Raw genomic sequence first — 283,726 nt, 5'->3', positions numbered from 1 at the left:
TCCTTTGAGACAGCAGCAGTCATGTTAACCTCCACTGTTGACCTGGTCCAAGAGAGGAGCACAAATGGGGGCCCACTCCTCTGCTGCTAAGAGAAGCTGTTTCTCCATGGTAAAGTCCTCATGGGCCTAAACACTGCTGCTGCCTCTAGGTTTTGCCCTGAAGCCTTTGTGTGTGTGTCAGGACTTCAGCTCTTGGGGCAAAAAAGCCAACGGGAGGGTAAAACAGCTAGTGCCTTTCATCAGGGCTGATTGCATTATTAAAAATTGCTCTTGGGTTTAAAAAAACAAAACCACCACCAATCTTTGGTTGTGCATGCTGCCCCCTGCTGTAGGTTCATACCTGAAGCACAGGAGCTGTTTTGCCCTTGGGTAACATTTCAGTGCCTGTGCTCTTAGAGACAGTTAACATTTGTAAAATATATACCCCACACGCACACTGTGCGTGCGTGAGTGCCCACTTTCCCTAGGGGTTTATATCCACCTGCCTGTAGAATTGTTATACAGCCCTACAATATACCAACTTCTGTACGTTACTCATATAATCACTTAACAAATCATAATCTCCCTCGTGTGTGTATAGGGACATGAGACATAAATAAGGGGATGGCATCTGAGGCAAGCTTAAAAAAGCTGAATAGGTCAAATGGGGTAAAGGGGGGACATATACCCAGCTGCATCTAGGGAAAGGGTGTAAACTCCCAGGAAGCCAAGTATTTGCTGTCCATGCCATCCTTGCCAAGAAAAGGTTAATCCACAGAGCGATGGCCTTCAGCCCTCTTCCCCCACCCCTCCATGGAATCCTTTAATCACGTTGGCGCGGTGAAATTTCAGTCATGAACGGTGTCTTTGTGCAATCGTTTTGGCGTCCGCAATGGAGCGCAGGGGTCGTTTTCTCGGCCCTTTTTTTTTAAATGGCTTCTTTGTTTCATACCCGCCTTCTTCCCCCACCCCACCCCCCAGCATTGCATCTGTATCAGATACGATTAAAGGGATAGCAAAGGACTCTGGGCCAGCTCCTGCTTGGCTGCAAGGGGCGTGTTTAACCCCTTCGTTCCCATTCCAGAGGCTAAGGGTAGGGTTGTTCTGGATCCTGTATCAGCTGGGGGTAGAGGCCTGGGAGATACTGGGCCCCCTCCCACTAGATGCTGATCAAATGAGAACCCCACCTCCTTCTTTAAACTGGAGAGATATGGGAGGACATTTGTATCATGTGAGTAGGAATTTTCTTTTCTCACTCCTCACCTACCCTTCACCCCTTGTGCTCAGCCCCCTTCCTCCCCACACAGTCAGTCCCTTCCCTTTGAGCTGTCAAACAACGTCATCAATTGATTGTCCTGCAGACCCTTCCCCCAGTCAGTGGTTTATAGTGAGATCTCCCTGCTCTCCTCCCTTTCAAAGGCTTTGCCCACCACTCTGGTTCCCTTTCATTTCCCTGCACCGAACGAACTAGTCTATGTGTTTAGGTCTGAGTCATTCCACTGATGGTGCTTGTGTGCATCCTGTGGTTCTATCCGGCTAATACTGCCCTGGGGAGACTTTGTTCTGAAGTGGGGCTGGCTCTATCATGTGTTATGCTCATGGAGGGAAGTTGGTTGGTGTTCATGTGTGCAGGATCCACGTAGGCGGGCAGTAGGCCCTGCTTAGTAGGTGCCAGATGTAATATGGAGGTCAGAAGATATTGATAGCATTCAGGAATGTGTGTGGGGAAATAGGGCTTCTGGTATGGAAGTATCATGATCTAGTGCTTGGAGTTGAGACTCGAGGTGAGGAGAAGAGAAACAAGAGGCCCCTAGTCCAGGCAACACTATTAACTCACTGTCAATATCCTTTCAGTGATGGGCATAGAAGAAATGTGTACATGCACACAGGGTCTGTGCCATATAAAGGCCCCCCTTCCCTCTTACTGGGGAGGAAGGATAAAATGTGTCTGAAAGGGGAACAAATATTAAAAAAAAAAAAAAATGGACACACACAAATGAAACCTTTAAGTTTATTATTCCATACATTTAATGCAGAGTTAATGGTGCTAGGACAGCATATTCTGGAGACAGGGAGAGGGGCTTGGTGGGAGGGGAAGGTGTAATGGAATAAATAAGGGGGGGGGACAGCGATGGGTTACATGCATACAGGGGAGCAAACGTACTACATGCTCTTTTCAAACACGACAGAGGAGGAGTCAGCCAAAGCTAAGGGTGGAGAGAAAGGTGTATAAAGATCATCCTCAGCGGTCTCAGTCGAAGGAGAAAAATGGTAGTGAGGATCACAAGTTCTGCTTGGTCAATCTGTCTCATCTTCCCAGATCTGCATATCAGCTGGGGGTTCCATCGTGTGTTTTGGTGGTCAATGGGAGGGCATCATCTTCTCCCACCTTGAGTTATGACATCCTTCATGTCAGCATTCTCTCTGGCACTGTGAAGCCCTGCTAGTCCTGAAGATGTGGGACGGGCAAGCAGACCACCCACGAGAGCAAGGGGGGGAAGATGAAGACAAGAAGGAGGGGAACCAGTCTGACCACTGAAGATGGTTGCTTCCAGTTTGAAACCCAAAAGGGAAGGCGAGTTCATTTTCTTTTTACGTGGACTAATTGTCTTTATGCTTATCCACCAACACTGAGAGCTTTCCCCCCAATTGGTGCCACAACAATATCTTCCCCTTCTTTATGAGGGTAGGCCTAAGGTGTTGGCAAATGGAACAAGCAATGAACAGGCAGGGAGGGGATGTGTTCTTTAGTTCAGCTCTGCTTGGGGTCCCAACCTTGCAGCTTTAAGGTGATTATTTTCGCAAACTGTGTTTGGGCAAGTGGGATTCATGCTGATGCTTCTGGTTGCCGCAATATCTTCAGCTACTCTTCCCTCACATCCCATGCATGCACACCCACACACGTGCCAGAAGGACAAACACTGCCTTGGCAGTGTATCTTTTGGAATATTAGAGGGTGAATGGAAGGATTTAGAAGGGACCAGGAAATGTTTGAAGCAAACAAAATACAAAATAATCGTAAGAAAGGAAGATTCCGTCCCTGTTGCCTTAACAGTCTAAGAGGCCTCACACACACACCCTGGCCCTCACATGTATGTTGTGACACAAACAAGGCTAGAACCAGCGATACGGTTCCTGAGTCCAGTACAATGCGGTACAGTACAGTAAAGAGAGGGTGGGTTGAGGGGAGGATAGATGCGGATGTGGAAGTCAATAGGAAAGCAAGCTTAGGTTGGTCTTCCAACAGGGATCAAGAGTCATGCATGTGTGAATTTTAGATGGGAACGTTGCAGAGCACTGATCACAAGGAAGTTGACTTTACAGCCCTACCTCTCCTCCCACAACATGTCCACCAGGGTGCCCAGCCAGCTGCTTTTCACCCACAACAGGTGACAAAGAGTTGGCCATTGTGGCCTATCCGAAACACTTGCTAAATCACTGAAGCAGTTGGGGGGTGGTTAAGGATGGGGGTATCTCTTATCTTACAGTCCAGGGTGTGCACAACGAAACCCACCATGACCAGTCACTCCATGTCTAGAATCATCCTCATCTAGAAGGCCAAAAGGGTTTTGCAAGCCAATCGGGTTGGCATACATTGAATTGGGGGTGGGGGGAAAGGGGTAAAACCTTCCTCTAGGCGGTGAGCCAGCGATAACCGGGGTCAAGATAGGCATGTCTGGATACTCAGGTTCTGATGGCTGGATTACACTGAATGACCTCGGAGTTCGGAGGCCCTCCTGCCTGTTCTGATGCTTCAGAGCCTTTCTGTTGCTGCTTTGGTCACTGTTCCCCTTTTCCTACGGTCTGGAGAGAGTTGTATACACGGGCTGTTCCCAATGTGTGGGGCTGTGGGACTGTGGCACAGAGGGTGCAGGGTCAGAGATGGCAGTGTATAGGGGACGTTGCGAGGGTCCCATATACGAGAAGGCAGAGTAGAGGCCAGAGGCTTGGCTGGAGTGGCTATAGTAGGGTCCTGAGGGCTGGTGGTCGGGGTAGTCAAACTGGGGCCTGGAGATGGAGGGGAAAGCCGAGCCATAGTGGGGCAGGCTCAGGGACGTATATGCTATCTGGGAAGTGGAGGGCTGGTCAGTGTAATGGCCTCCAGGGGCAGAACCCTCCGTTTTCACCTGTGTCTTGGAGTCCACCACCGATGACATGCCAGCAGACAAGGAGACTCCATGCTGCTTGGAGATCCAGGCAGAGTGTCCACTGGCTGCAGCCAGGGCACTCCCGAGGCCGTAGCCAGCGGCCGCTGCTGCCGCATAGCCCCCAACATGGCCTGGATGGCCAGCGTGTCCATTGGGTGGCAGGTACTGGTCGAATTCATTGACATCGAAGGTCTCCATGTTGGACATCACTTCATGGCTGATCTCCCCAATATCCACGTTGCCAAAGTCAATGTGAGGCTTGCCCCCTTCCCCAAGAGAGCGCCCTTCCCGCTTGGAGTCAGCTTTGCCTGCCTGGAGTTCTGTCTTTGGAGTTGTTGGAGGAGTGGGGGGTCCATGGCTTTGACCTGTGAAGTGAAAACCGTTTGGGGGGAAAGAGAGAGAAAATGTGATACCAGTTCACAATATAGCCCTGGTACAACCTGACAGGCAATAAAATAGCTCAGCCAGCTACATGCAACAGCTCTGCTCCTCCTACTGCGCAGACCCGATACTGCCAGGCCTCCCTGGGAACCTCACTGTAGAGGGACAAGAAGGGAGGAGGTGGCCAGCCTTAACCAAAATGGCAACTGTGCATATGAACCCTTTGGGAGATGATTTCCCACCTGTCCAAAGGGATGGACACACCTGTGGAACGCAGGTGTCCCCAATGCTGGTGACAGCACCAAGCACGTAGGAGTCATGCCCAACTACTGGGTCCCACCATGGGGAGAGGATCCAGCTCACAAGGTGGTGCCCCAAGAGAGCCATCGATTCTCCAGATGGCTTGGGGGACTCTCCTTGGGAGGAGGATGAGCTGGTAGTAACCTGCTGGTGTAGCTGCAGACATGGGACTGACCTGAGGAGTGCTCGGGGTGCCCGTCAGACATGGGGGATCCTTCCCCAGGATGTCTGTGATCCAAGTGGGCATTCTTATAGTGGGCCTGGATAGCTGCAGCCCCGCCAGCTTCTCCCTCGGCTTGGCCCTCACCCTCGCCCTGGGAGGCCTTGCCATTTTTCCGCCGGCGCGGCTGGTACTTGTAATCGGGGTGGTCCTTCTTGTGCTGCATCCTAAGTCGCTCTGCCTCTTCGATGAAGGGCCGCTTGTCGCTTTCATTCAATAACCTACAGAGACCGGAGAAAGAGGAAGAGATGGGAACAGGGATGTCAAAATCCTACTGTAAAGCATCATGGGCACTTGAGATCCGCCCCATTTCAGATACTGCCAGGCACCCTAGAGAAGGTAGAGAAGTATTTAAATAGAGTCCTCAAAGCTTCAGCCCCTTTTTTATTGTTGTTAATGATTACGCCCTGACACTGTGCTCAGTGCTGTTCAGACCCAGAGGAAGACATGGTCACTCCCACAAGTGGATTACAATCTATAACCCATATAAGTTCACCTCCTCCCGTTCCATGTTTGTACTTGCCTTAGGGGACAAAAGTAATCATACTGTGATGACTGAAATCAATGCAGGGCTTTATAGTTACCAGACAAGCTGGACTAAAAGAACTTGCTACAGACGTGAAAATTGTGACTATTGCTTGAATTATGGAAGGGTGGCAAATCTTTATTACCGATAATGCTCTTTGTCATGTATCTCTGTCTCTCTCAAATCAACTTGTCTCGGTCACCTTAGCTTCAGAGTTTCTGTGTCCTATCCTAACCTTCCATCCTTGCCATTTTATAGGTTTTGTTCTATCAGCTTGAGCGTGAGTGATCACTGAGCACAGAATGGCTATTGCATTTGCCAGCACAGTGGCTGTGCTGCTGGGATCTGCCCCTTAAAGAACTCTGGTATCTCCTAAGAGTGAGTTACAGAAGATGCTGGAGGAAAAACACATTTGCTTTGCTTCTACTTTGAGGATTCTTGATCACACAGCTGCCATTTTCCATCCCAGAGGTGGTAGACGTGGTTCCTGTGCTAAGGATCGGAGAGTTGCAGGTCCTGAGCCACAGCCAGGATCAGGCTTGTAAATCAGGTTCAGTTTGTAAATCATCTAAATACTATGGTGCTGGACACTGTAACAATAGATTAACTTTGATCTTTGGGTGAAAAACTCTATGGAAATGTAAAATCATTCCCCATATACCTGTCAGATCTAGGGCTGCTTCAGTCAAGACAGGATCACCTAGGAAATTATGTAACAGAACCCCTTTGGATGATGAAAAAAGAGATGAAACCCATTTGATCAGTCATTTTCTTTTAATTCTGAAAATGTTTGATTTAGAATCCAGGACACTGAAAAGGGTCAAGGCTGTTTTTATGGGTATTGCAACCCAGCCAAAACTCTGAGGCCGCAGAAATCTCAAAAGCAAAAACTTGTTCCTTTATGAGATTTCCAGCCCTGATTTTTCCAGCCCAAAGAGAGTTGGACACAGCTTTGGGGATATTCAGCCAAATATTGAAGAGGATTCTCTGAACCCCCCCTCCCCCGCCCGAAGCCTTAGAGGCTCTGCTTTTGCTAATTCCACTTATTAGATTTAACCCTTTGCAGAGCAGAGGATTAAAAACCATGAATTTGTCTTAGAGAATTTAGGAGGAGCAGCAGATGGGGTTTGAGGGGCCTGTTGGTAAAAAAGATGAGGAAAATCAATAGGATCCAAGCAGGTACTGACCAGCATCGAAGCACCTCCATTTTTCAACTTCTGTCCCACCAGCCAATAGCCAGAGGGTGTGATCTGCTTTGGAACCTCTTAAGGTGCTGACCTGGGTTCACACCAGGCAGCCCTGAGAAGGTCATGGCCGCACATTGCATTCCACCACTGCCTTAATCCAGGAGATTAAACAACTGAGCCACCATGAGTCCAACACCAGCTTTCCTGTCTCCCTCCCGCCGCCATACACCACGCTCACACGTCCCGAAGAGCTCTAATCCTCCACCCTGAATTGCTCCACACACAGCCTTCCATCACATCTAACGGGACATGCATAACCTCAATCTCCTGCAGCGCCCTAGCGAGAGACCTGCATTAGGAATTAAACATGTCCCTGCAAAGCGCTAGCCCAGGGGTCGGCAACGTTTGGCACGCGGCTCGCCAGGGTAAGCACCCTGGAGGGCTGGGCCAGTTTTATGTACCTGCTGACGTGGCAGGTTCGGCCGATCGCGGCCCCCACTGGCCGCGCTTCACTGTCCCGGGCCAATGGGGGTGGTGGGAAGCGGCGCGGGCGAGCGATGTGCAAACAGCCTTGCCCCTTTTCAGTGCTTACCCTGGTGAGCCGCGTGCCAAACGTTGCCGACCCCTGCGCTAGCCCCTGCGTCTCCCAGACTCCATTGGCTGTTGAGGGGAAGCAAAATACCAGCTGTGGGAATGGAACCAAGCTTTCCATCCTGACAGTACAGGGCACTAACCACGAAGGAACCAGGCTTCGGCTCCTCAGCACTCCTAGCCCCTCCTATTGCACAGCAAACAAGACTCCGAGACTGGGAATGGAACCCACATCTTCCACATGAGCTCAACCTCTCAGCCCCTACTGGTCCCAAGGAGTTCCAATATCCTTCACCTTTATTTGTGGGCGGTACCAAGCATATAGGGTGACTGAAGCAGAACTGCCAAAGGAAACCTGCAATGGAGAGAGAAGCTGAGACCTCTATATTCGTCTCACTGATGACCTAATTACAATGACCTTAGGATCTCTAGGAGATGAACGTGGGTCCACTGAGCTGTGCACGTCCTCCCCATCTTCCTGCCAGCATCCTGTAACTCTGCAGACAGCAGGATCGCACAAAGTCCATTCCCCCCATCCTTGTCTTCTCTCTCCTGGTCTCTCTGCTCCCTCCTCCCTCCCTGGGATCAGAGCTCAAATCGGCTTTAACAAAGTGAAACCAGTGTGAGCAGGCAGAGGCCAGGAGATTTGGGGGATTTAGATTTCACTTGTTTCCTGCCCCTGCACCCCCTGGTCTACAATGCAGTGGAATCTTGCAGGGACACAGAAGGGAATGGATCACATAGCAAAGCCCATGGGCTTAAGTGGGTCTGAACTGAACCTTGTCCCCCCAGTGGGGAATGCTCAGCACAGAACCCATTGGACACCCCTGTTTTGGTGGGAACGAAGAGATGAAAACTCTGTCTCCCTCTTTGTTCTCTCCTTCACCACCATATCTCCGCTCGCACAGGGCGTTGTGCTGAATGGCGGAGGGAACCCAAGCCCTGCTTCTGCATGTCAGGTGACTGGAGCAGCCTGATGCATGGCCCCTCCCCGTCAGCCACGAGCGGCAGCTGCAGATGAGTCAGTGTGGCATGAGGGTCTCAGTAGCGCCAAGTTGATGCAGCGCACGCATGGGTGAGGGAAGGATTGAACAGGAGGTTAAAACATTGGGGGGGCGGGGAGATCTCACAAATACACACAGAGGCCCTGATCTTCCAGGCATGGCTCGGCTCCTGGGGCCCACTGCCTAGCTAAAGTGGGGTGTAGGTAGAGAAAGGTTCTGCTGCTGTCCAGATACAAAGATCCCTTCACCCCATAGTCAGCTCTTTGCTGCCCCTTTCTACCCATGTCTCATCTGTTTCTGGCCCTAGAGATGTTTCTGGCATTTGGGCTAGTGTTCGTGTTGACCTTTTCAACAGTCATTACGTCCCACTCCATTTGAGAACTGTTCCCTGCCCTGTAAGGAGCAGAAAGTGCCCCACCCAGGTGAAGAAAGGGGAGCCTTTGGGCAGGACACATGATGAAGTCCCCCTTCCCCCTGCATCCTCAAGTAATCATGCATCCTTGGGATGGGGGGGTCAGCCCAGCCTGCAGTGCGGACCTGGCTGCTGCTGGAGAGAGGAATAGCTTCTCTCAGCGCACCCACCAATGGGAGGCTCAGAACAATCAGTGAGTGTCTAAAGCCAGCTGTACCCATAAAAGAGCCATCAACCCACCGTCAGTATCACTCAGACACACGCACATGCCAGTTATACTGGGGAGGTTGACAGAAGCTCATGGCCTTGCTGAGGCATGAACACCCACTGCCCCAGGCTGGGCAATCACCTTGCCAATTGTCCCAAAGTGTTTGCAAATGAAATTGGGCACTAGGGTCAGATTTGAGAACGGAAATCTTCATTTGGGGGACTCTGCACTGAGGGTAACACCCCTTCCACCACTGTATAGCTTAGTCCTGATGTCTATCCCTTTCCCAGTGCGTTCCTAGGACTCGCACACAAGCTGTGCTGATGCACCTCTCTCCTGGCCTGCACCACGCCCTGCTGTTCTAGTCCTGCCCCTGTCCAGCTCAGCCAATGCACCTGAGTCCTGACCTGGAGCAGTGTCCATTCCATCATTCTGTTCATCAGTGATTTCCTCCCTGCCACTCAGGAGCCTGGCTGGAATCTGGTCCCACTGGTGGTGCTCCACTGTCATTAGCATCCTGTTTGCCTTTGCCCGACCAGCAGCTGCAAAGTTTACATTCTCCCACACTACAGCACAGTCCTGGCAGTTTGTTATTCCCCAAAGGGTGAGGCTCCTGGTTCTAACCCTCTCATAAGCGGAATGAGTTGGTGTAGGTGTGAGGGGTCAGCCTTGACACCCCGCACAACCTCCCAAAGGAACATTTGTCTACATAACACGGATGCAATTTGACACAGCTATCTGCCTCTGTGGCTCCCTCTGTCTCCCTGTTTGCCTCCCTCCATCTCCTGCAGAATGGCATGTTTCTTATCCCGCAGATCCCAAGTGCTTTACACAGCACTTGGTTTGAGCTCAGCAGCACAGTGGTTGCATGAGCAAACGTGGCAGCCATCCTCCGTTCAGCCATCACTCACACAGAGCTAGCCGAGGGGCTAGATTCCATTTTGTAGAGAGGATCATGTTGGATGGGACCCTGAGGTTGTTTCTCAATCTACTGGACTCTTTCCAAGAAGACACACAGGATTTTTAACTATCCCGTAAGGCAGCATCTCCTTCCCCACCCACCAGAGATGGGCAGAAACAAGCTCAGTTTAATGTTGCTTTCAACTGATCTCTCTCTTTCCCTACTCACTTATAGTGGATTTCTCTCTGCCTTAGGTATTTCTAATGCACCCATTACCACAGCATCTAAGCACTGACATAAAATTAGACCCACTTACATGGAAGTATATCTAGATGGCCCAAATTTTCAAAAGTGACTGGTGATTTTGGGTGCCCAACTTGGCACCTTACAGGATTCTGATTTTCAGACATTCAGGCCCCTCTTCAGGCATCTCAAGTTAGGCACTCAAAATTGCTAGCCAATTTTGAAAGTCTGGATCATGCTGCGTAGTGTGGAGTTTGGAGCGGGAGGAAACTGGCATCAGAAAATTGTCTGGAGGACTGTGGGAGATCATAGGGGCTATGATAGCATAGCAAATTTCCTATGGGACAATCACACTTTAGGTGACTTCCCCTGGCTTTTGGGGTTTTATTTTATTTTCCCACACCTAACAATGCCAACAGAGGCAGTGCAGACACCGATCCTGCCCATACTTGCACGCCCCCAACTTGCTCTGCCGCATTGCCCAACACAGACTGGTAAGAATATCTCCGAAGGCAGCAGGCTCCCTGCCAGTCCATTAGCAAAGACAGCACAAATAGCAGACATGTGGGGGAGGGGGGAGACTTTTCCCTTTTAAAAAATGCAAAAGTATTTGACAGTTACAGTCCGAGGCCCTGATCTTGCAAGCTGCTCTGTACGACAGACCCCCTATGCCCACACAGAGCCCTATTCACTTCAGCGGGCTGCCTGTGGGCTCCACAGTCTGCCTGCAGGATCAGGAACACTACAGCTCTCAATAGTGTTAGGACAGTGTCTAAGGTCTATCACTGCAGCACTGTGCGGGGGAACGGTCATGTACAATGCTGTTGCATATCTGGATAGTGGAGCACTCTGGTCTCTTAGGGCTGGTACTGGAGTATTTAACGGCTCATATACTGCAGTCTTGTATCTTCAGGCCAGAATGGTAATGTAGCGCTTAAGGAGGTCATTGCTACAAAATCCTGCAGGATCCTTGGAACGGTACAGTAGCATTTTTTTAAATAATACTTTTGAAAATTAGAATGGGGGTCTTGCCTCTCCAATAGAATAAAATGTTGGGGTGGAGGTGGGAAGAGAAATCAGGAAGAAATCAGAAGGAATGGTTTGAAGCAAAGCATACAGGAGGTAATTGTTAGTAAAGGAAAGACAAGTGAAAGTATAAGGAGAGAGGCAAATAGCATAACGCGACTGCGTTACAAAGTGGGAGAGAGTAAATAAGAGCAACGATAAATGCTCAGTACAGTCACTTTGCTACCAGAAAGGAGACAACGGGGTGGGTTAGTGCATCGTGAACTAACTGGGATCATCATTCTGCATGGTATCCAGAGGTGAGCACAAGGTTGGAGTAATCATAGGAAAGGCAGAGGGCGAGGGGAATGGGAAGGGTTAAAAAACACCCAGGCATGGGAATATTTGAGGCCTACCACAATTCCCTGCGTTAACTCTCCAAGGAAATCATTTTGTTTGAGTTCCATGAAAGACAGAGGGGTTTGGATAAACTTATTGATGTGATCAAGACAGAAGCTAACACCCAGGGACTCAATTCTCCCATACAGGTGAAGCTGACTGAAGTCAGCGGGAGAATCGAGCCACAGGTGGCAATGGGATGGTCACAAGGGTGGGGTTTGCTTCTGTTTTGAAAAAGTGTCTGGTCTTCCTGCAGTTCTCAGAAGACATCCCGCCCCACCCAGCTGGTGGGGGGGTCTCCTTTCAAGGGTAGCGCCAGGGAAGGGAATGGTATAAAAGGGGGCCTGTTTCTATCTCTGTGGAACTCCAAGGCCACTCACGTGAAGGTGAGGTTTTGATTTGTGGCAGGAGGCCCAAGGCAGGGAAGTGATGGTGGCGGGAAGGGGTGTATCTCGGACAATCCCAGGGAGGGGGGAGATGTTTATAATCATTTGCTGGAGTTATTCATGGAAATCAGGCGGAAAAGTGGAACCACTAGCCTTGTGTCACATGGGTGTTACGTGGTCCCTCCACCCTCGTCTCTTGGCATAACCCATTAGTCCCAATGGGGGTGACTTCATGTAGGGGCCCTGGGGGCAGGGAGGATGGGGAAAGAACCCCAAATTAAAATGGCTTTTACAAACTGAGGGGGGTAGTGTGGGTCCGAGGCATGAGCTTGTGTCTGTGTTGGGAAGAAGGAAGTGTGTACCTGTGTATGCATAATGGGAGTGGGAAGGCTATGTCAGCCTGTACCAACTCGCTATAGGAATGGCTGCTGACTTGCTGTTATTACTTATTTATTGCATGCCACAGGCCTGCAAACAGAGGCAGAGTTGCAGCCCCTGCAGTCTGAGGGGACACAAACAATGCTCTTCAGCCATAAAAAGCTGTGAATGGCAAGGCAGGATGGCATACTGGGTGCATCGGTTGGAGTCCTTTTCTAACAGCCCCCTCTCTCCACCATCCCTCCCTGTCCTCTTGTTTTCACCGCTTTATGCTGGGATAACCCATTCCCACCCCCACTTATGCAGTATCTGTGCTGCTAATGTTAAATTGACACCTCCTTGAGCGGGATTTAGAACCAGCAGCTAGCCGGGCCTGTGGCTGGCCATTAGAGAACACGTTCTTTGGGTGAGATGTGTCATTGGGTTTCACTGCTTGGCTACCTGCTCTCTCTCCTTTGTCCCAGACAGGAGTCCAACCCACTAGGTGGAGCTCTGGGAGTTAGGGTCATCTAGCCTGTGATCTCCCAGACCGGGTTCAAACAGGCCTGAGGAGATCATGAGTGTAATGAGTTTGGTGGGGGTCAGCCTAGTTAACCTTTCTGGGCCTTGGTTTGCCAAACAAACACACACAAACAGAGAGATTGGGCAGCTGAGCCTCAGCAGAGGACAAGGACTGGAGTGGCATGGGGTGTTACGGGCCGGGAATGAGGTACGCTGGCACAGCTGCTGGGGAAGAGCGGGTTAGAGTGGAATAGCCAGGTGGGGGCTGCAGGTCAAGACTGGCAGAGCTTTGCAGAGGAAGCTCCCCATATAGCTGATGCTAATAACCATTGTTGGTTCCTCACTTTCCTGTGCTTTTCCCTCACCCCTGTGATCTTTCCCCTTGATGAGGAACTCCCTTTAATAGATGCCCCTTTAATCTCATTCTGTGCCCAGCCTCCAGCTTGAGATGCAGCCTCTCCATGATTCCATTTGCCCTCACCCTTATGCCCTCCTTACCTCCAGAGCTTCCCGAGGGTCTTACTGAGCTCTGCATTGTGGAGGTGAGGGTACTGGTCAGCCAGTTTCCTGCGGGCAGCCTGTGCCCACACCATGAAGGCGTTCATGGGCCGTTTGACATGGGGTTTGCTTTTGTTGCTCCCATTGACCCGCACAGGCATGGGCACCAGGGTCCAGTCGTAGCCACTCAGCACCTGGCTCACTGCCTCCCGGATGCACACGGGGAACTTATCATCATCCGTCTCTGAGTCTTGCTGTTCCTTCTTGACCTTCCCCATCTCTCCGCTCCCGGAGCTGGTGAGATGAGAGGGGGTATCTGATGCCATGGAAGGTCCCGGTGAGAGGCAGTGATGGTCTTCGGAACCCACCGGGCTCATTTCCACCTCTGAAAGGTCTTGGTCATCTGTCATTATGTCTCTTCTTCTTGCTCTTTCTTCCTTCTCAATATCCGTCTTCCCACTGGGGGAAAAAAGAAAGAAAGAAAGAAAAAGCAAACACCAAAACTAAAAGACTTGAACCTCTCCCAGTAACTGACCACGAGACAGGAGCCACTTGATAAAAGTGAAGCAAAGGAGCTGCCATGCGTGCAGCTTACGGGACCCACAAAACCCATGATCAAGTGGGGGAGGGGATCCTGATTAATTGGAAGCTCCCGATCTGTGCTCTATTCTGGAGTTTAACATGGGCATGTAGAAGGGTCTGCTGCTGGCTAAGCACATTGGTGACATGAGTGGAAAAGGAGAGATCAAGGGGAAATGGACCCCATTTTTTAAGAATAACCTTATTCAGGGCCCTCCCCAAAATTTGGCCCTTGGGAATGACACTTTCTCTTTAAAACCTGCCTTGAAAGTCTGACCAAGAACATAGATGGGAGGAAATGAGTGGCTTCAGTATTAATAAATCAAAATGAAAAGGTCTCCAGGTTGCAGGAGAAAGTTTAGCAAGAGTTGCTGAGTAGAGGCAAATCCCGAGCGCATCTCTGAATTGCCAGGCAAGGAATCTGATGCAGACTGGGAAAATGTGTTTGTGAGCGGAAATGCTAACACTTTGTATATATGCATATATTTCTTTTTAAGCCTCTTTGGCAAAGCCAAGTCTTTAACTTGCCCGTTTCACGCATCCCCCCGTCTCTCTCTTTCTGCGGTCACCTCCAAGAGTCTCTGCCACCACCCACCAGTTCCCCCACCTTATTAAAGAAATGCTCAAAAAATAAAGCCCCCCACCCCCCGCCGCCGCACACAAAATGGTTAGAAAAATGTGTCTCCCTTGGTTTAGTTGCAAAAGGGGCCAATATGGAGCAGGGGTTGTTATTCCCCCAGTGAGGGAGGCAAGGACTTTTCCTGAAGAAGAGATTGAAAAAGTAATAGAAGGTAGAAAAAGAGCGAGCGAGCGTGTGAGTTCAGGTAGGAAAACTTACGTTGGCTGGTCTGCCTGGTAAATCCTGAGAGGTCTGTAATTTGTATCCCAATAGCCCCTCTGTTCTCCTCTCAGAGCCCTGGCAGCATAGGGAGCCCTGCGTGGAGGAAACTCTCAGACGAGTGCCATTCCTAGAGGGAGGCTTGGTTTTTACTAATCCCCTGGCTGGATGTCTCTCTGACTGGCTTGCTGCTAAGCACCGGGGGAGGGAAGGGCAGAAGGTGGAGCTAAGCACTCCTTATGGCTGGAATACATTGATTTGATGCAGGCAGGGAGGGGACCCTGACAGCCCCCCAAACTCCACCTCAGCCACATGCACGCTCCTCGCTTTCTCGAGTCCAGCCTTCTCTGGGAAAGCTCCAGTCAACTTTTTTTTTATTCTTTTTTTCATCCTCTCGGGGATTTAAAATAGGGCATTGTTCAGGCCATTGGGCATAGGTGGTGAGAGGTCTGCATTGTTATCCAAGTGGACTGGATTTAAGTCCCTGGCCTGGTCTCTCTTGCCCTCGGCCAGCAGGGTTTGTTCTAGGGGCCAGGCCTGGTGATCTAAGAGTTAGCATGGAGAAGTGGGTTCTAATCACAGCTGCTTGCTGTCCATGGACCAGCAGGACCTGAGTGCACTGCAGAGGGCGGGCCTGGTGTTATGGGGGTAGTGCTGTCCTATGAAGGAGACCCAGATTCAGTGGCCACTCCTGGACTTTCACTCTCTAGAGCTAATGGGGACTGGGAATAGTCCAGGGGTTTCCTGGGGATGGTGTGTACTGGATACATTACAGGGGTTGGGGGATTCATACTTTGTGGCCATGCAGAAGACATGGGCTTGATTTCCTCTCCCGGGCTCTCATGCCCCCAAGGTGGGACTGACACACCACACGCATGCCAGTGAGGTGTCAGGAGTGTTTTGTGTCTCACCCATGCTGCTGAAAACCCCGTAATGTATCCATTCAGGATTCCCTCTGCAAAGTTGTCAAAACCAGGAACCAGCTTTCCCATATCCTCCAGTGGTACCGACCAGACCAGTACAGAACTCTTGGCATGGAGTTCGAAGTGGAGTGTCAGCTTGGACATGTTTCCATGCCGGGCCAGGAATCCCAGAGCGAAGAAAGGATTAGTTGTGGTGAGACTCAGGGAAATAATTGCATCAAAGGAGTTCTAAGGACATTATGAACCCCTGGAGCAGAGCTTGACTCACTAGAAGGCCCAGTGATGGAATGACAAAGTAAATAATGGCGGGGCCCATCCAGAGAGACAGGGAAATAATGTCACGGACAGATGGTGAGCATTTGAACTACAGTTCCCAGAATGAACCTGGAACTGATAACTAGGATTGTGTTATCTGATTGACAGAGTATGACCATTTTCCCTCCACAATTCTCAATGGTTTCTTTCACCTCATGCATCTCAGTGTAGTGAGGGCTGGAGCCACAACGTGGCACCAAGGACAGCTGCATTAGAACCCAAAGGAGAAGTCTATGTTGGAAGCTTAATGAAGCCAGGTTAGGGGATGACAGGGGTGGGGCTCCCTGGTGCTGATGCACAAGATCACTGGCACCAAATACTTGGCACGCGTGTAGTATTCAATGCGCCAAAGGGCAGCTTTCTGGGGAGGGCTTGGCACCAAATAACCCCCTACCAGGGGACTGACTTTAGCCCTCCTTCCTTCCTCCAGCACCGTCTGTCTGTCCATGTGACAAAAAGCCAAGGCAAGGGTCTGGTGGTTCTCTCCTACCCAAGAAACACAAGGACTCATGGCACCTATCCTAGTACTGTCCCATCTTCCCTGGGAAGGTGAGGTGTGTAAGCTCCACCCTCTCTCTCTCTTTCTCACACACACTTCCCAATGGAGATCTCAGGGGAGAAATCTCAGACCCTGATTCCTAGATTAAAATGGTGTAGGTGCTGGTGAGGTGAGGCCCAGGTGTTATCACACAGATGTGTTCCCCTATTGGGAAGAAATCCTATGTGTGTGTTCCCAACAGAGATTCTGGTGGGTTGTAAGGAGAGCTCCGACTGGTCTTGTGAGGGTTGTTTGGCATTTTTAGCCTCTCTCCATTGGGATTTTTGTGACCTGCTAAAACTGTCCCCGTAAAGGGAAAAGAACTGGGGCAGGTAACCTCTTCCCAAGAGCCATAATAATAGGCACATGCTAGATGCAGTGTCGCTGTATCACACAGACTTTGCTGAACTGAGCATGTCTTTTTTAGCCCGTGAGGTTCATCACTAGGATGCCAAGAGCCTGTGTGAGGGATACAGGAATCTCCATGGAGAAGAGGAACAGCCTGAGGGAGGGGGAAGGGGTCGTCTCCTGGTCCCACTGGGAGGTAGCCACGGCTGAGAAACACTGGCCTGATTGTTCCCCTGTCTGCAGCTAATACCAACCTGGGATGGGGGAAGGGCAAAGCAGGATACAATAAGATGGGGCATTCGTTTCCCATCCCTCCAGGTGCAGGTTCCTGCTGACCTCAGGAGACAGAGAGAATGGGGAAGGGATGTTTTTTCCCAGGAGTGGGATTACAAGGTCCTGGTGGCCAAGTGGTAGGGAATAAGGCATCTGAGGATTGAAGCGCCTGCTCTAAGAGAACCCCACTTAAATCTGGGGGGGAAGGTGGGACTGGAGATCCCACCTCTTCAATGCATATGTGTCCCCAGGGATTTGAGGGTGGAGAGCGTACTCTGACCTTTCCTAGTGTTGGGACAAAGAGACAAAATCAGAATGAAGCAGTTCTTTTAAAGCATGAAGTTGTGGACCATCGCTTGTTTGTTTGTTTGTTTGTTTATGTTGCAGTAGCACATAGGGGCCCCTGTCACAGACCTGGACTCCAATATGCCAGGTGCTGTACAAACACATGACTAAAGGACAGTTTCTGTCCCCTTATGTTGCAGTAGCACCGTGACCTAGGGGCCTCAGTCAAGGATCAGGGCACAATTATGCTAGTCACTGTACAAACACATCCCCAAAACCTGGTCCCTGCCCAGGAGAGTTTACCAACTAGGTAGTTTCTGCTGAAATGACGTGTCAATGGCACCTCCTATTAAACTGGGAAAGGAATTTTTCTTCTTTCTTCCTCTCTCCATTCCCCTCCTTTTTCTCTTTCTTTGCCCCATCTCTCTTGGTCCCTCCTTCTTTTTCTTTACTTCTGTGTCTTGATTTCCCCTCTCTTCTTTTTCCTTCTGCTCTTGGGATTGGTTTCCAGTTCCCACCGTGTTCCTCAAAGACTGGAGGGCAGCACAGGTTTTGCAGCCTAATTTCCTGTCCTGGTAACTTTTCCTATTGCACCAAGGCAGCATGGTGGGAAGTAGCCAAGGGAATTTTCTCTCGGTCATTGTGGCTGACAATGTGGCACCATTTCTCCAGTTGAGACGAGAGGATGCAGAGTGAGAGAAGAACAGCGACCGTCTCTCTGCGAGGAGTTGTGCGTGACACTTTTCTATCTACAGATGAAAGTCGTTGCCTCCGTGAGGATCTCTGTAAGGGTATGTCTAGACTGCAGCTGCAAGGTGTAATTTCCAGCGGGAGCAGAGATACTCACTCTAACTCTGATCGAACCAAAGTGTAGCCGCTACAGTGTGATCAGCAGGATGGGCGTCAGCCCTGACCATGATCCCATCCAAGCCTATACGTAGCGGCTAACCCCTCTGACCATTTACATTGCCACGGTGACACTTCTATTTTTAGCACTCTAGCTTGATCAGGTTTCTATTCAAGCTGGAAATGACACCTTTGAGCTCCCGTGTAAGCCTACTGTATGGCTGAGAAGCCTCCCACCACATTCAATGTATTTCAGTACTGATCTTCTTTCTAAGGATAAGGGTCCCTTGGGTTCTGCACTGGCTACTATGGTACTCCGGCAACAATCTCTTCAAGGCTTCCATCCTTTTTCCCCAGTTAAATTATATTTTTTTTATTATCTCTGTAAAGCTACGATCTCCGGGTCCCAACCTCTGGTTTTAGACTAGGAAGGATAGTCCAATGGTTAGGAAACTAGCCTGGGACTCAGGGGACCCTGCTGTGCCACACGCTTCCTGTGTAACCTTGGGTAAGTCACTTAGTCTCTCCATGCCTCAGTTTCCCATCTGCAAAATGAGGATAATAGCACTTTCCTGCCTCACAGAGGTATTGTGAGGATGAATACATTAAGACTGTGAGGCACTCGAGTACTACAGTAATAGGGGCCATATAAGTACCTTAGATAGATCCCAAATGGGAGGGTTTTCAAATCCTCCCATATAAAGACATATAAAGCCAGTGGTTCCTCTGCCATAATCTTTTAAGTATGAGGTCCCCCAGAGCCAGTACTGGGCACCCATCCAGTTATACCACTTTAATAATATCTCAACATACACACACATCCCATTGTGACGCTTAGGTTGAATAAATGGATGCTGTTTGTTTGGGATTCCTCTTGATAAACTCCAGTAGGGTGCAGCTCTGACAGCACGGCAACTCCAGGACCTAAACCTGTGACAGTCAATGACACCCTCACTCTGTGACCTGGGCTGGTTGTGTGTTTCATGCTCCTTACTATTACATACAATTCTCTAAATAATATAGGACTAGTCTGTCTAGGGGACCTTCAACCACTATATGTCCCATTGCTGCACTTAGGATTGTCAGGGTAGGAATTACTGGCTGACCTGCAGTACAATCTCAAAGAGGGAGACAGGCAGGCAGGCAAATGTCTATCAAGGGCCCTTGGCTTTGGATTGCTCTCCCATGGGCTATGATTCTGTCTATTATTTTAAAGTGCTCTTCTGCTCCTCTTTTTTTCATCCTGCCAAGCTCTCTGTGCAGGAGGAGGCTCCATGGGTGAATTGCATAGCACTCCAAGCTCCTATTACCTTCCATTCCCACTGCAAGGGGATAAGGTTAGGCACCAACATGGGATCCTGCTTTTAGCCAAGCATTAAGGGTCGAGACAGGAAGAATGGGTGAGCCACCAGCAAGCCGGCAGGAAGGGTGAACCTTCCTAGGAGCAGTCTGCAGGTAGGATCCAGGCTCCGTGTAACTCTGAAGAGTTACAGTGCAGTAGTACTTCAATGAGATACCAAGAGGCCAATTCATCTCTGGGACAACTCCATGGAAGTCACTAGGGATGAATTTGGCCCAAAGAGTCTATCTGGGGAGTGACTGGGAAAGGAAGGTCAAGAGTTCCACTTGGGTGTGACTCAGGAAGGAGGAAGAGTCTGTCTGAAGGAGGGGATGGGAAGGAAGAGTCTCCTTGCAGAAAGGAGGTGAGGGGAAGAAGATCAAGAAGTCTGAGGATGCCTCTGTTTTGAAGAAAGCTTTGGGTGCCCCAGGGCTGCACTTATTCTTACCCAACCTCTCATTTGAGCTCCAGAGCGAGCTTGTGCATGTGATCACATACGCACCACAAATACCTGAACTGCTTCACCCCAGCAGCAATCTGGGTAAGACAGACAGCGGCTGCTTTTGTGCCATGTGCCTTCTCGGGGGCACAGGACTGGTATTGTCCTGGGACCGCCTGGGAAAATGGGAGGGGCTCACAATGAAATCTTTCCATACAGTAAAACAGCGTCAGAGTGGGGGGAACAGACACTGGAAAACACAGACACACAACAGCCAAACAATAACGCCAGTGTGCCGAGGGAAAGGGAGACCCATGAATTGGAAGTTTGATAAGGGTTCTCTCTCTCTCTCTCTCTCTCTCTCTCAACAACCCCTTCAGTTTCCCTCTACACCCTCCTCCCTCCCTTGCCTGCTTTCTTGTTTGGGCCTTTAACAGTGCACTGTCTTTGTTTGAGATACAGGTGAATGACAATCATGTGATTAACACACACACACACACATAAAAAGCTTTTTAAAAGCGTTCAGCTTGCCTCAGACCCGAACAGGAGAGAGGAGACAGGGCTAGCCGGAGCAGAGAGAGCAACAGCTGGACTGCAGGGCAGGGCAGGGCTCTCTTGCTGGGAACTGACTCCTCTTTGAAATGGCCAGACCCGGTCCTGCAGCCGTCGTTGGTGCGTTCCCTCTGGGATTGAGGATTCATGCTGCTTTGATACGAAAGAGGTGGGGAAGCAGGAAGAAGAGTTGGAGAATGTAGGGTGGGCTGGGTTTTTATTTTGGAGGGGGTATCTTGCTGGGTCCCTCTCCTGTTATTTTTGTTCTCCTTCCCCCACGCTACCCTCCCTCACGTCCCATTGGCAGGGGCAGTGGATTGGCGTGGATTTCGGCTGGCTGCCTCTCTCTCCAGTGATATCAGGAAGCCGTGATGGAACTAAAATGAGGGACCTTCCCAGTGCCGTATTGGGGGGGATAGCAGAGACTGCTGAAGGTTTGTCCTTTCCTTATGTTGCTAATCTGGTTGAGGGGGACCTGGGGAAACGGAGATGGTAAGGGCTCCCCACCTTGCCTCTCAGGGGGCAGCAGTGCCTCCCTCCTGTTTCCCCCTTTGCCTATCCAAGCTCCAGTAATGCTCATGACCTGCCCCAAGTGCCACCGCACACATCGACTCTGCCTTCACAGGTGTGCGATGTGCCGCCTTCTGACATGATAGAAGTGGGTGTAGAGAATTCCACCTCTTCCAAGGTGCCAGGTATATGAGGAGGAGGGGGGGAATCATTCTCACTGGAAAGAGGAGAGGGCGGAGGGGATGTGAGCCCAGTGATCATGGGTGGGAGGAGGACTGAGAGGTGGATTCCTTCTGTCTTGTGTCCCACTGGGGAGAGAGCAAGGGCTGGATGGCTGGAAGGAAGATCCTAGACAGAGGGGACGTCGGACATACCCTGGATATCCCATTGCCTCAGGCAGAAACGGTATCCAATATACCCAGTAAGAAGTGAGAACTGTGTCTCCCTTCCGGTGTGAAGATGTCACAGGGCAGTGCCGTGACATCACCCCACATCATTATGGAAATGGCTGTGAAGTCAACTACACTGCTCTGTGACATCACTGGAGGAAAAGGAGGCCAGGGAGAGGAGTGTAGAAAGAGAGCCAGAAAGGTTTCAGTGACACACAAATAGCTGCATAATCATGAAGGCAGTCAAAGGGGAATGCCAGGAAGGAACCCAACAGATTAGCAGGGTCTCAACAAAATATGCTCTTTGTTTAAAGCTGGTCTGAGTGTGACACTCAGAAAGAGGGAGGGAGAGGGGAGGAAAAGAGTCTCTTCTTTATTATTCTTGTAAAATGACACTGTAAAATCTATGGATCTGATTCTGCTCTCACACCAGTTTGACACCAGTGTAACTCTATTGACTTCAGTGAAGTTACTCTCAATTTATGTCCGTGTGAGATCAGAATCAGGCCCTATCCATTTATAGAGCCCATCACCACAGTATCTAAAAACAGCCTCTTGCCACTGCCCCACCACCATCTTCTTCCCAGATCCCTCCTTGAGCAAAGGCCACAACCCCTCATAACATTCACATACTGGTTCTGATTTTCAAAAGTCTTTCCCAATCACAGCAGAATTTATAGCGTCCCCATGTTTATGTTGGGCTCCAGGATGATGCAAACATTGCTGTGTTGTGAGGTGATTCTTCTGTTCCAATGGACAGTTCCAGAGTGGTAGCCAGCCTGGAGTCTGATCAACCACAGTTTCTGACAGAATCAAAGATATTTTTTACCTGACACTGGGGTCCCTGCAGATGCAAGGCAGCTGTAAAAGTGACAGACAAATTCTGGTTTGTTTCATTCCACATAATTTTTGGCAGAACCCTCTGGTGCCAGTCCCAGAGCTTCTCAAAGGCACCATTCAGTTCTCCCTCAGCCACTGGCCAAGCATCAGTAGTCTCAGAGGATTCACCACAGGAGAGTCACCCAAGAAGGCAACAGTGGAGGGGAAAAAACAAAATCCTTGACCTGGCCACAGCCACTCACTCTATAACAGTTTCTGGTTGTTGGCTCCATGTGGCTGACCTGCAGCTGTCTGTGGCGTTCCCTCAAGGGAATTGCAGTAACTGCTGTCATGGGGAATCAGGGGCAAATGAAAGGCATCTTAGGCATGGAGGTTGTTTACCATGTAATGGGTTAGTTATTTCCTTCTATTAGAAAGAGTCCCCTTCGTGCGGCAGGCTCAGTGGCTGAGGGAGAACCAGATTGCATTCCCCATTTGAGTCTCTCACTTTCTGAATCACCACAGGGTCTGGGAGGTCACTGGTTCCTGGGCCCAGTTAGCAGTTTGCACTCCCCCACTGATCAATCAGGTTCAGGCCCCAGTCCCATTCTTTCACTAACCTGGGGCAGGCTGGCACTGGGAATGCTATGGAGTCTTTTCCCCAAGGACTCATGAGGATTGAGGGTGGGCTACGGAGCCTTTTACCTTTAGGTTACTGATTCCAATCTAGCCCCGGGTTATTAGAAACTGAAAAATGTTTATCATTTCGGATTGTTCACTCAACGGTGTGGAATGAATAGGGGAGGAAAGGGGCAGGGGTTTTCAGCTCAGTTACTCCCAGGACAGGTGTCCCCATCACAAAAGCATCATGTCCAGTGACACTAGTTGTTCTCTTTGTTACAAGTCCCATCAGACCAGCCAAAGATGGAATTGGCCACAAAGACAAACTGCCCTCCTAGGCAGGGCTGAGGGACATTGGTGGGGCAGGATGTGCAGGAAGCTGGCATGGCTGCTGCCAGTGCTGTGCCTGCTGTTTTGGGATAAACAGAGGACTTGATTCTCCAGTGCTTGCAAACTGAAGGGGTGGGTTGCTGAGCAAAATACTTCAGAGAGGAACTGTAGGGGATCCCGCTAGAATGGGAAACAAAAATCAGTCTGGGGATCACCATAAAGACCCCAAGCTCTATATCCATCACCTTGGTTATTCTAGCATTGTTTTGTGGGTTGGTGGAGGTTTTACAATTGCTAAATAGGACAATTTTCCTGCATTACTAGGGTCTGGGAAGATCAAAGAGGGAGCCGGGCAGAGCATGTCTGTCTGCTACCTGCTTTGACAGGTGGCTCTCCGCCTTTCATTCCCTTGCTATTAACCCCGTCATGTCCTAAAACAGAGATGTGGTTTCCAAGTATTGGTCAAAATGAAGCACTACAAGGGTGGGGATTGGGGGGAGAATCCCCGGTTTTGCTGTTGCACTAGTTGTGGTTGGGTTTTCTGTATCCAATCTGATGTACCAGAGAGAACTTTGGGGTTCTTGGAGGTGATATTTCTGTTCTACACAGGGAATTCTTGGAAGGGGAAAGAAAGGGGTTATCTGGTAATGGATATAACATATAGGCAGTGGGACCCTCCTGTCTGAGCCTCTTGTTGCAGTGTCTTTTGGTGAGCACAGGGGGTTCTATTGAAGGAGGATGATGGGGTGCTGGGGTGATCTCTCTCCCACTTTCTGATTTCTCTGCTGGCCCTCTGGCTGTAGGAAGACTCCTGGGAAGTCAGTGGAAGGGTTAAGTCGGGAACTCTTCAATCTGCTGCCTTGGCCCCTGTAATTCCTCAAGGAGAGTAGGAATGGAAGAACAAGGAGCCTATTCTGTACGCAGGAATTAATAGCGAAGAGTCATCTGGGGTGTCATTCAAGCCCTGATCAGCTCCCGGAGGAATGTGAGGGAGAGAGCGAGAAAGAGAGCAAGGCCTGAGGCTGAGACGTCAAAGCAAGAGCAGAAACGGTTCTATTGGTAACCAGAGCTACCAACTGGCATTCAGACAGTGCGACATTCCTCCCTTTAACCCCCAACCTTCAGAGTCCCCTCTGCCCCACAGGGAAGGGGGCTATTTCCAGCCCTTTTGCCCAAAGCATCACCACACCAGAAGGGGGCTGTTTACATACTGTAAGTCCCCAGTTTTCTGTCTGTTTCATGCAAGGAGGGGGATGTCTCCATACCATGAATCCGGACTCTCCTTTGCCTTAGGCTGGGAGGGGCTGTGTCTCTCTCTCTTGAACCACCAGTGTGATACCAAAGGAGCTCTTAATACACACCAGAATCCCTTTTGTCCCTTCTCTTTACTTGAACCACAGTACGATGTCAAAGGGGATCTCGTATACAAGTGATCTCCTATAACCCCAAACTCAAGCACCCAGTTGGAAGGTTGGGCTTGTTTCCTTCACCCCAGACTCACATGGGAGACTAAAGAGGGATTTAAACTCAAGTTTGTTAATGGAGAAGGTCCTCTCGAATTCAACCCTCAATGATATTCATCAGAAATATATCCAGCCTGGGAAATGGGATAGCTGTGGGAACTGAGAATGCAATGCAGAGTCTTTCACCTCTTGGGCATTGGTTCCAAACGGTTGTCAGACAAAGGCCAGGCTTGCTACCCAGCTGATTTTTTCAGGATAATCTCAGTTTTGAGGCAACTATTCCACATCTTACAGGAGCCTCTTAAAAGATGATTGAAAGGTCAAGAGCAAAAATTTAGGCCAGCAAATCAACGTATCAGGTCTTCACAATATTGCACCAGAACCTCACGAGATGGCCTTGTGATGTTGCACTGGGACACAACAAGCTTTGGCTGAAGTGGTAACCATAACTGATGACAGAGCGAAAGAGATACTGAATCAGAGAATTGACTATGAGTCAACAACATGATGCAGTTGCAGAAAAGGCTAAAATCATTCTGGTGTGTATTAATAGGAATGTTGTATGTAAGACACCTGAGGTAATTGTCCCACTCTACTTAGCACTGCTGAGGCCTCAGCTGGAGTATCATGTGCAGTTCTGGGCACCACACTTTAGGAAAGATGTGGACAAACTGGAGCGAGTCCAGAGGAGAGCAACAAAATCGTTAAAAGGTTTAGAAAACCTGAAAAGATGACTGAGGGGAGACCTGATAATGATCTGTAAGGCTGGAAGGGACTTTGAGAGGTCATTGAGACCAGCCCTTTGTGCTGTGGCAGGACCAAATAAACCTGACAGGTGTTTGTCCAACGTGTTCTTTAAAACGTCCAGTGACGGAGAGTCCGCAATGTCCCTTGGAAGCCTGTTCCAGAGCTCAACTATCCTTATAGTTATAAAGTTTTTCTAATATCTAACCTAAATCTCCCTTGCTGCAGATGAAGCTGATTACTCCTTGTCCTACCTTCAGTGGACATGGAATACATTGATCACCATCCTTCTTATTACAGCCCTTAACATATTTGTAGATCGTTATCAGGTCTCCCCTCAGTCATCTTTTCTCAAGACTAAACGTGCCCAGTGTTTTTTAACCCTTCCTCATAAGGTCAGGTTTTCTAAACCTTTTAACGATTTTGTTGCTCTCCTCTGGACTCGCTCCAGTTTGTCCACATCTTTCCTAAAGTGTGGTGCCCAGAACTGCACATGATACTCCAGCTGAGGCCTCAGCAGTGCTAAGTAGAGTGGGACAATTACCTCAGGTGTCTTACATACAACATTCCTATTAGTACACACCAGAATGATTTTAGCCTTTTCTGCAACTGCATCATGTTGTTGACTCATATTCAATTTTGATCCACTATAACCCCTAGATCCTTTTCAGCATATTACCGCCTAGCCAGTTATTACCCATTTTGGAGTTGTGCATTTGATTTTTCCTTTATAAATGTAGTACTTTGTATTTGTCTTTATTGAATTTCATGTTGTTGATTTCAGACCAATTTTCCAATTTGTCAAGGTTGGTTTGGATTTGAATCCTGTCCTCCAAAGTGCTTGCAACCCCTCCCAGCTTGGTGTCATCTGCAGATTTTATAAGTGTACTCTCCACTCCATTATCCAAATCATTAATGAAAATATTGAATAGTACTGAACCCAGGACAGACCCATGCAGGACCTCATTAGATATGTCCTCCCAGTTTGACAGCAAACTGTTGATTACTACTATTTGAGTATGGCCTTTCAACTAGTTTTCCCCCCACCTTATAGTAATTTCATTTAGACCACATTTTCTTTGTTTGCTTATGAAAATGTTGTATTGGACTGTGTCAAAAGCCTTATTGAAATCAACATATATCACGTCCACATCTTCCCCCTTCTCCACTAGGCTAGTAACCCTGTCAAAGAAGGAAATTAGGTTGGTTTGGCATGATTTGTTCTTGACAAATCCTGGTTGGCTATTACTAATAACCCTATTATCTCCTAGGTGCTTACAAATTGATTGTTTAATAATTTGTTCCAATTTCTTTCCAGGTATCAAAGTTAAGATGACTGGTCTATAATTCCCTGGGTTCCCTTTTTAAAGATAGGTACTATATTCTCCTTTCACCTCTAGCTCACTGGTTCCTCTCTATCCCATGCTGGTAGTGAACAAAAGTTCCATCTAATAGTTGGTGGATCTAATCTTCAGTGGCCTGTGTGAAGTGAGATTATTTAATCTACCTACTATCTAGGTATTCTTGATTCATAGATTTCAAGGCCAGAAGGGACATTATGATAATCTAATCTGATTTGCTGCATAACACAGGCCAAAGAATTTTACCCAGTAATTCCTGCATCAAGTCCAGACCTTGTGGCGAGGCTCAGCATTGCAGTATATAATGCAAACATCATAACTTAGTATCTGGGCACCAATAACCAGTCTGATACCCAACCCAGTTCCTAGCAGATGCCATCACAAAAATACCATCAAAAATGGCTACTAATTGGCCTCCTTATTGGCAGTCTCAGCAGAAAGGGCAAGAATTGATTGAGGAATGAAGACCAAATTTCACTTTCACCATTAGAGGAGCTCCATTAAAGTACCCCTGAAAGCACATTGGCAAGATAGTGTTAGAGAAAGCTCACTCGTTGCCTTTGCTAGTGCTGCACTGGTTCTATGACCAAACTGTAGTCTCCAGGGCTATTTATCTGGCACCTTCACCAGCACCAAATTCACTTAAAACTACAGCTTATCATCAGTTAATACTGACTACCAACACATGTTCGAGTGAAGAGAGACGTCTACAATGTAATGTATATATTCCCTCTCCTCAAAGCAAATACTGTGTAAACCCAACACTGCCACCGCGATAAGGGTCCATTGTCAAGGAAGGGTTAATAAATGATGCAAGGAAGGAGCCCTTTAAGAGATGATGAACTTTGACCTTTCATAAATCACACAGGCTGGGTTGTGAGTGTGTGGGGGGCTATATGCAGCTGCGCGCGACGTTGACATTGTTCCCACCATCTCTAAGTGCAACAAATCCCTCTATTGTGTTCCTGGTTTATCTGGTTCCTCTTGTTTATTAGCAGAGGTTGTTTGGCACTGGTTCCAGCCCTGGGCGGGTGGAAAGAGTGCTGGCACGCACCAAAGGAGGGCGGGGGGACGGGGGACGAGAGGAGTGCATCAATGGCTTTATTGTCCCCTTTTTTGTTTCTCCTGTAATGATATGTTCAAAAAAGGGTATTAAAAAAGAGAGTGAGAGAGAAAGAAAACTGCGCAGCGGACTTGGTAAGAATTGTTGTCTGGGCCTGAAGCGGATGCTGCTGCAGCTGGGGAGGATGGGCCAGGACAGAGCCGCGACGGGGCTGCAATGCGCCTTTATGCTGCTCATTCAGGTTCTGATCTGTTAGCCCAGTTACAGAGGCTGGAATCCACAGGTGCCAGAGCTATTCATGGGTGGGTGGGTATGTTTGTGCACATGCGAGGGGGGAAGGGGGCAGTGGTTCTCTATCCTGACCTTCATCTAGTCTGAACCTGAGATTGTGAGAGGAACGGCTCCTCCTCAAAGCACTAGGGGCTCTTTAATTCATTGCGAACCCCGTCATGAGCAGTATCGGGGGTTCCCTCTCAAATTAACGAGGCCTTTTACACCTAAGCCATGTCTACGCTAGGATTTTTGCCCCTAAATTTCCCACCATTTCTTTCACTAGTGCAGCTCCACTGGTGTTACCAATGGTGGGAGTGGTAATGTAGGCAAAGTGCTGGTAGCCATTGGCATTTTTACCACCATCTTGGCTAGCCCTGTTGTGTGCCGTGTTAGACAACAATGTGGTAGAAACTCCAGTGGCCACAGGAGCCTTGTCTACATTAGTGCTCCTACCATTACTACCACTGGAGCAGCTGAACCAGTGGGAGCAATGGTAAGAAATATTCAGCCAAAAACCTAGTATAGACACAGCCATAGCAAAGTACTGAGGAGTTCCTTCTCAAACTACTAGGGCACTTCTACCTAATTGGAAACCCTCCTCAATTACCCCTGTGAATCATGAGAAGTACCAGTGTAATATAAAGAGTGGAACTGGAGAAAGAGGGTCAGGTTCCAGGAGGCACCTCATTCAGCCTGACACCTGGGGACTCAGGAATGCAAGATGAGTCCAAACTTCTAACTCTCAAACTCTAGAGTCCCTGCATGTAACACTGGCCACTCAGTCTCATCTTACTTAATAAAGATCTCTTTCCTGCAACTCTGCCTGAGGCCTCTCTGCCACATCACTTATTGCTAGTGAAGATTTCCAGGTATTCTTGCACCCAGGCTAAACCCATCTCTCATTGCTTGCTCTCCTGCACGTTAGTAGGATATACGCAAAATATTGGAGTCTCATATCTGGAGTCTGATTCCCTCTTAATCCCACCTCGCCATGAGTAGTATCAGGAGTTCGTTCTCAAACTACTGGGGGCTCTTTCATCAGTGTATCCCACCCAGACCCCAAAACTATTGGGAGTGGAGCTTAGCTCTGACATCATACCAGCCCTGGTACAGAAAGAATTTCGAGTAAAGATAATGTAACTCTGCCTCATGCATTCATGGGGCTGTTTCTTGAGGAGCATGTGAAGAGTTTTGGTACTGGGGCTGTACCACTGTGATGCTATAGGGGATTCAGGGTTGGTGTTATAGGGGACCCCTTCACACACGCACATTATTATAAAGCTCTGGAATATGAAATAAGTAATATCTAATAGATGTTGCTTATTTGATTAAAATTAAACAGATTCTCCTCCCCAGTGTAACCTTAACATGGAACAATGAATTGTCCAGGTGGGCACAACGAGATGATCCAAATGGTGACAATGGAAGAGTCCAGTAGTGATTAGCTCTGTAACCCGAGGCACTCTCCCCCGATTCTAGGATTGGAACATTCAGGTCAGCCCCATGACCCACCTCTCCCACCCCATACTGGTTGCTTTTGTCACAATACTCATCTGTTCTGCTTCTCCCCATTAGGAGACGCCACCTGAATATGACACTGGCTTCCTCCTGCAGTGAGTTCTGTGTGTTCAGCTGGCCCTCTCTTATCAGCTTGACCTCACAGACATGAGGGAGGTTAGGATGGGCAGAGAGTGAACAACTCATGTCTTCTACCCCTATGCTACCTTCTTATATAGACATCCAAGGGAAATTGCCCTTGGCTTACCGCCCTCCAACTCAGTGACAGAAGGTTAATGGGGGATTTCAGAGTTCTGATTCTGGAGAGTTACGGTGTTTTCCAAGGAAGTATCTGGTTTTGTGGGGAATTTAACAGCAACCTTGAGATGGAGTGGGATTTGGATGGGTGGAGCAGCAAAGGGAGGTGTTGGTTGGATAAGCTGGAACCAATGAAAATCCCTTATTACAAATCAATCAATAACCAAAGAGGAAAATTAACGCTCAATATGCACATGAAGGCGGAACACATTTCTCTGCCCAGATAAAATGTGAAAGACCCTCTCTCAATCCCCTGGCTCTCAAGATTATTTGGGATGGGTTCAACTCTAGCCTTTCCTACTATAGTCTTTTGACGCAGAAGCAGGGTTGAAGAAGACTCCAGGAACTTCCTGATGGAGAGATATTTAAACTCACTGTTCGGACGAGTTTTCTCTATCTCTGTGGTGATGTTTCCTCTGCTTTTCAAAGTGTTTGTCCCGCCACAAGTTCCTGTTACTCACAAAAGAGAAAATCAACAGAAGGTTCCTTCTAGTGCTCAGGAATTCACCAATGAACCACCAGGGGAGCACCAAACTCAACAGGTTCTAGCAGCTATGGTGAGTAATCATTGGTAGGTGCTCCCTGGGGAATGCTTTGCCGAGCCATGCTGGGTCTGAATTTTTCCACAGCCTATGGCACTGACATAACTTTGACAGCTTTCAAGTGTCCCACTCCTATCACTAGGTTTTGCTCTCTGAATCTAAGGGAAGTTCACTTGGTTGCCAGCATTGATCTGGCAGTCCTTAAATCACTATTGGCACCAGGCTGTAAATTCTTAACCAGAGACTGCCTGAGAATTCCTAGTCACTGATCACACCATCCTGGACATTTTAAATCAAAGAAAACACTGGCCTTGAAGCTGTTTCCTCAAGACGGTGCAGACCTCAGAGATCTTAACCAGAGACCGCATTGGCATCAAGAGAACGCATGATTAAACCCTAAAGCTGTTTAACTAGAGGAAGTTTTCAGGGGAGTCAGCCATCATCACTCAAAAAGACACTCGGTCCCCATGCTTGGTACATACAGTGACTAGAAGACCAAACAGAATTAGCTCAAGGATTTCACTGCTGGTGGGTAGCACTCACTTGAGAAACTCAGCTTGAGTGGTACAACTGGACTGACCCATTGCAGGTGCAGGACTCCAAGCAGAGGAGGCAACAGGCTGCTATTGAACTACATTCCTTCTAGATCTATAGGAAGAATATCTCAGTATTAAATTTGGTTTGTGCTCCCCATCATCTCTCCCCACAGGGGCCACCCTGCATTCATGATTGTATGGTCACCCCACAGACCCAAAGACAAGGGTCCTATCACCCACTCCCCCTTTTCATCATCTGTTCACTTTCAGTTTGAATGAGCACATGAACATTTCCTTCTTTCACACAATCCACTCTCTCCCCCCACCCCCAGCAAAATCTCCCTCCCTCCCCCTCTTCTCTCTCTGGAACTTCCCTGCAGCTGCAGAGCTGGCCAGACAATCGGGTGTTTTAGAGAAATACATTTTTGGGCTAATTTGCCATGCATAAGTGTTTCTCTTACCCTTTAAAGGCAGGGAACAAAGAGCACATTCTCCAAGCGCTCTGCCCTGTTGTGAGCAGCCCTGCAGCTGTACAGCGCTGTGCTACCCTCCGCTCTCCTGCTCCATTCTCTGCTAGCTTTGTAAGGAGACGGGGCACTGCTTTTACCAGTCCCACCAAAGACCATGCCATCTCCTACCCACTGTTATGTATTTATTTTTGTTTGGAAAGCCAAACAGAGCAGGTGGGGAAGGAAGGAGTGTGATAGCATCATCTCCCCGCATAGGGTGACCACATAAGCCTTTATTTTAAAGCGAAATCCCTTATTTTAAGAGACATTCTTTATTTGAAGTCATATCCCTTTACTGGTGTCTAATGTCCCACATCCTGTACCAGGTTAATATTAGATGCATTTTGCCTCATATATGTCAACGACAATCATGCAAAGGATCATATACAGTCATACAACTGGACGATATTATGCTGCGTATGATTTTGTATCATCAGTGCGTCATAGTGAGGTACTGACCATTAAAAATAAGCTTTGTCCTATATTTATCAGTGTTGCCCTTTATTTCCTTCAAATGCAGGTAGGCGGTCACCCTACCCCCACCTTGTTAGTCTGCAGGGGAGGGGAATTTTTCTTCATGTTAGGATGCTGAGTGGTGATAGGAATTGATCCAGCAGATTGGCACATGCAGAGAAAGAACAAGTTCTGGTTTGAGTGCCTCACAATTGGCTCAGCCCACAGGCTGGGAAAGGGAGAAAGTTTGGATTAGTTGGGATCTGAAGGACCAAATTCTAGATCCAAACCTATTGTCAATATTGTGGGGGTTCATTTCAGAACTTCATATCCCTAGAGAGAAGCTTCTGACAAATGCACTCTGACCCAACCGGGCTGGTTTGATATGAGCCAAAGAGCCCCACTTTACCCCACATACAGCCAATCCAGCGCAATCCAGTTCAACCTCACTGTCCCCAATCCAACTGTGATCCATTCCAGCCCATTCCAGTCCAACCTACATGGACTCAATCCAACCCAAGCCAGTGCCAATTTCAATTCAATCCAAGCTGACCCAGTCCAACCCAGTTTAACCCACACTGACCAAACTATGCCCAATGCAAGCTGCTCTGATTCCTTCTAAGGCCTTCATCCAAAGCCCATTGAAGTTAAACTATACCCAAGTCAACCAGATCAATCCCAGTCTAATCCGGTCCAAAGCAACTGTGCCTAAAGTATTCCAGCGCAGCTCATTGATCCTACCTAGTGCAATGCATTCCAACCCCATCCTACCCAACCAAGTCCAACTCAAAAGTCTAATCCAATAAAAGTATGAACTGTGGTGATTGCCCTGGTTGAAGGACTAAAGCCAAGACAGGTTCAAACTTGGAGATGCTTTAATGTATGTTTATTTATTAAAGTAAACACTTCCATCAGAACCAGAATCTGTCCTGCAGGACTGGATCAGCACGACCGTTACAACACAAGAGATCTAGAGGCTTTTCTCTCTCCTTGATATGTTCAAACACAGCAATATGGATCCTCCAACCCCTGCTGGTTACTGCGCTTATACAGCACCCACCACACCATCTGCAATCCTCTCTGATACATTGGCACTATTTTTTTTTATGGTTTGCAGAAGAGCTCATAGACTCAAATCAGGAGCAGGGCCACATTGTGCTGGGCATCGTACAAACATATAGGAAAATGTGTCCCTTGCTCCAGAAAGTTTACAAACTAATTTAAGAGGAGAGGCAAGCAGTGAGTGAAAGAAACAAACGGAATGAATGGGGAAGGGATGACAAAGGTAACAGCAATAAAACCAGGGATCTACATAGGCTGGCAATCTGCACAACTTGGTGTTTTGTAATTATTTAAAAGGATTGGGGAGTTGGAGGAGGAAGGGGAGTTGAGTGGTTTTATTTTGCCCCAGTCAAGCCATGGTTAATTGAGAGGTTTCAGGTTGGCATTACAGCAGAAGTGGGTCTTGAGGAGGTATCTGGCATTGGAAAGGGTAGTGGGTCTATGGACTAGATCAGAGAAAGTGTGCCATGCGTAAGGGGCAGCATGGAAAACAGCACAGAGACAGCTGGACAAATGGACAGTCAAGACTGGCATCAGTAGCAGAGCAGTAAGTGTGCAGGACAATACAATAAGAGACGCGAGCGCAATGGGTTGTCAATTCCTCTGTGACAGTCATGGGCAAAGTACCTTGGAGCCTGCCAAGCTCTTCCCAACCGGCTGTGTCACAGTACCACAGATAGGGTGACCAAATGTCTCAATTTTCGAGGCTTTATCCCAATATTCGAGGCTTTATCTTATATAGGCTCCTATTAACCCCCACCCGCTGTCCCAATTTTTCACACTTGCTATCTAGTCACCCTAGCCCCAGAGCTCACTGATCCTTCTCATATCATGTCTCACATAGTCCCGCAGAGCCCTTCTGGCCACTGCCATCAACAATAGCCAAGGGCCCACCAATCACTCTGTGATTAGCTCTGGATCTGAACCATGGCACTGGCCAATTTCTCTGTGGTTATCTCTGGTATAATGCTACGGACCTTGCTAATCCTTCTGATCAGCTCCAGCATGGCAACAGGGAGCCTGAGGCACTTTCCCTGACTGGTATAATGGAGCTTACCAATCCCTCCCCCATCACTTCTGGCACAGCAACCTGAGGCCTGACCATCCTCCCTGATTATTTCTTCTTTAATACCATGATTTCCACCATGTTCTCCTTGATTGGTTCTGGCGCAGCATCACAGAGCTTTCCCGTTTCCCTCCTATTAGTCTTGGTACAGCACAAAGGATCTGTCAATCCCGCTCTGATAGCTTTAGCACAGAGCCCATCTACCGCTCCCTGATCAGTTGTGGTACACAGCCACAAAGCCCACCAATCCTCCCCAGTTGGTACTGTCACAGCGTAAGGCATCTCATCAATTCCTTCCCTAATGACTCTAGCCTAGCCTCATGTCTCGTGCTGTAGACATTAACCCTTTACATTATATACGTATTTGGAAGAGAGATTTTTTTGAACATAGTTAATAAATGGGAGGTAATCACTTAGCTCCCTGCGGTTTTATAGAGCATATGGCCTCACTGAGAGTCTGAGGGGGAGTGTCTGAATCAGGGGGATCTTTTAGGGGAACTGTCGCTGGATTGCAACTCAGAAGGTTCATCTGGGTTCAGTTCCTACTCTTCCTCCTCACTCACTGGATGGCTGTATATGGGCAGCCAGCACTGAATTAAGTCTATGTGAGACTTTGATCCACCAGAATCTCAGAGTCGTGACTTATCCCAATTCCTGCCCCATCAGACTCCTTCTAGCCCCCCTGCTCCAGAGGGATCCCTCCACACTGTTCTGTCTGTTAGAAGGTGGTGGTTGAATACTGCTCTCCTCTTTCTGGCTGCAGGAGAGGTGAATGGGATAATAACCTGGTCCCCTGTCAGGTAACCTGTGTAACCGTGACTCAAGTCATGTGACTGGGACCAGGAAATAAAATTCAGCAGCTCCCGTGTGTGTGTCAGACCTTTCCCTCATCTCCAGAGTTCCTTCTGTTCTTCATCTTCTCTTACCCACCTGGTCTCAGTGGCTCCTTCTTCTCCCCTTTCCCATCTGACTGTGCTTAATTTCTAGCAGAGGAAGCCAAGTATTGACGTACTCTGTCACTGACACAGACAGACACATGCATGAGTTGTTGATGTGGGTAGTGGATCCCGAGAGTTCAATGCTGTGTGTGTAGTTCCCAGTTCCAACACCTCTGAACTCAGCGGGGTTGCCTGGCTGGAGGCATCTAAAAACTTTGTGACCTCCGGGGCCCCATTTCCTAGTGGTCCCTCAGTGGAGACAGGGCTTAAAGTCAGATGGAATTTTCTCAGTCTTCTGGGTGACCCCTGTACATGAAGGGAGCACCATTGTGGGCTTGTCCTGGAACACGGGATCTGAATTTTAGTGATCTGAGGCTCCTACCTTAATCTGCCACTATGAATGGGTTTGATGAGGGGTCTTTGGGCTGCTGAAGATGCACCGGGCCACAACATTTCTTCGTTTCCTAGCCTGGATCGCAGAAGACTGGTGGCACAAAGAGTGGAATTTAGTGGCCTTGTAAGTGACTCAACTAAATGCTAGTCAGGTGTAAACAGGCAGTGCAAAGAGAAGGCTGATCTCTGCAAGGGTCATAGAGGCAATCCCCATCAAACAAAAATTTATCAAATTCAGCATCCAAGATGGGGTACAGTGGACAGGAGCACCTAACATCACTCTCTGACTCACCAGAGCATCATGGATTCCAGAGAGTCATTGAACAGTGTCCTCTTTGTGGCTGCAGGTGTTGACAAGTTCTGAAAGGGAAATTCTGCCTCATCCTCCTAGGGACAGCAGCCAGAAGGCGTAACATAAAATTGTAGGATGGGAAATCTTCAGGGCTTCAACGAGGTTTCCAAGGTGGGAGTGGGGAGGGAAACGATGCAGCCCAGGTGATCAAAGTGGCACAGGTAGGGCTTATGCCAGCTGAGATGTGCCAACAAAAACACCCCAAGGCCCAGTACTAAGTTAGTAAGAGCAGAATGCCACTTCAGCCTTTGTGGTTAGAATCACAGAAAAAAAGAGAGAGACAAAGCAGATCAAGGGTAGGGCAGAGGCTAGGGCAGGGAAAGGGAGCCTGCATATTTATGTTTCCACATGATTTCCTTGGCTGTTTTCAAAGTGTTACTATAACACACGCGTACACACACACAAGTCCCATGTGATCTCTCATTTACGAAAGCAAAGTCGTAATGTAGTGCTCAGCCTGCATCCTCTCATCATCCCACCTGACCTACATGTTTCAGGGACACAGACCTCAATGCTACAATTGACTCTGCTGAGGTACTGGTGCCCAGGCAGGGAACAATCTGTACTGTCACATGGTGGAACCCATATTCAGTTCCCTGCCTGGCCTGTTGCTATCCTAGGACTGACAGGGCCTAGAGGTTCTGGTAGACAGGAAGCTATAGCTCTGCACTGTCATGTGGGAAATGAGGTTTTATTTCTTGTCTGGTTGTCTCACTTCCTGTAAGGGGCAGACAGCCGGAAGTCAGGCTTACCCTGCTTTCTTAGGGCTTAGTGCTCAGCAGTGTCACATGACCCAGGTTCCTTTCTCTCTCACTCTCCAGGGTTGGGAGTGCTCTTTCTGGTCCTGTGCTCGTGGTCCTAACCACGTCTCCCAGTGTCCACATGTGGGCTATCAATACGACTTCAGCTTACTCTGATTTGTTCTTTGGCTTGTAGGTCTCCCCCCTAGAACAGCATGCGATCAATAACACCTAATGAAAGAGGAAGCTTTGTTGGAAAGGGTTATTGTGGGTTAATCCACTAGCCTCTTACTTCTGAAGATCTGGTCCTACCAGGGAGTCACTGGTGAAATGAGTGGTTTTGGCTTTCAGTCTTGTTCCAATTTATGAGTATTACAAACCCCCAACACTTGTGAAATTGGTTATCTTAGCTAACTAGAGGCCCAGGACATGCATAGAGGTGCTGTGTGTCAGAACTGAGGTGTGTTAGCAGAATTGTCTGGGAGCCCAGAACTGGAATAATGGAGATTGGAATGGGACAGATTATCATAGAAATGTAGGATTAGAAGGGACCTCGATAGGTCATCTAGAACTAGCTCAGTCCCCTGCACTGAGGCAGGACTAAATATTATATAGACCATCTGTGACAGATGTTTGTCTAACCTGTTCTTAAAAACCTCCAGTGATAGAGATTCCACAACCTCCCTAGGTAAATTGTTCCAGTGTTTAACTACTGTTACCGTTAGGAAGTTTTTTCTAATGTCTAACCTAAACCTCCCTTGCTGCAGTTTAAGCCCATTGCTTCTTGTCCTGTCCTCAGTGGTTAAGGAGCACAATTTATCACCCTACTCTTTATAACAACCTTTTACGTACTTGAAGACTGTTATCATGTCCCCTCTCACTCTTCTCCAGACTAAACAAATCCAATTTTTTCCATGTTTCTTCACAGGTCATGTTTTCTAGACCTTTAATCATTTTTGTTGCTCTCCTTCGGACTTCCTCCAATTTGTCCACATCTTTTGTCTCATTGGCAGAGCTGTTTTTCTCTGAGAAGGCCAGGACTCCATCGCCCCCAGAAAAAATATCCCAAGGAGGGAAAACTGAGACACTCCCCACACTGCCAAGATGTCTCCAGACACCTTGCCAAGACTTCAGATGGAAACCTTCCTAAAGAGAATGGCTAGCTCACATTTTTAATCTTGTTGTGGTCAAACCACCCAACCTCCTCCCCACCTCCCTTTCTGAAATAACGAATCCTGTCTTTAAAGTGCTGAAAAAATAGCGCTGCTGCCATCCTTAAAATTCTCCTCCCTCTTCAATGCCTGTCCTGCACCCTCAGTGAGTCACCTCCATGAAGGGTTAATTCAGACAGGGCCTTTCACTCCAAGTTGTTTTCCAAGAGGCTGAGATAATAGTTCTCTTGTTACAAACATGGTTTCTGGGCATTTGGTGATGCTTTCCCTTTTTTCTCTCAAAACCACAAAGGAATCTTTTGTTCCTTTCTGAGTCTCTCTTACTCCCCCAACCCTGCTCCCGCCTTTTCCCCCATTGGCTGCCAAGTGACTAAGGAATGGCAAAAAATGACCATAGCGCGGTCATGGAGAATATTTCTCCAGCTCTTATTTCATTGGGACATTAAGGAGCTCCGTGAAGGGCCCTACACCTTCCATTAGGCTTCTCCTAGTGATGGGGGGCGGCAGGGAGTCAGACACGCCAAGGTAGGCGATAGGTTGAGTCAGTCCAACATGCTTACAGGAATTTCAGATATATAGTCATGAAGCCTGTCTCAGAAGAATCAAACGACAGGGACTAAGAACTGGCAGGAGTCCAGTAGTGGCCACATAGAGTCTAGATTTCTACAGGAACTTTGCATTTATTAAAACACACTGAATGCACAGAAAAGTCACTTTCTTTGCTCCATACTTATTGTTCAGCTGCTTGGAAACAGGAGCTTCCACTCTTTGTTAAATGGATTTAAATGTCATCTAGTTCTCTCAGAACTCCCACAGGCATCTTTGAATCCCCAGTTGCAAAGCTATTGTGTACAAGAAGTCCTACTGTGAAACCCTCAGTGACTCCCCACAGATATATCTTCCTCCTGCCTCAGGGTTAGCCCTTCCATGGCTTCTTATAGATACAGCACCACCTCCAAGTTGATAATTCCTCAGTGACTTCCCAAAGTTATCCTTCCACCTCCCACATCAATAATACCTCAGTAACTCATCATGGAGATCCCTCCACCTCCCACAGTGATAATGCCTCAGTGACTCCCAAGATATATCCCTCCACATCCGATGGCAATCTCAGTGACTCCACACAGATATTCCTTCATCTTCCACAGTGATAACACCTCAGTCATTCCTTAGTTATATCCTTCCCCTTCCCTTGGAGATAGTGCCATAGTGACTCTCCATATATATTGCTCCACCTCATATGGTGATCATGTCTTTGTCACTCCCCACAGACATCCATTTGCCTCCCACAAAGATAACACCGAAGGGTATGTCCACACTACGGAGTCTATGCTGGCAAAGCTATGCCGGCAAAACTGCCTAGTGTAAACACAGCTACATTGAAAGAAGCTGTGTTTTTCTGTCGGTGTAGAAACCCCACCTCTCTGAATGACATTAACTATGCAGACAGAAGCACTCTTCTGTTGACATAGGACTTGGTTACACTTAAAAGGCTGCAGGGATGAAGCTGTGTCACTGTAGCGCTTCATTGAAGATTCTACAGGTAGGTAATCCATCACCCCAAGAGACGGTAGCAATGTTGATGAGAGAAGCACTGTCAAAATAGCGCTGTCTACACTGGGAGTTAGGTTGGTGTCACTGCATCGCTCAGAGGTGTGGATTTTCCACACCCCTGAGCGACGTACTTATAGCAACATAAGTTGCTAGTGTAGACCAAGCCATAGCTGTTGCGTTTTGTTGGCATAGTTATGTTGGTCAGGGAATGTGTTTTTTTCTTTCACTGTTATTGTCTCCCATATGAAACTCAAATTCCTCATTCGTACCCTAAACTACTTTGCTCCTTTATACCACACTGCTCTTGTTGCCTTTCCCTCCCCCAGTCACCCTCTTCACTCATCTGACTCCCACTTCTCTCATGCCCTCCTCTGTGCCCTTTTGTCAGGTAGTTAAATCAGTACAAAAACTGCATGTCACATCCCTTATTGTAAAGCACCATGCCCCTCTATATAAGTAATCAATAATGAATAAATAATAATTCTCTTCCTTGATCTGCCTTGATACTGTCTGAGTGAATGGCTTCCCAGATAGAGCTAGAATTCTCTGTATTACAGGGATGCCTCAAGGACCCAACCCAGCATGCTGGACGCTGTACAAACACAAACCAAGAGGCAATCCTTGCCAAGAAGAGCATATCAGCTAAATAGATAAAGGAGTATTCTCTCCGTTTTATGGATGGGGAAGCGAGGCACACAAAGATGAAGTCATTTGCTGAGGTCACACAGGAAGCCTGTGGCAAACCCAGCTCTCCTGAGTCCCAGTCTAGTACCTTAACCGTAAGACCATCCGTCCTCTCTAAACTATGCCCTTCATCTCCATTGCTTGTTCCTCATTGAATCTTCTGAGCTATCCCTTTGTCTAGGGATGGTGAAGCAAGGAGAGTAGTTTCTCCCTGGTCTAATTCTCCTCTCACTTACACTGGTGTAAACCAGGGGTGACTCAGGGAGAGGCTAATTAGGCCCTCTGTTCAGTGGCAGAAGCACGCTGGAGTGCCAGCGCTGTGCTCTGTAAGGCTGCTCTCTGCTCCTCATGGAGACCGATAGGTAGGACTGTTCAAGTCACTTTCAGAAGATAATCTGCCATCATTTCATTTCCAGAGGAGGTGGATTATTGATTCCTATTTAGCTAATTTTAGATGAATCGAGAAAGATGGGGGCTGCGGGAGCTAAGTAAAGCCAATGAGATCACATGTTCCGTCTTTTTATTTGCTGTTCTTATTCCGCTTTCAGATAACAAGGCCTCCTTTCATACAGAACGGGAAGGGGGTAGGGCGGGCGGGGAGGGGGGTGTCACAGTCACCCCAATGGCCCCCGGTCACTTCTCCATGCTCCTTAATGTGATGTTCCCACTGTTGGAGAGAGAGAGAGAGAGAAAACAGTGATCTCATGATTCCAAAACTGACTCATGCAAACAACACCGGGGGGGATGGAATGAGGGAGACAGGAAAGGAGCATCATGGGGGTTGAGGGGATGAGTGTGCAGGGAAAGGGGCAAAGGGGATAGACGTATAGAGGTGAGAGGGATGGGGGAGAGAAAGGGCAGTGGTGATGGAGGACAGAGGCAGAGAGACTGGAAGGAGATGGGATGGGGCAGGAGAGACAGGAAGAAGGGTCTGGGAGGACTGGAGTGGATGTGGTTTGAGACAGGGGATCAGAAGAGGAGGGAGGAGATATGGAAGGACTGTGGGGACAGGGTAAACGAGTAGAAACTGGGAGATGGAGGCAGGGCAGATGAGGCAGAAACACTGGTGGGACAGGGTTAGAAATGTCATGTAGAGGAGTTGAGGGCAGGGACAAAGATAAGGAATTGAGTGGTTAGGGATGGAGGGAAGATGGCATGGGGACATGGGAGGCACAGAAACAAAGAGTAGGAGGAGATAGGGTATAGGGATGAGGCATGGGTGAGGTGAGGTGAAGTAGATGTGGAACAGTAGGGACAGGAGCAGAGGGATAGATGAATGCAGGCTGTTATTTCTTTCTCTCCATTAGCACTACAGCATATAATTAAAATCTGCAAGAGGACAAATTTGCCTCATTCCCTCAGGGCTGGTGAAGCCTGGGAACATTATGAAAACCGGGACTTATTATTACCTCAGGGGACTTCACATTGTCCTGTGGGGGGCAGGAGTTCTGGATTCCATTCCCACTTACATAATCTCACTCTGGCTGGAGGGAATGGTTTGAGCCTTCATTAGGCACAGACAAGAACTGTGGTGTGTAGGGCCCCCCAACCCTCCCACGACTGTCTTCTTCCTTGCTTTTGCAGAGAGAAAATGGGGAAATGGAGCTGGGTAGAGTCAGCAAGAGATGCCCTGGCTACAGTACTTACTGTCACCTTTGCCAGTTCCCATCTGGGAATCTGCCACCCAGCAGAGCTCATCCTGTGCACTGAGCGATCACAGCACAGCCTGTGCGTTTCATCCCACATTGCGGGGTCAGTGCCTAATGACGCCACATCACAAGGCCCATTTGGGGACTGTTTCTTTGTCCCCAGAGCTGAGACTGGCTGCACACTGGAATCCACCCATGAAAACCTGAGAACATCCTACAGATCGTGGGACAGAGGTGAGCCCAGCTCAGCAGGGAACAATGGCTGAAAGAAAACAAGGTCCTCCTGAACAACTACCTTTGGATCCTGGCATATCCAGAAAGAGCATTCCCATCTGAGTCCGAACTGGCGGGGACATACACAGGCACCCCACCCCTCGAAGTCCAGCTGGCCAGATCTTGGACATTTCTGTCAAGGACAGGGGTGTAGGGGTGAGGAATTACTCCTCAAAAATGGAACTCCCATCAGGGAGGAAATCCCTGAGCCTTCCCAGTCGTGCCTTATTAAGGAAATTCATTACACTGCAGCCCCCCACCCCCGCAAGGCAGCTAATAGGTGACCCACTGACAGTCTCTGTCCATCACTCAACTCTGTGCACAATGCGGTAATTAAACCCTGACCCTTTGCTCTTTTTATCCGCTTCCTCTGTATGGAGGAGGAGAGGGGCAGGGGGCTCTGCTAAACCCTCCATCTGTAATGAGGATGTAAAGCTCAGGAAGGAATTGCTTTAAAACAAGAGAGAAGGAGAGCAATGAGGAGAGACTCAGAGCATTGACTGGAATGAGGCAGAGAACAGACTTCCCAAGCACACAGCTCTGCCGGGGCACCTCAAGTCCAGCCCAACACTCCCTGCTATCCCAGCCCTGGGCTGCCCACCCGCACCTCTGCCAATGTGTCTCAATCCTGGGCCATTGGCACCACTGGTTAGTCTAGTCTTAGTTCCTCCCAGCCCCATGCAGTTCTGCCAATGTAGATCATTCTTAGCTAGGCACATTGCACAGCTCTGGCAATGCACCTGGATTCTGACCTCAAGGACCCCTTGTTCTGCCTCATGAAACCTGGAAAGAGGCAGAGAAGGAGGGAGGGATGAGAGTTCTCTGCCGGGATGCTGGGATGTGTGCAGCCATTTTGACTTGTCTCCACTGGGAAGCCTTGGGTGGTTGGGGTGGCGGAAGGAAGAGGTTCACATTCTGAAGCCCGGATGGGTGAGGCTGTAATCTCGGCCATAAGTGATGCATGAGATGACAGGAAGTGAGGTTTTGGGCCACCCCCTGAAATCACTAGAAATGTACTAGAAACCTCCACAGCTTGACAAATGGATTGAAATGACATGGAAATAAAAGAGACTGGTTTCCTTCCTACCCTGAGTGGAGAAGCCACCTCCCTCCCACGCATGAGCCAGAGGGGCCGGGGCCACCAGGAGAAGGGCATGATGGGTAGAGCAATGCCCCTGAATAATTGAGCACTGTCCCCAAGCACTGCACGCTCCAGCCCTCTGAACAAAAGGCTCACACACAAGAGACCTGACTGTGAAGCTTCCATCCGCTTTCATCACTGACCTCCGGGGCAGCCAGGTCATGGGGTCAACCCACTTAAACGCCAAACTCAACCAGAAATAGAGCCGGGAAGTGGGCAGGGGTGGCCAAGTGCAGGGGTCCCAGGCATTTGAGGGGTTCTTTGACTAAGCCATTTAATTTGCTTTTTGTCAAAGACACATTTCCTCTGTAATAAAAATGGAGGGGAGGTCGCGGTGAATTACGACCCACGCTCAACAAGAGTCTTTTACAGTCTGGAGGTGAAAAAGGGCTGGAGTAATCGGACAAGTTAGAACCAGACATAAGGAGGGCAAGCACTCTGCCTGCTTCCCACCCCCCAGCTCTGCCAGGGCATGAGTCCTGACCTGGAATACCCTGCACTATTCCAGTTCTGGGACTGACAGACGACTCTGCCAGTGCAACTCATCCCTGTCCCACAGCAGTCCTGGACTCCCACACAGCTTTGCCAATGCACCTTCACCTTCATCAGCAGATACTCCAGTCCTGAGCCTTCTCCTGAGCCAGGCCATACAGTGCGGTGGTTTTGTGAGCTACACACATGGAGTGGCTATGTTGACAATCATCAAATTACTTTTGTGACTCGAGCCAGGGCCTGGATTTTCCACCTGCAGGATTTGTCTAACTCCAATTGCATTTGGGCCTCTGGTTTCTCAAGGCGATGGGTCAATGTACTAACTTGCTTCATCATGCCCGTCCCTACTATACCATGTTTTCCTTCTCCCCTCTGCCAACCCCCCCCCCAATATCACCAGAACAATTTGTAATACACAAATCCTTGCCATTCAGGAGAGAGACAAGTGCTCTAGATGTGAAGGAAAACGCCAGTGGCTTGGTATGATCATTTAGGTAGCTTCCTTGTTGGTAGATGAGTGTATAAATATCTGTAGCGATCTACACTACTTAGGTGGCTTTGCTATCCATGTGATAAACTGCAGACATGTAGATAAAATACATCTATCATGCATCCACTTCACCTTCACTCTGCCCGTTAATCCATCACCTCTGGAAAAACTTCTGACATTCAAAACCCTGGGCAGCTTCAGAGAGATGAAACTTAAAACAACAAAAGATCATACTGCCACCAAAATACCCACTTCTCACTGACAAATGTGACGTTTGCTTCCCCTCCCCCCACCCCCAAAATTACACTGGTCTGAAGCCCAGGACAGCAATATTAAGTTCTGATTGATCTTGTGACTACGGAGCGCTAGAAATGGGAGCATCACATGGTTGGAAAGGGGGAATTCCTAGCTTTCAAATGGGACACACACAACTTGCTTGTAACCTTGGGAGCTCTTGAGATATCAGTCTTTGAAGTCACAAGATGTATATGTTTAGGAAAGATTGTTTAGATTATTTTTAGAGGTGGTTTAAATTATTTGTTTTATTTGTTTTTTGAGGTGGACTCATAAGCCTACATTATGCACCCATGAGGGATCCCCTCCATGTGCCACATTCTGCACTGAACAGGTCAATGCCACCTTGTCACTGGCTGATTCTTCTCTACACCCTGTAAAGGCTTCTCCGTGTATCTGGGGCACACTGGTAGGGAGATGCAGAGACTGGGCTGGAGGAATGAGTGGGTTAGGGCCAGAGAGGATGCTCATCATCCCCTCTCCAGCCCCAGAGAAAATCCCCCAAGAGGATAATACAGCCTCAGAGTTGAGAATTTAGGTGCATAAATGAGCTCAAATTTGGCCAGGCTGACTTTGAGCTGACAGACTCAAAGACTGAGGTATTAGAAAGGCAAAAAGAAATGAGAGGGATGGGTTCACTGCAGAGAGAGAGATTTGGGGGGCATCAGGGTAACTAGTCTAAAGATCAAGTATCAGAGGGGTAGCCATGTTAGTCTGAATCTGTAAAAAGCGGTGCCACAGGACCCTCTGTTGCTTTAGTCTAAAGATGTGATTTGCTTGCAGAACCTTTATTACTGGTGATTAAGTGCAAGCAGAAAAGAAGCCAGCTTGGCTCTCAGAACCCAGCGTGAGTTTGCAGAGCTGACAGCTTGGGAGTGTGTGGAAACTGCTTTACTTGTAACCTAACCTGAACCCGTTTGATCTGGAAGCTATTGAGAGACAATAAAAATGGAGCAGAACTGCATTTTAAGTCTCTGTCCCTACAGTTAATAATCAGGCCCAGCCTTAAGCACAAGCAAAGCAAATGGTCACTTGTTGGGACTCATTATCCCATGCAAATTCTGCAACTTGTCTTCCCTCTTAGTAGCAGGACAGTGGAGGAGGGAACACCATACTGCTACCTTTCCAACCCCCTAGTCTAGCAGCGAAACAAGGGTGGGAGGGAATTTGTGCTCTTATCTCCCCTTCTGTCAGTTTGGTGCCCTGCCAGTCATAAGGCCTGCTGTGCTAAACATCCAGAAATGCCTCACAAAATGATTTTCACCAATGCATTGTGCAAGAGATATTATTCCTCTTGCAATATAATAACAGTCACAAACCACAATCAGCAAACCGCATTTCTTTGATATTGCACGCTTATTTGTCTTCATTGGCACCAGGAGTTCTCAGCAGTGTCCACAAGATGGAACTGTTCCCATAGAAATGAAACACCAACCCCGTGAGTCACCTTTCTCTCTCTGTTATTTGCTATGTTTCATGGAGCAAGAAGCAATAGGGATCTTGTGTATGTAATATAACTTCCCAGTTCATGTCTCTGTAAACCAGGAAGTGTCAAGAAAAGTTCTGAACCATCTTTCTGAATGCGTACTTTTTTTCTTTTTACAAAGGGTGCAATTCAGATCCCCTCCAGCCTTCCTCGTAGCCCTAAATTTACCTCTAGCCTTCAGATGCCAAAAAAGTTTCCTGCAGTGGGCTTATTGACTAAAGAAAATGGCCTTTAGAAAACGGGTTTGCATTACTAGAAGCTAATCCCACACCCTTGCAAGCTGAGTTCTCTATTATTTTATTATTAAGAAAAATTTAACTTTGCATTTCTATATATCCTTGTACAGTGGAGTTGCATCATAGGCGCATTTAACTTACGTGATTTTAACTATACACACTCGGCAAAACAAAACAAAAAAGAGAAAAATAACAATTTAAATACTGTACCTGTAGTGCAGGTGATTCCACCCGCCATTCCATTCAATGAGCGTTTGACTATACGTGATTTTCGCCTTACGCACTGACTTCAGAACCTAACCCCCGCGTAAGATGCAACTCCCCTGTATCTCAAAGCACTTTACAAGCATGATTCAATTAACCCTGCCAATGCCCCGGTGAGGTAAGGAAGTACTGTTTGCCCCATTGACAGAAGTGAAAAGAAACAGACAAGGAGGTGAAGTGACTTGCTTGGTCGTTGATCAAAGATTGAACAGCAATTCGGTGACAGAGCTGGTAATAGTATCCAGATCTCTTGACTGTTGTAACGGGTGTGATCATACCTACTACTAGGCAGCCACTTCCCTGGGAAAGATATGATTCAGTGTTTCCGAGGGGGACTGGGAACTACATGATTCTAATGGTATCATGAAATAAAGCAGGGTCCAATGGATTGGGCACTGGATTGGGACTCAGGAGATCTGGATTCTATTCCTGTCTCTGCCAATGACTTGCTATGTGACTTTGCACCTGTCATTTTACCCCTCCCTTTCCCATTCTCCTGTCTATTTGACTGTAAACTCTTTGGGGTCATTAGGTGGTGTCCCTTCTTATGTATTTCTGCAGTGCCCAGCCAGTGAAACCCTAGTGGCAGATGGGGTCTCTCCTTGTTACTGTAATATAAATAATTACAATAACACAATTTGCCCCACTGGTCTTTACTGGGGGTTAATCTCAAGTTAAAAAAAAATAAGTACATTGTTAAACTTCATTAAACGTGATCAGTTATTTTAACCTAAGAACTGAAAGGAATTTGAGCGGTGAGATTTTAATAAGAAAACGCTTTCTCAAGTAGAATAGATTCCTCTCATAGGGCCATAGTTTCAGCTGGAGAGCATTGAAATCCATGGAGCTATTCAGCTAATTATCAGTTGAGCATTTCACCTTTAGACTCTAGGGGTGAAATCTTGGACTCATTTAAGTCAATGGTAAAATGCCCATTGATTTCAGGATTTCACTCTAGTTACTTCTGAGAGGAGAGGATGTTCTGGTCAGAAGTGTGGAGCATCTGCTCATTCTGGTTAACTTGGAAACCAAATCACTTCTCTTACACCCAGGACAGCAAACTCATTCTTAACCTCCACCTATTGTCACAAATTTACTGCAGCAGTGTGAATGGCTTCACCTTCAAGTGTTTTGATCAGTATGGTTACCAGGCTCAAATAACTGCAAGAAAGACATTATACACTCAGGGAGAGAGAGGTAATTGTTATTAAGTCCTTGTTCCTGGTCAGAGAGGAATTTTCAAATCAAAGACTGTTTCTTCTTTGCTGTGTGTCACAAAGTCAGGCTTGGTGTCAGAGTCTTCTAGTTCTTCAGAAGTTGGACAATGGCTGGAAGAAATGACATATGATGCAACAAGCCACTGTGTTCTACAAAATCAAAGAATTATTTCAATTACTGAACCCTCTCTGCAGACATAGATAACTCATTGAAACATTTGACGGTTAAATCCTTCTGCATCCTAAAGAAGAACCTTGTATGAAAGTTTGACAATTGCCATTCTACACATGACAGTTGCAGTAATTTTGCATACAGCTGTGCTGACTGGCTTTCAAAACATTTCTTTCCATAGGTCACTGCTGCACTGTCAGCAGCAGACACGGTTGTATTAACCAGTTTCAAAGACGTCTCTCCTAGTTTTAAAGCAACAGAGGGTCCTTGTGGCACCTTTGAGACTAACAGAAGTATTGGGAGCATAAGCTTTCGTGGGTAAGAATCTGAAGAAGTGAGGTTCTTACCCACGAAAGCTTATGCTTCCAATACTTCTGTTAGTCTTAAAGGTGCCACAGGACCCTCTGTTGCTTTTTACAGATTCAGACTAACACGGCTACCCCTCTAATACTTCTTCACACAGTGTCCTGCATTGATTCCAGCATGGCTTTCTGGTTGCACATACCGCTCCTTCTCCCTTGTTCTATAACTCCCCACCCCTACACCTAGAAAAACAAGAGCCATTTGCACTGCACTATGTTATTTGTTTAGAGAGAGGGTGGGAGGAAGGCAGTTGAGAAATTAATGGATTTCTCTTTTGTATCTTCTCTGTATACACATGCAAGGAAACAGAGCGAGGCCATTTACTTGAAGTGCTCACAACCATCGAGAAGCAAGAGCTGGTAGATACTGGGCAGACCAGTGTTTTTCCATGAACTGCAGAGTAAATTTCCATGGTGGTGGGGTCATAAATATTCATAATTTGAGAACTGAGCCAAACAGAGCTCAGGCACAGAGAAGCTATGAAACAGGAGTATGAGACCACCCAGGAGGCTCAGTGGATGATCCTGATGAGATATTTCAGTTGTTCCCAAACTTTTTTCCACCAAGGACCCCACTGCCATCTAAGTGTCCCAGAGCACTTTCATTTTCTGTACATAAATTTCATGTTGTTGTTGTTCTAAGGCCTATACACTTCACTTTATCTGTAGTTCTTTTCCCCCTAAATGAAGGTACTACTTTCCTATCTTGTAGAAGTGTTGTAAGTCTTGACATATGTGGCAGAAGAAGTACTTCTAAACCCTCACAGGGAGGGTGTAGTCCTGAATGGGCAAGCGCTGGTACTAAAAGAACACTCCCACCAGTGTGGAACACCCCCATCAGTGTGACCTCGGTGCATGAGGTCATGCTGCGTAGAGGATGTCATTTTGAGAACAAAATGGGTGTCCATCATGCAGCAAAAGTGCAGGAAAGCTGTTCCAATGTGTTCCGGTCCTGGCTTAAGGGATGGACCCCAGCACAAAGGCCTGGGGACCCCACTTTGGAAACCACTGAGATAGATGGTGGTGTCTCCTGGAGTCCGAGGCTGGGTCCCAATGCTTGTGATGACTTTACCAGTTTCTTGCACTCAGTAGCACAGGCTCTGGGCAACCCACAGAATCAAGCCCTTAATATAGTACCTGTGCCATATTTATAAAGCTTGACCTCAAAAGGTAGAATCAGGGGGAAAACATCTTTCTTTACATAGAAAAGCAGCCTTTAACTCAACATTTTTTAGTAGAGACTCAATGATTCAGCATATTTTTAATTGAAAAGTTTTGAGATAGGTTTTGTATAAATTTGGATTTCATTTTAAATAGGTTTATTTTTCAAAAGAAAAAATATAATTTAAAAAAAATAAATAAAAAAATCTGATTAAAAACAATTTTTTTTAAATCATCAATTTTTATCCACCCTGCAGTGAAATAGTCAACAATGTTGAAATTAACAGTATAAGCACTGGCATCCGAGTTGGCAACATTGAAATGGTTCACACTTCAAAGCTATTGTTTTAGGATCTCTGAAAACTGCATCACACTTAGAAGGTTTTCTTTGCAAATGTAACAGCTAGAGCAGAGGTTCTCGAACTGTAGTCTTTGGACTCCCAGTGGTCCGTGAGCTCCATTCAGGTGGTCCGCAGACAGTTCCCTCTAAGGTGCGCGCCTGGGTAGTTGCATATGAGAGAATGAAGGGCCACCTACCTAATTAGTAGAGTCGTGCAGGCATGGCTCCACTAATTAGGTACCTGGACCCTGGAGAAGACGCACATGTAAGGTGAGGTGGTGGCCTTGGGGGGAATAAGGGGCAGGTGGGAGGGGGCAGTGGGGTGAGAAGAGGGGGTGGGGGGAATTTGGGACGTGCAGGGCTGTGGCAGCCAGAGAAAGAGGCGACTTTCCACAGCTCCAGGGCTGCAGCTGCCAGGGAGAAATGGCCCTCCTTCCCAGCCCAAGCATGGGGGTTGCTGCGGCGGGGGAGAGAGGGCACATCCATTGCATTAGAAAGGTAAAACTACTGATACTGTAGTAAAATGAGTTGTGTGCTTTTATTTGTAGAACAAAAAAAGTTATTAAGGTTTTTTTATATAGCGCTTTTATCCAAAGTGCTTTACAATAGTTAGCTAACAGTACAAACAACATTTGGAAAAAACAAGGAGTCCGGTGGCACCTTAAAGACTAACAGATTTATTTGGGGATAAGCTTTCGTGGGTAAAAAACCACTTCTTCAGATGCATGGAGTGAAAATTACAGATGCAGGCCTTATATAATGACACATGAAGAGAAGGGAGTTACCTCACAAGTGAGAACCAGTGTTGACAGGGCCAATTCGATCAGGATGGATGTAGTCCACTCCCAACAATAGATGAGGTGTCAATTCCAGGAGAGGCAAAGCTGCTTTTGTAAATAAATCTGTTAGTCTTTAAGGTGCCACCGGACTCCTTGTAGTTTTTGTGGATACAGACTAACACGGCTACCCCCTGATACTTGACACATTTGGAAAGATCATTAAGTGGTCCGCCGAGACCCTCAGCAATTTTCAAGAGGTCCACGAAAAAAAGTTTGAAAACCACTGAGCTAAAGACTTACTTTTTTTTTTTTAAATGAAAGCTGATATTTTGGAGACCTGTCTGTGGCCTCCTGCCATAGCAAATAGCCTGAGCAGGTCCACTTTGGCAATTGACCAAAACTCATATAGCACCATAAAATGTATCCAATTGGGGAATGCTGTAGTCTACCTTCAGTGTAGAACAGGGTTCACTAAAGTATAGAAAGAGGAGGTTTTGCCTTCTGCCAGAGGGGACAGTTTTGGAAATAGATCTTCTTTTCCTGAGTTTTGCTGAAGATCAGTTTATGAGTAAAGCACTCCACCTGAAAGTTTACCAAGGACCAGCAAACCCACATGGCCATGAAATCTTTGGCAATCCAATAGGAAACTATGTCAACAAGAAAATACCAGGGATTTCAGGAAAAGCAGTAGATTGGTTTTCCTCCCAATCCAAACCACCAACAGCAACCCAGCAAAACAGTTTGCTGTGCAAGGCCCCCATAGTCCAGGACTAAGATTCAGGCCAAAGGTTCTTTATTTTACATAAGCCAAGCTACCCTATTAGGGAGATTGTCTATTTCAGACATTTCTGATGAGACTGAGCGTGGATCCTGCTTAAGGGAGGGGCTACATTTTTCTGTTGTCACCACTACCAATACCATGCTTAATTTAAGATGCTGTTGGATGGCTCGGGCAACCTCAATCTTTGCTATTTAATTTTAGGCATTTGTACGGTTCTCATCAATGTGGGAGCAGGAGGTGGGGAACGCCCCGTCACAGCTGGAGAACCGGGGAACAGGGCAGAGGGAATGACTTGCCCATGATGGCCCAGGGTTGCTGATCAGAGTAGCAGCCGTGTTAGTCTGTATCCCCAAAAAGAAGAACAGGAGTCCTTGTGGCACCTTAGAGACTAACAAATTTATTAGAGCATAAGCTTTCGTGGACTACAGCCCACTTCTTCGGATGCATATAGAATGGAACATATATTGAGGAGATATATATACACACATACAGAGAGCATAAACAGGTGGGAGTTGTCTTACCAACTCTGAGAGGCCAATTAATTAAGAGAAATTAAGGGTTGCTGAGTGACTAGCCCCTGGTTGCACGGCCCGTGGCAGAGCTGGGAAATGAGCCCAGACCTCCCAAGGCCCAGTTCAGAGCCTGCGCCACCATCCCGCTCTTCCTCCCTCCATTGCAGAGGACGAGACGCGCGCGCCGGGCGGCCCAGGGGCCAGGCGGGCGCGCACACGCTGGCGTTAGCCGGTGGCGCTGTGGCCCCGGCTGCTCTGGACGGGCCGGTAGCCGAACCCCCCGGCTGCCTGCCCCGGCCGCGCACCCCCGTCCCGCTGCAGGGGCCCAGGCGGAGGATGTGACGCGGCTGCTCCCTGCCATGGGATGCGGGGTTCGGCGGAGGCTCCCAAGCGGCCCCGCTGCGGGGAGGGACAAGGAGCCGCAGCCCTTCCCCCCACCAGAGACCGCTGCTCCCCCGCCCCGTCCCCCAACATGGCGGCGGCAGGGGGCGAGCCAGAGCTAGGCCCCGCCCCTTCCTCTATTGGTTGTCCGGCTAGCTGCCGAGCGCTCTCCGTCGCCATAGCAACCCGCTCTCCTTTCCCACCCCCCCGGTTCCGGCCCGTCTTATCGCGAGAGGCGAGCGTGGGGGCAGCGGCCGGGTCGCTAGACACCTGCTCCCCACGGCACGCGAAGCGGGGGTGAGGGAGAAGGAGAGGTTAGGTAGGCTTCCGGTCCGGAAGTGACGTGGAGGAGCGGTGTTCTGACAGGTAGAGGCGGCAGGTGGATGCAGGTACCCAGCTCGAGCCAGCCGTTTCCGGTGAGTGACTAACCTCCTCCCCCATTCCAGCTTTGCCAGCCCCCAAAGGGGGGGCGCCTGAGGGGTCCCCATTAGCTCCCTGCTGCCCTGCCCCCGGTTCCCGGGCGTAGCCTGGGTCCGCTTTCCCTGCCCCCCCGGGGGGCTGTTCCCTCCAGAGCCCCTGCCCTCCCCCCGTGCCAGCCTGGCCCCCTGCGCTTCTCCTGCTGTGTCACCTCACCCCGATCCCCCAATGGTTGGCAGCCCTCCCACCCCCATGTCGAGCTGCCACCAACCCTGCTTGGCCCCCCGGCAGCACCGAACCTGGCCGGTTGCCGCACAGCATAGGCACCTCGCAGACCCACCCGCGGGGTGCAGTGCGCAGGCAGGCTCCCCATATCCAGTGCCAGCCACCCCAATGGCGTGACGGAAACTAGGCGACTCCGAACATGGTGTGAACCCAGAGAAGAACCACTGTGTGGTTACTGTGACAGAGGAGAGGGTGAAGCAGAGAGACTTTTGCTACATTCCTGTCTGAAATATGAGGGAACTGGAGAAAGATACTTCCTCAAACTGTCAGAAACTAGAAGAATTTCTGTAAAAAACAGTGAGGGGAAACTGTGTGTAGCCCCCGGAGGAGGGAGGCAGAGGACCGTGTGATATGTATCGACTTGCCCCAGAATCCAGAAGAAACTGAAATAGTAAATGGATGAAGGGGATAAGACTCCAGATTCCACTGAAAAGTATTGTGCAAGCAGATACAACACACAAAGATTCAGCTTCCAAAATGGACCGTGTTCTGTCCTAAGCATTGCCAGTACTTGTATAGCTTGTAAAACAATAAAAAAAAAGCACTGTTATCCCCATCCCCAACCCAGAGTGGAGAATCAGAAGGGTCTGAAATATCTTTCATCCCCAAGGCAGGAGAGGGTCTGACAGCTCCATCCCCCATTGGAAGAGAGAGAGAAAGGGGCTGACAGAGGGCACCGTTTGAGTCTTCAGTTTTAGCTGCTGAGCATAGATGAATTCAGATAATTAAGTTTACTGGGTTTTGTTCTTTTTTCCTCTTCCCAGGCACTTTGGTGTAAACGGAGTCTCAGGTCAAAAGACTCCAGCCAGCAAGAGCAATGTTTGGAGACTTGGACTATGACATTGAGGAGGATAAACTGTGAGTGCTTCACTTCCCTTTCCCAACAACTGAATATCACTAAGAATATGTGTACACTACAATGGGACAGCTGCAGTGCTGCTGCGGTAGTGTAGATACATATTACAGCGATGATGGTTTTTTCATCACTGTAATAAATCCACTCCTTTAAGAGGCAGTAGATAAGGTTGATGGAAGAATTCTTCTGTCAACCTAACTCCATTTACAGTGGGGATTAGGTTGACCTAACTGTATTGCATGGGACTTGAAATTTTTCATAGCCCTGAGCGATATAGCTAGGTCAACCTAAGTTTTAAGTGTAGACGATGCCTAAGGAGCTGCAACCAGGACCTGCTCAAAGCAGGCAGAGTTGTTCGCTCCTGGTGATGTGTGTTGGAGATTTAGGTTCATTGTTCAGTTTTGATCTCTTACTCCCTATGGCTAGGAGGGATTGAGCCTTGCAGTGGTGGTGAGCAGAGGGAAAAGCATTCTATTGCTCTACAATGACTCTTCCTAATTTACTGATTGCACAGCAGTGTTAATGTGTTCTAAAGGGGCGCGCTCTGCTGGAATGGTAGGGAGGGAAATATGAAGTAGGAAAAAATAGCGGGAGAATGTATAATCCTTAAGGCTTTGAGTTTGTCACGGAGATCAGGGAAGTCATGGATTCCGTGACTTTTGCAGCATCCGGTGCACCTGGCTCAGGGGCAGCTCAGGCTGCCCCTGTGCCAGGTGCACCAGCTGCTGCTGGGGTAGTCACGGGCGCCCGTACACCCCCAGCTGCAGAGTTTGGGTGTGGGAGGGGTAGGAGGTTGGATTCACAGCTCCCATTGGCCAGGAACCGTGGCCAATGGGAGCTGTGGGCGGTGCATGCAGGCAGAGGCAGCAAGCAGAGCTGCCTGGCCATGCCTCCGCCTAGCAGCTGAGCGAGGGGGATGTCCCCGCTTCTGGGGAGCCCCCCAGGTAAGAGCCACCCAGAGCCCACCTCATCCTGTCCAGTGCCCCAACCCCCTACCCCTCCCACACTCAAGTTTGATTCATTGGTATTTTTATTAAAAGTCATGGACAGGTCACGGGACATTAATTTTTGTTTATTGCTCGTGACCTGTCCGTGACTTTTACTAAATATACCCGTGACTAAAATGTAATAATAATAATCCATAGATCTATGACAGTCATGTGGAGCTCCCACAGCATGATAGCACTAGAATTTTATTTGAAAATAAAAGGGTTTTTGTGGGGTAAATAGAGGGACTCTGTTTTGAGAGTAGTCTTCACTGTCAGTCATATTTCATCCCCGCATATTTGTGTTGTCCATTTATTCACCTAACTCTTGGACAGAGATTTGAAAATAATAGCCACCAAAATATTTGAGGGTTTTAAGTATGCTTCACAGTATATCATGGAGCATGTTTTCTATCTCTATTCCTCACATACACTCTGAAAAAGATACATTGGGAGTTCTCTCTCTCTATTCCCAGTGATAGAAGACAGAGGGGCCTGGTTTTGACTGCAGTACTGGATTTGCTCACTAGGCTACTTCCATTATCACATATGTAATCATTAGCCTCTTGTTCAACTTAGTGATTTCAAATAAACCTATCTAAATCATGTTTGGGCAAGATCCTTCCAATCTGGGCTAGAAGGCTAAACAGCAGCAGTAAGATGATTAGTTCAGATGAGAAGTATCTGGTATATTTTCAGATTATACATTTTAGCTCTTGCATGCAGATACTGCTATACCAACCTGTATCAGTAATCATTTCTCTCTCTCTATTGTTCTAGTGGGATCCCCACCGTTCCTGGGACAGTAACCTTGAAGAAGGACACTCAGAATCTGATTGGGATCAGCATTGGGGGAGGAGCACAGTACTGTCCCTGTCTCTATATTGTTCAGGTGGGGACTCATGGAAGAGGAGAGTATTCTGATTGTCCTTGTGAAGCAATGTTAAACTTGACAGATGGAAGCTGGGAGGGGGGCATGGAGAACCTTATATTTTCTGCTTTTGTCAGAGTGCGAAGCATCCTCTTTCTTTGCCAACAAACGGAAGTTTCTCACACTAATTGGGAATAGTTCTGGAAAGATAGGGTTAAGGCTCCTGAATTCACACATCCACCTGAGAATCAGCAGAGTGCTGGGAGCATATTAAAATTCAAAGAGGTCAGAGGGGGAAGTGCCATAGGTGATGTACTAGATCAGTGGTTCTCAACCAGGGGTATGTGTACCTCTGGGGGTACTTAGAGGCCTTCCAGGGGGTACATCAACTCATCTAGATATTTACCTACTTTTACAACAGGCTACATACAAAGCACTAGCGAAGTCAGTACAAACTAAAATTTCATACAGACAATGACTTGTTTATACTGCTCTATATGCTATACACTGAAATGTAAGTACATTTATATTCCAATTGATTTATTTTACAATCATATGGTGGAAAATGAGAGTGTAAGCAATTTTTCAGTAATAGTGGCTGTGGCATTTTTGTATTCTTATGTCTGATTTTTGTAAGCAAGAATGTTTAAGTGAGATGAAACTCGGGGGTACACAAGACAAATCAGACTCTCCAAAGGGGCACAGTAGTCTGAACAGTTGAGAACTACTGTACTAGACTTCAAGAAATCCTGCCGTAGATGATGCACAAAGTAGAGGTGACAGGCCCCAGAAGGAACTGTGTGCTCAACTCTCCTCAGATCCATGTGGGGTGTTTAAATGTTATGGGTTGGGAAGGGAAGCGAAATAGAGGCTGGCCCATAAATAAGACTTAATTGCGCTCCTTTCTGGCTCCATATTTCCTCTACTCTTCCTTTTCTCTCCTAGGTGTTTGATAACACTCCGGCAGCCCTAGATGGAACTGTGGCGGCTGGCGATGAAATCACAGGAGTGAATGGGAAGTCAGTAAAAGGGAAAACCAAAGTGGAGGTAGCCAAAATGATACAGGTGGTAAAGGTAAGGAGTAGGAACGGTCCAATGGAACAGGTTGGGTCACAGATTATAAACTGTTGTCCTTCAGTAGAGGAGGCCCCTGCTGCTCAATTCCAGAACAACAGCTCTGGCTTTGCTATTCCATCCAGGGAGAAGTGACTATTCACTACAACAAACTCCAAGCCGACCCAAAGCAGGGCAAGTCCTTGGATATCGGTAAGACATGCTGGTTTCTCTCTCTCCCTTCAAATGCAGGGTAGGAGGAGGGTGGTGAGGAGATCCCAGCCAAAATCAAAATCCGACTTTGTTTCAGTATTTGCTGTTGTTTTGTCTCCTTTAAATGGACACAAGCTAACCTTGGGTTGGTTTTTTCTTTTTTTAAAGTCCTTCTCTGTGTTACTAATAATACCTATTTAAAATGAAATTAACTTTATCAGTTTTGCTGTTGCTTGCTTTCTGCATTGTGTTCAGTTTGGACAGTGAAACTCAATGAGTCAGTTTCATATACTGTTTTTCATTCAGTCTGCCCTTGCTGGTATTTTTGGATTTCTGACCGTGCATGGAAAGATTCCAGTCCAAAACTCCTGTCTTCAGTTAATCTTATTTTAGATAATCATTAGGACATTTCTCTCCATATTGGGTTTTGTAAAACTTTTTTTAAACAAAAGCTACATTTTGAGTTTAACCTACCCGAGTGTCCCCTTTAAATGTGATCACATTCCCAGCACCCTGGAAAAGCTGAACCGCGCATATAGTAAAGGGTAGCCCCTCTTATTTCTTTAGATTTTCTTTTGTTTTCATTCTCCCCTGCCAGTGAAGATGCTGACAAACTAAAGGAAACTCAGACAAGGGCAGCCAAAAATAAACAGGGGCTGGGAAATGGATTTCTGAGAAAAAATAAGAGCGAAGGGCCTGATTTATCAGAGGTGCCAAGTATCCACGACTTCAGCTGACGTCACTGGGAGCTGCAGGCATTCAGCACTTCTGAAAAATCATGCCCTAAATACATGTTAGAATAGTCATAGGATTACGAAAAGGGCATAATTATCTTCAGGAATCTGAAAGGAATGATCACCAAACAGGGAGAGGAAATGTTAAGGGTGGTACAAAGACTTTTAACTAAGAGTCATGAGATAAAATTAAGCAAAGGGAAAATTTTGACTGAGTACTAAATCCTACTTGCCTTACTCTCACGCTATTCTGTTAACTTCATTGGAAGTTGAGTAAAGTAAGCAAGATGTGGTCTTGAATGTCAAGGCATATTTCCTATGGTGAGAGCTATTAGACTGTGTCTTCCAAAGGAAGTTGTGGAAGCTTCATTGCCTGGGGTACATAGGACTTGATTAGAGAACATATTGTAGGGAACTTGCCTGCATTGGCCCAGGTTCAGATCTTCCCTGCATCTAATTTCTGTGGCATTGTCTTTCTGTTCTCTGCTCAGTCTCCTCTGAGCTCTGCTGAGTTAGGCTCAATCTAGCCAGTTTGGTACCTGAAACCTGAGTTTTGTTAACGGTGTTCTTTGTGACTGTGGAAATTACCCTGATCCTGAGTTTTGACACTTTTTGCTGGGTGTAGTGTTAAAGAAAGTGAAGCACCGATTGGTGGAGAACATGAGCTCGGGTACAGCAGATGCCTTGGGACTAAGCCGAGCCATCCTCTGCAATGGTAAGCAGCCAGAGAAAGGCACCTTCCTGTTTGGCTACTGGCAATGTCAGTTAAGCTGGTATCCAATAATGCCATGGGGGGTAGTGTTTGTTAAGCTGGTGCCCAGTAGTACTAGTGGGGCAAGGGGTCTGACTAGGGCAGGCACCTCTCCTGATACTTGCATGAGACACAGTCTCATGTACTTAGATCACAGGACAGTGAGAGATTCCTGAGTGTTTTTTTGTTGTGCAGCATTGCAGTGTTATGAGTGCATGGCAATGCAACCTCACAGCATTCAGTGACACAACAATCATTTTGCAAGGTCAAAATAATTATACCAACAAGCAACAGCCCTCCTATCTGCTAGTGTCCTTTCTATCATTTCTTTAACTGTATTCTGACTACAGGCATTTGTTTCAGTTTTGTTGAGTCATGTCACACCTTATAGTAACCCTGTGTGAAACACACTGCCTGCAAGTGTCCCGTGTGCATAATAAACCTGGATTCAAAAAAGTCTCCCTGGCTGCATGGCTATGTCCCTCATAATACCCTCTGCAGTCCCAAATGGGTATGGCAGTTCTGTACTTCCTGTGCTGTTATACAGCTGCCACCTTCCAGTCTGGATGTAGCTGCATTTCAGTGGTGAATGAAGTGATTCTCCATACACCTTTTCATGTGTGTTAAGAATGCCTAAATTATTGTGAGATTGGGGCTATAGGTCACATTTTAAACCTGGTTACAAGTGTAGGGAAAGCAATGTTTCCAATTACTTGTGGCCCAGACTTCAACTTCTAATAGTCAAGGAGTTCATGACTGTCCATATGTTCAATCCCAATCCCCTAATAATAAATGAATATGTCAGGCGCTGTGGGATGTCTGGATAAAAGATGTTGTATTAATGTCTGTCAGGCATTTCTTCATGTACAACCTCTTCTGTCTTAGTATAGTAGTAGGGTATGCATGAACCTGAGCATTTCTTGTGATATTCATTCAGCTTTCTCATCTGAGGGGTGCAGTAATTATCTAGCAGTTACCCCGTCCCTCCTAATTTGTTGTAGTTAAACACAAGCTCTGCTTTCTTCCCTCAGGATTGTGCCTTCTTGTCATTTATTACTGTTGTAAATAGGGCTGCCCAGCCTCTGTGGGAAATACGCTGGGTCCCTGTATATCATGATTGCATCCACAGCCCATGACATAATATTCTGGGGCTCTTTAACTGATAGCTGGATTGACAGGACACAACAGAACAGTGAAAATCAGGGCCCATCCAGTGAATTTCAAATAGGTGGTGAGTCGAATTATACAACTCTGAATCCAGTTTGGATTAATTTTTAAAGTTTTACCTGTTGGGTAAGGAGCCAGACTTTTGAGGAGGTGGGGAGAGGGTGTTTTCAACCATTCATATAAAATAAATGCCCTCTCCTTTCAGCCACTCACATTCCTATGTTCCCCTGGATTCAGCATCATAACCACCTGTTCTCTGGTTCTTTGCTCCCCTCTAGATGGATTGGTGAAGAGGCTGGAGGAGCTGGAGAGAACCGCAGAGCTGTACAAAGGTAAATTGCCCTCTTCTGTCAGACATCTCGATTGGGGTTGGAGGAGGGAGGCTACTGTGTCAGTGGGATGATTTGTATGTTCTCTCTCTCTTCCCCCACCACAGGCATGACAGAGCACACCAAGAGTCTCCTTAGAGCTTTCTTTGAACTCTCCCAGACACACAGAGGTAAACAGACTGGAAGGAATTCAGTCCTCAAACTTGTAGCAGGCTGACCACCCTAGGCTGGGGGAGTGGATGTCTATGATATTATCAGATCTCAGAAGCATCAGACCTAATCAGTACTTGAACCATGACCCCCAACAAAAACTAGAGACTGTAGGAATGAGTGAGGAAGTGGTGCACTTCCTTCTGAGTCAGTTCAGAAACAATTCCCTAGCATGGTGATAATGGGCACTGTGCTGCCATAGGTACCATCTTTCACATGAGACATAAAAGTGAGTCGCTGACTATTTGTGGTCTTTAAGGAACCTCTGGCATTCTGCGAGAATAGGATTGTTACACTGCACCTGGCCAAATTCTAGCTTGTGGGAATGGTTTTTAATATCAGACATGGAGGCTTCGCTCCAGATAAACCCCTTCTCCATTTGTATGTATTTTTTAATTTGCTCAGCGTTTGGAGATGTTTTCTCGGTCATTGGTGTACGGGAACCACAGCCAGCTGCCAGTGAAGCCTTTGTGAAATTTGCAGATGCCCATCGCAGCATCGAGAAATTTGGGATCCGCCTACTGAAAACTATCAAACCGGTAAAGAATCAAAGCACAGGAGAGGGGACTGGCATCAGCGTACAGGAGAAAGGGGGGAATGGTGGGAGAGGAGACCAGAAATGGAGGAGTCTGTCTTTGAGGGTATGGTCTTAAAAATTGTGATGGGAAGAATTAGAAATAACACTGTAGAAACTTTCTTTAAAGGAACTGTCTAAACAGTTAAGACAGAGTAGCTGTTGTAAATGTAGCTATAGTTTGCAGAGTTATTTGAACATGGTTGTTCAAACTTCCCCCTCTGGCCACCCGCCAACTAGACTATCACACTTGCACGCACACTCTCCAGTATGCCTGTTCTCCTTTTGGAGGCTCCACATCTGTTGATAATATATTTACATCTACATAGTCCCTTCCATTCTTGAGCTCTCTGCTAAGACTGTCCACAAAAGGGAACAAATCGTACCGTTCATGCTGGTGACTTCTGTGACATGGACACCTGCCTCGCTGTGAACAAGATTGAGGGTGCCCTAGGTCATAGCAGCAGGCCATCAAGTCCTTTTAGCTCCCTTTTAATGCTCCTTTTCCTCCTTAGCCCTGTAACTTTACTAACATGTTTTCTCTGCAGATGCTGACTGACCTGAATACGTACCTGAACAAAGCCATTCCCGACACAAGACTGACCATCAAAAAATACCTGGATGTCAAGTTTGAGTACTTGGTGAGCTGTTCTCTCTCTTTCTTTTTTTTTTTTTTTTTTTTTTAATTAACATCTGGGAGAGATTGGGTTTCATAGAATCATAGCACATCGGCACAGAGAAGATCTATTCATTCACATGTACTCTATTTCCCAGTCAAGAGTATTCCATACCTTATCTTATCTAGCACTTTCTCCAGTCTTCAGGACCCAAGAAACATGCTTCAGCTACTTCCCTTGAGAGACTATTCTGTAACCTAATAGACCTCACAATTAAGATACACTTCCTGATATCCACATGACATATTGGTTCGTTAAATTTAACCTCCTTATTTGTAAGGGAGCTCCTACACAATTTACCATCTTGGAATCTCCTGAACGCTTCCTCTCTCTCCCCAGCATTAATACCCTTCAGATATTTGAGTTGGCCATTATTTAGCCAAGCTAGACAATTGACAATCTTTCCTCTTAAATCAATCCTTCCAGCCCTTTAATCCTTTCATCGCTTTCTTATTTATTCCTGGTGATTTTTTGCTATGGTAGTGCCCCAAACCATACACAGCACAGAGCTTTTTAGTAAACTGTAAGTTCTTTAGGGAGGGACAGAATCTTCCTGTATGTCTATCCAGGGTCCAGGATGTTTTGGGTGCTACTGTAGTATAAATAACAAGCCCCTTCCCCTGCTTGCCTGCCTGCTTCCTAGGAGGGGCATGCTTACCCTGCTTCCCCTTTCTCCAAACGGGGTTCATTCTCCTTCTGAGATATTGCATCTGGTCCATCTGGGCTTCTCCCAGTGTCCATGGCCACACCATTTGAGAAGGTCTTGAGAAGCAGGGACAACCCCCTACACGTCTGATTGCCTGGAAACTTGGTCACACAATACTTTGTGTGGTGATGATGTGTTGGTGTGTTTTTTTTTTTTGTTTTTTTTTTAACCCTTGGTGTTTTCTGTTCTTTAACCCTTCCTTTGTAGTCTTACTGCCTGAAAGTGAAGGAGATGGATGATGAGGAATACAGCTGCATTGTGAGTACAGATTGCAGGTTGTATTTCTATAGCATTTTGTCCTCGCTCACATGCAACCCACAGAAACACAGATGTGCCTGCATACAGCCATACATTAGCCCTGCTAATAATACATTAAAATTGTTAGTGTTCAAACCTGAAAGTCTTTGAATGCTATGCAGAAAATATAACTGATACCGTTTATGAAACACATCCCATCATCACAAATCATTGGGACCAGTCATCATCTCTATTGCATGCTCATTGGATTGTATGTCCTACTTTTCTAGTAATACTAGTATGTGTTAAGGATTACTATACAGTGTTATCCTATATCCTAATGGATTCCACTTGAGTATAATGTGCAGTTTATCTTAAGTCCTGTATTAGATACTCTGCATCCCACACTAATGCAAATTTGTTTGTAAGTTGCAATTGTAGTTGTTTAAGGAAAATTTCAGGAGAATCTCTCTTAGTGACAATGTACTTAAACAAATATTTATAATTATAATTGGAAGACTTCCAAAAATCCAGTAAAATCCTCAAACTGGCATGGAAAATAATTCATAGCATTGAATATAGCCTTGTGACTCTTCAAAGTGCTGTACAAATCTTAATCCATACCAACAACTTATAAGGTAAATAAAGATGCCTTGTGTATGCCTCAGTTTCCCCAACTATACAAGGGGGGTGTGGACTTGTCCAAGGTCAGAGATGGACTCAGTATCAGAGCTGAGATTAGAACTCCGCATTCCTTGGTGCCCAGTTCTTTGCTCAGAGGACCAGACAATGGTGCCTCCTTAGTAACTAGTAAAACTTGAGTAACCCAACACCTAATGATGATGATATACATCCTGCTAAATGGGAGAAGAAAATCTCTCCCCCTGGGCCAGCAGGGTGCCATTGTTAGGCTTTGGCACACATGAATGAAGGGTACATTCCAGACCCACAGGCAGAAGCAAGTATGTGTGTAGGGAGGCAGCACGGTCTGCTGTCCCCTGTGCTGACGGACCCCATCGCTTTTCTCTCAAACATGTGCTGTTGGACAATTAGTAGTTCCACCCTGACTGACTTCCAGTGCCATGACTAGAGGTAGGCAACATACGGATGCCTGGATAGAGTTGCCCTCTACAGGGCTTTGGAGCTGTGTTCTGGCTCCGCTCCAGCTCCAGGCAAAAACCTGCAGCTCCACTGCTCCGGAGCTGCTCTGTGCTCCAGCTCTGGGCTCCGCTCCAAAGCCCTGTCAAGGGTTTTATATATTTGAAAAGAAACCTTGCTGCTTGCTTGTGAGGCAACATGCAAGTGGTGAAGCTTGCAGGAAGGCAGCTGTCACAAACTGGCATAAGTTTACCTATCCCACCTGCATTTTCTCAAGCACCTGCTTGCATGTACAATAGTCTTGTTGGGTACTGGTGCCTCTCTCAATAACTCAGCTAAGAAATCCAGTACCAGCTGGCCATCTGTTCTCACCTTTCCAGGTTGAAAGGTACTATAAGTCCCATTCCCTTATGTCATAGTAATGCTCATTTCTTCATCCCTGCTATTATGTGTTTGGCCTTTGAAGTGGCCGTTTTAACAGTAGATTTAGAGGCTCTGGGCTCCAGCTCGTAGCTTGCCTAGGACTAGCTCCGTGTTCCTAGTCATCAGTGGTTCCTGTGCTGTGTTTCAATGGTCCCAAGAAGGCTGCAGCAGGATCACATGGTGACCTGAGGTTCATGGGATCACATCAGTAAGCCTCTGGCACGGTGGACTTTTTGGGAGTCTTTAAAATGGTGTGGTGTTCTTGGCAGGCACTGGGCGAGCCCCTCTACAGGGTCAGCACTGGGAACTATGAGTATCGCTTAGTCCTACGCTGCCGCCAGGAGGCACGCACACGTTTTGCCAGGATGAGGAAGGATGTGCTGGAGAAGATTGAACTGCTGGACCAGAAACATGGTGAGTGTCACTGCCCTCCTTCATGGCCCCTATGGGCTTCATCCAGACAGGGGTTCTTTGCCCTTGTGGTCCCTCCTCATCTTAGCCCAGAAACCCTTGCTGCCAGCATCTCACTGACCTCATCCAGTCTGGGTCCCTTGTCCTCATGGATCCTTCTGTTAGAGTGCTTGGGAGACAGCTGTGCACAGAGCATGAATGTGACTGCTGCATAGGAATATTTGGCTAATCTCAGGGAGGGAGGCTTGGTCACAGCCTTGGGGGTGAGGGGAGAGATACTCCTGTGGGTTCTGAAAACCCTGGGGAACAGATTAGTTGCAATTAGCTTGATGACATTCTGTGGTACACACACCCCTCAAATCCAGGGTAACGGGGTGTGGACATGGTGGTTGGTCACTGAAAAAGCAAGAGTGCATGTGAGAGGGAGAACACTATCTGCTATATTCCCCACTGACACACTCCCAACCCATCCCCTCTGCAGTGCAGGACATCGTGTTCCAGCTCCAGCGCTTTGTCTCCACCATGTCCAAGTACAATGATGACTGCTACGCCGTGCTCCGGGACGCAGATGTCTTTCCCATCGAAGTGGACCTAGCACGCACCACCCTGAGCTATGGTCAGAAGGACGTCTTCTCAGATGGGGCAGAGGAGGAAGAGGAAGCAGGAGAGCGAGAGGCCAGGAGGAAGGAGGAAGCAAATGGCGAAAAGCTTATTGATGATGCCTGAATATGTTGACACAGCGGGTGGGAAAGACATTAGAGACTGATAAAATCTGTTTCACATGGTGATTCGTCCTCAGTGATTTTCTGTATAAGCTCAGCCAGGGATTCCTCCTCTGCTTCGGATGGGGGCAGTTGGGATGACTTGGGCGCAAAGTCCGCACTCTTTCCAGCCTCCACTTTCTCCTTCCCTCCCTCTTTGCCTGGATGGCTTTCCCCAGTGTTCCATTGCCCAACTCGGAGGCTGAGGTAGGGGGTTACTGTGGGCAACCCTTTGAGGAATTCCCTCCCCGCACCATATGATTCCACCTGTGGAGGGGACCTTTCTGAGTGTGAAGAGCACATCCCTCCTCTTCTGCTGCCTGCGTCTGCTAAAAAAAGCACCTCAAGAGGGATAACTATGGACAGCAAGAACAGCTCCTCCTGATCTGCCCTCACTAGATGGAAAAATGCTGAAGTCAGCAGGACCACTCGCTCCACTGCTGACTACCCTGGGACCAGAGGGTTTTGCCTCTCTACTCTCCCACTTCAAATGTTGTTTACAATTCTACTGCCCCTGCTGGCTCTAGGTAGGTGTGAGGATGCTAGAGGAATCTGCCCCCTCTCCACCTGCTTTGGCTACTGTTTCCTATGGAAGAGAAGGAGAACCCAGGCAAGCTGAGGTGTAGAAGTAGTGGTAGATGTAAACAGGGCATCAACCAACAAGGGACTGATGAAATCCTTTAAGGAAAGGGCTGCCTGGAGCCCTTCCCATGTGTAGCATCACCCTCCCCAAAGAAAGAGAAGGGAACTGGCCTTTATCAGAGAGGAACCATCTTCATCAGTACATGGGCAACAGGTGAACCTTCTACTAGTCAGAGAGGAGGTTTGTGAAATTCACACTGGCTCAGGGGACTCTGGTCCATGTGTTTCCTCGGTCATTTCCCCTCTCACATTTTGCTCCTGGTTGGCCTTAACCAGATTTGCTCCTTGAGGATGCACAGCTTGTCATGTGCACCCCTCCCTGTGCATAGGTGCCAAGAGGTGTGATCATTATAGAACTGGGGAGGAGTTGCTATGGCCTTATATCAGAGTGTGTGTTGAACAACACACAGTCTTATGGGGAGGGGAAAACAGTGCCTGCAGATGGAGATTATTTTAGACACATGATGTAAGGAGCATGGAGTATTAAATCACCCACCCCCACCCTACAGCTTGCCCTGTTGCTACATGACCATTCGGTTTCCCATTTTGTGCTGCCTTCGGGCCAGAAAGCCCAGCTGAAACTCATAGCTAAGGCTCCTCACCCCCCAACACAAGGCAAGGGGAAAAGGAAAAATCAGGGGAAGTAAGGATTCCTCCCAACCCTCCTTCCTTTTCTCTCTCCTTTTTGGAGTCCCAGTTCCATATATGGCTTTCTGTTTGTGGCAGTGATCTGTTGGGGGTGAAGGTTTTGACTTCTCCCCACTCCCTAAGGATGACATGTACCAGCTGGCAGTGAGCAAGGCTATTAAGGGCATTAATTTATGATTTATATGTTTTTTACTTGTTTTGTTGCTGGACTCTGTTGTCATCATCTCCGTGGGTGCCTCAAGAAGGCCAACTAGGGCTAGGCTGCTCTGGAAGACTTGAATGGGCTTTAATATGCTGATGGATGCCTCTAATAAAGAAAAACATAACATTTCTATTTTCCTTCCCCTTTTCACTGGCTTTTTCGTGATCTGTTCGCTTCTCCTCATCTCTCTATTTTGGACCTGAGGTGGGACATGAAGGTTGTGCATAAGGCTATGTTCCTTTTGTCTTAAGGGGAATATTAACTCCTTGAACAGAATTATGGTGGCCATCACTGCACCTTGCTTTGCAGATGAAAAGTGTGATGTACCTGCTCCATAAGGCTATACACGGGGTGTCCTATGTTCCTAGGTGTGCTATGGCTCAGCTTAGAGGGCAAATATAGCCTTGCAGAACACAGTAGTCCACCTCAATCCTGTCCCGCGGCATCCCTTGCTATTCCAGTGCTAGGTTCTAACCACAAACTCAGCTGCCACACCTCAAGCCTGAGCTGACAGTAAGTCCTGACCTTGTGAGCAGAGGCTGCCAGCTGTGTCAAAGAGGTAGCTTATAGGAATGGAAAATGTCAGTGATGGAGCTTGATGGAGCTCCAGCAAACCACATTTCACCAGCTCTGGCCACAGCCTCTCTCCCTAAGCTCTGAATTCTGACTAGCAGAGATCACAGGGCAGGCTGCTTAGCATCCCATTTGGAGTGTTATAGTGCAATACGATGGTACCAACTTTTCTTTTAAAAAGCACTCCTCATGCTTTGTCCTGCTGAGGGGTTCGGGAGTCCAAGCTGACTGTTTGAATGGGAGTTGGACAAGAGCAACCACAGTAAGCAAGCAACTGGAGGGACCAAATGTATATAGGAAAACTGTTGGAGAAGGAGTATCAAGTGCAGTCCGGGTCCTGAGCTATGGTAGGCCATGTTCAGTGCAACTTGGAAGGGGAAGTGGCAAAGGTGGCTCTATACCATCTTCATGGCCCCATGGCGGGTGGGGGAAACTGGTCTGGTCCTGGATATCCTGGGATCTTGCTCCTCAGCAGCCCATATCCCCCTAGAGGTGCTCTAGCGGTAACCTTTCCCTGGCTTGGCCCTTATGCTGAGGCCAGTGTGGAGTAGCTATTCCTTCTGCTGAGTTCCCATGACAAAAAAGGAATTCCCAGCTACTGCTTGGTGCTGCCTATGTTGGGAGACAGACTCTGACCACAAGGTTGTATAACTAGACTTCATGATATGAAACTGAATAAAGGAAAATGTTGCCTGGATAGTGGGAATCCTTTGCTACCAGTGAGGTCCATGTAGACTGGATTAGTTTCCCAGAAGATGTGGTGGAGGCTTCTTCTCTTAAGTCACTTAAAAGTGCAAGATTGAACAGAGCCACAGAGAATATACTCTAAGGAATTAACTAATCTTGATGCTCCAACAATGGTCAGATTTGTTTGGGAGTTTAGATAAATTTTAATGTGAATACAATTCTAGTTGCAAGTTACAAGCTGAGCCTCTTACACAGACAGAGGGGGGTAGCTACAGTGCTCTTTGCCCCCCCCCCCCCCAATCTGTCTCACATCTTGGTTGCAAGCCCCCTGGCTCATTGAGGTCTTGTCTCTCCTTGAAAACTGTCCTTATTGCAGCAAATCAGTACTTCTTGCGTAGTAGCAGCTGGAGTGCAACCTTCTCTCTCTCCCCCACCAAATTCAGTTTAGCTGGGCTATCAGTTGGTAATGTCTCTGACTACTCCCTAGTTCATATTCAAGCCAGTGACCTGAAGTGAAATGCCTATTCTGCAGCCCTTGAGATCCCTGCTGTACAGCCCTGTGGCTTCTGATCCCTTGGTGTTGTAATAGGGCCCTTGAGGTGTTGGCACGGGGTGTTTGAGGTAAAGTAATTCAGGAAACTGGAAGGAAGGGCTTTGGCTAGGAGTGTCATAGTAGACCCAGTTCTAAAGCGGATTAAGTGTGGTTTAAGCATGCGAGTGAAGGTGGTTCTTTTAGAATCCAGAAATCCATCTCTTAAGCCTGATTTACTACTTGCTCAAACCCTCTCATTCATTGCATCCTCTGGCTGCTGCTTGTTCTTCTGCCTGAACATTGATTCCTTTATATAAGGGGTTTTCTTTTAGTTAAAAAACACACATCCACCCCTCCCCCTTGTACCATTGCTGCCACAGGAATAATCCCTCGGGACATGGTGTGTTTTCTACCTGGGCTCTGAAGAGAAACTCTTCCTGCTCAGCGTTGTTCCCCCTCACATGTCATCTACTCTTGCCGTGCAGATTCAGCCTATGGGGAAGGATCCTTGCTAGTATTCCTATCTGTAAAACATTTTAGTGTCAGGGCAGGTGGTAGCTAATGGCATTTAGTTTGACTGTTTCCTTGCTTGGTGCCCTTAACTAGAGCTTTTCCCCCAGTTCCTCTTCCTTGCCCACGAAGCATCACAACCACTTCTTTTGGCCTGCCACCTCATCAGATAATTTCAAGCTGGGGTCAGAATGAAGTCCCTTCCCCTCACTTTTAGTATTGCCTAGGAAGGGGAAGGCTATACCTTTCTCTAAGGCATTGGTTGTGGTTGGAGGTAAGGTCAGAGAGATTATTGACATGAAGTATGGCAATTCCTGTAGCTGCCCTCTAGCTTTTTTTCCCTACACCATCAGCTGCTTCCATGACAGCCTAAACCAACCTCCCTCCCGCCAAGTTCATAGTGTGGCCTCTTCTGCAGTCTATGAAGTGGGGTCTGTCCTGACAGCAGTAGCAGATTAGGAGAGGCATTGAAGACTGAGTAAATCAGATATGATCATAGAGAGCCCCTAACTCTGTCTTAGGGTGGTAGTGTAGAGGGAAAAGTAAAGTTCTCTGGCTGCCTCTGCTGCTGTTTAAAAATATTTCCCAGGGACAGTTTGTAGGGGAGGCTGGTTTTCAGGGTCTTTGGGCCTGTGTTGAATACATCAGTGTATTTGCAGTATACCGTTACACAGACATTATATATATAAAAATTCTGCTATTCTTGGAATCAGTCTCTTGTTCCTTGCAGCTCCCCCTTCTTCCCCAGCACACTCTCCCCTTCCAACCCATATTCCTTCCCCCATATACTTGTCTCCAAACCAGGCCAGTCACACACTTTAGCATTGTCTCTTAGTCCTGGCTTTTCACTTGCTAAAATCTCTCTCTCTCCACTGTCTGACCAGAGTTGCATTCACCTAGGACTGGCACTGCCCCCTCATCCACAGGCTGCTCGACCCCATCTGCACTATGGTCCTCTGCTACGTGGTTCACCGCATCGCTCTCCATGACGACAGCAGTGTTGGTGCTGTGGGACAGGTGGTGGTTGTCACCAGCATGATCCTCCACTTCCTGCGCATCTGACTCTGTCTCTTCGGTATCACTGCCTCCCCCTACCGAAGGGGTCTTCTCTGGCTGGGGTGTCTTCTTCCCCTGATTCAGGCAGCAGTAGGTGGCCATGGCCAGGAAGAGGGAGGAGAGTACAACCTCTGAGCCAGCCAGGTAGAAGATGATTGCGTAGTTCTTGAATGCATCCACCAAGCGTCCTGATAGTCAAATGAGAAATAATTAGTGTTAGACTATCAGCAAGTCTTTACCAATGATATGGAAGTCGCTGAGATCAGCACCTCAATGAGTTCTCTGTGGCTGGGGAATAATTTCCTAAGGAAAGAGACTGAAGCCTTATTGGGATATTCAGAATTACACTTGACAAAACCCTGGACAATATACAACAGAAAGCCATTCTGTGTTGGCTGAGAAAAACAGACAGGATGTGCTCCAAGAGGTGAGTCTGTGACACTGCTTGTAGCTACTCATTTGCCTTTGTTCTGTACGTGTTAAATAATCATGAGACTGTGCTGATGTGGTCTGACACTGCTCCAGTCCATCTTCCCATCATCACAGTATGACGACTCAGAAGAGGCAATGGAATCACATGCAATGCTGCGGCATAATGCTTGAAACCAATATTAGGGGACCTTTGAATTGTCCCACAAGTTAGGGCTCATGGGATAACTCTGTGAAAGTCAGGATTGTCCTGTGTGTGTGGTGGGACCCTATATGTGACTCCAGGCTGGGTAAAGAGTAGGGAATAGTAGGGGGCAAATCTTAACACACAGCAAGCCCTGTCATCCCCTCGAACCTGCAGACCAAGTAGCGGCTAAGTAGGGGGTTATGCAAGCAAAGTGACACTGTTACTTTCTTCCCACTCTGGTTCTGCTCCCTTGAGTCAGATCAACTGCGTTTACCAACAGACTCAAGCTTCCCCCACCATCAGGCCCTACAGCTGCCAGGCATCATGGGCTAGATTCTGTTCTGCTTGGCATAGGCTGAACACATAAGCTTAGCCACTGTTCCATTCTGCCACGGTGACAGCTATTCCCTGGTTATCCTATTTTACAAACAAACTGCTCTCAACCTATAAAGATGGTCCCAGCTTCATTGCTGCAGTACCCTAGGTCCCTCTCTCATCCCACTATTGTCCTTGTCCCTCTCCACCATTCTGTATTGACTTACCCAAATAACCGTAACCCTCTTCGAATCACGACTGGATGCCTTTCTGGAAGATGTGGTTGACTAAAGCATACGTTATTGGTCTCAGTGCAGGGGTAACTGGGTGAGGATCTCAGGCCAGCGTTATACAGGGGGTCAGATTAGACCTGTCCCTTCTGGCCTTAAATTCTGTGCATAAATAGAGAGGAGACAAAGCATCTCTCCCTCTCCAGGCTGTTCAGATCCCCTCATGGTCTCCTCCTTCCCTTTTCGTTCTATTGCCATTTCTCCCATGTTCTTTCCTTGAAAGGAGCTGCTCCGGTGCTGCACACAATATTCAATAAAGGCCTGTTTCTCCCCCCTTTGTGTTTTTAGCTGTCATATCACCAAGCTCTGGATACTGACAGGCCCACCAGCAATGCTGAGCTAATGTCCCCTTCCCCTGCCACCACAGCTGCTTCATTAAGCCCCATGAATCATTACCTCTGTCTCACAATCTATTTCAGAAATCTACCTGAAGTGGGCCAGTGTCCACCTGCTTGGGCCTGTTACTCCCCGTGGGAAATAAGCGTGTTCCTGTTTGGATCAGAGAAGAGGAGCCAGGTACTGTTGTTGTTAGTGAGGGTTCTCACAGTGACCCAAATTAAGCCATAGGTCTGGTCCTTTCCTCCCCACAATCAGTGTAGGACTGGAAGGAACCGCAAGAGGTCATCAAGTCCAGTCCCCTGCTCTGAGGCAGGACTAAGTATTATCTAGACCATCCCTGACAGGTGTTTGTCCAACCTGCTCTTAAAAACCTCCAGTGACAGAGATTCCACAGCCTCTCTAGGTAATTTGATCCAGTGCTTAACCTCCCTGACAGAAAGATTTTCCTAATGTCTAACCTAAACCTCCCTTGTTTTTGCCTTCAGAGGCTCTAGTGCAGTGGTTCCCAAACGACCCCTTTAGCATCTTACTAAGAGTCCCGGACCTCTATCATTTCTGGTGTGACTGGAACACCCCGGCCAGTGTGAGCTCTCACTCATGCATGGTGTGTGAGAGGTCACGCTGTGCGGAGGATACCATCTGGAGAACAAAATGGTGTCCTCCTTGCAGCAAAAATGCGGGAATGCTGTTCTGGCACATTCTGACCCTGGCTCAAGAGATGGATCCCCATGTAACCTACAGGGGCTAGGGACCCCACTTTGGGAGCCTCTGTGCTAGTGGAGGGTTTACTATGGACAAGAAGCTGGATAGGAGTCAGCAGTGTGCCCTTGTTGCCAAGAAGGCCAATGGCATATTGGGCTGCATTAGTAGGATCATTGCCAGCAGATAGAGGGAAGTTACTGTTCCCCTCTTCATTACTGGTGAGGCCACACCTCGAGTATTGCATCCAGTTTTGGTCCCCCACTACTGAAGGGATGAGGACAAATTGGAGAGAGTCCAGCAGAGGCCAACGGAAATGATTAGGGGGCTAGGATACATGACTTACGAAGAGAGGCTGAGGGAACTGGGCTTATTTAGTCTGCAGAAGAGAAGAGTGAGGGGGGATTTGATAGCAGCCTTCAACTACCTGAAGAGGGGTTCCAAAGAGGATGGAGCTCGGCTGGTCTCAGTGGTGGCAGATGACAGAACAAGGATGCAATGGTCTTAAGTTGCAGTGTGGGAGGTCTAGCTTGGACAAGTGGACTGTAGCCCATGAAAGCTTATGCTCAAATAAATTTGTTAGTCTCTAAGGTGCCACAAGTACTCCTGTACTATTTCACTAGGAGGGCAGTGAAGCACTGGAATGGGTTACCTAGGGAGGTGGTGGAATCTCCATCCTTACAGGTTTTTAAGGCCCGGCTTGACAAAGCCCTGGCTGGGATGATTTAGTTGGTGTTGGTCGTGCTTTGAGCAGGGGGTTGGACTAGATGACCTCCTGAGGTCTCTTCCAAACTTAATCTTCTATGATTCAGCATGGCAATGGGATGGTTTTCACTAGGAGGGCAGTGAAGCACTGGAATGGGTTACCTAGGGAGATGGTGAAATCTTTATTCCTTAGAGTTTTTAAGGTCAGGCTTGACAAAGCCCTAGCTGGGATGATTTAGTTGGGGATTGGTCCTGCTTTGAGCAGGGGGTTGGACTAGATGACCTCCTAAGGTCCCTTCCAACCCTGATATTCTATGGTTGGCACAGCATGGGGAGGAGCTCATTCATGCTGTGTTTCATGCACTGCCATGTCATGGCTGGAGATATGGGTTCAAATTTTGACTTAAGGAAAGGAGCAGGGGGAGGGGGATGTCAGTCTGGGCCCTGGTAGGCATTTGCCTACAATACACCAGAGATGCCTCAGGGAATAAATTATTCAGTAAGTTTGCCCTTGTTTTCCTGTTTGCACGTTATCCACTAATAGACTTTGAGAAGGACTGATCACGTTCCTCAGACACTTTATGCAAGCTACTCCCTCCCAAGGGAACAACTATTCACTAGTAGTTACATATTATTGCCACTCCATAGGTGCTGGAACTAGGTGTGCTGCCGCACCCCCTGGCTTGAAATGGTTCCCATCATATCCAGGGTTTACAGTTTGGTTCAATGGCTCTCAGCACCCCCACTATACAAATTGTTCCAACACCCCTGCACCACTCCCTTATTGAAGGAAAGACTTTGAATTTTCTCTCTAAAAAAAGATTTGGAGATAGCCCTGTGCACAATTCTGGCAGGGATGTATTGCTACAAACATTCATGAGACTCGTGCTTTCTGCAAACAAAAATAGTCACGCTCATGAATATGCACAGCAACAAAGCAGAAGGGCTGTGAATACTAATGAGAAGCTGCTGGTTTTAGTCACATTAATGTTCACAAATGGTTTTTGCCAGGCTTTAACAACAACATAACCTTCTCTTCTTACCCATGCAAAGCAATAGCAGGGGGTGCTGTTGGTCAGGATTAAGGGACGCTGGGGGTAGATCCCACTATAGGTAGCCCTAACTAAATGCTCGTAGCTGCTAATTTTTTATGAGCAAAACTACTAGAATTCACAAGAAGAATCTCTCAGCACACTGGTTATATCAGTTTTGTGGTGAACAGGGACAGCTTTAGGCCAATTCCACCAATTCCCCCGAATCGGGCCCCGCGCCTAAGAGGGCCCCGCGCCCAGTGGCAGGGCCACCCAGAGTGGGGGACAAGTGGCAGAGAATCCCTTCCCTGGCTAGAGGCGCCTTTTTAATTTTTACTCACCCGGCGGTGCTCTGGGTCTTTGGCGGCAGGTCCTTCACTCACTCCGGGTCTTTAGTGCCGCCGAAGACCTGGAGCGAGTGAAGGATCTGCCGCCAAAAACTAGGAGCGCGGCCTGGTGAGTACAAGCCCCATGTGTTTTTTTTACGTGTTTTTTTTTTTTTTAGTCATCCCTGTCGGGGCCCCGTCGAAACTGTTGGAATCGGGCCCCACACTTCCTAAAGCCGGCCCTGGTGATGAATTGGGTTGTACTCAGATTCTTCATTTTAGATGGTCTTTTTTTTATAGAGACAATTGAAATGAAAAACCAGCTCAGTGTTTTGTATACTTTGTGAAAAACTGATTTAAAAAAAAAAAAAAAAAAAGAGAGAGAAGTGTGTATTACCCCCCCACACACACATAATAAAGCAGGGGTACCTTTCCCTCCCACTTGTGCAAACAGAGGCAATGAAATAGTCCCTCATTCATTCCTCTCTAAAAATAGGAGTTGAACTGTTCAACTCCTTTCAGTTCTTCAGTTATCTGCTTAGATGTCCTCTCCCTCAAGGCATTAAAGAGGTGCAGCCTCATGAACCCTTCAGATGCCAGGTACTGATCCCACCCCACCCTGATATCTAGGATGCCATTGGATGACTACGGATACCATTCCACCAGTCAAAAGTTAGAGCTAGAAATATGCAGTTAAAATGTCTGGATGCCTCCAAATTCTTGAGAGGACTTAACCATTAGTGTTACCCTGTTGGTCAAGAGTCCCAGTGTCAGGCCGGGAGGGCAGCTGGGTGACCGACAGCTCTCTCAAGCACAAACATACCTGCTGAGGGTGGCCCAATGAGCACAGCAATGGCTTCGATGAGCAGGACCAGCCCAATGGCACTGGAGAACTTCTGGGATCCAACAATGGCCATGAGCACCTCAAACTGCAATGCACCCACCATGCCGTAGGAGATGCCAAAGAAGATACAGAAGATGACCAGTGCCGTGTAGGTGTTAGCCCTGGCGCTGCAGATGTCTGTCAGGCCATTGAAGAGCATAGCAAAGCTGAATAAGTAGGCGACATGGGGACGCATCCACTTCATCCCGGCTAGCATCCCACAGGAAGGGCGGGCAAAGATGTCTATGAAGCCAATGATGGACAGCAGGAAGGCAGCTTCTGTGTCTGGCACTCCTATGTCTTTGGCATAGTTGACCAGCAATATGGGGGGCACAAAGAGACCCAAGACCATGATGAACTTAGCAATGGAGTAAATGACAAACCCCCGGTTGGAGAAGATAGAAAAATCCAATAGCTTCTTCCCTTTCCTGGGCTGCTGCTTCTTCTTGGTTTTCTTTGATTTTTTGGCTCCATCAATGGTGCTTATGGCCTCCTCTGCCCTTTCCCCAATGGGCAGCATCTCCTTGGCTTCATATTTGTCCTGAACTCTCTCCATCTTCCGCTTCATGCCTGCCTCGAGAGGCCTCATGACTGCTCCACAGGTGCAGCAATTGAGCAGCAAACCCCCCATGATGAGGAATCCTCCTCGCCAGCCAAACTTCTCGAGCAAGACCTGCCCCAGCGGAGAGAGGGCAGAGAGGAAGACAGGGCTCCCGGCTGCAGCAAGCCCATTGGCCAGAGGTCTACGTTTGTCAAAGTAGGTGCCCAGCATGATCAGGGAGGGCTGGAAGTTCAGAGCCATACCTAGACCTGTGGGCAGGGGTAGGGGAAGGAGGAGATGGAGAGAGTAATGGGTGTGAGACAACAGAGACAAGAGGACCACAACTAATGCAAACCTCTCAGAGATTCTGCATGCACACACCTAGCCCAAAGACTCCATCATATAGTTTAATTCTCTTCCCGAGTCTTAGACTCTCCCACATGACTTACTGTATGAAACTCATAACAGAGGCAGGGCTAGGTCCCAAAGAGCTTACATTCACTGGGACGCCCACTGCCACCTGCCTTTGGCTACCCCATTCTAACTGGCAGGCCTTCCCTGAGAGTCTGTATCAGGACTGCTCCACCATCACCTTACTTGGGCTATTACCCTTTAAACTCTTGATCAGTCCCACTATGACGCCCACCTCAGGCTGTTCCATTGTCAGATTGCATCCAGAAGAGACAATATTAATGGACCAGTGGGTTTTTTTCTGCTATGATGGGTTCTTCTTCCTCCTAGTGCATGTGTCTCTTCCCACGTGCCCCCTCAGAGCTCAGTGGTTTCCCCCCACCCCATGCCCCAATGACTCTGCCTCTGTATGAAGACGGCTGTGTGGAGTTCCCTCTCGAGCCCATCCAATCTTTCTAAATGAATTGATGAGCCAGACCTTAAGGTGTTTCTCCCGCCAGCCACTGAGTTCTGAGCAGATCGTCCTCACAGTGCTCTCAGCCTTTGCCAGCCAGAGAACAAGGGTCCTGGACACTGAGGTCCCTGGGCCAGCTCTGATCCCATCTATGCCACTCCAGATGGAAACAGGCAGAAGGCTCAGTCACCGCCCAGACCCCTGCTCTTGCCTCATCCAGCCTCAAGAGCCAGTGCCATAAAGCTGCTGCCATGGCAGGCTGTCCTCCCAACAGCCACGTCGGCTCCCTGAGCACATCCACAGTAAGGAGAAAAGCCTCTTCCCTTAGCAACCAAACTGTTTCTCCAGAGCAAAGGGGGGGAAAAAACCATGTCATGAAGCTGTGTGTTTCTCGCTCAGTCTCCACTTCTCTCCCATATGGCCATGTAATCCTTCCATGGACTTAGACCCCTTTATTTCTCCATCATCCCTGCCAGTGTTCCTCAACTCCTCACTCTGCCTGGTCTCCCTCAGGTAGCAGCTTGCCAGCCTGAACTGCATTTAAGCATGTGTCTTGCTCACACAGATCCAGTGGAAGCACAGACAGGGCCTCTCTATAAACACCCCCACCCCCATCTCTCCCTCCCCTCTCTGCCTTCACATATATACACATCTCCAGTCACCATGGTAGTTAGACATCATCTATGTCCCTTCTGTCTCTATCCCTGCCTATGTCATCCTCCCACCCCCCAGCCCCAAGCTGCTGGGATCCGATGGGTGCACTCCCACAGCTGCAGCGCTCCCCCTCCGTAGGGCTCTCACCTGTCAGCATGCCAGCCGTCAGGTACAGCTCAATAATGTTGGTGGTGAAGGAGGCTAGGATCATACCGGAAGACGCCAGGAGCCCACCGACGAGCATCACAGGCCGGCACCCAAACTGGTTCACCATGATGCTGCTCACAGGCCCTGAATGGAAGCGGAGCAGCCAGTGAGAACCAGAGAAAACAAGGAGTTAGGGCAGTTACAACTGAGTGACTTCTCCACCCACCTGCAGCACGTGAATGCAGAATGCTGAGGCCAAAGGAAATCTCCCTCCCTCACCATCAGCTCTGCTCTGGAGGTAGAGAGTCAGCTCTAGGGTCCAGACAGAGTAGCCCTGGCTCCACACTGCCACAAGGCAGACCTGGCTTTGATTCCTTCTTTCCACGGGGCAAGAAGAGACTCGGTGTAACATGGAGACAGCTACACTCAGTTTCAGTGAGGGCAGCAAAAGGGAAGACAGGGACCCCCTCAGGCTGACCAAGGAATGGAGCTGATGAGCAGGCAAAGAGATCTTCAGGGTGCCCGCGGAGACATAGGGGATGTCTGAGGCATGGAGGACGTGGGGGCATAAATTAGCAACATTACATGCTCATCCCCCTTCAGGGAGGGGTGCTGAGGACAGAGGTCTCTGTCACCCTGCCCCAACTTCCCATTTGGTTTTAGTGCAGAGGAGGGTTGGGAAGCATAAAGAGATAGTTAAAGACCCAAAGGAGACATCCACTCTGTGCCGAGTATGGGTTTGAGTGGGGGCAGGGCTAAGGTGGGGGGATTGTTGGAAGGGGGCTCACGCTAGCATTCTCACCCGTGCCATACAGCATGGCCAGCATGATGGACGAGATCCAAGCTGTATCGCTGTAGCCCACGTGGAAGTCGTGCATCAGCTCCTTGAAGTAGACACTCACGGCCTTGGGAAAGGCGTAGGAGAAGCCGGTGATCACAAAGCAGCCCAGCAGCACTATCCAGCCCCAGCCACCATCTGGGGGCTTCACCGAAGCTGGCTGCTGGCCCTCCTCTGGGTCAGACCTCCCCATTTTCTAACTTGGGGAGGGGACCCAAAGCCAAGCGGGGGTTGGGGGCGGGGGAGAGCGTGCAGTAGACACAGATCTCCAAGAGCTGCAGGAGGAGAAGAGCATACAGGACACATGGTTACAATGGCAGCTCCAGCCTTCCGCCCGGCGCTCCACCATTGCCTGTTGAAGTTCACTTGTGCCAGTATTTACTCCCACCTTCTTTGACCTCTGCCCCCGCGTCACATGGAGCTGCAGCATGGGCTAGTGGCTAAGGCACTGGAGTGGGAGGCAGGAGACCTGGCGCTATTCCAAGCTCTTTGCCACTGATCTGCTGGGTGACCTTGGGCATGTCCCCTCACCTCTCCTCTGTGCCTGGCTCCCCTCCCACTCATTGGCTGCCTTGTCTAGTTAGGCTGGAAGCTCTTCAGGGTCTGTCTCTCAAGCTGTGTTTGCACAGTGCCTAGCACAACAGGGCTTTCGTTTGGGTTGGGGCCTAGACATGCTATATAACACCATGCATGCGCCCTGCAAGCACACTGCAGACAGTCCGCATCCCCCTCCCCCCCGCACATGCACCCACTTTTTGAGCCGTCAAGGAGACAGATTTTTGAATACCCTAGAGCAGTAGGGTATTTGCATGCCAGAGAGATTAGGGCTCTGTACCTATATGGTGTGGCCAGAACAAAGGCAGGGAGAGTTGGGGGGAGAGGCGGGGGCTGTCTTGTGAGTTTCTCTCTAAAGCCTTAAGCTGGCCAAGAATTTTGCTCCCACTGGCCAGTCTGGGTTTGTTTTTCTCACTTCTGCAGTCTGTGCCGGGGCACCCATCGGCAATGCTGAGCACGGTGGACCCCGGGAGCACACAACACCAGCACAGGGAGGCCACAGCCTCTCTCCTGGTCACCCAATGTCTCTGCACGAACACACTCTGGCTATAACTGCTAACACAGCACTCTCTCACTCCGGGCCAGGGTGTGGCTAGCACATGGTATGACAGGTTCCAGGGAACAGGTGGATTTCCCCAGGCTTAGCTCACAGCTTGCCATGCCGCTTTCCTCTTCTGCCAATGCAGGTTTCCCCTCCTCTCCCAAAACGCCTCTCCCCACTCCAGTGCCACGGGCTACAGTACATTGAGCAGACAGTTCACTCTGTGATGATGTCTCCATTCCCTGCCTCAGCCAGTCCTGGGAAGTCCCAGCCTTCACTCTGATCTGGGAAGTGCCATGAGCCAAGGAGGTTCTCACTGACAAGGCACAGGATGGGGAAGCAAGAGATCTAAGCTCTATCCCCATCTCTGCTGCAGACTGCGTGTGTGACCTTGAGATAGTCATCTCCCCTTTCTGTGCATAACAGAGAGAGTATCTTTCAGCCCCTTTGCCAAAGGGGTGCTATGTGTGTTCATGTTTGTAAGGTGCTTTGAGAGCCTCAAGTAGAAGTGCAGAATGATGTTATTCAGGGTAAACCACCTTCACTGGGCAAGAGTCCAGTTTGGAGAGTAGCCCCTTCTTCCCCAGCTTCAGCACAAGCCAGCCTCAGTAGTTTCATGAGGTTGCTAACTCCACCCAAGAGGTGAGGGGCTGGTGTTTCACAACCAAATTGGTTATGGTGTAGGTTGTCAGCAAGTCAATATGGCACAACTAACAATAAAAATAGGGCTGGGTGTCTTCAGGGGGTGTCTTCAATCACCACTTGAGCAAGGACTATGTAGCATCGCACCAGCCGAAATGGCGAGATTGCCTGTGGGCCTACAGTAAGGGACACTGCTATACCCACAATGCACTGTAAGGCTGATTTGCATGAGAAGGCGCCGTTGGCTTTGGGCCAATTGTCACTAATCAGGTTTCTGAGCCAGGCTCAGCACACACAGGTAGGCTCAGGACTGGTGACCCCAGATGCCCTCAGCAGACTCTCCCTTCTCCCACCAGACGGACCCTTGTTCCGGGAAAGCATGGTCAGTTGTCCTACCACAACACACTGCTATTGGCAAGAACCTTGGCACTGTTGAAGCGAAGCTGGAAAGGCTATTTCTGGCACCTCTCCCACAAGGCCTAGCCCAGTGCCCGTTAGTCAACAGTAGTTGGGAACCTGTCGCACAGGAAATGAATGGCCAGTGGGATCTTGCTATCAGCAGAGTCTCCTTTGGACGGTTCTAGCCAAATGCTCCTCATGCGCAGAATCAGCATGTGCTGTGAGCTTCCGGAAACGGGCAGGCAAGGGGCCAGCGAGCTCTGCCTGGTGTTCTAGCCCATTTATAGAGGGCTCCAGCTGTCCCCCCCCCACACCAGCTCTAGCATTCTCTACCCGCAGCCAAGCAGCACTGAGAAACTCATTCCAGACATAAGACTTGGTGCTCATACAGCACCTTAAGTGTTCAAAGTGCTGCATGTACATTAGCCCATTAATATTCATCCCCATACACACACGTGTTACAGATGGGGAAACTCAGGCACAGAGATGCGGCAGAGTGAGGATTAGAACTCAGGAGCTGTGACTCCCCAGTGCTGTGTTTATTTATCTAGACCCTACTGCCAAAAAGAGTCTGAGCCTTACAAACCAAGTCTCCCTGACTCAGTGCAAATGAGTGACAGACAGCAGTAGGAAGGGGCTGTTGGAAAGGCATTTCCACGCCAAGTATTCACCGTCCAGAGTGAGGGTAAACCCAGATTCTACTGTCAACCATCAACAGTTCTAACCTTTTACTGCTCCAAAGGATCACTTCAAAAAGCGGCACCACGGCAGGTTGATTTAGCGACATCCCAGTCTCCGCTCCGCCCACAACCTGTCTCCAACTTACTAGCAAGCAAGTTACTATTGTATTATAGGGCATGTGCTCTAATGGAACAAAGATTCCCAGATCAGTCTTGGACCTGGACCACTGGCATCATCTGATGCATGCAGCTGTGTTGGAAGAGTGTCTGCTGCCAAACGCACGCACCCACGCAGACATACGGACACTTGCCCCAGATTGTTGCTGTTAATTCCCTCTGCCCATCCTTACATTTCTCAATCTTGTTGAAACCTCTGTTCTCCAGCACCATGATCAGGGGTTTACTGGGAAGCGGGGAGGCAGTGTTCATAAACAACATGTCTCTTCACTCTAAGTGTACAAATAGCTTCTAGGCAAGGGCATCGATTTGGCCCTCTGGCACACAACGCCTCATTTGCAAATCATGGTTTGATGTGCCATTTACTCCAGGCTCTGAGACCGGTGTGGGGAGTTTAGGTTTCCCGCTCGGAAGTACACTGGCTGTTCTGATCATTGCTACGGGGGTTGTATGCACTGATGTGCGCTGTGTCTGGTCCTTGCACACCATTGCTCACTACTATTTTCTCCAGTGCCAGGGAGGTTTGTTTGGATATTTTAAATACTCAATTCCCAGTTTAAACACACACTACAGTAGATGGATCATTGGCAGGCAGAGACTTCGCCCCGAACGCTAATGCCCAACGCATCACACCTGCAGCCTCAGGTGTCCCCATAGCACCCATCACCTGCGTAGCTCAGTGCTGACGTCTCAGTTATGCCAGGGTGAGATTCACCACCAGTGCTAGAAAACCCACGGGTAAGGACAGTGCACTAATGGTGAGAGTCACACCCTCAGCCTTTGTGTGCGGGGTGGGCTACACCCCCGGGGCTAGCACTGAGAATCGCCCTCCACGCACAGCAGGATCCCGCCACTAGGGAGCTGTCCCAGACCCAACCTCTGAACAGAGTGGGATCCACAACTCAAGCACGCTGGCACTGGGAGTCAATGGGATCCACACACTAGTGCCAGCATTCTCCTCTAGTGTCCCAGCTCAGTGGGGTCCCTGCTCCGGGTGGTGGTGCCAGGGTTCACACTCCCAGCCTCCAAGAGCAGCGGATCCACGTCACAGAGGGAGAGAGGGTGCATGAAGAGAGCATCCAGATGAGAATTAGATAAGCTTTCCCTGGCACAGGCTGACCTATTAATAGGCTATGCCCCGAGACCAGCATTAGCCTGAGCGGCAACCAGGAGAACATCCTGAACACCCCACTAACCTACCGAATGAATCAATGCTCGTCAAAGCACATCTGGATACAAACCTCACAGGACGGCGGCTGCCTGTTCTCCCTCCGAGTTCCAGGGGCTGATCCGCGTGGCGCTGCTTGGCTCCTGGAGGGGCACGTTAGCTTAGACGGTGTCTTTCGGGGTTAGCTCCATGACAGATGCCTGGCAGCAGCCTGCTCTCTTTTCCTGGACAGCAAAGTCCCTCCTTCAATCTGGATTGCAGAAAATCCTGCACGGCTTCCTGTCCTCTCCTGAACCACCTGCTGCTGGTGGGGTCATGCAGTGATCCCCAGCTGCTGCAGAGACACCCCCCCCCAAGTCCTCTCCGCTGGGATTCCCTGGGCGCAGCACGGCTTGAGCCCCAAGGTGTTTACACTGTGGATCTGGGTCAGCAGCTGCTTATGTTTTAAAGTCGGCAAAGCATCAGAGGTGCTGATCTAGCAGAAACCACCTCTCCATTTTTAAGAAGCTTTCCCAGCCAATGGGAAGGAGCAGCCTGCATGCCTGGGCCAGAATGCCCCGGTAATCCCACGGCTCAGCACAGAGAGACGGCTGGGAGCCTGCCCAAAGATTCCTTATGGCTTCCCCTCTGCACTCACTTCCCTTTGCCGGGAGGCTCTTAACATTGGTCTCTTGGCTCATCAGGATGGAGCAGCCTAGGCAACAATGTCAAGGAGCTTTACAAAGCTGGCGCGTGAATGCGTGGGATGGGCTGAGGTGGGGCAGGGAAGGTGCAGTCCTGGAGCAGGGGGAGCAGAAGGATGGGGCAGGGGGTGCAGTGGTTAAGGAGGGGGATCGGGTGTGGTGACGGAGCAGGGGATGCAGGATGGGGGGGTGTTTGCAGTGAACACTGCAGGGCATTGCGGGGGGGTGGGGTGCAGTGCTGGAGTATGGAGGTGCTGCGGTGGAGACGGTGCAACGATGGAGCAAAGGAAACAGAGCAGAGAGTGGGCCATGCAGGGAATGCTCTGAAGTAGCAAGCAGGTGCTTGGATTCAATGCTGATGGGGGCCACATATGCTAATAGATAGACAGACAGAGGAGGAACATGGAGGCCTTCCTGAACAGCCTCCTTACCACTTGCCTGGGGTAAATTCTCCTTTTAAGGAGTGTGGAAAATCCCATGAGTTATTCTCGTCTCCTCGTGGCATATGGCTGGAGGGCTGGTTTGGCCAGGGCTCCCTTTTGTTGCAGACTCCACAAAAAAGCCAAGTGAATGCAGGGCAGGGCTGGCCGTCTAGCACACTCCAAACAGCACTCACCCACAGCAGGCAGAGCCATTGGCATTAGGATGGTGGGGCCGTGCTGGGGAGATTGGTGCATGTAGAGCGCCAGGAGGAATGCTACAGTCACCAACCATTACAAAAAGCAAAGCCCCCATGAGGGCCGGGAGCGGGGGGGAGGCAGAATTCAGGCAGCCTCTGCAACTGATTGAAGGGGGTGTGGGGCTGCTGGGGTGGGAGTAAGGGAGGGTTAAGCCACCATAATAAAACTAGAAGTCTGCTTTCCACCTGAAATCACCGCTGAGACCGGCAAGACTCATTCCAGGTGTGGCCAAAGGATTGAAGACATGCACACCCTGGTTCCCAGAAGCGAAAGGCCTGTGGTTTAATCCACTAAGCTTCTTAGCTTCCTTCCCCCTCCTCCGTCTCTAAATTCCTGCAGGGGGGCAGGGGTAACAGAGCAGGGAGGGAGGGGAGCGGGAGGGGCTTTCGGGAGCTGCGAGGGGGGGAGGTTTAATGTCTATTAATAAGGCTAATTGACTAAAGCAGCCGCAGCAGGTCTCTCCCCCGCCCTGGGAGAGCTCAAAACAACAATGCTGTGTTTGTGTGCAGGCCTTGTGAAGCACCAAGTGCGGGGAAGGAACCCTCCCCCTCCCCCCTACACACCACAGTGACCCAGCCAGAGACGGGGAGGCCAGGCGTATTTTCATTAAAGCAGGTTTAAAAGGTGACTCTCAAACTCAACACCTGAGCAAGGGGCTGGCGCCACCGATTCTCCCAGGGGAGCCAAACTCTGTGCAGGGGTAACGGGGGAAGTGAGGGGGGTGCCACATTCCAGTGCAGAGAGGTGGGTGGGGAGAGGGTTAGTGGGACCCCCGTTCCTTCAGATCTAGATATCCCCCGGTGCTGATGGTCTGTACAGGTAGAGCTCACCCCTCCTCCCCCTCCCTGCCATTCTCTGGGTGGGCACCACTCACTCCACCCTCCTCAGTACTCTGACTGGCTTCTCTAGGAACCCCCACCACCCTGCTTCCCAGAGACCCCCAGGCCTTCTCTCAGCAGGACGGCGCCCTACGCTCAGCTAGGGGAAGGGAACACAGAACTTTGCTGCCCCCTAGGGGCAGGAAATTACAGGTGCTCAGTGTGAGGTTAGGCGCTCACCCACCTCTTACTCTGCTCTTAAGGGCCTGCCCGCAAGAAAGGAGCAGAATGTCCAAGGTGAGTGGGCAAGGAGGATGTACAAGTTAAAAACACAGCTCTAACACAGCTGCAGGCCAGTCCCCCCCTCCCCCCCCCACACACACACTACAGCTTTCCTCTGGGCAGTGGCTTTCACAAGAATTCCGGCTCAAAACACGCCACAGCGTTCGGTGCTGCTGTGAAGCTGGATTCAAACGAAGGAAAGGAGACTTGAGTGAGGCTGCAGCACAGGAGAAGAGAGATTTTAAATGTGATGGAGAGTTGGTGAGGCCAAGCGAAGCAGGCAAGTGGCTCCAGGTAGCAAGAGCTTTGGAGACCTTTTCCACCGTTTTACCCAGCACCAAGGGGCCATAGCAAGGCTGAGGAGCAAACTCCCGGTCCCTTAGGCGGGTGGAGGCAGCAGACTCAGAGATTTGTCTAGGTGGTTTAGGCACTAGAGCCACACGTATTAGCAAGGCAGAGTATGTCTACACAGCCAGGTGGCTACTGCGCCTCAGGCTCTGATGCCGACCCAGCTTCCTAGGCTTCCACGCCAAGCCTGAAGGTCTACGCAGCTATTTCTAGAGCCGTAGTGCGAGCCCCACAAGCCCAGGTTCTGAGCCTGCCGCAGGCTGCCACTTACTGTGTAGACCTACCCAAGGCTAAGCTTCCCAGGTCTTAGTTTCCCTGGTGCACACCTGCCCCTGGCATCCCCTCGGGGAGGCAGACAGGAAGGATGGTCAGAGGAACCAGGACACACGGGGAAGTTGTGTTTCCATTTTATTTTAAAAATATATTATTGTTATTATGTACAGAATCAAACACAAGGCTGCGCAGCTGGGTTTCCCCTCCCATCTTAATCCAACCCTGGGGCTACCAAACGAAAGGGTGGAGGAGAAGGCACTGCGAACGGGCAGGCATCCTCCCCACAAAGCTCTTTGAAACTCAGTGGCCAGTTGCCCAAGGCCCTGGGGCGAGGAGCTGAGAGGAGAAGACCCCTGCCTTGCAGTTACTGTCTGATCCATCATGCAGGGACCTAACCCCAAACGTAGGTCAGGAATCTGCTCAGTGGCCAAATAACCGTCACTGGCTTTACAACAGAGAGTAGGGGCTGGGTAGGGTTCTCCTTTTCCCCTGTCAATATCTCCCCATGCAGTGCAGGTGCACAGACCAATGAGAGATGGGCCCTCCTCCAGCTCCCAGTGCTTAGGTATAAGCAACTCCCTGCCCATGCTACCAGCACCAGTATCCTGGGGACACCTTCCACTCAGCGTGACCAGCATCACACACGTCAATCCAAAGAGAATGCCAAAGAAAACCAGGGAATCTATTTACTGCTGGAGTGCGCCAGATACAGGGAGTAAGACTGAGGCGCGCCCTGAGAAAGTGCACTAGGTTAGCGCCAACCCAAGATCACAGTGGCCCAGGAATGGGAAAGGACTATGCGTTTCTACCACCTGTGCTGCTGTCAACCCCCCAGAATCCGCTGCTCTCCACGGCCCCCTTTCACCGGATGATGGGTGCTGACCGGTCGTTGGTGACGGTGGGGCGCAGCTTTACCGTGGCAAACGGGTTGGTGCCGCTGGAAGGAGAAAGGCAAGAGGAGAACTAAAGGCTCAGGAAGGCTGTTTCAGCACCGCCCGGCCATAGGGCCCTGGCAGAGGCCCCGTCACAGAGAATGTTGTGGGGACGCGCTGCAGGGACAGTAGAAAGCTTCCCTGCTGAGAGCGGGAAACGGTCTCATTCGGATGGGGGCCACCAGGTGCAAGTTATCAATGCAGTTAATTATAATACATCTGCGTACTCTCTCCTGGTAACCCTCCTCCTCATGCCCCCTGACAGGGCCACTCCCCTTCCCTCCCTGCATGGGACTGCCTCCCCTCACCTCCTCCTGACAGGGCCATTCCCTCCCTCTCCCTGGGAGGGATCCTCCTCTTCACTCCCTCCTGGTAGAGCCACTCCCCAGCCTCTCCCTGGACAGGAACCCCTCCTCCACTCTGGCATGGCCATTCCCCCCTACCCTTGGCACCGTTCACAAGATGAGCAGTTAGTCAGTGAAGGAGGAGTTGTTGTGGGAGGAGGGGGGCGGTGGCAAGGGTTCAAATAAAAGAGAACAGGGAGGTGGCTTGGGCATGCGGCTCCTCCTCTCCCCCTGCCCTTTGGCTGGGGCAGCAAGAGCCCCCCCTGCTGTTTCAATCCACCTTGACCATTGGACAGCGTTTCCGAGAGTCGCCTCCTGCCCTGCCAGTCGCCCATCCCATCCCCCACTAGAGAGCTCGCCCCACTTTGTATTCTCTGAAAGGTTCAGAGGATGGAGAGGAGATGGCGAAAGCCTGTCAGATCTCCCTGGGGCTGGTGCAGCTGCAGCTTGCTCATTATGGTACATTTGCTAGTACCTGTCCAGAATAGTTTGTGTCCCCCTCCTGATGGGGCTTCCATACCGCTTCCCTTGGGAAACTAACTGACAGTCCAGCAGCTCTCACTGGCCTGACTTTCCTGTCCTAATTTGCTCTTAGTTACACCCTCCCTTTGGACCCTTCCAAATGGGCAATTCTGAGGGACCCAATTCATCATCTCCTCAACCTGGGAGCTCTTACTCTGGTTCCTCTAGGAGAGGCCAGAGAGGGGCCTGGGGGCCTTGCTAGAGAGTGTTTTTACCCTCCTCTCATTCACTGTTCTATTATTTTAACAGCGATAGGAGTCAGTCGACAGGGCAGTACTTGTCACGCTCACCCTTCCTTCCTTTTTTGGAAGACTGGTACCACACTTGCTTTTCTCCAGGCACCTCCCCAGTTCTCCAGGACTTTCCAAACAATAAAATAAAACCACCAGTGATCCCAGACTTCACTTACCGGGGGAAGAGCTCTGGGGGCTGCTCCTGCACAGCTGACTTCTGCAACGGAACGAGACAAAGGGTCAAAAGCTGAGAGTAAGCACCTTGTGCAGGTTAGAGAGAGGCACAAAGAGAGGAGGAGGGAAAGACACACACACAAACACACACGCAGTGGGACTTTCAAAAGCACCTAAACAATTAAAGATCCCAAGTCCCACTAACGGGATGATAGACTCCATATCCCATTCTCCAATGCCCATTAATTGGACTTGGGCTCCTAAATACCTTAGGTGCTTTTGAAAAATCCCACCAAAGCAGAATTGCAGAGAACAAATATCCCCCTTTCTGTGCAGGGGGAAGAAGGAATTTTGTCCTTCCCCCCACCCCCAGGCTCCCCTCTCTTTCTCAGGGAGGAGGGTGCATTTCTGATCATGGGAGTTTAGGATCTGCAGAGCACAGCAAAGAGCAAACAAACAAAACTGGCACTAGAATTCACAGGCCAGCATGGCCAGAGATGCCCCCTCTGATCACAGGAGGGCCTGGGATACCACCTCCCGACCCCTCCATGCTTCCTACAGCCTCATATATAGGGCCCTAACTAAATTCACAGCCGTGAAAAACGTGTCACGGACTGTGAAATATGGTCTCCCCTCCGTGAAATCTGGTCTTTTATGTGCTTTTACCCTGTACTATACAGATGTCACAGGGGAGACCAGAGTTTCTCAAATTGGGGGTCCTGACATTGCCACTCTTACTTCTGTGCTGCCTTCGGAGCTGGGCGGCCGGAGAGCAGCGCTGTTGGCTGGAAGCCCAACTCTGAAGGCAGCACCCTGCCAACAGCAGCACAGAAGTAAGAGTGGCAACACCATAGCATGCCACCCTTCCCTCTGCGCTGCTGCCTTCAGAGCTGGGCACCAGAGAATGGCGGCTGCTGACTGAGGGCCCAGCTCTGAAGGCAGCAGCACAGAAGTAAGGGTGGCAATACCATACCAGGCCATTCTTACTTCTGCGCTGCTGCTGGTGGCGGCTCTGCCTTCAGAGCTGGGCTCCTGGTCAGCAGCCTCCGCTCTCCAGCTGCCCAGCTCTGAAGGCAGTGCCACTGCCAGCAGCAGCAGAGAAGTAGGAGTCAGGAGCGGCGCCAGGGTTTTTGCCGCCCTAGGCGGCAGCGCTCCATCTCAGAGCATTCGGCGGCGGGGGTCCTTCTGTGCCGTGTCTTCAGGGCGCTTCGGCGGCGGGTCCTGGAGCGAGTGAAGGACCTGCCGCCAAAGTGCCCAGAAGACGCAGAACGGAAGGACCCCGCACTGCTGAATTGCCGCCGAGGACGGCAAAATGCCGCCCCCCAAATCCTGCCGCCCTAGGCTACCACCTAGGGTCGCCTAGTGGAAGCGCCGGCCCTGGTTGGAGTAGCAGTACCACCCCCACCCAATAACTTGTGACCCCCCACAACTCCTTTTTGGATCAGGACCCCTACAATTACAACACCTGACATTTCAGATGTAAATAGCTGAAATCATGAAATTTACGATTTTTAAAATCCTATGACTGTGAAATTGACCAAAACGGACCATGAATTTGGTAGGCCCCTACTCATATAACATACAGATACAGCTTTACACAAGATCCCAACATACACAGCCCCAAATTGCGCCTCTGGGCTGCCCTGGAGGGACCAACCCTGGGAGGAAAGAAGAGTTCAGTTGCTACAGCCCATTTCTTCCTGGTATCTGCCGAGCCTCCAAAGGGAGTGATAACTGGTGATGCTGGGGCTTGTGATGCAAATATCTGCCCCACTAGGTACTGGATTAAGACCCCAACTCATTTCACACAGCTCGCTCCACAGCCATCAGCTGGGAATGACTTTCATTGACTGCTGACCTACGGCTGGGTCAGAGCCAGAGGAGAAAAGCTCCCACTCCTCAATCCCCTGAGGTGTCCAGTTTCCCAGGCTGGGGCTGGATTGGAACCAGTGACTTTTAGGGGGTAGGTTACATGTCCCCATCCCAGTCCCCTGAGCCAGGCAGACTGGGGCTTCACCAGAACCACAGACCCAGAGGTGAAAAGCTACATATTCCATTTCTCAATCCCTTGAACCATCCAGATCCCTCCAGCCTGGGACTGGAACCAATCACCTAGAGAGGACAGACTCCGTATCCCATCCCCCAATCCCCTGTGGCATCCAAACACACTTCTGCCCTTCACCCTGCCTTCTTACCCCATTCTGGGTCCAAATTGGAACCTAAGAGCTCAAGTTAAAGCCTCTGTATTCTATTCCCCACCTTGCTGAGACCTGAATGCAGGCCCTCTGCTCCCAGGCTTTTATTCACCCTTCCCCATCCTCAGCTGCCTTTAGAAGAGGCACCCAAAAGAGCTATCCCTAGCCCTTTCAAGGAAAGAAGGATGGCATCTCTGTCAGCTGGTCCCCAGCCTAGCTCCATCACTCATGGTCCTACTTTTAGCAGAAAGAGCTGCTGCCTCGGAGCCACCAGAAATCAGGCTGGGATGTCATGGAGAAGAGGAGTAAACTGAAGGGCCCCTGCTGGGTAATAAAGGGAAGAAGTGAGAGGAGCACAGGGGCCAGGGCTCTCCCACAGGATACGGCACGGAGTTTGCTAGGGATGGATGGACAGGAGCTGTGCTGAAGAGGACTTCATCCTGCAGAGAGGTTCAAAGGGATGGAGGGGAGCAGCTGTAAAGTAGCCCGTGCCCAGCAGAGTAGCTGAGATCAGCTAGGGTGGATTCATGGATGGCCAGGAGCAGCACTAAAAAGGCCCAGAAGCATGGGCGAGATGGATGAAAGCTGTGATGCAGTGAGGTCAGGATGACCCTTCCCTTCCTACTAAGCCTGGTTGGAGCGGGTGTGTATCATGGCATCACAGAAATGTAGGGCTGGAAGGGACCTTGAGAGGTAACCAAGTCCAGCTCCCTGCGCTGAGACACCGACTAAATCTAGACCATCCCTGACAGGTGTTTGTCCAGCCTGTTCTTAAAAACCTCCAGTGACAGAGATTCCACAACCTCCCTTGGTAACCTGTTAACTATCCTCAATTAGAAAGGACATGAAAGCGAAGGTCAGTGTTGGTTGAGGGACACACCCTAGCCCACAGATCCCCTCTCACTGCCTTAGCTCAGGTTAGAATAGCACTGTGCCCACTCACCTTGGAATCTGAAGAAGCGGCAGCGCTAGCCAAGCTGCTCCGGCGGCTGCCAGCACCAAGTGAGGCTGGAGAAGGGCTTGGTGCCTGAGGCAGGGCAGCATTGTGTCGGTAATTTCCTGCTGACGGGACACTGGGGCAATCCAGGCCATCCATGCTGTGACTGCTCCGCAGCGGGAAGGACCTGAGCAAGAGGGGAAAGGAGAGATTCCAAGAAGAAAAGGAAGAAGAAAAGGCCAGAATCCAGCTCTGGGGAAGAGTGCTCTGGAATCTCTCCATACAGCACATGTGGTCTGGGATCGTGTCCCCTGGGAATCCCTTCCAAGAGATTGCCATAGGGCAGGGGTTCTCAAACTGGGGGTCGGGACCCCTCAGGAGGTCACGAGGTTATTACATGGGGTGGGGGGTCACGAGCTGTTAGCCTCCGCCCCAAACCCCGCTTTTCCTTCAGCTTTTATAATGGTGTTAAATATATAAAATTGTGTGTTTAATTGATAAGGGGGGTCGAACTCAGAGGCTTGCTGTGTGAAAGGGGTCACCAGTACGAAAGTTTGAGAACCACTGACACAGGGAATATGTACCCCTAGGATTTACCTAACTAGAGATTTAAAGGCCCCTGGAAATATTGTGCCACAATGGGAGCAACGTGTCACAGTTTCATTGAGAAAAGCCACGTCCAAGAGTGCCAATGGCCCTCAGACAAGTTCTTGAGCATGCCCAAGAGCCGTAGCCTCGATGGGCAGCTCTACGCAGGACATTGCGTCACCCAGGCACACGCTTGCGTGAATGACGTACGAACATGCACTTCAGCAGCTCCCATTACCTGGTGGGTGGTTCCTCCGGGTCTCTTACTCCCCTCAGGGGCTTTATGAAAGCTTCTGGGAACCAGCCGCTCCTAAGGCCCCGGAGACAGAGGGGACAATGAGCCTTTGCAGCAACACGTTTCTTAGCTTTCCGTTACCCGTGGTGGAGTCTGGCCAGGGCACTGGGGTGAACACGCTCATTGCATGGAGGGCCGTGATGGGATCTTAAAATGGCCACCAGTCACCGAGCCCTTTGCCTTGTGTCTGAGCTGAAAGAACAGCACTTCCAGCAGCACGTGGACCTCCCCTAGCACCAGGTCAGGGCCTTTGTTCAGGGACAACTTAGAGGAAAGAGCACCATTTACTAAGCCACCAGCACCTGGGTTTTCCTGGGAGAGCTCCCCCGGCACCGCTGGGAGTGGGCTCATATTGGACACTTTTTTGGACAGAGACAAGGCCGACCCCAGAAAGCGAGGACAGTTTTGGAGAATCCCCTGGGACTCTCTCCTGGAAACTCCCCTGCTCCAAAGGTAGACACAGCTGGGACTAATGAACCTCAAATAGAAAGGCAGCATCTGGGTAAGAACTATATGGCAAGCAGGCACCCCACAAATTCCAACCCACACCCCGCCCCACGTTGCCAGTAACCTATGCCCCATATCGGATACCAGGCCAGGGATGGCACCAGTTGTGCCTTTCGGTAACTGTCAAGCACTGTGCCATAGCAGTAGCTACTGCCCGTGTCAGTGAGAAAGCCCTCGGCTAGACTGAGACTGGCATTGCTTTTTTAAGCAGGAAGGCTTGAGGGCAGGGCATTAACCCTTGGAGCCCAGCTCTTCACAGCTGGCTTCTGCCTTCGCCAAGATCCCCCCTCCAGCCCAGCACCACGGAGACAGGCTGAGCGCACTTACGTGGATGATCCCTCTAGCTTGCCGTACAGCCAGCCGTTCTGCGCCTCTGGGATCAGCACCGTGATGACGTCCCCGAAGTTGAACCCTAGCAAGGTGCGGTTGGCGCCAGCAGAGTGGGGCACGATTGCCTGGACTCTCAACACGCTGCCGCCTCCTCCTGCGTCTCCTCCTGCCCGCTCCCCGAAGGAGCTGGAGCGCGAGCGCTGGCCGGCAGAGAGCGAGCCTGCCAGGAGCAGCCAAGGCGTGAGGGGTTTCAGAGGGCTTCTTTCAACCTTAGACTCCCCCTGCAAGACCCCAGCCTGGCTGAGAGGGACCCACCGCTGATGGAGTGAGACGCCTCCATTGTCCATTCAGACCTGGGCTTCCCTATCCCACTCACACAGCTTCCCTAATGGAGCCCTGACCCTGCCTGTTTGGGTCCCTGTTCATTCACTCGTGGGCTTCACCCCCACCCTCCATGTACCCTGCCCTCTCGCCCTTACATAGAACAGGTGCCCAAGTGCACCCTGGAACAAATGCATTATGGGCAGCTTTGTCCCTCCCAAATCCAGCCTGTACCTGCTCACATAAGGTACAACTAGCCCCACACCACTGCCCCCATCTACCCAGTCTTACCAGCAGATGAAGTCTTCTGCAGGCCTCTCCTGGTTGGTTCTGGCTGAGGAGAGGGTCTAAGAAGTTCTGCAGGCTCCTGGAGGAAGGGGCTTGAATTACGTCCAGTCATGGCTGAGCCAAAATCTCCCAGAGGCCTCTGAGGCTGTTGGAAGGAAATGAAGGTGAGCGTGAGCACCACAGAGGAGATTCCTCTTCGACAGAAGCCTGGTCCCTAAAGGAGTGTATCCCTCCCCACCCCCAACACTCCTACACACACACAACCTCTCCCCGCCCACCCCCCACACCTCGTCTTGGATAGCTAATGCCACCAAGGGAGGACAATCAGGTGAGGCCCTGGAGGTACAGATTAATGGGATACACATGGGATTGCCTCCCACCCCAAAAAAATAACAGACCCTGGGAAAAAGCTGGGCTGACCCTCTGTTCTGGGATCTCTGCCCTGGGAGAGGCCATCCCAGGCACCCCCCTGTTACTGGAGAGATCATTTGTTGGCATTTTTCTCACCATATCGAGGTGGCTGGGGGTCAGGCGGCCTGACGGATACCCCTGGCCATGGGAGGCACTGAACAGGCTCGGGGAGTGTCTGCTGCTTGGATTGCGGCTGGCCTCCAATTGCTCCTTCCACTTTGGCACCTTGCTCTGGATGATGCCCCAGGCCTGGGGAGAGAGAGAGACGGGAGAGATCGGAGGAAAATGGGAGCAGACCAGCTGTGCGGGGGAAAGGGGGAATTAAAGAGTGGGGATCCAAAACAAGCTACAACCTGTACCCAAGTGCACTGTCCTCATTGCCACCAGCAGGATGAGGCAGGTGAGACACCCTGGCCACTCTACGAGCCCCTCAATGCTGATTGGCAGAGGGCCAACTGTTCTGTAACTCCCATCAGGCCTGACACACTCACTATCCCTAACTCATTGCCATCACCGTATTTATCTGTGACGAGTGTTGTGTGAAGCATCAGCTGAAAGCTGGTGACACACCGGTCACGAATATCATCGAGTGATGGGCGGTATGTAAAGAGCTATGTACGTGTGTCAGAAACATGTTCTGGAGGCAGGCCTCATAAACATGTTTGTCCTAGACAAAGGAATGTTGATTTGCCTGCTTGCCTGGGTCTGTGATGTCAATTGAGCATGATGATGCCAGAGACAATTTGTCTCTGAGGTAAACACCAGTTATCAGGAGGATGAGGAAAGAGCTTGTCATCGGCATGCTGCAGGATACCACAGTCTGAACCCCAGCGGGTAGTCCTAACTCTTAAGAAAAAGAAAATGAACGTTGAGGGGTATAAAGAGAAGCAAAAGGGCCCCTTATGAACCATCACTTAGTGGACAAAGATGCAGTGCTCTCTGTATCTTCAAACGGTGGATCCCCCACCATGTGGGTAGGTGATGCGGAAAAGCTGCTTTAGGTAAGAAATTTTTCTGAGTCAAGGATTGTAAGGTACACATCCCCACATAGAATCATTGAAACGTAGGACTGGAAGGGACCTCAAGAGGTCTTCCAGTCCAGTCCCTTACACTCAGGGCAGGACTAAGTAGCTATGGCTATGTTCCTCCCCCCAACCTCAGGTCATACCCCCTCCTTACCCTGCTGTAGACCTGGAGGAAGGTGCTGGAGAGCAGCTGGTGCTTTTCAGCCAGGAAGCGGTAGCGACGCTTCTCCTCCAGCTCTGCAGCCCTCTGGCTCTCAGACACAAATGCCTGCATTTCCGATTGCAAGCGCCTCACGTTCTCCTGGGTGGACAAGAGGAGAAGGGATTGATGTCAATGCAGCACCCTAGGTCTGCACAGAGCAGTATTTGGGGGAATAAACCCAGGGTTTCCCTCAGCTGGTTGGGTCATCAGCCTTTATAACCCCTTTGCTATGCTGAAGCAGCACACAACATTTATAGGGATCTGGCCCCTAATCTTATTTTAGTCTTTCCAAACAGTTTGCCTCAGAAACATCCTGCAGGAGGGAGTTCCACAGATTAACAGTACCCTGTGTGGAAAAGTATGTCTCCTATCTGTGTGTCAACTTGCTGCCTTTTGCAATCCAGGGAACACCCCCTTGTGTTCTTACTATGGGAGAGACAAGCTATAAACTATCTTGGGCTCTGGAGGCATCATCAGCATCAGCTTGCAATGACCACTCTCCTCATTCCAGACTCTCCCGCGTCTCAGGGCCATCCTTGCCTCCACTTCATTTCCCACCTTCATTTCCCAGACGTTTTTGTCTCGAGTCCTCTCCATCCTCCACAGCTCCGACATGCACTTCTCCAGGTTGGCAGCCCTGTGCCGGTACTCCAGTTCATACCGCTGATGGCTGTCCTGCCGGGAGCACAGAAGGAGACCAGAGACTATAAGGAACGTTTTCTAAAGCACAGAGGGGACTTAGGAGCCTAAATCTCATTGAAAGTCAATGGGCCTAAATCCCTTTTGAAAATGGGACTTAGGAGCCCAATGAATCCTAGCTACCACAAAGGAGAGCTGGCCAAGTCAGCCCATGAGGACATGGCAGCTAGGCAGAAGGAAAGTCTCTTTTTCTCCAGTTGCTGAGAGACCCTTCCCAACCCCTGCTCCAGGGAAAGCCTGGAATATCCTTGGAAACGCCTCAGGGATGAAACAATGATATAACCAGCAAGAGGGTGAAAGCCTGAGCTGCGCTAAGGGACTCAAAGGAGGGAGGGGCGCAGCGAGGGTGTGGGGAGAGAAGTCCAGCACCCTGCTTAGGGGTTGGGGAGAGGGAAGCCTGCAAAGAGCTCAGGAGGGACAGGGAAGGGCTGCGGCTCACGTTGATGAACTGCATGTCCAGCTTGGTGTTTTTCTCCATGTGCTGCAGCAGGTCTCCGTGGAACGTCTGAGCCTAGACGAGGCAGAGAAGTCGTTAGAAACCGCCCCTAGCAGCTGGTATTACTGGGCACTGCTGACAGCTGGGAGGCGAGGGGACCCGAAACGGGAAATTAGGGAGTGCCCAGGAGAACCCCCACCCCAGTCCTGACTCCTGATGGACACGCTTGGCCAGGCATCTGCAGACAGAGCCGATACTGCTTTTCCTCCCACCCTTTGTCTTATCTAATCAGACGGAAAGCTCTCTGGGGCGAAGGCTGTCTCTCCATGTCGGTTGGGACCTCTAGACACTGCTGTCATATCAATAACAACCGCACAGCCGGGCAAGGGTTAACATCCTCATTTTTCACTAGTCCTCCCCTTCTCTACCCCCACCCCCAACAGCACAACCGGGGGCGGGGGAGAGATGGAAATATTGGCACGTCAGAACTGGATGCTGCTTAGATTACATCCCCCTCCTAGGGTTGCCAGGTGTCCGGTTTACGACCAGCACGCCCGGTTGAAAAGGGACCCTGGCAGCTCTGGTCAGCACCGCTGACCGGGCTGTTAAAAGTCTGGTCGGCAGCGCAGGGAGGCTAAGGCAGGCTCCCTACCTGCTGTGGCTCCACGCGGCTCCCGGAAGCAGCGGCATTTCTCCCATCCAGCTCCTGTGCGCCAGCTCTGCAGCTCCCATTGTCTGGGAACCACAGCCAATGGGAACGGCACTTGCGGACAGGGCAGCACGCAGAGCTGCCTGGCTGCACCTCCACGTAGGAGCTGGAGAGGGGACATGATGCTGCTTCTGGGAGCTGCTTGAGGTAAGTGCCACCCAGAGCCTGCACCTGATCCCCTCCCGTGTCCCAACCCCCTGCCCCAGCCCTGATCCTCCTCCTGCCCCCCAAACCTCTCATCCACAACCCCAACCCAGAGCCCACACTCCTAGCCGAAGCCTGCACCCCCTCCCACACCCCAACCCCGTGCCCCAGCCTGGAGCTCACTTCCGTCCTCCAAACCCCTCAATCCCAGTCCAGAAAACCCTCCTGCACCCCAAACACCTCATCCCCAGCCCCACCCCAGAGTCTTCACCCTCAGCCAGAGCCCTCACCCCCCAACCCGCTGCCCCAACCCCAGCCCTGATCACCGTCACACCCTCCAAACCCCTCGGTCCCAGCCTGGAGCCCCCTCCTACACCTCAAATCCCTCATACCCGGCCCCACACCCTCAGCCAGAGCCCTCACAGCCCCACCCAACCCCCTGCCCCAGCCCGGTGAAAATGAGCGAGTGAGGGTGGGGACAGTGAGCGACGGGGGGGGGGGGGGGAGGCGCTCAGAAAAGGGGCAGGGCCTCAAAGGAGGGGCAGGGCAAGAGTGTTCAGTTTTGTGCATGTAGAAAGTTGGCAACCCTAACCCCTCCCCCAGTTCTGCTCACCACAAACTGGGAGCAACCCACCCCAAACTCTTGGTATGGAAACAACAGATGGCATCTAGCCACTGCAGCTCCATAAAACACAGCTCCATTAGGCCAGCATACAGCTAAGGGCTGCTCCCAGTACAGATGGGCCACGGCAAGATACTCACCACTACTTCCAGGTCAGAGTTCATATGCCTGTGAGTGTCAGACATCTGCATCAAGATTTGACCTTCAAGAAAAGAGATCAAAGTATCATAGTCAGACCTTCCTCCTTGCATGTATCATTCTCTCCCAGAGAGTTAAAACAAAGGGGTCATTAGCACTAATCACCACTGTTACATGACCGGCACAGCGTTATCTTGGTGCAAAAGTCCAACTACTATCGCTATGCATTAGCTGTCTGCTGGGGCTGGGTCCAAGGTGTGAGGAGAGGGTTTCAGCCAATCCGCTTCATTCTATAACAGCTGCTCAATCCCTTTCTATAATTTCACTGATTACCATCAGAATATGCACGTTATAACCAGTGGCTTAGCGCACCATGGGAAACTGTGGTACCAGCTCCCGGTCTTCCAGTCTCTTGCATAGTGGAGTTAGCAAGGGGTTGGAAGGCTGGGATATGTGCCCCAGGGCAAGCCGTTGTGTACTTCACAGCAAGTCACATCGACTGTCTGCCCCAAGGACCCTGGATTCTGCACGACACTGCGGCAGCAGGCCAAAAATTTGGTGACAGCTTTATCTACATTAAATATCCCGTTTGCAAAGAATGCAGAATTAAATACGCCTGCGCACTTAGTGGCGCTCGCCACTATGTGGCTTATTTTGATATTACATTCCATTTCGTTTACATTGTCCCCATGTTTCTGTTTGAGATGTGCCACAGATTTTTGTATGAATAAGTTGCGATGGATCGGGGTAGTGAGAGTGACGGGCTGCTGAGTAGGAAGCGACTGGAGATCTGAGGAAGGCCTGGGAGGCAGTTGGGGACTGGGAGATAAGCACGTTAGCTGGATCTTTTTCCTAACATGATCAGCAGTGAAATAGTTAAATTGCCATTTTTAGGTTTCAGAGCTAACCCACATAGGTGAATGGGGGCTGCCTCCTGTCTCTCTGAGTTCTCGCTTCAGGCTGGCTGCAGACTCATGAAGGCAGCACAGCGTCCGTTATGGTTGGTTCATGTATTCAGAGTTTCCCTCACCGCCGTGACGACCCGGAACATCGTTTGTGTGAAATGAAAACCGGGACACTTGGATCAGAATTCTGCAGCCAGGGCTGGATTCTGTGGCAAAGCCCCTGGCTGTACGATCCCCAGGGCTCCATGCTCTGCTCTATCATGTACAGCAGGAGGCCCGGGCTTCCGTCTCTGAAGCGGGTGGGACACGGGGAGGCTGGGCCTAGTGCCCTGCGGGGGTTAGTGCTCTGCAAAGCCACGTACGAAGCCTGGCTTTCAGGCCTTGGGATCAGTGGGGGCTGGAAGTGCTGCACAGACCAGGCCTAGCGCATCTGGGGATTAGCGACGGGCGTTGTCATGCAGGAGACGCAGGCTCCTTTCCCAGTGCGGTCCTTCATTCCTCATGCCTCTTGGTGCGATGGGAGCACTGGGGCAGGGCAGGGATGGGCTGGGCTGGAGAGGAGGTCAACATTTCAAATTGATCCACCTCCCAGAGACAGTCAGTGGGAGAAACTTACCCAGCATTTGCGAGGTGGAGCTCTGCAGGGCTTGCTCCCCAATCTTCTGTATTGCCTTGAAATAGACTTCAGCCGCCTCAGACAGTGCTACAGAAACACAAGGAGAGAGGGCAGCTGGATTAAAGCTTCCCTAAATAACCGTGCTCCATCCTTGCCCTCTGCCCCTTTTCTTCAACTCTTCCCTTCTTTGCCACCTCCTGTCCTCATCAACTATTCTCCTGCCTACCCACAAGCTCAGAACAGCCCCAGGAGCACAGACTGACATTCCCCACCTGCCAATTGAGGGTGATGCCCATGGACACAATCCAAGCTGTTCCCCAACTAAGCACAGGCGGGAGTCGAGACAGCACTCACCATGGAAAGCACGTAAGTAGTTATTGCCCAGGTAGACCAGGTTCTCCAGGGCAGGGTTAAACTGCTCCAAGATGCTCTATCATCCATCCAAGTTGGGGAGAGGGGTGAAAGAACACAACAGGTTAATGCGATCCTGCTCCATACCCCGGGGCCTGTGCCCAGGCCTGTGCCCTCCCTTATGTGATTCATCCGACAGAGCTGCGGCCTACCCATCCTACCAGTCTCTGGTTTCAGGCTCAGGCACCCTTCTCACTAGGGAGGTCCCGTTCTTGCATCTTCTCTTCCAGCAGAAAGTAAACATCAGAGTCAGGTGATCAGGAGATCACCCTTCCCTCTGAACTTCCCCAAGTGCTACTACCCGCACCCAGAACCTAGTAGGTTTCTTTCCACCCTCAGGGGTGGGCATCACTTCCTGGCAACCATGTCATGAGCATCAGGGCCCCATAGGACGATAGAGTCAAGGCATGGTGCAGTCTTAGCCCAGCCTCGTACGTCTATTTACTGTATTAACTGAAGGTGGGCAGTGTGCCCAGCACCCCTTATTACACACCATACAGGGGCAGCAGTCTGGAAATTCGGACGTGGGATCTAAGCACTGCACAAAATTAAGGAGATGAGCCCAGCACAGAAAGGAAGCGCCCTCACTTGCACACTCCAGCCCAGCTGGGCATGGTTGTGCGCAGGATTCTTTTAGAAAGAGCTCCGATCCGGGCAGCGTCTTTACCAAAAAGGTGCATTGTATAATTTGATCTGTACATCGGAGACCAGTCAGATCGGTCTGGTCACTCAGACAAGGAGCTGCACAGCCACTAATCTACCCTGAACTTGCGGTCAGAGAAACTAGTGTCTGGGCATGTTTGATTCGCCTGAGAGTTTTAACACTTGTCTACATTCACTGGAACTCTCTGCTGTTGAAAGGGTTTTTTTCTTCCCCCAAAATTCACTATAAGATGCCAATTATAAGCAGGTCTCATGCTGTGTGCGCACGGGCAGATGTACACCTGTAACTAGAAAAACACCTGTAACAATGTTCATTCACGGAGAGACACCGTAATTGGCCTGGACACACAGCGGCACTCACTAATCCTTGGTGTCTCTTCAGACATACACAGATTTTCACACCAGTCATGCAGAGCACACACAGGGGAGCTCTCTGGCCAATTTCTATCACATGCCTCCCCTGGACACCTTCAATACAGGTGCCCCCCCCAGAATATAGGTGTTAGAGACAGGCCTTTCCTATTAGGTAACACGTAATTCACCCCTCCATTGCCAAGGCAGAATGACTCCTCAAGTGTATTCTCCAGGGCTTTGATCAGTCTAGCTTTACAGGTTCCAAGCAATGGGGCTTCCACCATTTCCCTGGGAGAATATTCCACAGTCCAGTAGATCCTCATTGTCTGGAAAGGATTCCTAAGATCAGCCAAAATTCTGCTCAGTTTCAGCCTGTTTCTTTCCTGCTTTACCCTCTTGGCTCCCTCCCTCCTTTCTGGGACAGTCCCCCCAGATGAGCCTCTCTAGCTCTCCCATAGCAGCGATTCACTGGGAAAGGTGCTCTGCCTTAATACACCAGAATGCCCAGAGGTTAGCCCCAGCACTGCCGGGTTCTGCGCTGAATTACACCACGCACCCCTTCGGCCATCACTCTGTTCTCACACCAGACCAGGATTCATACAGCCTTGGAACTACACCACTTTACACCAGCTGAGGATGTGGCCCACAGATTTTCAAAGCAAATTAAATAAATTAATTAATCTTAATTTAATCTCCCCCCTAGAACACTCCGTTTTTCTCTTGTGCTTTTAAATCCTTTATGAAGGATCCCCCAACCCCATGCGTCTCTCACCAATTGGGAACAGCCCTTTCACTCCACAGCCGGCAGGGAGGTAACAGCTCACCTTGTAGATGGAGATTGTGGATCTGTAGGACTGCTCCATCTCACCAGCCTTTTGCAGGGAGGTGAGGGGTTCCCAGAGATCGAGAAGTTGGTGGGGAGAGGACGAGTTGTCCTCAAAACTCTCCCGAGAATCCAATTGCAAGGACCTAGATGGGTTGAGACACACTCTACCTGGCACAGCAGGACACCAGGAAGAAACATGTCCAGTGTGAAGGGATGAGAACGCCACCAGGAGGTTTAATAATTCACCAGTCAGGATGCTAGAACTTGATCCTTGAATGTAACCAGACACCGAGGAGAGAGGAACCCTGTGACAGCCATGAGGGTCATGTGACCTTCTCCTTTAATTATTTATTGTAGGTTTCAGTATACAGCTCACCCCCCCATACCATCATGTGGTGATCCAGCCATCTTCATTGTGCCTCACCACTGTGACACAGGTGCCAATGGGGAAAGGGTTCACTGTTCTTTACAACCACCTCCTGTCTCAGACCTTACAAACTCACTTCACCCAATACACCACTTTCATGGTTATTATCCACAAAGGGTAGCATGTGAGGTCTCCACTGAAAGCTTGTAACTTATCGATACTCATAATCATTCTGAGATGTGTGTACGAGGGACGTTTAAGGAAGAATGTAGCTATACAGAAAATCACGCCCTTATGGCCTTGGAGTGAAAGTGAATCACCAGGAAATGATGTGTCTCAGTGATGGCCCATTCAAGTGGGAGGAAGTTGTCACCCTGTATTGCTCAGTTGTCCCCCTTTGCACCAACCCAGAAAGGTCAATGAAAAACCAGCAAAGTATAAACACTGAAACCACTTGGCATTGGCAGTGGAAAGGATGGCAGGACAGCGAGGGAATCGCCCTGTCTGTGAATAAGGACAAAAGACTGATTGAGGATATCACAGGGTGGAGAGAGACACTCTGCACCCATTCACTGAGGAGGTACCTTGATGAGCGGGGGTGCTTTGTGAAAGACGGGATCCTAGCTCCTTGGGGGCAGCAAATGCCTGAACTTTGGGCTGAGAATCTACTTGACTAGACGGGGAAGGTAACTATGAATAAGTGTAGGCCCTACTTCACATTTCATGATATTGTTTTGTATGGAGCCATTTGTTTCCATCACAAACTTGTTTCTATTGAATCTCTATTTGTTCTTAAATAAATGTCCTCTTGTTTTACTATAATTGAACACGAGTGGTGTGTTATAGGGGAGCAGTGAGCTAAGGTAAAACTGCTAAACTGGGGTACACTCTTCCCTTGGGAATGGAGAGCCTGAGATTTCTGGGGGTATCCAGTGATAAGGGTCTGGACACCACAGGAGGACACTTTGAAGGCTAGAGGCTGGGGTGCCTTCATAGTCAACCTGCAAGGCAAAGGCAGGGCCCAAACAGCCCAGAGGAGAGCGCCTGAGTGGCTGACAGGCTGGTTGTGTTAGGAAACTAACACCCAGCTGGCACAGGCAAAGACTCCCTGCATTGGAGGCTGCTGCCAACAGGCCTGTGTGCCCCAGGAAGAGTCACAATCACATCCCTTCCCAAATCTTAGGGAAACAGAATTTGCTCAACCTGCACCACCAAGCCCCACTAGTGGGCTTCTTTTAACTCCCTCATGCATGCAACCTGGTCTGGTTGGCATCCCTACTCCAGGACACCACACTTCTGCCCACAACATATCAAATAGACCCCAGGCCCAGCACAGCTCTCAGAGGTGGAGAAGCCCCTCTCTTTACAGGTGCTAATATTTTGGATGAGATGCAGCAGAATTAATACCCTGATACCTCACGATCATTATATTCCAATGCACTTCGGTGTATCCTCTCTTCTCCTGACCTAGTTCCAACTGGGTCGTTACAGCCTGCTGGCCCAAAACACCCGGACAACTATGTGATGTTGCTGTGCATTGTTAAACAGCCATTACATTCCACCCAAGAAGAGGCTGCACTTCACTTGTGACTGATCCCTTCATACAGATAGAGGGGCAGGATTCTGCTCATATACACATTGGTGTAAATCAAGAGTGACTTCGCTGCAATCAGTGGAATTACACTGGTGTAAGTGGGATTAGAATCAGACCCAAAGCCCTTTGGGATCTTGCAGGATAGAAGACACTACAGAAATACAAAGCTTATGAGGATCAAATGGACTTCAAACCTCCCTTTATTTCACACCTTCTAAGTCTCACACCGAACCCTCTCTTTGCAACACCGCCACAACTGGTTAGTTTGTTTTGCGAGGCAAAAATGTTGTGAGATTTAAAAAACAGAGCGCAAGAACGTGGGAAATAACCCGATGAACCGTGAACTCCAAACAGTTCCTACAAGCAAATAAATTCACCTCTATCAAAAGCTAAACAAGACGCAGAACCAATGAGTGCCTTTTAAGAGCGCATTGGAATTCCCAACACAGGAGGAAGAGCTGGGGAGGGGGAGAATGGAATAGCGGAAATCCATCAAATCCCAAGGGTCAGATTCCTCAGTGGGAAATGATCAGAGAACACAGCATTTAAATCATAGTTATCTTTTTATTCTGTGTTATCAGCCAATAAATGACCCCCAATAAATTTGGTTTAATCTTTGTTCCATGGCTGAAGCAAGAATTTTGCTCCTCATCACGTGACCCCTGGAAGGGAAGGGAGGGGAGGGGTTTCCACTTCTCAGCCCATGAGTGAGGACTATCAGCACAGGCCAGGCAGCAGGAAACATTCATCTGAAACCCGGAAGTCTCATCCCCTTCCCCTCAGGTCTGCTCACATCACCTTAGTGACCAGAAGCTGTTGGGAACTGGGAGGGACACTGGAAGGAGAGATGGGAGGAGCCACTGAGTGGGGAAAAAAGGGCACTGAAGCAATAGAAAGGGAAAGGGGAGCAGTCACAGGCTATAACAGATCAAGGGAAGATCTTCCCTCATCCCAAGGCTGATAATGGATCACAAAAGAACAATCACAATACTTTGGATGCAAAACTACGGCAGGGACTTTACCCTCTTCCTGGCCCCTTCTCCGCCCAGACCCCACCCACCCACGCAAGAGTGGATAAACTAGTTCTCAAAAGTTTGTCTTTGCATCACTTTCAATGTGCTATACAGGGTGGGAAGGGCCAGTACCACAGATATTCTAGGGGAAGGGAGATCTGTTCCCAAGGCTACCTTACAGAAGGTCTGCTCAGGAGGTGGGAAGCAGTGTGAGGTTTGCCCTTGCTCTGTCAGATAGATTCAGGGCAGGGTGATTTAGGGAACACGCCCATACCTGTGGGAGTACCAGAGACTGCACTCTGAGGACAGGGGACTCAGGCCTCCATACCAGTTGTAAATTCCCAGCTGCCACCACATGTGTGGGGGAGGTACGGGGGGGGGGGTACTGCTTCATATTTAATATCTCTGATCCCTGAATTCTTCTCACCAACGTCTCAGTCTGACGGCAAGGACAACCCCTAGTCCAGCCCTTCTACAAAGGCTGTTGCTCCTTGCCCGCTTCCTAAATCACTACTGTCGGGATTGGGCACTGGTGCCTTCGAGTCTTCCAGAGAATCATCGGGTGAGGAGCTCCTGCACCAGCTGCTTGAACTGCTCCTGCTGTTGGCAGATGTAGAGCTGAGTATCCCAGAGTGCATTCACTAGGATCGCATCATTCACCTCATCCAGCATCACGTCAGAGTGCAGCGGTGGGCTGAACCTGCGGATATCGAGATGTCACCAGGTGGGACTGGGGAAGACAGAGGGGCAACAACACAAGGGACAGGCAGGGATGGGGACACAAGCATCAAATGCTGCACCACATGATGCCTGGGGATGGGGACACATGCCACACTCAGGTCTTGAGAGAGGGGGAAAACAACGTGAAGAGAGACAACCAAACAGATGGCCCAGCACCGAGAGAGAGGAAGGGCACCAGCCAAGAAAAGCTCATACCGGAAATAGCGGGTGTCTGTCATCTCACACCAAGCCCTGGCACGGTCCACGGCCGGGCCATCCGCATCAGTGCACTGCAGGGGGAAAAATGCCCACTCTTAGGTCACTGAAATCAACCTAAATGCTTGTATCTCTCTGCTTGTAAAGTCAGGCTCCCTTGGCACTGAGTCCCACTGTACAGGCCTCCGAGGGAGAGAAAACTACATTTTGGAAACTTACCCACCAAATGATGTAGGGGAGCTTTTCTACCGGCCCTGCTGCAGCTCCCCATGGGGCTGAGCTCACTCTTCTAATCCTTTTGGTGTCCCAGGCCTCCACGGTTTTGTGTGCAGACAAAAGTGCAAAAAGGGGCTTTGGCGGTGATTCTAGTTTGGGGCTCTGGGTTCTGAGCCGTGAAATCTCTCGGATTCTGTTTATATTCTGGCTTCTGCTCCAGGAACACAATGCCAGCAGGGGTTGCATTCAGTATGAGCCCTATGAGTTATGCTGGGGCAGCTTTCAAATGAGACCTGAAATGCAGAGCTCATGGCAAATACAAACTCCACAGAGGTTTTCTGGTCTGTAGGTATAAGGCTGAGAAGAGCCAAGGAGGGGTCAAAGTTAAGGTTATTGTGAACAAAAATATTCCAGGCTTCTTTTTGTTGAGAGAGAGAGAGAGAGAGAGAGAGTGTGTGTGTGTGAGTGTCATATCCAATCTTCTTTCTACTATCATAATTTTTATTTAGGAATTTCCTTAATTTGTTTATGTTGCTGAATGATCATGATGGCAATACAGAAGATTTTTCTAAAAGCAAAATACCCCATTTTTCAGGGCTTCATTTTTAAACCAGACCTCCAATTCTGCACCTGGAATTTTGCATCCATAAGTAAATTGCACCCATTTTTACATGCACAAAATTATGCAGCCTAATTTGAAAATTAGGTCCTCTGTGTCCGATCACTTGGAGAGGCTAACCTGGTCAACCACAAACTTTCTACACACAAGATCACCTCTGCCAAGAGACTATACATATAAAATTTCTGGCAGAAAGCAGCTTGTTTGACAAGGTAATGGTGGCTAGTGTCAAAAAATCAGGTTTATAAAGTATCAGAGGGGTAGCCGTGTTAGTCTGAATCTGTAAAAAGTGACAGAGGGTCCTGTGGCACCTTTAAGACTAACAGAAGTATTGGGAGCATAAGCTTTCGTGGGTAAGAACCTCACTTCTTCCGAAAGCTTATGCTCCCAATACTTCTGTTAGTCTTAAAGGTGCCACAGGACCCTCTGTAGGTTTATAAAGGAGTGTTTTATACTCTCAGCTATGGTGTTATTAACACAGCTCCATAACCCATCACACAAACGCTCCTCAGGATTAACTGACAGACTGTGTTTGATACTTACACCACTCTGCCCCCTGCTGGTTATCCTGCCTTCTCATTCGCTCCCAGAGATTATCCACCTAATCCCTTTGCAAATCTACATGTATTTGAAGGATACAAGTGCCAAATAGGAAGAAGAATTCTTTAGGCTGGGCCACCTCAGACCATCTCACCCTAACATTCTGGCTTTCCTGTGACCCCCTCAATGCCAACTGACAGAGGACCACCCATACTGTAACTCCCATAAGGCCTGACATACTCATTGCCCCAGCACACTGTCATAATATGTATGTAAAAGGTGTCATGGAAGGTATCATATGTCAACTGGTGACAAGCAGGTCCCGAAAGTCACCACATGATGTATGTACGGGGTGTAAAAGAGTTATAGACACGTCCTGGAAATATTATCTTGAAATGTGTTTGGGCGGCAGTGTATAAACTCAGCCTGCCTTAGAGACCGGAATATGCATTTACCCACGTGACAAGCTTGGATACAGGCAGAGGACAATGCAAGTATCTTTACATATAAGCTAAACAAAGCCATCAAGCTAAACAAGTGAGGAGAAGATCATTTAACAATCACGGTGGGGGACAGAAACCCCAGGAAGCCTTCCTGGCTCTCAAGGCAGAGACAATAGACTTTGGGTAATATAAGGGGAGCAAAGAGACCTTTTTAGTGATCCATCTCTGAGGGGATCTAAGGTACAGCACCCTTCAAGGCTGTAAAAGTTGGGTCCCATAGTGTGGAGGGCTGGGGATGCTGGTAACTTGATGTGAGAAAGAAAATGGCGCAGGCAAAGATTGCAACTTGCGTGGGGTTTTTTTTGTTTGGAACCACCCATCTCTTTCTTTTGCTTTGTATCTGTTCTTTGTTAATAAATCTCTTCTTGTTCTATTAAAAAACCATCTCAGCGCTGTGTGGATTAAAGAGAAGTGTGAGTCTTCAGCTAATCTAACAGGCTGATGTGTGCTCTGTCCCCATGGAAGGAGCGAATTTAGTAATGTCCGAGAGTGTCCAGTGAGAGGGGCCAGATGCTGCAGGGAGATGGCTCTGGGGAACTCGGGTTCACTGATTGTTACCTGCAAGGCAAGGCTTTGACTGATGGAGTTTAGATGAGTTTGCTGGTCAGGCTGGTGTATCAGGGAACTGACGCACACAGGGCTGTGCAGCAGCAAAGCGCTCGCTCTTGCTAAGGCAGAGGGTAACACAGTGGCTCACAGTTCTGGGTATCACGGGCACGGCGTGACAAGTCACATGTCACTATTCAACCCACTTTCTAAAGCATGAGAGGTTTTTGCTGCAGCAATTTGGACTCTCCAAAGTTTAGAGAAGGAGGGATTTAAGGAGGCTCTAAGAGGAGGAATGACGGCAGCTGGGATAGGAAGTGATTGTAGACATCTTGCTAGGGAGTAAGACCCTTGTTATTGAGCTCCGTAGGTTGGGGAGTGGTTCATGGAGCTCTCTGAATAGATGTCACAGGTGATCCCCACATCCTCGCTGGAATTTAAAGGGTAATAGCCTAAGTCCCAACTGAGCATCTTTTCTTTTTTAAAATAGTACGATTTAGCATCAGAAACCACCTCAGGTGTCCCCCCTGCACCACTCCACAGCTTCATCCCATCCACCCCACCCCCCATTACTCACACAATCCACCACCATCTTGCCCAGCTCTTTAGCCCCAAAGACTGTCTTGGCCAGCTCCCAAGGGTTGGAGGGGCGGAAGACATCCACGGAGCTCACCGGGACCTGCGGAGGCCTCCCCGTCCCAAGGGAGACCACCACTCCCAATTTCCGCACCTGCTGGCTCTGCCCCTTTGGAGGATGGAGAAACCAATTTTTGTTAGCATGAATCCACAGTATTACCCCCTAAAAATACACAAACAGGATGGGGGGGGGATTCCTAAGTTGCTGTCCCCATTTCATTGCCCAGATCCTTGAGCTGATAATACTGGGGACCTGTATGGATCAAGAGATTGAGGATTACATAAAATCACTCCACATTCCCCACCTCTCCTGCACAATAACTTAGACACATGCCTCGCCCATCCTGAACCAGAACCCTCTCCATTCCCCCCCCCCCTAAGTCTTCACTGCCAATCCAGCCCCATGTCAGAAGTGACTGACAGTCATCAGCCTCTGTTGAACGTCCTATGTGGAAATAACTGGGGGGGAATCTTGGCTTTGTGCCTAGAGCACAGCCGTCAGCATCACACAAAAAGCCATCGCCACATTGGCATGAACTGGCCCTATCTGTTGCTTCCTCAGAGAGGCTAAGAACTGAAAGAGCCACAGACAGAATGAGCTGATCCTCTGACAACAGCCAGGTTGGAGCACTGTGCTGGGGAGATCCGGGGAGCTTGCAGTGCCGTTGTTTAGGATGCACTACCTGGTTGGTGGCTAAATACAGGGCTCTGATCTCAGAGAGCCACCAGTTACAGCCCCCTTCCCAGGGAGGAGTCATTTACAAACCAAACCCCACTGTAACGTCATGTCGGAGAAATCCTCTGGGTAGTAATTAAAGCCCTAGGATTTACCCTCACCTTCTGGCTTAGGGACTTGTTGTACTCATGGATCTCGGTCATGGCATCCAGGGTGGGGTTATTGGCCAGCAGCCCGCCATCCAAAAAACGCCCGATTGGTCGGAAGTACGTTGGGGCGGCACCACTGCAGCGGGCAGCCCGCCACACAAGCTGGTCTGTGAAAACATGAGACAGCGCATAGGACTGACTGACTTTTTGCGTCACCACGGACAGACAGACACACTGCTGAATGGTGAGGCAAGACAGAGTAGATTTCGGGGGGAGGAGAAAACATCTGTAATTCCAGAGACCCCCTCCGCCAGTTAGTTCTGCCCTCTTTCTTCATAACACTGAGGGCTTTGCCTGGATTCACTGGAGAATCATTGCTTGTGTAAATGACGGCCCTGCAATATCCTCCCACCCATCTCCCCCTCCCACCACCATTCAAGCCTCCTTTAAAGATACTGGGCCAAATTCATCCCTGCTGGGACTCCATTGAAGCCAGCAGGGTTACGTCGGGGATGAATTTGCCCATTGTATGTAATAGATCCATTCACTAGCCCAGGAGGGATGGAGATGTCCCTTTGGAACCCATCCCCATAGACAGAGGCAACGCATAACTGGGGGGGGGGGGGGGGGAAGGGGGCACAATTTAAAGGCTCTGGCGAGGGCAGGCATGTGACCACCCCACGCATCACCTCTGGATCTACAAGCGGTTTCTAAACGGACAGCAGGGCAAGCCCCACTGCTCTGCGAGGGGAGCAGTTTCCCCTGGGCAGAGCCCTGCTATAGGAGCGGGAGAGTAGCCCCTGCCCTGGGAACAGGTCTGGAGCGTTTGTCACAGGGCAGTCTGCAAAGCAGGCATGGGGAAGCGCTGGGACGCCAGAGGCAAGGAAGGAGAAACAGCCCCATGTAGTGGGGGGGTGGGAGGGGCTCAGCCCACAGCCACACACCCTGCTGCTTCCTCCCTCCCTGCGCTGCACAGACATATGGTGAGTGCCGCCACCAGGGGGAGTCTTTGCCTCCTCCCTGCTGGGTGTCCCCGTGAGAGGCAGCCTAGGCCTTGCCCACCCCCACTGCCCTGTGGGGCAGAGTCTGCAGTAGCCCCTCTGGATGTTGCTAAATGGAAGGCAGAAATCTGGGGGGGGGGCACATGACCCTGCCTGCCCCCACCCCCACGCATCGCCTCCGTACATAGATGCAGGAAGGTGTGTCCTCCTGACCCCTTTCCAAAAATCTGGTGGCCCTTCTGCACCACTCTTCTCCCGCTGAGCCAGGGAGAGTGGCTGCTGAATTTGCAGAGTGGCAGAACATATCCCCAGGTGGCTAGGCCAGCACGCTACAGCTTATTGCAGCAGGAAACCAGGAACAGTCAAGGCAGGACAGGTGAGAGGGGACACTAAGAAACTTCCACTAGGACCAAGCTCTAAGGATTGTTAAAGTAGAGAATAACCCACTGCCGGGACATACCATTCTGCTCTTATGATGGGTAATCCACTATTGGGATGTACCATTCTTCACAGAGAGAGGGGAGATGGGGCAAGAATCTCTCTCTCTCTCTGATAAAGTCCTCTTCTCTGCCAGTCACTTGGACCAGTGGACTCTGGTGCGTGGAAGCATTTACCTTCTGGTTTGGTCAGTGGTCTGAAGGGGTCTGTTGTCTTGACATCAGGCTTGTTTTTCGTCGCTGGCGCCTTGTAATTCCGGAAGAGGTGGAGCTCAGCAGGTTGCCGGTCACACAGGGTCCCTGTTACTATGACCCTGTGGGAAATGAAATGAGAAACAAAGATTAGTGTTGAAACAAATTTGGTTAGGCATCATCAGCCTCTGAATCAACCTCCGCTTCCTGATCTGGTCCATGGCCTGGCTGAACGCTTCACCACGGAGCCTGCCAAAAGGAGGGGAGTGAACAATCTCAGCAAGTGCAGCCGCAGCTGTGACCCACTTGGGTTTCTGGACGTCTGTCATTTTGGTGTGCTCTCCAAATTCCCTCTTCAGGAACTCATCCAGGGGCTCCGACTCGTATGGCCGTGACCCTCGGAACACCTCATTCTTCATGCGGAAGTACAGGCAGCGCATGTAGTCCACCGGCTTCCCTGAGACACAGAACGGCATTAGCTGTAACCAGCAGTGGGAGGCAGACGGAAAAGCAGAACCAGCCAGACCCAGGGGATCAGAGCTCAAATTCCCCAGGGTCGGGGGAGATCTGGCAACATCACACACAGCCTCTACCTGTGCCTAATCCTCTGCATTAGGCTATCGGAAAGCCTCTGAGGGAGGAGGGCAAGTTCAGAGTGGACTCCTCAGGATTCTCCAGACAATAACAAAGAGCTAATGAATCTGGTCATAGATCCTTGGTGGGAAGAAGACCAGGAACACCTCGTTGCCAAAAACACTGCCTGTTTGCTGTGTGACTTCCCAAATTCCAAACAGCAGGTCAGACCATTTCCCAGGAGGAGCAAACACTGATCAGAGTTCTGGCGTTTGTTTGTTAATAAATCCCATTTCCCTTTCAGCTGGTAGCAACCTCCCAGAGCGATGGGCTCACAGAGCTGCAGCCCCCACCTTTCCTGCCTGCCCTGCTCTCCACACACCGAGGAACCATTCTGACCCCGGCTTAGCAATGGCAGTGCCTGTGGGTCGGTGCTGCCACCCCAGTCGTCCCTTACCATGTACAATAGCCAGTGCCAGGATCCCTCCTGTGCTGGTCCCTGCGATCCAGTCAAAGAGCTCCCTGATTGGCCGGCCAGCAGCCTTCTCAATAGCAATGAGAAGCTGGATGAGCACCAGGCCCCGGATGCCCCCTCCATCCAGACACAGGAGGCGATCATACCTAGAGAGGGACCAGGAGAACAGGAAGATGGGGGCTAGGTTATGCATTAGAACATACATATGCTCAGCGCAGCAGACAGGATTGACGTTCCTCTATAAACTGGCCTCCTCTCAAGCACCCTGAACCCCCACCCCGATGCCCCAACCTCTCTCCCAGTACCTCCCTGCAGCCCCTCAAGTGTCCCAGCTCTCCTCCCAATTGCTAAACCCTCCTGCAACCCCAAAAGCACCCAACTGATTTCTCAGTTGTCAAACCATCCTCAAACACCCTCTTTTCCCTTTCAGGTTCCAAAGCAGCCATCCACCACTATGAGCAGCTCCCAGACCTCACCTATCGCCAGTTTCCTGAACACTCTATTTTCAGATACCGTCCACTGGGAAATCAGGGGGAGTTGCCCAGGCTAAACAAGGTCTTTCCACAAGGTGTGGGATATTGGATTTGAGATCCGCAGCCTCACACAGACAAAAGAAACTACGCTGTGGAGAGCCGCCTTCCTGTCTCCAGATGTAGCACGGTCTTATATCCCCAAAGAACACATCACTGCTCTGTCAACATTGTGAACGATTTCATGGCTGATCATTTTAGCAGAAACACCCAGCTAACGTGCCTTTCCCACAAACTCAAATATCTCTCAGGCACTAAAATCTCCATCTATCCCAGCCACCAAAACCCCTACGTTTCCCCTGAAACGTCCTCCACAATGCAGTTACATGTTGCCATGACAAACAAGAGACAGCAGCACCTTGGTAGCGAAAGGATTGATCTCCAGATGGTGTAAACTGGTGTCACCCCACCCACTTCAATGATCAGCAGTTATGTGTTGTTAGGGGCAACAGTGCATTCTTGTAGGACACAGAATGTCATCCCCTTCAATGGACCTATGCTGATTTACACCAGCTGAGGACCTGGCCTTTTACATTTAGATGCATTGTAAAATAGAGGGAATTTAATATTCAAATGAATTACACTGGGGGCCCAGCATCTTAATCCCATTCCTATTTAATTCAACAATCCCTCCCCCTCACACTCTTACCAGAAGCTACCACACAATTCCCAATCTGCTGCCCCAGCGTGCCATGGAAACCAGAGGCCTTGCTACAGAATTTAGGGCCAGCTCAATGCCAGAGTCCTCGAGCCTTGGTGATACCAGATCTACGCACATCTCATAAGAACCAGGAGGAGGAAAAGGCCTTCAGCCCCTCAAGAATGACAGGGACCTGCTCCTTTCCTCTGGCCTCTGACAGGCCTGGGCATGCAGTGTAACTTCTCCCGATGCCCTGAGTTATGGCTCCCAAGTTGGGCAGGGCTCTGGTATAACCCATCCTCTTGGTGGGAGCTATTTCCCTTGAAGACGGGGATTCATTGATGAAGTCCTTCCTGCTGGGTGTGTTTTAGTACAGGTTTTGGAACAAATGGGTATAGCTCCCAAGCCTTCCATTGCCCTTCCACAGCTGTGACTGTCGCCAGCCATTCAGATTCCTTCTCACCAGTACAGCTTGTTTTAATACAATATCCTTTCGAAGCAACAAAGCATAAGCAGGACTGGCCACCCTTTTGATTTGCTGAGGACAGTTTCCTTATTTCCCTCTTCCGCCCAGGACCCTGCTACTTGCTCTCCAATCCTGGTCCCCCAACACTCCCCCTGCACTTCATGCCATCTTTGTGCATCCCCTCCCTACCCCACACAAGATGGATGCATCACAATGCTGCCAAACCGGTGCAGCAATTGACGCAGAGCTTTGCAGCCATAAAGTCAATGTGTCGGGCTGGGCTAAAGCCTGCACTAGCTGCTCAACAGCATTAAATGGCTGATGGTGGGGGCAGAAGTGGCAGATTTTAATCGCCCAGGTTGGGTTCCATTAGGGGTGTAGACCAATGCGTGACTCTGGGCACTAGCAGGGGGAGAGGAGTCACACATGGGCGTGCCGCGCATGGGACTTTAGTCAATGATAATGAGAGCAGAGAACCTAACACACACATGCGCCCCCGCATGGAACTCTGGATTGTTCCAGGAATGAGGGTGCCACACATTACGGGGGGAGGAAAAAGTCACTCCCCCCTGTCCCTGTATTCGAGCCGTGCAGTTGTCTCATGAGCTCCGCTCCTCGCTTACGTTCTCTTTGCATCACTGGCAGAGTCCACGACATCCGGCGTCTTCAGCAAGTGGCCAAGTGCTGTGGAAATATGGATGATGCTCTCATAACCTAGAGAGGCACAGACAGACAGTGGGAGAGAGAGACACACATTTAGTGTCGTAGAGGGAGGAGAGGAATATGCATGAACAGGGCCTTCGCTTCACCTGGGGTGCGAATATTTCCTCTAGGGTCTCCTGCATCCCTAGAGCTTCCCCACTGCCCTCTAATCTTCTACCCTATCCCTCTAGTTCCCTTTCCCACCCTTCTGTCCCTTATCTCAAAGAGCTCAATGGCGGAAAAGATCTTTCGTGTCTGTCCCTTCCCTGCCAGCGCAGACCTGCTCCCTGCAGTACAATCTAAAGTGCTTCAACGTCCCAAACAATGAGGCTTCCACCACTTCCCTTGAGAGATTCTCTCTCACTTACACAGACCTCACCATCAGGAAATACTTCATAACAGCCAGCCAAAGTTTTACTGTTTTATCCAAGCGACATCTCCCTGCTATTTAGGCCCTTCTAGCACTCCTGAGGGACAGATACTTGTCACATTGCCTCAAGTCATTATTTAGCAAAGCTTTACGGTTAGTGGGTTCTCTATTGCAACAAGCCAAGTCCTTACTCATCACTCCGCCTTCTCTGTCCTGTCCCCCGGTAGCTGGTTACTGACACGGATACATTCCACCCCTCCAACAAAGGCCTCGCACCGTGTTATAGCAAAACTAAGAACTTCAAGTTCCCACCCCATCAAACAAGTTCTTTGCCCCTCCTCCCTTGAGCAGACAAGTCACTGCATGCAGTGCCACCAATTCACCCCTTCCTTAGGCTCCATGCCAAATAGGCTCAGAAATCAAATCCCGGAGAGCAGGCAGCCAGAGAGCTTTCAAATAAAGATGCAGAGGCGCAGATGGACCACCAGAGTAAGACAGAGAGAAGACAGGTCCCAGCAGCCGCAGGAAATGAGAAAGAAATCTAGATTTAATCCTGGGAGATAACCAGACATGGAGGTCTAGGAGCCTCCCCATTACCCATCTGCAGCTGTATCCCAGGCCACAACCTGGGAGGGGACGGGGGAGCAATATGGCCCAGATGAGGTGCCAGCCTGTGAAACCAAACGGAAAACAGGGGAGGAGAAAAAATACATTATTGCCAGCGGCTAGGAGGAAGCAGTGAATCTCAGCACTGGGTGAGGTTTCTCAGCACACACTCAGGTCCCTGATAAAAACAGCCCTGTTCTGTCAATATATCAGAAGACTAATCCTGGAAAGACACACCCAGACCTCCACCACTCCTGAGAGAAGAGAGGAATTCAGCCCTGGATTTCCCTCCTCGTACTACTCCTGGAGGTACAGGCACACTTGCTGGGGCGAGATTAATCCATTTTCTCTAGAGACACCATACAGGAATGGTGCTAAGCTTGGAGTGAGAATCCAGGGTGGCCATTTCTTCAGAGCAACAGAATTACAGGTAAGTAATTCCTCCTTTTTTGTCCTTCTATCACACCCATCGCTCCATCCTACCAATGAGACCCTATCACTGGCTTAGAGAGAAGCCCCTCTGCTGGGGTGAGAAGGGAATTCATCTTCCACATTCATCTATCCCTAGGCCTCAGCCTTTCCCGCCACTAGTTTTCAGCCTTCAGGATCTGGGCCCCAGACACTCCGATGTCTCATTCCTCCCCACCTCTCCCCCACAGCCAGGATGCCCCATCACCAACAAAGACTGGAAAACTCAAGACAAATTTCAGCTGAGCTTTCTTTTCTGCCTCTCCAGCTGGATGGAGGTGGGTGTCTCACCATAGGTCCCAGATTTATTTCAAGGGTGTGTGGCCAGTCACCCAAAAATACTCCTCTTTGGGCTGGTGCACTACAGGGATGTATCCAAGAATCCAAACAGACCTATAGAGTTTTACTGGGGAAAATAAGAGAAGGGTAGACCTGATCCTGGGAAGAACGGGAGCAGGCTGACAGCTACTAAAGGCAATGAGAGCTGGGAGAGGGGATGGAGCCACAAAAGTGCGGGACAATCCAGAGAGAAGATCTCAGAGAAGACTGTGAAGAGAGAGAAGGAGAGAGTGAGAGACAGGGCCAGGGAGGGCTTTACCTAAACTGTGGCCGTTGTTCCGTGGGAGCGGTGGTCTTTCCGGGGAGGTGGACAGCGGTGGTGATGCTGCGGATGCCATGTGGGGGGATTCGGGGCTAGGTGGGTGGCAGCGTTCCGTCCCTACCGTTTGCAGCAGGCCTAAGAGCACCTTCCGGTTAGGACCTTGTGAGGTGGGGGAGTCGCACATATTAAAAAGAAAATCAATACACAGATCACAGGGTCATTCCATACACCCCAGCAAGCCAGTCCTGTGTGTACAGTAACTGAGGGATGGGAAGCGAGGTAGGGATCATACTTTGTGCATCCTTCCACAACCAGACTTTAGGGCTTGTGCTTTGTTGGGATCCCTCACTCTGCATTTTACAGCTGCTTTATGGGGTAGACGCTGCACACTCAGTGTGCTCCAGGACGGGGGGACTGCACCTTGGTGGTTCAGCTGCCCTGCCTCTCCCCATCGTGCCCCTGTAGCATCTGATAGCATGGCTTGGAGAGGGGCAGTATCAGGCTTTCCACTTCTACCTCCTGCTCCCTTCTTCCCCTCTTCTGCGCGCAGCTCACCTTTGCTAGTCCTGGCAGCCACCAGCCCTGGGGTCTCTCCAAACTCATTGGGGATCTCAACATCTGCTCCAAACACAATGAGGGCCTTGATCGTCTCCAGGTGGTCTTGCTGTAAGAGGGAAGAAATCTCTTGTCATAGGCAACACTCCCGTCATCCGCCTGCCACCGCCTACTTTGCTGGGCCCTGTTGCTCTCATCCTTGGGTGCTCCTGCTAATTAAGAGCATCCTGATGAATTCATCTCCTTCACATCACTTGAGGGCCAGAGCCTGTGATGTTCCTGGTGTGGGCACCAGGACAGCTGGACCGATTGAACCCAGCTAGAAGCATGGAGGAGAGTAGTTGTGCATACTAACCCCTCTCTCATAAAAAAGAATGGTGGGGGGCCTGCTCCATGGTGTTCTTTTCATGTCCTGGCCTGGAAGAAAAAGTCTCCATCAAATCCCCTTGGAAGTGCAGAACCTGCAGCCTGGGAGAAACTCACCTTCATGGCCAGGTGCAACGGGGTGTTGCCATCCTGCCCCTTGGCATTAGCGAGAGCCCCATGCGTCAGCAGCACCATGGCACTATCAAAGCGCCCCCGCTTGACCATGATGTGCAAAGCCATGTCTGCCGTCTTGCTGACAGAATTCACGTCACAGCCAAACTCAATCAGCAGCCGGGTCATCTGTGTCCCAAAGCCATAGGGAGAGAGGGAGAGAAGGCAACAAGGAAGCGTGATAGCTTCAGAGCAACAGCGTGGGTGGGCAAACTACCCTGTTCTTCCTTAGGCAGAACATGCCAGGCAGTGAGTGCTGGAGCAGCTGACGATAGCAATGGGGAGAAGAAACAAAGACTAGTGTAGACAAGGCCTAACAGTTAAGTGTCAGCTACAAAGCCCTGGGCATCTGTATTGCGACAAGGAGGATCTTGTGAGGTTTCTCTAACACTTGATACCAAAACAGCTCTTCACTTTAATGGCATGCTTCTGAGCGTCTCGTTTGTGTCTTACAACGAAACACAGGAATGGGGCCTAGCAGAGCCAAAGCTAAATGAAAAACGTGATCCCATTTGGGCTAAAATCTTTGGCACATTTGAGGGAAGATTCTGTGCAGATTTTGCCAAAATCCCCCCGTTCATTTCCACTGTCACACCTTATGAGCTAGGCAGTTTCAAGCCTGTTCAGTACTTGACTGGGAGACATCCAAAGAGAACCCAGATGCTGGAGAAAGGAGTGCTGGCAATTCAACAAGAGGCACTCTCCTCTCTAAACTAGGCCTGAATCAGTGCCCTGGTATGGCATCAGGGGGGTGTTATGCCAGCTCCCCTGGTATTTTTCACAAGAATTCGGGGTATTAGTCCTAGTGGGCAGGCCAATTTCATCTCTGGGTGATTATAACGTGTCTAGCTAAAATTCCCCTTCAGTGAGAAGTTATTCTTCTGTTTCCTGCCTTAGAAACTGCTATATAATGTTGATGGCACAGAATGGCTGCCATGTTCCACCCCAGAGGTGACCTTGTTGCAGAGGCAGCACTAGTACTCCATCAGAAAGAGAGCGAAGGAGAGAAAGCTGGCAGTCCGATAACCATGGGTACCCAGTACCAGGATCTGCCCACTTCACTGTGAGGGTCCACAGCTCTCTCCCCCCACAGTGGATAGCACTGATTCTCTCAACCAGCACCGTGGGAAGCGGCCTGGGGAAAGAAGCTGCTCTACCTGGGAATCTGAGTCGTGGGTGACCAGCGACTGTCTTTTGGGTGGCCTGCTGGGTTACTGTGCTGTAAATGGAGTCACACACGCAGCAACATGCAGGAAGGTGAATGTTTCCAGCTGGGGGAATTAACGGGGGGAGGTGGGGAGCAGAATTTCAAATGAGAAGAAGTGGTCCAGTGTGACTGCGTGGCGCGCTGGTATGCCTGTCAGTTTGCCTCTCTGCCTGGCATCAGCTCTGCTTACCTCAGCGTTTTTGGCCCAGTGGAGCACAGCTGCTCCATAGCGGGGGTCCTTGAACTGAACTTGATTGACATCCACTTCAAGAAGGGCCCGCACACACCTTCGGGAGGAAATGAGATGGAGGCATGGAAAGGGAACGGTCACGAATGGGGACAAAGACCCCAGCCTGCCAACAACATGCAGATGTCAGCACATCCTTGAGAGCCCACGCTGGGGAACTGTAGGTTAACAGCCCGGAGGCTCTGTGACCTGGGCAGGCCCCTGAACAGCAAAGCATCCAGTGCTCCCTGCTCTTAGACAGAGGAGGGGCTAAGAGTTAACGTGCTACTAGGGCTACACTAGCAGAGAGGATAGCAGGCACCGGGAGAAGATACCTGGAATCCAGGCCGTTGGATCACGCCCTGCTAGCGAGGCAAATGGACACTGGGAGGGAACAGAGCATTAGTGCTAGGGGGTGACATTCTCAAAGGCAAACCCACAATGGTAGTGGGCACACAGGATCTGAGCATGTGGTGTCTTAAGAGTGCCTATTCTCAGAGAGGCAAGTGAGCACTAGGAAGGGGCATGCTAGCCAGGCATCAACCACGGAGTTCCATTCCAAGCAAGGCGAACGGGTACTAGGCGGAGTCTCAGCCAGCGAGCACTATCCTGCTGTCACTCCTATCCCAGCAAGATAGGCAAGCACTGGGAAAGGGAAGGCGAGTCTATGCCAGTCAGTGATACCCTGACATTGTTCTCAGCAGGGTGAGCAGGCACCCAGGGAGGAGCACATGGGCTCCAAGCCTGTAGGTGGGGCCCTTCACCTGTCTTGTTGGAAACGGAGCGCTGGAACACTTACCCCTTCTGGGAGTACTTCACGGCAGTGTGAATGGGGTAGCCCAGTGTCCCCATGACGTTGCACTTGGCATGGCATTTCAGTAGAGCGAGAACCACATCCTCTTTGCCCAGCTGGCAGGCTAGGTGCAGAGGCGTCTGCCCCTGATTGCTCAGGTGGTTCAAGCCAACAGATGGCTTTTTGCCCAGGAGCTGAAAAGACATTGAACAGCAAAATCTCTCTCTCTCCAGGCTCTGAGGACTGCTCCTGGGGACAGCATTTGACTCATCATAAATGGCATAGCTTGTCCCCATCCCCTACCCTAAGGTCACCCCACAAGTCCATCCTGGTGGTTATTTAAACTCTCCTTGTTTGTCCAACTGGGAAGTCTATTACTCCACCTTGCACTCTCCCCTTCGGCTCAAGCTTAGGTTAGAGCCTGAATCCAGATCCTGCTTAAAGTATAAACAAAATAGAAATGTTTTCAAGACTTTGGTTTTGGAAATGTCAAACAAAACAGTGTTGCCAGTTTGTTTGTTAAACTGAAACCTCCTTCCCACCCCACCCACACTCTGCAGGAAACCCAAACCCACCAGAGAGGCAGAAAGTGAATCTGCACAGTTTAATTTCCCTGTTCTTGCTGATGCAAAGGGTAAACAGCGTCCTGGGGGAGGTCAATCCAGTTTCAAATCTCAGGGCAAACCCATTAAGCTGCTATTATTATAGTAACATGGAGAGGCTGCCCCGTTAAATCAGGATTGTTTTTAGGGTCCCTTAAAAGGTCCAACACCCTAGATGTGGCGAGGCCTCCTCATCCCACCTTCCTGGTCACAAGTCAAGAAAACCCCCACGGTCTGTCCCAAAACTCTCTCGGACTCCTCCAAAGTCCAAGACCGACATCTAGAAAACTACCCAATCCAAAAGCCAAGAAGTAGGAGAAATGGTGAAGTGCTGCAAGCTATCTGGCTATGGCCATAGAAATACCAGCACTGAAGCACCTTCTCTCACCCCACACAGATCACCAATGACCTGCCATAGAAAGAGAAAGCCAGGAGGAAGACAACTCAAGTGGTGCTGGTCAGATCAGACCAGATGTGATCAGATACAGCCAGACTTGGCCCTGAGGAATTTCTACAAACCTAGATCAAGGCTGTGAAGGAGGCAGAGCTCCTCCCTCTCCTCTGTGACAGAGGCAGCAAAGTCAAGCCCAGCAGAACATTTCTGGACTGCAAATTGCACTGAGAACTCAGTCTGCCCCCACTCGACTCCAGAACCTCTTCTCGCAAAGAATCAGCCTCTTTTCCCAAAACCCACCTCAAAGTAACTACAGACCAGAAACACACACAGCTCCATCCAAGGGTTTGGCCACCTATCACTCTGAGCCCTGCTCTTCCTGCATGGTATAACAATAGAGAACAGCCAGAAAAAAAGGTCTCCAATGCCACCTGTCAGTGTCCTGTCTCCTTCTCCATCAAGATTCAGGCCCGGGCACAATGCAGAGACAGCACTTGTCTATGGACAGCAGGCAGTCATCCCACAGAGCAACAACAGAAGCACATCTGTAGCCCTCAAGTCTATACTCAGACCAAATCCAGAGGGTAGCTATGGGCACCACCAAAACCTCAGAACCAAAATCCTTAATCTTAGCCTGTGTAAACACATTGTACTCACTAACCCTTCAGATCAGCAGGAAGGAACCACGTTGACTCAGTCCATAAGGGTCTAGATTGTCAAGCCAGTCTGGCCAACATACCATAGTAATTAAACAAGGACCCAGAGGAATCGTGATTTGGTCAGACTCTGTCCACAAACAGCTCTGACTGTCATGTCACCTGAATCAAGGGGAGGCAGGTTTAAGGACGGACTCTGCAGACTCTGAAGAATGAGGGGAATTGGTCAAGCTAGCCTTTGACCCTCAGCCACCATGAAAGGCCATGAGAAACTTGGTTTGGTCTTCCCTTTCTTGCTTCCATGGTGCCTATAGCAAGGGAACTCTTGGCCTAAGGCCAGAAGTAGATGCAAATAAATATAGTGTTTTTTGATGTACTCGTTTTGCACCTCAGCCTGCTTTACTCCTGTCCCAGAGCACTCTGGGCTTTAGAGTTCAGTCCTGGAGAACTCGGCAGTCACACAGACAGCAAAGTCCCTGAAGTGGGGGGGGGCTGAGATCAAGCCAAAGATTTGCACCTTCCTGTCCTCCTGCAGCAGCAGATCTATCTGGTTTTTTCTCCTCCAAGTGTGGAAAGCCTTGATTCTATCTCCTCCAGACGTAGAGCGCTGGGTTCCTTTCTCCCCCCTCCACCCCGCAGTAGGAAGAGTACCCAGCAGCCAGCTGTAAAACCCGCTGCTTCCCCCTCACCTTTATGATCTCAGGGTTACTCCCTCGGACAGCATAGTGAAAGACCGTCTCCCCATTTTTGTCGGTGACATCCAGCCGGGCATGGCACTCCACCAGCTCACACAGACACTCCATGTTTCCCTTCCGGCAGGCGAGCTGCAGTGGGGTACAGCCATCCTCGCACTCTGTGCTGTTCACACAGCTGCAACACAAGAGAGTAAACAGGAGGGTCCCTGCATTCAGTACAATGCCCTCCCAGAGGTTTGCATCAGATTCCCTAAATTACTGTGTTAGAACTAACTGTTTCATGTACTTGGTGTTTATGAAAGCAAGGGGCTGACAGCCCATGGAAGAGCATGGGGAAGTGCTGTGCAAGATTCCTCCACTCACATCCCTGCCATCTAGTGCCTCCTGGTATTCCAGTACTGGAACCACCAAACAGCACTGCTAACATTCCTTGCTCCTGATGTGCAGCATCCTCTGCTAGATTGTACCCAATGACCAAGAGGAGAAAGCTCCTGCATTAACCCCTCAGTCCCTGAGCTATCCAATTCCTAATTCCCCTTGCCCACACTGAATGTTTCCCCAGATCAATGCTGAAAGGGAATGGGGCATCTAGGCCAAAGTGATTTCCAGCACTTTATTATCCAGAAAGACAATTCCTCTCCCTTCTTGTTGCTTATGTAACATGCCTGCACAGTGTACCGCAACCCCCTCTAGTGGCTGGTCCACATAGATTATATAACAGCCTTACTACTGCTACAGGCTAGTAGATTTACTCCTTCAGCTCAAATGCAGGAGGTTGGTGCTGAAGGTAATGAGCTCAAAGCCCGCTAGCAACTCCCATGGTGAGTGTTAGATTTATACCCTTCAATAATGGGCGAGCAGCAGGTTTAAAACAAACAAACGGAAGTATTTCTTCACACAACGCAGAGTCAACCTGTGGAACTCTTTGCCAGAGGATGTTGTGAAGGCCAAGACTAGAACAGAGTTCAAAAAAGAACTAGATAAGTTCATGGAGGATAGGTCCATCAATAGCTATTAGCCAGGATGGGCAGGGATGGTGTCCCTAGCCTCTGTTTGCCAGAAGCTGGGAATGGGCGACAGGCAATGGATCACTTGATAAACCTGTTCTATTAATTCCCTCTGGGGCACCTGGCATTGGCCACTGTTGGAAGACAGGATACTAGTCTAGATGGACCTTTGGTTTGACCCAGTGTGGCTGTTCTTATGTAAGCAGTTATCACACCCATCATTTGACCAAGCTAGGTATTTAGGCCACTATCTGCCAATGGAAGTTGCAGGAGCCAAGCTCTTCCAACAAGCAGCCTACTTTTATTTATTTAGGGGCTGGAATATGGATTTAGGTGCTTGATCTTGAAAGCATGGGCCTGAAGTGCACTCCTGCCCTGAGCTAACTCCTAGTGATACTCCTTCAAGAGAGCTCCTCAGCCCTTGCCTTAGGATGCGATTGTGTCGGAAACTCCCCGGAAGCTCTGTCTCCACTGCCACATGCGCCAGGGACCAATGGGGGTGGTTACGGAAACAGTCGCTCAGTTGCTGGAGGACCTCCAGCTGCAGGGGTTGTGGTGAGCTCTCGTAGAAGGGGCGCAGCTGCCTGGCATACTGCTCAAAGCGCTCAACGGCTTCCGTCTCATTGTCTAACTGGAAGAGCCTGGAGAAGAATAAAGGGAATGAGAATGCAGCCCAGCTCCCCTCGATAGAGGCCAAAAGCCAACCCTCCTAGCACCAGGGAGGCACATTGATTGTCCACACCCTAGTGCTAGGCATTTCTCCTCCCTCTTGCATTCACTCTTAAGGACTCCTCACCCAGTTGGGCATCCTGTCCCCAGCGACAGCACCTTCAGCCAGAAAGACGTTTCCATTCCCCATGCTGCCACTCTCCCTGTTCTCAGAAAATCTCCACTCTGGCTCCAAAACATAACCAGAAGAGGAAAAGGTCGTCTGTCACTCACCGAAAGGCGACCAGATGACTCTGGGAGTTCACCAGCAAGCAGTCCCAGGAGCGAGCGTTTTTGTTCTTGTACAGGATCACCCTGTCATCCTCTCTCAGGCGTGTGAGAGCCACATACTCTGCCAGGTGCACCTCCTTCACCCGGTAAGGGTTTGAAAACAGGTTGCTGACACTGTTGATGGTGTTTACAATTCGATCAAAAAACTGCATCTTTGGGGGAAATCAACTGTCCGCTTCCCCTCACCCTGGAAGAAATCAGAGTCCAAATTCAGCCTAGGTCAGTACCTTCCCCCACTGCCCATATCTGGCAAAGCCACGAGAGTTCCATTCAGTGACCTTAACCCCCAGCTTCCCAGTCCCTACCCCCAACACATTGCCTCAATACAAGTCCATTGACTCATGTATTCCATGAGACAAGATATGCCATCCCTATCCTCCCTCAGAAAGGTGTGTAATGCGGAGTGAAGGGTGAAGAGTTGGTCCCCACATATCAGCTGAACAGATTTCTAGCAGGCACTGCCTGGCCCTGAAATTTCAGCCTCAGTCAGGGTCAGAGTCCCATTGTGTTGGGTGCTGTACTATGAGATGGGCCTTGTCCCAAAGAGGTTACCATCTACACAGACAAGGAGTGGGAGAGAAAGGCCAAGCCTAATACCTCAATTTTACAGATGGGGAACTGAGCTGCAGACAAGTCAAAGTGACTTGCCCAAGGTCACACAGGGTGTCTGTGGCAGAGCCAGGAATCAAATCCAGATCTCCTGAGTCCCAATCCAGTGCCTTAAACATAATACAACCATAAAAGGAGTTGAAGCTCTTAGCTAAGTCCTCAGCCACCCCTTGCAAACTACGGCCATGATTTTGCCTTATTCACATTACCTCACCGACATCACTTCTGTCGCCTCCCTCAACCTCCATACTAAGACCCCAATCCTGCAAACATACTGACTTAACTTTACTACCAGTGGGACTACTCATGGCAGTAAAGCCTAAATATGCCATTTTTAACTTGGACCACATGGAGTGGTATGAAACAGACGTTTGGAGTATAAAATTAGTGTTGTGTGGAAGTAGATGGCCATGGGCGTGGCCTAGATTTGAAGTTGACGGTTATGTTGAAGTGTGTCCTGTTGTATGATTGTTAATGGAGAGAATTATTTGTTTTTTTAAGGGCAAACTGTTTGTACAGCGTTCATCATTTTGGGAAGTTACTGTCTAACATCTGTAGTAGACTTAATTTAGGTGATGAAATGAAGAAGTCTGTCTGCTAATGTGTTGTAACAGCTGCTCGTGTATGGAGTTACAAGTTGCATATTTTGCGCAGAGGAGGAAGTTGGAAGAGGCAAATACATCATATCGAGGGGGAGGCAGAGGAGAGAAGGTGAAATCATGGCTGTAGGTCAGATGAGATGGCTGAAGACTTCACTAGGCATTTGCTGGCTTTTGGTTATATGGTTATAATATTTATGGAAGTCACTTAAACAACCTTAACTGTTTTTTAAGGAAGTTGCCAGGTTTTTAAAGTCTACATGAATGGGGATAGTCATACAGACAGCTGTCCACCTTGATACATCCCCTTCCAGAGCCCTCATGCCCACGCACTGAGTCCTGAGTCAGTTGGCCTGGTGGCCCCCACAGCTGCAGTCCACCATAGCCATGTTCCCCATTCTCTCCATGCATGGCCCAGCTACTCTCCATACTATACATAGCCTTGCTCCTCTGCCCACAGCCCTGACTATAAAACATCCTTGGTCCCCACCAAGCTCCCCACTCTTCCACCACATGCCGCTTTGAAATATTGGTATGTATTGACACAGACACATAGTGTCGGTTAAATCTTTAATTTAAATCTCTGAAGAAGGGAGGAGAGAGAGTCAGTATGGATCTACGAAGACAGTACATTACATGGACAAAAGTTTCTTCTGTAAGTAAACTTAGGTCAGGTCTACATTACAGATCTATATCTAATGACTTCGCTCAGGGATGCGAAAAATCCACAGCCCTGAGCGACACTATACCAACCTAACCCCCGTGTAGACAGAGCTGTATCAGTGGGAGAGTTTGTCCTGCCAACATAGCTACTATCTCTCAGGGAGATGGATTAACGCCACCAAGATAAGCTCTCCCATCGGTACAAGAGCGTCTTCACTAAAGCACTGCAGCTGCACTGCTGTAGATGAAGACAAGCCCTTATTTTTTTCCTCTACGGATCCTGCTTCCTCACACATCCACTTGAAGAGAACTGAGGTGTGCTCCTTACTGAAGAGAGACTGAACCACTCCTCTCCTGTGTGCAGCATTCAATCTGATCACAAATCAGTATATAGTGCTTAGAAGAGGTCTGAGTCAGGCTCTAGGTAGCAGCCTTCCAGCTCAACGGTCTGCATGTGAGGAATAGATGCTGCAGTCGCTGCTAGACTCCAGCAGAAGGGGTGTTAAGTCCTTCTGGTACAGAAGGAATTCAGCAAGGACATAGCCTGAGAACTGAATCTGATCTGCTTAGATCACCTCTAAACTGAAAGGAATGGCCAGCCACCCACCCACCCTCAATCTTGAGGATTTCCTAAAAGACTTTGCCCTGACAATGAAACAATGGCCTCTCTTCACATCCACTGTGTGCAGCCAAGCTAAACCCAGAAGGTCACAGGGTTTAGGAAGAATATTGGCTTAGAAACTACCTGATTTAAATAAAAAAAATCAGACCACCACACAAGAGTTTGGGAGGCTGGTTTAGGACTACTTCATCCTTCTGAAAATTTGTATAAGGATGACATCAAAGCCTGCAGTTCTGTAATTTTCTTCACACACGTTATAGCCATAAAATGATAGATGCAAGAAAAATCAGTTTCGGTGAGGCTCTAAAGGACCTGAGGAGGATAGAGTTCAATCCCATGAATTTTCAAGTTATGATCTGAACATGCAGATTCATCAGCTCTTTAATATACTGTTCCCTAAACGATGACAAGGGACCGAGATGGGTTGCACCGGCATGTGGAAAGCAGAGACAACAGCCAAGTGAATTTTGTTTACATCCCAGGAGAACCTTAAATCAATCCAGGGCAAAACCAATTCTAAAATAACTGGCAAAGGGACAAGATTGGAGTTTCAGAGGCCCCTTCTTCTCAAACAAAAAGCATCCTGGATCAGAGGACGCCTTATCTCTCTTGCATTATACAGACTGTGGCTATCCACCGTGTGATTTGTCAGGGAAGGGATCCCTGAACCCTGACATCTTCCTCCATCTTCCAAAGCAGAGAGAACTGAATGGTCAGAAAAAATCCAAATCTAAAAGCAAGAAAAAAGATCAGCTAGTTTCTACTATGTATATAATTTAGACTAAAAACATCTTAGCCCCAATACAAATGCCAGCTCAGGGAGAAGACTGGGTCTCAGAACCTCGCAGGCTGGCAGAAAGAACAGCTGAAGGGAGTGATGGAGGATTTTATGCCCTTGGTTGGAGAATGTCCAAAGCAGGTGGAATTGACAGAGGGCTTACAGGTATTTAAAAGGGTGTCATAAGGAGGAGGGAGAAAACTTGTTCACCTTAGCCTCTAAGGATAGAACCAGAAGCAATGGGTTTAAACTGCAGCAAGGGAGGTCTAGGTTGGACATTAGGAAAAAGTTCCTAACTGTCAGGGTGGTTAAACACTGGAATAAATTGCCTAGGGAGGTTGTGGAATCTCCATCTCTGGAGATATTTAAGAGTAGGTTAGATAAATGTCTATCAGGGATGGTCTAGACGGTATTTGGTCCTGCCATGCGGGCAGGGGACTGGACTCGATGACCTCTCGAGGTCCCTTCCGGTCCTAGACTCTATGAATCTACAGCGGGGGTAACCCATCTACACTACGGTTCCTAATGTTGCTAATACACATGGAGCTGAACTGGTGTTAGCAATGAAGGGACATATTTAAAAACTTCCTTCGTGTAGGCAGGGCCCCCCAGCTCTTTGCTGTAACCATTAGACAATGGTCATCCCTTTCCAGCAAGAGGGGGAAGTTAGCCAGGTGAGTTCAGCTCCTATGCACATAACTTTTTGGGGAAACCTAACAGCCTAAAAACAGGATCTACAAAACAAATAGCAGGACAAGGGAAATTTAACACAGCATTTCACCATACTCCCAAAAGAAATCTCAAATAAACCCCAACCACTTCCAAGTTGGTGAAAAACAAGAGATAGAGGGGGAGCAGAGGAATTTCTGCTAGTCAGAGATCTTTTTTTTTTATTCAATTCTAGAAAAGAGGAAAAATGCTGATTGGAGAGAAGGAAACAGAGCATAAGCACAAGATAGACCACCTTATGCAGGTTGTTTATCTTTTATCCCCACCCATCCAAAGAAAAGATATAGGAAATGAACTATATGCAAAAAGAGGAACAGAAAACCAGTTCAACACACTCACACACACCAAAGAGGAAAGCAAACAAACATGAAGCTGTGGCTCTTTTGTTCCTTTACTAACAGCTGACTTCCCTCTAGTCTGTCATTCATTTCCAGGAAGGGCATGTGGGGTTTTCGCTGTGCCCCAAAGACACCCACTGGCCTCGCTGCAGTTTGATCTCTTGTGTCGAGGCCCTGCACTGCACCTGCGCCATCCTTCCAGCTGAGGCTGGAAATTCCCCCTTCGCAGGGCCACTCGGCCCCACGCCTGCCCTGGCCAGAGCAGGGTCAGCGTTTTATTCCCCTCCGCCAGGCAGGGAAGGAGGCAGCCCCACGTGGGGCGCGCAGGGATCCAAGCAGGGAGCTGTGGCGTCGTGCCACGTGCTGGGGTGGGGAGCCGCCCGCCTGGCAGTGCCAGCCCAGGGGAACCAGCGCCAGGGGGCAGGCCCGGGGGGGGTGCAGTGGGAACGGGGCGGCGCTGAGCCCAGCTCCCTGCACTGCACCACTGACCGGGCACCCCCGCCCCCGGCAGGGTTAGGCGGGCGCGCGCCCTCACCGACGGACCTCGAGCCCGGACCTCCCGCGTGCTCGGGCTGCTGCTGCTGCCGCCGCCACCGCCCAGCCCACTGCACCTCGGGCCCCCACAATCCTTAGCGGGAAGCCCAGGCCCGTGCCCCTCCCCCAGACTCGCTTATCGCCCGAGTCACTTACCCACCGCTCACTGCTACCCGCCCGTCAGTCGTCACCAAAATGGACTGCAACGTCACGTGATCCCCTCTTCGCCAACCACAGCGCTCGCTCCTCACGCTCCCGCCCCGCCCCGCCCCCTGGCCAATCACAGGCGCCATCCGATCTGGGCGGGGGAGGGGGCAGGAGCTGGGGCCCGGATGACTTTTGTTTTTGAACGCCCTGTCCATAGTAGGGTAGGTCCGCCGGCGGCCATGTTTGAGCGGGGCGGAAGTAAAGGCAAAGCCTGATGGTAGCGTGACAGGCATCTTTGTGAGGAGCAGAGGACTTCCTCACACCCACCCCCCCTTAAAGAGACAGTGACCTGAAAACGTTCCCCCATTTCCACTGAGCCGTCATGACTCTCCCGTTCAGTGGCAGGGGGAGGGCTCTAGATTCTGTGCTGGGGGGAGACCAACCTCCTGCTCTGGGCCACCCCTGATTTCTCTGATTGGACAAGTGCCACTGCATGGCTCTGAGGGCTGCACAGCACCCCTGGCCCTGCACCCTCGTTGCAAAACATCCCAGAAAGAATTAATTGTCCTTTCCCGCCCAGCTCGAAGCATGAGACCAGCCTCGTGGCCAGTCTCATGCTTCGAGCTGGGCGGGGGCGGGAAAGGACAATCAATTCTCCCCGGGATGTTTTGCAAATCTGTTTTTTATTTCCCTACATTTTTCTGTGAAAATGTTTCAGTTTTGGGTAAAAAAAATGTCCAGTGTCAGAAACTGTTTCTGTCTTAAAACACCCAGAACCTGAAAAACGACCCTTCCTACCACAGACAGACCTTTCTACTGAACGTCTTTCAGGTTTTGTATTTTGTCAACCACAATCAAAATGCTCCTGCTGAGCCAAAAGCCCCTGCTCTTGAAAAAAAAAAGGGCGCGGTGGGGCGTTAAGTAAAATATTTCAATTACCTTTCCTAAAGTCATAGATTTTAAGGCCAGAAGATGGGTCATCAGATCATCTAGTCTGACCTCTTGTAGATCACAAGCCATAAAATGTCACCCAGTCACCCCTGTACTGAGCCTAGTAACAGGTGTCTGACTAACGTATATCTTCCAGAGAGGCATCCAGTCTTGATTTGAATATAACAAGAGATGAAGAGCTCTAGTCACTGCGCCAACAACATGATGTCCAGGCTGAAGTCAAAAAGACACTTTTTACAGTGTTGCCAACTCTCATGATTTTGTCATGAGTCTCATGATAATTACTGTTTTCCTTAATGCCCCAGCCCCTGGAGTCACATGGATATGTGATGATTTCAGCCTTCATTCTGAAAGAAAAAGTAAATTTCTAGCCCTCGTGGCTGTGGAGAAAGCTTCAAAATGTGACTCCAATGCCTGCTAAAGCAGTGGTTCTCAACCAGCGATATGGGTACCCCTGGGGATGCACAGAGGTCTTCCAGCGCTACATCAACTCATCTAGACAGTTGCCTAGTTTTACAACAGACTACATAAAAATCACTAATGATGTCAGTACAAACTAAAATTTCATACAGTGACTTGTATATACTGCTCTGTATCCTATACACTGAAATGTAAGTACAATATTTATATTCCAATTGATTTATTTTATAATTATATGGTACAAATGAGAAAATCAGCACTTTTTCAGTAATAGTGGCTGTGACACTTTTGTATTTTTATGTCTGATTTTGTGAGCAAGTAGTTTTTAAGAGAGGTGAAACTTGGGGGTGCGCAAGACAAATCAGACCCCACTTCAGGAGTACAGTAGTCTAGAGAGATTGAGAGCCACTGCCCTAAAGGCTCAAAAAGCGGAAGGCAAATAAAAATAACACCAAATCTATTATTTTTACATAATCTCATGATTTTAAAACCAATCTCGTGATTTTTGGTGAGCCTGACTTGTGATTTTTTAACATTTGGTGTTGGCAAAACTGGACCCATGAACGGCAGGACTATCCTAGAATGAGGGGAAGGATGGCAAATTTAGTCCCTCTTTTTTCCCCAAGGACTGATACCGGCATGAATGCAAAGGAGTCTCAGCAAATGCTATGTCTTGTGGCACAGAAATCACTAGCTATGTAACCCATATGACCGAGTTCCTGGAAGAGATGATAGGAAGCCCGGGGAAAAAAAACACTATACTACCCTGCAGTACTGGTCTAAGGCTTCAGTAACATCATTGTCATCGTTGAACCATTACTACAGGCTAATTTTATAAAGGAGAGAAAAGCTAAACCATGATGTTCTGATGGCTGAAACTAGCCAGGAATCATCCCCTTTACAGGTCCTTCCTTTCTGTATTCGTCCATGCAGAACTAAATGCTGTGTTACAATATTTATCCCTGCCCAATGTAACATGACAAGACCCCAAATAAATGCAAAGAGATTCATTCATTGTCCTCTAAACTTGGAGGCAGCAGGCCAGATGTTGGAAAACAGCAACTGCTCAAAAACAACAAAGAGTCTGGTGGCACCTTAAAGACTAACAGATTTATTTGGGCATAAGCTTTCGTGAGTAAAAACCTCACTTCTTCGGATGCATGATACTTAGCAACTGCTCAGTACATTTCAGGAGAATCGTGTGACCAGACCCCATGACTGGTGCACTGAATGATAGCGGGAAGGCCTGCTGTTGGAGGCAGTAGGAAACTCCTTTTTATAGTAATCTTAGACATGTCACCCCTATATGATGTATCTCTCAACACTCACAACATATTGATATAACCACTCCAGAAGAGGATGAGTGAACACTTCAATTTTTTTGGTATGGGTTACACCTGCCTCTAATTAAAAATACTTTCTTCAGAAAAAAACAACCACCCCACCACCAAACAACAATGGTTCCCCTTCCTCTCCACTTTTAATATAAACTCATCCAACATTTTAAAAGAAGCTATTTAAAATTCATTCCTAATCATGAGTGCTTTGAAGTCCTCAGATGCAAGACACTATTAATAACACAATAATAATACTGCCCACAGCTACAATGCTTTCCACCCAAGGATATCAATGCACTTTGCCCAGGTTAATTAATTTAGCCTTACAAGGAGTCTGGATGGGAGGGGAATGATCAATATCCCCAGTTCACAAAGGGGAAACATGAGAGACTAAATGGTTTGCCCAAGTGTGACAAGATGGGTGAGGTAATGCTGTTAAGTTTTGCTTTCTTTTTCTTCATGTTGTGGAGTTGCCATTTCGGATGGTAACATTCCATATCTTCCATTGTTGTATGCAGTGCAGTTGCAGCCCTGCTGGTCCCAGGATATTAGAGAGACAAGGTGGGTGAGGTAATATATTGCCCAAGTGACAAAGCCAGGACTACCACCTACACCTTCTGACTCCCAGTGCTATGCTTTAACAACAACAAAATCATCTCTCCCTATAAAAGTACACATATCATTATTAATTATTAATGCCAAGAGTCATAATGGTTATTAATACATACAAGAACAAACGTACTTGGCCCTTTAAGATTAATGCCCAGCACCAAGATGGCAGCTTCCTGTCGCTTCCAATGCCTGTGCTGTGCCCTTCGCTAAGATGGCGAGGGAGGGAGGGGAAACAATGATGTCATCGCATGACTGTGTTTTTATGAATGAAAAGAATCCTGTGAGTGAGTAATTCCAGGAAACTCATATTACAACTCAGCAGATCTCAGCCCAGAGCCCAGCTCCTCTCCAGACAACAACTTCAAACAAGCAGGTTACAGAGCAAAACCATTAAGAAAAAGGATCTCCAAGGAGATAAAGAAGGGTGAAGAGCAGCAACAAAGACTCGAACCAAGGAATACCGCGCAGTAAGTGAGAACTCTACTTATTTCTTTCCCACCCCTCCTATTGTTTACAGACTTCAGAGAGGGGTGTTTACAGACTTCAGAGAGCTTGGGGTGGTGTGTTTATGTTGCTGGCTGTGTATGTGTGTATCCTACCAGTGTGGGCTTTTTGTTTTCCTTGTGCCCTCCCTACCCAGAGAAGGATAAAAAGCCTGAATGATACAGCTCTTCTCTGTGGCGTGTTTATTTTAGGAGTGCGTGTGTACAGCTAAAGGGAGGGTTGATGTCAGCTGAAATCAAGGCGGGCGAGAGTGTGTCTGGTGAAGGACATGGTTTTATCAGTTTTGGATATAAGGGGTTTATCTTCAGAGAAACGTGGGGGGCGAGGAGCAATGGAGAGGATCAAGTGTTCAAAAGCACGGAGTGTCTCTGTGAGGGTGCATTCATAGCTGTTTTATACACACCCATTGCTGAGCTCAGACAGCTGTGAAGGCAGGAAATCTCTCAATAACAGAGAAGTTACTCATGGCGCAAATTAACTGTGTGTGGGGCATGTGTGTATGTGAGTGAAAGAGGTACAACCGAGGCCCTGATCTATTGAGAATCCGCTGGCACATTTAATAAGACTAGAGATGTTGGCCCTTCTATCCTGGCCAAATCTAGGATTGCCGTCTGTCCAGATTTTCTCAGGATGATCCCTTTTTTAAGGTAGTTGTCCTGGGAAATCTGCACGGGTGCTCAGTACACACTGCCAACTGTCCAGTTTTATGGGCTCAGGATCATCCCAGATATCCCATTTTTTTGTACCTCAGAGGTACACAATCACAGCCAAATGCCACCTGGGGTAAACTACGAGGACCCCATCTTGTGTTCTTTGCTTCATCTTGAGCTCCCATTGACTTCAGAGGCAGTGTTAGCTATGCAACAGTTGCAAAATGTAGCCCCTAAATTCCCTTTGAGGTTTCGGTTGGATAAATATTCTTCTTCCTTTACCTTCTGTCCTGAATTATTGTGTAATATTGCTGTGCACTGTTGAGCAGCTGCTGAGTTTCAGCCCAGAGGTGGCTGCATTTCAGTGGCAGGTGAAGTGATCCCTGTGTAAACAGCATAGCTTGGAAATGAATTTACAGAGCACTTTGAGTTCTAGGGTTAAAAGGCGCTAGTTACATTTGCCAGCAGATGCCATACAAGTACCAGGCTTATTTCTTATTCTAAGGGTATCTGGGGGAGGGGAGGGGGGGGGAAATGACACGGTCACATGCCAACATGTGATGACTTGTGGGCAAATGCTGAATTTTTAATGACTACCACTGAGTATACATTAAGCATAGATCATACTTGTGAGATGTGTGTACTGTTTCTTTAAATCTATAGCAGGAAGCCAGGCAGGAAGGGCAGGGGAAAGTTCGAGGCAGAAATTCTATAGGGAAGCAGAGAGAGTAGCTTAGGGTTAATACTTTCTTCATGTTCAATGTTAGAATTAAGCGACTCATTATCATATGACAACTATTATATCAGATCCCACACAAATACTCGGAGGTAAGGTTGCTAGGCTGTGAATCCTGCTATTGCAAGCCATAAAAAGCAAGGAAATAGCAGTTAAGGCATTCACACCCTCCCACTTCACTACACTCATTAGTTCCTCTTCTGAACCTCACATACCCCCTCTACCACCCACAGGTCATACACTGGTATCTCCACCCTCCTCCAGTGTTTGGGACGCCGCTTAACACCCAACATAATCAACATTGCTGGGATCTGCCTCTACTGAGCTAGGTTGCGGAGGGATTCCCTTTGGAGTTCTCCCTCTCCCACAACACTGAATGGAGGTTTCTCCAGGCAGATGCCTCTCGTCAGGTGCAGCTATTGCTCACCCTTCAAAACCTGGTGCAGAGTGACAGGAAAAGGTCCAGTTTTCCCCTACTGGGACCCCCTACTGGGACAGCCTAATGCACTGTCCCGATGTGGAATTACTGCTAGAATTAGATGCTACTAGCAATAGTTTTACCCCATGCCCACACACTTGCCACCATTGCTACCTCCTCCCACTCAGGGTCAACCAGCGTATCTGCCTACTTTTAGCACACCCACGTATCAAGGCACCTTTAGCTGCCAGGCCAGCTCGCTTCTCTCCCCCCACCAAATCACAGAATTACAACCCTCCTGCCACCTCCAAATGGTGGTAAGGGAAGAGAAGAAGCTACTTCTCCTCCTCTATGGGGGGGAACCTTCCCCCTCCCCTTAATCTAAGTCCAATGGAGCTACATGCTACAATGCTGGGCATGAATCAATACAGTGAACCCAATACTGTTCCCCATGGAGTCAATGGAAGTTTTGCCCCTGAGTTCAATAGGAGCAGCGTCCAGCTAAGTGGGGTTGCTGCTGGAACCACAAACGTTGAAGCATGGGAGTTTGGCAGCTAAGTACCTTGGAGGACTAGGTCTGAATTCCCTGTCCCTTGTGTGTGTTAAGTCACACTCCTAAAGCAGGGCGGACCGGAGGTCATTTATAGTCATTCCAACACGTGGGGAAAAAACAGGGACTGAAAAACACTGATTAGCTAAACATGGTGTTTAATCTTCGGCATTAGCGTGTGAGGCACAATGTAGCTGAGTTAATGCCACTGGGGGACCCAGATAATTGAATTTCCTGACATTTGTGCACGAGGTATCTTAGCTTTAACATCTCATCCACGCTTCTTAAAGTAGCAGAAGACTGACTCTGCACAGACTCTGGTAACCATGGGTGGGGGCCTGCTCCCCGTCTCTGATTCCATCTTCGCCAGATCAGGGAAGTCCTACCCCAGCTTCCAACTCCACAGTCTCCTGTCTCTGACAGTGGGCATCTCAAGCTGCGCGTCTCAAGTGACTATTCTTGTGAATTTGAATTAAAGTCCTTTCACCTATGACAATGGCAGACTGAGCCCGGACAAGCATTTCTGTACTCAGCTGCAATGAACTCAGGTTACATGAGGATCTGATTTTTTTGTCTTAGTTACTGTAACTTCTTACTGTTTGGCCTCTCTGCCTCTAACAGCCTCCCCCCTCCCCCTCCAGCCAATCAAATATTGCACTGTTCAGGTCATCCATCTCTCCCATTGCTCTGACCATGTCACCCCATCCATGATCCCCCTTTTTAGTGTCTCTCTTATTGTATTCGATGCCAGCTCCTCACCCACACATCCAGGGCCCTGCATATTCCACCTCCTGCTTCCAACTCTGCTCTCATTTCCCCCTCCTTCTCCCTCACTTCCTATACTTCTCACAACCCTCTCTTCCTTAGGGCTCTTTCTCATGCTCTTGTATCTCCACCTTCCCTTGTTCTGCTCCCTGTGGTTGGAGCAGTCTGCCTCTTCTCAACCATCAGGCAGCATCTCTCTGCCTTCAAGGCCACCTCTTCCAACACCTCCTCTTTCTCTTATCACTAGCCCTCACACCCACCCTTACCTGGTCTGTTACCCCTGTCCTGTTTTGCTTACACTGGAAGCTCATGGGGACAGAGAACACATCTTGCTGGGTGAATTCACAGAGCTCTATGGCTGCTGTTTCATGATAATCATGGTCACATTTCAGCCATGCAACCCTCCCCTCCCTGCCACCCTGCCGCAGTGGGAGAATTACCGAGAATGGGGCATGTACAGCCTTGGTGACCTTGCTGCTCTCTGTGCTGAATCACAGTGAGATGGCTCTTCTCCCTCCCACACTCCTGCTGCTTCCCTCACTCCTGCTCCTCCTCCTCTGGGACTCTCCAGACATTTGATTGACTCAGCCACAGAGCAGAGGAGTCTTTGCCACCTACCTATTCTGCGTCAGCCCCCAGCATGGGAGAGTGGGGCAGAAAACATGTGGTGTTTCCATGAAGTGAGGTGACTCCTGGCACTGACACTGTTTCGTTTCTTTTGGTGTGTGTTTGAATGGGCTTTGTCAGAGCCCCTGGCTTCATGGCTCTGCTCACGTTTCACAGGCAAGGCAGGTAGCAAACTTGTGCGTGGTTGTGCAGGTACATCTGGGCACATCCTTGTTGTGTATTAGACCCACGTGCATGTAGGTGGGACAAAAATAGTGTCCATATTTCTAGTGCCTTCTATCCCAAATGGCTTTCTAGACAGGGCTCGCTCTGTCCCCCCATGAGATGGAAGGTGGCTGCTCTGCGGCAGTTTAGGGCAGGTAATGAGAACAATACCGCTCAGCCAGGTGGAAGTCTGGGTGGTGTTTCTGCATGCAGGCCTACGTGAGCGTGTTAGCAGGAATTGCCTGTATTTGTATCCTCACAGGGGGCGTGTGGGGCGATGGGTCACAGACTCACTCTGGTCCCCAGAAGGGGTCCCTGCCTGCCACAGGGCAGTCAGGTCAGCCCAGGAGGGAGCTGCCCCATTCCTGACTTGACCTGGCAGTTATTCCTAGCTCAGACCTGCCTCCTCCATCCCCTGTGGCATCTACATGAACCCCGGGGGTGACATCCTGCTTGCTGCCAGGGCTCTGGTTGGGGTTCAGGAGTGAAAGGGATGTGCCTCAGTCCCCTCCCGCCTCCAGTGTTGGGCCCTTGTGAAGAGTGTTCTCCATGAGCCTGGCTTGCCCCAGCTCATGGGCTCAATCGAGTATCATGTCTGGGCACGTCTCAGCAGAGCAAAGCGAGTGACTCCTTCCCTCTGCTGCTGGCCTGTCCATCCCACATCCTGAGGGGAAGACCTGTGGCTCAGCTCAGCCCCGGCGGGATTCTGGGGGAGAGGTGGCTCAGACAGACACGTGCACCCTGAATGGCTTTTGAAGGGGGCAGGGGAGGCCGAAGGAGCCCTTTGCGCTGCTTGTGACAGGGACTCCTCTCAATTCCTCTAACTCTAGGGCACAGGACTGGGGTATTTTAGACAAGTTTGTAAGTTTCGAATGGCCACCTGCTCTCCCCCACTCCTCCAGGCCAGACTCAGACATTAATTTTGGGTCCCCGGCTTGAGCCCCCTTGTGCTTGACCTTTCAGTGGGGCTGGGCCCCAGCAGCTCCCATTGACTTCAGTGGAATCCCCTTTCCCCACCCCTCCAGCCCTGGGCACCGGTCTGTGGTCCCCAGAGAGAGTGGGGGAGGGGGAGCACAACCCCCTGCACACGTAGATGCCCCAGCGGCGTCACTGCTGAACCCCGCTTCCCTCCCTGCTCTTCGGTTTTGTGGGGGCCTGTGCCACAGCAACACGCACAGCTCCCCCAGTGGACCCCTTCTCTTATGCCTGCCCTCCCTCCCCTCAAAAAAACCTGCCTGCATCCATCTGCCTCTTGCCTATCGCCCCCAGCCCTCCCTCTCCTATGTTTGTCTGTAGGGCTCTGTAATCTGTCAACAAAGCTCTGCTTCCCAACCGGAGATCAAGGGAGGGAGTTTAATCTCTGCCGAGGCCCACTGAGCCAGACAGGGCAGGCCAGGTGCCTGCAGGTGAGAGGGGGGCCTGGAAGAGCAGAGCCCCCGGGCAGTTTCCTGGGTCACGCCACAGCCCTACCAGCCAAACACCCCTTTCCCCGGCCTCCCTGCTGATCTCTGGTCCTGCTGCTGCCTGTGTTGCTTTTACTTTCCCTTTAGCTGTCCTTTCCAGGCACGGACATTTCAGTGACACACACACCAGCTGCCTCCCCACCATGTTTTCTCTCAGGCCGGGCCCATCTATTTCAGGACGGATGGTGTGGGGCAGCGGGGAACCTGTCTATAACCTGCATTGGGAGATAGGTGGGGAGCCCTGGGTTCTGCCTGCTGCTGCTGGTCATTTGGGGGAAATAAGGGAGGGGAAAGAATTTTGGAATGTTTTGCTTTTAAAATCAAATGACTGATTCATTCAGTGCTTGGCCTCTGCGCTCCCCTGACCCCCATCTCTCTAGCGGGACAGAGGGTGCACCCACACCCCCATGAACGTGTCCTCAGGGAAGAGACCAAGTGATTTATGTTCCAGGCTTATGGGGCTGGGGCAAGAAATGCTGGGGAGCAAAGAAGGGATGGGGGTGGGATTTGTAGGGCCAGGCTGCCTTCCCCCCTCCCCCCACTAACAGAGCCAGAGGCGTGAAATGAACAGGGATGGAGGGGAGTGACATGTTGCTTCTGGCTTGTTTGCAGGGTCCTCCTTTGGGGAGCACGACTGCAGGAGACAATGTCTGCAGACAGCTTATCGAGCAAGGCCCTGAAGGTACGAGTGAGTTCGCACCAAAGAGCACAGCCAGCATCACCTCCTTTCTCCCTGCTCCCCCATCCCGACCTTCCCCATTCCTCTCTCCCACCCTCAGGAGTGGCGGAAGTGCCCTTAAAGTGGGGGGACCACTGGCACCTGAACCCTGGCCCCACCCCTCACACCACCCCTTCTTCCCGAGGCCCCACCCTCGCACCGCCCCTTCTCCCCCAGACCCCACCCTCACGTCATCCCTTCTCCCCGAAGCCCCACCCCCACACTGCAACTTCCCCCAAGGCCTCGCTCCTGCACTGCCTCTCTTCCCCCCAAGATCCCGGCCCCCCATCGCTCACCCTTACAGCCAGTAAAAAGGGGGAGGACATAGCCCTCCCACTTTTAAACGTGATGGGACCATGGCCCCCTGGACTCCCCCCTTTCGGCACCCCTGCCCATCTTGTACTCTCTTCTGTTCCCCCACCTCCCTTCCTCCTCTCTCCAATGCACTCTTTGCTCACCCACTGTCCTCTCTTGGCCAGATCAAGCGCGAGCTGGGGGAGAACACGCCCCACCTGTCGGACGAGGAGCTGATGGGGCTGTCGGTGCGGGAACTGAATCACCACCTGCGGGGCCTCTCCAAGGAGGAGGTGGCGCGGCTGAAGCAGCGCCGGCGCACGCTGAAGAACCGCGGCTACGCGGCCAGCTGCCGGGTCAAGCGGGTGTGCCAGAAGGAGGAACTGCAGAAGCAGAAGACGGAGCTGGAGCGGGAGGTGGACAAGCTGGCCCGCGAGAACGCTGCCATGCGCCTGGAGCTGGACGCCCTGCGGGGCAAGTACGAGGCGCTGCAGGGCTTTGCCCGTACAGTCGCTGCCCATGGCTCTGCCGCCAAGGTGGCCACCGCCAGCGTCATCACCATCGTCAAATCCGGCACCAACCAGGCCACATACTCCTAGTGCCCGCCCAACCCCCCCACAAACTGCGTCCTCCCTCCATGGCTGGGCCCAGCTCTTTACCCAGAATGGACAGCGGCTGCCCTGGCTTCTCCCACAACCCCTGCAGGAGACAGAATTGACTTGAAGACCTTAAAACAAGTGGTCCCTCGATTTCTCCCCACCTTGAACCAAGCGATGGTTCAGCCCTCCATCCACACCCCTCTCTCCCCCCATTAACTTGTCAAGCTGGGTGAAAATGTTCCGACAGGAATCTCCTAGCTGAAATATTCCCTCCCCGAACAATTGTGTACTGTTATAAAAAGTTTCCTCTTAGCTTCTCCTGCCCATCGGTGCCCCTCCCCCCATATTTACCCAAGGGGCTCAGAGACCCTTCCCATTTGTTATTGGTAGGGGTACAGCTCCACTGACGCCAAGATCTGTGAGATAAGGGGGATGGGGGGGGGGAGAAGAGAATCAGGAGCAAGGCCAAGGACCTATTCTACTTTGTCAAGCACAGAGCAGGGGATGGGATACCTGTCCAGAGAATAGCCAGGAGTTGCCCAAACCCTGCTGCCCTCTCTCCCTAACTCTGGCCCCTCTATTTCAGATTTTCTGTTGTGGCCTCCCCCGAGGGAGATAAACTGAAACCCTCCCTGCCCCCTTGTCAGTTGCATTTCGGGGGTCTTCACTTCCCTAAGCTGCCACACCTTTTCAGGAAGGCCCCAAAACAACTGCTATTGAGAGCAAATGGCAGAGGCTTTGCTAGCTGAGTTAAGACTGTCTTCCAGGGACTGGGCATTAAGGGGAGCCAGGGTAGTGCTGGGGGAAAGAGAGGTTGCAGTTTAATGGAGAGGGGGAGGAAAAAGAGAGGACAAGCGTGGGAGTGATGGAGAGACAACAGGCTCTCTGTAGCACGTGTCAGGACTGACTCCGCTCCTGGCCATTATAACTCAGATCTGGGCTAGACATCAGGGTGATGAGCACACTAGAAATACAAAGACTCAGCTGCAGGGGTGAATTTAAATTTAGCAGCAGGGCTAAATTTCCAAGATCTCTTGCATGGCAGGGAATTGGTTTTGAGAGAGTGACCAGGATGAGAAAAAAAGAGGGAGAGAGAGAGAAGGAAAGAGAGGGAGAGTAGAGACACTAGAAAGAGGAACAAAGCAAGTGAGGCAGTTGGATAGAGAAGTAGCAGCAGGACTATGTTTGACATACTGGAGGGAGGAGAGACTGTTTCAATCACATTTTGTGACCACAGAATTTAGAAGATCTGAAAAGAACAAAGGAGGCACAGCACGTTTCGGTGCAGCCCTGGTTGCGTAACTGGGAGCTGGCACAATTGCCAAATGAGCTGCAGAGATAAGCCACGCAGAAGGAAGTTGTAGTATCAATCTGGTTTTTGCTGGGCTAGATCCATTCATACAAAAACCAGCACAGCCTGAAAAGGCAGATGGAGCCAGTAACCAGCTGAAATGGGTTGGACGCTCACGTTTGATTCTTTAGCTTTAAAGATGGAATTTTATTTGGGGGGCGGGGGGAGCAGGGGGAAGAGAGCAGTGTCCTTTTATCTCGACTTACACACATGCTCACACCCTTTCCTTCTAATGGTGACATTTCCTCCATGGCATGGTGGGACTCTTCAAAAGGCCAGCAGGAAGGAAATAAACACAGCTGTAGTGGAGATAAAATTACTAGTTACATGACAGTAGCACCTGGACATCCCCACTGAGACTGGCACCCTGTTGTGCTAGGCACTGTACAAACAGAGAGAGAGCGGGCTCCTGTTCCCAAGAGTGTACCTTCTGGGGGGAGGGGGGAGGGAGGGAGACGCAGAGGCACACAGGTGACGTGACTAGCCCAAGGTTGCCCAGCAGGTTGGGGGCACAGCTGGGAATTGACAAGCCAGGTCTCCTGACTCCCAGTTCAGTGCCCTTTCCCCTGAACCAGGCTGGCTCAACCCACTAGCTGCGGGAAAGCGGGAAGGTGGAGAGCCCAGGTGATGGCTCAGGGAGCAGGCACCTTTTCCAGTATCATTGAAATAGGAGCTTGGGCACAGGAGGGAGGCGGATCCATAAATAAATACGGACAGCATAGGGGTCAGTAAAGGTAATACCGGGCAGACACCATTAGGCATCTGTTAGGTTAGAGAATTAACCCCTTCATTTCCCCCACATCTGGTTGGTTGTCCCTGCAGCTTGCCCCACCACCCACCACAGTGCCGCAGCCAGCTCCAGAGCGGTGCGGCCAAACTTCCCCCTCCGTGTACTTTGTGGGAGGTTCCATGGTTAGCCTCTCCCTTCCCCTTCCCCACCTTTGGTTTATTTATTGCACGAATGTAAGTTATTTTCACGTCCTCTTTGCCATTCCGCCTCTCGGCACAGCCAGGATGTTGGTACAGAGCCGTACTTTATATTTTATATATGCAAATCACATTTTATCTTATACTTATATAGAGCAAAAAAAAAGGTATTTATTTTCTGACGTACAGTAAGTGATCTACCCGACTCCTCTGTATTTTGTAACTTTACAAATAAAGCAAGTTTTTTTCCACAGAGAGGGTGTGAGTTTATTAAGTTGTAAAACAGATCTCTGGGCTTATCAAACTGAATAACTATTGCCAACTCTTGTGGTGCTCTCAGTTGGCTATTTTTCTCAAAGCCCCACTTGTTGGAGTCAAGAGCTTGCATGGAAAATATCTTTTTAATTAAAGTAGTAAGTTACTAGCTCTGCTGGTTGGCCAGAAAAGGTTCAGTACATGAACCAGCTGCACCCGAATTGCTCAGAACCTGGAAGTTGACTAAAAAGAACTCATGTTCTGTGCAATCACATGATTTGGGGGTCTGAGGTTTTTTAAAACACTTGGGGTTGTAGATACTAGTGAATATGGATCCTAGTGGCAGTGTCAGAGTGATAGGCCTCAAGATGGACTTCACTTTTATGCACAGGACTGGTCCAACATGGGAGGCAGCAACACGAACGCACACAGTGCCTAGACAACTTGTCTCAGCCCTAAGGTGACCACCTGGCTGGTATTTAACCAGCCTGGTCATTTTTTTTTTAAATGGATTTGCCATTTCCCAGAAAAATAATTGAATCTGCTTTTTTTTTTTTTTTTTTTTTTAAATGTGGGTCTACAGCTTTGCATTATCATCACAATACACTGGGATAGCTAATGTTAAAAGTTTCTGTGTCTGGCTAAAGATGCTGCAGTGTTCCCACTTCTGCAGTTTAAGTCATAACAGATCAATACTGGTGAAACTACAGCAGCTGTCTGCCCATCAAAACGCAAGCACGCTGCATGTGTGTGCGAGAGAGGGTTTGAGTCATGCGAGAGTGAGGAGACTGGTATGTTATCAATCTTTCTAGACCAGCAGTTCTCAACCCACGACCCCTATGTGGCCCAATTAGCACAAAGCTGCGGCCCAGCTGTGTGTTAAAGCCCACCAGGCCGTGTGGCGGGTGTGGGTTCCCAGCTGCCTGACCGCCCAGTGTGGCGGGGCCGCGGGGCTGCCGGCCAGCCCTGCGGGGTCCAAGGTCTGGGGCTGTCGGTTGGCCCTGTGGGGTCCGGAGCTGCCAGCCAGCCCCGCTGGGTCAGGGGGCTGCCCCATGGAGACGGAGCTACTGCCTGGCCCTGTGGCGTCAAGCTCCAGGCTGCCATCCAGCCCCACACAGAGGCTCTGGGTCCCTGCTGCCGTGCCCAGGGCTCAATGCCTGGCCCCACTTTGTGGAGGGGTCTCTGGGCATAGAGGTCCATCTGTGGGGGGGAGGGGTGCGGTGTGGTTCTCAACCTGCGGCCGAGAATGATAAATAGGTTGAGAACCACTGCTCTACACACTGTAAGTGGCAGTTGAAGTGGAGTGTGGAGGGGTGTTGCAGAGTTGCCTTGGGGACTGGGGTTGCGGCAGGCTTGCCTTGTGTGTGTGGGGGGGGGGTGCCTTTTTTTTTTTTTTTTGGCATTTCAAAGGTGGTGACCCTATTCAGCCTTGCCCTGCAGCAGCCACCCCTAGGGGCAAGATGACAATCTGGTCTTCTTGCTCCATTCAACACCCTTGCCTTCCTGCTGAGATTGCCAGTGAAGGGGGCAATTAGTGCCAAGGGCTGCCAGGGTTCTCATCCTGCTAGGAATGGGCTGGAGCCGGGTTGCAGCTAGGCGGCCTCTGGAAAATACAATTAGGTCGTAACAACTTTCAGTGGTTTTTGAGGTGGAAGGATCTGGATACTGAGACCATTGGCTGGTGTACATAGGGTCATGGGGGCTGCAGGGAGGGAAACACTGTGGGTCCAGTCTGCTGCCTACACAGGAGCCTTGCAGCCGGGAGACCACACTGCCTTACTAATTGAGTTAAAGGGCGATTGGGGGGGGGGGGGGGGGGGGAGAAGAGGGTCCTTCCTGATGGGGAACCTACAAGGAGCCAGGAGGCCCCTGTGGCTGGAATGCAGAATACAGCAGGAAAAGCAGGTGCATGATAGAATTCCAGGAATGTTACCTAGAGGTCAATGACTGCTTGGTAGTTGGTCCCACCCGCTCCACATTCCACAGAGCTGCCATCACCACAGGAAAACAAGGATCCTCTTAACCTACATGGACAAACATGTGATGACTTCTGCTCGCCAGAGCCCAGGTGGGAGGGATTACTACAGAGCTTTGCAATGTGCACAGGTAAGTTCCCAGCCTCCAGGCAATGTTGAATCCACACACCTATTCTGCATTTGACATCCAGTCTCCATCTGCCTCCCACTGCAGCAGCCTCTAGTGCACTCCTGCCAGAATTCATGTTCAGCGTCCAAAAGCCTACCAGGATCCCTCCTCTAGTGTAGTCTCACTATTGGTTGGGGCTTCTCCAATAAGTAGCATCTTGTTTCTTTGGGGATGCGTCCATACGAAGTAGAGAGGGGGTCCCTGTAACACAACTACCACATTTATCACCAATTTCATGCTGGCTAGAAGCGCATGGCAAAAATACAACAGTAAGCCTATAACCAGAGTGCACTTGGGGTTTTAAACTAAACTCAGTTACCCTACTGTAATACTTTGCAATTATATTTCGTTTTTCCCATAAACAGATAATCTCAAAGCATTTAGCATTATCATCCCATTGTACGAACAGGGAAATGGAGGCATAGAAAGGTTAAGGCCTACTTTTCTACATAGAAGTGTAGGACTAGAAGGAATCTCGAGAGGTCATCTAATCCAGTCCCCTGAACTCATGGCAGGACTAAAAGTATTATCTAGACCATCCCTGACAGGCGTTTGTCAAACCTGCTCTTAAAAATCTCTAATGACAGAGATTTCACAGTCTCCCTGGGCAATTTATTCTAGTGTTTAACCACCCTGATAGGAAGTTTTTCCTAATGTCCAACCTACACCTCTCTTGCTGCAGGTTAAGCCAATTGCTTCTTGTTCTATCCTCAGAGATTAAAGAGAACAATTTTTCACCCTCCTCCTTTTAACAACCTTTTATGTACTTGAAAACTGTTATTACGTCCCCTCAGTCTTCTCTTCTCCAGACTAAACAAACCCATTTTTTTTTTTCAATCTTCCCTCATAGGTCATGTTTTCTAGACCTTTAATCATTTTTGTTGCTCTTCTCTGGACTTTCTCCAATTTGTTCACATCTTTCCTTGGACACAATACTCCAGTTGAAGCCTAATCAGTGTGGAGTACAGCAGAAGAATTATTTGTGTCTTGCTTACAACACTCCTGCTAATACATCCTACGTTTACTTTTTTTTTGCAATAGCGTTACACTGTTCACTCATATTTAGCTTGTGATCCACTATGGCCCCCAGATCCCTTTCCACAGTACTTCTTCCTAGGCAGTCATTTCCCATTTTGTAGGTGTGCAATTGATTGTTCCTTCCTAAATGGAGTATGATGCATTTGTCCTTATTGAATTTCAACCTATTTACTTCAGATCATTTCTCCAGTTTGTCCAGATCATTTTGAATTTTAATCCTATCCTCCAAAACACTTGCAACCCCTCCCAGCTTGGTGGTCTGCAAACTTTTTAAGTGTACTCTCTATGCCATTATCTAAATCATTGATGAAGATATTGAACAGAACCAGAGCAGGACCGATCCCTGCGTGACCCCACTTGATATGCCCTTCCAGCTTGACTGTGAACCACTGATAACTACTCTCTGGGAATGATTGTTCAATCAGTTATGCACCCACCTTATAGCAGCTCTATCTAGGTTGTATTTCCCCTAGTTTATGAGAAGGTCATACGAGACAGTACCAAAAGCCTTACTAAAGTCAAGATATACCACATCTACCACTTCCCCCCTATCCAAAAGGCTCATTACCCTGTCAAAGAAAGCTATTAGGTTGGTTTGACATGATTTGTTCTTAACAAATCCATGCTGACGTGTCCACTAATTTTGGGTGCCAGGCCCTGGCAGCATGATTCTCAGAAGGACCGACCTCCTGCAGCCCCCAATGCCTTAAATAGGACTTGTGGATGCTCAGGATCTCTGAAAATCAGATTCCACCTGTCTCACATTGGGCACCCAAAATTAGGGTCCATTTTTGTTCCAAACAATTTGCCCAAGGAACCACCAGTCTCAGTGGCAGAGCCAGGAATAGAAAGCAGGTCTTCTGCCATCCAGCCCTGTGCTCAGCTTGCTGAGGTACCGCTACTCTTCAGCGCTTGTGTTTAGCCACACATATCCCCATCACATCTGAGTGCTGCCAGGAGGAAGCAGAGATGGATGGATGCAGACAGTAGTGAAGAGCTTTTGTCTTGCAAAGGAGACTGACAGAATAGGAACTACTGACTGAGGCCATGTCTACATCAGAGAGCTTACAGCTGTACTGATGCAAGATCGCTTGTGTAGCCATTCTATGCCGGCGGGAGAGAGCTCTCCCGTCGACATAATAAAATTACTTCCACGAGTGGCGGTAACTATGTCAGTGGGAGCAGCTCTCCTGTCGCCATAGCGCTGTCCACACTGGTGTGTCTATCAGTGTAACTTATGTCGCCGGGGTGTGTTTTTTTCCCCACAACCCCAGAGCGACAAGTTATACCAACAAAAGCAGTAGTGTAGACATGGCCTGAGGGGCTCGGGCCCCTGCGAGGGGCAAAAAGAGGTCACAAGATCAGGACAGGGAATGAAGGGGGAGATGGGGGGACCCCACACACCATGAGGCAGAGGCAGTTTAAGTACAATCTATATTATCTATATATTTTTATTTGTCATTGCATTTGCTTGTTTCTGCAGAGTATAACATCACAAAGACCAAAATAGAGAGCGACTTGTTGCTGAGCTCACATCAGTTATACACGATAAGTACAAAACTAGGTGACTCTGTCTTATTTATCATACATTTTTTTTCTCCAGTCATTTATATACAAAGAACTACTCTATATGGAAAAATAATAAACAAATTCCATGGGTATGTTACATGGTAAAAAAGGGAAGGGGAGAGAGAGAGAGCAGGAGAGGGAGAGGGCAGCATTGAGGGCCTACTGGTGGCACTGGCCTGGGTGCTAGGGTTCTGGGCTACCATTAGTCTAGACCTCCAGCACTGAGTTTTATTGAGTATTTGTTTCTTATTAGCCAACCAGTCATTGTCACATTCTGGCACTTGCCCGTCTTGAAGGAGAGCAGCAAGCTTTGCAGAGAGGTTTTTGTACGGTGCTAAAAACAGATATATGGCAGCTGGCTGTGATGCGGCTCTAGTGTCTACCAGATTTCTTTGTTTCTCCAAAGGCGGCTAGTGCCAAAAGGGTTATACTTGAAACCACTAAGCACAGGAAGCTTCAAGAATATCCAGACCCTACACACAGCATATGCAGCATCCGCTTTAAAATAAAATAAAAAACCACCCATCCCCAAAGCTGGAACATCTCAGGGTCAAGGGCACCGCCCCAGGCCACTCCAAGCTTCAGCCATCTCCCTTGACCCAAGGGAGGGACATCAGGAGACTCCCCACAAATAAATTAAAATGGGATGGGGGGTTGGGGACACGTGGCAGCTGGAAATACTGGGACCGGACAGCCCCACAGAAACAGAGGAGGGGACGTGTGCGCCCAAAAGAGTTAATATAAAATACGTAATGAGAGAGACGAGGGGTGGTTGTGAAACGAAGGTCGTTGGAAGGAAGGCCCATGTGAACTTCAGCCCTGTGTCACAAAAGGATTGCAGGTGGAGAAAGGCCTGATAATTAGTGGGTGTTTTGTTTCAGTTTAGCAATGACTGATTTAAAAAAAAAAAAAAAAAAAGCAGTACACTATATTGCATGGGACTAAAGGGTGAGGGGAACCCAGTAATTACAGAAGCCCATTTGCTTTTAGACCTCCTGCTCCCATCTCCCACCCCCTCAGAGAACCCACCCACCCACCCCCCATTGTCCCCAGACCCTTTGGCAGCTTTGAAGTAGGGGAGCGGAAGGTGTTGCACTGAACAGACCCACCTCTCCTCTAGTATATTCTCAATAGCAAAAAGTGGAGAGCAAAACACCCCGCATTGACATCCCAAGGAGAAATGGGCTCACCTCCAGCCCCCATCCATTCTTCCCCAACCAGACAGGCCTCTGAATAGGTCATTTCTGAGGGTGCTGCTGGGATCTTTGCTTGTGAAAATTAAGGCACAGACAAGAAAGGGAAGCCACATGCAAAAGAAGTCAAGCCCTAGCTCCTCCCATCAGGCCTCCCCAGCTGAGGGGCTAGACACACCGTGACAGAGCTTGCTGACCCCAACTAGCCAAGGGGCCTTAAGCCATAATAGCAGCTTAGAACTGGTCCTAGCGATGGGGGAAGGAATGAACAGAGGCCCAGCTGGGAGGAAAGCAGCAGCTTAATGTTAACCTCCTGGTTTCAGTTCCCTTTCAGTGGGTTGTTTTAATGCAGGCACATGTAACCACAACAGCAGGGAAGTCCAATAAGATGCATTTCTTGGTGCCTGGCAAGATTTTTGATTCTTCCGGGGGACTTTTTATCCTCACTCTGCTGGGCCTCTAAGGCCAAATTCACAGCCCACTGAAGTTAATGGAAAGAATCTCATTGACTTCAGCAACAGAGTATCCTGTGGCACCTTATAGACTAACAGACGTATTGGAGCATAAGCTTTCGTGGGTGAATACCCACTTCGTCAGACATGTGTTTGACGAAGTGGGTATTCACCCACGAAAGCTTATGCTCCAATACGTCTGTTAGTCTGTAAGGTGCCACAGGACACTTTGTTGCTTTTTACAGATCCAGACTAACACGGCTACCCCTCTGATCATTGACTTCAGTGGCCTTTGGCTCAAGCCTTTACTGCATCAGTTATGACAGGGATTATAGCATGTGCAGTGGCAGCTCCACCCTGGGGTGGGGTGGGGGGGATCATGGGAAAACCCAGATGCATGACAGACTGGCCGCAATGTGTAAACAACTCCAACCGGCCCAGTTAAGCCCTGAACAACAAAGAGGAAGATGAGGAGGGAGTATTTAACATCCCATCCTAGCAGCAACATGCCTTCAATTCACAAGGCAAATCAATGGATAAGATTGGCAGAAGACTATCTGTAAGAAGAGTGGGGAAGGTGCATGTTCTGAAATTTAACTGGAAGATACAGCTCTGGAAGGGAGAGATGGGGTATCTAAGAGAGAGACTGTTCAGAGTTAAAATGTCCCCACTGCACAGAAATCCAAGAGGAGGAAATGAAGGTCCAGAATTCTGCAAATGAATATATATTAACTTCTAACCACAAGTATTTAACTTCAGTTACTGATTATGGCTGGTGCTAAGATTCACTAGTAGGGACAGCCAGACACTCCAAGGAGGAATCCTGCTCCTATAATGCAGGAGAGAGACGGGAAGCTGACCTCCACGCAATCATAAAACCCCTCACCCACAAAGGGAAAAAATGGTTCAAATCAGCCCACCCTGCAGGACTTTACTCGATCACCAGTGGGGGTCAGGAGGAAATCTCTCTCTCCACCCACACCTCTAAAGTACAATATTGCATAATCAGGTGAACTGGGGGATGGGAGGGGTTCCCTTCTGAGGCCTCCAACTGTGGCCACAGAGAACACAGAAGCAGATAGGACTGATGGTCTGATAAGGTCATCAGGAACTCATACAAGTGTGTCTCTATCACACTGCCCAAAGGGTACAGAGAAATTAATATTGAGGAGCTAGTAGAGAGGGGAACAAGTGGGGCAGGTTGTGTCCTCATCAACTACTACGGAAAACGGAGCACAAAGTAATTTAGTTGTTCAGCTAGAAAGCAAGCTTTTTGGCCACTTATTCCAGCCAATCATGTTCCACAAAGCTTGCTTGGTGGTGGGAGGATATGACCTCACAACCCTCCCCACACTCCACAAAAAAGAAAACAAAACAGGGTCCACTCTTTCCTAGGGCTCTGCTTCCCCTTCACCACATGTGTTTGATGCTTTATAAATGGTTATTTGTGAAGGGGAAAAAACCTGGTCCAGTTGATCTTTGCTTTAGAAAATGGTTTGAGAGAATGAAATCCCAGCCAACCCCCGCCCTCCCCGAGTCATGACACTCACACCCACAAAGCTACTGGGAAGTGCCCAATTCTGCACTGAGCACCGTTCAGGAAGTGACATGACTTCTGATTCTGGTTCAATAAATAAAAGGAAGGTTCCAGGCTGTGCTGGGGTTGTTACAGCCATTGGCCTCGGAGGAACTCTGGGGAGGGGGCCTCTCTTAGAACTCATCGTCGGAGCTCAGCAGAAGGGTCTTCTCATTGTCCCGGGCACCCGAGCAGCTGTGGGAGCGCGAAATGATATGGCTGCCATTGCGCCAGGGTGGGCCATGCTCCAGCGTTGACTGCTGGGTGTACTGCTGGTAGGCGGGGGAGAAGTTGTGGATAGCGTCTTGGACGATGTCATGAGGGTTCATGGTCTCCTTGAGGCTGCTGGAGATGCTCTTCATGGGGGCACAGCGACCTGCCGGGCAAGATGGGAGAGCGCAGTGAGAAAGACAAAGCCTTAAAAATCAGAGAAGGGAATTTTCACACAGTGACCCACAGCCCCGGACACCCTAGCACCTTTTTCACAGGCTGCCTTCAAATGGCTTCAAAAGAAGTGCTGTAAAAATAGTACAAGCTTTCAGGGGCACACCCCCAGCATTTGGAAGAGGACTGGTCACAACTGGCCAAGCAATTCCACTTCAAAACAGCAGACTGGAGACATGCAGTAGGAATGGGCCGCACACAAATTGCTGACAATCCCACCCTGCATCCTCACCCTGGCTGGTGGGGTGTGTGATCACAAGGCACAGATTGAGAAGCATTTCTGTAAGGGATTTGGAGAAGGCACAAAAGAGCAAGAGGAAGGTTCTAGGAATTCGGGGGAAATATGGGGCTTGCATTCATTAGGAAGGACAGTGGCTGCAGACAGGACTGAGGGGTTCACCACTGTGATGGGTGGCAGAAAACGTTTACAAAGAGAAGGGAGATGGGAAGCTAGGAAGGAAGGGAGGGAGAAAGCAACAGAGACAGGCCCTCTGCATGGGGCTAGGGATGTGTGTGTCTCACACAGCAGCAGTGAGGGATGCTGCAGCTGGGCCAACTCCATATGGGAGTCAGTCAGGCCTGACGGATGTGAGGAAATTACAGGGTGCAAGACAGAGAGGTACAGAGCCTCCTATCTTGGAATGCTACGAATCCCATTCCCCTCTGAACTGCCAGGGGCATCAGTACCCACATGAGCTTCTGAATTTGCTCCCTGCTCCAAAGGATGAACTCCCCAAACCATCAAAGAATGCTGCTTATTTTTGGCGATAAAAGGGGGACTGTCTCACAGGTGAGGCTGATTGCTTCAATATACACGGCCCCACGCCCACCCTTAGACCTGTGTACAGAGAGCATGGTGTTCTTCATACGGCCCATGGTTTTAGCTAGACCTAAAACAATTAAGTGTTTCAACGCGACTGATAAGACTCTCAACCTGCTAGCCCCACCAAAGGCACTCCAGGCTATGAAGTTATGCCACTGCCCTGTTAGGCGACCTACGATACGGGAACTCTCGAGAAGCTCCATTGAGGAAGGCAAGTTCCACACACGGGATGGCAGCAGGAATCTGCCAGCTAGTGCTTCATAGGGAAGGGTTAGGAGGTGGGAAACCAGTCTGGACAGTATCCCGGTTAAGAGCGACTGAAGAATACACAGAGAACACAGCACCTACCGTATGGCCCATACGATGGAATGGCTGCGTCAGAAACCAGTAGCCAAAGCAAGGGAGACAAAGAGAGAAAGGAAAAAGAGAGAGAGAGAGAGAGAGATGGGAAATAACAGGCTGAACAAGCAAGTAATTCTCAGACCCGCCACCAAAACATCCCCGCAGTGCTGAGTAGCAATTTAACCATCCGTTTAACACATGCAGACTCTATGGCTGAGGGAGGGCAGGATCCCTCTAATTTCCACCACAAAGCCCCCTATTGTTGGAGTGACCGGTCCTTCCAGAGCCTCTAGGCTTGCTGGGATGGAGTGGTCATGCCATGACCTTTGCATGCCATCTGTGCATGATGCGGATCCCATCTCTAAAGGGAAGGAAGCCACACCCCTTTATTTAGGGAAGGAGGGAAAAACACCATGACAGACTGGTACGGCGGTGGGCACAAGAACATTCTCTCTTCACTGGCCAGCTTCCAAGTCCCTCTGCTGATGCTCTTCCTTTTCCCAAGAGCAGGGTCTCTGACCCCTCTGTCCTCAGAATACCTCTGCAGGAAGATCCCCCTCCCTCATGCCAAGGGCACACACTTCCATCTCCCTCAGTTTGAGGGAAACAGGAGCTTCCTCAGACCTCTCCCCCCGACTCCTTTGGGTCTGCTGCCCAACCTGAACATGTGGTGTTCCCCCACAGAGGGACACAGGAAAGAGGCCACTATGCCATCCTCTGACAGGAGAGAATTCTTACAGGCCTGAAGTCTCTAGCAAGCTGTTCTGGTTGGAGTACTGGGGAATTGAAAAGGAAACATTGAAAAAATCAAACTGTGTTCTGCCCTGTAGGGCCCTTGCACACAGTGTCTGTGCAAACGTAAGTGGAGAGAGAACGCTTTCCTGAGTATCCAGATTGGGAGTCTAGGACCCAATAAACCAGCTACACCAAAGTGTACGCATGCCCTCCCATGGAGGCTGGCTCCTGTACCTTGTGCGTCAAGTCGCTTGTCTGCATAGACCTTATAGGTGAAGGCATGGCGCAGGGCAAGGGCTGCGAAGAACATCTCCACGCAGATGATGAAGTCCTGGTAGCCGGCGGCCACAGTACCTTCGCCCACAGACACGTTGGCCGAATGGATCTTGGGAATGGCACCACACTTCTCAAGAATAGCCAGCAGCATCCCTAAGCAGGGCAACAGATTCAAACATAAGTGAGGGGGAAAAAAAGGTTGACCTCACAACTCCCCACAGAATGAGCATATCCAATTGTCTGTGCACATGTCCAGGCAAACCCGTTTAACAAAACGACTGCTAAAGGAAGTTAGCTGGATGCTCCCATCCATCCTGTCAGCGGCGGCTCCAGGCACCAGCGCTCCAAGCGCGTGCCTGGGGTGGCAACTGCGGGGGGTGCCCTGCCGGTCCCTGCGAGGGCGGCAGTCAGGCTGCCTTTGGCAGCATGCCTGCGGGAGGTCCGCCGGTCCCGTGGATTCGGCGGCAATTTGGTGGCGGGTACGCCGAAGCCGCAGGACCGGGGACCTCCCGCAGGCATGCTGCTGAAGGCAGCCTGCCTGCTGTGCTTGGGGCGGCAAAAAAGCTGGAGCCGCCCCTGCATCCTATTTTGTAGTACAAGGGAAAAGCAGCACCTTGTGAAATTAAATAGCAACAAATTTGAGCACAGATAGCACTTAAATAGGAACATTTTTCTAATCACAACGTATAAATGAATCGCACAAGTATTGGGCAAGTACATGAATTTGAGTTTTCTACTTTCTCTGTAGCATGTGACAACGTTGCTAATGCCATAGCAATATAGTGGACTACACAGACTAAGTTCAAGCGTAGTATCTGTTCTGATAGAGTAGCTCCTTATTTCTATGCATCTTGCCCTGATCCATTGGGGGTTCTGCAGCTACATTACATGTGTTTCAGTTGATGTGTCATTTAGCAAAAAGGTATATGAGCTTGTGACTGAAGATTTGTTGATAATCTTTAAAAGAGACCCATCATTTCAGGTTTGTCACTTTAAACAAAACAATTGCAGTATGCAAATAAACTCATGCCAGCTGCATCTTGCCACTGGCAGAGCTGCCCAAGGCTACCATGAAACAAGCAGCTGGTTTGTGGGACAGGTGTGTGTCAAGGACGGGGGGGGGGGGGGGGAAGGAATAAAGATGACAAAGGGGGAGAGAGCTTTTCCTGGGATGAACAACCACGTACTAAAGGATCACTAGAGAGAGACTTGGTGGCTACTCAACACTTGTTCCATCAGCTTTTACTTCCCCGGAGCCTTTCTAATGAGATCTGCAGGCTAGGGAGAGGAGGTGCCTCACCTTGCCAGAAGGACAGGAAGATGACGGACTTGACCATGAAGAACTTGAGAACAGGGCTGTAGGGGCTGAGCAGCTCGCGTGTGGCAAAGTAGAAGAGGAAGAGGGCGTAGAGCGCCAGGCTGACTGAAATATTGTAGATGATCGTCACATAGAGGTAGCCGCGGGTGACACTGAAATGAGAGGAAACACAAACCCTCTGCAGCTCACAAATATCCTCCATCCCTTGCCTCTTCGAGACAAGGGGACAACATTCCTTTCCCCTCTGGCACCCCCACTCAACCCTTTCCCCGAGGTAACATGAAACCCATCGGCTCCGCTCTCATATGCCTCCTTTCCCCTCCACGCTGCCCTCCCTCTTCTCATGCACAGCCCAAGAGCCCCCTTTCTCCACACTCCCTCTCCCCACCAGGACTCTGTGCAGTCACTCAGGGCCCAGGCAGCCAGGCCCTTTCCTTCACAAACGCATGGAACATCAGGCCTGTGAGAGGCTTGCTTGCTGGAGAAATCCCATGACACTAAACAGTTTGCTTACTCGAAGTCACCGTCCCGGTACTTGCCAAAGGCCTGGAGGATGACTGTGCTGATCGCCATAAGGGGCTTCACCACACAGAACTGCAGGGTGGCCTAAGGGAAAGAGGAATGAGATGGAGAAGGAGAAAGAACAAGTGCCACACACACACACGCAGGCTTTGATCCAGGGGCAAGCAATACCATGCATCAGTCACCATCAGAGCAGTTCAACAGCATGGTGTGGTTCCAGTCCTAACAATTACACTGGTCCCACTGGTCCTTAACTGCAGTTCTCTGGGAGTAGAAGATGAGAAAGATTCATATTGTGTGCGTCCATCTGGCTGCCCCTCCTCCACCACAAGAGGCGAACCCCACCCCTGGGCTGGAGGTGGCAAGAGACTGCTCAATGACAGAGTCAGTTCAGAGGCTGGGTTGCAGTAGAGGTAGGGAGACTACCCATCCTGTATTTTAAGTGAAGGTCTATAACTGGGGCCTAATGGTCTGTGACCAAGTCCAGTGAGGAGCTATTGAAAAACGTTTGATCAGATAAAATGCACGTTTCCAGGCAATAACCACAGATGATCCTACCCTGGGGCATGGTACACACATGATTCTGTATAATGAACAAAACGTTATGGAATGGTGTCCTGGGATATGGGTGAGGAGAGGAAGAAAGAACTCTGGTCCATATTTTTCGTCACCATATTCTCTGTGTGCTTGCAATGCAGGTGGTCACCTTACATGGGAGAAAAGAGGAAACAACTCCAGACTCTTCTTAGAAAGGGATATCTTGGCAAATTAAACCGCGTAAGGTGGTTTCAGATACCACAGTGACGAGTGCTGTCTAGACGCCTAGCTAGGTTAGATCCATTCTGCTTTCACTTGCATGAGCTTAGAGTCAGTCTGGAAGGGAGAATCGCCCTGGAGGCTCTCTAGGACTTGAGAGCAGTTGTGTCTGCTCCATCATGCGTCCCAGCACTGAGCATGGCCTCAACCTCCACCCCCTCACGATTCCCTCCCACCCCAAACCTCAGCAGTAAGAAACATTTAACTTCGGGGAGAGAGACGAAGCTGAACTTCATAAAGGTCAGAGGTGGGGGGAAAGGGGGAAGACCCTAAAATTTTAACTGGAGTCTCCCTAAAGCAGATCAGGTAAGAGTTTTGCAAGGTGCTGAGGGGGGTAGAAGGAAGGTAAAACCAAAGGGAAGGTTGCTGATGGTAAGACACAATTTGCTAGTGGTCATAAGACTTCAAGGAGATAAAAAAATCCAACACAAGCCAGTAGGTGAGTCACCAAGATGAGAATTGAATAAGGTCAAGCTAATTGGTAAACAACAACTCTGAGCTTCCTCTCCCTCCAGTCCAGGGATTATTTAACTATTTCCCTGCAATCCAAACCACACATTTTTGTTTTTAGGCACTTCCTGGGGAAGAAAGCATTAAGACATATGGGAAATGCACTGAGGGCACATGACCCAGACATCATGAAGGTCACTGGGCACAAGTCGGGAAAGAACCTCTGCGTAATACCCTGCTGTGGAGATAAGTGTCTGCCCAGGCTTTTAGACCACCCCCGCCACTGTGGCCTCTGAGGGGATCTACAATGCAACAGAAAATCCACAGCACCAAGTCTCAGAGGCCAGGTCAATTGACTTAGACTAACAGGACTCAGGCTGCGGCGCTAAAAATTGCAGTGTAGACATTTGGACTCAGGCTGGAGCCCAGGCTCAAACTCCATAAGGGGGGTGGGTCTCAGAGCCTGGGCTCCAGACCAAAAGACTACACTGCAGTTTTTAGCCCCACAGCCCAAACCCCACGAACCCGTCAGCTGCACCTGTGCCACGGGTCTTTTATTGCAGCGTAGATGTACCCTGAGTGCCCAAGATACACATGGCCAATACAGACAGATACAGCAGACGCCTGTCTGAGAACAGCCCAGTTCAAGAGAGGGGAAGGGAGGGATAGTTGCTTGCTGAAGAGGCCTTCAGCACTAACAAGGCTGATGAGACCCGACAGGGTGACACCACTACCAGACAGGCTCAGGGTGGGGCCGAGGATGGCCAAGGTGTTCCTTTTAACAGGGTTTCCCTCAGTGGGTCATCATGGAGATAAACTGGGCAGTCAGGTGGCCCTGGAAGTTTTCCTGCTCCCCAGTGCTGGAATCCCAAGGAGGCCCCAGAGGCTGGGCTTGGTGCCACAGATTGCCCATTGAACTGTCGTCAGCCCAACTTCCATGGAGTGAGAGGGAAGTGCCTCACATCCCTCTGGCAGGCTAGAAAGCGGTGCTAGCAGTTTGCAAAGGGCAGCTGCATCTGGAAGAATGGTTACCACGATGCAGGGAAGTGAGGGAGCCTAGAAAAATATCCATTTAAGACGGAATTGTCAAACCCTCAGCCTGCTTGATCCATTTGTGGAACCTGCACAACATACTCAGAGTTCGCAGAATTTCAGCCTTCATTAAAACAAAACAAAAAGTTGCTAGTCCTCCTGGTTGAGAAGAAAACCTTCCAAATATGAACTGAGTGTTACCCACGTAGTGATGTCGGCCTAAGTCTGCAGATGGTCTGAAACAACAGCGCTGAGAGGGGTGAACCACCCTATGCCCTGTTAATCTCACTAGGGTGTTACTCGAAAGCCAGCTGACGACACTTTAAATGTCAACATTAGCTATTTCATTGCTCATAATTGTAGGGGGGGGGGAAATGGAGAATGGGGTGGGAGTGAAGCCCAGGTGAGGAAGGAATTAGGAGTTCCTTAGGGAAGGAAAAAACAGAGGGAAGAATGGAAATACATAAAGGCAGGCAAGAGGGAGAGAAACAAATAAAGGAGGATAAGGAACGAAGAAACAGCCACAGTCCTAAAGGTCACTACGCTTCCCAGGGAGTAATGCTGAATGCGATAGTCCGGCTGTTTTCACTCTTTATCTCAATGCAAACTTTTCATTGAGCTCAGATGGAGCTCTGGTGCAGAGTGAGGGCAGCAAATGGGCCTAAAGTCATAGTGAGACCCAAAGACTATAATTAAAAATGGAATTCGGCCCTTTTTCAGAGAATGAAAGCAACGCCCCAATCTAACCAAACCTGTTTCAGTCACTATCTACAGAGAGATCCTGCATGTCACTCTCAGCAGCTTAGCAAATCTCTACCTTTACTGCTACCTTGTGGCAGTCAGCAGTGACAGCCTCCTGGACCCCATGACCGAACACATGACCGGATTTGTCGTCATTTAGATTTCTCTCTCTTCCTGACATACCCACTTCATCATGAAACACCCCCTCCCCTCCCCCCCCGCCGGAGTGAGCAATATGCTGGAGAAGTTCCTCCTGCAAAGTGGTGTGTCACAATGATCAGACTCCATACTCCCACTCCTAACCACACTGGCAAAGCTGGGAACTCAAGAGACACTTACACAACTACTGGGGTTGTCTGGGACCCACGTTCTCATAGGGGATCTGGGACCTGCCCATCCCAGGAGGGGAAGAGGAAACAAACATCAGTTCCTAGGGACTCCTGGGGTTTGGAGTAGATCCTGTAGAGAAGACAGGTCATTTCCCTTGCTAACCGCCTTTCTAGTTTTTGGGTGGGCAGAGCAACATGGTATATCTGCTTCAGCGCTATTACAACATGATAACAGATTTATTCTCGCCCACTAAGCTACGTGCCTTTCTCAGCTCGATCTCATAAATCCACTGAACAGAGGTTGGTCCAAAGGAGCCCTCATCTCAGAAACTCCATGGGCCAGGCATTACTGCCTCCTCTCCTGCTTCTTGCACACAGACCAGCTTTCTTCAGCCCGTACCTGTTTGCAGAACCTCAGGAATCCGATGGAATACGTCTTCCCCCACAGGCAGCAAGTCCCATACATGCAACTGGACCTGAAAATGCAACACAGCAGGACAGCCAGAGAAAGGAGTCAGAGGGCAGAGCTCAGGATATGGCAAGCAGTGAGATGCAGGCCCTTGCCTGCCCATCTCCTCCCCATGAAAATATAACATTCTTGCTTTCACCAGGCCTAATTAGTCATCACCATAGCGACAACAGCCTTAGTCTCCTTCAGAGATGCAGACACGAACAGAGGTGTGGTCTTGCACTCCTCTCTCTGCCCCCCAAAACCGATTTTTGGCAGGGAAGTTGTTGGCTAGCATGGTCTGGCACTAGAAAAGGAGAGCAGGCAGCCACAACCAGCATAGGCTAGGGAAAGGAAACACATACTGGGGGGAGGGGAGAAGAAACTACAGGGGAGCCAGGTGAACATGAAAGCTCTACATAGGTAGGCTCAGTTCACACGTGATGATCTGAATGGCCTCATCCAGCGTGAGTGGATGCTTGTAAATCCATTTGAGTCCTGTGTGTAATGAGCTAGGTGGTATCATCCGATCCAGTTCCAGGGTACACTTATTGCACCACACAGTTTCCAGTGGCAGGGGTTAAAACAAATCCTGTGATACAGAAGCCCCCAGGGAAGGATGGACGAGAGTGCTGTAAATAGACTTGGAGTACTCACTCGATAGATTTCCCTCTGATCTCGGACATGATGGAGCTCTCCCCCCCAAGATACTCATAGCAGAGGCTGAGGAAGTTGTAGATTACAAAGGCTGCAAAGACAGATTAACCAGATCAAAATCATGATGCCCACTGAACGGGGACAAGCAGCTGGGGTGCAGGGGAGAAGCAAAACCAGCAGTAATGACAATCTGTGAAGCGCCTTTCATTCTGAGAATCCCAGACTGTTTTTACAGGGTGCACTCCTCCTCCTGCTTCAGCAGTTACATGGCACTCTGCGTCGAAACCCGGCAGGGCACCAAAGCTAATGCCCCTGCTCTTCCCAAAAGTGTCATGGGACTTTTAGCCACCACCACTCTGGTCAAGGCCTCTGTTTTACATCTCTGTAAGATGCCCTTCCCCGACGCACAGCGCTCCTTAGGACTATTCTGGGGCATTAGCCTAGTACTCACTCAAATGGTAAAGCATCCCTAATGAATCATCCATCTCACTTCTTTCCGCACCCTCCACTCACCTTTGAGGTCTCTAAACCAAGGCTACGATTTTGTTACAGAAGTCATGGAAATCACAGAATCTGTGACTTCCAAAGCCCTTCATGACTTCAGCCCCTGGTGGCTGGGGGGACCCCCACAGCTCCCTGCCACCGCAGACGGCAGGGTGACCCTGGAGCGCCGAGCCCCCATGAGTGGCGGGGGCCCCCAGAGATCCCAGCCGGCCTCCACAGCTGCCCAGCGGCTTCACATTTTGTCATGGATATTTTTTAGTAAAAGTCAGGGACAAGTCACGGGCTTCCGTGAATTTTTCTTTCTTACCCGTGACCCATCCGTGATTTTTACTAAAATATCCATGACAAAATCTTAGCCTTACAAATGAGGCCCTACCCTGTTAGCTTAGGACAGCTGATGAACAAACAGTTTCTCTATGTGATCTGACTGCGGGCACTCCCCCCGCTCCCCACAGGGAGACCCAAAGAAATGGAGGGGTGATCTGGTGACTGAAACTGGCAATCATTAGAATCTCCAGTCTGCCTATTATTCTCCATAGAAAGTTGTAATATTTTTTACTAACTGGGGAGATGAGTAAGGGCTTTACATCACCCACCAGGATGCATCCTCCATGCAGTACATTTGCTCCTTCTTCTGGATCACCCCTTACATGAGGAATGCTCTCCCCTCTTCAAGGCTCACCTCCGCTGACACCTATACTATATTGCCAACTGAAAACAGCCAAGTGAATGGCAGGGGTGGTGCCAGCCTCTTCCTTGCCATGAGGTTCCGCCTTTCTCTGTGGCCCCGCCCCTTCTCCTCCTCCCCCCTCTCCCCTCCCCCCACGGTTCCCCCCTCCGGGCACACCAGAAGCCAGAGCTGGGCAGTCTGCGGTGCAGACCGTTTGCAGGCAGCAAGAGCCTCCCAGGTAGGGGAAGCAGCTCTGGGGCGGACAGAGCCCTCTGGCACTTGGGGAGCAGCAACTGTGGGGGGCAGTGCCCCTGGAGCGTGGACCAGTGCAGGTCAGTCTGGGCAGCTGTGGGGAGCCCCGCCCATCCATCTGCCCTGAGTGGCACCCCCCAGCGGGTGGGGACACGGGCTGGGGGCTGCTCTCAGGACCCATGCCCCCCATCCAGGCTTACTTCTCCACTGCTGCAACAGCTGGGTGCCCAGACAGCAGCCGCCAGTCTCTCTGCTTTGCCTTCAGAGCTAGGCAGCCAGAGAGTGGCAGCTGCTACAGGGTGGCTACAGGGGGGCTAAGGCAAATGTTGGGGTGGCTATAGCCCCCGCATGCCCCTTCGGCACCGCCCCATGAATGGCTGGTAGGGACTTTTTTATCATAGATAATGTAATAAATGACAAGCATTTAGCAATGCACATGGCTAGCCTATGTTAGCCTGTTCTCATTGCCGTTTCCCTTATTCTAGTCCTCCCACCTCTCTCCTACTGTTACAGCCACTCTTGTATCCTGATCTAAATTAGACTATGAGCTCCCTGGGGCAGGGTCTGTCCTACTCTATGTTTGTACAGCACCTAACACAACAGGGCCCAGATCCTGATTGTATTACGGTAACATCAACATGCCTTGAGGAAATAATAAACTCAGGAGAGAGACACCGTACCCAGGGAATTTCAAGACAAGAACAAAACAAAATCAAATGCATAAGGCCAAGAATCTGTCCTCAACAAGGAGCTGGATAGCAGACATCAAAGAGGTTATCCCACTTAAAAAGACATCCATGATCGGAGACAGCTCATGGACTTTCACCTCCCCTGGGCCCTTGTAATCACCCAACCATGCCCTTACACAAAGGGACACAGATCCCATGAAGAAACACCCCCCAAAAATCTAACAACAGGATTAGACACAACGCAACACTTCCAGACATTTTTAGCACAACAGAATAGTACAGTGCATAAATGGCTATGGTCTATCTGCTTCTATTTATACAATAAGGCAAAATTGTATTCCACCTGTAATCCTGGTTATTGAACAGGCCCATTGACTGTATTTCTGTAATGATTTGGGGTATTGGTATCAATTAAATAATCAATTAAAAAAACAACACAGAAAACATTTATTTAAAAAACCTGTGGTAAATTACCTCGTCTGCAAACTCTCTGCATCTCCCTTAACTTTAGGCCTATGAAGGCACCTCTCAGCTGCTGGGGGAGGAGAAGCTTAGCTTCTCATATTGTTCTCCAGTGGTGCTCTCCACTACTCTCCGAAGCGGTCACACTCACTGCAACACCAGCTGCCCATCCAAAAGCATTGGGAAGGAGGTGAAATCAGAGGGAGAAGAATGGGGACATTTTCCCCCCACTCTCCCTCTACAGTCCCCAAAAGAAACAAGTGCTAATTATTAAAGATGGCTGTGCTAGAATAACAGCGCTTCCCCTCCTAGCCCATATTCGTCTTTGTCGTCAAAAGTACTTATCACATCACCACAAAAGAGCACAAACTCTTATGTCACAGACTGAGGCCCCAGGGTTTCATGTGTATGGAGGCAGGATAAAAGAGCAGGACCAAAAAAGTATACTCCACCCGCCAAAAGACACACACCACAGAGAACCACCCATGATTGGCACAACACAGATTCCAAGTTTAGTGATGGATTTTTTTATTCGTTACTATTTTTATTGTTTTCAAGTGGAGCTATTCCCCAAGAGTAAAAATCTCCACTGAACGCGAGAAAGATCTCCCTCCCACCCTCTCCAATCTCCTGCTTTTCCTGGGCATAGTTTTGAAACTGTTCAGAGAATACACAGGGGCAGGGGACGCACCTCCACACAGCATAACAAGCGGGCCAAGCGGGTGAACTTTGGAACGCAGGCTGACCCCTTGAGCAGATGTTGCGATGTTTGCAAACTCCCTAGGCAAGGCGGAGGGGATAATAGCCGTTGCTAGGAGAGGAGTTTCGCAGAGTAGCAGGCTTCCTGCTAAGCCTTTACACACAAACACAGGGAGAGAAAAAATGTCCTCTGGATTGTGTGCATGAGTTTGCCATCTGCTATTGTATCTTAGTGCATTGTCACTGGTCCCTTGAGCAGATTAACTTGTTGACACACCCAGGGGCCTCTCTCCCTGCAACACAGATCTCACTAACAACAAACCCTACAAACAAGGTGCAGTTTAGTCAGGACAGACAGACAGACACACAATAATAGTGGTCCAACAGGATATCCTGCCACAGAGTACAGCCTCTCCCAGGATGCTGTTGTGGGGATAGGGGGGAGAGGCTCCTTTTTTGAATGGGGTGAGGGGGTAGATTTTAGAAGTGTTTATTTCAGAGACTGACTGTTTCTTTCTCATATGCCTCAAGGGTGAGTTTTCCTTTCCTAGCCAGGTGGGTCACATTATTAGAAAAGTGCAATAAATAATAGATATTGATCCTCACACCTTTCTGCCCGTAGGATCCCAAAGCACATTACAGCTCTCTCTCACACACCACTGAACCACAGTGGCTACTGTAGTGGAATGCAGCCGCCATTCTGTGCCAGGGAAATGATGCAAACAGTTACAGGATGGGAAGAGAGTAACATTGCCAACAGAAACTGCAATGGGGATTTAGGGGCCATGTGAGGAGGGGCAGAATACAATTGGCCAGCCTGAAGTCTGCTCAGGTGTTGGGGAAACCTTTGGGATCTTTAACATTGATGGGCGTTCAGACCTTCTGTTTTACACCTCCTCTGAAAGAATGAATACAAGTCTGCCATGTGAGAAAATCTCTTCAGAAGCTTTGTGTCTTTCTAAACCGTATCCTAGGGCAATCCCAATATACCCTGTCACTCCTACAGCAGCCAGGAGGACAGAAGACATTGTTCCCCAGTCACTAAGCCAGGCTTCAAACCATGGTTCTAGTTCGATATCAGTACAAATCATAGCCATATGACAGAAGTACGCCCCCTCCACGCTTCCTGTCCACATGCAGGACCAGTCCCTGCACTCCAGCCTGTAACAGAAAGCCCCCATGCTCCGCCATCCCCGCCTTACCTTCGTAGCAGTCCCGCACAGTGCCAAAGTAAACATAGTACTGGTCATTGGTGAAGAAAAGGAGGCTGAGCCATGAGTCGAAGGCGTAAATGGGCACAATGAAGAGGATCCGGACAATGTAGCGCTGCTCATTGGGGCAGCTATAACAGCGCAGATGCATGTAGATCTGAATGGGGGAAGATGGAGAACAGGATCAGTGACAATCAAACAGAGGAAAGGGTGGGACTGGATGGCCATGGGGGACTGAGAATGGAACACAGAACTCCTCACTGGAGCAGGTGATCTAACGCGGCCTTAAGACAGCAGGGATAAAAAACTGTTACTTTCTTATGGCCACTCGCAGTGGCCTGTGTGAGGTGAATTGGGGGCTGCAGTCCAGTTTCTAATGAGATGGGATTAAATTCATTTTTATTATTTTTGCTCATTATTACCAAGTGTGGCCTCATATTCTCTTGTTCATATTTAATTCCCAGATAATCCATCCCAAGACTCTGCTATCTCCTTTCAGGCACTTAAGATTTCCAACCCTGCAACCTCCTCTTTTCCTCAGCCGTATAGGACTGAGCACATCAGGCTGTCACCATGGTTAAGGCCCTCTTTACCTCTGAGCAGTTTTATACACTTCCCCATGACTTTTTCATGAAAGAACCCCAGAAAATTCCTTCATATAGGTTTTAAGTAGATGGAGAAGCCCCAAACCCTACTGCCTGCTGGCAAGAGTCATACTATTGCTTTAACATAAAGCCATAAAATGCCAGCCTCTTTCCCTCCTACCAGAGCAGTACAATTCACAGCTCTGAAATTGGACTCTCTACAGCGCAATAAAGTCATAAAACTTGTGCAGCCTGATAACCAATAGAACTGCAAATTCTCTAGTCACCCAGGAACATGTGCTAAGACAACTATGACGTCATAATTCTACCCACTCCCTCCAAAAATCAGGGGGTTCATTAATCATCTCAAAATTAAACTGTCACACCCTTAAAAAAAATTCTCCCCCAGAATATCCATCTTCTAACAACAAAGTTCACCTTTACCAAAAAATATACACTTAGTATGGCAACACCGAATTTGTCAACTTGAAATATACAATCAACCTTCCTTAATGGCCAGGACAAGTAAAGGACTCCAGGCAAAAGCCTGCATAAAGAAAAAGGTCTGACAGCATGTCCTGATGGTCAATGGACACAAGTTTGGTTGAACCAGCAGGGAACATGTTCTTCAGAGGCAAAAACCAGAACACACACACAACAAACTAGCGTGATTGTTTCTTCTTACAATCCAGTTACACTCCTTCAAATTCCTCTCCTCCCATTCCATATCACACCCTCTCCAACATGGCTCCTACCCCTTGCACTCAACTGAAACTGATTTCACCAAAGTCTTTAAAGACCTCTTCCTAGCCAAAGCTCAAAACCAGTATAGCATCCTCATTCTCCTTAACCTGTCAGGCACCTTCAACAGTCAACCACTCTCTTCTTGAAATTGTCTCCCTTCCTTGCCCCCCTCCTGGTTCTCCTCCTACCTCTCTAATTTCTCCTTCAGTGTCTCCTCCTCATCCCCGCTTCCAGCTTTCTGTGAGGATTCCATAGGTCGCTGTCCTTGGTTCCCATATCTTCTCCCTTTACACCTTGTCTATAAGCAATCTCACCCGCAAACTCAAACTGAACTAACACCTTCATACAGATGATTCATAGATCTACCTCTCTATTCCAGACCTATCTCAGCTTCTCTCCTCATGGAAGTCTAACTGCCAGTTCAAACTCAACAGGGCTAAAAGAGAGTTCTTCATCTTCACCCCCAATCCCTCCTTGCTACCTCCTTTTTGGACGACTGCAGACACCACTACCATCCTGTCCATCACTTGGGCCCATAACTTGGGTGTCTGTCGTCTTTGACTCAGACCTCTCTCAGACCAACATCCTCACATCCAAGCTAGGTCTAAATCATGCAGATTCTTTCTGCATAACATCTCAGATACGGCCTTTCTTATCTGTCCACATGGCTACAGCTCCTCCACGTTCTCATAATCTCACATCTTAATTACTGCAACATCCTTTTCTCTGGCCTTGACAAATGCAATCTTCCCCTGTTCATCCATTCAGAATGCTGCTGCAAAGATCATTTTCCTAGCTCGTCACTTGGACCACGTCACCCCTCTCCCTGAATCCCTCCACTGGCTCCCTCTTTTCTACCATATCAAACAAGCTATTTGTATTCACTTTCGAGGCTCTTTATGACCTATCCCGATCCCACCTATCATCTCTCATTCAGTATCAAAAGGTCAGCTCTCGCCTGCCGTCAGCCCATGTCGCCAGCCTCCATCCCCCACTTGTTAAATTCTGAAACAAGCACCTTTGTGCACCTCACACCTGGCAGAAGCTGCCCGTGAACATTCACCAAGCTACCTTGTTATCCACCTTCAAATCCTTCCTCAAAACTCTCCTCTGCTACGATACCTATAAAATACTTGATGGTGAGACAGCTGGTGTGCTAAGACCACAGCCTGTCATACTGGCCAACATTGTCTCATTGTTTCTTGTACTACCGTCTCGCATCTTATACTTAGAGTGTAAGCTCCTTGGGGCAGGGACCATCTCTTTGTGCTGTGTTTGCACAGCGCCTGGCACAGTGGGGTTCTGGTCCAGGGCTGGGCTCCGAGGCGCTATGATCATGCAAATAATACATAATACCTACCCACCCCCAGGGATGTCACTAGAGCCTTTCACTGTGTGCACGATCACAAGAGCATGTCAGGCAGGAAATGCCATATGACAGACCAATGACACATTTAACCCAGTCCCCTGCCTCTGACATTTAGCAACACTGGATTCTGAAGAGCAGCGTTTCTCAAACTGGGGTCCCTGACGGCACCCCAGGGGGTCCGCGGGCCTCACTGATCAAGTCCTTCCCCTCCCTCCACTCCTCTCCCTCCCTCTTAGCACCTCCTGCATGGTAAAAGTCCAGCGGTGCAGCAGGGCTAAGGCAGGTTCCCTACCTGCCCCAGCTCCGCAATACTCCTGGAAGCAGCCGGCATGTCCCTCCAGGGCAAGGGGTCTCTGCGCACTGCCCCTGCCCGGAATGCCGACTCTGCAGTTCCCATTGGCCAGGAACTGCGGCCAATGGGAGCGGTGGGGGCGGTGCCTGCGGGCAGGGGCAGTGCGCGGAGACCCCTTGGCCCCCCCGCCCACCTAGGAGCCGCTGTCAGAGAGATGTGCTGGATGTTTTCAGGAGCCACCCAAGGTAAGTGCTGCCTCACACCCCTCACTCCCTCCTGCACCCCAACCCCCTTTCCCAGACCAGAGCCCGCACCCAAACTTCCACCCAGAGCCTGCACCCCGGGCCCCCTCCCAGAGCCCGCACCCTGAGCCCCCTCCTGCACCCAAACTCCCTCCCAGAGCCCTCATCCTCCCACACCAAAACTCCCTCCCAGAGCCTGCACCCTGAACCCCCTCCTGCACCCAAACTCCCTCCCAGAGCCGCACCCCCTCCTGTACCCCAACCCCCTGCCCCAGTATGGTGAAAGTGAGTGACGGTAGGGGAGAGCAAGCGAGCGATGGAAGGAGGGGGGATGGAGTGAGTGGGGGCGGGACCCCAAAGAAGGGGTGGGGCCTCAGGGAAGGGGGCGTGGCCAGGGCTGAGAGGGGAGGTGGGACTGGAGGGGGTCCCCACATTTTTTAAAATCAAAATGGGGTTCCTTGAGTTGCTAAAATTTGAGAACCGCTGCAGTACAGAACAGCAGAAAACCCTAGCTGTGCAATGCTGTACCGGGGGAAGAATTTTTCCCTACTTCCAGCAGGTGATCAATGTGCACCCTGAAGCAGAAGGATGATAGCACTTATTGTTACCTAAGCTAGTGGCACTACAGGTGTTACTCTTATTCATCAGTGACTAATCTCTTTTCAAACCTCCCTAGACTATTTGCCTCTGCAATACACTGTCATTTTCCAACTCCTACTCAGCTCTCTGGAATCCAACAACACAGAGGTAAGGAACACAGGTTGACACATTTCAGGGCATGTATTTCCCACTGTGTTACAGTCCACATGACGACTACATTAGAGAAGAGGATGTTGGATTGGACTTGTGCTGGAACCCAGAGAATACTGGATGAGATAAGTTGGCCAGGCGTTGCCCCAGAAAGAAAAGGAGAAAAAGCAAAACAAACATTTCCTGCTACTCCTTTCCGTAGCAGAATTCAGCTAGTGGAATTCACTGGCACGGAAGGTTGTCAAGGCAGGCACTGCTCGCTGGATGATTTAAAACAATAAACGGCTGATCATTTAATGAACTAACAGCTGACATAACTACAAAATGGCCAGCTAAGAATAGAAGGTAATTAAGCCTCATAAATCATAGCACAATCTCATCACCTACATATCCTGCCCTGTGATGGGATGTGCACCCCACACTGGCCCTGCAAGAGCCAAATTGGACCAGATGGGCCCAATCAGCTAATCAGGCAGCAAAGGAGGGGGGAGCTTTAGGCTGGAGGCAGCTAATTAGTGAGAAGCTCACCTGTGAGAGACAGGCAGGGTTCCTACAAAAGACAGGAAAATGGAGACAAAAGAGGCAGCAGAGAGATGGCTGCATCCATTCCCTGGGAGATGTGTTTGAGTAGCTGCAGAGATGAGTTGCCCACAGTTACTCCTTGGGAGGAGGAAGTGAAGAGACCAGCAAACCCAGAGGAGTGGGGAGGGCGAAGAGGTATGGAAGTGGCTCAGGGAATGGATCTTGGCTGCTGGGTAGAGGGTCCCTGGGCAGGAACCTGGAGCAGAGGCTGGGCTGGGGTTCCCTGCAAGCCATTGCAGTAGTAGCACTGTGAGGCAGTGAAGCAGAAGACTGCCTAAGCCTGCTGGACAACAGGAACCTTGATACACTTCCCCTGTGGAGGGGAAACCACAATAGTGACCTGACTGGAGGACTGAGTCAGGAAGAGGACAGCTGTGACTCCTGGGAGCAAGAGAGGAGCTACAGAGGAGAAACAGATGGGGTGTAATTGCTGGAAGGGTGTGACTGAGCTAATCTCCAGAGATGTCAGGAGATGGCACTATCAAGTGGTGAGTAGAGCCCCCATCAATGCCCCCACCTCCACTTCTAGCACTACTCAACAGGCCAACTGTATTATTGAAAGGGAAGTGGGTGTTCACATTCCTCTGAAAGAACAGAACAGGTGTGATGGATCGGGAGCAGCTCTGTAATAACTTATAAAGACCATACGGTGGTCTGGTAACTGGGGTGTTTTCTGTATGATTATATTGGTTTAACACAACAGAGGCTGTCAAAAACAGGCAGGAAGGAAAACAGCAGCTTAGGATAAGCCACCTCTCTGCAAACACTTGAGAGGTGTTAAGGGATAATGCCAGAAAACTTGCTTTGAAGATTTTGGCTCCTCTCCAGGTAACCATACAAAACTGGCCTGAACCAGGAGAGGAAAAGGCCTGCAGAACATTGAAGATTGACAGGACTCTGGCAGGTTTAAAGAGGAACACTCTTGAAAGGGGAGGAGTTTCAGGGGAAAAAGACTAAGACCCCTGACAAACTGCTGTAGGGGTCTGAAGAAGTTAGGCCTGCCTGGATGGCCCTCAGGGGGTGGCAAGCCAGTAGGTAAGAGATGTATGTAGACTGTTAGTGTTTAAATCCTTGTTCTCTATTTTTTTGTTTTGTTAAAATAAACAGTACCTTCGCTTTAAGATGCTGACTGGTCACAGACTCCCCAAATGGAGAACTGCAGGTGCCAGAACTCCATGAGACCTGCTAGGCAATAATGGTAGGGAGAACTGGCCTAATAGGAAAGCTGCAGAATTCCTCCCCAGGAGAAATGAGGCATGAGGTCTAAGACCTGAAGAAGTGCACTCAGACCAGAAAGGGGACAGATTTGCAGCTAGCCCAGTAACTGTGACAACAGGTATTAGCTGCTGCTAAAAGCAGGATACCAGACTGAACGGGCTAATGGCCTTACCTGGTATGGCTATCCCCTTGTGCCTCTGCTACTGAGAGCCAGGCAGAAAGGTGTTTGATCCTCTACATCCTTTATAATGCCCTCCCTTTCCTCACCAGCCTGTGATCTGGGGCTCCTTGCTAGGCAAAAGTTTGATTATTACAAGCCTGAAGACAAAGGGAAAGATGAGACCTTGTATAGGCAGGTACCTGGCCACTGCATTCTTAGGTACAGAATGGTGCCATATGCGAGTCTGAGACTTGGTGCAGCTTTCTCTTCCCCAGACACACTCAAACACTGCTCCTCTCCAGGGAGGTGGAGTTCTGTTTCTCTTGCTGCTTCCTCCCTATGTATTAGCTCTCAGGGAACAGAGCTGATCATTAAGCAAGGTGGAGTAGACATCTCCACAACTCTCATTGCCCTTCTACCAACCCCCTGGATCCACCTGAAGCAAAAGAACCCCCCTCAAACATTCCCTTGGTACAGTTTTGTGCAGTACTGAGCACAGTTACCTTTACTGAGTTATAGGTGGTGAATAATTTGCTAGCCTAGATAATTAATTGCCAAGATGCAAGATTAGCTCACAGTGACTCCTCAAAGTGGAGGGGTGAGAGTCATAAACTGAGCTAGTGATAACAGCAGGAATGATTCTAAAACCCCCACAGCTGGCAGAGACACCCCTCACACCATGTGTATTCACCCAGTTTGGGGGGGCAGAGTTACAGGGATCAAACACTGAGATTCTTACCTGATGGCAGGTGATGAGCAAAGCTGTCCACACAAAAAAACCTGAGATGGCTTGAGCAGCAGGGGTCATTAGGAATATTGGCTGCTCCATAGCAGTGGGGCTGCCGTCCTCAGACATCCAGGAGAAGTTTGGGGCTGCAACTGGGGTGGTGGCGGGGGAACCCAGCTCGGGCTCTGACATGACTCCAGTCACCACTATCATTTTGCCTTTTGAGAAGCAGTTCCACCAGGGTTAATACAGAGCTGCCCCCAAGCTGAGCCCTGTCAAACCTAAAAGGGATAAACAAAGGCAGAGATTAATCTCAACCGAATGGCCACAAAGGTAAGAACATTCTGCATTTATACCATGTTTTTCACATGGGATCTTAGAATGCTGTCCAAACAGAACTCAGTTAAGCATTCATAGCACCCTGTGAGATGGTTAGGTAAGGACATATAAGGATCACTCACAGCCAGCTCTAGGGTGAAACCCAGCAGCTATTTAACAGCACAAACAACACCACCACCACCCTCCTCCTACAAAACAGTTTAGGCAGGAAGTGAAGAATACTGTATCCCTCTGGCACTACAGAATAATTCAGGTAGGCAGACTTTAAATTGCCCAGACTGGAATGTGGCCAAGACAGCCCAGTAAACATCCCAACCCTTAAGAGATGTGTCTGAGTCCTTTTACACTGAATGGCCAGAGCCTTAGCTTTACATCTCATCTGAAACAGCACCACAAGCAGCCCAACACCTGGTAATGCAGAGGTGTTGTTCAGCACCAACTCCAAAGGCAAGTGTCCTTTATTAATTACCAACACCACTTGGAGTGCGTGTACACATGCCAAATGCACATACTCCTAGAGTCACATTGTTAAGGCCATGCTGCTTACAAATCAGAGGCTTGCATGTGTGACCAATAATGTTCCTGATGTTACCTATGGAAATAATTCTACCTGCTTTCTTCTCACTTTGCAAGGAGAAGGAAAACAAAATTAGGGGAAATAGCTGGGGGTTCCTTTTACCTAGTTTATGCATGAATATAGGTAACCAAAATTTGAAGGAACTTTAATTTATTAATCTCTCTAATGAAATGCACTGAACACTGAGAAGAAAACATAGTACATGGATCTGCAGAAGGCTTGGAATTTTTTTTCCTTCTTCCAGTTGCTGTACTTTTTCTGAAACACTCCCCTTTCAGACTGAAATTTTCTATGCTTTGTCTCTACCCAAGGGTGATTTTAATAATAATAAAAAAAGAGGGAAAACAGTTCAGCTATTTTTGCGCATGAGAACACACTTTTCCCATTATATTAAAAAAAAAAAAAATCCTTGTGACTTTTTATTCAAACAACCCTGCAGGAAAAAATGGCTGAAGGTTTGAACACAAACTTGGTTGGAAGCTGTCCTCATTAAGCAGCAGGACCTTTGCTGATTCTGGAGGAAACTGGTTTTGATTTGACAGTGTTCTAAGCCTTTGACAAGCCCATATTAAGACAAGCAATAGATATTTCTACAAAGCTCATAAGGTGTCTATCTAAAAAGGGTTCATGGCAGCTGCATCCACGGTTAACTCCATGAACAGTCCTGTCACCCATGATATTGCAAAGCTGTAGGGACTGAGGGGGCTCATGAGAAGTACTTCCACCGATCTTGTAAGAGGCGAAGGGGTCAAAAGAGGGCTCCTGCATACCAGCGCAGTCTATGCTAAGAAATTTTTACCACCCTAACTAACACTGCAGCTGCACCACTACTAGCAACACTGGGAATCTTAGTACAGATAAAAGAAGAACAGGAATACTTGTGGCACCTTAGAGACTAACAAATTTAGTCTTAGTACAGATAGGGTTTTAATTACGTGCACGCCCCCCCCCCTTTTTTTTTTTTTTAAATTCCCATGTCCCCTGCAGGGATCACGTTTAACCAAAATGGTGCTAAAAACCATATTGGCAGCCTTAACCACATCCATTCTAGGGATTCCAGCACTGCTAATGCTGACCCAGCTGAGCTCGTGTTAGCCATAGTGTGGAAGTTCAGCCATTCACCTAGTGTAAAAGGACAATTGCAAAAAAACTAGGACCACAATAAGAACCACTGCCACCCCTGCAGACCTTGTAAGCCATGCAAGTGTCAAGGGAGGGTCTTTGGACTTCATTAGTTGTAAAGTAGGGATCCTTTCTCCAATGCCCCTCCGGGCCTCTGCAGATGAGGAAGATGCTAAGCACCTTTCCAAACTACAGCACTCCTAAAGAACATGGGACTGGCTCTCTATTGTGGACCTTGTGAGGCATGCAGGAATGGGGGCAGGGGTTTCTATTATCTAACCAAACTGTATAAATTCTGTGATCTGCAACACACATCTTACAATTTTTTGCAAGCCAACAGAATTTCAAAGACCTAGTAAGCGAACCCCCCAAAGTCCCCCCCCCAAATTTCCTATTATAACAGAATATAAAGGTTGTATAGTTAAGCACTCAAAAGGTCAGGAAAATGCTCAAGTTGAAGCTGTATGTGCAATCTTAATACTGCCCCCTTGTGATTATACATTACTGCACAGTCTAATTATAGGATTAGTTACCATTTTTCAAATGGTATTTTGTAATCATTTTTTTTCCTACAACCCAACACATGTAACATTTTGGAGTAGTGTGTTCTACTGCATACCAGAGTCCAGGAAAGTCATTTATATGAAAAGTGTGCAGTAAGTTTGAGAACTGACTACAGATTAAGAAATAGTGCAGTGTTGATAGCACATATAGGTCACCAAAATTTGCAGGTAAGGTAGCTTCACAATTAAACTTTCTCTCTCTACTGAAATGCACCAAAGGAAGGTTGTGCTGCTGGTTGAGAAGAAAACATAGCATATGGATCTTGCAAAATTAATAAAATACATAATGTAGAGGGAAGAAGTTTACTAAATTAGACAGGATTAAAGGTATAGAGCAGGGACGGGCAAACTTTTTGGCCTGAGGGCCGCATCGGGTTGTATGGAGGGCTGGTTAGGGGAGGGGGTCGTGGCCCAGCCCCCACCTCCTATCTGCCCCCCCGGGGACTCCTGCCCCATCCAACCCCCTCCCCGCTCCCTGTCCCCTGACTGCCCCTGTACCACCGCCACCCCATCCAACCCCTCCTCTCATTCCTGACAGCCCCCCAAGGATCCCTGCCCCATCCAACCACCCCTTCTCCCTGTCCCAACTGCCCCCGGAACCCCTGCCTGACTGTTCCCATCCTGCTTTCCTGACTGCCCCCCCCCCGACCCCTGCCCCTGACCACCACCCCGAACTCCCCTGCCCTCTAGACACCCCCCCCCCCGCTCCCTGCCCCCTTACCACGCTGCCTGGAGCGCTGGCGCCGGACCATGCCGCCGCTACCGGCGCGCAGCACAGAGACCGGGGCGGGGGGGGGGGGGGGGGGCTGGGGGTGAGCCTCCCAAGCCAGGCAGGACGGTCCCATGGGCTGTAGTTTGCCCATCTCTTTGTTACAATGACATTAGCATGAATAGAAAAGAATGAGAAAACCATTATCAGTCTGACACATACATCTTTGTTTGTAGCAAGAATTGTTTATTATATTGTGTTATTTGAGAAGTAGGAGGTGATCATGTAATTCAAGACTTAATTGTAATATATACACACACAAGGGGGCAATCTTAACTTTGGAACTATTCCCTAAGTCTGTTCAGTCTTCTGCTCCAGTCTTGCCTTCTCTTCTCTGCCCATCCTTCTGTAACTCTCCCTCACTCTGGGGTACAGGGGGGCAGATTTGCTCTCTCATATTCTGGTCCACCTATCAGGAATTCTCCCCCATTTCCTGCCTCCAGGTTACTTCCTCTCTTTAAATCTCACCTTAAAACCTTCTCCATTTTCAATTCACAACTACACTCTCCCTGGAAAGAGTCTTTGCAATACAATGTGTGAAGTACACTATAGAAAAACCATGTACATTTCCTGGTGAATGGAAAATCCCATTGCTTTAACAAGAATTCATCCAGGTGGGTGTGTAGGCCTCAGTCTGAAAGGGATGTACCGTAATCTGTAATTCCTAACCCTCATACAGGATTCTTCAGACAACTGCTCTGAGACTCTCTGCCACATAACTGTATCCAGGGGATATCAAAAGCAGCGGAAGGGAGATGGGGGAGGGGAAGGAGTAGGATGTTCTCTCCTGGACACCATTGCTCTCTGCCCACTAAAAGTTATTCTTTACAATGGGATAGGAACCATTTCAGTTCTCAGGCACTGGTTTAGATGCAAACCATATTGGTAGTGGCTGAAATCATCATCCAACATCTACATTAAGTCAGTCTGGGAATATCTGGCTATGCCTTCACTACAGGAAAAAAAAAAGTGGGTTTTCATCACTCTCTCACTGTAAAATCCTACTGGAAACAATGCAGTGTAGTTTTACCTTCATGCAGCTAACCAAGGTAAATCCTGTGTGTGTGTGTAAATATAGGGGTAAAAGGGATCTTAAGAGGTGATCAAATTCAGCCCCCTGTGCTCAGGTAGAACCAAGTAAACCTAGACCATCCCTGTCAGGTGTTTGTCCAACCTGTTCTTAAAAACCTCCAGTGATGGCAATTCCACAACCTCCCTTGGAAGCCTGTTCCAGGGCTTATCTGCCTTTATAATAAAAGTTTTTCCTAATATCTAACCTAAAGCTTTCTTGCTGCAGATGAAGCCCATTAATTCTGCCTTCAGTAGACAGAGAGAACAATTGATCCCCATGGTATTTATAATATCCCTTAACATAGTTGAAGACTCATCAGGTCTCCCCTCCCGCCCCCCCAAGTCGTCTTTTCTCAAGACTACACATGCCCAGTTTTGTTTTTTTTAAACTAGGTCTGTTTTTTTTTTGAACCTTTTATCATTTTTGTTGCTCAAGGGTTGACTTTGACTAACTACACTGAGGTAAAACTACCTGTCCCTGACTACACTAGGATTTTACAGCACGATAACATGTCAGGGCTTAGGAACATGTACACTTTGCTACTGTCCATCCCGTACCACTTCTGGAAACAGGGGGGCCTTCACTCCAACACCATCAAACCAGCATCTTTCACCAAAAGCAAATTTAGAATTCAAAACAGTTAACTAAAAAGGGTATCTATGTGTATCACACTGCATTCATTACACAAAGCACACGTCTGGCGCAGCAGCCTAGCAAAACAAATGCAACAGGAAAGGGGAATCTGAGCTCAGACACACGTCACCCAGCAGACTTCCTCAAACCAACCAGGCATGCACAGAACTTAACTCTGTCCTCATATCTATGTCCCATTTGCTCTGAACTGGACCCAGTTTGTACCAAGAGTAGCTGGATTCTGATCACCATGGAGAGCTAGCTTTGCCCCTGAAGTAATTAGGAAAAAGGGAACAGGGAATTATATGTGGCTCTTTGCTATCTGCAAATGCAATCTGTGTTTTTAAAATAGATAGTCTCAGCTGAGGTTAAAGCATTTCCCCTCAAAGAGCTGAGGGAGCAAGGAGCGATACTCAAAGCTAGCCTGAGAAGGGAATCGTACCAGCTAAGCCTCCTTCCGGCAAGTGAAACTTGATCTAACAAGATACTCCCACCTCATCAATATTATTATCCTGGAAACCTCATATGGGATTCCTTGTGGGTCAAATGCCACATTTCAATTTTGCCCATATTATAAATTTGGGCATGTCTGCATATACACACACAAGCACACATGGTGATGTCCATGGGACAAACAGAACCTCTCATGCACTTGTCTCACCTGTCCTCTGCCCACTAATCCATCTCCACTGCATTCCAAACTTCTAAGCAGCTTCAAACCACCATCATATTTAATTTTTGTTTAAATTAACCAGCCACAAAAAATATTTCCTTCCTTCTCTCCTTCCCCTGCTAGTGGGATTTCTCCCTAAAATTACCCTGGTCAGAGGCCCAGGAGAGACAATACTCAGTCCACCACCAGCAACCAGTCTAAGGTCTGAATTCTTGCAATTAGCCTAAAACAGAGCTTTTGATCACTGAAAAAGGGCGCTTTACAGCTTCCCAATGGGCAGGGTGAATTGATTTACATCAGGGTGATTTAAATCACTGATTTAAAAATTACCAAGTGGAAAGCCTTGACTTAAATCATCAATTTTAATAAACTTTGCCATTTGTACTTAGTTACTTTAAAAGGTGCATTTTTATTAGTTGATAGCTGTTAAAGCATGTTGATTTACAGTTAAATACAGCTTTTACCCAAGAGATGGTACACCTTTCTGCTACCTAGGAGGATACATTAACTATACACATTTGAGCAATTATCTAGCTTAATATTTTCAGATTCTTATTAATTGCACATTTTAGTATGTTAGAAAATGATGAATGATGCATTGCTTATTTACTAGATCATTTTTGCTCATGATTTGTGTCAAGCTACATTAGGATGGTAGCTAGAATGTAAACACACAACAGCATACCAAATTTATTTTTATTAAACAAAATGAATCCTTAATACATAGCTTGACCTACTGTGCCAAATGTATAAAGCTTGACCTCAAAAGTTAGTTGCATCCCTCCCCCGATTCTTTCTTTATACAGAAAAACAGCCTTTAACTCAGTTTTTGATGAAGGCTTATGGATTCAGCATTTTTTAAGAGATTAAGTTTAGCCTTAATGTATTTTATATTAAATTCAGATTTCATTTTAAACAGGTTTATTTTAAAAAAGAAAACACAAAATTAAAAAAAAAAAAAATTTTTTTTAAATCTACCCTGCCAGTGGGTCACACAAATCCACTTTTACCTCTGGATGATCCTCTGAATTTGGACTTTAAATATCTATATATATATATATTATATAAAAATAAAACTTCTAAAAGTTACCTAAAATCATTTTTATTTTCATTATAGTAGTGCCTAGAGTTGCCCACGGGTATCAGGGCCTCATTGTGCTACGTATTGTACAAATACATAGTAAATGGCAGCCTTTGGCCCAAACAGCTTACACTTTAAAAAGACAAGACATAAATCAGTGGATCAGACAAATGAGCAGACCAGAACGAGGGAGGACAATGTACCAACAAGAGGATGTTTTAATACAAACTAGCTGTGTGTACCTTTCATAGGCGGAGGCCTTGTTTACATGGCAAGTTCCTGTGTTGCTAACCAAGGTGTGAATATACCTGCTTGCCACGCAGTAACGTCCGGGACTTTCACTGTGCTGTAGCAGTGTCAATATGGGACGTTTACTGCAAGGCAAGCTAGTGCATTATAGATTCACCCTCAGACTTCAAGGTCAGAAGGGACCATCATGATCATCTAGTCCAGTGGTTCTCAAACTTTTTTACTGGTGACCCTTTTCACACAGCAAGCCTTTGAGTGCAACCCCCATTTATAAATTAAACACACCATTACAAATCCTGGAGGCAAAGTGGGGTTTGGGGTGGAGGTTGACAGCTCATGATTCCCCCCCACATGTAATAACCTTGCAACCCCCAGTTTGAGAACCCCTGATCTAGTCTGACCTCCTGCACGTTGCAGGCCACAGAACTGCGCCCTCCCACTCCTGTAATAGACCTAGGCTGACCAGATGTCCCATGTAGACAAGCCCAGAGTCAGACAAATAGGTAGCAGAAGAAATCAAGAGAGTTTTAAACTTATTACGGTACTAGTTTTAATTTTTCTCCCTCTGAGTCCTGTACAATTGGACTCACAACAAAGGCACCTGGCTTTACAAGTGGTGAGATACAAGACAGTCTCAATAATATTATTTAAAACTCTCTAAAACAGTGTCCGTTAAATATATGGTCTATGCAGACTACTTGATCGCATAGTACAAAACTTTGATTGGGATGATCCATGTAACTCATTCACTGATTCACCACTCACAAGAAATAAAGCCATCCTAACCTCAGGCCAATAAAAGAGTCATACCACATCATCTATTTCACATACTTCGTAATTCACAAGTGTCCGAACAGACACATTGAACTCCATCCAAGCAGATGTACTTAAATATATAACTTGCATAAACATATTAGAATTCTGTGGTTCCTAATTGCATAACAAATAGCTGTCCAAATGTGGCTTTTTACATTGTTATCCCTCTGGAGGACTGAACAGTCTGAATTCTCATGAGATTCTGTCCATTCATCATTTCCTTTCTAAACAGCTATCCGTACATGCAGTAAAAAAAAAAAAAAGACAGAAAAAACATGGTTGGAACATGACCATTTTTTCCTGTAAGGGTGAGACAAATGAGCAAAACATTAACCTTAGCAGAGAGAACATACAACCATTCAGTTCTCTAAATGCCAGACTTCAGGTAGTGGCATTATTCCCACTAAGTGCATATTCAGAGGATGATCCCATGACTATGCACATAAACAGAGTTCATTGTACACAAACAACTTAATCTTCCACAGAGTGACAATTTCTTTCCTGATTTCAATTAATCAAACTCAGAACAAGCAATTGCTCCCTCCCTCCACCTAACACACCAAAGTCCTCTCCTCTTTGCCCATCCTATTGGTTGTACCCCAATTACCCTTTCTGCTATTAATCTCCCCCCACTTCTTACTAATCAAATACACAAAGTCATGCTGAAAAAGAGCTCCCACTACCCCCACCTCCGAAACTCAGGATCGACAAGAAATCCCTTTTACCCGAAGCCGCACTCTCATCCTCCCACAGAGTTTTTTCTGCTCTATTAATTTCTGTTGTCTCTCTCCCTGCCTTTTTTTTTTTTTTTTAATAAAGTGGACTGACCCACATTATAATAGGTCAGCATCCCACAACCAATCCCTTTTTTGGAAGGAGACAGGAAACGAGAGGAAGAGGAGGAGGAGGGGATAGCCCCACAGCCTTCCAGTCCCTCTTTTCAAACGGGATAAAAACCACATTTGTGTGGTGGGGATATCCTCCCAGACCCAACCCACATATGCACTCCAGTCCTGTCCTCCCCCCCACAAGGAGACAACAAAGTAGAGGTTCCATGATAGCAAGTGGGAAGACTGAATTCAAGAGGGTGGTGTTTGAAATGAATATTTACAAAACATGACAGGAGGTTTCTGTTCAATTTTCCAAATTCTCACAAACAAGAGATGTGACAGGAACTTAATCCAGATTCCCTTTCACCTGCATCATATCCCCTTCCACATTGCTCCCATTCATTTCTGAGAAGCAAGAAGGGACTGTGCAGAGGGTTGAATAAAACGGTCAACAGCATTTAAACAAGCCAGTACGCTAGCAAAAGTGAAAACGTTCAGTAGCATGCAACTAGTGGCAGCCACACATCAAGTTGCACAAGGCAGTAACTTTTTCATACTGGAGCAGGCGTTTACTCCAATTGCCACACTGGATCTGCCGTAGGAGATCCAGCCATCATTTTATCAAACAGCTTCCGATGCCTCAGAACAAGCTAGACACCTCATTATGCACCTAGCCAACTGTGTAGCGATGTACATGGAGGAGAGCAGGGGCAGGAACACCCCGTCTGACTTCTGTGGCATGAGATTCCCTGATGCAAAGGTGCTCAGATACTACAGTGATATGTGCTATAAACATCCCTACAAATAAATTCAAATGCCCTTTTCTTAGCCCACACAGCTACAAACGTTATTACTGATCATAAAATTATCTTGTTCTTGTTATTTTTAATACAGCATTTGAGGTGGTTGTTCTTGAGGACTTTAGGACAATAGGGCTCAGAGTACATGCCCTTGGTAATTCCTGGGAACACTGGGCTCCATCAATTTCTTCAGTCCTGTTCCCCCCCCTCCTCCGTCTCTCCCTCACTTGATCAAGAACAATGAAAAAGATCAAGCTGTATTATAATAGATGTTAGTTTCTAATAGCAAAATCAGGACTCCCTGGGCTCTTGGACGGGGAGATCTTTCCCCTTAGAGATGAACAAGGCTAGATGTGTCTGTGTCACACTTTAGCTAGTTAAAAGATAAGCCAGTGACCCATCACTGTAGGATGTCATCCTTTAAATACTTAAGTTTAGACATTCAAAAACAGAAAGCAACTCTTGAAGGTAGAAACTATTCTCATATCTCAACAAGGATAACAGAAAAAGACAGCACCAGTGGGCCAATCTCAGCCAAACATTCAACAAAAAGTCCTAGGCCCAACCCCTCCTTCCCAGGGCAACTTGCGCTGTCTGAGTGGCTAGAAGCAATTTAATCTTTCCTGCCAGCCACAGCACGGCAGACTAGAGAGGTTGCAGATCTGTGAAAAAGTCAAAGATATTGTTTTTCAAGCTGACAGTCACCAATAGATATAGTGATATATTCCAAAGCAATTCTACATCCCCCACTATGCCAGACTTAAGCAATAATAATCCATTTGCTAGCCTCAGAAACTATATACTGGGAAGGGGGGGGGGGGGGGGGGAGAGTGGGAGACATTTAAAAAAATATAAGTCCAACATTTTCAAACATGGGTGCCTGCTCAGACTCTCTTTGATGTATGCACCTAAACAGGAATTTAAAGTGACTAACTTTAGGTAGTCACACTTGAAAATTTCAGCCTAAAATTCCATATAAAGTTATTGCCATTTATAGTCTGAGCGAATGTAGCAGGGCAGGTGGCCACAAGTCTAAACAACTCTCACAATTAGCATTAACTAATACCCTTGTTGACAAAGGTATATAGAGTCAACAAGGACTGGATGAGCCACAGAGTCAGAAACACCTGCCTCATCTGTCATAGGAGATGGTTCATCCAGAGCCACTTGAGGTACACTGGCTGGGGGCAACATGGGCGCAGCTTACATTACTGCTGCCCGTGCTGTGGATAAACAGACAACTGCTACTGTCGACTCTTGAGCAATCAACTCAGCAGCTTCCAATAGTGCTAATTTCATGTTTTTAAAACCCCACAAGTGGCGTGGGGAGCGTCAATCCTTAGGATGTTGGTCAGCCCCTTCTCCTTCTTAAGGCTTTACTGCAACTCTAGACAACACACTGTAATTATTCATTCATTTCTAAACTGTGGAGACTGCCCTTTGCCACCAAATCCAGGTGGGGATGCTATAACCACAACATCCCAGGAGGAGGCGAGTCTCTAGCTTGGAATCAGGAAGGCGAGACAATGACCGCATCACTCCCTGCTCTTGGTCACCCTCTATTATACAGCAGTTCCTACTGGCTGATCATAGAAAGGGACCCTGAGAGGTCATCTATTCCACCTTCCCCCGTCTCACCCCCACATGCTGAGGCAGGACCAAGTAAACCTAGACCATCCCTTACAGGTGTTTGTCTAACCTGTTCTTAAAAACCTCCAGTGACGAAGATTCCACAACCTCCCTTGGTAACCTCTTCCAGTACTTGCCTATCCTTATAGTTGGAAAGTTTTTCCTAATATTTAACCTACCTCTCCCTTATTGCCAGGGTGGACTGATTTAAATCACCAAGAGGCAAGCCTCAAGTTAAAATAAATTTTAATAAACTTTTCCATTTGTACTCATTTTCTAAGAAAGGTGCATTTCATTGGTTGATATAACCATTAAAACATTTGATTTACACTAAATAGAGCCTTTTAACTAGATTTTGTAGATCTGTTTGCTATCTCGAAGGGTTAACTATATATAATTGCTTAAATAAATGTGTAGTTTTAATATTTTCAGATTCTTATTAATGGTACATTTTAGTATGTTAGAAAATAGTGAATGATACATTGCTTATTTACTAGATAACTTTTGCTCATGATTTGTGTCAAGCTGCATTAGGAAGGTAACTGGAATTTAATTAAGTATTATATGTTACAGTATTTAATTTGTTTATTTTTATTAAATGAAACAACCTTAAATGTTTTAGATACATACACTTCTCTTATCAAAACATGTTCCACATTTACCAATAAATGATTTATTAAAGGAACAGAGGGATTAACTGTAGTCCGTGAATTAAACTGATTATTCCAGGTCATCATGGAAGAATTTTCATAGAAACTGACTGGAGTTTAAGTTTCTACTTGCCTATGTCTCTTGAAAATGAGACAGTCTCCTAAATTACTTAGGCTATCCTTCAAACTTTTAAAACTAAGAGATCTCATTCCCTCCCTCCTCATTTTTATTCATTTTAAACAGGTCTACTTTTAAAACAGAAAACATTATAATTTAAACAATAAAAAAATCTGATTTAAATAAAAAGATTGATATTTATCCACTCTGATGAACATTAAGCCAACTGTTTCTAGTAATACCTTCTGTGGATATGAAGAACAACTTATCCTGTCCTTTTTATAACAGCTTTTAACATATTTGAAGACTTATCAGGTTCCCCCCCTCCCTCAGCCTTCTTTTCAAGACTGAATGTGTCCAGTTTTTCTAACCTTTCTTCATAGATCAGGTTTTCTAAACCTTTTATTATTTTTGTTGCTCTCCTCTGAATTCTCTGCAATTTGCTCACATCTTTCCTAAAGTGTGGCGTTCAGAACTGGACACAGTACTCCACTGAGGCCTCACCAGTGCCAAGCAGAGTGGGACAACTACCTTCCATGTCTTACATACCACACTCCTGATCCCTCACATATTGCTGCTGTCACTGCTCAGTGACAACCTTGAGTGGGAGGATGGGGAGAGGAAGGGAGAATAAAAATCCAGCACCACCTATTGTGTGGCTTAAAGAACATTTGATGCTGCAGGCAGAATGTGTTAGTTATTCCCCCTTTCAAGTTTACTGTAAATTATGCACCTCAGGGGTTATAAAGGCATTGTCATGCCCAGCTGCAGTGAGGTTCTCAGGGACTTGTCCGCACAATGCATCATCCCTGGATACAGGTTGCTCCGTTGCCTACTCAGCCACTTCACTTGCACTATAACAAAGAGCAAACAAACAAAAACACCCTGTTGGTTTTTACATCCAGAGAGACCAAACAAGATCTTCTCCATGAACCTCATCCCAACTGATACTGGTGGGTGTTCTGAAACACTGCTCACTTTTCAGAAGTCCCACTATCATTGCTTAAACTGACTGAGTTCATGCTGCAATGACCTTCAGGGGGTGGGACATGCAGCATCTAGATATGGGCCTCAATCTCTCCCTCCCCATTTTTAGACTATAACTGGAAAAGCTTTACTAAGTGATGGTTTTTAGTCACAACTGCTGTTATGTTTTAATGGCTATTTTAGCTAAATATTTTGTTTAAACTATGTTATGACTATAATCAGTTTCAGATTACTTTAACCAAGTCCCAAGTGCTTTGGCAGGAAGCTGCTCTTCCAGCACAGGGGTCATGAGAGAAGAAAGAGATGAGATGTAGCACCTAAAGTCAACAGAAAAGGTAAAACTGATGGGTGGACAAGACAGCCGAACACTGCTCCCTAGAACACCCAGACCTTCAAGAGGCTGATATCAGAGTGCAGTCACTATAGCCCTCAAAAGGCAAAGAGGCTTTAGTTTTTAAACCTCCATGTACAATTACGCACACAAGCTTCATTACAAGAGTAGTCAGTGGTGTTCATATGCACAAGGAAGCTTCTATAGCAGGGGTGGCCAAACTGTGGCTCCCAAGACACATGCGACTCTTTTACTGTTAAAATGCAGCTCACGGAGCTCCCCATGTCCCCCACATTCTCCACCTACCAGATGGGGGAGGGGGAGCTTGGGACCTCTGCTTTGCAGCAGGATGCTGGGGTAGGGGCCTCTGCCCACCAGGGAGGGGGGGGTCTCAGGGCTTCTGCCCCACAGGGCTTGGGGCTTCAGCAGGAGCAGGGCTGAAGCCCTGAGTCCCATCAGGCGCCTCCCATGGGGCTGAAGCTCCGAGCCTCAGCAGATGCACCTCGGGTTTCGAACTTCTGAAGACTGTTGTATGCAGCTCAAAGGCTCAGTAAGTTTGGCCACCCCATTCTATAGCATAGCAGCAAAGTACAGTTACTCAGTGAGGTGATGCTATATAATCCATGCTTGCACAGACCAACTTGAAGCCTCAGACAAGAGAAATATGTAGTTCTAGTGCTTCATAGCCTCAGGTTCCTCAGTGATATGGAACATTCATAGAACAGTCAGAAAAGAGCTGAAGGGTGGCGGGAGTGGAAAAGCAGCATTCATATTTCACTTTTTTAAAGGTCTTCTTTATACCACTTTTCCTGGTGAGGGTCACAGCAACAGCATGGAGAGTAGGAAGGAACAGACCTCCCTTACATCCGCAACAGGTTCCAGCTCCTCCTAGGGGATTCCCAAGTGTTCCCAGGCCAGCCGGGAGATATAACCCCTTCAGCGTGTCCTGGGTCAGCCTCGGGGCCTTTTCCCAGTGGGACATGCCCGGTAGAGTTCCAAAGGAAGCCTCCTTATCAGGTGCCAGAGCCACCTCAGCTGGCTCCTCTCAAGCTGGAGGAGTCCCGGCTCTACTCCAGGCTCTCTTGAATAGCCAAGCCCCTCACCCTGTCTCGGAGAATAAGCCCAGCCACCCTGTGGAGAAACCTCATTTCCACCGTTTGTACCTGCAATCTCATCCTTTTGGTCATTACCAAAAGTTCATGACCATAGGCGAGGATGGGGACATAGATCGGCCTGTAAACACAGAGCTTCGTCTGAGAGCTCCCACTTCACCACCACAGATCGGTACAGCGCCTGCATCATTGCTGCCACTGCACCAATCCGCCAGTCAATCTCCCGCTTCCTCGTGAACAAGACCTCTAGATACTTGAACTATTCCACTAAGGGCACCAGCTCAACACTCACCTGGAGAGAACAGTCCACTTTCTTCCGGGAGAGGATCGAGACCTCTGACTTGGAGGTACTGATTCTCATTCCAGCGGCTTCACATTCAGCAGTTAAATGTCCTAACTTTAAGTGAAACAGATTCCTTAAAAAAAACCCGGAAAAGGCCTATTGTCAGTAAGCCATTGTATGTCAAGTGACACTGTGTTAGGCTCTTTCAAAACTTGTGAGCAGCGAGAGCCAATGGGTTGAAACGGGGAGCTGGACCCAGCCCTGCGGGACAGGAGCTGCTATTGTGGGTGAGTGCAGGCAGGAAGCCTCTGCCAAAAAATATTTTCACAAGCTGCATATGGAAACTGGAGTAGATCAAAGCGCAGTAGAGAACTTTCAGAGTTCAGCAGCAGGGTTCATGCAGTCAGTCAGTGCATGGCAGGCCAGCATGAAGTAGATTTACACCCCAGCTTGCCATGCACTAACTGTTCAGATAGACAAGCCCTTACCCTGCTGTACGTTAGTTCCCCATCTGTAAAATGGGGATAAACAAGACTGGTTAGAGGGAGTATTTAGACTGTATACTCTTCTGGGCAGGGACTCTCTCTCTTGCTATGTGTTTGTGCAGCACCTCGCACAGTGGGATCCTGAACTAAGCTAGCGCTAAATACCAATAAAAATGCTAAATAAAATTCATTTATCCTACCAGCTATTTCTGTCACTAGCAAGAGCTTTGTGACTTCCTTTGAACTGCGGGGAATAGAAACAGACACCTCTACTAAGAGGAGCATGCAGGTAAAGAAAGGGGCCCATCTCCATATCCATCAGTGTGAATATAAACTATTTAAAATGAAGACATGAAATGAAAGAAGAATAAGACCCCCCAATCACAGAACTCAAAAGGCCATTGGTTGAAGACTAGCATAGCTAGTAAAGTGCTTTACTAAACCAACAAAGTAGAACTGGGTGGAGAAAAGTAATTCCATTTCACAGAGGACTGGTATCTTGAAATTTGGTTTCATTCTGATTAGGAACCAAAAATTTCAAAATTCTCTGCAAAAGGGAAAGAAGTCCCAGCCCTGTAGCAGTCTGCGTGGCAGGCAGCTCCAGCAGCTCCAATAGACCCTGGAAAGCCCAGGCTCCCCACACTCCTAGGCGGGTTGCAGAGTAGCTGGACAGGCCGACTGGTAGAAAATTTGGTGAAACTGAACAGTCTCCACAGAGTGTTTTGATTTTTCCAGCCAGCTCCACACACATCATTTTCATTGCTCCTCTCTGAGTCCCCTCTATTTTTACTGTGTCCTTTTGTTAGTATTCCATATGATCACATATATGGATTTATACCAGCACTACATTTCAAATGTTTTCCTTAGTTATCCCAGCTCCCCTTCTTCCCACCCAGTTTTGCTTCATGCATACTAGAAGTTTTTATGGAGCTGTCCACAATGCTCAGCTCCTTTTCCCGAGTTACAGTTAACCCATGAGTTTTTCAAATTATTCCTTCCCAAGTACATCACCTTGCATCTGCCAGCACTGAATTTCATCTTACATAGAAACCAAAGTCTAAGAACATAGTAGTGCTCCACTAGATTGGTTAATTTCAACAGGAGTACCATTACCATAGGTTCATACTACTGTTTCTCTTGCTGCATGCTAAAGATCAGACAGCACACATACAACACATTCTTCAGTGTTTGTCACATTGTATATCACCCCCATATGCCACAAGCACATCTCACACTGTATAGTGTGCATTACATAAGCTACATACACACACACTGCACATACACAGCCCCCTTATTGTTCTAAATACACACCTAAATCTACAACTCAGACAAACATATACCTAATAATACAGTTTACATCGTTTTCCACAGACCACTCAGCATTGTCATGTCACACTGCTCCGTACCTCTATATACCACTCAGTGCAGTTCAGAACCAAGCTGTGCCACACAGCACCATGCTATGTAATTCAGTGTCACCCTGCACCATGCCACGGGTCACCCCACGAGCCAATCGCTACCACTCAGGGCCAACCCAGTACCACACACACACTGTGCCAGCCAGCATCCCTAGTATCCAGCATCACATTTTGCAACTCGGCACCCTGCGCCATACCAATCAGTACCACACTGTACACTCCAGCACCACACCACACCGCCTAGCACCTTAGTATCCAGCATCACATCATACCACACAGCACCACTTCACATGTACCGTTCTGTACCATGCCATCCTGCACCATACTATCCAGCATCACATCATGCCACCCAGCACCATGCCAATCAGTACTATACAGACCACACCATGCTATGCCACCCAGCACCACTGCACTGTGCCAATCAGTACCACACTGTACTCCCCAGCAGCTTACTAGCCAGCACCATATTGTGCCACGCAACACCACTCCACACCGTGCTAATAAGTACCATGCCACAGAGCCCAGCACCACATCAATCAGTATTATACTACAGTGCCCAGTACCACGCCGCAGCATAGCGCCCAGCACCGTGCTATCCAGTGCCATATTGTGCCAACCAGCACCACTTAGCACCAGGCCGCTCTGTGCCAGCCAGCGCCACTGTGCCATACCAGCCAGCGCCACCGCTCTGTGCCAGCCAGCGCCACTGTGCCCTACCAGCCAGCGCCACCGCTTTGTGCCAGCCAGTGCCACTGTGCCCTACCAGCCAGCGCCACCGCCACCGCTCTGTGCCAGCCAGCGCCACCGCTCTGTGTCTGCCCGCGTCGCGTCCCGCCCGCAGCGCCCAGTCTCACCGTGCGGCGGGGCCGGGCTCTCCCCGGAGCCGCCTCTCCCCCCGGGGCCGCTCTGTCCCGCTCGCTCAGGGGAGGGGAGGGGCGGGGCCCTCACGAGCCCATGCCGCGGCCGCGCGCCCCTGGTGGGTCCCCGGCTGCCCAGCCGCTCCTGGCGCCGCCCGGTGCCTGTGCCTGCGCCGCGATCCGGGGAAGGTGGGAGCCGGGTCTCTCGGGGAGGCAACGCGGCGCAAGCGCAGAGAGAACGCGAGGTCCCGCCCAGCCCGGGAGGAGGAGCGAAAGGATGACATAACCAGCGCGCTCTTAAAGAGGCAGCGCCTCTTTCCCTCGCTCTCTTCCCCACATCCCCACCCAGGGGCTCTTAAAGAGGCAGCGCCCCCTTCCCCTGCACTATCCCGCTGCAACACCCAGCTGGCAGGAGAGCAGCAGCTGTGTGAGGTTGGGGTAGGGGGACCAGACAGCAAATGTGAAAAATCGGGATGGGGGTGCAGGGTAATAGGAGTCTATATAAGAAAAAGACCCAAAAATCAGGACTGTCCCTACAAAATCGGGACATCTGGTCACCCTAGGTTGGGCATGCTCTGCCAGGGTCCCTTATAAATAGGGCCCCTGCCTTCCCTGATGATGGTGAAACAGCGGCAGGAAGGGTTTGTGTTCACACTCACAGGACGAGTGAGGGAATCCACCTTCTTTATTTAAGTATCAGGGGGTAGCCGTGTTAGTCTGTATCTACAAAAACAACAAGGAGTCTGGTGGCACCTTAAAGACTAACAGATTTATTTGGGCATAAGCTTTCGTGAGTAAAAACCTCACTTCTTCGGATGCATAGGAAGAAGTGAGGTTTTTACTCACGAAAGCTTATGCCCAAATAAATCTGTTAGTCTTTAAGGTGCCACCAGACTCCTTGTTGCTTCTTTATTTAGTGCAGCGTTTAACCCAGACCCATGAGCAGCTGGGCCGGGTCACCCTTACCCTGCCACCCAGGAGAGCCTCACACTGCTTTGCTGCTGTAGCTCCCACCAGGGCTCCTCACAGGCTGCAGATCACACCCTGAGCCTCCCAAAACAGCCACAGCGCTGATCCAGCTAGGGTTGCCAACCTTCTAATTCCAGAAAACCAAACAACCTTGCCCTGCCCACTGCCCCACCTCCTCCCTGAGGCCCCACCCCTGACTGAGGCCCCCCTGCATTCCCCCTCCCTCAGTTGCTTGCTTTCTCCCACCCTCTCTCGCGTGCTCATTTTCACCTCAATGAATATTATTATTTTTGACAGATGTATTATGCTAAGTTCAGGTTTTATTTCTAAGAGTAACATCTGTTAGTCTTAAAAGTGCCACAGGACCCTCTGTTGCTTTTTACAGATCCAGACTAACACGGCTACCCCTCTGATACCAGTTTTATTTGTTACAGGATGCTAGAGCAGTCAGCAAAATAGTCAAAAACAGTAATTTAAAAAAAAAAAATCACACAGGTTTTATGATTCTTTCCTTCCCTTCTTCCCATTTTTTGTAACCAGCTCCATGTTTTTTGTTCACTAAAGTTATTGTAATTGTACACGTGGAATTAGGACTACACATTATCACAGCTGCAATGGGTTTATTAAAGACCCACTGCCGAAGCCCAAATACAAATCCACAGAGCACAACTATAGCAACACACACTTGTCCACATCCCTCTCAAAATAAATCTGTAGAAACTGACTCCCCCACCTACATGCTGATAGATGCATACACACGTATTCGTGTGTATGCATCTAAGCATGCACTAACACACATACTTCCACATTATTTATTATTACAGTTGTTGTTTAGTGCCTAGAGACCCCAACTACGATCAGGGCTCCACATCAAGAGAGAGAGTTTACAACAAAGAGTTTATAATGTGACTAGACAAAGGTGGGGAGAAATGTAGGCTACATTGGCTCTTCTGCAATTACTAGTCAGCAACATTCACTTTTTAAGAAATAATACATTTCTTTTAGCATTCCCTTCTCTTTTAAAAACTTGTTATGAAATGAATACACACATTTTATGTCATAAATTTTTGTGTGTGCAAGCCAGCAAAAGGAATAAATGTCAGAGTTAAGCTGCAAATTTTATTCACAGAGGTATACACACATACACCTCCCTACACAAAGAGAGACAGTCTTTTATCAGGGCTGTCCCTAGCCATTTGGGGAGGCTGCAGGGGGCCCCAGGCCCCCTCTCCCCGCACTAGGATGACCAGACAGCAAATGTGAAAAATCAGGACGGGGGTGGGGGGGTAATAGGAACCTATATAAGAAAAAGACCCAAAAATCGGGACTGTCCCTATAAAATCGGGACATCTGGTCACCCTACCCCGCACAGTCGGGGAGACAGGAGCTATGGGGGGCAACATTTGGGGGCCCCACAGGCCCAGAGGATTAGAGGGGATCCAGGAGCAGCCTGCTCCGCTTCCCTCACCCCAGCCCCAGCTGTGTCGCTCTGGGGAGGGGACTTGGGGGAAGGAATCCCCCATACTCACCAGCAATGGCAGGAAGTGGAGCAGCCCGGCCCCAGCCCACTCTACTCCGTCAGCTCCCAGCTGTGGCACTCCGCTTCCTGGTGCCAGGGAGAGCCGGGAGCGTTCCTTTCCCTAACCCAAGTGACATGGCTGGGGCAAGGGAAGCGGAGCGGACTGGGGCCACGGCTCTCTGCTTCCTGCCACCAGTGAGTGCAGGGGGCGATCCTTTCCCCTTGCTCACCGGTGGGGGGAAGTGGAGAGCTGCTGCTGGGAGCCGGCGGAGTAGAGCGGGCTGAGGCCGGGTTGCTCCACTTCCCGCCCCTGCCGGTGAGTGTGGGGTCGCTGGGGAAGAGGCAGAATGGGGGCGGGTCAGGGGCGGAGCAGGTGGGAAGGGTAAGAGGCAGAGCAGAGGGAGTTGTCCAGGGACCCACACCCCCTAGGGATGGCCCTTGACCTTGCGGGGGGGGGGGGCGGGAGGGGCGGCGGAGGGATAGGGCTGGTCACCAGGGCTGGTGCTGCCGCGTATGCAGCACACAGCTGCCTAGGGCACCATGAAATTTGGTGCCCCAAGTTTCATGGTGCCCTATGCAGCTGCATATGCCTAAGGATGGCCCTGTCTCTTACACACATACAATACATGTATGCACACACTTGCCTGCACAGAGACTTTTTCATACACTTTTCCAGGGGTTGCCTACATCACCCAGCCAGGAAGGGAGGAGGGGTGGGCTGGAGGGGATGGGTGCAGAGGTATGAGGGAGAGTGCTGTAAGGGGTACAGGGCTGGGATGTGTCGGTGTGGGGGGCAGGATGGGATGGATGCAGTGATGGGGGATGGAGAGGGCAGGGGGTGGGACAGCAAGGGATGCACTGAGAGGAATGGAGGAGCTGGGGGGTTGGGATGGGGAGGGATGCAATGACAGGGGGTTGGGACAGGGAGGGATGCAGTGAGGGGGATGGATGCAGTGAGGGGGATGGGGGTGCAGCCCCATTCCCAGCACTTAGAGACGGGGATACACATACCTCCAACTCCTGGGTGCCGGCAATGGGGCAACAGACCGTGGTTCACAGCAGGGCGCGCCCTGCAGCTCGAGCCCAGCCACACGAGGAGCACGAGGAGAAGAAGGCCGGGCAGCAGTGAGAGATGCACGTGCCACGTGACCTCTCAATAGCCACCTGCTGAGTGCTCCCGAGTGGTGCTAGTTCCTCCCCTGCCCTGACCCAGACAATGGGAGCAGCGCCTGAAGGCAAGGCAGCATGCGGCCCCCCTGGCAGCCCCTAAGGCTAGGAGCCAGACATGCCGGCTGCTTCTGGACCTGGGAGCCATGGCATGGCGCTAGTAGGGAGCCTGCCAGTCCCGCTGTGGCGCTGCGAACTGGACATTCAATGGCCCGGTCAGTGGTGCTGACCAGAGCAGTCAGGATTCCTTTTCAACTGGGTGTTCCAGACCAAAACCAGACACCTGGTCACCCTAGGTCCAGCAGCCCTGATCCCAACAGCCTATCTGCAAACCACCAGTCACATACTGGTTACCAGCCACCTTGGTTACTACTCGCAGGATTATTTCAACGTACTCCCACTACTGGATTTTCCCCAGCCCTCTCCTGGACAGTCTGGATATATTAGGTCTGTTACCCCAATGGAGTTAATCCAGTGTTGTGAACAGTATGGGTAACTTTGATTAAAGACTAAAACACGTATATTTATCTACAAAGAAACAGATTTTAAGTGAGTAAAAAAATAAGGAATTAAGAGTCAGAAATCGTTACAAGAGAAAAAGAGAGAGTTAAGTGCTAAAAATAAACAAGACTTTTTCAAGATAAAATTTCTACCACAGATTTCCAGCAATATTACTGACCAAGTTTCAGCTCCCATAGTCCATATTCTTCTTAGGTAAAGGAAAGAGATATGGCTAGGGAGACATAACTGGGGGAGGTTTACCCCCCATTTAACTTCGAATGAGTCACTCTTTGAAATGCATTTTTCTGAGGGTTACCCCTAGATAAAGTTCATTCCTGCTATGGGGCTAGAGACCAGGAGTCAGGCAATGAAAGAGATTCCATGCTGCTGTTTGCGAAGATGCTGATCTGTTTGTTGCTGCCCCCCTTCCTTGCCAACGACTGACCATTTGATAGGTGATTGCACATCAGCTTCGATGACAGCTGGCTAGAGGCACCAGCTTGTCATTTGTCTCTGCAAAACAGGTTTACCCCCTCCCCAGACTTGTCTGGTAAACTGAAATCATGACTGAAGTGTGTTTATATCCATAACTTTACATATAGTGCTGCCACATACATTTCACCAGGATATTATTAACCAGCAAGTTATTAGTCTTCAGATGATACCTCACAGCATATTTTCTACAACAATTACAATGGTATATAGAGAGTGTGAATATAGGGGTGAATTGGCTCACATTTAGGAAAATGAGTGTAGGAGGTGGGCTGGGCTGTTTTTTCCTGGAGCACCTGTGGACATTCCCCCCCAAATGTGCCGTAGGACCCCTCACTCCATCCCAGAGGGGCTGAACCTTTGACAGCTTCCTTCCCTCACACTGTTAGTTACTACCATTAAATGAGTTTCCAAAAAAACATTACTGAGATCTCCTGGTAATGCTCCACACGTAAAGGCAAAGAGGCCTTCCTCAGCCATTGCATGTCAAACTGCACAGGATGCAGAGAGAGGAAACATTAGAACTGAGAATCCATTTACCATACCTTGCCTTTTTTTGCTGCTACCCATTGGCTGCCTCCATCAACAGATACTGCTGCCTACTTATTATTTACAATGTGAAAATGAGAACAGGTGTTCACATGGCACTGTTGTACCTGGCATTGCAAGGTATTTACATGCCAAATGCGCTAAGAGTCACGTGTCCCTTCATGCTTCAATCACCGTTCCAGAGGACGTGTCAATGCTGATAACAGTCCAAAGCAGTGCAGACCGATGCATGTTCATTTTCATCATCTGAGTCAGATGCCACCAGCAGAAGGTTGGTTTAGTTTTTTGGTGGTCTGGGTTCTGTAGTTTCCAGATCTGAGTGTCGTTCTGTTAAGACTTCTGAAAGCATGCTCCATACCTCGTCCCTCTCAGATTTTGGATGGCACTTCAGATTCTTAAATCTTGGGTGGACTGCTGTAGCTATTTTTAAGATCTCTCATATTGGTACCCTCTTTGTGTTTTGTCAAATCTGCAGTGAAAGTGTTCTTAAAACGAACAACAACATGTGCTGGGTCATCATCTGAGATTGCTAGAATGTTAAATATGTGGTAGAATGTGGCTAAAACAGAGCAGGAGACATACAATTCTCTCCCAAGATGTTCAGTCACAAAATTAATTCATGCATTATTTTTTTTTAAACAAGTATCATCAGCATGGAAGCATGTCCTCTGGAATGGTGGCTGAAGCATGAAGGGGCATACGAATGTTTAGCATATCTGGCACATAAATACCTTGAAATGCCAGCTACAAAAGTGCCATGCGAATGCCTGTTCTCACTTTCAGGTGACATTGTAAACAAGAAATGGACAGCATTATCTCCTGCAAATGTAAACAAACTTGTTTGTCTGAGCGATTGGCTGAACAAGAAGTAGGACTGAGTGGACTTGTAGGCTCTAAAGTTTTACATTGTTTTGGTTTTGAGTGCAGTTACTTTTTGTACATAATTCTACATTTGTAAATTCAACTTTCATGACAGAGATTGCCCTACAGTGCTTGTATTAGGTGAATTGAAAAATACTATTTCTTTTGGGTTTTTTACAGTGCAAATATTTGTAATAAAAATAAACAAAGTGAGCACTGTACACTTTGTATTCTGTGTTGTAACTGAAATCAATACATTTGAAAAATGTAAAAAACATCCAAAATATTTAAACAAACAGTATTCTATTATTAACAGCGCGATTAATCGAGATTAATTTTTTAAAAATCGCTTGACAGCCCTAATTTAGATGCATGTTAATACAAAAATGCCAAGAATTTCAAGCAGTCTGACTAAGGTTCCCTATCTCTCATCATAGCTGTTTTAACTCTTAAGATATCATTGCAGTACTTCTGTCAAGTTAATCGTCCAGCCTAACCAGGACCTGAATTTCTAATATAAAACAAGCAATTGATAAATTAAAAACCTTCTAATTTCTATATTTCATAAAGTACAAGCCCAACTTTTTGTATGTTTTATCTTTAAAGAGGCAGTGCCCCCTCATGCCCTGGGCATCCAGATGACCGCCATTGCTGCTTAAGAGGGACATCCCCCTAATTACCCCCTGCATCCAGATGTCACCAGTGGCTTCACTATAAAAGGAAGTTACCCCAATACACCCTCTCTCTCCAGAATCAACCCAGCTATTATTTGACTACACCTTGGTACCTCTCTCCCTGCAAAAGCAGGCAGCCACTACTTAAAGAGACAGTTCACCACTTCCTATTTTAAAAGGTACCCTTCATAATCCATTCAGCAGTAAACAGCTGCTTCTTAAAAGGATAGCATACCCTTCCCAAGACTACAATACACAAAATACCTCTAGAGCTATTTTATCCAAACTTGTCCAGATATATCCACCATCCTCCACTCGCTGAAAGTTTGGTCCCTTGCCTATTTCTGTTCATCTCTCTCCCTTTGACATAAAATATTTTGAGATACACCAACTCTGTACATATATATAAAAAACAGCGGTTTCTCAAGAGACAATACATTCCCCACTAACCAAATACTCCCCCCAATCCATGCACATATAACTAGCTGATCTTTAAGAAGACAGTGCACACACCTATATCTATCTATAATTTTTTCATATTCACCAACCAGAGAAGGAACGTACAAGGAATACCTAAGAGAAACTCAGCCATGCTGAACACAGAGCAAGAATGCAGCAGTCTCCCAAACACTACAGCATCAAAGGCAGAGGGAACAAGCAGAGCACAAGCTGCTGGGCCTGCAGATTTTGGGAGGGGAATATTTAGCTCCATGGTCTGAAATCAGCATTGGTTATAGCATGTGCAACTGAGTGAGCATCACCTAGATGACGGATTCTTTTGAGATGTGTGTGTTTTAATGTCTAAAAAGCATGTAAAGTGTTTTGGGATTCTCCAGAAAGAGACTGGATTTCCAATACCTCGTGCCCAAGCTCTTAGCATATAGATCCTCCCTTTTCCCGCCTCACCCCATCTGACAAAGATTTAATTCCAGAATAATCCAGCAGAATACCTACTGCTGGATTACCGGGATAGCACAGGCATCAAAATACACATACATGAAGGATGTGACTGTGTATGCAATTTCTATAAAGGATGTAAATGGTGTGTGTGTGTGTGTGTGTGTGTGTGTGCGCGCAAACACACACACACACACACACACACTTCAGATGCTCTTTACACATATCATCAAGTAATAGAATTACTTCATGGAACTTCTTAGTAGCCTATAATAAACCCGTGGAACTCCCCACCACATGAAATTATTGAAGATTCTAACAAGGATTAGTTGTTTCTTTGACTAAGAATAGCATTGTAATTGCTATCCTGGCATGTGTCATTGCCAAAGGCTATTAATCCACCCATTCCATGGCATACACTGATGAGCAGCTCATGTCAGGAAGACACTCACCTCCTCCACTTCAGCAATATGACATTGCCCTTTTAGGTGTGTTGAAACTGGAAGTAATTTTCCTCTGAAGCAGTCTGCATTGTCATTGTTAGAGACAGGCCAGCGGACTAGAAAGATCATTGGTTTGGTCTCATGTGGTGTTCCCTACGTTCCTAATAAAATTTAAAAACTTATTAAAGCTAATGTTTAAAATCAAGTTTACACAAGTTAAGAAGGAAGGTACTATACATCTGGGGTCAGGTTTGAGCTATCAGAGATTACAAGTATCGGTTACAAGGTTCACAAGATACATACATAGTACATAACCAGCATAGACCCAGCTTGGAGTGTGGGAGTTTTTTTACTACACAAATCGGAGACAATTTGCCTATCTCACCATCTTAGCCTTCCCCTGCCACCTTCAATTGTTTTTAACCTTTATTCTTTTTCTCTATCGCTTCCTGGCTCTTTGAGCTGTGGTCCAAGTGTTGTATTAAGGCTGCCTCACCACTCAGCCCTGCCCTCTCTGATTTCCCTGCACACATGAATTTTTAGTTAGAAATAGCAGGTCTTCCCTTCCTGTTTGCTGGAGGACCTAAATTGTGATGAGGCTGTAACGCGAACCACAGCTCTCTCGCACTACAACCAGAGACTCAGCATCCGCTCTGCCCTCAGATAGGAGAGTGGCAGCTCCACTCCAGGGGCAGCCTTGGGCCAAACCACTATTTTCATCCTCCAAGGATCTGACCATGGTCCTTCCAGCAAAGAGAGGGATACAAGAACCCCACTGTGGAATCCTACATCTGTACAGAACCAGTAAGAGAAAACATTTCTTTCTTTGCACTTCACCTTTAGCACTTTCCGCAAGTTCCACTAACAGAGAGAGCCAGAAAACCAAACCCAGCCCAGCTGTTCCCTTCCACCAAACGAAAGGGCAAAAGCCAAAGCTGATTAGCTGTGCTTTAATTGCTGGTGAGAGCAAACAAACCCATTTCTAACCTATTCCTCTAACAAGGATGATAGATCCCTAAGCAAATACTGTGGCTGTGTTTATTTGTGATTTTAAATTGCAAATTGGTATGCAATTCAAGGCAGCAGCTGGCCTGCAGCTCCTTACTGTCACAGAGCTCTCTCAGCTCTTTTGTACTGTGGGTGAATTCTATGGACATCTAGGTAATTTTAATTAAACATCTGTAAAATTTACTAGCATTTATTACACTGCTCTAAACTTCAGTTACATTAAAAACTGCAACCTCCGAGTGAGACATTCCCATTTGTGTCAGATTAATTCCTCCCATGAGCAGGTGGGAGTGGGCAAATCTGAAAGACAAGGTTACAAGCGAACAGTAGAAAAAGAGGATCCTCCACCCAAGCGATAAAGTATAAACAGATTTGGGGGGAGGGGGGGGAGGGGGAAAAGAGTTGCTGGGCCCCAGGACTGGACTAGCAGGAGGTGCTCCACATCAGGACAGAGGTGCAGTGACAGTGCTTTCTGCTGCTGATGCTGCTTTTAGAGACTGGTCCTTGTCACCAGCAAGGCAGAGGTGAACTTTACAGATATAGTCTTATTATCCAAATAATTGTCTGAAAATTGGAAGTGCCCCCCAGAACGGGAATTGTGATTATCCAAACTGTGGCACTGCCCTCTGAGCCATTCAGACAAGATGCACCACCACCACCACAAGTCTAGAGAGTGCTTTTCATCCGTAGATCAAGGGACTTCACTGAGGGAGGCTAGTATCTTTATCCCCACACACCCTGAGTTTACAAGAATAGAGAACATGCAGAAAGGCAGCAGTGGGGGGCTAAGTTATCTCTGAGCCCCCACTGGGCCTTCCACAGGAAACAGACGTTAGAAAAGGAAGGAGTCAAGTGTCACTCCATTACCTTAGAAAGCACAGGGAGGGGCGCTACGGAGGTTCCAAAAAACACTTGCGACTCTCCTGATTTTGGGGGTGGGTTCTAACGCTCCCTGGGTACCACGCACAGACGCTGTCGGAGCGAGCTACTAAAATGGCCCAATAAATTATAGGCTTCTAAGTTGAAGGTGCAGCTGTCTTCACACGGCTAACAGATGAAGCTGGAAGGATTCATGAGTTGACAGTCATTTAGTTCCAGTTTTTTTTTTGTTTTTGTTTTTTAAAATCAATTTAAAAAGTTTGATGAGTAGCAGGAAATTGAACTCTCATCTGGTTGTTTATTCAGAATGGTGTAACTGTAGAGTCAGTACTTAGAAATAAAACATTACAAAATTAAAATGGACTCCTGGGCAGGGGAGACAGCGAGAGCGCCACAGGGACCAGATGCAGACAGGGAAGAATGAACTTCAAGAGCAGTTAGTCCCACACTTACCCCAGGTCCAAATTTGGATCTCAGTTGTCTGGAACTACAACATGGACTTTCCCCTTCCCCATACAATACATTTTTATTCATGACAACATTTTTCAGGCTGGAGGGAGAAACTGACAGATTATCGACAGCAGGATTTGATTTTGATCGATCAAAGCCTTGACAGAAACAAATCATGTTTAACAGGGGACAAGAGCGTGTACATAAATTCACACGGTGGCGCACACACACACACACACACACACACACACACTTCTCCAGTCCAGGCATCAAAAGACCCCCAAATCATATTTCTCACAGCTCTCCCTACACCAAGGCCACAGCGCTGGCTGCACCAGTACTCTGAAGACCAGATCAGCTTTATTTTTAGGTGCTCCGGCCATGTGCTTTTTTTCCAGTAATTCTAATCAAACATGTTCCTGGAACTTGGGAACATAACCAGCAGCAAGATGACACTTCCTGCCTGTATATCACATCACCAGAACAGCGGTGGGGAGGAGAGAAGAAAGGACAGATACTTGAGTCACTTTATCATTTTCTACTTTATTACTTCAAATTAACAACCACGATAAAGCTCAAAAAAGTCCAATATTTACACAGGAAAAAAGTACAAAATCCCCCACCCCCACCCCCAAAGTTCTTCAGGTTTTTTTTTTTTTTCAGTTTTTTTAAATTACAAAGTAATAAAAAGTTTTGCTCTTTAATTAAAAAAAGAAAAAAGAGAGTAAGAGGGGTAAATAAATTAGGGAAAAAAAAAAACCAGTGTTAAATAGAAAGGAATAAAACCAAAACCGAACTCCCCCCACCCCCACCGGCTCCACACTAGTGTCAGTGCGCCAGCTAGAGGCCATATGTCACAGCGGTGATCATTGCATTTTAAAACCCAAGAACCATGTGGTGTCTTGAGCATTCCTAAAATATATTTAAAACAACTAAAGTGGGGGAAGAAGGAGGCGGTCAGGGATTGTGCATACGCACTGGGATATCAGATCTTTTATTTGGGGCAGGGGGGAGCTGGAAGAGGAAAACCATCCCCCAAGTTTCTGCACACCCCTCTCTTCTCCTCGGATCCCACACTTTTCCCTCAGTAATTAAAACAAAACCTAACATCACGTGCAGCCTGATGTAAAAGACCCCACCCCCGGTATGGGAAGCAGGTTACAGTCTCCCTGTCTTTCAGCTTCACTTTCACCTCCTCCATTCAACTGCTCAACCCCTCTGGAAAGAAACCCTTGGCATGCCAGGACCGTTTGTCTTATTTATACATGCCTGGTGCTTCCGCTTACTCCCCACATGGTGCGGAGGTGCCACTGGGGAAAAAGGTGCCTGAATAAGTGGCAGGCCTTTCCTGTGACTCCTCTCACAGCTTGCCAGCCATCTCTTTTAATGCTTGTAAACACAGTTTCTACCACCAGCCACGGCTGGAATCAGAGATTTTCTACCTGCCCAGGAGATTCCTGCAAAACAAGTGTAACCCCTCCCTCAAAAAAAAGTGAATTAAAAAATTGGATTAGAAACCACTTGATCTTAAAATCAACCAAAATTAAAAAAAGAGACAGGACGTTGTTTTAAAAACAAAATAAAAAGAGCAGAGTCAAGGGAGGGCGGGGTGCAGTCAGCTGGGAAGACGGTGCGCTGAGATGGGGTTGGGGGGGAAAGCTGCACAAAGGCAGCAGAGGCATTTCTGCAGGGCTCCCGCGTCGTCGGCTTCTCGGAGGCGCTCGTGTTGGGGAACACAGGTGGCGAGCTCAGAAACGTTTCATGCCAGCACGGGGGGGGCAGCTCATCTCCTCAGTGTTGGCAAAAAACAAACCAAAAAAAAAAACTGTTTTGTGGGTTTTTTAAAGTTTTTGTTGTTGTTGTTTTTGGGGTTTTTTTGTTTTTGTTTTTAAAAGAAAAATACAGTGAAGACACTAAAAGAAAAAGAGGGGAAGAGTGTTAGAGAAGGGAGGGCTCCCCTGGCCATCTCCTATGACGAGAGCTTGGTACCTCAAATTACCCATTTCTTTTTCCCCTCTACCCACCCCATAGAGAAGCCCTCAGAGCTACCCTGTGAGCATCTACTTTAAAGATATACGCACTGGTTTAAAAAAAAAAAAAAAAAAAAAAAAAAAAGGGCTACAAACATATCTTGCCTCTTCTGGTGCATACCCTTCCCACATCCCCACTCAAGCCCAAACCTACCTCCTCAGCACTATCACACTGCCTCAAAGATGAATCAGGAGAGCACGAACTGGAAAGCAACAAAATGGCTTTCTGGTCTTAACCCCCCCCCCAGGCATGGGGAAGTGGCGTCTACAGCATTCCCACCCCCTCAGGAGCAATGGAATGAACTTCCAAAACTCACACCACCACCAAGCCCTGCTGCTGAACTAGCCATATGGATTGGTTTCTCCACAGAGCACCACAGTGCTGCTCTCCATCCCCAGCTAATGAAGCTCAAGCATCCCACTCCCAGACCAAAGGGCATCCTCCCAGGATAAGAGAGAGAAGAGAAGTGCCCTGACCCACCACAGCGGCACTCAGGCTTCAGGCCAACAGCTGGCACCAGAGTCTCGGGGCATCAGGGAGAGCACTCACCTAAGCAAACACTGGTCCGGGGACATCTTCTCCTCACTTCCCAAGGTGATCAAATGGCACGCTCGTCTGGGAATAAGCGAGAGTGTGTGTGAGTGGACAGAGGAGGCAGAACCAGAGAGAGGGTTGGAGAGAAAGCAGGAGACAAACCAGAGTGCTCTATACATTCCTCTACTGTGATGTGTTTGTTGGTTCTCCCCTCCCCCGAAATCGTTATTGCCCAGGAGCCATCCAGCTCAACAGTTCCTGTGGCCCCTTTAGCGTCACCAGAACTGCAGGTGATCCGGGGCACGATGCGGACAGGCCGAGGCCACGTGCAACAGGCAGGGACTCACCTGTGACGCTGAAATCCGTGACACCTCTTGCCGCCCTGTGAGGTCGGAGGAAGAGACGTTGGCAGGAGCTCCCCTGTGTAACCTCATGCTGACCTTCCGCTCCCTGTCCACCCGTGAGATCGCCCTGGGGGACGTATTTCCTGTCCGAGGGAAAGAAGTAGAAAATGAGAGACATGCATTCAGCACCCTCAGCTTCCAATCACTCCCAACACACCCTGGGTTCGCACGTGCCTCGGCTTCCCCGCCCCACTCACCGGATTGCTGGATTCGGGAGGCGGGCGTGGAGGCCATGGGCTCGGCGACGTTGCGAAGGCGGTTGGCTGTGGCTCCAGCAGGGGGGCCGGGTGGCAGCGCCCGTGTGGCGGAACCCCGGAGTTGCCCCATCCTCTCTTCTCGCTCGTGCTCTCGCCGCTCCCGATCCATGTCCTCAGGGTTTCGGGCTGCTCCCTGAAAGGCAGACACCACCCCCACATTGCAACAGGCTCAGCCTTCAGAACAAGCTGGAAAACCCTGTGCCCACCCATTCCAAGAAACAAGTCTGGCCCAAGGACTAGGCAAAGAAACAGAGGGGATCCCATCTCTCTAGAACCTTCCATCCCATGAGGAGGAGGCTTTGATCTCCTCCCTGAAGAAACGAGTGAGGGGGAGGTGTGTGTTATTGTTTAGACTGCAGTGGCAGCTACAAGGTGCTAGGTCAAGGGTGGGCAAACTATGGCCCGTGGGCTGCATCCAGCCCGCCAGCTGTTTTAAGCCGTCCCTCAAGCTCCTGCTGGGGAGCGGGGGTCTGGGACTTGCCCCACTCCGGGGCACCAGCCAGGGCGCAAAGTCGGGGGCCGTTCCACGCTGCTTCCAGAAGCTGCATCTTGGTCCCTCTCCGGCTCCTATGCACTCCAATGGCTCCACTCCAGCACTCCAATGGGAGTTGCAGGGGCGGTGCCTGCAGACGGGACAGTGCGCAGAGCCGCCTGACCGCACCTCCACGTAGGAGCCAGAGAAGGAACATGCCACTACTTCCAGGAGCCGCTTGAGGTAAGCGCCACCTGGAGCCTGCGCCCCTGAGCCTTTCCCCATGCCCCAACCCACTGCCCCAGCCCTGTTCCCCCTCCCTCCCTCTGAACCCCTCAATCCCAACCCAGAGCACCCTCCTGCACCCCAAACCCCTCATCCCCAGCCCCACCCCAGAGCCTGCACCCCAGCTGGAGCCTGCACCCCTTCCCACACCCCAACTCCCTGCCCCAGCCCTGATCCCCATGCTGCACGCCTGTCCCGCTCACTGCTCACTAGGGACGAGCACCTAATGTGCTCTCAGTGAGCGCGGTCACAGCTTCTGCCCCGTCCCCCCCAGGGAGTACCATGCCCGTCGCAGAGGCCTGCACCACTCACGAATTTGAGCATGTTCCAGTCGAAGACATAGTCGTAGGAGAAGCCCTGGCGGTGGAAGAGGTTACGGAAGAGCTGCCGCAGGTACGAGTAGTCGGGTTTGTCATCAAACCGCAGTGAGCGGCAGAAATTGAGGTACGTGGAAAACTCAGCTGGAGAGAGGCACAGATAATGGCTGATCGTTAAACACAACTCCACTCTGACGAGGCACCTCCATTCCCCCACTTCACTCTCCCTGCAGTGAGCCTCAGGTACAGCCACAGGACTAGGGCCCCCACCAGAAGCATTGCTTTAGACCAGAGGGGCATCACTACGGAGCCAGACAATATGTGCCTTCTCCGCTAAGGAACGCTCTGCTTTGGGCATTGAGGACAGCCTCTGGGGGAAATCCTTGCTTGCCTCCCCTCTTTGGCTGCTTTTCAAGCCAGAGATAGCATGCAGGTTGTATGGGATCCCCGGAGGGGAGAACATATCATTAACAAAATAGGCAGAACGGAGATTTGGGAAGCAGGGCCCCATGTGGGAAGTAAGTGGCCACAGCAGACCAGAGCAGCATGGGCTGCACACTGGCATCAGTATCCCCCACAGATCCACACACCTCAGCATCGCTAGATATCAGCAGCATGAGCCCTGAACCTTCTTCTTATCACAGCCTGCCTCTAAACTGGGACATCTCAAAAATACCAAAGACCACCCAAAACCAGCTCCCTAGGGATTTCTAAGGGGTCGCACTTCTGTGCCAGGACTGCAGTGCCATGGTTCTCTCATCCCTTCTAATTGTTGCCATTAGCAATGTGCCGGGTTCCTTCCCCACCACCCCCCTGTACCGCGGTGACATGTGCCGTGCCTCCCACTGCTAGCAGGGGTCAGATTCTGTAGGGTTCCGGCATGAGAGAGGGAGTGTACATGCACGTGTGTATTATGAAGGTACCCATCAGGAGCGCACAGCACTTACAAGGGTACCCTTTGCAGAGCACCTCAATGGGTGTTGACATCTTCTTCTCACTGATACGCTCATACTTTTGGCGCTTGGTGGCAGCCTTGAGGCCCTGCCAGGGCAGTGAACCCAGGTTGAAGTACATGAGCACGTAGCCCAAGCTCTCCAGGTCATCACGGCGACTTTGTTCTGAAGAAGGAGGAGAAGAGAGTTGCACATGGGCAGGGAGTGAGATGTGACTGGAGTTGCTTAATTGGTCTCTGTGGTTAGGGGCAAGCAAGAGGAAACAAGAGACCATCTCGTTGTTGCTTCCAATACACAACCAATTGCCCACCTGCTTCAGGCTCAATTTTTCTGGAAAGTTTAACCAAAAATGGTTCAGTCACTTCAGAGAAGGAGCTTAGGGCAAAACCCCCCATTTTTATGTTATTTTAAAACAAGAGCAAAACAATCTTCCAAGCGCTTTTTCTGAGAAGCTCAAGGGCCTCCATAATTCAGAGCAGGGACCTGAAATTTGGTATTGGCGGGGGATGTTCACCCTGGTGTCTAGGATGTGCCTCTTGCCATCCCATGACAATCTGCCCAAGTTTTCCAAGTTATAAGCCTCCGAATAACTGCAGTTCGCACATGATCAGTAGAGAAGTGGTAGAGTTTGGCAGCTAAATTCTATGAAGTTTCTCTGCAGTGAGCAGGTTCCTACCCCTAGGCTGCTGGGGCAGAGCAGAACTTTCCCTTCAATGGCTCCTCTTGGCAGCCGGGGACCACTGTGGCATCAGGCACAGAAACTGAAAGTGGGGAGACCACCTCTCCTAGGCTTTCATTGCTCTCGCTGCCGGCACAGAGAGTAATGAGGAAGATAAGGTGAAAGTGGGCCAACTAGAACGTGGTGAGGTGAATAATGGAGGGTGGGTGGAGAGGGAAACGGGGAACAGAGTCTGCTAGGAGCAGAAACATCTAATCACTGAAGCACACTCCCCCACAGAACCCGCAATCGAACCCTGGAATCCTCAGACTCTACACTGGTCTGCTGTCGGGAAGTAGCTGTGAAACTCACTGGCAGAGTGTCTCTCATCCCCCATTAGTGGGTGGTCCACACAGAGGATAAGAACCTACTACTGCTACCATTTACTCTGTAAGTTCAAGTGGCGGAGGTCTGTGTTGTGGATCTAAACCCTGCTGATGAGCCAAGCTGGGGGTCAATATGGTTTCATGTGATGGAATTCCTGGTTTTTCAGTTTGTTTAAAACAAAACATGTTAAAAAGATCTAAAATAGAAGAACATTAAGGTTGCAAAGTCAAGCTCTCGGGCATTAAGAAGTGTCAGAATTAAGGCCTGTACAACTTTAATTTGGGCCTCTGAGTATGCATTAGGAGACCATCTTTAATGATATGATCACATACTATTTTTTGCACAGGACCCCTGCCCAATTCAATATTTATTTTTCATCCTCCACATTTAACATGCAGCCCAGGCCTTACTGAACACACAGCATTCAAACCTTACACTGAATACAAAGTTATTGGTTTCCTTTTGGGCATTTCTATGGTGTTCTCTCCATAGTATCTGAGTATTTCTCAAAAATTAATTTATTTATCTTCAAAACACTCTTGTGAGATTAGATGGTATTATGCCTATTTTTGTAGTGGGAAACTGAGAAGGAGAAAGAATAAGACTGTGACGAAGTGGGGGATTTTCTTGGTTTGTTTTTCCTGTGGTTTTCCAATGGTTTGCATGCAGAGGGGGTGAGACTCAGTGTCCCTGGGTGTTACTGGTTTAACGAGGTGAGGGGAGAGGGAGTTGTTGTTACAGAGGACCGGAGAGGGAACTTGGGACCCCGGCCAATGACCTGGAGAACGGATACCCCAGTGATGGATGACGTGGTGACCCAGAGGCCCAGCTCAGGAGTCGCAGCTGGTTCTGGCCAGTGGGAGGACAATGGGCTGTGAAGAGAGGACCCCAGTGACCTAACCAGCCAGTTCTAGACAGAGGGGGCCAGAGGACAGATGCGAGGAGAGGAGGTCCAGGCCAGTTTACGACCCTGTTTACCTGGAAAGAAGACAATGGACAGAGGCGGGGCTTGGGGACGGTGATATCATATGCCCAGCTGGGAAGCAGGGGGACTCTGGGCTGGAGAGGGGGAGCAGGCAGAGCCCACCTGGATGCAGGGAGACTGGGATGTGCAGGGTTGAGGGAGGCTAGGCCTGAGGCCAGAGAGTTTCCTGTGCTGTGTTCAACTCTCAATAAACCCTCCTGTTTTACGCTGGCTGAGAGTCACTCCAGTCTAGAGAACAGGGTTGCATCAACCCCTTCACGGGGTGGAGGCCCTGGGAGTCCAGAGCGAGTGGACTCCCTGAAGAGGCCCACAGTGAGAAACAGGTGCGCTAAGGCTCAGAGAGGTGCGGCTCCAGGAGGTGAAGGAGCCTGACCCCGGGAGAGAGTGGACCCCCGAGAAGGGCTGTCTCACTGAAAGGGGCACCCCACACGGACTGCACGGGGCCAAGAGTGGGCATGATCTGTGAGTCCGTGACAAAGCCAAAACTTTTTCAGAGTACTTCACACTTTACGTTTGAAACACAGCTCCCATTGATTTTGCAGGAGTGCAGAGTGCTCACAGCTATAAGTGAAATCAGGCCTCAGCTATCTTTGGTTGAGCACTCAGAAAATGAGGAACACACGTGACCACCTGTGAAAAATTTGGTTTAACAATCATTTTCCCAGTATCTCATAGAACTGGGAGTCAGAGGCGGAACTAATTTTCCCAGGGTAGCATTCAACTACCTAGCCCATGATTCCATCCTCTCTCTTCCTGAAATTCCCAGCTTAGTTTACTGCACACTTTCCAACTCCAGCAACAAATTAAGCAGGTGAACTACCGACCAAGCCTCCTTCGCTACAATCCTGAATCCTCTTCAGAGGAAATCTACCCTGTGCACTGAATGAGATGGGGGGTGGAGGGGGTCCTCAGGAAAAACTAATATGTGATCATATAATTACAGACTGTATTATAACGCAGACACACCAGGGACTGAATTAAGGTTGCACACGTAATCTTAATACTGGAAATTCTCAACTTTTGAGTGCTTGACTTTGCAACTTTCACATTAAAAATAATGTAGCTTTTTTGCTGTAGGGTTTTTTCTTAAGTGGCCATGGGAGGTGAGGCCTATGCTCAGCTTGATGGCATTTAACTTTTGTTCAGATGCAGTGTTCAAGTCCAAAATGTCAGGAAATGTTCTAAGCATCACTGGACATATCTTGTTGGTTTTGGTGGGGGGGATAAAAAGGATGAAATGGAGGACACCTGAAGACCCTGGCACCTGACAGCTTCAACCACCTCTGAAATTGTCTATAGCTCTAACAGATTGATGGCTGCCATTAAAACACCTTCCACCATATCGGTACCTCCTCCCACCAACCCACAGTCTCGGCTACGCCCATACAGTTTAAAATGTTGACCTCCTGAATTACTTAAATAGTAATGGGGAAGGGATAAATGAGGGTTCACAGAGCCCCTGGCATGAGGGCAGAGAATGGGATACATAAAGCCCTGGCATAAGAGGGAATTGCAGGGAGTCCCTGAGATAGAGAAGGATGGGGGAGAGTGGTAAGAAGTCCCCAGTGAGTGCAATGAGCTAGGCCTATAGAAGCAAGGAAGTGTGCAAACCTCTAGTATCTATTATACAGATGCACACACCCCCTTAACCCTGCCCTGAAGTGACACCATGATTGGGGGGAAATGGGCAGAGGGCAATATGAAAAAAAAAGTCTGATTTGTCTTTAAAAAATCAGTTTAATTTAATTTGGATCCATAAACACTAAAACCACCTTAATCATAGTGGTGGGATTTTGTTTTTCGCGGTGTCACCAGAGAGCAGGACAAATTTTCAGTTATGAAGAATAATGGGGAAGTGACCATTAATCCTTAAAAGTACATCTATATAACTTTAAACATAGTCTGTGCACCATATGTCAGAGAGTTTTAATTCCATGGGAAATCTGAAGAGCCCGACTGGGCAGCCCCAAGGTGCCCTGACCACATTTCAGTAACGTCACATGTTTAGATTTCTTAAGTGTAACTTAACTGAGTTCCTAGGTTTATAACTCTTGGTTGTGGGATAATTACAAGAGCCCTATAATGTATATCACCCTAAACTGACAAGTACTCTCAACTTTAACTCCATTGGAGTCTGACAACACAAGACAGCTTCAACCTTCACAATATCCGCATGCATCCTAAAAGACTGAGGACATGTACACTCAGGAACATTTCTTCGCATGCACACTTTTAGAGTTTACAATAGTCACTTTAGCCTCACAAGATCCCTGGGAGGTAGGAAAATCACATCTCCATTTTACAGGCAGGAAGCAGGGGAAGAGAAGGATTTACTCATGGTCTCCGAGTGAATCAGTGTCAGCGGTGGGATTAGAACTCAGGAGTTCCTGGTTCCCAGGCCTGTGTTTAGCTTACTACATCACACTTTCTCTCTGTGTTTTACTCATCTTCAGCTCCTCAGTCTTCCCCTTGGACACCTGGAACAGCATCCACACACTCTCCAACCTACTGATCCTCTTCCTCTCTACAAAATAACCTCTGACTCACACCTCTGGAAAGCCCCCAAAGCCAATCTGTACCTTGCAATGAAATATTCTTTCCGTTCCCATTTCTAAGATTGCTATCCTACTTCCATGCCAATTTCCTCCCCCTCACAGACATAGGCTCCTAGTCACTCCTTCCCTCCCCCGAGATGGTGCCCAGACAAAGGCTGGGTCTGGAACTGACAGCAGGGAGGCAAACTGCATGGGGACCAGGTGCCTGAGCGGAGGGAGGCTATTTAGGACTTCCACTGGATAAGATTCATGAGCTGACCTGCTTCCCTGCAGCCACAGAGGCTCCCTGATTCTCAGCACACGGCTACCCACCTGACCCTTCCAAAAGCCATGCTATTTCCATTAGTTTGTGACTGGGATAATCCTTGGGAAGGGAGCCAGACTCCCCCAACCCCTGTTCATTCCTCACCAAATTATGTTGTTCTGATTACACATTCATATCAGATTTTGTGAACTCTGAGGTTGCACAGCCCAGAACTAATGTCTTTAATAGCGCATGAAACTGGAAATAGTGCCGGGGCAGGACCAGCAGAAAAACAGGGCCCATTCTGATGTCATCTATAAAAGGAATTTAGGGTGGCGGCGGGAAGAGTTATTACCCTCATGCTTCCCATACTCACTATTCAGACAGAATATGCTAGGCCCCTTCTGTGTCAGTCTCCTGGGCACCCCGGGTGTCTATTTCAGACTTTACATGCTCTGACGGGCACAGGGGATTCTCATCCCCAGAGCATGTGAAAATTGATTGGAATGTATAAACCAAGGGCCACATAGTCAAATGACTCCCCTGGTAACTGTGGAAAACCTCCCAGATCTCTCCCCCCAGTCTCTGGGAAAGGGGGGTGGGGGAATTGCACTCCTTCCAGACTCTGGAATGTACAATCCTTAGCTTGCAGAGTCAAATATAAGGCTCTCATTTGATTGCTATTCCACTCAAGGGTTCCTCCTTTGCCTCTCAACTGCATGAAGGCAATGGTAAGACCGAGTAGTTAGTAACTGAAAGTCAAAATTCAGAGTGAAGGTTCTCTGTTAACTCAAACACATATGTCAGTTGTCCAGTGGAGAGGTCTCATGGGCTGGGCGCAGCACTGGGAGCCAGGAAGTGCATACTTTTGATTGTTGTTCTGACACCAACTTCCCAGGCAGCCTTGGGCACGTCACTTACCCTCTCTGCAACTCCACTTGTAAAATGGACAGTGATTCTGGGAGTTGTTGCAAGGATTAGTGTTTTCAGCTTCAACATTTTTGTGCAGAGTGCTGTGTGAGAGTTACAAGTTTATAGCATATGCAATCTTCCCTTTGAAGAGCAAACAAGATCTAAAAATTCAGCGTGATAGGCAAGCTAGACTCCAGAATCAAAGGCTAAAGATTTAAGACTATGGTGGAAAATTAAACAAGCAAAACAGACATATTAGTCCTTCACTCACTCAGGTCTGACAGAGCAGCCCAAAAACCCAGTGCCTGATAGACACAGTAGGTGAAGCACATATGAAGTAATCCCAATGTGGCAGTCACCCTGGTTGTGGGAACCCTGAGCAAGCAGCACACTGAACTTCAATTTGTATGTATGTATGCACACACACACACGCACACACACGTGGCCAAAATATGGTCCATAGGGTTCTACCAGGCTGGCTATATTTTTAATACAGAGCGGAGGCCAGGAGAGACCTTCCGACTCCCAGCTATGGTAGTGCTCCCTGTTTTGATACATAGCCTCCACAGGCTGCAGCTACATATTATCAAAGATGAAGGCAATCAGAATCTGCTCTATTTCTGCAGAATAGGTCCAGACTTTATGGCTTCTAGAAAATCATCAGTGCCAGTGGAGAGGGGAAAGTTTTCCCAGGTGACTTTGGGGGCCCAAGCCACCAGTTTCTGGAGGATTTAAGTTCTTAGCCCATAAGAATCTAGAGAAAACCTTCCAAATGTGAATCAAATGTAGCCGACAGATAACTTCAAAGCTTCTGTTGCTCACAGCTTTGCCAAGCAGCAGCATAGTTATCAAGAGTCTGATCATTTTTATTGTGGGTATTCAGAACTCCAAAGGCAGCTGTGAAACTGTCAGAGAATTATGTAAATTTCACTCTGCTATTGACTAACAAAGTTATGACTAAGGCTGCGAGTCTGTCATGGAGGTCACAGAAGTCAGATTCCATGACTTTCCAGGGGCCACCTGAGCAGCTTGGGCAGCCCCCGGGGACAGCCGCACCACCGCTGCTGGGGCAGTATCAAGCCACCGCACCCCTCTCCCACCACCAGCAGCAGGAGTTTGGGCTGAGGCAGGGGGTTGGTGTGCGGGAGGGGGGTGAGGGCTCTGGGTGGCGCTTATCTCAGCGGGGCTCCCCGGAAGCGGCAACATGTCTGTTGGCTCCTAGGCGGAGGTTCGGCAAGGCGGCTCAGTGCGTTGTCTCTGCCTGCAGACACCGCCCCCACAGTTCCCACTGGCTGCGGTTCTTAGCCAATGGGAGCTGCAGAGCGGGTGCTCGGGATGGGGGCAGTGCATGGAACCCCCGTGGCCACACCTCTCCTTAGGAGCTGCAAGGACTTGCTGGCTGCTTCCGGGAGCCACACGGAGCTGGGTAGGGAGCCTTCCAGACCTTCAGCAGGGGTCCTGGGCCACGCACCACCACCCCCTAACACCTCCCCACCCCAGCAGCAGGGGTCCTGTGCTCCCCCAAGCACCCAAGTTTTAGTCAGGGGTATATAGTACAAGTCATGGACAGGTCACGGGCCGTAAATTTTGGTTTACTGCCCGTGACCTGTCCATGAATTTTACTAAAAATACCCATAACTAAAACGTAGCCTTAGTTATGAGCAACTGAAATCCAGGGATTAGGAAGGAAACCACTATGCAACCTTCACTATGGCACCTGCTACCCCTCCCACAATATTGCAATCCACAGCTCATGGTACACACGAACAGACACGCAGAATCCCCACAGACACACACACATATGCCACAGTAGGCTCACCAATTCCCAAGTGGGTGTTGATGGAGGCGTAGCGGGCCGTGCCAGTCAGGTTCTTGTTTTCCCGGTAGGGGATGTGCTGGTGGGTCCGGGCGTCTCGGTATTTCTTGGCCAGGCCAAAGTCGATGATGTACACCAGGTTGCCCTTCTTGCCAAGCCCCATGAGGAAATTGTCTGGCTTCACATCCCGGTGGATGAAGTTCTTGGAATGAATGTACTCGATACGGCTGATCTGGAGGGGGAGGAGGAACACAGCAGGAGAAGTGGGAAGGAAGCTTGTTATGGTTTTAGGAGTTATAACCCCCACCCTTAAAAGAGAGCCTGGGCAGATGGGCCTGGCAAGTATGAGCCATGGGAGTGGGCTTGAACTGCTAGCTTTCTGGTGCTCTGCAATGAGGGTCACAGCCCAAGAAAGGACTCTTCTCCCCAACTCATGGGAACTGAGAAGCAGAGGAACAGGGAACACATCCATTCCCACCAACGCTCCCCCCTCTTCCTCAGAGGGGAAGTCACCATTAACACTCCAGGGAGGGAAGGGAAGAGAGTTTGGCAGGGATATTAAGCTTCAGGGCGTTGAGCCAATCTTTAAGTATTCAAGACCAGGATGAGCCCTAACTGGGAGGGGATGGGCACAGATTATCCCACATCTGCCTATTTGGGGGGTCTTAACCTTCCTCTGGGACTTTTGGTGCTGACCACTGTCAGAGGCAGGATACTCAGCTACATGGACCTTGGGTTTGATCCAGTCTGGCAACTCCTGTTAGTGGGTGGCCTGGTTCCCCAGCCTCTTCAGGAGCAAACACCCTGGAAGCCACTTGAACAGGCCCTCTCCATCTTCACTCAGACAAATAGTCTGGGCTACAGCAGCTCAGAACTGCTATTGAGTGGAGGGGGTGGGAAAAACCAAAGGTAAGGTATGGGGATGGAGCTGAGGTGCTGACACCTTTAGAAGAAACTCACCATCTGGTCTGCCAGGAGCAGAACAGTCTTGAGACTGAACTTGCGGGAGCAGAAATTGAAGAGATCCTCCAGGCTGGGTCCCAGGAGCTCCATCACCATCACATTATAGTCACCCTCTGCCCCACACCACTTAATGGAAGGAATACCCACTGCAGAAAGAGAGACCAACCCCACGAATGAGAGATAGACAAGAGACATCCACAGTGATTCCCCACTCCCCAGAGTATTCCTTGCTGAGAAGGACATATCCAACTCTAAGGTACCCAGCAGTAATTTCTCTCCCTCCTCCCCAAAATGCCCTGGAACAATTTCTACTTTTACTCTCACCAGGTATGGCAACCTCCCTGAACTCACCTCCTCCCTGCATCATCTTGTAGAACTTGCTCTCGATGTGGAGCTGGGGGTGCTTGGTTTTGACACATTCCAATTTGATGGCAACTTCTTCCCCAGTGGCAATATTGGCACCTGGCACAGGAAAAGAGGGCAAAATGAAGATTAGAAACGTGCTTGGAATTAAGTGAGACACCCATGATGAGGTTTATGCAATTCCCATGCTGCCACCACTGCAGAATTTGTCCTGGAATCTACCCTTTGACACAGGATTGTGCACCACAATTTAAACTTTCATTTTAAAAATCACACATGCAGTGTCTAGCTCTTATGTTTGCAAAGAAAATCTTGAAGTGGCAAAATAAACGGAAGCCAGTGCAGACTCTGCAGACAGCCTGAAACAACAGTTCTAAGAAGTGCAAACTGCCTCACTGTATCACCAGGTTAAGTCTACAGTGACAATGCATAGGTCAACATGGCTAAAACAATGGACACTGAAATAGTTAAACATCCAACTAATGTGCATATCCCAACATTCCAAACTGCCCACCAGGTGACAACACACACACACACACACACACACACCCTACAGTGCAATTATTGTTCACCAATCCAATTTCATAAGTGTGAAGAAATAAACGGAATGCAATAGTAAAATAAACCACACAGGGACTCCTGTACTCAGGGTATTTCTAGATCTCTGATGTAAATAATTAAAAAAAACCTATATTTTTAAAACTGAAGGTAGCTGCCACAGAATACAGGAATCTTGCTGAGCAGTACACAGGGCCATCAGCTGAGATGGATTTTCTGTTGGCTGTGGGAGGAGGACTGAAGGGGAGAGGGAGGAGGGACATTCCATCCCTTCCACATATTAACAGAGATGGGGTTCTATTTGTTTCCTGCCATCCTAAAACGGCAAGAACAGAAAGATCTGTGCATAGGCCACAAGAACGACACCCCAGACCTCTCTCTAATCCTAACCTCCCCCACTGGAATTAGGGACTACTAAGGTTCACGCAGACTAACTGCTGGTTGCACAGGTGACTGGCAGTCAAAACCGTCGCCCTAGGAACCATCCCAGAATATGACAGGTTTCAGAGTAGCAGCCGTGTTAGTCTGTATCCGCAAAAAGAACAGGAGTACTTGTGGCACCTTAGAGACTAGTCTCTAAGGTGCCACAAGTACTCCTGTTCTTTATCCCAGAATATGTGTACTAACCAGAAGATGGAGTGGGAAGGAAAGGGATGGTAGGGCGAATTTATTCAGCCATGGGAATAGAAGAGACATGGACAAGATAGCAAAAAAACCCAAACAACAACAAAACCCAACAAAACCCTGGCCTTAAAGCTAGTCTTGGCAGATAAAATTAATTCTTGCCTTCCACTCCAGGCTTTAGGAAATACAGAGTCCCTGGTGAGGGACACAGAAAGAGCACCTTCTATCTATCCATCCACCAGTTGCGACCCCTCATCCAAAACTGGGACCAAGTAGGGGGAAAATGGTCAAAAGAGAAAAAAGCACCACTTGATTTCCTCTCCCATCCTAGATCCACAAGATAAAGCAAATGCCTCCAGAGTCCATTCCCTTTGGGGCAGTTCTGGAGAACACAGATTAACTTGAGGCAGCCTGTTAGAAAAAAGGTGTTGCTGAGACACTACAGTATCAGAGCTGAGACAGACAAGTTGGTAGGAATTTGTGAGAGAGACAAAAGTTATTAGGGGCCTGGAGGGACAGATTTATGAAGAACAATTAAAAAGAGCTAAATACATATCTCTTGTCCAAGAGACAACTAAGCAGGGTGGGGAGGAAGCATGGGACATGACAACAGCCTGCAAATATCTGAAGGCTGTAAACACCAAGGAGAGTGAGGAATTATTTATGGTGCTCTGAGGGAGTGGAAATAGGATCAACAGGATGAAATTAAGAAATATTTTTACTCAGTATCTGGGGTTGGGGGGGTTGGAGGAAAGGCCTTCTTGAGATTCATTCGGCCAAGGGTCATTTTTGGACACAGACAAATTCCATGTTTAAATTATGGTCTGTGAGCCAGATGTAAATTTAGGCCCATGTATTCCCTATACTTCACAACCGAACCCCTCCTCCTAATATCAGTGGGGAGTTTGCTCAAAGATCAAGGTTACAGCATAGCCCTTACATAGTCACTAAGGCCTTGTCTACCCTTAAAACACTGCAGCAGTGCAGCTGTAGCCCTGCAGCGCTTCAGTGAAGACATTTCCTACGCTGATGGGAGGGATCATCCCATGGGGTAGGTACTCCACCTCCCCGAGAGGCAGTAGGTAGGTCAACAGGAGAATTCTCCCATCAACTTAGCACTGTCTAAGAGGTTAGGTGGATGTAGCTGCATCACTCAGGGTGTGGATGTTTCACACCCCTGAGCGATGTAGTTATACCAACCTAATTTCCTAGGGTAGACCAGGTTTAAGGTTTTAGTTAGTCATTGCTTGTTCAGTTCAGTTAGTGGCAGGTTCATTATTACCCAATGGGAAAACACTCAGGGCTATTTCCAATTTGTCTCTCTCTGCCTTCACTTTGACTCTCTTCCTTTCATTCCTCTCCATTTCATTCCCTGCAGCAACTCCCTGTACCCTCCCAACTCCACCCACTAACACAACGAGCCATGAAAGTTAATGCGGACATTAAAAGAAGAAAAAAAAAAAAAAAATCAGGATAGCTTAGATTCTGCAAAACCTGGATATGCCAGATAGGCAAACATCTCAAGAGGGCCAAACCCGGCCTTCAGGCCCAGTGTTTTCCAAAGACTGCTGCAAAGGTGTCAGTCTCCCATGGGAAGTAGAAGCAGCCTCACTGCTTGGGGCATTTTAGAACTAGACTGGACAAAACATTGGAAAGCAAAGCAGGGAATAATCCTTTACTGATCAGGGTGACTGATTAAACACTTTTCACTCAGAGCCCTGTACATCTTCATAGCACTCTGTAGGCATCAGCCGATAATCCTCACTGCCACGCTGCTGAAGCGGGTGCATATCCTTTCACAGACGCAGACATGGAGGCGCTACATGACTTGCTCAACGCTAGAGACCCAGGGGAAGAATTCAGGAGTTCCTGGCTCTTTGCTCCATGCATTAACTATGCACCCTCTTTTACTATCTGATAGACTTGTGGAAGTTGCAGACATCTCTGATTCTCCTCCTTCCCTAGAGGTTGCTCCTAGATCTCAGAGGATGAGAAGATTGTGTTTAGACACAAATGTGCAGTGTATACTTCTAGCTTCAGCCATTGGAGAGATTTAGGAATTATCCACAATCCTACGTAACATCCAGAGCCGGCTCTAGGCACCAGCAAAACAAGCTGGTGCTTGGAACGGCACATTTTTAGGGTTGGCATGGCCAGCGCCAGAATGCCGCCCCTAAAAATGTGCCCCGGTCACCCTAGCTCACCTCCGCTGCTGCTGCCACGGCACGAAACAGCTGATTCACGTGCGGCTACTCACCCTCCCTCCAGGCTCTCAAACCTGGGAGGGAGGGGGAGCAGCAGCGCGCGAATCAGCTGTTTTGCGCGCCGAGGCGGCTCGGGGTCTCCCCCTCCCTCCCAGGCTCTCAAACCGGGGGGGGGAAAGACTCCGAGTGGCTGCGGAGCGGGCGCAGCTTCTCCCCTCCCTCCCTCCCAGGCTTGAGAGCCTGGGGGGAGGAGGAGGCAGGGCTGAGGATTTGGGGAAGGGGCGGAGTTGAGGCGGGGCAATTAAATAAGGGGGGGGGCGGCCAAAATTGTTTTTGCTTTGGGCGGCAAAAATCCTAGAGCCGGCCCTGGTAACATCCACCCCCAGTCTCGCTCAGCTGTAAGGGCTGTCTGAATTCAGAATTCATTCGTCTTGAGCTTTTTAAATGGGGCAGGGAGGGGGGAAGACATTACCTGCAGAACAAGGAGACATTCTCCACAAGGGGTCCTTTTAGAGAAGTAACAGATGTAAAGAACCAACACACAATGCACACTGAGGATGGTGTTTATTAGCCACGTTCTTCCCTCTCCCCACATCCTTCCCCTTCCACCACCTTCTTTCCTGCCAGCTTAGTGAGGGAAGAAAGGATGGCCGCTGAACAGATGGGAGAAGTCAGCTAGGGCAAGAGAGAGTTAACAGGCCGGGAAACAAAGGGAACTCCCTCCATGTGAGGGAGGGGCATGCAACCAGGAACTGTCCAAGCACACACCACCAGCGTCCCAGCATGCTTTGCCTGCCAGTCAATCCTCAGCTCATATTCCTTTCTATGGTTCCTCTCTGAAGCAATCCAGTCCCTTCACCACCACCACAGTCAGCTTTGCCAATACATCTCACTTCTGACTTGCGATAGCTCCCGTATTCCAGTCCTGGGCCCCCCACCCCAGTTCTGCTAATGCAGCTCACTTCTGACTCATCCAATCAAAACCACTTCCTCATCAAGCCCATTATAAAGCAAACTGCACATTCTGCACAAATGTTTACACCCCCACTGACTTACAGAACCATGGAAAATAGTTAAGGCCTACTGGATCGTCTGGGCCATCTCCAGCCAATGTGGTGCTGTTCCCCACATCCTCAAGATGGGGGAGGGGACACCACCATTTGAAATCACTCAGTTTAAGATATATGTATGTGCAAGAGAAAAAAAAAATTAATATTTCCCCTCTTCCAAAAAAAATATCCATGAAATGTATTTCCCACAGCACCATTGCTTAGGGGAAAACACACTGCTGCACGTGGGGTCAGGTGAAAGAGGAGGGGTCAGGAGTTTAGCTGTACAAACCCAGGTTCCTCATCTCACACCAAGACAAAAACGTTTATTTGTTTCACTTCATTCCCTCTATCTCCAAGCCTCAAAAGAGAAATATTAGGCAAATCTCGTGCAGCACTGACAGATCCGTGAACAGAGAGATTCACTAGGGAGAGAGAGAGAGAGGCTGGGTAAGCTTCCTCCACCCACACTACTCTACCCTACAGCATACCTGACCCCAACTGGAGGGACCACCTAGGCTCCAACATAGCCAGCTAACACGGCTTTGTGTTAAAGCAACTTGATTGAGTGAAAAACAATTTAAAAAACCATACCCCTTTTGCCTATCAAGACAGGGCATCACAGCCTCCACTGCTTTGCTCAGCTGTTACCACTCAGGACAGAGATCTTGGAGTATTGTTTTCAGTGACTATCCACATCTGCTCAATGTGCAGCAGCAGTCAAAAAGAAGAAGGAGAAAAAAAAAAAAAAAACTAACAAGATGTTCCGAACCATTAAGAAAGGGATAGGTAATAAGACAAAGTATCATAATGCCAATATTTCAATCCATGGTTCGCCCACCCCTTGAATACTGCGTGCAGTTCTGGTCATCCATTCTCAAAAAAGATATTAGAAATGGAAAAGGTTCAGAGAAGGGTAACAAAAATGATTAAGGCTATGGAACAGCTTCCATATGTGGAGAGATTAAAAAGCCTGGGACTGTCCAGCTTGGAGAAGAGACATCTAAGGAGGTATTACAGAGGTCTATAAAATCATGAATGGTGTAGGTCCGTTCTCAAACTATGGGTGGGGACCCCAAAGGGGGTCATGACCCCATTTTAAGGGGTTCGCCAAGGCTGGTGTTAGACTTGCTGGGGCCCAGGGCTGAAGCCGAAGCCCGAGTCCCACTGCCCGGGGCCAAAGCCCATGGGTTTCAGCCCTGTATGGCAGTGCTCAGGCTTCAGTTTCAGCCCTGGGCCGCGGGGCTCAGGTTACAGCCCTGAATCCGAAAGACTGAAGCCCTTGGGGTTTGGTTTTGGCCCCCCGGCCCAGGGCAGCAGGGCTTGGGCGGGCTCAGGCTTCATCCCCCCATCCTGGGATCTTGTAATAATTTTTGTTGTCAGAAAGGGGTCACGGCACAATGAAGTTTGAGAACCCCTGGTGTAGAGAATAGGGAAGTGTTATTTATCCTGTCACATAACACAAGAACCAGGAGTTACCCAACAAAATGAACAGGCAGCAGGCTTAAAAACAAACAAAAGGACGTACTTCACACAACGCACAGTTAAGCTGTGGAACTTATTGCCAGGGATACTGTGAAGGCCAAAGTATAACAGGGCTCAAAAGAATTAGGTATGTTCATGGAGGAAAGGACCATCAATGGCTATTAGCCAAGATGGTCAAGGATGCAACCCCATACTCTGGGCGTCCCTAAGCCTCCGACTGCCAGAAACTGGGAGGGGACAACAGGGGATGGATCACTCAATAATTGCCCTGTTCATTCCCTCCGACGCATCTGGCACTGGTGGAAGACAGGATACTGGGCTAGATGGACCATTGGTATGACCCAGTATGGCTGTTCTTATGTTAGTCACTTACACCTTGCAAAGTGGGTGTGCAACAATTCCAGAATGTTTTACACCCACTCTGCACAGGTGCAGGTGACTACACGAACTCCAAGGGAGTGAAGGATCAGAACCATTGCCTCTCTGTATTGCCATTCTCCTCACCCATATACACACACGCTCCTGATCTACTTGCAGGAAGCACTTACCTACCTCAAAAGGGAGGTTTAGGCTGTGTAACATGCTTGAAGGCAAAAGGTATTATTGCCCCTTGTTCCCTGCTTCACTTGGTTACAAACACTGTCACTTGAGTTGGCAGCTAACTAGAGGACCATAAACAAATGACATACAGCCATATATTGAGGTGGAGGTAGTGTCCAGGGGGATACAGCAGGGAACCTCACTCTGCTTTTACCCATCATCTTTATTAGAGACCTGGGCAAAGGCAGTAAATAGCCATTCATGATATTCACAAGACACTAAACATGGAGGAGTTGCAAAAACCCATGAGGACAGAGAAATAATAAAAAAAAAGGGACTAGAAACATGGGCAGAAAATAAAAACATTCATCTTGGAAAAAGAATCTGAAAGCAATGTTTAACAGGAGGAACAGAGGAGCAGTAAAGCTGACAGAGATCCTGTGGTGATAGCTGACAGCAAGTTAGAGAGGAGTTTGCAATGTGATACGGTAGTGGTGGTGGGAAAGCCAAGGAAGCCCTCTATGCAGAGGCATCACATTACAGAGCACTCACAAGGAGAGCCCTTTGCTTGACCACATCTAGAATACTGCACTGGCTTCTGGGCATCTCAGCAGGTCAACAAAATGGAGGGAATTCACAAAAGAGCAACAACAACAACGAGTGGCTGGGTGGACTGATTTATGAGGAAAGCTGGAAAGAGCTAAACATGTATCACCTGGCAACATGACAATCAAGGGAATGTATGATAATCACCTACAAGTATCTGAAGGGTGTAAATATCAAGTGGGAGGGGAATTGTTCAGGTCTCTTAAGAGTCTGTAACTAGAAGTAATGAGGGAAAAACTTAGCGAAGGGTAAATTATGGCAATTCTCAAGAAGTTATATCTTTATCAGAGGGGCTTTATTAGACTGTGGAATAGACTCGCAAGCAAATCCCTATTGTTTGGGCCACTAAAAACAGAAGTGGATTAGGGGGCAGCATACGAGTTTGGGAGAGGAATAGACAAGACGTAAGCTAGTATTGGAGGGTCTCTCTTCATCTTGGTACCCCTCCCTGCCTTTGTCCCTGAGTGACGCAACAGCGGGAATCATACCACCGCTTGGAGGTCTTCCCCACGGCCCTGAACAGCTCTGTGCTCAGATACCCCATCTGACGACTGAGGTTATAAGTATCTTTCTACTCAACATGGAACCAGCAAACCTCCACTAAAGAGATTTTACCAGGACAGCCTCTCTGTCCTGGTGTAACAGACCGTCCCTTCGCCAAACCACCGCTTCCACAACTAATAATCCCCACAGGTTAACACACACAAACTTGCGAGAGAAGGGGACAGGATGGGAGTCTGACAAACACAATCGCTACAGTCCACTTCATAACCAGTTTGGCCAGAGACCCAGTTCCTTTCACCACTCCCTGGCCCGAACTGGCTCTTGCACATCTCAGCATCCTCACTTAAGGAGACCGCCAGCAGCAGGGAAGGCCAAAGAAGCAGCCAGCATCTGCATCATAATCCTTGAGGATCACCCTCAGAATCCTTCCCCTCACAAGCCAGCTTTGCCCCATTAGTGGGGAAGAAACATCCCGGAGTTTAGAAGATACATCCTGACAACTAGAAGGGCCAACACAGAGACTCACCCAGGTAAATGTCTCCAAAGGAACCACTGCCAATCTTTCGGCCCAGCCGATACTTGTTCCCCACTCGGAGCTCCATGGTTCAGTCACACTGTGGAGGAAGCAAAGGAAATGCAGAGTCAGAACAGAAACAGGAACTTAATCAGTACCCCACATGTGACTGCACAGGAGATCTGGAATTTACTGGCAGGTCCCTTTCCCCAGGGCTGCAAGTTCTGCAGGGGGTCCGGCTTGGTGTCCTAGGGTTTAGTCTTCTGAATTGCCACATAGGAAAACTGGGATCCATTTCCTGTCCCAGCCAGTTGGCTGTCCAAGGCCAGCAGAGCCAGGAATGCTGCAGGGACAAGACCCAAACCTGTTCACTTTAGCGATCTGCACAGCCATGTGGGAGAATCAGAGTGAATCCCTGCTCCATCATTTCTTCAGATATGTGAAAGGGGTGGAGGGGGAAGACCACTGGAGGGTTTAATGGTGTGGAGAGAGGCCCCAGAGAAGCACCATTAGCACCAGGACCAGCCTCACACATGGCAGCCTAAAGTAACCTGAACCTGGAAGAGTTCTGGTCTGCAGCATCAGAGACCAAGCTGGCTAGGTACGAATCCCATAGCAAGGAGTCCAAGCTGTGCAAGGAATGGGACCAGCACCCCTGTGACAGGTGTACTTTGGAACCTACAGCTCCAAGAGACCGACCCACTGTTACTAGCAAGCTGTTCCATAGGGGGCTGGGGAAGGAGGAAAAAACAAACAAACAAACAAACAGATAAATAAATAAATAAAATGTTCCATTAAAATGAAGTCAATCTATGCATTATTTTCTTATTTCAGGGCATTTCTACGATAGACTGCAGCCTCCATTGCCCTACTGGGTCCCTCTGTCTGCACTACAATACGCCACAGTGGGTGTCCTTTACTGCTCCCTCCTCTCCCCCCCACCTTTGCATGGTCTAGGAACACAAGGCTCTTACCTGCTACCCCTATAAATGCACAGCAGGACACACTCAACCTAGTCAGTCACTTTCCTTATACTTCGCTCTGGGTGGAAGGCCCACAACCATGGCATTCATTCCCACCAGAGATCCAGCCTGAGCCTTACCACCTTTAGGGTGCACTGCAGGACCCATCTCTTTGCGCAGGCCTTCGCCAAATGGAGTTCTGGAGGCTCCCCGGCAATGTCACCCTGGATGGCCACCACCTCGAGCTTTCCCCTGTTCAAGTAATGTGGCTCTGTCTAAAGGAGGGGAGGAGAGAACGTGGCTCCTTTTAGAGGATTCTGCTGTACAGTTAGTTGATGTAATGCCATATTATTAGTGTACAGAATGCAGACTCTGGGTGAATTGGGGATGGGCACCTTGGAAAGGGAGGCAATGAGTCAGATGTTCAGAACAAGGTAAGAGGAACTTTCCCTTGCTGGGGCGCAGCGCATGGGAAGCATCTTCGAGAGGGGAATGTCTCCTTCTCTGGCAGAGACAAAAATAATGCCAGTGACAGGGGTTCTGGGCACACCATAAACCCCAATCCAGAGCTGTTTCTCCCACCCCGGGAGATGGGATTACAGAAAGAGGAACAGACGGGCTGCATAGACACACAGGAAAAATTATCCCACCAAGGCATTCAGGAGGCATCTCAAATCCTGAAAGCAGAGTGTGGCCACTAGAAGCCACATGCAAACACCAAGAGATGGAGTCCCCTTGCCTGATATTTACCTAGGTGCCGGGACTTCTTTATGCTTAGAGACTACAAAGCCCCATTACTATTGAAAACTTCTGCAGAATGAGGAATAGGCACAGCCCTGGGAACAGACCTGTGAGGCAGGTGTGCCTGCGCAAGGGCACAGCACCAGCCTCGGTTTTATCCGCTGCCTGCTATTCTGAGACTACAACCACATGTACGTACACCTGACTCACCCTCCTGCTCCAGTATAGGAGCAAAGGCACAAGCTGCATTAAGGACACTGACACTCTGAACCCAGCATCCATTGAGGCTGAGCTCGGCCAGGCCTGGTGCCACTAAAGGTTAGTGCTCTGCTCAGGTTCTGGTCCCAGCGCTGGTCAGCAGGCCCTCCGAACACTGCAGAGGCTGGGCCCCATGTCTTAGTAGGTAGTGCTCCGCACTGCTGTGCAGGAGACCCAGGTTCCATTCCCAGGCTCAGACACCCACAGCTCACCAAAGGCTGTGCTCAGGGGTTTGTGCCCATGCCCTGTTGTGGTACCTCACTTCCTGGGACAGACAGGGGCAAAGTTCAGGGACTGTCCCACACAAGTGTGCAACAACCCCCTCGCTGACTAAGGAACAGGGTCAACAGTATCTAAAGGGGAATCCAAGAAGGGAGAATGGAGGCCCCCAAGGAGGCTTGGGGGAGGGCGGGGGAGGGAGAGCAAAGAAGGATGGACATTTCCTCCTGTAAATGCGCCCCCCCCCCCTCCCTCCAACTGCTGCATTGGAAACAGAGCCTTGCACAGAGGGTACACTGCAGATGGGTACACAGACAGTAGCAGGATGAACTCACGCCAAGGGCCAAAACATACATTCACCCCCTGGAATTGCTCCAGGGATTAGAAGATTTACCAGCTCCCACACGCCCTACAGTTTATGCTTTCCTTCCTGGTTTGGCCTCCAGATCTGCCATAAAAAGACACCTTTGCACCCTTCCCCCCACCCTGCCAGCGCTTTCCAATCAAAGCAGTATTCCCAGGGGCCAGAGGACAACCATTTAGTTCTCTATAAGGAATTCACAGCCCCTTCCCCATGAAACCTTAAAGCAAGAATGCACTCTGCATGAGTGAATGTGTAGAATATATTAATATCCTCATTACACACATACACCTACAGTACACTACATAACCCTAGAAATACTATATTCTCATCAGTGTTGCATACCCACAGATAGGTTCCAATCCTATTTTACAATACACATGTACATACACACAGGACATTATGTAAACACATGATACGCACACACAAGATGCTGACCCCCCCATTCCATGTCAGCACTGACTCTACCAGGAAGCACACAAACCATTTACAAATAAAACAGATAAATAAAAATGACACTACCCCCACCCCACCTGAATAGCTAGGAGATCCGAATGTACCCAGGGATACCACAGGCCAGAGAATATTAAACACACAGTGAGAGTTGACCACTACATAATGGAGGCTGCTAGGCTGAATCTGGTATTAAGGGAAACTGAATGGGGGGGGGGGGGGGGGAGGCGGGGGGGGGGGGGGAAGCTGCCTAGTACACAGATCATAAAGGCTTTACATAGCTTTTTCTTAAACAGGAGGGGGGATAAGGAGAGAGGCAGAGAGAAAATAGAATTTAAATAGGAAAAAAATATGACATTTTTCTCTGCATACAAAATGTCAAATATAAATACAGGTCCCTCTGGCCTCTGGCTCCCTTTCACAGTTACAAAAAGAAGAAAGAGGGAGATAGAACACAACAAATACAGGCATTAAAATAAAATAATAATAAAGGGAGGAAGAAATAAACAAGGTAGAAAAATTCTTTGTCACCCCATGGTTCTCCATAAGCAAAATACTAAATTAAGTCAGATTCTAACACTGGATTTATTTTTTTTTAAATGCACCAGCCAATTAAAAATGACACAGAAGTTATATTTTCTATCCATTCCTAGCTATGCTCATTTTAGAAGACGAAATAATGCCAGATAAACAGTTTCTCTCCCCTCCCTCCCCCACCAATCTTTTCAGTGCACAAAAGGAAATACTGATTTTCCCAGCTGATTCTCAACACCACTCCCCCCCCAACCTCAAAAACACACCCTGTTTGTCAGACATAATACTTTATAAATATACAATGCAGGGACTGCCACTATGGTTTATGGCCACCCCTAAAATAAATAACACCCAGAAAAGCGAGAAGGGGTGTATCAGTTACTCAGGGCAAAATGTTTTAAAATTATGGAGAGATGTTATTAAAAGAAACAGAAATGAGCAGATTCCCTTGCCCCCTAGCCCAAATACAACAGTCTAGTAACATACGAAGATCTAATCCCCCCCAACAAAATATAATAAATTAAGAGCCACTTCAACATGCAGAGAGCAAAAAAAACCCTTCACAGCTCTGAAAGGGGGAAATCGGGGCCCCTAAAATGCCCCTGCAAAAGTGGGGAGCAGGGGGCTCTGTTGGGTGTCCCCCCTGGCTTTGTCTCCGTAAAAAAGCTTTTGTCCTCCTTTCTTCCAGTTTGCCTTATTTGCCCGTGTCACATTCCCCCAGCCCTGTCTCCCTCCCCTCCCCCAGCCTCCTCTTCCTCTCTCAGCAAAAACAAAGAGCCAGAGGGGCTGCCTTTCCCCCCGGATTTGCACCCCAAGATAGAGACAGATGCTTGCAATATTTACCCTGTCTGGAAGGGGTCTGTGTCCGGCTGCTGCTCCGGTGGCTGTCAGGAAGGAAGGTGGCTGGGATGGGAAGGATGAAGGAGGATTGGGACAGGGTGTTCGCGGCGGTACCCAGCTCCAAGCCCTGCACTCCCTCCTTGTCTCTGCTCTGCCTGCTGAGTGCCTCCCTCCCTCTCGCCTGCCCCTTCAGTCTCTGTACACTGAGTGCTTGCTTCTCTCATTGAGTTTCCATTGAGTCTCAGGGCCAAACCCACTGATGTCATCCTGCGAAGCTCGGGCCCGCCCTTTGAGATTTAAAGGGGCAACACCGTGTTTTCCGACTGTCTGTTTCCTGCACAAAGTAACACACGCAAATAGACAAAAGCACACACACACACACACACACACACAATACTGTAGACCCCTATGTACAAACACAACCGACACGCACACTCAAATACATACGCACGTCTTTCTACACACCGGTTTCAGAGTAGCAGCTGTGTTAGTCTGTATTTTCCACTCCATACGGCTAAATGCAGTGCCTTGCATAATGACAGGTTTCAGAGTAGCAGCCGTGTTAGTCTGTAGAAGTGGGCTGTAGTCCACGAAAGCTTATGCTCTAATAAATTTGTTAGTTTCTAAGGTGCCACAAGTACTCCTGTTCTTTTTTTCTACACACGAACATCTACAGCACACAGAGACACAATAACACAACACTTTTCAGCTATAGCTCTCGCAGAGTGCTTAGCAGAGGTGGATAAGCAGCATTACCATGCCTATTGGGCACAAAAGGGAAACTGAGGCACGGTCAAGCGACTTGCAAGTGAATAACATAGCTGGTCCTGAGACTTGACAGCAGGCTGCCTAGGCCTGATTCTCCATGGCTCTGCAACTGGCGTCATTCACCCAATGCAAAGCATCTGTCAAACTTAATAGTAGCATTTTACAGACTCTATGCACTTGTGCTGGTGTACATGATTACACAAGGCACAGAGTAATGAAGAAACAGACTTCCTGTGTCTTGGTCCTGTGGCCTATGTACTGCACCCACTGTCTTTCAGGTTTCAGAGTAGCAGCCGTGTTAGTCTGTATCCGCAAAAAGAACAGGAGTACTTGTGGCACCTTTGAGACTAACAAATTTATTTGAGCATAAGCTTTCGTGGGCTACAGCCCACTTCATCAGATGCATAGAATGGAACATATAGTAAGAAGATATAGATACATATAGAGAACATGAAAAGGTGGAAGTTGCCATACCAACTCGAAGAGGCTAATTAATTAAGATGAGCTATTATCTGCTGGAGAAAAAAAACTTTTGCAGTGATAATCAAGATGGCCAATTTTGGACAGTTGACAAGAAGGTGTGAGGATACTTAACATTGGGAAATAGATTCAATTTGTGTAATGACCCAGCCACTGTCTTGCATAACACATACACACAAATCCAATATATATATAAAGCTGCACAAACATTGACCCAAATATACAAATAAATACATATATACAAGCATATACATGCATTCAAAGAAACACAAACCTACCAACATAAACACAAATAAAAGTACACAAATAAACACATATACAAGCTCACATAACCATACACACATAGATGCTAACAGAGACTCTCTCTTCAGCAGTAGGAGTCTGCTTTTTAGAATCAGAGGATCTAAGTCAGAGGTGGGCAAATTATGGCCCGCGGGCCACATCCGGCCCGTGGGACCCTCCTGCCCAGCCCTTGAACTCCCGGCCCCTCCCCCGCTGTCCTCCCTCCCCTGCAGCCACATCGTCGCGCGGACAGCGCTCTGGGCGGTGGGTTTGCGCACTCCTGCCGAGCAGAGCGGCAGCCTGTCTATCTCCGGCTATGCGATGCGGCTGCCAGACATGCTGCTCTGAGTGGCATGGTAAGGGGGCTGGGGCCGGGGGGTTGGATAAGGGGCGGGGAGTCCTGGGGGGCAGTCAGGGGACAGGGAGCAGGGGGGTTGGATAAGGGGCAGGGAGCGGTTGGATGGGACGGAGGCTCGGGGGGGGAGCTCAGGGGACGGGGAACGGGGGGGCTGGATTGGCATGGGGTGCCGGGGAGCCTGTCAGGGGGCGGGGATGTGGATAGGGGTCGGGGCAGTCAGGGGACTGGGAGCAGGGGGGTTGGATGGGGGTGGGGTTCCAGGGGGGCAGTTAGAGTTGGGGGGTCTCGGGAGGGGGCGGTCAGGGAACAAGGAGCGGGGTGGGTTGGATGGGTTGGGGTTTTGAGGGAGGCAGTCAGGGGGCAGGAAGTGGGAGGGGGCAGATAGGGGGTGGGGGCCGGGCTGTTTGGGGAGGCACAGCCTTCCCTACCCGGCCCTCCATACAGCTTTGCAACCCCAATGTGGCCCCTGGGCCAAAAAGTTCGCCTACCCCGATCTAAGTCCTATCCTTGCTGCTGTGACACTCCAACACACCACAGCATGCAGAGCAGTGACAGATGTGAAGTCCTGCCAAGGCTATGGATTTACAAGATAGTTACAAATATTTACTCTTAATCATAAACATTAGGGCTGTCAAGCGATTAAAAAATTAATCTTGATTAATCACGCGATTAATCACACTGTTAAACAATAATAGAATACCATTTATTTAAATATTTTTGGATGTTTTCTACATTTTCAAATATATTGATTTCAATTAGAACACAGAATACAAAGTTTACAGTGCTCATTTTATATTTATTTTTGATTACAACCTAATACAAGTATTGCAGTGCAATCTCTTTATAATGAAAGTTGTACTTACAAATGTAGAATTATGTACAAAAAATAACTGCATTCAAAAATAAAACAATGTAAAACTTTAGAACCTAGAAGTCCACTCAGTCCTACTTCAGCCAATCACTCAGACAAACAAGTTTGGTTACCATTTGCAGGAGATAATGCTGCCCACATCTTGTTTACAATGTCACCTGAAAGTGAGAAAAGGCTTTCACATGGCACTGTTGTAGCTGGCATCGCAAGATATTTACATGCCAGATGTGCTAAAGATTCATGTGTCCCTTCATGCCTCAATCAGCATTCCAGAGGACGTGTCCATGCTGATGACGGGTTCTGCTTGATAACGATCCAAAGCCGTGCAGACCGATGTTCATGTTCATCATCTGAGTCAGATGCCACCAGCAGAAGGTGTATTTTCTTTTTTGGTGGTTTTGTAGTTTCCGCATCGGAGTGTTGCTCTTTTAAGACATCTGAAAACATTCTCACACCTCATCCCTCTCAGATTTTGGAAGGCACTTCAGATTCTTAAACCCTGGGTCAAGTGCTGTAGCTATCCTTAGAAATCTCACATTGGTACCTTCTTTGCGTTTTGTCAAATCTGCTGTGAAAGTGTTCTTAAAACGAACATGTGCTGGGTCATCATCCGAGACTAGTATAACATGACATACATGGCAGAATGTGGGTAAAACAGAACAGGAGACATACAATTCTCCCCCAAGGAGTTCAGTCACAAATTTAATTAACACATTTTTTTAATGAGCATCATCAGCATGGAAGCATGTCCTCTGGAATGGTGGCTGAAGCATGAAGGGGCATATGAATGTTTAGCACATCTGGCACATAAATACCTTGCAATGCTGGCTACAAAATTGCCATGCGAATGCCTGTTCTCACTTTCAGGTGACATTGTAATAAGAAGCAGTCAGCAGTATCTCCCATAAATCTAAACAAACTTGTTTGTCTTGGCAATTGGCTGAACAAGAAGTAGAACTGAGCGGACTTGTAGGCTCTGAAGTTTTACATTGTTTTGTTTTTGAGTGCAGTTATGTAACAAACAAAAAACATTTGTAAATTACACTTTCACAATAAAGAGATTGCACTGCAGTACTTGTATGAGCTGAACTGAAAAATACTATTTCTTTTGTTTATAATTTTTACAGTGCAAATATTTGTAATAAAAAATAATAATATAAAGTGAGCACTGTACACTTTGTATTCTGTGTTGTAATAGAAATCAATATATTTGAAAATGTAGAAAAACATCCAAAAATATGTAATACATTTCAATTGGTATTCTACTGTTTAACAGTGCGATTAATCATGATTAATTTTTTTAATCACAATTAATTTTTTTGAGTTAATCGCGTGAGTTAACTGCGATTAATTGACAGCTCTAATAAACATACAAAAAACTCACATAAATACACACAAATATATTCCCACAAACATGTCACAATAACATTTTACAAAGCACAAAGAAACATGTACTCAAATGTAATCCTTCTCTCCCGCTTTACTTTATTGACTTGGCATCCAAACCCTGTAATCACAAAAATCAGCCAGAATACCTCCTCCCACTGCAAAAGGGAACCCGGAGGTATTCTGTGAAGGGTGGAGGGTAGCTGTAGGACAGGAATACCAGGAGGAGCTATGTGCTAGAACTGAGGAGTGCTGGAAGAGCTGAGCGTGAATTTCAGGATTGTGATAGCAGAGGCTGGAGAAGGAGACTCCTGAGGTGGCTTGGAAGAACTAGTATGTAGGGGCCACAGAAGTGGAAGGCCAGGGGTATTTCAGATCAACATTGGATTGCAATAGCAGAACTGTGTGGGCTATTCTAGGGCTAGAATAGAAGGGATTGTACAGATAAGACTTTGCATTGGCAGAGGAGTGGGGGGGTCAAGACTGGAAAATGGCAAGGAGTATGACTGCAGGGAAGGACTGAAGTGCGACGATAGTTTGGTGTGGGGAGGCAGGACTAGACTAAGAAGGGGTGTTGCAGACAAGGACTGAGGTCTTTTGCTAGAGCTGTAAGATTTGAGGACAGGAATATTAAGCCAAATGAGGAGTCAGGTGCTTTGGCAGAGCGACCTAATAGTTGCATGAGTGGAAGAACATGGGAGCAGCAGAACAGGGCTGAGGTGTGTTGAGTACCAATACAGTACTTACCTGGATTTTCTTAACAAGGCGTAACTTCTATTAAACACAAAAAGAAAGACTCCCAAGGAATTTTAAAGAATAAAGAGCAACCTCTGTTACCAGCACCTCCTGCACCTTTGCACGCAGCCTATCCCAGACTCAGACTAAATTACTTGGACACACAACTGCGGACTAGGACATGTTGTAACACCGCACTGTGTTACTCTGGAGTATTCCCAACCCCCTGTCACCAACAGGAACACAGCAACTCACACGAACTCTGCAACTCATTTAACCCTTTCATTATTGGACTAAAGCATTGTGCAAAATACCTGTCTGACGAGGTGCGTCACTAGAGCGAAGCGGCTGTGCCAGGAGTGATAGACGCAGTGTTGCAGGTCCAGCTTGAGGCGCGTTATCAATGCGTGAGTCAGCAGGACTGGTACGGCAAGGGGCGATGTAGGTAAGAATTCAGGTGCCCAGGCAGAATGGTGTGAGGTCCCAGTGTTCTGGTTTTGAAAGGTCAGATTGAGGTATATTTATAGAGGTGGTCAGAGGGCCCAGGAAGGGAATAGCACCGTGTGCTGCAAAAGAACTGAGGTGCATCAGTGGAAGTACAGGAGGGTGCAGTGGGTCATCACAGAGATGTATTAGCACAGGTGGGGGGAGGGCTGGAGTAGAAGTGCTGCAGAGCAGGGTTGAGATGGCTAGGGGCCTTTGAACAGCACCTTCAAGTTAGGATTGAGCTGCATCAGCAGAACTACTTGGGAAGCAGCCGACTGGAATTGGGGGGAGGGTCAGATTTTAGGGTGACTGGGCCAGGCAGGGCCTACTGCCTTCAGGCTAATTTAATCTCAGAATTTTTCCTCCGCTCTTAGACGTTAAACATGTTTCGGTTTTATATTGATGGCAGTTTTTAAATTGCTTTATTGAACTTGGACAGTTTTATGGCTAATGTAACAGTAAACGGATGGAAATGCAAATGATAAAATGTATAGCTCCATGCAAACGCCTGGGGGCTCAATTCAACCCAGCGTATTCCCTAGTTTGAAGCTCCTGGCAGAAGAAAGTTAGCCAGGGGTGAAGCTGCAGCAGTTTAAAATAGCTACAACTCCCCCTTTGCTGGGAAGCTTGAAGGCCAGCACAGACCAAAAAAAAGTGGGTGGCACTGGGTAGAAAGGGGGTGGAGCCAGGGAATGACCTGATTCATATCCCAGCAGATTCTAAAGCTGCCCATGCAGGAAAGCAAGTGGTGTCAGTATCATTATGGAATTCTCCCACCCGTGCGGCTCCATCGGTGCCGGGGTAATCAGAGTGCTGGTGTTGCTCTCAGGTTTAGACAACTCTATTGCATGGGTGCTCTGAGCAGGGTTGGAGGACACTGCAGCTAACTTGCCTACACTCTGTCTACATTAGTACTTTCACTGTCACAAGCACTGGTGGAGCGGGAGACACAGACACAGCCCATTGGGGAGAATTCCCCTCCAACACTGTGAACCAGAGGGGTGTAATTTACCCTGGGTCAAGTTCAGTGAATCTGGCCCTAAATCTTTCACATTAAAGATAATGCAATCCGTACGTGTGTGTGTGGACTCTTCAGTGCTTTTATCTTAAATGATTTAAAGGCTTAAAATAAATGCTTTAATTGAAAAAAAATCCATAATTGAATCATAATCAAGCTGTGCACACTAACCCCTGTGATCTGATCACTGCTGCCCTCATTCTCCCGCCCCTGCTCTCCCCAATGTATTTGTTTGCTACACCCATTTGTTGCATCCTGACTTAGACTTAAGATTTCAGTGTTAGTTCCTCTGGGCAGGGACCGTATCTTGATTTGTACTTGTACCACACCCAGTACAATGGGGACCCTCTCTTGATTGGGGCTTTAACTGCTACACTAATATACATAATAATAATAATTAATAATTAATGGCTGCCCCTGTGTCTAAAATACAGAGGCACCTGAATAAAGGCAGCTGTCTCAAGCTGAACCCACGCTAGATGGGCATGATAGTTATAGGGAAAGGGAAGCATTTAAAAGAACTGGCAGAATCCATGACCACATCCTCTAGCAGGGGCATCTCCACTCCCCCCAAGTTGTCAAACTGGGGCTCAGTCTTGTAGACCTATTTCACTCATCACTAAAGAAAGGCACCTAAAGACTAATGGTGCAGGTGACCAGAAATATATTTTGCCATCTACACAACCCTCCAAGGATACTTGGATCCCCAAGGACACCGTGACAGATGGCACAGGTTTAAAACAAACAAAAGGAAGTATTTTTTCACACAATGCACAATCAACCTGTGGAACTTCTTGCCAGAGGATGTTGTGAAGGCCAAGACTATAACAGGGTTCAAAAAAGAACTAGATAAGTTCATGGAGGATAGGTCCATCAATGGCTATTAGCCAGGATGGGCAGGGATGGTGTCCCTAGCCTCTGTTTGCCAGAAGCTGAGAATGGGCGACAGGGAATGGATCACTTGATTGTTACCTGTTCTGTTCATTCCCTCTGAAGCACCTGGTATTGTCCACTGTCGGAAGACAGGATACTGGGCTAGATGGACCTTTGGTCTGACCCAGTATGGCTGTTCTTATGCCCAAAGTGCATCTCTCATCTGCTTGGGGAAGGATCTGGGATATACAGGAGGTCAGTCAAGATGATCCGGTGGTCCCTTCTGGACTTAAACTCTATGACATTTTTGGAAGAGGCTCCCCAGCTATGGAACCCTCTACCACCTGAGAGCAGGATGATTCCATGTCTCTCCTCTGTTAGGCCTTTCGTTGTGCAGTCTATATGGTTTTATAAAAAACTTGATAATAAGTCAATATAATGTAACTGAGATAGTTTTAGAGAAAATACGGTAATAAGTGAATGTAAGTAACTGGGATATGCCTCATGCAAAAGGTCTCCTGTAAGGTATCATTACAAAGCTTATAATCTACTGAGTGTGATCATCTGATTTGTATAAATGTACCACTCTTGTATCTAAAACTAGAAATATAAAATGTAACTCTGAGGGCCTATTGTAATTGTGTAAAGTGTGGACCATTAATGATGGTTTGGAATCTTGATGACTCCCATTGTCTGCAGATGGCTGTATTTACCTGTGAGTCTTCCTGTATATGTGTGTGCTGGCAAGTGAGTAATGAAGTCTTGCAGTGACGTGATCATGTCACCTGAACTGGAATCCATCTTTAGCCTGGTGCTTTTCCAGTGAGGGGGGGGGTGGAAAACCAGAGAGACAAAGAGTTCCCGCCTTATGCAAAAGATATATAAAGGGGGGAAGAGAACAGAGAGAGAGAGAAGCCATCATGAAGAATCCCCTAGCTACCACCTGAGCTGCAACAAGAGCTGTACCAGGGGAAAGAATTGTGCCCAGGCCTGGAAGATGTCCAGTCTGAGAAAAACTTACTGAAACATCTCTGAGGGTGAGATTATCTATATTCAGTTTGATTAGACATAGATTTGCGCATTCTATTTTATTTTGCTTGGTGACTTACTTTGTTCTGTCTGTTACTACTTTGAACCACTTAAATCCTACTTTCTGTATTTAATAAAATCACTTTTTATTTAGTAATTTACTCAGAGTATGTATTAATACCTGGGGGAGCAAACAACTGTGCATATCTCTCTATCAGTGTTATAGAGGGCGAACAATTTATGAGTTTGCCCTGCATAAGCTTTATGCAGGGTAAAACGGATTTATCTGGGTTTAGACCCCATTGGGAGTTGGGCATCTGAGTGCTAGAGACAAGCACACTACTGTGAGCTGTTTTTGGGTAAACTTGCAGCTTTGGGACAAGTGATTCAGACCCTGGGTCTGTGTTGGAGCAGACGGGAGTGTCTGGCTCAGCAAGACAGGGTGCTGGAGTCCTGAGCTGGCAGGGAAAACAGAAGCAGGGGTAGTCTTTGCACATAGGGTGGCAGCTCCCAAGGGGGTTTCTGTGATCCAACCCGTCACAGATTCCATGTCTCTCCTCTGTTAGGCCTTGTCCAAAGTCCATTGAAATAATTGAAAAGACTCTCATTGCCTACAATATGCTGTGGATCAGGCTCTCAGAACAAAATGCAAGACACACCTTTCCTTCTCCGGAGGAGTCAGCACACACACACTCAATTCTGTTCCCTCCCTCTAGATACTGACACTCACAAGATGCCATAGATGTTCCATATATTCTCTCCATCCTGTGGGAACAGCAGAGTTAATGGCCTGTTTGCAGACTAGCAACTACCAATTCTTTATAATTACTTTTTAATTGTGGCTGTCTTATTTATGCAGAGTAGCATATTATTCCACCCGTGGCCCCATTGGAGCCAGTGAGACCACCTGTGGAGTAAGGTGCTATTCAGAATTCAAGGAATCTGGTCCTGTATCAGATGCCAAGATACTATGATGAAGGGCACATTAAAAGTCCTAAAATAGATAGACAGAGTGCAGTTGTTGAATGCAGTTAGCGGGAGGATGGGAGGAGAGAGGTCTGTGTGGGGTGGATGTGTTGATCGGCTTCTTATTTTCATGGGAATGTCTTCAGAAAGAGTCCAGTATTTATACTCTGAGGGTTGTAGATTAAACCTATGATGGTGAATCTACCTGGACTGGACCAGGTGAGAATGTACTTAAATGGAACATTCTTATGAAATGAGAACAGCTAGACCTCTTCTTTTAGAATGGAGTTAAATGATGTATGAAGGGCAGGGACAACTAATTTTCTTTTAAAATTTTCTCTTTCTGGGATCAAATGAGTTTCTTAGAGAAAGCCAATGCTGTTGGGAGAATATTAGATCATTCACACGAATTATTTAAACCTCTCACATTCCAAAAGACAAATTCAGAGAGATCCATCAGGTAGTGAAATTAAGAAGCCTAACTGGGTTGTCTCAGTTTAATTTTGGAGGCACGATTGCATAAGAAGAAGCTAGAGGACGATCAAGCACAGGCAGGGCTTAGATTGCACTGGTACGTGGCAGTACAGCATGTAAAATATAGCTGCTATCTTGTTCTCCACAATCTCAGCTTTCATTTTTAAAAACAGTAAGGCTCTAGGTGTTATGGTTGCAAAGGCCTTGGCTACACTTGTAGATGTACAGCGCTGTGAGTTAAACCTGACTTCATGCAGCTGAGTAGGGAAAGCGCTGCAGTCTGTCCACACTGACAGCTGCCCAGCGCACTGTCATGGCCACATTTGCAGCAATTGCAGCGCTATTGGGAGCGGTGCATTATGGGCAGCTATCCCACAGAGCACCTTTTCCCATACTGGCGCCATGGGTTGTGGGAAGGAGGCGTGGGTGCGGGGGATTCTGGGTCCTGTCCCAACGCCCCGTGATGCATCGCTTCGCATCCCAGAAATCCCTTTGTTTCCGTCCACCTTTGGCGCCATCTTTCAACGGTTTCTGTGCAGCGCGATGTGTCTGCGGGAAATGGAATCCGAACTGCTGAGGCCTATGCTGATGAGTCTCGCCAGCACATCATGTTTGGCTGTCGAACTATTCCTTAAGATCCAAAGTGACAGTGAGAGTGAGGGTGAGGAGTCCGACGATGCTATCGAGCCACGTAACGTGTACGACACGAAATTGCTTGTGGCATTCACGGACATGCTCAGCACCGTGGAACGCCGCTTTTGGGCTCGGGAAACAAGCACCGAGTGGTGGGATCACATCATCATGGAAGTCTGGGATGACGAGCAGTGGCTGCAGAACTTTTGGATGAGAAAAGCCACTTTCATGGGACTGTGTGAGGAGCTCGCCCCCACCCTGCAGTGCAAGGACACGAGATTGAGAGCTGCCCTGCCAGTGGAGAAGCGGGTGGCTATTGCAATCTGGAAGCTGGCAACTCCAGACAGCTACCGGTTGGTCGCAAACCAGTTTGGAGTGGGAAAGTCGACTGTTGGAATCGTGTTGATGCAAGTTTGCAAGGCCATTAATCGCATCCTACTCAGAAGAACCGTGACTCTGGGTAACGTGCAGGAAATAGTGGATGGCTTTGCACAAATGGGGTTCCCTAACTGTGGAGGGGCGATAGATGGGACGCACATTCCTATTCTGGCACCACCCCACCTAGGATCCACGTACGTTAACCAGAAGGGGTATTTCTCTATGGTTCTCCAGGCGCTTGTGGATCACCGTGGGCGTTTCATTGACATTAACACAGGCTGGCCCGGAAAGGTGCATGACGCACGCATCCTTCGGAACACTTGGCTGTTCAGGAAGATGCAGGCCAGGACTTTTTTCCCAGAGCGGAAGATCACGGTAGGGGAAGTTGAAATGCCCATTGTGATCCTTGGAGCTCCCGCTTACCCGTTAATGCCGTGGCTCATGAAACCCTACACAGGGAGCCTTGACAGCAGCAAGGAACGGTTCAACTACAGGCTGAGCCGGTGCCGAATGACTGTGGAGTGTGCCTTTGGCCGTTTAAAGGCCCACTGGCGATCTCTGTATGGGAAGCTGGACTTGGCTGAAAGCAGTATCCCCACGGTTATATCCGCGTGCTGTGCCCTCCATAATATTTGTAAAGGGAAGGGTGAAAGTTTCACTCAGGCATGGACCTCTGAGGTTCAACACCTGGAGGCTGAATTTACACAGCCAGAGAGCAGGGCTATTACAGGGGCCCAGCACGGGGCTGCAAGGATTAGGGATGCCTTGAGGGAGCAATTTGAGCCAAAAAATCCATTTATTGAAAAGAAAAAAAATTTATTTATTGAAAAGAAACAAGGGGGTGGAGTGGGGAACAGTACAATCACAGATTTGCGTATGTCCTGTCTGGTGTGCTGTGCAGTGAGTGCTGCACTTCAGGACAGCTCTACTGCATGGTGATGGGGGTTGAGTGCAGAGGGTAAGGGTCGTGGTTTTCAGGGCTGGGTGGTGAAGATACTGGTGTTGGAGGCAGCGGGTGGCGTGAAGAACACAGAAGTTGGGGAAAGTGGGTTGGAGGTGACAATGGGGCACAACGGAAAGAGTTTTGAGACAAGGGCTGTAGCGGAGGTGGCATTTGCGGTACTGCTCCTCTTTCTGCATGGCTACCAGCTCCTGGATAGCGTCTGCTTGGAGCTCCAGGATGCTTATGAGCCTATCAGTGCTTTGCTGCCGGTGCGCGGTGCTTTGCCGCCGGTGCGCTGCGTTTTCCTGGCAGATCCTGCTTTCTCTCTCCCTCCAGTTCTGTGCTTTCTCATTCTCTTTAATAGATCGCCGAATCACTTCTTGCAGCATGTCTTCTTTGCTTTTTCGCGGTCTCTTCCTGAGTCTTTGCAGTCTCTGAGCAGGCGATAAGAGGGATGGCTGAGGTCTCAAGGTTGATGCAGCTGTATAGGCAAAATGCAACATTTAACAGAGGCAGCATTGTATATACCAGAAAGAGTAATGATTCCCTACGCACTTAAGGAGTAGAAAACACACAGGGTCTACACAATAGCATAATTTTCCCGTCCGAAACAGAGCACACATATCCCACGGGAGTCTCAAAATGGTGAGTAAGGGGGACTGATTGTTTCAGGACTGCACTGTCCTCTGGGTTTCTGTGCCTTGGGGAGAGCCAACAGCTTCAGGAGGCACCTACACTGAACACTGTCCCAACATTTTCCACAGGAGTTCGTCCTGGACGATATCTCGCTGCTGAGAGTGATCTGGGAAGCAAGGGAGGGTCTTCTACTGCAATGCGGCTTCCGTCCTGGCCCATATGCAGCTTGCCTGTGTGCAGCAATGGTCCCCCCGCCCCTCGCAGCACAGTGGCGCGGACACGTTAGGCTGGCTGGGACAAGGACCACAGTGGCTCTCCCGATAAACCTGCGCAAGCGCATTGCACACGTTCTGGATGAGACATTCAAGGAGATTACCGAGGCCGATTACCGCGATGTAATAAACCACATCAATGCACTATTCCGTATCTAGGCATGCATGCCTAACCCTCCTCTCCCAAAGAGCCCGCACCAAAAAAACTCCTTCCCAAAAAAAAAAAAAACGCTTACCAGGAACCTGCACTTTTGTTTGTCCTCCACCAAGTACCGGCCGCTGCAACTGGCTACCTTCCTCCTGGCTCGAGAAGAGCTCCTGGCTGCATGGCTCCAGGGATTCCGGGTTGTCTCCATCCGGCTCACCACCATCACTCCTGTTTTCCTCCTATTACTCCTCCTCTTCCTCCTCCCTCCCCCGCCCCCGGCTCTGAAGTGTCCATGGTGGTGCTTGGAGTGAAGGTGGGATTAATCCCAAGTATCGCATCCAGCTCTTTGTAGAATCGGCAGATCGCGGGGGGAGCACCCGAGCGGCCGTTTGCATCGCGGGCTTTGCGGTAGGCACTCCGCAGCTCCTTCACTTTAATCCTGCACTGCAAGGCGTCCCGGTCATGGCCCCTTTCCATCATGTCCTTTGATACCTTCCCAAAGATATCGTAATTCCTATGGCTAGAGTGCAGCTGGGACTGGACAGCTTCCTCCCCCCAAACACTGATGAGGTCCAGCAACTCGCCATTGCTCCATACTGGGGCTCGCTTGGTGCGTGGAGGCATGGTCACCTGGAAAGATTCGCTGATAGCACTCCACACCACGCCGGGCTGAGCAAACAGGAAGGAGATTTTTAAAATTCCCAGGGAATATAAAGGGTGGGTCACATGGTTGGTTACCTGAGGCCAGGGCAGTAGAGTTTGAACTGATGACCAGAGTAGGGTTACCATACGTCCGGATTTTCCCGGACATGTCCGGCTTTTGGGGGCTCAAATCCCCGTCCGGGGGGAAATCCCCAAAAGCCGGGCATATCCGGGAAAATCGGGAGGGAGGGAGGGCTCGGCCGGGGCCTCTTTGGCTGGGGCCGGTGCAGGGCCGGGGTCGCGGGGCTGGGGACATGGTGCCGGGCCGGGCCGGGAGCCGGGCCGGGCGCGCGGTGCCGGGCCGGGCTGGGCGCGGTGCCGGGCGCGCGGTGCCGGTCCGGGGGCCAGTCCGGGCCTGCGGGGCCGGGGGGTGCGCTGGGCCGCGGGGCCGGGAGCCAGGGGGCCGGTCCGGGGTCGAGGGGCCGGGGGGTGCGCTGGGCTGCGGGGCCGGGCCGCCGGGGTGTGCGCTGGGCCGCGGGGCCGCGGGGTGCGCTGGGCCGCGGGGCCGGGGGGTGCGCTGGGCCGCGGGGCCGGGAGCCGGGGGGCCGGTCCGGGGTCGAGGGGCCGGGGGGTGTGCTGGGCCGCGGGGCCGGGCCGCCGGGGGGTGCGCTGGGCCGCGGGGTGCGCTGGGCCGCGGGGCCGGGGGGTGCACTGGGCCGCGGGGCCGGGGGGTCGGTCCGGGAGCCGGTCCGGGGTTGCCTGGCCGGGGTCGCGGGGCCGGGTCGGGCCGCCGGGGGGTGTGCCGGGCCGCCCGGGGCCGGCAGTGCTGGGCGGGCCAGGGGTGGTCGGCCGGGGGCCGGGGCCGGCACCCCAGGGCCCGAGCCGACCCAGGCTGGAGCCGCCGGGGGGACCAGCCTGGGCCGCGCCTCCTCCCCCCACACTCCCCCTTACCTGCTTCAGCTTCCCGCGAATCAAATGTTCGCGGGAAGCAGGGGAGGGGGCGGAGACTTTGGGGCGGGGGTGGAGTTGGGGCGGGGGTGTGGGCGGGGCTGGGGGTGGGGGCGGGGCCCCGTGGAGTGTCCTCCTTTCGGAGGCACAAAATATGGTAACCCTAGACCAGAGTGGCTAGAACAGGCATTGTGGGATACTGCTGAATAATTCTGGAGGCCATTCACAGCGCATTGGGCGGCCACACTGGTGCCGCAGCGCTGAAGCAGCAGCGCAATACTTGCTATTCCTCTCGGAGAGGTGGAGTACATGCAGCGCTGCAACCACGGAGATACTGCGCTGCAAATGCCTTGTCAGTGTGGACGGGGAGTGAGTTACAGCGCTGGGGGAGTCTTTACAGCGCTGTAACTCACAAGTGTAGCCAAGGCCAAAGAAAACCTCAACAACCTGAATCAATGCAGAGGTGTCTAGCTGAGTAGAGAGCTTGGAACAATAGGTCTGAGAAGTGTGAGCTGCTCTACTCATCTCATTGAGGTGTTAACTCATATGCCCAGTGAATCATTCTTCATGTAAGAAAGGAGAGGGAAGCTCACAGATCTGCACAAGTTACTGTCAGTGCCACAAGGGAGGGATAGCTCAGTGGTTTGAGCATTGGCCTGCTAAACCCAAGCTTGTGAGTCCAATCCTTGAGGGGGCCATTTAGGGATATGGGGCAAAAATCTGTTGGAGGATTTAATTGGGGATTGATCCTGCTTTAAGCAGGGGGTTGGACTAGATGATCTCCTGAGGTCCCTTCAAACTCTGATATTCTATGATAAGTTAGTGGCATTTGGGAGATATCAATTATATTTTTTCCCCAATCAAGAAGGAACTAAGCCCAAGAAGCCTAGTGGAGCCGATGAATATATTCAGGCCCCAATGAGGGTTAGCCAGGCTTAAGGAGCTCGATATTAGTACAGAGTTCTGCAAAATCATATTTTGAACAGCTGCACAATCTACAATGAGCAGCATCCCATTTCATCCACTCTCTTGGGAGCTTGGAAGAGTAGCACCACCTGTTTCCCTCCCCCCTGCCCATTTGACCCCTGAGTGAAGGAGAATTCAGTGTAGAAAGTATGAGAAATAGAGTGGAAAACTTCAGAATATGTTGTGAGAGACTGATAAAGAGTAGATTTAAGTGATAAGGATGTTAAGTGAGATGAACTAGACATGTCAGAGTGAATTCAAGAAGAGAGGTTCCCAAAGAGGCACAACAGCCTAGACCTCTCCCACCAAGGGGTACAGAGCAAGAGAAACGTTTAGGAATGACAAAAGAGGTGACTGAAGTCAAGCCTGTGGAGTTTCACTGATGTATGCCTGCTCAGGATCTGGCCCTGAGTCAATGTCATCCGCAGTATATCGGATTACAATCTTGGATCAGACTCCCATTGCAAACTTTGTAGAAATGGTGTGGTCCACTCAAAATCCAGCACTGAGAGATTTAATTTATCCCTACTTAAGGACACAACATTAATACAAACAATTTCATCTCAGACTACACATAATTCATCAAAGGCTCTCCTGGGAAGCCCTCAAAGCCAATATCAGGGGTATACCTTAGTTCAGTACACACAGTACCAGAAAGAAGCAAAGCAGTCTTCTCCAACAGACAAACTTGGGGAATGAGATTAAATCTGTGGAGACCCAGATAATGACCACCTCCAAAACAGTTTAGTAAAACTGAACTATGATTTAAACTCCCTTTTATCCTCCAAAAGCGAGCTCTTTATAAAAATGATATAACAAAGCTATTCACTGATGGGCAAAGAGCATGCAAACAGGATTGAAAAGCAGCAGACTGTTTCCATGATTACTTCAATCCTCACTCATCAAAGGCCTTAAAAGACATTGCCAAAGCCTTTGGAAACGATTTACTGGTCATGAGATGAAATGCTTACCTGCTGTCCATTGACAGCAAGAAGGCATTTCACGGGGTCAGGAGGCTGTGCCTACTTCTTACACTAAAGGAGTTTGGATTTGGTCAGACCTTTTTCAAATAGGTTTCAGTAATCTATAACTACCAGCTAAGAAGGGAGTTGCATGCCCTCCCTCCGCTCCCCCACCCGGGAGTGGGGTAGTGCCAGACAAAGCTCTATTGTCCTCTAGAATCTCAGCTTTCATTAAAAAAAGTCTCTAGCTGTTATGGTTGTGAAGAAAACCTTCCAAACACGAAGCAAGATGTCTGGATTAGTTTGCAGAGCACCTGAGACTATAGCTCTGAGATGTAAACTGTCCTGGTCAGGACCAGCTCTGGCTTTTTTGCCGCCCAAGGCAAAAAAGCCTCCCGCCGCGCCCCCCCACCCCCGGAGCGCGGCAGGGGAGGGCACCGAGCCTGGCCGCAGGCCGCTCTCCCCAACCAGCCAGAGCGCCGCGGGGAGGGCGGCGAGCCCGTGGTGGCTCCGCTGGCGGCCTGAGCCCTGGGAGGTGGGCGGTGAGCCGGCCGGGGCTCTGCTCTCCCCCGGCGGCCAGAGCGCCACGGGGAGGGCGGCGAGCCCGGCCGGGGCTCTGCTCTCCCCCGGCGGCCAGAGCGCCACGGGGAGGGCGGCGAGCCCGGCCGGGGCTCTGCTCTCCCCCGGCGGCCAGAGCCGGAGCACCGCACCGCCCCCGTCCAGGTGCCGCCCCAAGCACAAGCTTGGTGGGCTGGTGCCTGGAGCCGGCCCTGGTCCTGGTAATTTCAATGGATGTTAACTCAGATGCCTGCTCCTCATCTAACATTCCACCTTAGAATAACATGGCAAATTGATTCTACTCCAACTTAACTACACTAATTCATAATATACATTGCTTAGGAGACATGTTTACAAAAAACAAACTCTTGAGCTCATGCAAGTGAACAAAAAATATCAGCTCCATGACTCACATCTCCTGTTTGTCAAGTATTACAGCCATTTATAGAATCAAATCTTGGAAATCAGCTCATTTTTAGAAGACATGGCTGCCAGTCTTGGGGACTCAGTCAACTCATTTTGTTGACAACTTCTACCTTTGGCTCAATAATTACAGTATATGAACTCACTCCAATCCAGAGAAAAATGGGATGCAAAATTTTGCCTTCCGGTGCCAGAAGATTGGGCTAAGATATCATGAAAGACTCTCACTCTCTTTCTCTCCTTATTCCAAAACTAAATTTTAGAAAGATATTGTCAGTTTTCAGCAAGTTTCTCTTGCTGTCAGCTAAACTAATAATCTATGCAAACTGTTAGAGATGACAGCACTCCCTAGCATCTCGCTCATAGGGTGGCCAGGTGTCCGGTTTTCGACCAGAAAGTCCAGTCGAAAAGGGGACCTGACGGTGTTCAGTCAGATCTACTGACCAGACACCCAAAGTCCGGTTACTGTGGGCAGGGGAGGCGCCAAGTCATCACCTGGGCCAGCCCCTACTCAGCCAGGGTCAGCTCCTACCTAGGTCGTGCAGCTGCAGCTCCCAGCCCTGGCTCTGCTGGCGAGTTCCTCCTTACCCAGGCTGGGGGGGGGAGGGGGGAAGAAAGAGGAGCGAATAGGGGGCGGATCCTCAGGGGGAAGAGGCAGGGCAGGAGCGGGGGACTCTGGGTGGAAGAGGCGGGGCAGGGGTGGGGCCTCAGGGGAAAGGGGAGGTTCCAGCACTCCTGCCGGAGTATCCAGTTTTTAAATATTACGAAGTTGGAAATCCTACTTGTTCACTATGTAACCGGCCCTGTGACAAAGATAGGGTGACCAGATGTCCCGATTTTAGAAGGAAAGTCCCAATTTTGGGGACTTTTTCTTATATAGGCACCTATTACCCCCCACTTTCTGTCCTGATTTTTTACACTTGCTATCTGGTCACCCTAGACAAAGATATCTCTGGGATATATAAGAGAGTTGATCTGATGCATCTTCAGAAGATCTCCATCCTGAATGTGGTTTATTTACCTTTTTCTTGGCCTTTGTGCTCTGCACACAGGGCTTAGGGATTGTGTCTGGCCCTTACAGTTCAGGAGATTGCTAAATAGAAAGCAGTCAACACTGAAAGAGAGGTTTTTGAGGTGGAGCCAGGGAGGCCAGATCTACAGTATCAGAGACTGAGGCCTCAGCCAGCAGACAAAATTGTTCACTTCTCGCATGAAATCTGTAACCTTACATCTAAAGAGCTAAACTCTCCCAACACACCACAGCCCATGCTGTTGGAGGCCTAAGTGCAGACATCCCTACTCCAGAATAGGGGTTCTCACCCTTTTTAAGACTGTGGATTACCTCATAAAAAACAGCTTGCGATGTTCTGCTCCTCCATGAAGTACTTCATTTAGGAAGATCCAGGCTCTCACCTCATAAGTGGCTTAAGTCCCACTGGTAACTCCTGGCGCTTCTCCTTCTGGTGGACATTGACTTATCTTTCCAATCCTTCTTTTAGGGCTAGTCTACACTTGAAATACTACCGTAGCACTTCAGTGTAGCCACCACTACAGCGATGGGAGGGGTTTTCCCGTTGGCATGGGCAATCTACCTCCCTGAGCGGCGGTAGCTAGGTCGATGCAAGAATTCTTCCACTGTCTACGCGCCGGGGGTTTGGTCGACTTAATTGCATCATTCAGGGGTGTGGATTTTTCATACCCCTGCATGAGCTAGCTGAATTGACTTAACTTTTGAGATTAGACCTGGCCTTAGTTGCCCTTCGTGCCTCCTCATTCTTAACAACTGCTTCTACAGCCAACCAAACTCCGTGGCCAAAATTTTCAAAAGTAGCCTCAGATTTCGGTTGCCTCCCTTTTGAGTGCTCAGCTTGAGACACTTTGTGCCTGTTTTTCTGAGGCCCTGAGAACCCACAGCTCCCATTGATTTCAGGCAGAGCTGCAGGTGTCCGTTGCATCCGAAAATCTGGTCAAAGGTGTCTCGGCTGGGAACCAAACCACTAAAACCCCCAGAACTAGTGGCCTTGATGAAGTGAATATAGAATTCTATATTCTATAATTCTAAGTGCCTGGATGCTTGCAGGGGCAGCTGTAAAAGGTGGAGTCTCCTCCACACAACTCAGACGTGCACTCTGCCAGTGTGGGTTACACAAGTGCTCCACAGACTGCCAGTGGACTGTGGACCAGTGTTAGAACCACTGCCTTAGAAAACCAGCCTTAAACCCTCCTATGCCACTGGAAAAACAAGCTCCTCCCTTTTTATGTGAATGGGAGTAAGTCCTCACCTCAACATTCATCATGAAGAAGATTACGTTTTCAGAGACCAATCTAGATTAATTTTTCTTCTCAGAGTGCATGTCATGTGCACATATGTTACATTTGTGAGGAATGTGTCTTGTAAGTTTGTGGTGAGTGTGTCATTCGTACATGTGGTATATTTGTGAGGACTTGGTGTAGTAAGTTTGCAGTGACTGTGTATACATGTGGTATATTGGTGAGGAATGTGCTTGTCCTGAGTACGTGTGGTATATTGGTGAGGAGTGTGTGTGTGGTGTATATGTGTAGTATATTGATGAGGAGTGTGTGTGTAGTGTGTACATGTGGTATATTGGTGAGAAGTGTGCATATCATGTGTACATATGTGTGGTTTATTGGTAGTGAATGTGCTTGTGAGTTTGCAGTGAATATGTGTGTCGTGTGAGTTCTGTGTGACCATGTGGGCACGGTGACTAAATATGTGTGCCGTGTGCAAGTACTGTGTGGGGGTGCTGCTGTACATGTCGTGTGTGCTGTGTTTGCTTGAGCTTGTTTTTCACACCATGCTCAATGCGGTTGGCCTTAATCCTGGACAGACTTCAGTGTGTGTGCTGCCCCCATGCGGACTGAGGAGGATAGGCGGTTATGAAACCAGCTTGCTCCGTTAGGATAATTCACATACTGTACCTCCTCCGTGGGAGGGGCAGGAGCGATAAACAACACGTGGAGAGAAGGGAGGGCAGAGAGAACGGCTTTAATATACGGCTTCCCAGCATGCCCCAGTGGATTAGTTTAGCATCTCAACACAGCTTCGCTTTAATACTTATGCAAGGGGCTTCTCCGGCAGGGACAGCTTGTCCTGGCCAGCCAAATGCCAGGCATGGAGCACCGATTAACAAAGGGCATCTGAACAGCCTGCTCACACAGCACAGGGCAGGAGGTGGCAGGGAATTACTTCCTGCAATAGCTCAGGAGGGTGGGTTTTTTCGCTCAGCTAACACGCCTTTTGGATTACCAGTTCCCACAATAGAAACACATGGAGGCCTTCCCCTAGTTGTGCCCAATAGCCCCCGGACAGCTCCAGGACTAACCTTGGATTAGTGCAGTCCTCTCTACAGGGCTTGCTTGGCCACTCAGAAGCCAGTGTAGATTGCAGCTGCCTCCTTGCATTGTGCTATCAATCAGGAAACATACCCCACCTGTTCTCTAGTGGCTGCAATGGCCTCCTATTCATTTCTAGATATAATGCAAGGTGTTGATTTTTATCTGTAAAGTCCTATATGGTCAGACGGCTGATGGAAACCTCCTCTCTTCTCAAGAGCCGCTGAGGTATTTTAGCTAACAGTCCCTGGATCTGAATGTCTGCAGGCAGGGCACTCTCAGCACAGACTCTCAGCCTCTGGAATATGCGCCTCACCTTTCGTCCATCAAAGCTCATTTACTTATCTCGTTAGGGGCTAAAATACTATGATGTAAGGCTCATCTCTTCCCTGAAGCTTTTGATTGAAGAGAGGGCCGGAAACTATTTTTTGGGGGGGCAGGTCACTTAATCAGTATTCATGAGTTATTATTTTATATTTCTTGACATGTGTACAGAGTTTGTTGGATAAACTCAAGTGGACTGAGACTCAGGAGACCTGGGTTCAATTCCTGGCTTTACCACTGACCTGCAGCAAGTCACTTCACTTCTCTGTGCCCGTGTTTCCCTTCACATCCTTTGTCCGTCTTGTCTATGTAAATTGTAAGTTCTTTGGGGCAGGGTCTGTCTCTGATTATGTGATTGTACAATAGCTAGCACAACGGAGCCCCAGTTATGGCTGGGGCCTTTAGGTGCTATCATAATATAAATTCATAATAATAATTAATTGTAGAAATAAATAAACTAACATGGGACCCTGGGAAATTCTGTAGGTGGCACAGACTTGTTCCTTCTTTTTTAGAAAGTGCTATGCATTTAGAACTTCAATGTGGTAATGTCAATGCTGCAGAATAGACAGAATCTGAAACAGAGCAGACCAGGACCATGCATTTCCCTCCTTGCACCACACAATCCTGCCAATGCCCCTCACTCCTGATCTGCAGCAATCTCAGCTACTGTAGCCCAGGGAACCTCTAATAGGTCTACCAACATGCCTCAATCAAGGATAAAAAAAATCTCACTGGGGATAGCATTCCCAGACTTGCTATTTTAAGTCCTGGGATGGAGCCAGAATAGTCCTGCTAGTTCAAGGGGCCAGTGACTATTTTAACATCCAATGTCTCACAACTATTCCAGTAGAGCATTCGTTTCCATCCTGGATTTCATCACAAAGTACAGGGCATTGAACTCACTCATTCCAGTTAGCAATGTGCCTTGCCTCCTCCTTGGATTTTGCCCTGATTTTACTAGCTGCTATCCTGACATCTGTTTGATTGAGAGTCAGGACTGTACTTTCTCAAAGCTTTCAAGCTGATATCTCAAAGAGTATATAGCCCTCTAGGGGGTATTGAGACTATTTGTTGCAATAATAATGTAGAAATTAAAGTATGGGCATGAAGCAAAACTGTAATCAGAACAACTTGACTTTAAACCCCGTGTTTCTCCATTTACTTCATTGGTCTCCTCTTGAATGTGGAAACATTCAAGCATGGGGCTGAAACTGCTTCTCAGACTCGCCTGAGAGAAGGAACCAAGTGAAAATACAAATATTAACTTGTTAAAAGTTACTTTTACTTTGTTAGTGAAACTTTGCTTATGGTTTTTACAATTGATATTCGATAGCTCTGAAAAAATGCTGAAACCAAATTATTAAATTCTGTAATACTCAGGTTTTAAGATCCTATACAAACTGCCCTGGCTAGAAAACCACTGGCAGGTCAGTTCATATGTTTTCAGAACCAATAAAGTTTCCAAGCACTGCACCTGGACTTGTGATCAGAAAGGAAACATTCTGATCCCTGACCTCCGTCCTGAACTACAATACTTCCTGCTGTGCTAGTCCTGAGTCCTACACACAATTCTGCCAATGTACCTCAATTCTTCCTTGAAGTCCCTCTGCCCCCCAGCTATTTCAGACCTAAGCCCCATATATACAGCTCTGTCAGTGTACTTCAGTCCAGGTCCAGATCTGCAGCCTCCCCAGCTGTTCCATGAAGATGAGTGGGGGATTGCTCCAGGTGGGTACAAAACTGGTTGGAAAACCGTTCCCAGAAAGTAGTTATCAGTGGTTCACAGTCATGCTGGAAGGACATAACGAGTGGGGTGCCGCAGGGATCAGTTCTGGACCTGGTTCTGTTCAATATTTTCATCAGTGATTTAGATAATGGCATAGAGAGTACACTTATAAAGTTTGCAGACGATAGCGTGCTGGGAGGGATTACAAATGCTTTGGAGAATAGGATTAAAATTCAAAATCATCTGAACAAACTGGAGAAATGATCTGAAGTAAAGATGATGAAATTCAATAAGGACAAATGCAAAGTACTCCATTTAGGAAGGAACAATCAGTTGCACACATACTAGGAAGGAGTACTGTGGAAAGGGATCTGGGGGTCATAGTGGACTACAAGCTAAATATGAGTCAACAGTGTAACACTGTTGCAAAAAAAAAGTAAACATTCTGGGATGTATTAGCAGGAGTGTTGTCAGCAAGGCATGAGCAGTAATTCTTCTGCTCTACTCTGCGCTGAGTAGGTCTCAGCTGGAGTATTGTGTTCAGTTCTGGGCGCCACATTTCAGGAAAGATGTGGACAAATTGGAGAGAGTCCAGAGAAGAGCAACAAAAATGATAAAAGGTCTAGAAAACATGACCCATAAGAGAAACAATTGGGTTTGTTTAGTCTGGAAAAGAGAAGACTGAGAGGGGACATGATAACTGTTTTCAAGTACGTAAAAGGTTACGAGGAGAAGGGAGAAAAATTGTTTTTCTTAACCTCTGAGGATAGGACAAGAAGCAATGGGCTTAAATTGCAGCAAGGGAGGTTTAGGTTGGACATTAGCAAAAACTTCCTAACTACACTGGTCTACAATTTTTGAGAAGTCGTCTGCTTCAGAGATAAAATGTGCTATTTATTATGTATTTTGATGTGCTGAATTCAAATATGACAATTAAAACAACTGATTGGCTACTGTTTCTAAGATATTTAAGTTTTTACATTTGATGTCTATGTATATTGTGTAGATAGTAGAGTTTTAATCATAAATTGTAAACCTAGGTCTTTTCATGTGTTTATGGTTGCTTTACATGATAATATTTCACCTGTCCTGTTTATGTAACACTTTAAAAATCAGCAAAAGGGTTATATAAATAAAATTTATTATGAAACAAAATTATGTACATAGTTTAGTCCTAGTCAGTGTCTACTCGGCGCTTCTTGGCTTGTCTCTTGTATTCATTAAATGGAGCATCTCTTGTCACTGTCCAGCAATAGTCTGCAAGCATTGATGGGCTCCATTTGCCCTGATAGCGTTTCTCCATTGTTGCAATGTCCTGGTGAAATCGCTCGCCGTGCTCGTCGCTCACTGCTCCGCAGTTCGGTGGAAAAAAATCTAGATGAGAGTGCAAAAAATGTATCTTTAGTGACATGTTGCAACCAAGGCTTTTGTATGCCTTGAGAAGGTTTTCCACCAACAACCTGTAGTTGTCTGCCTTGTTGTTCCGAGAAAATTTATTGCCACTAACTGGAAGGCTTTCCATGCCGTCTTTTCCTTGACACGTAGTGCATGGTCAAATGCATCACCTCGAAGAAGTTCACGAATCTGAGGACCAACAAAGACACCTTCCTTTATCTTAGCTTCACTTATCCTTTGAAATTTTCCACGGAGGTACTTGAAAGCTGCTTGTGTTTTGTCAATGGCCTTGACAAAGTTCTTCATCAGACCCAGCTTGATGTGTAAGGGTGGTAACAAAATCTTCCTTGATTCAACAAGTGGTGGATGCTGAACACCTTTCCTCCCAGGCTCCAATGACTGTCAGAGTGGCCAATCTTTCTTGATGTAGTGGGAATCTCTTGCACGACTATCCCATTCGCAGAGAAAACAGCAGTACTTTGTGTATCCAGTCTGCAGACCAAGCAAGAGAGCAACAACCTTCAAATGGCCACAAAGCTGCCACTGATGTTGGTCATAGTTTATGCACCTCAAAAGTTGTTTGATGTTGTCATAGGTTTCCTTCATATGGACTGCATGACCAACTGGAATTGATGGCAAAACATTGCCATTATGCAGTAAAACAACTTTAAGACTCGTCTTCGATGAATCAATGAACAGTCTCCACTCATCTGGATCGTGAACGATGTTGAGGGCTGCCATCACACCATCAATGTTGTTGCAGGCTACAAGATCACCTTCCATGAAGAAGAATGGGACAAGATCCTTTTGACGGTCACGGAACATGGAAACCCTAACATCACCTGCCAGGAGATTCCACTGCTGTAGTCTGGAGCCCAACAGCTCTGCCTTACTCTTGGGTAGTTCCAAATCCCTGACAAGGTCATTCAGTTCACCTTGTGTTATGAGGTGTGGTTCAGAGGAGGAGGATGGGAGAAAATGTGGGTCCTGTGACATTGATGGTTCAGGACCAGAAGTTTCATCCTCTTCCTCTTCCTCGTCTGACTCAAGTGAGAATGATTCTGGTGCATCAGGAACCGGCAGTCCTTCTCCGTGGGGTACTGGGCGTATAGCTGATGGAATGTTTGGATAATGCACAGTCCACTTTTTCTTCTTTGACACACCTTTCCCAACTGGAGGCACCATGCAGAAGTAACAATTGCTGGTATGATCTGTTGGCTCTCTCCAAATCATTGGCACTGCAAAAGGCATAGATTTCCTTTTCCTGTTCAACCACTGGCGAAGATTTGTTGCACAAGTGTTGCAGCATATGTGTGGGGCCCACCTCTTGTCCTGATCTCCAATTTAGCAGCCAAAATAAAGGGGATAGGCTTTCTTAACCATAGTGGTTCTACTGCGCTTTTGTGATGCACAAGTCACTTCACCACAAACATAGCAGAAGTTATCTGCACTGTTCACACAAGTACGAGGCATCTCTGCTCACTTTGGTGAAACAGAAATGTGTCCCTTTGCAAAATCAAACACTGACAAATAAGAGAGCACGACACTGTATGATTTCTAGAGCTGATATAGGGCAATTAGTTCAGCAGAGTGATGTAAGCTTCGTTATGATTGCATCATCCATGACTTCTAGGAATAACATGATGCAATTCATATCATGCATGACGCAATACCAGCTTCAGATTGCATCATTCATTGTTTTGCCTAAAAAGCAAGTACTGTCCAAACCCAGTCATAGATTTATTCATAGATCCAGTCAAAGATGTATTTTAGTCATTTCTGGTTTAAATTGAGATCCCTTCCCTTTATAACTCACTTATCCTCCACCATTCCCAAGTCAAGGGTCATATATACTGACCCAATAGCATATCTTGAAAACTAGAGCCAATCAACAATTTTAAGAAGCATTTTCATTCTCAGTGACCCAGAATTAGTAAAGTTTGACTACATTTATTTCAGAAGCATTTTGGCTGTAGAGCAGTGCTATCAGAGTGGTTGAGCACTGGAATAAATTGCCTAGGGAGGTTGTGGAATCTCCATCATTGGAGATTTCTAGGAGCAAGTTAGACAAACGCCTGTCAGAGATGGTCTAGGTAATACTTAGTCCTGCCATGAGTGCAGGGGACTGCACTAGATGACCTCTCAAGGTCTCTTCCAGTCCTATGATTCTATGATTTTGAGCTGCAATCTACCCTTTGGTCCCTAGGTGGTGCTCTTAGGACAGACAATGGGCTAGGTTTCCTCAATAAAGTCTTCCAAACAAACCTCATTGTAGTTTCCCTCCCCTCTGGGTGTGATTTATCCTCCTGGGAGTGGGGAAGCAAGAAGCTTGTAATTGTAAGCTTGTAATTGTAAGGGTGATTTCTGCCTTGTTAACCCAATTTGGCAACTATGTGAGCAGGGATAGAAATGTAGGTTGGAACGGGGAGGGCAATGGGCTGAGTGAGCATCCCATTGCTGAGGCTGTCAATAGTAAAAGTCAGGATATAATGTTCACCCCTCCATACCCAGGGTTCTTCCCGCCTCCTGCTTATTTCCATTTCCTTAGTGGAATTTTTAGAAACACCCATTGGCACTGGGAGATCACTGCATAGATCTCTGGCTCTGGGAGGGGTCCTTCCCCCAAAGCATCCTCCCTACTGGGCGTTTTCTTCTCTCCTCTCCCCATGTCCATCTGAGTAGCAACACGGACTGGAGCCCTATGCAATGCTGTAACAGTCTGACCCAGGCCATCTCCATGCCTGAATGAAGAATTCAACTCCCCAGTGCCAGATACCTCCCTAGCTTAATCCCCCCTCCACAGTCTGGAATAGTTAATCCCAACTTCACAGATTTAGCGCACAGTTGGTGCCCTGTGGGCTTTTCCGATGCTGTCACTATTAGTGGCAGTCCATTAGGGCCTAATTCTGCTCTTCCCATTGACTTTAATGGGAGCAGGAGCAAGCCCTTAATAGCTTGTGAGGGCTGGTTCGCTCTTCTCCTGGCCCCTATAACCATGGCCACCTAGTATTTCACATGGGCAAGCAATGAGAGGACTCAAGACCTGTGCTGCAAAAATACAGGATCTCTGGAAGACCTGCAGTCCCCCTTTAGAAGGCAGCAGCCTATACCAGTACAGTGTGTTACAGCCCTCGCCCAGATGTGACCCAGTCAGGGGCTGGTTGACAAAATAGTACATTTGCTTTTCACTGTGAAAGATTTCAAATTTGTTTCCATTTTGCAGAATTCAAATCGGACCCATTTTTTTTTCACTATTTTGAACTTTTATGCAAAAAAAGTGTTTTAGTCAACACTTTTTGTTTGCCGGCTTTTGGTAAATGTCGAGAGTGGTTTCAATAAAAAATGTCACCCAAATAAATAAATAAATAAATAAATAAATAAATAAAAAGGACAGTTTTTTTTTTTTGGGGGGGGGGGGGGGGGAGACCATTTTTCAAAAATGAAAAAATGTTCCGTCAACAAATGTAAGCAAAGGTGGCAGTGCAGCTATTACAGCAATTTGCCATCAGCTGTGGGGCTGGGCCCTGAGTCTTGATCCTGAGGTTAAAGGTAGGATGAAGCCCTTTGTTTGCTCCCTGGGACCAGTATGGAGGGGCTTAACAGTAAGTTAAAAGAGGATGGGTGAGGTACCCACAGAATCTGGGGGAGGGGTGCAAGTGAAGAGAGGGAGAAAGTCTCCAGAGCACTGTGGCTTTAAGAGGTCCTGTAGGAGGGAGGAAGTGCAGTACTGTGCCCTAGCTGGTAGTAGGACCAATCTGCTTTAGTCAAAGCTGGGGTAAGGTGGTATGGAGTCTGTTATAGAGAAGCAGGTGTAGTGCTCTGAATGTCACATACATAGCACCGTAGTCAAAACTCCATGTGTGCTGAGTATATCTATGAAGTTTGACTAGGTGTGATGGGCATTTGTGGTGTGTGGGTACGTCTGCGATGGGAGTGCGCATGTGTTAGGAGTTTGTGGTGTGTATGGGGACGCTGCATTGTTTATGTATTTGTGGTGGGTGTGTGTATGCTAGGAGGCTATGAAAGGGTAGTTTGTGTTTATATATCTAATTTATATATTTGATGGGTGTTGTATGTATGGTAGTGTGTACTATTAGTAGTACTGGAGTTGGGCGCCAATCCCCTTAGCTAAGGGGACGGAATCACTGAGCCCAGGCTACTAGTGATTACAGGGGCCAACAAAAGAGAAAACGGGAGCAGAAGTGGAGTCAAAGGTTAATAACGAGGGATCCTGAGCGGGATACCGAGCAGAGACCCTCGGATGACACCCACTGCTACTCAATGGCATCTAAGCAGTCAGTGGACACCATCCAGAGGAACTCTGCCCAGCGACATGATGTGAAAAGGGAACAGAAATAGGCCCCACCGTTACAGAGCACCCCGCCCCAACCAGCTTCCTCCTGCTGGTATGATGGATAGCTGAGTTGGCCAGCGTCAGGAGGTAGTTGCTGAGGAGGTCTCGTGACTTTGTGGGGCCACAGATGGGGTGTGTGTAGACCAGGAGGTGTGGGGAGAAGTGCAGCCAGAACCTCAGTAGGAGGTTCTGAAGGAGCCGGAGGAGGGGCTGCAACCTGATGCACTCGACATAGATGTGTACCAGGGTCTCCCTCTCACCGCCAAAGGGACAAGTGTTTGTGAGCCAAACCAGGTACACGCCCATGCTTATGGCTCCGTGAACAGGGCCGGCTCCAGGCACCAGCCCACCAAGCATGTGCTTGGGGCGGCGCCTGGAGGGGGGCGGCGCGGTGGGCGCTCCTGCCCGAGAGCGGGGCCGCGACTGGGCTCGCCGACCTCCCCACGGCGCTCCAGCCGCCAGGGGCTCTCCGCCCTGCTCCCGGCACTCTGGCCACCGGGGAGAGCGGAGAGCCCCGGCTGGGCTCTCCGCCCTCCTCCTGGCGCTCTGGCTGCCGGGGGCTCTCTGCCTTCCCCCCGGCGCTCTGGCCGCCGGGGAGAGCGGAGAGCCCCAGCCGAGCTCTCCGCCCTGCTCCCAGTGCTCTGGCCGCCGGGGAGAGTGGAGAGCCCTGGTCAGGCTCCCCGCCCTGCTCCCGGTGCTCTGGCCGCCGGGGAGAGTGGAGAGCCCTGGTCAGGCTCCCCGCCCTGCTCCCGGTGCTCTGGCCGCCGGGGAGAGTGGAGAGCCCCGGCTGGGCTCTCCGCCCTCCTCCCGGCGCTCTAGCCGCCGGGGAGAGCGGAGAGCCCCGGCCGGGCTCCCCGCCCTCCTCCCAGCGCTCTGGCCGCCGGGGAGAGCGGAGAGCCCCAGCTGGGCTCGCCGCCCTCCCCCCGGCGCTCCGGCCGGTCGGGGATTGCTCGGCCTCCTCCCCTGCCGCGCGGGCGGGGTGGGGGGGCGGCGGGTGGCTTTTTTGCCTAGGGCGGCAAAAAAGCCAGAGCCGGCCCTGTCCGTGAAGGACCAGAGTGGAATACAGACTGGTCTGCTGGGGTTCCTTGCCGTCCTCAGGTGGCAGTAGGTCCCACCACCTGGTGTCAGGGAAGGACACAAGGGCAAGGAAGTGGATGGTGTGAAGCACAAGCACATACAGATGTTTCCTGGGTGTGGTTCAGAGGCGGACCATCTGTTTATTGTGTAGCCAATTTAGGTTGCATGTAAGGGGCAGCTGGGGAGGCTCGCAGGACAGGGGCCCGATGACAAGGTCTGAAGGGCCAGGGATGAGAGGCGGGTGGGAAGCACCCTCCTGCAGGACCTGCTTCAGGAAAGCAAGCGTCCTGGAGCATATGACAGGGGACGTGTAGTCTGGACAGCCCCATGCGCTGCAAGGTAGTGTGTGCAGAGGAGATTGTGGTGTGTGCATGTGTAGGGAGCGTTTGTGTCTCAGTGTTTATATGTCTGTGGGGAATTAGTAGTGTGTGTCTGTGTCTGTGTGTGCGTGCTGTGGGAGTGGATTTGTTCTAGGTGATTATACGTGGTGTGAGTGATGTGTCTTTGTGGAGCTTACAGTGAAAGTATGTTTGTGGGAGGAGGTTGTGGTGTGCCTGAGATGTGTTAGTGTCTGTGTAGAGTAAGTGAACGTGGTGTATGTTATCTGTGTTTGTGTGTGGGAGAGTATGTTCCCACCAGGCTTTGGCTTGTCCTCTCCTTCTTCACCAGTGGCTTTGATGCTAGGTGCCTGGGGAAGGCTGGTGTGAGGACTTGGCTGGAGAGTTGGGGAAGGGCTTCAAAGGGAGTCCTCTTTGTGGCTGGAAAGGGAGCGGGTAGCAACGTGTGACAGGTATGTTGGGGGGGATACATGGTTCCTAAAGTGCACATGCTCTCAGCCACACCAGCCTGTCCTGAATATCACCCACTCCAGCGGCCAGTCTGCAGGGGTTACACAAATCACCACTAGACAGTTTTGTACAAGCAACAGGGACAAGCAGTGTAAGCAACTCCAAGCATGGAAGTAGCATGAGTCAGGCCCCACAACATCTGGAGATTTTAAAAAATAATAAATATTGGAGATCTTTTTATTTGCCATCTCGTTTCTGAGTCTCTAGTGTTCAAGCTTTTCTTTGCAACCATGAGAGATAGAAACATACTGTACTTTGTTTTTAAAATGAAAGCCAAGACTCTCAGGTATTCACGAGACTCCAGGAGCTGGGGCTTTAAGAAATACAACAAATTGTGAGAGTTGGCTGCAACCTTGAGTGACCAGGCAAGGCCTCCTCATTTTTAAGGACACATGGGAGCCCTTCTTGAGGGTGTCATGCCCTGATCTCCAGGGAAATAATAACACCTCAGTAAGGTTTTGGTTTCCATGGCAACACCATAGGCCAGACTGTGGGTTTCCATATATTTACCAGGCCAATGAGGCCATTTTCACTGGCTTTGGACTCCCAGAGTTGGGGTTGAGTTGTGACTGTGATTGTGGTGTTTGGGGGCTAGGGGGTAGCAGATCTCATTTCTGTCTTAACTCCATATCACTCCACAGGAGAGGGCACTCATCTCACCATTTGGCATTCAGTTTCCCCTTTTTCCCCTGAGAGAGGCACTCCCACAGGTGGTGCAATGGAGGGGCTGGAGCAAGGCAGGGTATCATGTGAAAGCAGAGGGAAAGAGAGGAAGAATTAGGCGCTCATTCTCTTCCTTTCATCTCTCTTCTCCGTCTTCTCTTCACCATTCCTTCCATCTGTCTCCATCAGCTTTCTCTTCTGTTCTTTCTGTATATGTAGCAGTGTTGCCAGCTCTCACAGTTTGATCGCACGTCTCTCAATATTTGGTGTTTTTTTCCTTAAAGCCCCAGATGCTAGGATCATGTGATTCAATGAGACTCTCAGCTTTCATTTTTTAAAAAGTATATTTCTAGTCCTCCTGGTTACAGAGGAAATATAAAAATAGAAACCAGAAGACAAAAAAACTGAGCCCCAAACCTATTATTTTTTAAAAGTCTCACGATTTGTAGCCAATCTTATGATTTTTTTGAGGCCATACTCCCAATACCTGAATGCTATGAGTTGTCAATTCTGGTGTAGAGCCTTGTTCACTGCCCCCATCTCTACATGTTTGCATGTACAGAGCCTTGTACACACCTCTGCATGCTTGCACATTTATTGCATTGTACACACCTCATCTTTACACATCAGAGTATTGCGCACTTTCCCCATCTCTACATGTTTGCACACATAGACCTTTGTGCGCATGCCTTCTCTGTATGTGTGCTCATGGATAGCTGTGTGCACAGGCCCAAACCAATGTTTCCACGAGCTGAGTCCTGTGCAAAGAGCACAGGGCCCCATAAGGGTGTATTTGCCCATGTAGACCATTGTTCACATTCCCCTAAGGCTGCATGTCTGCATGCATTGAGCATTGTACACACACTCATGTCGCCATGCTTGCATGTGTACGTATTTGTGCACGTCCTCATGTCTGCATGCGCAGAGTCTTTAGCCTCTTCACATGACTGCATTTTTGCACATGACGATCTATTGCGCATCCTGTGTCTGCACACTCACTGCCTTATCTCTGGTGTACACTGCTACATGGCACACAAGTGCACATCTGTGTGGGTTCCTCTCCCTGTGTGCACCTCCCCACTCTATGGATGTGTGTCCTGGATTCCTGTGTCCTCACACAGGGAGTCCTTCCTTCTCGGTCCATTAGTTGTTTCCAGTACAGTGCCCCAGCGACAGGCACAAGCCTCTGAAAGCTATATTAAAAGCAAGGTCAATACTGAGCCTTGTTTATGCCCTCAAGGGGGAAAAAAAAACTTCATTAATTAGCAGCTGGGAGAGAAGAGAGGAGAAGTAGGGACAGGGACACACATGGATCAGCAAGTGGTACATGAGGGTGCATGTCATGCTAGCGATGGGAAAATCCATTAGAGGCACAATAATCTATGTGGCTCCTACGCACATTTACTAATATGTACCTTCCAATAGGGGAGGTATGAATGAATCATTGCTGACCTATTTAGGGAGGTGGGTGAAGGACCATTTACACATCTACCCTCGTTCCTCCTACTCCTCATTCCTGGCGGCTCTCACCTACTCCCCCTTCCTTCCGCCTCCTCCTCCTCCTATTTGCTCTCCCTTACCTATTCCCTGATTCCCTCACAACCTCTCTCCCTTCATCTTTCTTATTCCTTCATCCCCTTGCTTTCATTTCATCCTTCTCCTACTCTTGCTCCCTAACATTCTCCTTCTCATTCTCTCCTCCTAATCTCTTCTCTCTTCTACTCCCTGTACTATCCACCCCCCTTTCCCTTCCCCCATTTTGTGCCAGTTACAAAATGTTTTTATGCTACATGTGGATTTTGTTTCTGTTTCCTTGTGTTTTAGGTGCCCCAGGAGATGGGGTGGGAGGTCATTCTCTCATGTAAAGCAGGTGCTCTCCCATGGGGTTTAGCTGTATGGATCAAGAGCAGCTATTCTGTCAATCTGGTTGTTTTTTCTCCCTTGTATTGTCTATAGTTTTGAAGGATTGTCTCCACAGCTTCCATTTCCTGGGTTGAAAGCGTCTCCATAGTTCCTGTAGGCCACACTGCACCACTAAGTGGCAGTGCAGTGCGCTCACAGTTCCCTCGCTCCCCCCCCACACACACACACACACCCTCCCCGCACATATTTTATATGCCCACTAATGGGGGAGTTTTTGCAATTGTTAATAAAACCTACGAATAGTTGCTGTAATCCCCATTTCTTCACCTACCTATTAAGCATGCCTGTAACATAACTGGTGACTTGGAGCCCTTTCTCAGGCAAAACTCCCCTTGACTTCAGTGAGATTCTTACCTGAGCAAAGACTGAGCAAAACTTGAGTAATGATTTCAGGCTCCGGCCTAATGAGAAGAGGAAAATAGATCTTCTTGGGCTGGGAAGCTAGTGAATGTTTAGAACCAAGGAAGAGACAATTAGGAGGGGGAGGATTTCCTTGGCTTCCTCCTGTATAAATAAATCACTGGGTGGCAGTAGTGGGATGACTTCCAAGACAAAGTCTCTTTTAGGCCTTGTCTTCATGACCAAAAAAGATGTGTTTGAGTTAATGAACTTGAGATAAAATCCTAGTGAAAACAAAGCAGTTTGTAGTCTTCTCCCAAATTTGCAGGTTCAATTAAAGAGTATGGCAGTCGTGGGCTTTAACTCAACCTGCCAACGTGTGTGACAACTATAAAGTGCCTTGTGCTCACTAGGATTATACCTCCAGTTAGCTAATTCAAGTTAAGAACCCACCTCTTTACTGAAGTAAGACAAAGCTTTAGATAAGTCTGGTGCTGTGGCCTGCTGCTCACTAAAGTTCTAATTCTGCTGCTGTTGACATCGCTGGCAAAACTCCCATTTGGCTTCAACAAGAGCAGGATTGGTCTTCATGGGCACAGCTGACACTTCACGAATCATAATTTTTAAGTAAAGGTATGTACATATATAATAATTGAATACAATGCCTGTGCCCCTGGGTGGGCTATTGGCAATATGATTGAACCTGGGACCCATGGATCTTAACTCATGAGCCTCTCCTTCCTGAGCTAAAAGACCCTGCTCTTTCCTAGCAGGCTCATCAACCTCTGGGTGGCCTTGCCCCCATCCGAAGGGCACCGAGTGCTATACCAAGTGGATATGTTTATGTGTATATAACGGGTGGTATCCTTGTCCCAACACTTTTCATATGCCACTTGTGTTCTTAGACTGCAAACTCTTTAGGGTAGGGCTCATCTTCGTATGGGTATCTCCAGGACGTAGGCCAATGTGGCCCTGATTGGGACTCCTGGGCAGTACTGCAAAATAAATATCAAATATCTCCTAGCAATAAGAATACTACACACTACCTCAGCCGTGGGGTCTCTTTCGCTCTCTTCTTTCCAGACTTCCCCTGAGGCATTATACTTTATTAAAAATAAATAGTTACAAATTCAGTTTTACAGCTGCTCACAGGGGGAGGAGGCTGGAGGAGCTGGAAAGAGTTTGTGGAGGAACCACTGTCCTGAATGAATAATTTGTCTGTCATCCAGACACTGCCCCAGTTAACATTCCCTCTGCACACACAGGGCTCTGCCTCCTCTGGTGGGTGTCTCTGGGAAAAGTCGGGAATAGTTTTAAAAAAGAACCAGGGGAGACTTGGGATGGGTGGGTGGGGTCAACCTGCCTCTGGGAGTCAAGGATGCCAAGGGCCAGAGAGAGAGTCGAGAGGGCTACTGAGTCCTTGACTCCTGATCGGGAATTTTAAATGGAAGAATATGGATTTTGGTTCTTGATCTGTTTTATACACAATAATATCATGTACAACAAGCAAAAAACATGCAAAATACACCCCACTTCCCGGATCCTTTTCACTCTTTCCCCATGACCCCCAGATTCTCCTGTCCTCCCAGTTTGGTTGGCATTTATAGCCTACTTCTTCTCTGGCAACAGTCTGGACCCATTTAGCGGCCATCAGTTGTACTGAGGCGATTGCTTTGGGTCCAAGCTTGTCTTCCCATGGTTCCAGCCCCAAACAGTGGTGGGGCTTGTGGGGGACATTCCCTCACATCAGCTGTCAATGTAGGAGTTCAAAATACACATATTTCTTTCCCATCTGGTTGCAAGAAGTCTGTTCCAGTGTGGGTTGTGCCCACTGGAAACATGAGCATGTCTCACACAGTACATGCTCAGGGGCTGAGAGGTGGGCAAAGGAGGTTCTTTGGGGAGTGTTTCAATTAAGCATTGGAGTGAAAGGGAGGAGATGGTGGGCAATAGATGCAGAATGGAAAGGCAGGAGGAGTCAGATGGCTGACTCTCTGCGGTAGGAGATGGTGTCCAGGGGGATGGCAGCCTGTAGCCGTTCCAGATCCAAGTGACTCCCAAATTCCGTCATCTGGATGACTCCTCCATCCTTCTTGGTGCTTCCTCCTAACCCAGGCCCCACTTCCACCTCCTCCTCCTCCTCATCTTCGTCTTGGCTGACTAAGGCCAACTCGTTCTCATAGCAGAAGGCACTAGGAGGTGGCGGAGAAGATAGGATGGTGATCTTGCTCTCTTGCAGCTCCCGGGCTGAGCAGCAAGGGGTGCCGGCCACCTCGTAGGTCTTGTGGAAGTGTGAGTAGTCCACTTTGTAGCGGTTCTTCTCCTCAAAGACCACAGGTTCAAAACGGTGACCCCAGAGGATCTCACTGGCCAGGTAGGAGCTGCGAGCCTGGGTGGTCATGGCTGTGGCCTCCACCATCCCCTCCAGGATGACGACAATCTCAAAGTCCTCCATCTCTAGCTCCTCCTTGCCCATTCCATAGAGTGGGCTCTCCTCATCAATCTCATGGACAATGATAATGGGGGATACCAGGAATATGCGGTCAAGGCCTATGTCGTAGCCCACGTTGAGGTCCCGCTGGTCCAGTGGGAGGTACTCACCTTCCTGTGTCATGTAGGGCTTGATGAGCTGAGCCCGGACATGAGCCTCCACAATGTGACTCCTCCGCAAGTTTCCCACTCGCCACATGAGGCACAGTTTGCCATCGCGCACAGAGATGACAGCATGATGGCTGAAAAGGAGGGTCTGGGCCCGTTTCTTGGGCCGCGCCATCTTGGCCATGATGGTGCCAATCATGAAGGAGTCGATGACACAGCCCACGATGGACTGGACCACTACTGCCATGATGGCCAACGGGCACTCCTCAGTCACACAACGGAACCCATACCCAATGGTGGTCTGTGTCTCCACCGAGAAGAGAAAGGCTCCTAGGAAGCCATTGACGTGCATGATGCAGGGCTTTGCAGTGGTGGGGACACCGCCCACCCCAGTGGCACCCAGGTCACCATGAAAGAAAGCAATGCACCAGAAGAGGAACCCAAAGAAGAGCCAGGAGACCAGGAAGGCTGCTGAGAAGATCATAAACATGTAGCGCCAGCGAGTGTCCACACATGTGGTAAAGATGTCGGCCATGTAGCGTTGAGACTTGTTGCTCAGGTTGGCAAAATACACGTTGCACTGTCCATTCTTCTTCACAAAACGGTTACGGCGTTTCCGCCTGGGGACATGTCCTTTCCCATTCCAGCTGTGCCCATTCATGTTGCCTAGGGCAGAAACCTTGTGCCCATCCTCTTCAGTTGAGACAATGCTGTACCTTTCAGAGAAAACAAACTGCTGAGGTAAAAATAAAAGGGGGGGGGCTGAGCACTTAGAGGGTCACTGGCTCCCCAGGAGGAAGCTCATGCTCCCAGAGACAAAGCCCTGCTGTGAAGAAGTGGAAACAACTGGAGCTCTGGCTAGCTGAGCATTGCCAAGGGAGAGCTCTGAGGAACAGCACATTGCCAGAGTCTTCCTCTGGCACTGTCTGGGTCCTCTTTGGCATTGTCAGGATGCTGCTGTGAGGAAGCTCACAGTGTTGGAGTCTTGACAGGGCACTGTCATGAGGAAGTTCACAACACTGGATTCCCCAGCTGGTTCTACCAAGACACGGCAGTAAGATTGGTAGAGCCCTGCAAATCCACGGATATATGCTGTATATCCATGGACAGCAGCACGGATGCAGATACAAATGTTGTATCCGCACAGGGCTCTGATGGTAAGAGCCGGGTGGGCAGCTGTGAGGAACCGTGGCGCGGACCCTCCACCTGCCCTGAGCAGAGGACCTGGGGGGCAGGGACACTGCGCGGGGCTGCTCGGGCCCCCCGCCCAGGGCAGGTGGAGGATCCGCCACGGCTGCCAGCCTGGCTCTTACCACGGCTCTGAGGCACGCCCCCCTGCTGGAGCCCAGTCGGGGAGAGCCACACAGACAGCTGTGGGGAGCCTGGGTCCCTCCACCTGTCCTGGGAGGAGGCCTGGGGGGCAGGGACACTGGGCAAGGGGTTTGGGGGGCAGCGACAGGGGCCAGGGGCTGCTCGGGGCAGGTGGAGGGAGCCAGGCTCCCCACAGCTGCCAGCGCAGCTCTCTGGCTCCGGCCAGGGAGGAGGGCAGCTCGGAGCAGCAGCCCAGCCACAGCTGTGGGGAGCCGTGGCGGACCCTCCACCTGCCCTGGGCGGGGGGTGGAGGGGGGGAGGGCTAAGAGCAGCTCCCAGCCATGTCCCCGCCCCTCAGGCTCCCCGCCCGGCTGAGGGCAGGTGGAGGGTCCATAACTCAGGGCAGGCTCCCCACAGCTCCCCGAGTGGGCTCCGGCGGGCGGCAGGGGGTCGGTACCTTGGAGCCTCAGCCCAGCCCCTGGTGTAGAGACCTGCAAATCTGTGGATATCTGTGGATATCTGCAGATAAATGTTGCGGATCACAGATCAGATGCGGATACACATTTTTGCATCCGCGCAGGGCTCTAAAGATTGGTGGATCCCTGGTTGGACATTTGCAGAGCATCGCTGCAAGGAAACTCATTCTACCGAAGTCCTGACTGCACTCCACTGTGAGGAAGCTCACAACACTGAAATCTTGACTTGCCTTAACTCTGAGAAAATACCTCAAAGCCCCTAGAGTCTTGATTTACATTGACATGCAGATGCAGCCAGCAGAGAAGACTAAGCACAAGTGGCTGGTATCTTGTAACATTTTGGCCCTGAATTATAAAGGTTGGAAGTTTCTATTTTCTGTTGCCTTCTCCTCACTGATCTAATTGTGCATCTGTGACAATGTTTATACACTTCCTGAATTCAGGACAATTCCGTTGCCACAGCAACGAACATGGCTCCCAGCATCCTGTATCCAGAGCCAAAGGTGTAATTTAGAGATCAACAACAGCCAAAGTGCTGGCAGATTCCCTGTGAGAAACTCCCTCTCTCTGAGAGCTGCTTGTCCTGCTTTCATGCTCCCCTCTCCCTCAGAATATCCCAACCACTTCCCTGCTCCCTGTCAGGAAGAAAGCTGCTGCTGTTAGGTCATAAGGCTTTGTATGACATCACAGTTGTTCCCTGATCACATAATCACAGTGGATGCTCTGACCATTGGTAGAATTAAGTTGATACATTTTCAGGAGGAGGGAGCCCACAGGAGGCATCCTGGTTTTCAGTGCCTCTCCTTCAAGGACTGTCTCTGTACTCCATTGATCTCCCTAGGTTACCAGACCATCTGGAGTTCTCCAAGATGGCTTCCTTGACCCTGTCTCTAACTGTTCCTGAGATGCCCCATGAGTTAAACATGGGGGTCTCTTCAGGGCAATAATAATCATCTCCCAAATCATTCACCCTCTTCCTTTCATTTGGGAAGGGCAAAGTGAGGTTTATGGAAGGTGGGTGTTTATCTCCTGATGATTACAGGCAGAAATCTGTAATTTATCTCCCCTCTTGCCAGGGCAACTGCTTCAGCCTCTCACCTTCCCCTCATCTGCTTTCCCCTTCCACTGTAGGGACTGATCTGGCTGAGAACTGGTAACTCCTTACATATGTGTGGCACATTCCTAATAAGGTGGGAGCAGGGGAAAAGGGCCATAAACTTGGAGTGGAGAAGCAGAGCAGGTGTGGCCTGGCAGCCATTGGCACTGCAGGGAGTGATGAGGTGTAGTTTGGAATAGATTTAAAGAGACACGAATGCCACTGGGGGGAGAAGGGGGTGGGCAAGGAATCCCATAATCCCAGGGGTGATGACAGCCTTTAAGAAGGGGTCACTCACCTGTTAACTCGGACGCTACCCATGGCTCGCTTTATCATCAGGGTAACTCAGATTGTGAGGTGCCGTGGGAGTTGTACGTGTCTCGGGTCTCAAACAACAGAGTTCACACAGGACCAGGTGAGGCTGGGATTCACCCCTGATGAGCTGTGGCGCCAGCCATACCTGTGATCGGTGCTGAGCACACACCTTAGAGACAAACAACAAAGGAAAATCCCATCAACATAACAACCAAAAAGAGCGGTCCCTGGCCAAGCGAGCAGAGCATGGAGGTCCCAGATCTCTGTGACCACTCAGGAGAGGCCTCATAATGTCACTCTATCTCGCCAAGGCTTTGTCTCAATCCACTAGTTGTAAAAACAGGTATAAAGAACTGATTTATACAGACAGTACAGCAGTTCCCAGCAATCACCATACTGCAGCCCCCTTTTCCATACCACAGCCCCCAAGGCCCCTGTGTACCTAACCCAGTCTCCCCTCCCAGTTAGCAATATGGGAAGGGCAGGTCAGTCATAAATCCCGGTCAAGAACCCGCAATTTAGCACATTTGTAAGGCCCCTCGCATTATGCACTACAGTAACATAAAAGCTTACATGAGGATTAGAGATCAGCCTGTCAGAAAACACCAAAAAACAAGGGCTAAAGGAGCTCAGAAGCCTTCAGGCAAACCCACCCCCACCACCCCAGTCCAGAGGGAATGCTTTCCAATGAACACACCCCAAAAACAGGAAAGGAAAGTGGTTAACGGATACAAAAAAGCAAAGTGATACATAGGAGGTATCCAGAGATAGGGACAAGGCTGCAGTAATAAACAGGCCTCACAATATGCCCCCAAAGCAGCCAAGGAGGGACTCTGCTAGACAACCTGCTGCAGAGGGTTCAGTGGACTGAGAAAGCCATGCCGCTGGCCTGGTCTTGATTAAACCAAAGAACCATGAACCCAAAGGACCAAGAATCAACTTGTTCTGGCTGACTGGAGTTGCTGAAAAGGGACATACTGCAAGGGGTGATGACTTATAGATGAAGAAGGGCTTTGTGGACCAGTGCTAACCCTCCACCATACTCTTTGGGTTCCTGGCAGCCATTACAGAATGCAGGCATAACCAGCCCACTCCCTCACTCCCATCATCAAGAGCAAGTAAGCAACCATTTTTCCAGGGCAAATTCAAGGAAAGTGCGATTAGGAACACATTACAGTGGACTAGCCTGGATGTGAGAAAGGCATGGTGGATGACTTGGTCAAGATCCACGTCTGAACAAAACATCTGGGTTTCTCAGATAAGCCAGGGACAGTAATAGCCACTTCTGATCACTGTTGCAAAATGAGCTTCCACGCTGCTAAGGGTGACCCCCAGGTTCTGCTTCTGGCTAACTAGTGGCGGACACACTCCCTGAATAGTGAACACAGACAAACCACAAGCCAGCTCCTCAAAACACTTCCTCCTACCTCTGACTTGGCTGGGCTGAGTTTCAACCAGCTGTCTTGCAGCCAGATAAAAATGTTGCTCAGGCAGTTTGGTATCTGAGACTATCCATACATGGCCACTTGAAGAGGAGCATGGACAGAATGGATCCATGAATGAATAGCAGTGAAGACATAATGGAACCTTGGGTACTCTACTGGCTGGGCTCCTGGTGAAGACAAATAATTGCCCATAATTACCCTCAGCCTACCCGGTCAAAAATAAACACAGCCACTTGAGAGCCACCCCGCCCAGTTCCATCAGGGACTGGAGCCCTGGCCACCCTTCCCTGGTGGCTAAGAGCATTAAAGGCTGTTGAGAAAGTTCTAATAAAATAGATGAGGCCCTCTGTGTAAAATGCAATTATGCAGATGCATAAATTGTAGTAAAATTGTGGTTGATAATCTAAGCCCAACAGAAAGGCTAAGGAGTGATGGAGACTATCTCCCTCTCATCCCTGGAGATGGTCCCACCAGAGCAAGGACAAGACTGCCTATGCTGTATGTTCTTTAGCAAACTGCAAAAGGTAGGAGATTCAGAGCTAGGGTTGCCACATCAACACATCCAGGTCTAGCAGTGGGAGGAGGAGCATCCCCTTCTTGATACAGTACAGCTACTGTGATGGCTAAATCTCAGCACTTTCCCTTTCTGCCATGAGACAAGGACATGGAAATCAAAGCATTTTCACACACAATTAGGCAGCACTGGAGCTAGTAGTGTAAAGAAAGGGACATTGTCTCAGCTCACACTTGGATATTTAACAACTTCATAAAGGTTATTGAGCAAATCTCTCTTGTCCTTCTCCAGGCATGGATGTAAAGGTTCCAGGGAGAGGAACCCTTTGCTTCTAAAGGGACAGACTGTGATTGACCCTGAGTTCAAGGGAAGTGCTAAGAGGGTATAAGAGTTTCCCTTTGTTGTAACCCTATGCAAAGATGCCCAGAACTCTGGTTCCTTGCATTCCCCAAGCCACCAACAGGGGCAGGGGAAGAGGGACAGGTGAGATGTGCACAGAGCTGCCCAGCCACCTTCTGCACCAGCCAGCACAAATAAGCCAGGTGGGAGAGTAGATTGCTATCTGATAAAGGGTAACACAGCCCCCTCTGGCATGCTATGCCCCAGCTCCCATGAAAGAACTCTGGTTCAGTCAGCCAATGCATCTGCAGGGCTTCCTGCTGGTACAGAGCCCCTGTGCTACCCCCTTCCCAATGTGGGCTCTGGCTTGTAGCCCAAAGCCTGTAAAATACCTCAACACAGGACCTCTGATGAGGACAGGACAAACAGCTGGTTCTCCCAGCCTGTAGCACTGCACTATTGAAACAGAGCACCTGAGGCTAACACTACATTAGTACGTGAAATTCATATTTAATTACAATAAAAGTACTTCTGGGAAGGATAAAGGCCACTTATTTGAAGACACGCAAAGTTTCATGAAAGCAAACATTGCATTACTGATTGCAGTCTGGGAACAGTGTGATCTCAGTCTATACACTCACAGGTGGGAGCCCCCTAAGCGCTTTTTCATCCATCATCTTCCTTTTTGACTTCGGAAATCTTGTCTATGGATTTCAGGAGGTCAGCCACAAAATGCAGCATTTCCGTTCCCGAGACCAGCTGTTTGATTGACAAGTGTGCATTGGCTATAACCCGGTGGAGATTCTGCAAGGCAACGTCTACATTTTGTTGCACTGCCCCCAGGCTGGCAGACTGGCCTGCACGCAGCATGTCATTCTCTGTCTTGAAACTCTCCAGCTCCACCTGGAGAAGAGACACCTCCTGCTTCAGCTTTGCAGCCTTACTTTCTGCCTTCAGGGCCCGCTGGGTCATCCCCAGCAGATTCCGTTCTGCCTGCTGGACAACGGATTCTAAACCCTGAGCCTCTTTCTCCTCTTTGACCACACTGGCTCTCAGTCTTCTCTCCAGGTTTCTCACCATGCGTGTCTGACTTTCTGAGAAGCTATGGATACTTTTGATCTTCCTCCTGAGCATGGAATTCTCCTCTTTGAGTTCTTCATAGCTCAGCTGCACAGATGGATACTCCCTGTCTCCTATGGATTCTTCATGAAGAGCACAACTTTCAGGTGCCTTGTCATGAGCTCTGCAGGAAACATACAAGTCGCTGGGATGGAGGCAGGGAGCAAATGCCTCAATTCCCAACTGTCTGGCTGTGTTGTGATATAAAGAATCATGCGGGCTACAAGGTGACATGCTGGCAAACCTGGACTTACGGGCTTTTTCAAGGGCAGGGTGGTGATAGCTCCCACCCCAATCATCATCCTCATCATCTGATAAGGTATCAGCCATCTCTAGGTCTTTGTAAAATGGCTCCTGAAATTCCATGCTCAAGCCCAATGCTTCTGGAGATAAGGAATCATCTTCAAAGCCTAGGTTGTATCTGGCCAATTTCTTTGCAAACATTCTATTTTTTGACTCTTCCTCTTTTGCTGTGCCACGAGTTTTCGTTTTTACAAACCCCTTTAAGGAAAATGGAATGGCTCCCTCTGGATCTTCCAGATGATTGTCCCCTGGGCTGATGAGGCTCTTAGCATGGGCCGGAGGAGGTGGCGGGTGATGGGGGTAACAGCAAATGGGTTCCTCCTCCTCCTCATTATCTAGGCCTTGGGACTGTGGACAGGTCCTCTCCAATGTTCCTGAGGGGAAAAGCGGCCGTGGCATTTCTGAAGGGCTGTGAGCTCCGACAGAAGTAGCAGTTTGCAAATTAGCTCCAGCACAGGTCACATTTCTTCTGTGACAGGGCTGCCTGAGCTGTCCACTGTTGTCCCATCCTCTTTAGCAGCTGTCTTAGCCTCGGCACCATTCAAAGTGTGACAGTGGGTTACAGAAGTATCTGTACTTAAATCATCTCCGTGTGTGCATGTGTCTGTAGCTTTAATAACGGAGGGAGCAGAAGTCACCTAGGTTTGTGATGTCATCAGACAACTGCATTTCACATTGTGACTTCACAGCCAGGGGAAAGAGAAACAGCCAGATCAATGTTCACAGCATTTCAGCCAATGGGACTGAACTATACAAATAAATGTCAAGCATAGGATAGGCCAGGTCAGCTCTGATATCCTAGTTCCATACCTGGGCCTCGCAGCCATGGGGTTGTTCATTAACAGCCTTGACATGCAAATGAGTTTATACAAAGCAATCTGAAATCATCAGAACATAAGAACAGCCATACTGGGTCAGACCAAAGGTCCATCTAGCCCAGTATCCTGTCTTTCGGCAGTGGCCAATGCCAGGTGCCCCAGAGGGAATGAACAGAACAGGTAATCATTAAATGATCCATCTCCTGTTCTGGGATCAGGGCAGGGGGAATAGAGTAAGGCGGAGGGGGGGGGGAATTCAAAGCAGGAGCCTTAAGGCAGAGGGGATCATGGCCAATGGGCTATTGGCAGGACCAAGGGTTAGTCAGGGGATCAGGGCAGAAGGATCTCATGGCAGGAAGATAAGGTCACTGAAGGCTACACAGCATGGGGATTTGGACCAGTAGGATTCATGCCAGGGTTGTAAGGCATGGGGTGAGGATGTTCATGGTAAAGGAATAAGGCCACAAAGGTGGGGAGGAAGGTTCATGAGGATCAGGGCAAGAGGAAGAATTTGGATCTGATTTTAATAAAAACATGCACTGTGTCAAAATCTGGTGATGAAAATCTTCGGTTATAAACAAGCACAATCCCGGGAAACTGTGCTTGACTCAATATCTCTCTCCCAAGGATCAGGTGAGCTGAGCTTTGTTCTCAGGATTACAGGGTGTCACCAGAAACCCTCAATGTGTGTGGATAGCTCAGTCACCCAGGTCTAAGGTTGCCAACATTTATTTAAAAAACAAGGGACTGTTTTATAGCACCCCCGCCCCACCCCACCTCCCAATAATAATTATTATCATTATTATTATTTTTATTATTAATAATAAATAAGCAGTCCTCACCTACATTCGCCAGGCATATTTCTTGCTGCTTTTTGCAGCACCCAGCAACTCCTGATCTTGTTGTACGGAAATGAAATACAGGACAGGCAATTATCTATTGAAATAAGGGACATCCCTTGTAATACGGGATTGTTGAAAACCCTACCTGCGTCCTAGGGTTAACGCACTGGGTGTGTCATTGCCCGGTGATAGGATTTCATTGTTTACTGGGACAACTTGTCTAAATGCATTTATGATGATGCTTCCTCTGGGGGGGCAGGGACTGTGTCTCGTGCCAGCCCAGAGGACCAGAGAGGAGACCAAGTGGATTGCCAGAGTGCTAACTGACTGCATCACCCACTGAGAGGCTGGCCAAGATAGGCCCAGAGAGGTGGTGTGGCAGTCTGAATCAGCACTCCCCTGACTGGCAAAGGGAAGCCATAGAATCACAAAACCTGGAGCTACCCAAATCAGGAGCAAGACGGAAATAAACTCATTAGCGGTTTCCATCTGGACATGCCCCCCCAACATCTATCGTAGCCTGGAAGAGAGAAACATACAGGCGACTAGTCTGGGGGTGGGAGGCAGCCGTCACTTGGTGTCTGTGGGGGGTGCTGCTTCAGAGTCTGCCATGACATTGCCCCCTAGTCACCAGCTTCTCTATGTCAGGGCCACCTTGGAGATCTCTGTCTTGTCTTCAGAAAGCCCCATGTGATCCACTTTAATCTGAATCTCATGGGCATGATCAGATCTACGATTTATTTTTAATTGTATTACAGTAGCAGAAGAAAGAGCCAAACGGCTCCCCAGGGACAAAATATAGTACATTTCATCTCTAGAGGCTTTATAGCTCCGCAGAACCACCGAACCGCAGTCATCTCTGGTGCGGGAGGGTGGTAGCCAGCTGGCGTGCAGTGCGCTGCACCACAGTGAAGGAGAGGGTATACTGCCTGGGGGCACAGACACAAAAGTCTACTCATGTGAAAAGTGCCAAGGGGTTTACTGCCCATGGAGAGGAAACAGGAAGGTCTCATCTAAAACAGCCCCCCACACACATACACACCCACCCACATAGCGTTTATTTACCTCAGAAAGATGAAGGGCTGACTCTAGCTTGCTAGGATTCAAACCAATGGTTCAGGAGGGAAAATCTAGGAGTTTCATACCTGATGGCTCTGAGAACGACAGCGATCTCCTCTCTCTGTTCCTGGGGATTACAGACTTTGCTGCTTGGGGCTGCTCATCTTAAGCCTTTGAGGGCTATAGAAGTTCAAGCTCCACACTGGGTATCGCTCTTGTAACCCGCCCTATAGGTGCTATCAGCTGGGTATGAACCCTAGGCCTTCAGCACCTAAAAGCATCATCTGCTACCATGTGAGCTACGGACTGACTCCCCAGATGTAGCTGACCCACTAACCTCTCACATGTGCCATCCATCAGAGGGGGACAAAGACCCCACTCTCCTAGTGTGGGTTACACTTAAATCACTAAGCCACGCTCTCTAGCTCTGATTTCATCAGCAGCCTGAAATGCAGCCCCCCAAGCTAATCCTCTCCCTTCTAGGCCTTGTATTTGGTGGTGCCAATAATGTTGTAACAAATCTGTGGCCACCAAGGATTTCCTGGTTGCCATTTTGCTGTGCACTTTGGTTATGACTGCACAAGGAAACTGCATAGCTGTAATTCACCACAGGTGCGCCTCCATCGGTGACTGCAATGGTGACAGCACAAGTGTGTACAGGGCACAGACATTTTCACCACTGTGTTGTCTAACTCTACTTTGAGCCCTGCGTTCCATAGTACTCCTGCCATTGCTACCACTGCTGGAGCTGCACAGCTGGTGAATTACGGATCTAGAATCTGATCATGTGGAAAAGACCTGTGGTTCTTTGGCCTGTCACAGAAACAGTGGGCATAGAACTTTGGAACTGCACATAGAACTCAGATCCCTTAGTATTATTTATTATTTGTTCCATAAATGATCTGGAAAAAGAGGTAAACAGTGAGGTGGCAAATTTTGCTGATGATACAAAATTCCTCAAGATAATTAAGTCCAAAGCAGACTGCAAAGAGTTACAAAGGGGTCTCACACAAAACTGGGTAACTGGGCAACAAACTGGCAGATGAAATTCAATACTGATAAATGCAAAGTAATGCACACTGGAAAACATAATCCCAACTATACATACAAAATGATGGCGTCTAAATTAGCTGTTACCGCTCAAGAAAGAGATCTTGGAGTCATTGTGGATAGTTCTCTGAAAACATCAACTCAATGTGCAGCATCAGTCAAAATAGCTAACATAATGTTAGGAACCATTAGGAAAGGGATAGAAAATAAGATTGTAAATATCATAATGCCACTTTATAAATCCATGGTACACCCACACCTTGAATACTGCAGGCAGTTCTGGTCACCAACTCAAAAAAGATAGACTAGAAATGGAAAAGGTACAAAGAAGGGCAATAAAAATGATTAGGGGTATGGAACAGCTTCCAGGTGTGGAGAGATTAAAAAAGACTGGGACTGTTCAACTTGGAAAAGAGACAACTAAGCGAAGATATGATAGCGGTCTATAAAATCATGACTGGTGTGGAGAAAGTGAATAAGGAAGTGTTATTTACCCCTTCATATAACACAAAAACCAGGAGGTCACCCAATGAAATTAATAGGCAGCAGGTTTAAAAGAAACAAAAGGAAGTATCTTTTCAGATTGTCAACCTGTGGAACTCATTGCCAGGGGATGTTGTGAAGGCCAAAACTATAACTGGGTTCAAAAAAGAATTAGAGAAGTTCATGGAGGATAGGTCCATCAATGGCTATTGGCCAAGATGGTCAGGGATGCAACCCAGTGCTCTGTGCGTCCCTAGGCCTCTGACTGCCAGAAGCTGGGACTGGATGACCGGGGATGGACCACTTGATAATTGCCCTGTTCTGTTCATTCCCTCTGAAGCACCTGGCATTGGCCATTGTTAGAAGATAGAATACTGGGTTAGATGGATCATTGGTCTGACCCGGTACGGCTATTTTTCCGTTATGTTGTTCTTACGTATCACAGTAGCACACAGAGGTCCCATTGTGCTAGGTGCTGTACAAACACAGATGAAGACACAGCCCCTACTCCAAACATCTTACAATCTGAGAAGAAAAGTGACAGGTGGAAGGTGAGCGGAGGAAGCTGCAATCAACTGTGCACTATTTTTACACATGCACGTATGCCTTTTCTTTCCATCATTATAAATAGATGCCTGCAATCCCCATCTGCCCCCCAAACCCTCCTTAATTGACTGATTTCTTTAGGCATCCCATTATCTGGCACCCAAATAGGGATTTTATTGACATGCCTTTGCCTGGTTTATATTGTGGGGTAGTGTGAGAGGGGGAACTTTTTTCCTTTGAAGTCCCGAGGATGGGGACGGGGAATATGAAAACAAAACAAAATGATCTGATGTGAAACCAGCTCTGTGTGTGTGTGACTCAGAGCTATTCATAGCTCCCTGAAGCCAGCTGCAGCAACAGAGCCAGAAGGGCTCTGCCCGTATTATTATTCCAATTACCATCTGAATTAAAAGTTTGAGCAGTGATCAGCCCACATGCTGACGGACGGGAGGGAGGGAGAGGAAGAAAACACAGCTAGAAAGGGATGTACACAAAGATCCCCTGGATGACAAAGTCAGAGGGAAAGATGCAAAAAGGTTAAAGCATTCTCCACCACCTCTGGCTTCTGCCCACACCTCCCTCCTCCGCCCCACCCCTCGACACACATAACCCATGTCAACTGAGGTGCCATTTGCATGGGTCATGCAAAGATCACTCTGAAAACAACTAGACACATACTCTAGTGCTCCCTGTGTCTCTCTGCCAAGAGGAGAGAGAATATGCCACTGCGCATCATGGTTGAGAAAGGGTATGAGGCAGCTATTGGGGCAGATGTTAACATGCTAACTTCTTCCAAAATTGGGGGAGAGAGAGCGAGCGAGCCATCAGGGAAGGCTAGGGTCAGGAGAGAGAGGTAAGCTGGGGAGGAAGAGTTGGAGAAGGGAGTACAAAGGGCAAAGAGAGAGAGGGAAAGTTATGGGGACAGAGAAGGGGGAAAGACCCAGGGCCCAGTTCTCTCATCGGGGGCCTGATGCATTGCACAATGCATGCTTGACTAGAAGGGTGCACGTTACAGTTAGTCCTCTCTAGAAGAGTGCCCTGAGAGACGTACTCCTCTGTGCGCCCAGCATGAGTGACGGAGCACAGTCGCAAACGCTGTTCAGTGCACCACTGCATCCGCTAATGTCCATGCAAAGTAGAGCATCATTTGACCCAGTGGTGCTGTTGGCTCAATCACTTTTTTAGGCATCAAACAGAATTCACGTTTTGGTGGTGAAAACAGTGGATGTGGCCTTCTAAAAAGGGGACATTACCTAGGTCAGTTCCTTTATTTAGTACCCTTGCCTCCAAAAGCAGCATAAAAATGGAATTAAGTTAAAACTGTTCAAGAGAATTTTAAGTTGCATCTTCTCTGTGCCACACTCATAGGAGAAATTGGTTTTGCTCTTTATTAGTCGTATTACGGCAGAGCTGAGAGGCCAGGGCCCCGCTGTGCCAGGTACTGTACAAACATAGAACAACGACTCAGGGACAGTCCTGAAGAGTTTATGATCTAAGATTGCCGCTGGAGCTTTGGCTCTTGAGGGACTCTGAACATTGCTGGGATAGTCCCCTGACAAATGGAAATAAGATACATTTGTGATAGGACAGTGATATTGATAGCGTATATTAAGGACTAGAACCACTACTGGTGTAGCTCAGAATTGAATGAAGCTCTGCCTACTTACATAGTGGGGTGGGATAACTCAGTGGTTTGAGCATTGGCCTGCTAAACTCAGGCTTATGAGTTCAATCCTTGAGGGGGCCATTTAGGGATCTGGGGCAAAATCAGGACTTGGTCCTGCTAGAGAAGGCAGGGGACTTGACTTGACATGATGACCTTTCAAGGTCCCTTCCAGTTCTATGAGATAGGTAATCTCCATATATTATTATCAGTGAAGGATTTGGCACTGTATCTTTAATATATTCGGATGCTTCCAACAGGCTACTCACTAGCTGACCCTAGTAATTCCATGTTCCTGTAGAAATAGCATCTGGAAGCTTAACATTCATTATGGCCACTTTTTGTCTGTCTTGTCTACTTAGACTGTAAGCTTTTTGAGGGCAGGCACTGTCTTTCACTCTGTGTATATAGAGTATCTAGTATAACAGAGCCCTGATCACTGATCATCAATTACTAATAAATATGTTTATTGGGTAGGTAATTACAAAAAAGACATTCATCTCACTCTTCCACACTGCTGAGAAAGGATACCTCCCCTCCTGGGCAGTCATGGTTTGCAGCACCAGTATTAGATCACAGCCTGACACAACAGTATTAGTTGCAAAACATCAGCAAAGGAAAAGTGACTTTTAAGCAGACCCTAGCAGTACCATTGCTCTTGTAATATGAACGTAACCCCTCCTCCATGCTGCAGTGCAGTAAGAAATGGGAAAGTTACTTCTGCCCAGTTGCACCACACCTCAAAAATCATCTTAAGCAGAAAGAAGAACAGGAGTACTTGTGGCACCTTAGAGACTAACAAATTTATTAGAGCATAAGCTTTCGTGGACTACAGCCCACTTCTTAGGATTGCAGAACTGCCCATTTATAAACAAGAGATTGATGATTTAGAGACAAGCAGCCATCTGATGATGACAGGCTGCTCAGTCCAGCTAAAGTAATATCACTAAATAATGTCACAGCATGGAAGAGCTGGGGTTTGCTGAGGGAAGATCACTAGAATGTGTATGTAGTGGGCTATGTCCCAGCCGATGTAACTGAGTGTGTTCACTGCGGAGGAGGGAGCCCAGTGCCCCTTGTCCCTTTTCCTGCTACTCTCCGAATTGATGCACCACCACTGAAATGCAGCCACCTCTCGGCTGGAATGCAGCAGACACTCAGATTGCGTGTAACCCCACTGTGGATTTCCAACAGCATAGGGATCACTGAGCCTACAGTTCCAGACTCAGCTAGAACAGACATGCACAGTAAAACCGGCAGTGATACTGTAGATGCAGCCCCTGTTAGGAACGGCATGTAGCAGCAATGTTTGTACACATTCTTCTTGTACACCTATGATTTACCTCCACTGTGATGGTTTATTATAATCTCTCCTGGGATTCTGGATTGGACTCCTATTTCCTACATGTTTATTGCCTTTGTACCTAGTTGTGCCAATAGTATCACCTCCTACGACCTCTGTGCTATGCATAACATTTGAGCTGATTGCTATGTTTGCTGGCAATGTGATGTCTTTTGGGTCTCCAGAAACCATAAAAGAGAGTGCTTTCAGGATACATAAGCAAATGCTGTCTCACTTTAACTGTCACAGCTTCATGGAAATACAACCCCAGGCTGCTACTCACGTGGGAAACTCATACAGATTGAATGGGATAATGGGGGCAGATTATACTTTCCTATTTTGGAGTAATTTTTATAACGCCTCTTCCAGAAACACTCTCCTTTACTCTCCTTTACTCCAAAGGGCATAGTCTAACACACAAGGGGATAGGAAAAGAGAAAGAAAGAAGCAATGACTGTTGATGGAAAGAAAGACAAAGTGGGTGAGGTAATATCTTTTGTTGGACCAACTTCTGTTGGTGAAAGAGACAAGCTTTTGATCTACAGAGAGCTCTTCTTCAGAGTACTCAGGAATGTCGCAGCTAAATACAAGGTGGAACAGATTGTTACGCATAAGGAGTTAACACACATTGCAAGAGGCCATTGAATGTGAAGTGGGCAACTTGTCTCTTTCACCAATAGAAGTTGGTCCAATCAAAGAGATTACCTCACCTACCTTGTGTCTGTAATAGCCTGGGACCAACACCGCTACAACTACACAGAAAAGAAAAGAAAAGAAAAGAAAAGAAAAGAAAAGAAAAGAAAAGAAAAGAAAGTTTGACTAACTCTTAAAATGTGGTTAACATCAGATCCTATGACATAACCAAAGTCTGAACTGCTCAGTCGTTGTCAGGCCCAGTTTCAAAAGCAGCCTCTTCATTCTGCTATCAATGGGAAAGAATAAACCCTCGGCCTTGATCCCCTCTGTGCACGTGGGCTGGTGGAGGGACGGGGCCACTTGCAATGGCTGTGAACTGGAAGGGAGTGGAAGAGAGAGAAAGAAATAGCTAAAGAGAAAGGCAGGGAAAGAGAGTGGAAGTGAGACAGAAAGGTAGAGTGGGCTGTCACATCCATGCACAGGAACGAAAGGGAAGAGGTGAAAGTGACAGGACATTTGACTGTGTTAAACTCCAGAATGACCTCTCTTGCCTCAGGGCTGGAATGTCACAGCATCCATTAAGTGGCTTGCACATTCGGAGGTTGGCTGCCCATCGCCTCTGTGCTACATCCCATTGTCAGTGGTGCGGGGGTTACAGGTCAGTTTTTATAAGTGGGTGGGGCGGCGGAAGTTGCCTTTTTCATGTTGACACAAGAATGTTTTGATCTCTGAAACGTTTCAGGAGAAATGTTGCCACAGAAATAAACCTGCAGGGCAAAGTCACAGGGGCAGCTCCTCAGCAGGTGCCCATCACCCATTTACATCTGCTGAGGAGTTGGACTGTGGTTTCGAAACATTTGAACTTCTTAGTTTGCTGGCAGGATTCCTTGTCCCTCTGTGTTTTCACACAGTCATAGATTCCAAGGTCGGAGACACTGTGACCATCTGGCTGACCTCCCCTAGAACCCCAGCCATAGAATTTCAGCCACCAATTCCTATGTCAAATTCAACAACTTATGGTTGAACTAGAGCAGATGTTTTCAAGCTGTGGGGCACTCCCCCGGGGAGGTGTGACAAGGTTATCAGCTGGAGGGAGGGGAGCACGGGCGGTCTCAGGCATGGAGCCTGCTCGCAGCAGCTTTCTGCCACAGCCACCAACCGGCAGCTACCTTCCTCTTCTGGGAAGGCCAGTGGGGACACTGTGAGCGGAAAGTTAAAGGATGCAACTCGGGAATGCAGACCCTGCTGCCAGACAGAACCTCCTCCAGACCCTGGCCCTTCATCACAGCCCCACAGCACAGATCCCTAACATAAGAACAGAAGAATGGCCCATCCCTGTCCACTTTCCCCTGCCAGACAGAGCCCCCTCCTGCCTGTGGCCCTTCAGCGTGACCCCGGCACGGAGCCCCTGTCAGACACAGTGCAGGGGAAGTGGATGGACAGTGCTGAAGGGTCGGGGGCACTGGCAGAGGGTTGTCAGTGGCAGGAGGGCAGTACTCATGGGTACAGCCTCCAGCTCCCCTCTTGACCCCGGCCCTTCAGCATGGCCATTTTGCTTCCTGCGCGGGGTCGGGAGCAAGACAGGCAGAGAGCCGGGTCCTGGCAGCTGAGACTACCTGACTGCTGCAGAGAGTGGAAGTCTTCCTCAACTGCCACATGGTGAGTATTCCCCACATCCCTATGGGTACCGGGCACACCTTCTTGTCCCCCCACCCATCACCCCTATGAGTACAGGGCACCCCTTCCCTCAAGAGAGGTGGGGCTGATGGGACATGACTCTCTAAAGTGGGGGCTCAGCAAAAAAAAGTTTGTGAATCTCTGAACTAGAGCACATCCTTTAAAAAGACTGGCCGCCTTGATTTACCGTCTTCAAGTGATGGAGAAGCCTCCACATTCCTTGGTAATCTGTGTCACTGGTTAATTACCCTTTCCAGGAAAGATCTGCACCTTTTTTCCCAGTTTGAATTTGTCTAATTCCAACTTCCAGCCATTGGATCTTGCTCATCCTTAGTGTTTCGAAATCAAAGAGCCCTCCACCACCTTTAAGCATGCACAGTCAGTATACTCTAATGCTGTTAACCTGTTGTCAGATAATTTTGCAGGGCTGTGAAGAATGGGCAAATTGCTTCCCCTCAATTTTTACCATTCATAGAAAATCAGTGCTAGCAGGAGGCCGGGAAGCTACACATTTATGAATAAGGGATTGATCACTAAGACACAAGCAGCCATCTATTGATCACAGGCTGCTCCGTTCGATTAAACTAATACAACTAAATAACGTCACAACATTGAAGAACTGGAGCTTGCTGAGGTCAGACTGCTTTTAACCAGTCTGGAACGTGTATGCGTTAGGCTATGTGCCGTGAGTGTAGGGCACAGAGGAGCACAGTGTCAATTGCTGTGTCCTTCTCCCTTTTCCTGGTACCCTCCAAAGTGATCTCACCACTGAAAGGCAGCTGTCTCTGGGATGGAATGCAGCAGACATGTTGTACCTGTCACCCCATGCACCAGAGTCAAAAGGTGAGAAATGAAGAATAATTTCTCCATGTGAAACTGCAGGATGATTTACAGTAGCTATTAGCCAAAAGGGAGTGGATCCACAGGGACTGTATTGGCAGAGTAATAACCTGGGGCCCTGGAAGAGATGCATGAAGGATCCCCCAGGACTGGAATAAGAATATAAGAACGGGCCATACTGGGTCAGAACAAAGGTCCATTTATCCCAGTGTCCTGTCTTCCGACAGTGGTCAATGCCAGGTGCTTCATAGGGAATGAACAAAACAGGTAATCATCAAGTGATCCATCCCCTGTTGCCCATTCCCAGCTTCTGGCAAACAGAGGTTAGGGACAATATCCCTGCCCATCCTGGCTAATAGCCATTGATGGACCTATCCTCCATGAATTTATCTAGTTCTTTTCTGAACCATTATAGTCTTGGCCTTCACAACATCCTCTGGCAAGGAGTTCCACAGATTGACTGTGCATTGTGTGAAGAAATACTTCCTTTTGTTTGTTTTAAACAAACAGGAGTTGTGAGGCAAAGCTGAGGAGCACTCACAGAGCTGTAGGGCAGGGTGGGGAGGAAGAAGGACTGAGGTGCATTGGAAAAGTGGGGTGCAAGGGGTTTGCACTGTGCAGTAACCTCTTGATTTCCTGAGCAGCTCACAAACATTTTACAGAAGATAGTTTTGATTTGAAAAAAGTCAGTTTTCCTTGCAAATTACATGACGATGCTGTAAGGGGTGGGGTTTGGTTAGGGTGACCAGACAGCAAGTGTGAAAAATCGGGATAGGGGGTGGGAGGTAATAGGATCCCATATAAAAAAAAGCCCCAAATATCAGGACTGTCCCTATAAAATCGGGACATCTGGTTACCCTAGGTTTGGTGCCTCTGCTAGTCTCAGAATTGAAACAACTGATCACACCAGTCAGTTTTGGCCTCCAAAGAGGAGAGGAGAGGAGAGGAGAGGAGAGGAGGGACAAAGAGAGAGGAGAAGGAAATAGAGCTCCTCCTCTCCAGCTCAACCCCATCTCCTCCCTCTGTCCCCTTCCTCTCTATCTCCTCCCGTTCTCTTGCCTTCCTCTTCCCTCCTATCCCCACCAGACTAGCTCTCTCTTTAAAGAATGTGTGTCCCCCGGACAGTTATTATCATCAGCAGCTAAATGCAGTAAGCTGCACATTTTGATCACTCATCCCTTCTGGAGGCGCCATTTCCACTAACTAACTCAACCACGGGGCACATTTCAATTCCTTCTATGACAGCTAAACTCAGTATTAAGGAACCCCTCTATTTAGGAAACATTTAGTAAAACCTGGAGCCCCATATTCCATTGGATCTCAAGGGGCAGAACCCCCTACCACTTACTCTATGTTATCACATAGCTCCCTCACCATGCAGCCAATCCTTCTAGCTCCCACCACACGGGCAGGGTAGACGAGGCCTCATAATACAGGGAAACCGAATGGATTTTGACTTCTGTGTTTGTACAGCCCCTACCACCATGGAGCCCTGATTCATAATTAGCACCTCTGGGAGCTATGGTAATGCAAATAATAAATAATATATGTGCAAGAATGGGGATGTTGCTTTCTTTGTCCAGCGCTAGGGGCCCATCCAGATGTATCAATCCAGCATTTTAGACAGGAACCTGAGGAATGGAGGGTCCTGTGTGAGTAGGGTGGGGAGATCAGGAGCTTGGCTGAGATCTCTCCATCCTGAGCTTGCTCCCACCAGAGATCTCCTCAGCAGAAGAGCCTAAGGAGAGCAGATAGCTAGGAGCTCCATGAGCATGATGAGGACCATGCTCATGTCTCATCAGTCACGTCCCTGCAACACATCCAACCCGCCCCATTTTCACTCTGCCCCCTTGCAAGGGAGGCAGATGGTGCATAGGCTTCATACAGTACAGAGGCCAATATTCATTGCTTAACCTTACTTGCACCCAGGCATCACGAGCTTCTGCTCACAATCAGGCTGGAACACAATAACTTGGCACACTATGCTGGGCAAGGACTGGCAGCATCTAGGCAAGGCTTGCGTTTAGACACACAAACACATTTGCACTCAGTGCTTGGCTTGGCACACATCAACTCTGTCCCTGGTGCACAAAAAGTGCAGGGGGCCCAAATAGTCTTTGAGGAAGGGAGGGGCAGACAGCAAGGCCCCCACTTAGGTAATGATGTAGTGAGAATAGAGCCCCCTCCCCCCCAACCTTCAATATCCACACACAGACTTCAAACAAGAGGAAATCAGAGCCCACCCCTCTCAGAGCATGGTGTCCCAGGAAGCCTTTTCCAAAGTCAGGAGCCTTGAGATCACACAGCCCTGAGTGCCTGCAATATAATGACACTGTACACGTGCGTTGGCATAGATAGGTAAATCTAACCATTCTCCCCTCCACCCTTGGAAGCCATGGGGATGGCATATGTGCATAAGGAAGTGGAGGGAGGGATAGCTCAGTGGTTTGAGGATTGGCCTGCTAAACCCAAGGTTGTGAGTTCAATTCTTAAGGGGGCCACTTAGGGATCTAGGGCAAAATCAGTACTTGGTCCTGCTAAGGGGGCTGGACTCAATAACCTTTCAAGGTCCCTTCCAGTTTTAGGAGATAGGATATCTCTATTAATTTAAACAAGTTGATTGTCACCGCCGCTGGCCCTGGTTCCCTCCCTCACCTGACCACATGGAACACCAGTTTTGACATCATAGAATCATAGAGAGGTAAGGCTGGAAGGGACCTCGAGAGGTCATCGAGTCCAGCTCCCTGCACTGAGACAGGACCAAGTACACCTAGAGCATCCCTGACAGGTGTTTGTCCAGCATGGTCTGGAAAAAACCCTCCAGTGACGGGGATTCCAGCATAGATTGCCACCCTCCTTCCATGGACCGCTGCCCATTTGGGAGGGTGAGAGCACATTCCATTTTTGATCAAATGAAAAAAAAATTACTCAATGGGATTTCAAGAGAAAACCCCAAAGGTTAATTCCTATATCCAGTCCCATCTGCTTTACACCTCGGAACACAGCAGGCGAAGAGCAGATCCTGAAGGGAAGCTATTTTCTTTCCATCCTCCCAGCAAGGCCAGGGCACTTCAGAGGGGCCCCATCCATGTTAGCACCCATGTTAGCACTGTGCCCCATGGATTGGAAGGGGATGGCTTTGTTTGCCATATGTCACCCATTCAAATACATTTCAGGCCAAACCCCACTCTCCTTGCACACTGAAGTCACTATCTCCTCACTGAAGTCAATAGGGCTGCTCAGCTGAGTAAAGCAAGTGGGATTTGGCTCTATAAGGCTGGCGATGCAGTTTTTGTGCTGCTATATCTGATCGTTCAGTCAGTACAAACCCTAGTGTGGCTGCAGCTGCACCAGTATAAAGGTACCTTATACCACTGTCGCTTGCTTTGGTAAATTTCCAGGAATAAGCTATACCAGTATAAGCACCTTTATACCAGAATAATTGCGCCCATGGTGGGGGTGGGGGTTGCACTGATTTAATGACATCAGTTTCTCAGCAGATACCACAGCACAAAAACTGTGCATAGACCAGCCCTTAGATGTCTACCCTACTAGCCATTTGGGTCATTCATTACCAATGCTTCCTGGGGTATGTTAAAATGGAATAATCTAACTGGGACATCAAGCCATGGCTGTCACCTCCTACCTCCATCAAGTGATGTGGGAATGGATGGACTCTGGCGATGGAATGCGTCAGCTTCCAAGCAGAGGGAGCCCCTCTGAAATTTGCCCACTAATGAGGATGCAGTGTCCAATGTGTACAGGAGGGACCTCCAGGGTAGGGGGTGGCAGCAGGAGTTCACATGAGACATGCCAGGTCCACCCACACGCTCTGGCAACACAACGCACTGTAGTGATGGATGCACTAGAAACACAGGGAGAGGAAGAGATTAGATGAAACAGAGACTTTCCCTGGCATGTTGCTGGCTGCTTCCTCAGCTTCAAAGAAACTCAAGAGTTTGAAGCCACTTTAGACACTGCTTATTTGGGCTTCATTTCTGCCAATTAGATCAGCAACACAGACAATCAGTGACCTAGAAGAGGTTGGACAGAGGGGTGTGAGGTATCGATTATCGATTCTGACAAGCTTCACAGAGCGAGAACCAGCATGTGCCCTGATGTGCCCGAGTTTTTGAGCACATGCACAAGGAATCCAGCTCCTCATCTCTAGACTTGATTAGGGAAATGGGGTGGAAAGGCACAGAGAAGAAGTGGAGGGTGCCAGCAATTGGGGGCGAGAGACGAAGGGAAAACAAAAAAACAGCTTGTAAAGGGGAGCAGCCAACCAATTATTTGTGACTAACAATAAAAAAATCACATAAATGTAACCAAAGTTGACATTCCAGGTCAAAAAAAGAGGGAAAGTTATGGAGCTTTAACTATATGTGTGTTTTTGTGTGTATCTATCTATACACACACACTCACGCTTACACTTTATTTTATATATATATACACACACACACACACATATATACACACACACACATGCAGACATAAATACGTGTATATATACACACATACTTATACGTATTATATATATTTGAATAGATAATTAATATGAAATTATGCATTATTAGCATAGCAAAAATCCTGGAAAATTATAATGAGGCTAATAGCCATAATAATTTCTTACCCAGGTCCTGTGTTATTCCCTGTTTGAGTCCTGGAGAGCCAAAAGTCAGGGAAAGGGAAAAGAGGGAGATTTCTCCATCCCACCATGAAATCTGTCACCGAGCCTGGATTTAAGGAATCTGGGGGTCTCTCTCCTTTTAGTCTCTCTTTCTGTCTCCTTGCTATTTTCAAGTAGTTACTTCTTCCTCCTAAGAATTCCCTCTGGCATGCTCTAACTTTCCCTCATTTGTCTCTATCTCCTTCTCTTTCCTGCACTTTGTATCTCCCCCTTTTTAGCATTTTTTGTTTTGAGGAATTTCCATCCTTCATGAGCTTTATTTGTCTGCAGCTTGGCGATGAGTTCTTGGACCGGTTTCTCCCTTCTGTCTGTTGTTTATCACCCTCTTTCTCTTTTTTTATCTGGTTGTCGCTTTCCCCGCCTCCCCTCAGTTTGTCTCTATTTTACAATCTCTCTATTCGCTCTTTTTCTCCATTCTATTTTTTCTCTCTCCTTCCTCCCTCTCACTCTCTCTCTCGGATTGCTATGCAGTCTGTAGCTAAGAAGTCAGTAACTCTCTGGTAGAATCCAACAGCTTTCCGCTACTTTAGCCCATCCTCACATGTGATCTCAGAGCCATGGATACACACTGCAGATGCAGAGATGGGGAGAGATGCGAGCGCAACCAAAAGCAATGGAAACAGGAATGGGAACACATGCAGCTGGTACTCAGATGCCCCAGGCATGTTTGCATGGAGCACAGTGGCCTGTAGAGGCTTGCCACACAGTCCGTACCAGAAGGCAGAGAAATCCAGGTCCTTTTTTTTTCTTCTTCCCAGATGCTGCACCCAGCATCTAATCCAGGGAGGTGCAGAAATCTCCCTCTAATTCACCAGCTGTCGCACTCTTCCAGAACTTTCTCCAAAGGTGCCGTGTGTCATCACTGTTTTTGCTTGTCATTGGATTTGAAGCAGTTCCCGGTACTGGGTGATCCTACTATAGATTTACAAACAGTGTCCTTCCAGGGGCCCTCAGGGGCCTTCTGAGGATCCCTGTGGAGTTATTTCAGGGCCTGCTGTGATGCTGTGTCCCTCACCTGCTGAGCAATTCAGCCAGGAAAACGCTCTCTAGGT

General features: G+C 48.8%; 10 protein-coding genes and 1 long non-coding RNA gene across 22 annotated transcripts; 3 read left to right on the top strand and 8 right to left on the bottom strand.

The window, feature by feature from the left end:
- Positions 1 to 1,976: 1,976 nt before the first annotated feature.
- Positions 1,977 to 14,853, bottom strand: SOX10 (SRY-box transcription factor 10). Its single transcript, XM_054031701.1, has 4 exons — positions 14,685 to 14,853; positions 13,268 to 13,726; positions 4,984 to 5,249; positions 1,977 to 4,492 (listed from the first exon to the last, which is right to left on the bottom strand). The coding sequence occupies exons 2-4, from the start codon at positions 13,675 to 13,677 to the stop codon at positions 3,777 to 3,779; spliced, it is 1,392 nt and encodes a 463-aa protein (XP_053887676.1). The 5' UTR covers positions 13,678 to 13,726; positions 14,685 to 14,853; the 3' UTR covers positions 1,977 to 3,776.
- Positions 14,854 to 51,466: 36,613 nt separating this feature from the next.
- PICK1 (protein interacting with PRKCA 1) lies at positions 51,467 to 66,342 on the top strand. 2 transcript variants are annotated; one of them, XM_054031689.1, is made up of 13 exons: positions 51,467 to 52,377; positions 53,428 to 53,521; positions 55,286 to 55,397; positions 56,322 to 56,450; positions 56,576 to 56,642; positions 58,002 to 58,091; positions 59,573 to 59,626; positions 59,731 to 59,793; positions 60,239 to 60,372; positions 60,956 to 61,048; positions 61,998 to 62,048; positions 63,818 to 63,962; positions 64,446 to 64,596. In XM_054031689.1, exons 2-13 carry the CDS (start codon positions 53,481 to 53,483, stop codon positions 64,496 to 64,498), a joined length of 1,032 nt encoding a protein of 343 aa, XP_053887664.1. In that variant the 5' UTR covers positions 51,467 to 52,377; positions 53,428 to 53,480; the 3' UTR covers positions 64,499 to 64,596. The 2 variants fall into 2 exon arrangements, with proteins under 2 accessions (XP_053887664.1, XP_053887655.1); XM_054031680.1 differs by having other exon boundaries at positions 51,475 to 52,377; positions 64,441 to 66,342.
- A 1,223-nt stretch (positions 66,343 to 67,565) lies between these two features.
- Positions 67,566 to 78,012, bottom strand: SLC16A8 (solute carrier family 16 member 8). The gene is made up of 4 exons (XM_054016245.1): positions 77,784 to 78,012; positions 76,982 to 77,125; positions 74,715 to 75,584; positions 67,566 to 69,758 (listed from the first exon to the last, which is right to left on the bottom strand). Exons 1-4 carry the CDS (start codon positions 78,010 to 78,012, stop codon positions 69,367 to 69,369), a joined length of 1,635 nt encoding a protein of 544 aa, XP_053872220.1. The 3' UTR covers positions 67,566 to 69,366.
- LOC128830421 (uncharacterized) lies at positions 69,706 to 74,132 on the top strand. Its single transcript, XR_008443579.1, has 3 exons — positions 69,706 to 69,997; positions 71,211 to 71,307; positions 74,071 to 74,132. It is a non-coding gene; the product is annotated as an uncharacterized LOC128830421 (long non-coding RNA).
- Positions 78,013 to 85,198: 7,186 nt separating the features above from the next.
- BAIAP2L2 (BAR/IMD domain containing adaptor protein 2 like 2) lies at positions 85,199 to 99,102 on the bottom strand. Its single transcript, XM_054016243.1, has 13 exons — positions 98,993 to 99,102; positions 98,639 to 98,725; positions 97,120 to 97,181; positions 95,508 to 95,579; positions 94,928 to 95,044; positions 94,322 to 94,468; positions 93,239 to 93,391; positions 92,735 to 92,876; positions 92,120 to 92,342; positions 91,229 to 91,300; positions 90,409 to 90,589; positions 87,273 to 87,313; positions 85,199 to 86,002 (listed from the first exon to the last, which is right to left on the bottom strand). The coding sequence occupies exons 2-13, from the start codon at positions 98,643 to 98,645 to the stop codon at positions 85,927 to 85,929; spliced, it is 1,293 nt and encodes a 430-aa protein (XP_053872218.1). The 5' UTR covers positions 98,646 to 98,725; positions 98,993 to 99,102; the 3' UTR covers positions 85,199 to 85,926.
- A 3,911-nt stretch (positions 99,103 to 103,013) lies between these two features.
- Positions 103,014 to 128,603, bottom strand: PLA2G6 (phospholipase A2 group VI). Of its 6 annotated transcripts, none has more exons than XM_054031667.1 (17): positions 128,448 to 128,603; positions 123,363 to 123,533; positions 122,846 to 123,061; positions 121,408 to 121,588; positions 119,073 to 119,260; positions 118,238 to 118,334; positions 116,787 to 116,969; positions 116,304 to 116,412; positions 115,746 to 115,907; positions 113,625 to 113,715; positions 111,348 to 111,511; positions 110,624 to 110,774; positions 110,303 to 110,439; positions 108,700 to 108,854; positions 107,804 to 107,971; positions 104,803 to 104,876; positions 103,014 to 104,566 (listed from the first exon to the last, which is right to left on the bottom strand). In XM_054031667.1, the coding sequence occupies exons 1-17, from the start codon at positions 128,582 to 128,584 to the stop codon at positions 104,422 to 104,424; spliced, it is 2,529 nt and encodes an 842-aa protein (XP_053887642.1). In that variant the 5' UTR covers positions 128,585 to 128,603; the 3' UTR covers positions 103,014 to 104,421. The 6 variants fall into 6 exon arrangements, with proteins under 6 accessions (XP_053887642.1, XP_053887604.1, XP_053887621.1 ...); XM_054031629.1 differs by having other exon boundaries at positions 123,363 to 123,606; positions 128,448 to 128,572; XM_054031646.1 differs by having other exon boundaries at positions 123,363 to 123,606; positions 128,452 to 128,572.
- Positions 128,604 to 132,051: 3,448 nt separating this feature from the next.
- On the top strand, positions 132,052 to 141,817 carry MAFF (MAF bZIP transcription factor F). Its single transcript, XM_054016242.1, has 3 exons — positions 132,052 to 132,225; positions 138,288 to 138,357; positions 138,873 to 141,817. The coding sequence occupies exons 2-3, from the start codon at positions 138,322 to 138,324 to the stop codon at positions 139,284 to 139,286; spliced, it is 450 nt and encodes a 149-aa protein (XP_053872217.1). The 5' UTR covers positions 132,052 to 132,225; positions 138,288 to 138,321; the 3' UTR covers positions 139,287 to 141,817.
- Positions 141,818 to 148,409: 6,592 nt separating this feature from the next.
- Positions 148,410 to 189,853, bottom strand: TMEM184B (transmembrane protein 184B). Of its 3 annotated transcripts, none has more exons than XM_054031610.1 (9): positions 189,773 to 189,853; positions 169,893 to 170,161; positions 163,204 to 163,369; positions 158,726 to 158,816; positions 158,021 to 158,096; positions 154,245 to 154,336; positions 153,713 to 153,882; positions 152,371 to 152,565; positions 148,410 to 150,168 (listed from the first exon to the last, which is right to left on the bottom strand). In XM_054031610.1, exons 2-9 carry the CDS (start codon positions 170,091 to 170,093, stop codon positions 149,927 to 149,929), a joined length of 1,233 nt encoding a protein of 410 aa, XP_053887585.1. In that variant the 5' UTR covers positions 170,094 to 170,161; positions 189,773 to 189,853; the 3' UTR covers positions 148,410 to 149,926. The 3 variants fall into 3 exon arrangements, with proteins under 3 accessions (XP_053887585.1, XP_053887593.1, XP_053887578.1); XM_054031618.1 differs by lacking the exon at positions 189,773 to 189,853 and adding an exon at positions 188,264 to 188,319; XM_054031603.1 differs by lacking the exon at positions 189,773 to 189,853 and adding an exon at positions 187,272 to 187,443.
- Positions 189,854 to 198,293: 8,440 nt separating this feature from the next.
- On the bottom strand, positions 198,294 to 224,467 carry CSNK1E (casein kinase 1 epsilon). Of its 2 annotated transcripts, none has more exons than XM_054031590.1 (11): positions 221,006 to 221,119; positions 219,916 to 220,003; positions 211,808 to 211,918; positions 211,454 to 211,602; positions 210,497 to 210,725; positions 202,931 to 203,101; positions 201,979 to 202,127; positions 200,850 to 201,042; positions 200,596 to 200,735; positions 200,264 to 200,329; positions 198,294 to 199,596 (listed from the first exon to the last, which is right to left on the bottom strand). In XM_054031590.1, exons 2-10 carry the CDS (start codon positions 219,989 to 219,991, stop codon positions 200,297 to 200,299), a joined length of 1,251 nt encoding a protein of 416 aa, XP_053887565.1. In that variant the 5' UTR covers positions 219,992 to 220,003; positions 221,006 to 221,119; the 3' UTR covers positions 198,294 to 199,596; positions 200,264 to 200,296. The 2 variants fall into 2 exon arrangements, with proteins under 2 accessions (XP_053887565.1, XP_053887557.1); XM_054031582.1 differs by lacking the exon at positions 221,006 to 221,119 and adding an exon at positions 224,275 to 224,467 and having other exon boundaries at positions 198,295 to 199,596.
- A 34,504-nt stretch (positions 224,468 to 258,971) lies between these two features.
- Positions 258,972 to 283,000, bottom strand: KCNJ4 (potassium inwardly rectifying channel subfamily J member 4). 3 transcript variants are annotated; one of them, XM_054016238.1, is made up of 4 exons: positions 282,618 to 283,000; positions 281,631 to 281,849; positions 263,292 to 263,477; positions 258,972 to 260,826 (listed from the first exon to the last, which is right to left on the bottom strand). In XM_054016238.1, the coding sequence occupies exons 3-4, from the start codon at positions 263,327 to 263,329 to the stop codon at positions 259,491 to 259,493; spliced, it is 1,374 nt and encodes a 457-aa protein (XP_053872213.1). In that variant the 5' UTR covers positions 263,330 to 263,477; positions 281,631 to 281,849; positions 282,618 to 283,000; the 3' UTR covers positions 258,972 to 259,490. The 3 variants fall into 3 exon arrangements, with proteins under 3 accessions (XP_053872213.1, XP_053872215.1, XP_053872214.1); XM_054016240.1 differs by having other exon boundaries at positions 258,972 to 260,820; XM_054016239.1 differs by lacking the exon at positions 281,631 to 281,849.
- On the bottom strand, positions 266,273 to 267,427 carry LOC128830417 (endosome-associated-trafficking regulator 1-like). Its single transcript, XM_054016241.1, has one exon. The coding sequence runs from the start codon at positions 267,425 to 267,427 to the stop codon at positions 266,273 to 266,275; it is 1,155 nt and encodes a 384-aa protein (XP_053872216.1).
- Positions 283,001 to 283,726: the final 726 nt, after the last annotated feature.

Source organism: Malaclemys terrapin, chromosome 1 (genome assembly GCF_027887155.1).
Source record: "Malaclemys terrapin pileata isolate rMalTer1 chromosome 1, rMalTer1.hap1, whole genome shotgun sequence".
In the NCBI taxonomy this organism is placed as follows: domain Eukaryota; kingdom Metazoa; phylum Chordata; order Testudines; family Emydidae; genus Malaclemys; species Malaclemys terrapin.
Note: the sequence above shows the minus strand (reverse complement) of the source record. Positions and strands in the feature narration are given on the sequence as shown.

Coding starts and splice junctions, on each gene's coding strand:
- SOX10 (XM_054031701.1), bottom strand. CDS start 13,677: ATGACAGATGACCAAGACCTTTCAGAGGTGGAAATGAGCCCGGTGGGT. Junction 5,250..13,267: donor ACCCTCGGGAAGCTCTGGAG/GTAAGGAGGGCA, acceptor CGGTCTCTGTAG/GTTATTGAATGAAAGCGACA. Junction 4,493..4,983: donor GCACCCCGAGCACTCCTCAG/GTCAGTCCCATG, acceptor TTCACTTCACAG/GTCAAAGCCATGGACCCCCC.
- BAIAP2L2 (XM_054016243.1), bottom strand. Junction 95,580..97,119: donor ACTCTGACCTGGAAGTAGTG/GTGAGTATCTTG, acceptor TGCCTCGTCTAG/GCTCAGACGTTCCACGGAGA. Junction 90,590..91,228: donor CCGGAGGAACCACCCACCAG/GTAATGGGAGCT, acceptor CCTCTTGCTCAG/GTCCTTCCCGCTGCGGAGCA.
- CSNK1E (XM_054031582.1), bottom strand. CDS start 219,991: ATGGAGCTCCGAGTGGGGAACAAGTATCGGCTGGGCCGAAAGATTGGC. Junction 211,919..219,915: donor CTTTGGAGACATTTACCTGG/GTGAGTCTCTGT, acceptor TTCCTGTGCCAG/GTGCCAATATTGCCACTGGG. Junction 200,736..200,849: donor CTCCCGAATCCAGCAATCCG/GTGAGTGGGGCG, acceptor TCCCTCGGACAG/GAAATACGTCCCCCAGGGCG.
- LOC128830417 (XM_054016241.1), bottom strand. CDS start 267,427: ATGCCACGGCCGCTTTTCCCCTCAGGAACATTGGAGAGGACCTGTCCA.
- PICK1 (XM_054031680.1), top strand. CDS start 53,481: ATGTTTGGAGACTTGGACTATGACATTGAGGAGGATAAACT. Junction 58,092..59,572: donor CCGAGCCATCCTCTGCAATG/GTAAGCAGCCAG, acceptor GCTCCCCTCTAG/ATGGATTGGTGAAGAGGCTG. Junction 60,373..60,955: donor TACTGAAAACTATCAAACCG/GTAAAGAATCAA, acceptor TTTTCTCTGCAG/ATGCTGACTGACCTGAATAC.
- TMEM184B (XM_054031610.1), bottom strand. CDS start 170,093: ATGATAGTGGTGACTGGAGTCATGTCAGAGCCCGAGCTGGGTTCCCCC. Junction 158,097..158,725: donor ATCAGAGGGAAATCTATCGA/GTGAGTACTCCA, acceptor TTGCATTTTCAG/GTCCAGTTGCATGTATGGGA. Junction 154,337..158,020: donor TCCTGAGGTTCTGCAAACAG/GTACGGGCTGAA, acceptor TCTTTCCCTTAG/GCCACCCTGCAGTTCTGTGT.
- SLC16A8 (XM_054016245.1), bottom strand. CDS start 78,012: ATGGGGAGGTCTGACCCAGAGGAGGGCCAGCAGCCAGCTTCGGTGAAG. Junction 77,126..77,783: donor GGCCATGCTGTATGGCACGG/GTGAGAATGCTA, acceptor GCTTCCATTCAG/GGCCTGTGAGCAGCATCATG. Junction 75,585..76,981: donor GACGGCTGGCATGCTGACAG/GTGAGAGCCCTA, acceptor CCCTGCCCACAG/GTCTAGGTATGGCTCTGAAC.
- PLA2G6 (XM_054031667.1), bottom strand. CDS start 128,584: ATGGCGCCTGTGATTGGCCAGGGGGCGGGGCGGGGCGGGAGCGTGAGG. Junction 115,908..116,303: donor GGCTGCCAGGACTAGCAAAG/GTGAGCTGCGCG, acceptor CCACCTCACAAG/GTCCTAACCGGAAGGTGCTC. Junction 110,775..111,347: donor GGCACTGGCTATTGTACATG/GTAAGGGACGAC, acceptor TCTGTGTCTCAG/GGAAGCCGGTGGACTACATG.
- MAFF (XM_054016242.1), top strand. CDS start 138,322: ATGTCTGCAGACAGCTTATCGAGCAAGGCCCTGAAG. Junction 138,358..138,872: donor TATCGAGCAAGGCCCTGAAG/GTACGAGTGAGT, acceptor TCTCTTGGCCAG/ATCAAGCGCGAGCTGGGGGA.
- KCNJ4 (XM_054016238.1), bottom strand. CDS start 263,329: ATGATAAAGCGAGCCATGGGTAGCGTCCGAGTTAACAG. Junction 260,827..263,291: donor GGTAGCGTCCGAGTTAACAG/GTGAGTGACCCC, acceptor TTTCTCTGAAAG/GTACAGCATTGTCTCAACTG.